Consider the following 240,149-nt stretch of genomic DNA (forward strand, 5'->3'; position numbering starts at 1 on the left):
CGCCTCGGGCCCCGCGTCCTCGCCGCCTCTGCCGGTCCGCCGTGCTCGGGTTGCCGGCGCAGGTGCTGGGGAGCTGTCAAAGCCCGCTCGCCCGCCCGCCGCGGCCTGGCACAACATTTGTGCCGTTCGCTGCGGCTGGCGGCGGGGGGAAGGGGAAGGACGGCGGTTGCTCAGGCTGCCGCCGAGAAGTTGCTTCCTACCCTCGGCAAAGGCTGGGCGCGTTCGGGAGAAGAATAACACCAGCTATTGCACGCTGCGTGCCGTGCGGTGCCCTGCTCTGCACCGCTGCAGAATTCCCCTTTGGCAGGTGGGGTTAACGGCTTGGCCGCGACACCGAGCTGAGGACACCACCCCGGTCCCGGTCCCGGTCCCGGTCCCGGTCCCGTGCATGACCTACGGGGACACCTCCTCTTTTGTCTCCAGCAAACCTTAGCTCAAAGCTTGGAGGCCAGATCTGCGCTTCCAAAGCACCGCTTGTTTCAGCTCGCCAGATGCATCGTTTTCTTTGTTTGCGTTTTTACGGCGAGCGAGGAAGAGACCTAATGAAGTTAAATGTATCCAGGCTCCTCAGACACAAGTTTGGTCTCCTGACTGTTTGATTTCTATAACCGTACTGTAGGACAGCCTCAGCCTGTGTTGTCTTCCCCCCCCCCCCTTTACTCACAATTTGCATGTAAAAGTGGAATGCCATAATATTTTTCCCTCGTTGCTGAAATACGTGTTCTGATTCCTAACGCTATAATTAGGAGCAGTAGTAATGACTGTAATAGAGAGGTTTGAGTCTGAACTTCTGCACGGCTCTCTGAACTTCTAGATTTTTCCTCTACCGCTTTCTAAATGGATGAATTGCTAAGAGCAGGGCTGGCCTTTTCGCTGAATCTCTTTCTTGATCGTTTAAAAGGCAGAAGTCAAGCTTTCCAGACACAAGCTGCTTTGATTTGAAAGCAGGAGGGAAAGGATAGATAAACCTGTCAGACATAAGCGCTCAGTCCGTGTAACAATTATTGTAGTTCGTTATTACCTCATTTGCAGCCAAATTGAAAGTAAGTTCTATGTACATAGCAAAGCGTTGGGGCAAAAATATTAAATCAATGGCAGTTCGAACAAGCAGAAATGTAGAACTTAATTTTCTGTTCCAGGCCTCAGCATTAGGTCAATGATTTTTCAGTGTTCTTAGATGTATAGGCCTGAAAATTCTTCTTTCTGGCCCATGATGTGGTGAATTTCAGCTTGCTGGTGATAGTTCTCTTTGCTTTTGCTGATCTCTTATAGTTCATTGAAGGACTCTGGGGTTCCTTGGTCCCCTGGCTGAAAAATCACTATGTCAGTTAAAAATTGCTTAACCAGTAAGCCTTTCTACTGAGATCTCAGTTTGACTCCTTGGAAGAATTGCTGTTTGCTTTAGAGCTGTGACAGAAGTGAGGGTCTCCTGTCTCTTGAAAAGCGCTTTGACGTTCTTAACATAGGGCAAGGCTTGGGTGTAGCGGACAAGGACTGACCAGAGACTGTTTTCATTTTCCCGCAGAGGCACCGTGGATGCGTGCAGTCCCAGCCCGGTGCGAATGACAGTATGGGACAACCTGTTCACATGGGCGCCGTGTCTGTTAGTGGCCGGGGTGAGGCTGGCAGTCAGAAGCCACAGGGTGCTATTCTCCAACTCTGCCGGACCACACATCTCTGGGGCCTAGACAGGTTCGAGTGCCTGTATTTTCTTGATGTAGCTAGGCCCAAGAAATGCTGAATGTCCGGAGGCACAGTTGCTAGATAGCCCTAGCATCCCATTGTCTCAAAAACCAGCCCTTTGAGCTGTATTTTGTAAAATGAGACTAAGACTTGTCTCACAGGGCTTTTGGAAAGTGTGGTCTCACTCTGGGCGAAGTGGAAGTGTCAACATGGTTGTTTTCCAATGTAACCAGCTCACTCCTGCCCCAGCAGGAAATTCCCCAGGGGTGAATTCTCCAGAGGAAATCAGGCTTCCTGTCCTCTTCCCCACTTCTGCCCTTGCAGAATAGAAGATAGGAGCGAGTCCAGAGAAGGGCCACACAGATGGTAAAGGGGCTGGAGCATCTCTCATAGGAGGAGAGACTGAGAGAGCTGGGACTGTTCAGGCTGGGGAAGAGAAGGTCTTACCAATGTGTATGAATATCTGATGGGAGGATGTCAAGAGGACAGGGCCAGACCCTCCCCAGTGGTGTCCAGTGACAGGACAAGAGGCARTGGGCACAACCTGAAACGCTTATGTTCCATCTGAACATAAGAAAACACTTCTTTGAGTTTGAGGGTGACTGAGCACTGGAGCAGGTTGCCCAGAGAGGTTGTAGAGTCTCCATCCTTGGAGATATCCAACACCCGACTGGACACGATCCTGGGCAACGTGCTCTAGGTGACCCTGCTTGAGCCTGGGGGTTGGACCAGATGATCTCCAGGGGTCCCTTCCAACCCCAGCTMTTCTGTGAAAGACATCCTCCTCCATGTCCTGCTGWGCTGCTGAATGTACTCAGGCATGCTGAATGTATTCAGTGTATTCTAGCTCCTTTAGGCCGGGCAGGGGACACGGCTGTGCCCTGCCACCCCGAGGTGTCACTGAGTGCACTCCTGAGCTGCAGAGGGTACAGCTGCAGAGACTCACATGATCTAGCAGTTAACTTCACAAGGATTTTTTTTTTTTCCCTACAAAATGTGGCCTGTTCACCTGGGAGGACCACTGGGCTACAGTGTCCATCCGAATCGTCCCTCTGCCGGAGCTCTTGAGAGACAGTGCCGCAAAGAAGGAATGCGGCGTGAATTCCTTTTCCTTCCTCTTGCATCTAAACTTACTCCAGCCATGGGAAAGTGTCTCTCGCTCAATCCAGACGAGATGTTTACTGTTGCGTTACCGCCTCGTGGAGGCAGCTGTTGTTGTTTTGGCCTGGAATTTGATGTGATGACTAGGCTGGGAGCTTCCAGACAGGAATGGTGCAAATCTAGGGCTGCAATTCTGTTCCACGGGTGGCTTTGCACATACAGCTTTTCCTCAGACAACTTATATTAGAAAGAGTCAGGTACCATTTCCCAGAGGTTGAGCCCTAGGAACAGGGGATGTTGTGTCTTGTGTCCTTCTGTGGAAATCATTGCTCCTCTGGAATTGGTTGTTTCCATGTGTGCATGTCTGTCTGTACCTCCCTTCCCTACTTTTGCTGCAAAGACAGTGTGAGGGAAGTGATTTGCTGTTCGTAAATGATACTCTTCCTCCTTCACTCGAATGGGTATAAACTCAAACTCAAAATCTCAGTCAGCCCACAGGAGTCCTGGGAGCCCAGAGCTGGGACGGGTCTGAGTCCAGCCTCCCCGCAGGAGAACACCAGGTGACTCGCCAGAATCGTGGCTCGGCTGGTGAAGGATTTCCCCTGCGTGAGCCGGAGGGCTCGTTCAGGATTTTCGTGTGATAGACGTAGAATAGTTGCCCGTCCTCGGCACACTCCGTTCTCCTGAAACAGCTGTGCAACCTCACCAGCTGGCAGGGTATCATTAGTTATTCTCGTGGCAAAATAGGGACGTTTGCTGTCATTCCTCCCTGCCACACTGTGCCRCTGCCCACGCGCGTGACGGTTGGCTTGGATCTGTCAGGATTATTACGAAGCGCTGCTCCTTTTGGAGCAACAGCTTGAAAACTTGGAGGCTGGGAGGAAGCAGCAACCTCCAAAAGGTTCGTCGGTGCTGTAGCCTGTTGCCTGCCTGTACTGGAGGAGCTTTCGGGAGAGCGGCTGTGGATAGCCATGTGCTGTAGGCTGAGTATCCCCACTTCAGTACACAAGCTGAGGCTACTGTAGTGAAAGGCTTCTTTAGCAACAAGAGATATGGAAGGAAACAGAAGATACGTTGAGCTCCCAGGTTATTTCTTTCAACTCAAAGGTACTGGGTTACCAGAATCAGACCRGGGAGGACTTTTTGGTGGTGGAAGTCACCTGAGAACCCAGCCCTGAGCAGCACAGCAGACGATGCCATGCGTGATGGAAGGGGAAGCATCGCTCCCTGGTTACAGCTTTTGTGGCCTTCACAAGCAAATATTCACACTTCATCTCCAGTGGGTGGAAGAAAACATTTTATTGTGGTGATGCACGTTATTTTTCCCCATAAGGACTATAAAGGCTTTGCCCTGCGAGCAGCTCTTCTTCCTGGTCCTGAGGTGCAAGGTGCAAAACTTTGCAGCAAATTTTATTCCCTCAAGCCTTGAGTAAGATTTGTAGACTGCAGTTTCACCATGTTGTGTGTTATCTTTGGCAGAGATATGAATGTYTTCTGTTTTGGGAAGCACAGGCTGTGTTTGAATTTAAAGCTCTTTGAGTTCTATGGAGTCCAAGCCCTCCTTCCTATGCAGATACTGTCCTGGAGGGCTCTGTGAATTTACTGTGTCATTTTTAAAGTACTTTGGGAGTAATAGTGTTGTCCCGCTCTTAGGAAACTTTTTTTATCAGAAGATCTCAAAATGCTTTTAAAGGAAAGCAGGGGRAGAATGGTTGAACGTTGCAGGTAGGGGATGAGATGGGAAAGCGATTTGTCTTGCATGAGCCCCCAGGTGAACGGGAGGGTAGAGCTGAGCACRTGGGAGCCCCCTGGGCCGCGATGGGGCTCCAGGGGTCTGGAAGAGTTGTTCGAGGAGTTGTTGGAGGAGGCAAATTGAATCGCAGTCCTCCCTCTGCCTCTGCTGTCTGGCCTGGGAGCTCCGCGTTTGCAGGGAGCTCTGTAAGAGGAGCGAGATAGCCGAGATGCCTGCCTTGCTTTTACAAGTTTATTCTTGTAGCTGAGTCGGGCTAGGGTGCTGCAAATTGGATGGGAATCRCCTATGGAAGGTTCCTAAGTACTGTAAAAAATGATGTTCAAATATGCTTAATGGCTATTAGCCCTTGATCCAAGTTGGGGAAGGGAAGATGATGAGGTTCTGAGCTTTTTCTCCAATTGTCCTTCCTTTAGCGCTTGTTTTAGGAAGAGAAAAATACCCTTTTTTTGCTCTTTGAGCATTGCAGTTTGTTTCTGGGAGAAGCGCTCCGTTGTTTTTGTTCTGCTGTTGTCTCTTGGCAGCTGAAGACAAATTTTGCTGCTCTGACTCTCTCCTTCTCTCTCATTTTGGGTGTCTCTCTCCTGTTACTCCTAGCTGCTGTTCTTGGGGCTGCTCAATCTGTTCCCAGCAGGAACAGTTTGAAATCAGTGTAGTTACTGCCAGTTTAATTTTTGCCCTTARGTCTCTGAAGAGTGGAAGGGAGACCCTCCTGAACCTTATTTAATTTCATGCTCTTGCTGCTCAAGTGAGTCCTTGGCAAGGCTCTGTGTATCTGTGACAAGCTATACCTAAAAGTACACTACGACCCTATGGTTTCTATGGAAGCTGGGTGCAGCAGATTAGCTATTTCAGGAGCTGCTTTGGGCACACTTAGCATATTGTCTGAATATTTTTGCCAAAATGCGGAGCAGTGAGATATTGCTAATCATTTCATTGTTGTTCGGTTTAGCAGAAACATTCAGATATTTACATGACATTGTTAAGTTCCAGAGTTAACAGTCTGCTGATGTGATTGGAGTAGCTCACGCTCTTCATCAGCTTGGGGAAAGGAAAACTGTTTCTGTCTAGAAAATCTGTGGAACTGTTGAGGCTTATGGACAGATAATCTCCATAAGCTACTTTGGGATGTCTCTGTGACACACCTTGTAGAAGGTACAGCTCTGCCACTTGAGTATAATTACAGTGTTTTCCTGACTCATCAGAAGTAAAAGGCTAGTGGAGCTAAATAATAATTTTCTGTTCCTTTAGGAGACTGACTATTTTAAATATATAAATATACATATATGTATTTATAAACATATATAGTCATTCACAACATATCTTCCTTATGATTCTARGAGAAATATGCTTTTTGGGCAATTCTGACTGAAAACGGGGGTAACATTAAGATTGGATGTTCCCAAACCTGTGTGCATTTAACTGTCAGCTTTCCTTCTGAAAATAAAAGCGTTGTTTCTTCCACACCTGCCTTGGGCTAGCCCACGGTTGCTCTTGGCTCGCTGGGCTGGAATCCTGCATAGTCGTTGTCAACCTTCACCAATGYAGAGATCTCTGAAAAGTGGCCAGTAATGGGGATAATGTCTCTGTAATGAATTTGAGCTCTTTGCTTTCCTGAGTTARCTTTGAGAGGTTCCTTTGGAGTAGGCCATGGACCTCCAAAGCTTCAGGGACCACAGGCTGGACAGCCGTAGTCTCATACTTGCTTCAGTACATACTAACATTACCTAACTTCTGTTTCTTCCTTACAGAGGCAACCGTTAGCCTCCTTTTTCACCCGGTAGGAAAGCACGTAGCAGTCATGGTAAAGGAGAGAAAACCCCAGTTTCCTGTATGGTAGGAGAAGCTGTGGTGACACAGTTGCGCTTCTCTGACAGGTGGGACAGGCTTTGGTGCAGCATGGATAGCGTATGGAGAAGAGTCTGTCACAAAGTGCTTAATAACATGGTAATTTAGAGAGGGCGTCTCCTCTATGGACCACAAGTGTTAATCCAGCCTTGCCGTCTCTCCCAGTGTTYGTAAACGTTATCATCTGCCGGGAACAGACGGCAGGACCAAAAGGGTTGCAAGTGGGATGACTGGTCTGTGGTGTCTTGGCATGTCTGTGGCTGAGCCAGGACTCGGAGCCGGGCGTCCCGGCTCGCTGTTCACCATGGCAAGTGGGAAAGCCAAGGAGCTCATGCCTGGGAGGTGCTGGCCTTTCCCTTCRTGTCACGTCCTGCCCAGCTTAGCCGAGGAAGGACTCGGGTGCCCACAAGCTTGTCACTTCTTGCCAACTATTTTAATTGGTCGTAGGACAAAAAAAAACCCCAAATCCCTCTCTTTATGGAGCTTGCTGTGAACACAGCTCCCTAGGACTGGTTTATACAGCCTGCACTTGCCCTGGGAAAGCTTAGCTGCTGCAGGAGCTGCCGTCCCCGAATCAAAGCAGGACCTGCAGGGAGACGCGYATGGTTGCCATCAGCTTGCCTGCGACTGGGAACTGTTCGCTGAGATTGCTTCGGTTTGTAATTAATTTTAAAAAATGCTTTAGAACTTATAAAATCCTGGAGGCGCTTCAAGGATGGTTTCGCTTAGCCTGTTTTCACTGAGACCTCAGTGCCGCTGCCCTCTTGGCAAGAGCAGGTTTTTGGCTAACACCTGGACACACATTTGCTTCACGGTTGTGTGTGCCAGACCCATGGAGGAAAAATAGCTTCTGCAGTGGCAGGTGTTACGTTCTGCTGTGTGCCTGTTTGCTTCAGGTTGTTAAATGCCTGGGAGAAGCTGACATTCAAAGCCAAGTTGGAGCGGTGATGTGCCTCCCTTCATTAGCAGTCGTATTTGGGGCCATTGTGTCACTGCGAAAGTGGTGGCAGCTGGCGCAGGGAAGCGAGAAGTTGGGTTGGCATTTGAGGGGCAGCCTGGGAAGCTGTGGAGCAGACGCACTTCATGTCATCTCAGATGTGTGGCTGCTCAGCTGCATCCGTCCAGGGGAAGCTGGGCTGTCTGTGATCAGCTGTGTCTTGCAATGCCGCAAGGATGATGGTTGGGTCCCCTGAGCAGTCCCCAAGTTAATAGTAAAAGGTTAGGAGAAGTTCTGGGGAAGGTGGGGAGTTTACACTGCAAACAGCTTGTGCAAAGAGGTAGGTATGACTCTCCGTGTTCTGCATCTTTTGTGTTTGCCAAGATGGACGTGTAGTATTTAATCATGGTGGCTTTGTAATGCTTTTGAACTGGAACAAAAATACATCAGAGAGATTTCTCAAGTCTTGGGTGCCATGATCACCAAGTGTGCATTCCTCGCTTGTGAAACCCGAGTACTGTGCTGAGGAAAGTATCATTGGCCCTGTGCTACAGGTTGGGAAACCRAGGCAGGATGGCTGCAACTTACCTAAGACGCTGCAACGAGCTTGTTGCAAAGCCCATGTCCTCTGCAGCTCCGAGGGTGAAGCAGGGAGTTACGGTGTTGTGTGAAATCTGGACTCGGGTGTTGCTTTGCAGAGCTCTGTTCTCCCACAGCACTAGCTACAAACTGTGTTTTGGCCATGAACCAGGCCGTCAGCACTGCAGGGAGATCTTTGTTTCGGGACTAGCAGCATCTTCAGACTGTTTTGAAGAGTGTTCTGGTCTGTGAAAACACATTTTAGGGCATGGCTAATGGGGGATCTTGCGGGAATAACCTTAGAATAAATTTTAAAGGTTTTTGCTGGCTCCAGACCTTTTTTCCCTCTTGTTACCCACTGCTGTCTACTATCTGAGATTGCCATAGCTGATGCTGAGAGAGAACCAGGGGCCTGGACAGTGCATCTCTGCAAGCCGGCTTTCGCTGGGCACACCTCCGCAGGCTGGCCAAGTTGCTGCAGAGCCTTTGATCTAACCATCCTGCTGAGGAACAGCCTGTCGTTTCCCACACCACTGTTCATACGTCCCGTTGGCTACGTACTGGGGAGGAACTGAGAACAGATTTGTGTTGCTTTTTCCAAGACTGAAATGGGGGAAGAATGTTCTTTTCCCCAGGCTAAAATTGGTGGCAGCATGGTAAATATTTGCCTCAGGTTTTCAATGAGTTGCAAAGGAGATGAATTGTCCTGCAGAGCAGTGTGAGCTCTGGTCACCATTGGGACCGTGGTATAGTGTAGATGCCACCAAGCTGGCTTGAAAGCAGTAGTCTGGGCTGGTGGTGGCAGCCCTGGAGAAGTGTCCCGGAGAATGGGGAGGGCCGTGCTGGTGTCAACACTGTGGTCAAAGCCCCACGGGTTGTGCCCACGTTGCGAGCCAAGCCTCGGAGAAGTAAGTTGCTTTTCTGGAGTCAGTCTGTGATGGGTGTTTTGCCTTTGGGTGCGGGCGTCTCCATGTGTCATTTGGCCAGAAGCGAATTCCCACCACGAGCCAGAGGATTCCTGGGCTCTATATCCTGACAGTGATGAAGCAGGAAGACTCCATCCCTCTGTAGCTGGAAGAGGATTTTAATAGCTTGCCAATGTTGCCATTATAAACACCATCTTTGGTGTTTGTGCAAGAGAGAAAAAGCAAGCAGGAACTTGTTGTGGTTTGGTTGATGTCTAATAATAGAAAAATGTTTTGTGTTTAACATGTTTGTTTGCTTTGTATGGTAAGAAGAGGTTGGGGCTGAAAGGCTGYGTCCACAGGAGCTATATCCACTTAGAAAGACTCATAAGTATGTACAGGTAATCCAAGAGGTACCTTCTCCTAGCTGGATGATCAACTTGGAGACAGACGTTTGATGAAGTTCTCCTCTGACTTGGGAAGCTGGGCTATCGGTCTTGTAACTTGTGTCAATAAAGTTGCAACGTTTTTGCCCCTGGAAGAGTTACAGTTGTACCTGGAGGCTTGTGATGCTTTTTGAAATTACTTTTTAGCCACGTGCACTTTTCATTATTGTGTGCTAGTAAATCAGTTAGGTTCAGTTTTCAGGGGGTTGTAAGTTGGTTGAAAATGGTTTGTTTTGAAAGTGTGGCAAACAGGATCTCCCTTTCTTGTCTTTAAGATAAGGAGTGGTCAGCGTGTTGGAGATCTGCAGCTGCAGGAGGAGTGAATTCATGTAAAGGGACAGTCTGTTTTTTTTTTTTTTTTTTTCCCCTCTCCTTCTCCTTTCTCCAAGCCTAATACAGATGAAAATTTTTTTTGCAGGAGCATGGCAAAAGTTTAGGTCATTAATTCCTCAGTTTGTTTTATACGTGGTGAGAAGACCTCATGCACATTCAGTTTCTCTAAATTTTGGCTAGGAGTCTCTCTCTTCTTGTATCGTCTTTTCATGCGCAACCACTTTATCTTCTTTCAAAATATGACTGTAAAACTGCACTTTGGCAGGCCACTCGGGGTRGATGTTGGACCTGGGATTAGTAGACTGTGATGTTTCGTCATGGCAGCTACGAATCCATAATCTGATCACTGCTGGCCTGTGGAAGAAGGGCGAGTCTACTAAAATGCATGAAGAGGCCCATCTCTGCAAGGGGCAGAGCCCTGCCGTGCTCACGGAGTCATGACGCTGAAGGGCTGTGGGAAGTCCAGCTAAGAGCCTGGTTCTGTACTGGAGCCTCTCAGGGCTGTTGCAATGAAGTGATAGAGAGCTTTTATTTTTTTCCAGGATCTTTCTCCTCTAACAGGCTGAKCTGTCAGAAGAGCATGTTTTATAGGCATTTCAAGCAGGTGTGCTTGGTTTTTTGTTTTTCTAAGCTGGCAGCATTGCTAGTGTACCCTTAGGATTTATTTACATTTGGCTGACCGATATTATCTGTACTATGGCAGCGTGTAGGAACCTCAGCTCTGGCCTGCTACCCGGCAGTGGGCTGGCCGTGCACAAATACAAAACACAGGGATGGATCCTGCTTCAGAGAACTTAAAATCTTGGTCTTGGTAAGCATGGCTCCGGCTGGTGGGAGAAACCCCAGGAACCAGTAAGATGGTGTGGGTTAGTCTGGTAAGCAGCCGTTTTGGCCCACCAGCGGCTCGGCTGCGGTGATCACATTGCTGAATTTTTGCTTTGTGGTGGTGTTTCCTCTGTGCTGGCCCATCGACGCTTTCCAAGAGCAGAGCTCACTGCTAGACTCCCACTCCACTGCTCCAAGCTTTCAGCCCACGGCTGGAATTTTTATTTTGTTTTGGTTTCTGCTGCCAGTAGGAAGAGTTTTGGAAGAGGCTTGAGCCTTTTGCTTTGAGCTTTCACCACATTATACAGCTGGCTGGAAAGCCAAAGTTACAGATTGAAAATTGTTTTCTTTCCCCAAGAGCAGACGCATCCCCACATAGACATGGAGTGGTGCAGGAGGGACAGAGCATCTCCATGCAGACCTGGAGGTGACCGCCCAGGGAGGATGCTCAGTACCACCCAGCGCTAACGGGGAGGGAAGGCACGTAGCTCCCATAGCCCACTGATGAGTCTGTGTCTGGGTATGGGCACTATGAGATAATCTCCTGGAGGAGACTGGAAAGGTGTCCTGCTTGGTTGGTGGTGTTATAAGTGCTCTCCCACCACTGTGAATCTTCAGGAGAGGATGTATTTAAAGTCTCCTCCGTATCAAGGAAATAAGTGCTTCTTGACTTGAAATCCTGGCTGCTAAGGCTGTGTCTGCACAATCCAAGGTTCAAGCCCAACCTCAAGACTAGAACACCTGCCAGCCACCTCGCAACCTGCCGAGGGGCCACCGCTGCTTGAGCTTTCGGACCTCCTGGAGTGAGGAGAGCCCAGGCTACCCGTGGTGCTAGTGCAGATCTAAGCTCCCTGGTGTCCATCTCCTGCATGCATCAGGCATGTGGGAGGCAGAGCATGCTGCAGCCCAGCCCATCAGCTGGTTTCAGGAGCTCCGATTTTTGCAAGCACGGTGTGGATGCTTTGGTCCTGCCTRCAGGTGGGTTACAGCCAGCCATGTGGGTGGAAAACAGGTGAGGGAGGGAGGCTGGCAGGATTGCGCTCCCGGCACTGTGAGGTGAAGAACAGGCTCATCGTCAGAGCCTTCCTTGGCCAGTCTCTTTGTCCACAGTATCTGCTCTCTCCCTGGGGATGAGACACGAGCTGCTAGTAGACAGAATCATTGCAATAAAAAGCTAGATGCAAATTCTGAGACGTATTTTGTCATCCTGAAGACTCTGAAATCTTGGAAACCACTCTTCTGGGACAACTTATGTCTTTAAAGATGCTTTACTGACTTTATTTTACCTTTGATACAATCATTCTGATTTTATTTGATGTGATGTTATCAATCAGTCACACTCCTTTATCCTGCAGAGATGGCAGCGGCATGTGTGAATTGCACGTCACTTATTTGAGCAGTTACTAAAGTACACAGGTTCTAGCACTGTGGTCATGTGGAAACTAGTTAGTAGTAACCAGGCTTTGCTCTCCTGTTTGTTTTTAGGGCTTGATTTGAAGAGTTTGCAGGGTGCAAGTGTGCTCCCTGGATGTGGATGGGACAGTTGTTATCCAGGAACTCTGCTATTTCTTTTGGAGCAGAGGGGAGAAGGAGAGCGAAGGGTGCAAGCGCTAGTACTTGCAGAAGAGCCATGGAGGCATGTTTGGGGTGTAACTGCTGCAAGCTCATTTAATTTCAGTCRGTGCTGACTCAGATACTGAAGATGGGACAGTAAATGTTAGCGCTTGGGTATTCCCCGGCTCCGCGAAGGCATGTGTGAAAGGCGAGTGCCCCCTTTGGAAACTCTGCTGATGCGTTTGTCAAGGAGAAGGCTGGGGTGCAGAGGGTTGGCTGCGGGGAGCAGAGAAGTTGTGTGCGTTGGATGCGGCAGGTCTTTGACGCTGCCGGGGACTGTCACTGCACTCCGTCCCTCCAGCTCTTGAAGGTGGAAGCTGGCTTGGAGGGTTGTTTTCCATCCCTTGGCAAGGYGTAACTGTGCAGGGGCTCTCTCCAGTGATGGATAACCCATCTCCATCATCCTACTTCCTTTCCCTGTCCTGGTTTTTGTTTCCTGCAACCCAGTAGGCTGTGACTTCTTCATGGTGTTGAAGGGCTTCAGTAAATGGGGAGTAACAAGGAGAAGCGTGGCGTGCACTGGTATTGGCATGACATAGGCTTCGTCTCTGCAGTTAGACACCTCCTGTTTGCTGCGGGTTGGGCCTCAAGGCATCCCCGATTGCTGCATCGTTTAAATTGAAGCTGATGCGTTTAGTTTTGGTCTCGCCGCTTCAGATCTGAAAATCCAGTCAYCGCCTACACGTGGTGTCGGCTCAGGGAAGTGCTGTGGTTGCTGGAAATACTTAGCCTGGGACAGTAGCTCCCCAGGAAGGAGTTCCCAGGTGTCCTGAGAGTCCACCATGTCCCTGTGGTGGTTCCCTGGAGCAGCCTGGCCAGCTGGGAGGTCTCAAATCAGGCTGACGGATGGGAGAGGGGCAGCAGCACAACCCTGCGAACGGATGTAAGACAGGCCTCACTGCAAAGAGCATGGCATGGGAACCTGGMAAGGCTTGGAGGCACCTTCCAGCTAACCATGCGGTGAAGATGAGCCCCGTCCCCACCAAGACCTTCCTTCGAGCTTGCCCACYGCTCAGGGCAGCTGCAACCGAAGCGCCTGATCGAATGCTGCAGTCATCATCTGTGCTTGGCACTTTGCTCCTGCCTCTCTCTGCTTTAATTCAACAGGGGAGGGTGACCTTGAGAAGGATTTGGCCTGTCACTGAAAAGACCATTAGCAGCATCTGGGCTGCCAGATCCACCAAATTCAGGGAAATGATTATGCCCGAGCAGGAGCAGCCCTGGAAGCGAGGCAGCCTTTGCAGTTAACCGCACAAACAGGATTGCGTCTGTGCCACAGGGCACGTCAGGGGCCGAGCCGGAGCCATGCGGATGGGTGTTTATGTGCGATGCAGCTGCCCTCGCCTTATTTGGGGGCCAGCACTTTCTTAGCTCCTGATGGCAGCTCTTAAATTAAACGCACGTTGTTGGAAAGCTCTTTTGCTGCCTGGCGAGCTTTCCATCTTTCCCCTGCATCCCTGCTCCGTCCGTCCCCGTGCTGGTCTGGTGTAGGCAGTGAAGCCTTTTTTTCTGTCTCTGGATGCTCCGAGTAGCATCCTCGGCAGGCAGCGTGCTGGCAGGGATGCAGAGAAGAGCATTTCTGCCACGAGAGCCCCAGCTTAAGGAGGAGGTTGCATCGTAGGCAGTGCCCATCCCTGGTGGAGCACCTCCCCGAGGGTCCCTCGAGGCTTGGGGGGTTACTCCCCATCTGCGGGCAGCTCCGTGCGGGACTTCGGGTAATATTTCCGCGGCGTTCAGTGCCTTGATTTTCTCATCGCTAAGCGGGAAGGATTTTCCTCCTTTGTTTCCTGCCTCGGGAGCCGCGGCTGGAAAATGCTCAAGGAGATCTCGGTGGTAACGTTAAAAGAAAGCAAGCGACTGTTGGGAAGGGAGCAGGTAAAAATCCATCGTGGGGCAGGCGAGGGATCGGACGGTGGATTTTGGGCGCAGCGAGAACAGGGCGGGTCCCGGGAGCCAGCTGCGTAGTTTTGTTTGCCGTGCTAGGCGATACGCGGGGAAGGACTCGGCTGCGGCGYGTCCTCCCCCTTCCCCTTGGCGTGCGCGCTGGCGGCAGCCCCGGCATCCCTCCCCTCCGCGCCGTGAGCCGYGAACGGCAGCCAAAGCACGCACAGAGCTCAGTAGCGCGGAGCGGGAGGAGATGCCTCTTCCCACGCTGGCCTGGTGGGTGAGGAAGACCTTTCCCTGCCGCGGGGGCTGGCTCGCCGAGCCCCTCCGCGATGGCTTTGTTTTGCGGACCAGCTTGAAAACCCCGAGCGGGACCTCTGCAATTCACCCAGCGCCGCAGGCTCCGGGCGTGATGCTAATTCTGCGCTGGGCTGTCCGAGGATTTTAGGAGACGGTATAAATCTGTATGCTGAAAGGGAGGGAGGTTGGTTGAAATGTGCACCATCTCGGACAGCTGGATAGTAGCCTGTCCAAGCATAACCATTTAATTGGAATCGTAAATCCTGCAATAGGCCAATAATATATGGCTTTATTACAACCACAGGGTACTGGTTCCCCTCCCTTCCTCTCTGTTTGCTGGGTTTCTGGGGAGTCCTAGCACACACAATCCTTCTAGGAATCGGCTCCTTCCCAGCTGCAGAGATCTGAAGGAGGATCTTTGCAAGGTGTTTTTGTTGTTGTTGTTGTTGTTGTTTTGGGTTTTTTTTAGTTGCATGACATGGGGTGAAAGAATTATTTATTGACTGGCAACAGCTACCTTGAATTGAAGTTTCTTTTCTATGTTTTCATGCTCTTTTTTTTCCTTTTAATCTGGTTTCTTACAGAAATAAGGCTTTTGCAGTCAGACTGGCTAGCTGTCAGTTGTTATTCCTCCAGAAACTTTTTTAACCCAGGGACCAGTTTCAGCCAAATTTGACAGAAGAGTTTAGGTCTCAAAGATAATATCCTACAGGCTTTAAGAACGCTGAAAGAGGCAAATCCAGATAATCTCCTGCCTACGAGGAGAGGCTACAGCAATTGTGAGCGCAAATATTATCTATCTGGGTGTGAGTGGGTTGGTTAACACGCTTCTGCCTACTGGGGAATGGGAATTTGTGTCACTGGGAACCAACCGAAATAGATGTTACTTCTTGCCTTGATGGTGTTTAGAGATCCCAGAGGGAGCTCAGGATCCTGGGAGAAGGAAGAGCAGGTCCAGGCTGTGTGGGGAAATTATGGGGGACATAGGGGAGTGTAGGGCATGTTGGTCACAAATCTATAGGAAACTGGGCTTCAGTTGTTTGGCTGCTTGTGGATGTTTACATTTCTCTTGGATGGCCTAAAACTACAGAGCTGTAACGGGCTGCACTGGGTGTTGGCTTTCAGACATGGATTTAGTAATGGGCCTCACAAAAATCTTCCTTTAGGCAAATAATTCAAATCTTGAATGCTGGGAAAGAGGAGTGGCTGCAGGGATGCTGCCAGGGAGGGTATAATGTGCTGCGATGTTCCTACGGTTCCCAAACTACTCGGAATACTCTTTGGGCTGAGCCCAGGTGGCATAGATCCTGCCTAAGTCCCGAGACCTGGTATTTCCTTTTGGGCAATTGTGGGAGGCTCTCAGTGTTTTACAGAGATTGTGAAGAAATTCAAAGCCTTTAGAGATGCCCAGTTCCCTCCATCAGCTCAGAGCAGGGCCTTCCAGTGCAATATAGGACAGCTGAGTATGGCCTTCTCTGTTACGGGAGCACTTTGGGGCACTGAACCTAATAAAAAATCCACTCCAAAGAATTTAGAGACGTGGAGATGGCCCCAAATCTCTGAATTCAGTAGGAACCTTTTTGTCTACCCCTCTGTGCTTTACCTGGCATTTAAGGATTGCGCTTCAGTGGTGAGCAGTAGGAAGGTGCTGTGATTGGCACTTCACAGAGCAGAAGTTGATACAGACGCGCAAAGGGATTTTAAGTTGCAGAAATACATCTAAGGGTGCTTCCCTGGACTGCAGTTTGCAGCTGCAGAGATGCTTGTGAAGGGTGGAAGCATCCCCCGTATATGGTTCAGACTGCAACTGCAGCGTCCTGGGAATTCAGGATGAAGCAGGAAGCAGAGGCAGAGGGCAGAAAAATGCTAGATGAGGAGGAATCCCTGTAAAGTCAAAAATAAGGACATAAAGCCCTGGGAAAGAGATAGCCCTTAAGAATAGCAGAAGCTGATACAGCATCTTTGCAAARAAGGTTTGGTTGTAAAGCAGTGAGGAACCGCAGTGCCAGGCAGGAGGAATATGCTTACGACGGTACGGAGGGACCGGCCAGGGCAGCCGAAGGCTGCAGGCAGGGAGATGCTGTGCCATGGAGCTTGGGGCCTGGGCCCGGCCGGAGCACCAAGCCATCYGGAGAAGAGCAGCAAAACCAACAGCGTTCTGGAAAAGTCTGCTTTCCGAACCTATTTCCGTGGCATTAAGTACTTATAACTTGGCTCAAAAAGCACTGGGTGCTGGAAATGTGATAACCGTATACAACTATTGGTATGCAAAACAGCATGGAGAAGGACGCCCTGTTTAGTTAATGCACAGAGATACCGTGGTTCTGTACTCCAGCCTTCAGGTGCCTTATGCAGAGCTGAGAGCAGCTTGCTCTCGTAATATATACGAGACATAAATATTCTCGGGTATGAGGGTATGTGAGCTCATCTGGGCATAGGGCTTGGGCAGTCCGAGCCTCTGTTGGAGGTGATTCGTCAGCACCCTGTTTCCAAAAGAGCTGGGATGCGATGYTCTGCCCCCCTCCGCTTTTAATGGCCTTTCTCCTTACAGCTGCAGGCTGCTGTATCACACAAGGCTGCATTTTCTGTCTCTTCACTTTCTGCCATCACTGCCTTCCCCTTTTTTGTTTTTCCTTTTTAGCTGGGGATTCTGTTCCTTTTTTTGTGAGCTGGAAGAATTATTTTCCTTATCTTTTTCTGTATTTAGGACTGTGGAGGTGGAAGTGACTCAGCCTTTCCTCTTTGGCTGTTTGCACCGTCATCCCTTGCTGGATTTGCTGAGGTTTCTGTTGTGCACCTCCAGCTACTACCGCTTCATTCAGCAGCAGTCTCTCTGCCTCGTCACCGCCCGTCGTGGCAGGGAAAGGCACGGTGGGGGAGGACAGTCTGCAGGCAGGAGTGTTCACGTGCGAGGAGCGTAGTAACGCGGTGCTTCCCAGCCAGCGCGAGCGCTTGCCTAGCGAGGGGTGGACGCGGTCTCGGAGCTCCGCGAGACCGGCGACAGCTCCGTGCAACCGGTCCCCGGCACTAGAAGTGATGAGCACAGGCGTCTGGCGAGAAGCAGGCAGGTTTGGCCAACGTAGCTCATTTTGAGGGCTGGCATAACACCAGCAAAGGAGAAGCAGGGCACAGAATAGCAGCGTGGAGGGCTGGGAGCAGGGGAAGGGTGAGGGAATTGGTGGTGACAATCCTGGGATGGGCATGAGGTGGAGGCAGAGGCAGGACAGGTCTGAGGACAGAGCAAGGAGCAAAACTCAGCAAAGCCCCTGAGCACTGCTGGTTTTTGTAAGTGAGGTTGAGTGGCAGGAGACTGAGAATCAGCACCATCCACCACACTGAACGTGCACGTGGTCCAGGCTACATGGTGGGAGCAGTGCTTTTGGGTGTCTGAATTGCCAATAAGAAGAAGATGCTGAGCCATGCGTTGTTCTGGGAGAGATGACCTCTGTCAGACATTTCCACTCTTAGGAAAGCTGTAATCTGAACTCCAAGCCCCCAAACAGCCCTTCTCTCCGATGAACCAGRCTGCTGCTTTGCTTGCCGTTCCTCAGCCAGAAGAATCATGCCGTCCTTAGAGAACAGGGTTAAATTTCCTACAGCTTAGGAGCAAGTAGCTCCTGGGAGGGATACAGGTACTCTCGTTGTGCTAAAGGAGATGGAGCAGAGAGGCATGGAGTCACCAGGGAGGGAGTGCTAAGGTGACGGTGGTCACGCTGTCAGCACCACTGAAGGATGCCATGCTCCCTTGGGCACCGATGTGAAAGGTCTGTGTGGATGATGGATGGATGATGACACTCGCTCCGTGGAGGGCTACCGCTAACTTGCCTCTTATGGCAGAGTTGAACTGATGGCTAAATGCTGAGGAGGAAGTGTCACTTGCCCTCTACAGGACTTTCAGAAACTGCTGCTCAGCAGAAGAGTCACCGAATCACCTACCACTCTATATGATAGCAGGCATTTGGCTTGACAATGCTGAACGTCGAGTCTGAGCGGTGATTTGAAGGGTTTCCCAAGCCTTTGCTAGAACGTCAGTAACTCCAGATGCTCACTGCATACAGCCTGGTTGAAGCTAATGTGCTGTGAGCAAGTACTTCTCTGAGGGTCACCAGACTTGAGCTTTTTTGTTGTATATTAACACCTCATTAGGCGCCAAGGGTTGTAGTTATCAATTTGGATCTTCATCATGACCCCACTGTGCGACGTGCTATGCAAAAACATGACCTCAGAAGTGAGTAAATCTAAGGGAAAGGGAGAGGAGCTGAAAAGCCAGGACTCTTAGCCTGATGGGCAGTGGTCTCATGTCACGGGAGCAGAGCTAGCTCTGAACAGCTTGGTAATAACATCACACTCGCTCAGCCGGACTAGACCAAATTCAGGAGCGTGCTAATATGCTAATTCCTAGTGCGTAGGGGCTACCTGGGAGTCATCGCATTGAACTGCTGGTGCTGCCGTGCTTCGGTGCTGTGCAGTGGTGCTACCTCCTGCACGTCCCATTTGCCGGTGGTGGGAGCATGCACATTCAGCTCCTGGGAAATCGGGTCTTAACTAGCCCGAGATCCTGCAGTAAGAACAAAACCCCCAGGATTTAACATCAGTTATGTCTGATCTTTATAGGGATCTCTGTTGAATCAGACCTGTCTAGTTTGGTCAGAGCAACACCAGATATTTCTGAAGAAGGTGTGGTAGAAACAAACACTGAGAATTTCCAGGTATTTTTACAAGAAACCCCAGAAAATGAAACCTATTACTACTTACAAAACCTAGGTCAAATCACATTCCTTCTCCTTCCTTAAGTTTCTTGCCCCTTCCCTCAGCCAGCCAGCAGCAGCAGGTTGGAGCTTCGCTGCCCAGAGACATTGCGTTGTCTTTTTGGTCCAGTTCTGGCCACTAAACTGTGAGACCCTATAGTCATTAAAGTTTTATGGGAAGTGCTTTAGACTTGCTTGGTGATAAGGCGACAGTTGGTATGGTGAAAAAACTCTTTAATCAGAGTGTCATGGAAATTTAGCAGTGAAGGTAAATATTTGCGTGGAGGTGGTGAGGTATGCTGAGAAGCCTGAAGCTGGTAATCAACTGGAAATGTTTTTGTAACCCTGCTTGCGTTTTGCTTGCTGCTGGTCAGAGTGGATCTTTTTTTTTTGCTTTTCTTTTAAGCAGTCCAACCAAATCATGAACCTGTCAGAGGCCATTAGTTGGGCAGTTTATAGTTGTTGTAAAGCATAACTGTTTGGCATTTGTGGTGGTGTGAATCTCGGATCTGTCTTAATTGGATGTCAGGAGGCAGATTTGCTAGYGAGTCCTCTGCTCCATCCCTTAACGTTTCAGACCTTTTGTGTGTTGTCTACAAGCGTTACGCTCAGTTTGATAGGAAACGCCAGCCAGTAAAGCCTTTCTCTCTTCCTTTCCACAGGCTAATAACTCTGGCTAAAATTTTCCACTTATTTACTTAATTCTGTTGTTTTATCCACTTTACACACATCCATCCAGCTTTTCTTTTATCAGGTTCCACACCGTCAAGCAATATGAATGAAAAGCCATAGCCTTGTCCTCCCGCTACTTAAACTAAACCCAGAACATATTAGGTCTCTTCTGAGTATATCTATTGATTAAAACATTAGGAGGAATGTCAGCTGAGAAGCAGTGTGTTTGATTAGCCAATTATTTCAGCAAAAAAAAGTGGTGAACTTTGATTCAAAATACATAAGGACCTGTAGCCGATTATTTCCYGTGTGCTGCAGGGAGGCCAGAGAACCGAACGAAATGAGAGGCAGCCTGAAGAGAGGAGCCTGCTAAGGACGAAGAGAGGAGGCTAAGGACGAACGTGCTGCACGAGATCTTCTGCGTGACACAGTAATACGGAAAAATATTTGTGCGTATTTAAGGAGGGGCTATCTGGTGTCTGCAGCTTTTTGGTCAGCAGACCATAGCGACTGCAGGAACTGAATGGTTGGGTAAAACAGACGCAGCACATTTAAGTCTGTAGGATGCTCTTCTTATCTGAAGCCTGAGCACTGGGTTTGACTTGTAGCAATCCATCAGTGAAGTACTTAACCAAAGGACTTAGTGAATCAGTGGAGTATTTGGCACCTGACTATTGGGAAAAGCTGATCTTGACACACCTTGGTTGAGGGATGGTCTTACAAGGAAGCCCTGAAACTGCCCTAACAGCTGTGACTGCTAAAAGGGGTATTTGAATGGCCAGAGCCGTGGAAGGGAAGGCCTGGGCAGTGAAGAGAGAGGTTTGCATAGGCAGATATGCTGCTCCCTTTTGTAAGGCCTTTGCTAGGCAATCTGGATTCATCCCAGCTAATGGAGGTGGTGAGGTTAGGAGTATCCCTCCCCTCTGTTCCCTCCACAGTTGCTGGAGACAGAGAGATGTTGCAGGAGAGCAATTCAGTGCACCTGAGGTCTGGACCTGCACCGAAAGCAGACTGTCGGGTATGGTGACCAGCCTGTTCGTACCTCCCTGCCTGCAGAGCATCGGGGGAGGATTATCCCAGGTGTGGAGCAGAGGGGTTTGCTGACCAAGATCAGACTCTGGCRCGCAGGAGGCCGTGATGTTTCACTGTGTCCTTGTGCCACCCTTGCTGCCTGTCCCCTGAGCGAGACGGYGCCACCTCCGTGCTTGGCCCCTGCTTGTGCGGCACCGACGCAGCGAGGCCTGAGCAGTGCCTGGGAAGCGTTGCCATCTGGCAAATGCTTGCTGGCGTTGCGGTGTGCAGCAGCTTGCTTTCGGTCTGAGCTTCACCTACGCTTTCCCTTCTCGGCACATAGGTGTGCGGTGTGCACGCAGGGAGGAAAAACCCAGCGCTCCCGTGCAGCTCGGTGCTACGGGCTGGGTGCGAGGACTGCTGGGTGAAGCAGCATGAGATGCAGGGATCCCTCCCGGTTTCACCACCACCGTGTCTGCGATCCCTGTGTCCRTGGCCTTCAGAGGAGGCAGCAGGCTCCCCGGTGTCCGCACCGCCGGCTGTTGTTTTCCTTCCTGCTGAAAGTGCTGTGACACGCTGGCTGAAAGCACTTTTGGTTCTGCCTGTAGCTGCTGCCTGACATTGGCCTGTCTCTGCTGTTATTCTGGAATAGTCACCCCAGAGTGACTGATGGAAAGGCTGGATTTAATGAGGCAAGAGAGAAGGCAAATTGCTACCTGTCTGCTTTCAGCTGCACAGCCTGGTTTTCGGTTGTGTTTCCAAGCTGATTTACCCCTGTGCACCAGAGTCATCTGCGATCCAACCGAGCCCATGAGTAACTCCTGTGCATCACGGGCATCAGCTGTGTGGCTCAGCACCAGGAGGGGGTTTGTAGCCACTGCAGGGAAGCGAGAGGCTTCACAACGGTATCTTGGACCTTTGATCTGCATCTCCGTTCCCCTGAGCATGTCGGAGGTGCAGCTACTGAAGGAGCTTTGAAAAAATTGCAGAGGGATCAGTAAAGGAGACAAACAACCCATCTMCTTCTAAAAATCAAGTGGCTTTTGGAAGCTGGTAGTTTGATGCAAGTCATTGTCCAAAGTGAGACCCTTAAAACTAGTGAGTAGTTGGACTTGCTTTTATCTTCATCCACGCTGTTGTTTTTAATAGAGCAGCATCTGCAGTTTCACTTYCCTGCAAGAGTGGCCAGCTCCACTCTTTGCTATGTCAGTGTTACGCGGTGGTATGGGAAAGGAGCAAACACTGTTTCTGCCTGTTGGGTCGTCAGCATAAGGCACTTTCTGCTGTTTGCACTTAGTCTCCGTTCTCTGCTCTGGCCCCAGCCGTGCAGAGGATGGTATAGGAARGAGTGATGGCATTAGCTCGAGAGCAGCATAAATGGTGCGGCAAGGTGACAGAAAGCCAGGTTCTCGGCTCGTGTCCTGCACTGCTTCACGCAAGTGTTTGTTCTGGATTTTGCGCCCAAATAAACCCTGGAGAATAGCATTTTTTGCTCCTATAATAATAGCATCCGGCCCTGGTGGCATAAGCGGAGCTTAGGTATTTTTAGTGGATCCGAACTGTAAAATGTTTAGGGCCTGTTCCTGCAATAACATGTTCACTTCCTCAAGAGTCGTTGGGGATTGGAGGTTTGGCCCCCAGTGCTGGGCTGCTAAATTGGAGACAGATGATCGTCCTTGCCTGGTGTGAACAGAGAGGAAGAAAGAACGGGAGGGGGTAGGACCAGCCGCAGCGAGCACATCCTCCCCTTTGGTCTGCCCTTCCTGTTTGCTTGGTCCTGTGTCAAACATCTGGATGTGAACTGAGTCAAAATTCCCGCTCTGAGGCTATAGCCGGGGCCTCTGTTGGCCGCTTAGGCCACGTCTCGAGGCTGCTGAGATGAGTAGAAGCGATATCAAACCACCCCAGAAGGAGCAGCCTGGTAACATAAAGCCTCCGGCTTCCTTTTTGCAGGGCAAAGTACATGCGTACCCTTACAGTGCTCGCTGCGTTCGAACATCCTCTTTGCTCCTTGCCTTCTGAAACAGAAGCACCAGCTTGCCATGGCCATCGCTGTYGTGTTTGAGCTTCGCATTGACACGTGTTGCCTCTCCTAAAGGTCAGCCTTGCTGTTGTTTCACCTGCTGGTGTTCCTGACTTCCAGGCCACTTGCTGCTGGGAAAAAGTTTCTTTTGATTTTTGATTAAGCTAGAGATAAGACCTAGCTTCAAAGTCAGATCGGGCTCCTCAGGGCCTCATCCAGTTGATTTTTGAGGATGCGTTTGCAAGGATGGAGACTGCACACCCTCTCTGGTCATCTGTCGTGGTGCTGAACCACTCTCACAATGAAAAATTTTTCTTATATCCCATCAGAGTTTGCTGCGCTGCAGCTAGCGATCCTCAGAGCACGTGAGATAAGGGACTGCCGGTCTTTACTGCTGGAGAAAGCTTTGCGCTACAGTTCTCATTCTTGCCTCTTGTGCTCTTCTGCCCTGCACATCGGCACGTCACATTTGGGATTTTTGGCCTGTTGGGGATATTGCCGCTTTCTAGAAACGCGGGAGCACTTCGTATGCATGCGTGCTTTTGAGAAGGCTTATCGCCGGCTGACCTGATTAGATGACTGACTCCTCCCTAGATGGTGCAGGTTTCCCAGGTCTTAGGAGGCTTCCCCGGTTTTTCTGAGCTGCTGTTTGATTTCTCTCTTTCTTTCTTTTAATAATAATGTTCATTCACTCATGTTATCTAAGCCAGAAAATAAGATTTGTAGCAAGATACAGCGAAATATTTGCAAACTGCCTTTCCCATTCCTGTTGGTCCTCCCGCTGTGATTCAGCTGCTTTGCTGCCTGGCTGGGTTAGCCCTGGAGCCCAAAGTGTGCTCTGAGCACCGCCAGGTTGTGGAAAATCCTCCTCCTGCCTTAGTTGTGGAGACCTGGGTGGAAACAACAAATTATCACTCTGTGCCCTCCTCATGGATCGAGGGTTGTTCCCTGTCCTGGTTTTTCTTCCTTCTGCAAGACCCCTCTTGGTCTTCTGCTCCCTCCTGCTGCCCTGAGCTCGGTGCTGGGACCAGCTTGTGTCCCCTACCTGTCTGCTTTCCCTTCCGCAAGGGTTTATTCGGGAGAGGAGAGGGGCAAAGTGGAGCGCCCTCCCTCTAGTTAAACAAATAGAAAATCCCCCAATACAGAAATCCCTCTTCCAGTGTCTCTTGGAGGTGGCAGGCAGGTCCCTCGGGTACAGATACAGGTTGGTTACCTTCAGAGATGCCAAATTCTTTTCCAGCAAGACAGGGATTTACAGCACAGTAACAGGATTTGACGGTTACTTTTAAATAAATAAATAAGTAAAATCAAGCCCAGAAAAGGGGGAAAAAACCCAACCCCTCCCCCCCGAAACCCCAACAAACACTACATCTTGTAGGTGAGTTCTCCATTCATAAACTTCTTGGTCTCTTTGTGAGAACTGAGAAAGCTGGATATTGTCCCTGTGCTGTCTCAAAGCCTCTGCAGAGCCCATCTTGCAGAGCGTAGTCACCCGTGGGTAATTGTAACTCCTGGCCTCCTTGCRGCAGTAGGGCTTGCTGCTAGGCTCCCGTGCTAAACCACCTGCCGGGATCAGAGGAGGCTGCTAGCAACGCAGCGGTTTCCTATCAGAGGGGTCAAAAAACAACTCAGCATCACTCTCTGAAATGCCTATTTTTTTCCCTGTGTCCTGCAGAATATCCAGCTGAGCMCAATTTGGCCTGAAGGAGGAGGCAGGAGAGGACATTGGCACTAGGGTAGAAGTGGACAGCAGAGGGGAGCTGCCGGCTYTCGGAGCAGCGAGGCTCTATCAGTCTGTGCTTTATCGCTGTTGGGGTTTCTGCAGCCGTTGGCGTTATCCTGGATAAGGTCTGCGAGCTTCTGCGGAGTAAATATTTTCCAGTCGGGCAGAACAGTCCTTGTAGGAGCTGTTAACAAGCCAAGCCAAATACATTCCCGGGAGCAGAGGGCCGGAAAGGGCTGACGCTGGGGTGGGTCTCGTGCCTCACGCTGTCCTCGGACTCGGGGCTGCTGCGTGCAACGCTTCGCGCTCTCTTGGGGGGGGGGTATGTGTGTTTTGCCCATTTTGCTCTTCTTGTGTTTTCTTTTTTAAGAAAAAGTGGCTTATGTGACACTCTCCTGAGGTTCCTTTAAGTTTCTAACTGATAACGTATATTTAAAAATGACAGCTGCACTTTAAATTACTTGTTCTGTTCTGGAGCACCGCTCCGAAAAGGGTTGATTTTACTGCTCCGAAAGAGGATTTTCAACTGGGGTCAATCAGAATAGTTTTCTTTTTAGTCCCATTAAAACAGCAAAGAAAATAATGTCAGGTTGAAGATGTTTTATTCGATCCAAAATGAAATATGATGTTTTTGTGTATTCTACGCCATTAGCTGGAGAAGTGGAAATTTTATGWACATCACTGTGAAATAAAAGTAGAAATACTTTGTTAAAAATATCAGACCCTAAAATAAGAAGGAATTCTTTCCAGCATTTTCTTCCCAGGATTTTGGCTGAAATGGCTTGACCAAAACTATTTACAATACACCAAGCCAATTCTGGGTTGCTGGCAAATAAGCGATTGGATTTTTATTTCCTTGGCTCTGTGACATTAATTTCTTTGTGACTATTACAATGTGACCATGAAAGGTTGCGTCTCTTCCAAGCGCTGACTTGTGGAGAAGGGGTTAAGCTAACTTAACACGTTTGGCATTTTACTTCTGYACAAGTGGATTCGGTTCCTCAAGAGATTGCGGATAAGTGCATCTTGCCCTATGCTGTGGGAAAGGACTGTGCAGTTTCAGAGAGGGTTGGCTCGTGCGAGCACAGTTGGCCATGGGTRCTCACCCCATGCGCATCCTAGTTCTCTTAGTATTTGGAAGATTATTCAATGCCAGTTTAGCTCAGTGCTAGGTGTCCTCTCTATTTTCCGATGCAGCAGGTTGTGGTCCTGGAAAGTGCTGGACCTCTTCAGCACGCTGTGGAGATGCTTCGTGCATGCTGGCATTGCTATATATGGCTCCAGTGTCCTTCCCCGCTCTTGTGCTCAGCGTATAGCACATGCTGTGCAGGGACTGTTCATCAGTGGTGGTGCTTTCCCTGGATGGGGAATCCTAAGCAAACACAGCAGTTCTTCAAGTTCACAAGGCTGCCAGGAAGGGAAAGAAAGCATATGTCGAAAAAGGAAAAGAAAGGAAAATTAACTTCCCRTTCAGCTGGAGGAACATCAGGAGAACTTTTGGGGCTTGTCATTATCTCAGATGATTAAACAATTGGGCTTGGGAATGTGCCTCAAGCTCTGTGTACGTGCAGGGCAATGGGGGTAACGTTTAGACCCCTGTCATGGGATTYTTAGGACTGTTTCCAGGAAGAATATGAGGGAAGGATCACTTGAGAAAACAATTTGCTTTTTGTTTGCTGGCTTTGGAAGCCCTGAAAACTGTCTAACAGACGAGGGGAAACCCTTCAGTAAGCCCTGGCAATTTGTATGCCTTCCAACACACCGGGCACTAAATCAGTAAAACCATTTATGTAAGCATTAGTCGCATTTTTACTGCGAAGTGTCAAAGCACCTACAATAACCGGGGGCTAGGTGCAGGGTTTATTTTCTTTGACCACTCATTCTGTATAATTTGTTCTAGAAGTTCCTTTTCAAGGTCCTTGTTAAGCTCAGCTACTTAATTCATGGATTGTAAAGATCCCTGAAATGGTCTAATCTGACCTGCGTAACACAGTGATGGAGCTTCATCCGGTGACTTGGGCCGTGCTCAGAGCTGGTCTTTTGAATATGCTCAACCCCAGTCACTTTTGGCCGATCAAGGACGTGTTTCACACTGGCAGCCTGTCCTTCTTGTTTTGAACAGTTTTGGAGATGATAAAATTACCATCTTCCTTGCTATACGTTCACATCATTATTTACTCTTGTCCCATTTCTACTTGTTGTTTTCTAGCTTCCTTTTCTGGCTGTTGGGTAATGCTGTACTTCCACCTGCTGCTCTAAAAGACCCTTTAATGTAAGATATTGTCTGTGTATATAATGCTTCTTGATTAATCAAGTTTCTGCTTGTGCTTTTTTTCTTTTCTTTGAGAAGCTAAATAGTTTGAGCTCTCTCTTTCTGTGGTTGAAGGTATACGAAGAGCAGGCTCCCTGCCACAAAGTTTGTGCTGCAATTGCAAGGCGATTCTTCCTTTTGCTGCAATTAAAATCCTCCCTTCGCATTCTCATTCTAATTAACTTCAGGGATGTTAATCCCTTGTGTAATTAGAGGTTGGCCAATGCAGTGAGGTTTGGGAGGGAACTTTCTCAGATGGTGGTAGAGCCTCGCATAAGCTCTTTTGATCCCTGCTGTGGTGTTTGGGGCTGACATACGGTGGAGGAAGGTGTCTTGGTGCTAGCGGTGTGTCCATGCTAGCTAACATTTCAAACCATACCCCTGTTCCCATCTCGATTGCTGGCAAAATGCCTCCTGATTTCTCTCTTTATTTGGGATTTTTATAAGTCTCCCACTCTCAGAGCAGCTCTGAGCCTTCTATGTCCCTATGGCCCCGGACTTGTTCCTCTGCTCTGGAGGAGCCTGTGTGAGTAGGGTCACCACGCAGCTGTGAATCCTTGAGGCTCTGTATTCACTGTGGGAGCAAGGCGTGCAGGGCAGTGCAAGCTCCGAGTTTCCCCTGCCATCACTGCTGGTCATGCAGACATGCTTGCAAAAGTTTTAAAATAGCTGTTGAAGGTGGCAGGGTGGTATAATGCTAAACGTCAGCATATTTCTTGTGGCAGATCTTGCATTCTGTTTTGAGCTCTGTGCCACAACAAAAACTATTCAAAACTAGTTCATGGATGTGTATCTGAATCGTCTTCCTACCCGCAGGTCCCCCAGCCGCTCCGTGGGGAGCAATCGGTGGGCAGGGCTGGTGGGTCTCATTGCCACACATGGTGTCTGGTTGGGAGTCTCCGGGTGGATGCAGCTCTCCTGAAGGATGGATCTCATTGGTCTTGGATGTCCTTGGGTGGTCCTGGGTCTTCCAGTCCTCATCCAGTTCTGTAGGAACTGTGTATCCTTTTGGGTTGGGAGGCAAACTTACCAAAAAATATATTTCTGGCACTATCCCTGAGCAGCCTGTAAGTGTTTGTGGAGAAACAGCGTAGCGCATTCTTGGTGTGGTTTTCCTGAGCTGCTGTACGCTTACCCAACATGGTTACCCAGAGGCAATCTAAAAATTAAGGCTAAACTTCTAGTATTAATTCTTATGGAGAATCTCTAAATCTTTGGGTAGGAGGAGACGCAGAAGGGACAGGCAGTCTCACCCCTTATATGCAGAGGGTCTGTAGAACAGTTGTTCCACCTACTAGATCATGAATTCCCTCTAGGTCTATTTACTGAATGTTACTATATTTTCTAATTAGGTCTCTGAGATAAGCCTGTTTTAAGTATACCTGTATGCATGTATCTTCAGCACAGTAAGTCAATAAGTTGATACACTTTTGTCTTTGTTTCAGGTGAGTGTTTGCCCTGTTGTGCCAGCTCAAATATTTGAGTATTTGTAGTTTTATCTGTCCTGTCAAAGCCTCTCAGCATGTGCGAGCCAAACAGCGGCACAGAGCGGGATCCTACGTTGTTCCCGACTCTGGTGGTTTTAAGAAGTTCCTGTCAAACTGCAGGCACTGACGGCATTTCCCTGTGCCGTAGGTAGAACACATGGATTGAAAGCACTGAAATCGATATTCCTTTTTTAATTTGAAATGAAGAGTTTGGCGTACAGTGCACGTGTGCATGGCCGTGCTGGGATCTGCATCGAAGGAAGTGCTGGTTTGCAAGGAGGTCAGCTCAGGATGTTTTGAGACGGAGCTCATCTGTCCTCAGTAAGAGACAAGTTCAAGGTTCTTGTCCTGACACATACAGCTTAAAATGCCTAAAAACTAACATACTGAGCAGGGAGGCCAGCACTTTGAGGTTATCTTTTGGCATTCTCCAGATAAGGCAGGTAAACGCTTTCCCGTCCTTGCTCTGAAGTGCATGTGTACGTCTTGGAGAGCGCAAAGGGTAACTTCCACGTTGGTTTTCAGTGTCCATCACAGATGTCATCCGCGTTAAGGTGATCCCTGCATGTGGCTTAGCCTTTTCCCCAAATGTTCCCTTTTCTAGTCAAGAGTTTAAGTTTACTTTGAGATRATCAAAGCTGTTTCCACCCCAGTCTTTCAGACATGGCTTTGACTTTAGTGAACAAACAGTGCGGTGCCAGGTCATGGTGACAGTTGTGCCAGTTCATTGCTCACTGTGAAACTTTGTGTGTGCGTGTATGAGTTTGAAGCCAAAAAATCTACCAGTTCATATCTTCTGTCAAACTTCTCTTGGTAAACCCAAGTAAACCCCATGGCTTTAGTTGCAGAGCCCCTGTCCCCTTTGCTCCCTGTCAGCCTCTTGACTTCTGACATTCAGGTTTGGTAGTTCCAGCCTCTTGTCAGGGGACACCTGCAAGCGAATATGGGTCCGTAGGCCAAGAGTAACATCCTGGCAGGAAACTCTGACTCTGAACAGTGGACTTAGGCTCCTATTTTTTGTTGTCAGTTTAGGAAGGGAGTCACTTTCACAAACAGCACTGATTTACCATTTTTAGGAAGCTGTAATGCTGTTTCTGTCACCAGGTTTGGGGGATGCTGCTGTGTTTTTGTCCAAGAGCGCTGGCTGATCTGGGGAGATATCACAGCCAGGCTGGCTGCTACTTCCACGTGATCTTCTGAGTAATCAACACAGCTTTGCGTGTCTGCCCAGTCTGGGCATCCGTGGGGTTTTGTAGCAAGGATCTGCCAGCAGGCTCCCTTCCTTGAGCCTAGACACGGGCCAAAGTGGTGAAATTGGAGTTTTTAACAGAATTCACCAACCCTAAGTAGATCTGGGTTCTAGGCAACCACAGACCTGAACTGTGGTTCTGTAATTCCTCGCTACCACCACAGCACCAGCAGAAACATGGAAGCTAAGCTGGTGTATCCAAGAGCTACGGTTTGCAGAAGAGACTAATGTCAAGGATACTTTGACATTAAGTCATGTTAAGGTGGTAAGGGTGGAGGTTCGTGTAACTGAACATTAGCTGTCTGTATCTGGGCCAGCTGTCTAGACTATCATTACCACTGGTGGAGGTAAATAGACACTTCCAAAGCTCAGCTGATCTCATGCTCATCTCTAAAATAGGTCAGCTGAATCGTGTCCCGGAATACCTTTCTCTCTGTGGGCTACCTGGCATGTCYGTGTCTTTCCTAGCTGGGTGGGATGAGCCCATCCCAAGAGCGTAGGCAACTCTGACTGCAAGTGTCACGTCCTGTTTTTCACATGGGGGTTGTAAATCGTAGCTGTGCTGCAGGCTGTTTCTCCCAAGGGCAGTGTGGTTTTACAGCGGCTGTTGCAGCTTGCGGTGTGAAGGCTGAGCAGTTTGTCTGCTCTTTTGAAAGGTGATGCAGAGAAAGGGGTGCTGCTATAGCCTGGTTTCCCTGTTTCCAGATTTTCCCACCTCTGATGTGTTTGCATTATCCTCCCAAAGGACTCCATAAAATAGTGTGCAGCCTTCCTCTTCATCCTGCTCGGTGATGAGCTCTGGCTGCTTGTGGGTCTTTCCAGGAGCCAGAGATGGCAGGGGATGTACAAATCGGCACAAAACACCTGKTTTATAGATGATTCTGTAAAGTGTGCCCTAACCAGTTAGCTGAAATAATGACATTGGCAAGTAAAGCGCGCTAAAGCTTTGTCATTTACATTTGCTTTACATTACCAAAAGCCTCTCTGTCCTTCTCCCATCCACTAGGGCTTATCCAGTTGAGCTGCCTCATTTACTTTTTATTAATCAAAACTGGCAACCCCTCGGGCGCTAAATGTAGCTGCTTGCAGCTTCTTTACCTCCTGGGATTCAGCAGGCTGCTCCTCGTTCAGCTCTTCCTTGCTAACTCCTTGTCGCCAGCTTCACTTCATTGCAAGCAGGGCAGCTGCTGACCTGGCACGTGTGAACAGGGCGGCAGGGCCAAATGGCCTTTCTGGGGGACACGCGGTGCCTAACGGGCTCCTTCCATCCTGTCCTGCCGGTGCAGAGCAGCACTTGTCCGGTGGGGAGAGTGCTAGTCTGGAAACGATTGCACAAAAATGCACTTAAGGCCTCAAAATCGAGGCTGTTGGCTGGCCAATAACACATTAAAATTCCTGTCTGAGGAGTTTCTTTGCTTGCTATTTGTGGGGCTGGTTCGTTAAGGGACATGTTATCCTGGTGAATTGTTTTTAACTCCTTTCCGTGGCTCATGACCCAGCCATTAAAAGCTGGGGGCAGATTTGAGAGCAGGTTTAAACACGCTGTGCTCTATGGCCCGTGGGCTCTGTCCACGCCGCTTGCTGCTCAGCCTACTTGTAGTTGGGGAAGAATGAGACTTAGGAAGAACGGAGCTCAGTGCATCTACTGCAGACCTTTTCCCTGTCCATCCAGGCCCCGTGGGCTGGAGTTGTCTCCCGTGCTGAGATACGGAGCGACCCCTTTGGAGAGGACAGTTTGCGGATAGGTGCGAAGGTGGAAGTGCGGTGAAGGGGAGGCAGGTGGAAGGATGAGGGATGCAATACGTGTGCCTGTCTCTGAGCGGCCTGAAGGATGAACAGTGGCCTGATTCTGCTTTCAGTGAGGTGTGGAAAGGCCAGGGCAGACCACTTAACTCTCAGTGGAGTGTTATCAGAGCGGGTTGGAGCACTGCACCCAGCGTTTTGGACAGATGGGAATAGTTGCTTCCATGGTGCCTTTTCTTGTCTTTCCATCTCTGCAATGCCAGCTCCCAGTGGTGGCTTTCTGACCTTCTCCTGCTGACGTTTTCCTCCGTGACCCAGGTTTGGCTGCAAATGCGCACCCTTGGGTGCCCCCAAATCACAGTTCAGCTCTCCTTCAAACACTCCCATTTCCACTTCTGCAAACTCATGACCAGCAGGCAGCCAAGACTGCAAGCACTGACCCGGGCGAGAGGTCGTTTGTTCTGTGTGTCGTTACCTTGCAAATGATGGTTACTCTTTAAACGGATAAACAGCGTGGCATCGCTGGCTGTGCACGTTCCTCCCTCATCTCCTCCAGACGGCTCTTCCCATTGCTCGTGTGCCGCCTGAATTAGGCGGAGCGGGAGCAGACTGTCTTCTAGCGCTCAGCAGAGAGCCGCTTTGATCCTCATAGCCTCTTGCTACCGCCCTCGGGGAGCTAATCATCGGTGCAGAGCACTGCAGGAACGTCGAGGGTTGATGTTTCCATAAGCTGTGCTGGAGATAAGCTCTTATCTGGGCTGTTTTGGCCCTGCGTGTGGTGTGAGAGGTGGTAGATCTGCACAGGGCTCGGTTCCAAGCGCAGCCCTCCCACGCGGGTGGCTGAGAGGTGACCCGCCGTGGGGCGAATCGCCTGCAATTTCCCTGCCGTCCCCAGCTTTCGTTAGAGCTGCAGCCTCTTCCGAAAGTATCGCCAGAACTATTTGGTGGATTCTGTCCAGCTGAGTAATAAAACCCGTATCCGGCCGAGGGCCGTGCTTTGGGACGCTGCCCTGAAAAGCAGGGAGCTCTGCGGAGCAACACTGCTGCYGTAGTGCCTCACTTCTGGGCAGCAGTTCCTTGCGGGTAGGTGTCACTGGTGGAAATTTGGCGAGATCCGTGTCCCGCTGTGCTCACCTCTGTGCCACTAGTGGCCTGTCATCACGGTTGTGCCCGGCTGGCACAGCTGGCCTTGCAGGACCGGAGAAGCGGGATTTTGTCGTTCACGGTGTGCAGGCGCCATGCTTGACATCCCCCGGGAGGTATTAACAGGCCTCGTTCCCTTGGCCGAAGTGGCATGTGTGGCTCCATCACATGCACCTCCTTCCCCCGGGGCTGGACGGTCTCTTCTGGCGAAACAAAAGTAGAGGAGAGCTGTTACTCATCTGGATGTCTCCAGCTTGGAAGTACTTGCAGCCAGCTGTGTTGCACCTCTGCACGGTCGAAGCCTCCCGTGGCGAGGCTGAGATGCCGGCTGCCTGCTGACACTCCTCCTTTCGCGCTGCATAGGCTTGTAAAACTCTGACACATTTTCCCGGTGCAGACAACAGCTACGACTGAGTGGGTGACAAAATGAAGGCAGCCAGCTGTTGGCGTCTCTTGTTCTCTCGTGCTCTCACGTGACGCCGCAGCGCCGTGACTAAGAGCAGCGTGATGCCAGGGAGGGAAGCGATGAGACGACTCTGCCCCATCGGYGTACGGCGGATCCTCGGCTCGGCACTGGCGTCCTCAGCTGCTGCGCTGCCCGCCGGTGGTTAGCGCTGAATCGGATCAGTTATCAGCACAGCCGCCGGGAACCCGATGCAGAACCTGGGTCCCAGTGAGTGCCAGACATGCTCTCTGAATTCCTCATGGAAACTAGGTGGGAGACCGGGAGGTGGGTCCTGTGTTGAGTGAGGGTCTGCAGGAACACCTTGGCGGCTGCATGAACTGCATCCCATCCCGTCTCCGTTAGCCGGCCGCAGTGGGGAGCGTTACCGGAGCCCGAGGTGGTGGGGGGGCATTACCGCAAGCTTTATACCCCATGCGGCATTCTGATAGTTCAGCGTTGCTCGGTTGCCAGCTCCAATCTGTTTGGATCGGTTGCGAATGGAAGTCGTTCCTGCCAGATGGTCATTTATTGTCTGCGGGAAACAAAGCGATGTCTCAGCCTGGCGACTGGCAGCCAGGTGCCGGCGTGACTGATGGGAGCCCTCCTGGCTCCTCTTCTGGGTTGCAGAATCCCTCTCGTATATAGTGATGGAGAAAATAATGAACTTTCTCTGAGTGGTCCTGGTAAATCAAGCCATCAGTTCCTTATTAAATCACGGAGAGAATTTATTGCAAAGGGTGGGACAGTGATTGCTCCCTAAGTGAAAGGACAGACCTACTTTTGGCTGCCAGCAGTCTGCTGCAATAATAAAACGTTATGTTTTAGTTGCCTTTTTGTCCAAGGGAATCTGAGAGCTTGATGTATTGAGATGATCTGTCTGGTTGGAATGAGAATCGCTGCTTCTACCACTGTGAAAAGCAGTCGCTTTTTGAGATTGAAACCCACTGTCTGGGCCACATCCAGTCCACGTGGCAAGGATCAGGTACAGGAGACTGAGGAGGACACTGGTTTTAGCCCTTTTCGGCCCCGTTTTTTCCTGTCTTTGCAAATAGCTGTAGCTCCTGGCTCATGRTATGTTTAAATGTGGTGGAAGCCCAAAGTGGGGACACCGGTCCCATAGGGCTCTGCTCCCATGGCACTAACCTCCCTGTTCCTTGGCCAGCTGCGTGCCACTTGGGGCCTCCTCGCATGGCTACACATGACTCAGTAGCTAAACGCTGGAATGGCCTGAATATGGCTTTGTTCCTTGTCTTCTTGGGCTTCCCCACGTCTTTGCTTATTTCCCTGCCCCTTTTTTTATTGTTAGACTAGAAGTGTTTTGAGGAAGAGACCGTTTTTCGTTCTGCATGTGCAGAGTTGCCGCGTTCCCCAATTCCTGTTCTTTTCCCCTAGAACATTTGCAAAATCTTGTTCTGTTTTTTAAACAGTGAAGGTGATGAAAGATTGAGAACGTCCTGGGGGCAGAGCAGAGGATGCACTCGTCCGTGCTTGGAGTCTTTCAGATGAGCTGAGCTGTCTCTGAGAGATGCACGTTATGGTTTTCTTCCCCCCCCCCCTTTCCCCCCCCCCTTCCTTCTCCAAAATGGCAGATGTATACTGGAAGGTTCCCCCCCACTTTCCACTTAAGCACCTTGTAGTAGGAAGAAGGCACAGAGATCCCATATGAGAGAACCACACTGGGGTGGGGTGTAGGGAGCTCTCTCTCCGAGATGTCTGCTGGTCGTCTTGCTCAAGTTCAGACATCACCAGATTTGAGGTCAGGAAGGAATGTTCCCCTTGGTCAGAGCAGCAGAAACCTAGGATTGGTTTGTTTTTTCCCCTCCATTGCAGCATCAGCCTTCTTCTGGACCATCAGCAAAAAACACGGGGATGTATCCTGCTTACTTGTTTCCATTCTGTATTTCAAGGACCTTGAGCAGCAGGAGCACCTCAGGCTCTCCCACCTTCCGCCTGGAGCACAAACCAGCTTTGTTTCTGAAGAACAGAAAGGTCRTGATTAACTGAAGCAATTGCTTTGATTTAAGAGTATATAGGCAGAGTGCAGTGGCATGGGATTCCCAGGAGGAGATGATCCACCGTCTACCAGTCCCTTCTAGCTTAAACTCCCTGAAATGAGGGAGCTCCACACAGGAGGTGCTTATAAGCCCAGTTCTGCATTTCCCTGTCCAAAGTTTCAGGGCGTTCATCTTTGTAACGGGGTCGTCTTTGGGGTTGTCGCTGGTGTGACCCTTAATTGCGTGTTTGTGTGACAGCGAGAGGGAGAGAGGGGCTGGGTGGCAGCCCAGGCGCTTTGGCTCGCGGCCRAGGTACGTGCTCCGAACGCTGCTAGAAAGCCTGCGTGCAGGCACAAAAATTCTCCCTGCCAGCACACTGCAGGCACGGTTTAAAGGGATTAAGCGCCCTCCGCAATTGCCTTGCTGCCGGCCTTGGGATGCCGTGCCTGCCCCGTCCCTCCCCTCCGTCCGTGACTTGCTGTATGGATTACTTCAGCGAGTTGACATCTCAACTTGAGTTGGATGTGTCTTTTAGGATTACAGGGCTTTTGGCGGCACAAGTGGCTGTTATGTTGCCTCAGTGCCTGAAAAGAAAAGCTTTCGTTTCTGATAACGGTCTCCCTTCGTTTATTTGCAAAAGACAGTGCGGGCTCTTCGGAGCTGATGCATAAGCGCATGGTTGAAAAGCGCGATTGCACGGATCAGCTCTTATCGCTGGGGCATGTATTGCGCGCACTGTACGTGCTTTGATAACGGGGCAATACTGGGGCGTGGAGTATGGTCTCTGCTGCGTGAGGAGTCGGGCGCTGCGCACGCTCCTTAAACGTGATCGCGCTCGTAATCCCYGACTGCAAAGGAGCTCCGTCGGCAAAGTGGAACTGCCACGGGCTCTTGGCGGCCCTTGGGAAACCGCTCGTGTTGGCAGCCGAAGAACTTGCTACCTGCCGCCCTCGTCGCGTGTGCGTGCATGGTGCCCATGTGCGAACGCAYGCTCCCCGGCTGCCTTTTGCGTGCAGGACATCTTTCATTTCCATTTCTGAGTAGGTGTCTTGTACTTTAATTCTTCAAGCCGTAAGGCGTTAGCAGCGTGCTGGTTTGAATGCGGTGTGCCAGCAGCAGTTTTCAGCTCTCGGGGGAGAAGCGCTGCAGCTCCAACGGGGAGCTCCTGGAGCACGTGAGAAATCTGCAGTTTTGCCGCCTGTTCAGATTGGGCTTTTTGGTGACGCGTTTCCTTTGGAAAAGGTGAAAAATTGCAAGAAATGAGTTGTAATGTGGGCTTTTGTTTTGTTAGGTCTTAGCGGAAGCAAAGGAACACAAAAACAGATAATGTCTGACTAAGATACTTGTAGTATCAGTCAATGTATAAATAAGTCACAGTTTCAAAACTCAGGCTGTTCTTACTTTGGATTTTTTTATTTTTTTTTTAATGGCCCATTTCAAATGTTAATTCCAGAACTGCTGATATATTTCCATGCTGCTGCTGCTTTTTTTTTTTTTTTTTAAACCATACAGGGCCTCAAATCAGAGGACAGAGCGCATGCCTCGCTGTCATGCGGCAGCCAGGGGAACGTGCCAGAGGACATGCCTGTCCGGTGATCCATGTTCTGGGACATCCCACTGTGTGGGCAGACCGCCATTTCCATCCTATGGCCCATAAGCAATTTCCCGTAACTTGAGCAGTCTGCTTGAGGTGGTAGAAAGGAGGGATTTAGCAGTTTCCTGTTCTACTGTTTGAGCGTATCCRGTCAGAAAGTGGTTAGTTCGTCTGGTTCTTCTTGCAGAGGAGAGCACAGCACTACCTTAGAATAGGCAGTCAGTCTAGACAGAATAACATCCGTAAACGATGGCGTTGCTTCTTCCCCTGCTCGCCTTCTGAAGCTGGGGCAGTGGTTTTCTTAGCTGTGTTCTGGTCTTGTGGATTTTTTTTTATTTCTTCTTCTTGACAATATCCATGGCAAACAAAAGGTAGCATCTCCTCTCCGGCCCTTAGGCAGCCCTGTCTCTAGGAAAGTGCTCCAATCTGCTATGCAGATTTGACATAGTAAAAGACTTTTTGTTTCTAAAGGTTCAGAGATTTTGATTTTGTTAAAAGAGGAAAAAAATCTACCTCCCAACCCCGAAAGATTTCTTATCACAGTGAAGCAAGCTAGATAGTAAATTGTTGGCTGAGGAATGAGGAATTTTTGCTTTCGGGTTGTTCCTGGGCTTCCTATCCTTTCTTGGTAGATCACTGGATTGAGAGGGCCGCGTTAGATCAGATTTTGTGGCCTTTTGCACTAAAGAAACTGAGTCCTTTGGCTTTTGCTTGCTATTATCAAGGTCTGCAGCTTTTGATTGCATCAGTGTAAGCAGACGTACCTTGCTCATGGCAAGTAGAAAAGTCACATGCAAGGCAGGGTGCTGGGATGGCTGAGGACACCCTCCAAATCGCCTGTCCTGCCTCTTGGTGATGCCATTCGCAGCAAGACGAGAGCAGCGCAACGTGAACGCACCTTGCTGGGATCGTTTGCTCCGTAGAAGGATGCCTGCACGGCTGCCGCCAAGAAAACTTCCCCGTGGAGATAAGCTTCAGGCACCGCCAGAAAATGAAGCTGTCTCCTCCTCCTTGTTGAGTTCTGTGGGATTTTTTTTTTGTTTTTAATGAGTGGCTTTGTTTTGATTTGCTGTGGTTTTTGCCTGCTCTGCATTTTGTGGCCTGCCAGGCTCCTAGATGTCACTGCAGTGTGACAGCTGTTTGGCTTCTGGCACATCATGTGAGCTTTTCCGCATCGCCAGGTAGCAGAAACCAGATCCGAGACTGGAAGGATGAGGAGATATATGAAATGCTCAGCCAGCCATGGATACATAAATATCTGAGAAGCCCAAGGCTAGATGCAGCAGCAGTCATTCAATATAGTTTTCAAAGGTGTTTAGAGTTTAATTAGAAAGGGGTCAGATCCAGAATGCAATAACTTCCGTTGCTATGCTCAACTCAAAACATTTTGGCTAAGAAGCAGCAAATCCAAACCGTACACATGATGCTTCATCTGTTCTTGCAGAGATATGATAATACCTGGATGCAGGGCATAATGGTTCGTCTTGATTATCTTCATTTTCCGTAGTGACTGTTTCTGCAGTTTGCTCGAGATGAAAGTTAGCCTTTGGCAATGAAGATAACTGCTCATTTCATTCACCAGGAYGCTCGCACCATTTTAGACAGACACATTGCTAATTGCTTGTTGTTGGAAATCTGCTGGATTAGAGGAGAGAAAATATTGCTGTGAAAGGAGCTCATTAAAAGGAGATTCTGGGAAGCGAGCCGGCTGCCCGACAGTCAAGCTCAGGTACCATGGTGATAGGCGATAGTTCAGACCCCCAAGTGCACAGGCAGCCAAAGGTTGTTCTGCACTTACCACTGCGAGGACATTCACCAACAGCCAACAGTTTGTGAAATCAAAGTGTATGAAGGGCTTCATTCTACCTGAAGGCCCTGATAAGGTTGGGATCGACTTCAGCAGAAGTAGGAAGAGGCCCATGCATCTGCAATGTGCTTGGTGCATCTTTGTATGGTGTTTTATTGGGAGACTGACAGCACTGCTGGGAATGGAGCTGGGCTGCCAGAATGCAAAACGCTCTGGGAATGAGTCAGAAAGATTGTCTGCGAATCTCTGTGGATCCCAGTCCACCCCGGAGGGGAAACTCTACCTATACTGGTTCAGCAAGAGCCGAGCTAACCAGTGTGACCCTAAAATTGTGCAATATTGCAGGGCTCTGGTGTCCAGTTCGTGGCTCGCTGTGTTGGTGAAGATGTAAGCATGTTCTTGGTGTACCCTTCCTTCACGCTGCGCAGTAAAACAACAGCTGCTCATTGTAGAAATAGCAGAGCATTTCTTAGCGGTTATATATCATGGRCCTGCAAAGGCTAGTAATTTATATCAGGTAGGTCGTGTGCCTTGGAATAGGAGAGCTGCCATGCTCTGCTGCCCTGGTGGATGCTCTCACCATGCAGTCAGAGCAACACGTCTTACCTTCTAGGTAGGGATGTGAAATTACCTGTCTTGCTGCAGAAGGATTGTGCAYGTGGGCAGCTCCCTCGGAAAGGCTGCTGTGTTGTAAAATCACAGCCGAGCTCAACCTGCAGTAACCTCTGCGTGTGTCTATGGCCCAGGCAGTACCTAGGAAGAAGAACCCTTTATGACTTAGATTTTTAACTCTTGGCTAATTTATATCCTCCTTGTGAGCAGTAGGAGCAGGCAACAGAGAGGGAAGGGACTGCTTTTACTGCTTGACGTGAACACTCAGCCTGCTTGGAGCCAGATATTAAATTGAAAGTAGGTARTTTAGGGCTTTTAGCCAAACAATAGCCAGAACCCTGTGCCCTGAAAGAGCTGAAATACAGCTTGGACAACGCAACAGGCAGAGCAGGGCGAGGGCGACTTTGCCTGGGTGCCTCTTTGCTTTCCACCGCTCCCCAAAGCGAGGGAGTGAGCAGGGCAGGGTGTCATCTCGCTGGTTGGTAAGGTCCCACAGTGGTTTGCAGTAGAGAACAGAGAGCAATGGGGTGAGAATCAGAAGTGAGGCAAGAGACATAAAAACTCACGTTGGCGGCTTGTGGACAGAACACAGTGTCTACCGGCTTGGTCTGGGCTGGAGCCTCTCTCCTGACCTCTCCGAAGCATTCCTTGGAGTGGGCTTACTTTGTTATACTGTGATCCCGTGCGGTCACAGGTAAATAACTCCCCTTTTTTTCTGCTGGTCATAGTGTAAATGCACTACACTGACTGATTAGCTTAGCTTTAAATGGAGTGGGCTGATACGATAGTAGTCTCAGTTCATGCTGGGGCTGTGTGTCCACCCCAGGGGGGCTTGAAGTGGATGCAGCTTGTTGGATTACAGGAGGTCGCAGGTGTGGAGAGACCTTCTGGGGTGTCTTTGCCCTGCTTTCCCCCCCGGCTTGCTGCAGTGGGGCATCGTGGCATTTTGTTTCTTCTGCCTGATATGCTCTGTGTGGCCAGTCGCATATGGACYAGACTGCACTTCTAAGACTGACTTTAAGTACATCTGGTATCACAAGCTCAGGCTTTGTTCCTATCTACTTAGCTTAAACCGGGACTTTTTCTCAATGACTCTGATGCCCTGGATAACTTCCATGAGGAAACAGTGATGCTATGTACCTGCCACAGGAGAAGGTCGGGTTGTGGGGCAATAACGTTGACTTTGAGGCCTTAGCATGCTCCCCTGGAAGTCTTGRGGTTGTTCTCTTGAGAACGTTTGCTTTGCTGAGTGCAAGTTTCCATCGTTGGGATGAGATGTGTACTGATCACGTGGCTCTGAGATGCGGCTGCACAAYGCGTGCCTAACGTTTGACACAGGCAAACAGAAGGATCCTCTTGCAGAGGAGATGAAGTCAAGCCAGAGAAGACAGCACTTGGAAGCAAGGGAGGAATAAATACGTAGACAGCCCACCTAGAGCTTTAATGGTGGGGTGCTGCCACGAGATGCATGGCCTTCCCTGGGCGAGCGCTTGAGCCGTGAATCACGATTACCACCCCACGGCAGAGAAGGAGGTGGCCGTGTTGATACAAGAGGAGTTTGCACTGCAGCTTCCTTTTATAGGAAGCATCTCTTTTTCTTAGCAAAACATGGCATGATAAATCCCATATGGCAGAAAYGTTTTTAGTGATCTGTCAGAGTAGTTCTGGGGTCTGTCAGAGCTTGCCTCTAAACAACTCGGTGCAGCGCCTGGCTGGCCTGAGGTTTTATGTAGTATTTCGGGGAAGTGCAACTGGCAGGGAGAAAATGCACCCTGTGTAAGGCTTCTGCAAATACGTTAAAAAGTGCTTGACTGCTCTTTGTTCCTTCTGCCCTGCATTTTGATAATGGAGGAACAGCAAATTAACATGGGAACTTTTTCAGCACTTAACTGAAGGATATGGACTGAAGAGGCCTAGATTTTCAAGCTGGGATGTTTYGAGTGAGTCGTTTAAACCCATTTCTAAACATCTGCAGCAAAGTGATTGGAAAGATGGGCTGGACACTTGCCATTATGTTGGGATTTGGTGGTAGTTGATCCTTTTAATAATTGAACTTTGATACAGGTACTTAAATCTTGAGATGTTTGATTCTAAGTAGCTATATTAGGAAATTYTGCCTGGACTCTGTATTTAACACAGATCTTTTCCAGCTGTCTTACTTAAACATTAACGTTAAGTAAGTATCARCTCCTGGCAGTGTAGCTGGGGGGAAAAATCCTTTTCCCAATTGCACTATGTGAGTATGTGCAAACAGCATGATGCTCCTGGTTCTCTTATCTGTCCCAGAGTTTTCTAAGAGACATGCCATGTGTGAGAAAGCATTTTAGGCTTTCAGCATGCATCCTATGGAAGCAAAAAAAAAATGTCAAAAGCAATCTCTTTTTCTAGTTTCCTTCTCTGCCAAAGCAGTAACAGTACTTACTGACCTTCTTGGGATGTTTTGGCACTTAGCTGGTGATCTTCACTATGTCTTGAATGCAGCCTGCAGTCCTGGTTCTGCTGTTGAATTCACCTAGCCCAAATAAGAGCAGCCCTACTGTGAATGAATGTGAGGTTACTGCTTCCACACCAGGGCTAAGACTTCTGGGGGAATATCCTGTGTTTTCTTAGCTCTGCTCAAAGTTAACCCTGTTTAAAGTCTTTCATAGCGAATTGCTGCAGAACATTTTCTTCTTTTGTAGGCAAATGATGGTGAGTTACGGGAAGGCACTGGAGAATTGCAGGCATCCCAGAGATGTTAGCCTGCGCCCTCGCTGCAGAGTGGTCATGTTAACACTTGCTTTCCTGAGCCCTCTCTTTTACCACTTCTTAAGTGAGTCAGCTTTGGTGAACACAACATTAGAAATGAGTATCTTGAGTATGGGTCCAAACTTAAGCTAGGCCCAACACCGGCATCATAATTCAAGGAAACTTTGGGTCAAGACAAGCCCATGAGTGCTGGTGTGAGTGTGGGCAACTGCTCTGCCCTTGAGAGGCTGTCTAGCACAAATCCCCGAGCTTTACCCCAGCTAGGTGAGCTTCATGTATTCTCAAGGCATGCTTGGGAGCAGCAGCTACTCAGTATATTCCCTGACCTTGGCATTTCTATATGAAAAACAAAGTTGGCATTGGGTTGTGTAACTGTATTTGGTCACGTGCCACTAGTTGATAAGAAATTGGTATTTTTGTTCTCATGGTGCCACACTGGATGCAGTTAGCTTGCCTTTTGTGTGCTCGGTGGAAGCTGATGACAGCATTAGCACTATCAGCTGTCACGATGGCTGATACCCTACCAGGCTGGGCCTTGGATACGGCAAGGAAGTGTGCAGTTGTTGCTTTAAGGGTAGGTTGGGGTGTCAGTTTTTCTTGCTGAGATGGAGCAAGAATTGGTGTCAGGAAGATCTCAGTGTGGGCAGCAGTCTTGCTGACAGAGTTGCCATGTCAGCAGTTTCTGGACCAAAAGACCCTGCCCTTCACTTAAGGGAAGGGTTGTTCTAGGGGACTTATCAGGTTGTTCCTCCAGTTTGATACAAATGTGGAGGACTTTTTGGAGGTGGGGGATGTTTTGGGCTTGGCGTCCTGCACGGTGGCCTAGGGCTGCAAAATAGACCAGGCTGTTCTGTAGATGCTGTTTCCACCCTCTGTCTACTGGATGAAGCAAGTGGAGTGTTACCAAACATACAAATGTCATAAAAATGCCCATTCTTACTGAGCTCATTTGCTGATTAAAGGTAAAACTGTATCATTAGAGGACTAAAGGAAGAACCCCATTTAGATCACTTTTTAAAATAGCAGCTATTAACAATAATTATCTATTGCAATAATGTCAGCAATTAATAGGTAATGATAAACAGTTTGCACATCTATAAACTTTTTCTGCTGCTGATTCCGTGTTATGTGGTCATACTAATGAGTGTGACATGGGCTTCGTAGAAAAGATTTKTAAGGTGGTTTTCAGCCTCCTGAAGCGTATAGCCTTTGTGCTTTGACAAAGTAGGCGGGTTTTCTTTGGCGGAAGACGGAGCAGGGAGGAGCAGAGGGAGAAAAATAGAGGTTGGATGTGGATCTCTATTAATTTCCTTATAGGACCATACCTGAGGTCTGGGAATCCTTGGCAGTAGGCCCTATGCTAACTCAAATTCAACGCTCTCCAAAGAGCTCACAAGAACATATGTTTTCATGGGAGGCTGGTTGAAGTGACCCAGCTCTGCTGTGCATACAGGCTTGACCCAAAGGCACCTGATTCAGGGCTGGAGTCATAACCCTTGGACTGGCAAGTGTGATCCACCTTGTCCTCATCTGAGCTTCGGGCTCTGTGCAGTGTCATGTCATTAGATGAAGCAGTGATTCGGGGCAGTCACAGGTGTAGACACGCTGCTGGCCATAGAGCCGTAAGGAAGACTGTTACCAGCTGTTTGCATAGGTATGTTTCTTACCTGTGGTTAGGTTGAGACGTTCTCCTGGTGGCTGTTAGAAGAAAACAAGATATAAAGCAAACAGTGAGATAACAGTTCTCTGGGTCAGCGGATAGTGAACGTCAATTTTGGAAAGGGAGAAAAGGTTTAGCATTAGTCAGACATCAGTGTGGAGAGTAAATCTATGCTGGTGGACTCAAATTGTTCTAGATATAGCTAGCTGCTTCCCCTCATAGTAGAACAGGCCTGSCCTTGATTTTGTCTCTTACTAAGGAAGAAGAACCACAGCTTGAACTCCAAAATCTTTCTCCTTTGAAGGGACAGACAGTTTGTGTGACTCAGCAGGTGAATTTGGGAATTCTGGCCTTGCACTGTGAAGCCTATTTCCCAGAGAGTTTTTCTTCAAGCATGGAGGTGCTGCTGCTGGCACAAGTGAAACCCATAATGCCCTGGATCAGGGAACCAGCAAATGCACCTGTGTAAACCTGTGACTGTTCTGGTTTTCCTTTTGGGATGTCAAGCATATTTAGGGTGCATGCATTTCACACTTGGTAGAATGAGGCAAAGCGCAGAAATCAATAGGTATCAGCTGAAAAGGCCCTACTTTGCAAAGGTGCTAGAGGATGGAGATTGGTGACCAAAGCAACCCTCGCCTGAGCATGTTTCTGGAAGTGCTGGGGCATCTTTGGACAGGTTGGTGGAAGTGGGAAGACAGTTGCACAATAACTGTGAGAGACTCTTCTAACAGGGAGACACTGCTCAGAATGAAGTATGAAGCTGAAAATGGAAAAAGTAGACTAAGAGAGCGGATGAGGCTTGTGGGCCGTGATGAAGTGCTTGAACATCTCCTAGAATCATAAAACTATTCAGGTTGGAAGAGACTTTAGGAGATCTCTAGTCCAGCTCCTTGCTCAAAACCAGGTTGACACTGAATCCGGATATTACCCCTTATCTGTAGTGGTCAGGCAGGTGTGGTCCTAACCAAGTAACCCAGCTGTAGGAAGAGAGTGCCATCAGAATGTGAATTCAGAAGGGTGTATGTTTGGCAGTACTTGCATAGACACGTTGGTCTTCCAGTTTGAGTTTTTCAGTCCCCCAGGCAATGCACAAGGGTTGAGGGGGAAATCTCAGCATCTCAAGCCGATTCTGTGCTTGTTCTCTCTCTGTTGAAGCACTAGATTTGGTGGCAGTGACGTATCAGTTGTGGATCCAGTATCGTAAGTAGGTTACAGAGCTATCACTGGAATAACCACGTAGGGTTGTTGGTCTCTGTGTCATTACATGATTCACACTGACTCTGTGCAGACTAAGCATATAAAAGAGATTACATGCTGCGAGATGCTAGTCTTTTATCTTATTATGAGAGCTAGTTGTCAACCAACTTACTACCCAGGCTTTCTGCTGTCAGTGTCCATTCATCTGCTCTAAGGGTGTTTGTGTAAAATGACAATCCTGTACCACRCGGATGTGATAACTCATCACTCCTTAAGCATGGGGTAATTTTCTTTCTGCTAAGTGTTTTTTTCCAGTTTCCTTCAGAGACAGATGAAGGTACTGGAACTTGACTTGGTTTTTGGCCGAAAGAGTATCTTCCTAAGGACCTAGAAACATCCCAAACTTGTGATTTGCGTCTGCTGAATTTCATGACTTTGGACAAACGAATTCCCACATTAGCTTGTCTTCCCTTTCAAGCCGCAGTCTGTCATGTTGCTGGTCAGCAAAGTGCTGGCATGTCATGGGGCTGATCCCCCCCCCCACCAAAGAGTGGGGTGCTATATGTTAGCTCTTGCTCTGCTTTATTCTACATAGTTCGTGTATTTTATGTCTCAGTCACATATCGAGATCTTCCCTTGGCTTCATTTCCACCAGTGTCATTTACGCAAGGCGAAAAACCCTCTGGCATTCATGTGGCCCCAGAGGGTGGAAGATACCCTCCAGCTGGGCCTGCCGAGCCCCCACCGCAAGCTATGGCTTGGCTCGGAAACGATGCCGTTATATCACAGCACCTGTATCAGCTGTTCCCTCCTGCATGTTGCCACCGATTTATCATCTCCGCACAATTTCATGCCCTTGAGGACACATGTTCTGGCCACCTATTTTCCCAGCTGAGGGTTCAACTCTATTTTTTTTAAAAGCACTTTCTATTTAATAATTGGTGCTTTCCGTTCCATAATTGGCACTAATTAGCCAGAGGGTGAGAAGCATGCCCTCCCCTAGGGCATGATCTCTGGGGGTCCTTTCTTTCTTTCTTTCTTTCTTTCTTTTTTTCTACCTTTCTTTTTTTTCCTTTCTTTTTAACATGCCACACAATTTTGTTCAGGAGCTAATGTGTGATATTGATCTACATAATGAGCCTTTTTGACAGTCTGGGCACATTTGGGAATAATTCTGCGAGCATATGAAATCCTTAGGCCAGAACTGCTCGTTCTAAGCTGCTTCCAAATGTAGCCTCAATTGTTCAGAAGTGACAGATGAGCAATAGTTCAGGAGCTGGAAATTACATGAGTTGGGAACAGATTTTTCTTCTTCCTTTCCGGATGATATGTGACTCATTTAGGATTTGCTTGATGATTTTCTACTTGTCTCAAAACAGACTGTAAACACCAGTTTCCAGTGAAGAGGGCGAGGGATGAAACCTTCATGGCCTGCAACGTGGTAGGAACTCCCRTTTCTTCTCCCAGGGATAAATGGGATGTTTTCTGTGTTTATTCCTTTTCAGGATCCTGGTGAGATTCTAAGCTCTCTGATTTCTTGTGGCAGAGGCTTTATACCATATAGAAAATAGTAATTTTGATGGCCTTTCTTGTCTTTTGGTTTCACTGCCCACCTTCCCCCTTAGCCAGGGGAGTTGAGGGCTGTCTTGTCCAAAGATCCCTGCCGTTTTTACARTCTTGACTACCCGCCAGCCAGGAAATTCTGTGCCTGCTGCTGGGGTTGTGGTGTTTGGGGGAACTAAACGTGCTTGCTGTGAAGAGATTTGTGTTATGGGGTTGTCGTGTATTTTGCAGCATGTAGTGATCTGTAGGAATTGTCGCCTCTCCTCGTGCTGTTTCCGTTTTTAATTTGTGAAGGCTGCCYGGAGCCGAGAGGCACAGAACATGCCGTATGACTAGCAAGGAGCTTGCAGCTATATGAGCTTATGCTGTGATTCCAGCCAGCGTTTGCAAACCGAGCAACTTGTGCTGTGGTCAGTAGCTCTTTGAGAGACCTCCCAGGAAATCCTGAGCGCTGGCAGCGATAACGTGTGCTCGACGTGAAGCTCTCCTCCCTCCAGCAACCTGCCCGTCACAGCAGCTGCAATGGTTCTGTGCGCTTGATTTGAGCACGCACATGAAATCTGGTGCATCCCGAGAGCCTCAGGTTTATTGTATGAGCACTGAGCAGTGATTCAGCATTTGTACAGTAAGTCCTCAGGCAGAAAGTAGCTTGGCCTTGTGCTTTGAAATTTGTGTAAACCCACGTCTTGCTTAGAAAAACATCCATGGCCATTTTCACAAGGGTGAAGGTGTCTTGGTGTCATGAGGTTCGTGAGGTGTGAAGGTGTCTTCAGGAGACTGCATGAGTATCTTTCCATGCCTTTTCTGTACCTATGGAACATGCCTTTTATTTCTTTCCCTAGTAAAGGCATGGTTTGGTAAGCAGCTGCCCTGTTCCGTGCCGGAGAAGTGATGTTTCAGTGACATTCAGGGAATGTCCTATATGTTGGTAGGGAGCAAAGTTGACTGCCTTTGCAAAGGAGCTTTATGGTATTCTGGGATCGGTGCACTAGTGGTGCGTATAGGAGCATCAGCTTGAACATCATTAGAGCTGCCCTTACTAATAATACTGCATTTGAGGTTTCATCAGCTTTTCTTCATTTAGAGGCACAATTTTCAATTGATTTGGATGGCAACTGTTGAATTCCTTATGTGTTTATTCACTAGTTAAAGGACAACTGCAGGATTTGCTAAAGACTCTCATTGCCTGTTCAGATCAGAAGAGATGAAAATGGTTTGAGTTCAGTCTCTTATCTCACTTAAAGTCAAGTATAAGAGTGTGTGTGTTTGGGGGGGGCTGTGTTCACATGGGTTGGCCTTGGGAAGAGAGGATGGGATTATTGGTAGGCATGTAGATAGGGTCTGGTTTTGTTTTGCAGCAGAACTCTTAATTCCGTGATGATCTGCACACTGAATAAGACTATCCTAATAGGGTTTGTAACATAAGCCCCTGGATAATGGCTTCTTACTCTGCTAGCAATAATCTACATGTACATATTTAACCCTTCCTGTCTAAATAGCACCAGAGGACCAACTGTTTCAGCTTCCAGAACAGATATCTAATGGTTATCATTATCTAAATTGTGTTTCGGATAGGATCCATGCAGGTGAGGAGCTCAAATATGCCTCATTCCCACTTCAGGTGCAAAAGCTGGTTCCACGCTACATCTGAGTACAACTCGAGTACGTCCCTACTCATGGGGTGCACGGGATGGGCAAGTGTCTGGTGTGGGGGTCTTCGGTGTACTGGAGGAACAAAAGAGTGACCTGGGTCAGACCAAGAATCCTATCTATCTATATAATGTATGTCCTATTTTATATAGCAATATTTCCCCAATATATTAGCCCTGCTTCCAGGACTCAGTCTTCCTAAGCCAGAGTTGGTATCTTTGTGTTTACAGATGTCAGCCCCATGGAGCTGTTACATGACCAGTGTCAGGCAGATCAGTTGCTGAGAAAACTCCTTAGAAAACTGCAGAATTAAGGGTAGGGAATAACCTGCACGACCTTTGGAAATCTCCCCAGCCTGTGACTTGCAGTGCACACGCTGGGTCATCTGAGATAGCTGTGCTCCTGGACTAGAAACTGGAGGCCCTGTATACCCTGGGCTCTCTAGATGATTAGGTAGCTGAATGAAGCCCTGAGACCTGATGATCTAATTTGGTATCTGCATCTGTTTGTATTTGCACAGCCTTCTTTCCTTTCTCTGCTCTGTATTTTGGCTATAGCAGTCAAGAATATGTTTTAAATCCGCATACAGAACATTTAGTGATTCACTCGTGGTCTCTATCTAAAGGTTCAGCATCTTGGCTGAGGTATCCATGAGATTCCTAGAATAAGTCATGGAAGATTTTCACTTCCTGAGGATACCTTATGTTAAAACCATCATAAAGTCCCGATGTCTTCTGTAGAGCATTTCACCTTTAGATCTTGCGCTAGCTTGCTAATGAGGTCGTCAAGGGTTTTATCCACCAAGAAGCACCCTTGTGGTTGGGTGGACGCCTGAGGTTAGGTGGGAAGGTGGTGTGAGCCTCCAGGCCAGTCCTGTTTGGTTTGCTCTGGCAGCAGGGAGACTGGGGAAACGAAGGAGCTGCTCGATCCACAGCTCTCTGCGGAGAGGCAGCTCAGCAGACACGGATGTGATCTGGGAGCAGAAGTGCCAAAGTCTGGTCGAAACAAACCTGGATTTGTGCCCTTTGCAACGGCAGGGTGGTGTCTCCAGGTGCAGGGGGGCCTGCCCTGCTCTGGCTGAGCCTGCGGACAAAGCTGTTGCCACCAACGAAAGTGGCAGGTTGTATGTAAGGGATTTGTACTTCCTTTCCTTGCAGAGATACTGTTACTGCGATGGGCCTCAAGGTCTCTGCTAGGCATTAAGGTAAGCCTGAGAATACCATGATTCAGACATGCGTGGTTTCTTCCACGGTTTCCAGCCAACTGGCCGATATAGAAAATGTTTTGTTGCTTTGCAGGGTTTTTCTCTTTTTCTCTCTTTCTAATACGTTTTTAACAACCAGAGGTTTTAAAAATAGATTCTGGTGTGATCCCTGGTTCCACTCCACATGCAAACCTCCTCCCTGAACCCTAACATTCACGGTGTTGACTCAACATCTTGTTTACTGCAGTGGTCCTAGAGATGCCTTTCAGTTATTATCCTCTTCCTCACATCCCATCTGTCCTCCCCAGCCTCAACCTGAAACTTGTAACCCTGCTGCTTTGGGGGCAGCTGATCTCATGGGCAAATATATGCTGTATTAGTGTTTTTCTCTTGTGCTTTCAGTAGCTTTGGTTTTAAGGAGGAGGATAAGCAAAGTCCGTAGACGGAAGAGTGTTACCATTGTAATGGACCTTTTTATGCTCATGTGCATTCTTCATGGAGCTCAAATGCAATCAATATTGTACAGTCAGTATGGATGGTCACTCTGCAAAGGTGTGACAAGGTCGCTCTGCCAATCTGAGACAGGAGAGATGGCACTGGAGCATACGTCAGCTGTGGTCAAAAAATCCTTGTTTCGTGTTGGTCCAGGGCTACACGCAGCAGTTTCTGAATGGAGTCGCTCTTAGAGCCTGGTCCTATGTTCTTATGTTATTCTCACCATAAGGTATTGCAAAGGAAATGCCCTCATAGTTATTGCAAGATACAGCGCTTGTATTCCGGTCATTTGTTTGAAGTGTTGTTGGAAACACAGGAGCACAGCAAAAAGCATCCTGCCAGCAGTAACCGATAGACTTTGGCTGCTCTTTTTCTAACCTGGCATCTTTTTATACTTAGTGGATTTGTAGAAAGTAAAAATAGATGCTCGTGATTATCCCTTAAGGAAGACTGGGGTGTCTGTGTGGGTGTGTGAGAGAGAGGCGTTGCTCTGGAGACTTGACATTTTAGAGGATGAGGAATTAATTTCTGTCTTTTTTTTCTTTCTCAGGCCCCCTCCGTTCTCAGTTTCTTACCTGGAGTGATGGAAAACTCGTCCGTGGCATCTGCCTCCTCCGAGGCAGGGAGTAGCCGTTCTCAGGAAATTGAGGAGCTGGAGAGGTTCATTGACAGCTACGTCCTGGAGTACCAAGTCCAAGGCTTGCTGACCGATAAAACGGAGGGGGACGGAGAGAGCGAGAAGACGCAGTCCAACGTCTCACAGGTTAGTGAAGGATGCAATTTAAAACAGGGTGCAAAACGAGGGGACTGGGGTTATAGGGAAGCCGGTGATTTGTGCAAACAGCTTGTTGCCCCTGTTAGGGAAGCAGGTTCAGCTAAAGCAACTTTGCGTGAAGCAGGGCAGAATAGCATATTGGATTTTGGGCAGCTTTCTTGTTCAGCCAAATATGAGGACTCCAAGTGGTTAGTAAAGACCTCCTGCCAGCCGCATTTGATTTTTCCATTAAGTAGTCTAAAGATGTGCGCTGAAGTTTTGACTTCTCCGGGATTCCTGTTTCAAATAAAGGAAAATACTGCGTGGTTGTAATGCATGGCTGTCCCACGCTTTCCTCCCAAGGGTGCATGGTAACGGCCAGGAGTGCATGTGCAAGTGCCATCGGATGCAGGAGGGGGGCCAAGAGAGCAGAACCCCTCTCTTTGCCTCTGGTCAATCCAGTGCTTCACCAGAAAAATGCCGGAAGACTGTTTTGCCTGGCTCGGGATGAGTTGCAGGGACTCTCCCGAGGAATATTCAGTACCGAGAAGTGCTTCTGCAGTCCTAGATGCCTGTACTGCTTCCATCCATACGCAGAGGTCTTCAGGGATTTTAATGAAAAGACTGAATGAGTAAAAGCAGTCAAAAGCCCCAAATGCTCCCTAACAGAGTTTAACTGCTGCGCGTTTCGATATGTATAATAACCTGTTTGCTTACTTCATAATTGTTATGTCAGAGGAGAAAATTGCTCTGTTGCGGAGGATGTGAATACCAAGCAAACAGAGGGATCGCTTAGGGAAGATGTGGTTTGGTGCTGTCATTAGAAGCAGATCCAGCTGGGATCATGTCATTTTTAAAACGGGCATTTGAGGTCCAATGCAAGGAGAGATTTAATCTGCTGAACTGTTGTTGGTCTGAGGGAAATCCTGGGAATCTGGTGCCATGGGTGCCAGACACTTGCCAAAGATGCGAACTGTCAAACTGAAGCCTAGAGAAGGAAGTCTGTCCAGGGCGAGCTGTGAGCGCCAGTCCATGCCGTTTCATAGATTTGGAGCCTGACCTTAGGCTGCCTTGACCTTCCCGTTATAGCGTGAGGCTAACAGAGGTGCTTTCCTACCTTGCAGGAGTCTTGGTAGAGTAAAATACTCAGATTACAGAACACTGGCACACTGGTTATGGGGACCAAATAATAATAAAAAAGGCCTTTGCCTGAAAGATCGTAAGACCAAGGGTATGGCCATCACTAGGTATCTGAAACTGGAAATGCATCTGAGCTGCACCAGGCACTGCTGTAACCTCGGCAGTGGAGCAGGGACTGTGTCGTGTCAGGTCCTTCACAAGCACTGGTGAAAGACTGATCCCCTGCAAGGGAACCCTTTCCTGGGGGCTTCCCAAGCCCTGACCATGGCTGGGATGTGGACGATGCTCAGCTGTCACATCTCAAACCTGGGTCCTTGGATGGGTACGGTGGGCCCTGGGGGAAGCTGTCCAGGGACGCGGGCGTCACACGGGTTCACAGGGCTGTTTCCTGGCCAACGCGGGCTGAAGGTATGTGGAAAACATGTGCTTGGGTCCCAAAGGCCCCGAGTCCCCGCCGGCCTCAACACAGGCTGAGTAACGGCGGATCAGTGCTGCCGAGTCCCTCCCTCCCTCTCTGTGGCACTTGGCTAATGAAGCAATATCCATTAAGCCTTGTCAGTGCTTCTGAAAAAGCACGGGAGGTTTTTAATAATGGATGGGATACCAGTTCCTGGGGGAGAAGTGAATCATTTCCCTTTGCCCAGGGATTCGGTCCAGAGGGGGCTCAGGCTGGGGTTTTGTAACACTTTTTAATCATCAAATGCTGGCTGGCTAATTAGGCTGTGGCGGCAAAGCCTGGTCTGTAAGCAGCTCGCGAGGTGGGGGGAAGGAGATGGGGAGAAGGAGCCGGTCTGCAGGAGGAGAGCGGAGCTGCCCTGGGAGCCGTTCCCAAGCCGGACTTGTGAATGCAGTGGCCGCACATGGAATCTGTGGCCTTGGCATGCCGGTATTCCTTGGGCCGTTGCTCCAGAGTCATCTGCGCTGCCTCCGTAGCTCCTTTGGCGATCGCGTGCGACCTAGGCCGAGCACGGATGCGCCGTCACGTCCCCGTCCGATCAGCCTCAACTCGCAAAGCAGAGTTTCGGCTGCCTTTATGCCGCTGCGAGGGCCGGGCGAGACCTCCGCTAGCCCAAAGCCGGGGCAGCATGATCGCTGGGCATCCCTGCAGCAAGCCTGCCCAGCCGCAGGTAACCCAGCAAGAAAACCTTAGCAGAGAGCTTTTACACCCAATCAGTACTTATCACCTCGTTGCCATGGCTTCGTCGGTGCAGTGCTAGGATCCCTCAAGATGGATCGGCTCTGTTGCGAAGCCAGCGGTTCGTGTTGGCGATGGGAGCAGAGCTGGGTAAACCCCATCAGGGCAATGGCTGGACGGCTTCGTTTTTTTGCACAGACCTTCCTAGCTTGTTTCTGAAATTTCTGGGTGATGAATGATGCCAAAAATCCATGCTCTTTCCATACAGGCTGCAAGCCAGCTGAAAACTTCACGGTACGAAGGCGGCGCTTGCAGTTTGTGAAAAACATGTAGCGTTGTGCAGCAGGAAGCGCAGAATTCCGGTTTCTGGGGGTTTTTTGTTGTTGCAGGTTTTCTTTCTGGTTTCACGCTCAGGTCTATTGATTGCCTGCCGCTGTTTCACCTGTAAATTGGGAGCAGCGGTCGGCGTAGTGAGTGAAAGCCTCTTTTCCGTGAACTCCAGGAAGGGCTCGATTCTCCCTTTCACCACACCGTATTTCCAAGTGCGATTGCACTGGAGATCATAAAAGCAAATGTCCCGTAGTCTGTCAGAGAGAAGTTTGCTTGAGAGAGAGAGATATGAAGGATCCACTCCTTATCTGATGTAAGTAGCACTTATCTGATTTATCTGAGCTATGCCAGATTTGCTATAGCTGAGGATCTGATCCAGCGCTTTGGACCCTTTAAATATGAGCTCTGCCTGAAGAAATTAACGCTAAAAGGAACCTTTTTTTAAGAATAGAGTTTGCTGAAAAGAGGTCTTTACAAATTGAGGATCAAAGCCATTAGAAGCAGGAGAAAATACGTTTAAAAATCAAGTGATTCGGAGTACTTCATAGTGCATTTTTTAACTTAAGGCTGGAAAATGACTGTGTTTGAAGTGATGCTTTGGAGGGGCTTCAGGTCAAACAGGCAAGTACCGCTTGCTTTAATGTGCCAAGTTTAGAAATGCTATTGAATTAGGAATAAATTAGTAGTCAAAGTCTTACAACCACTTCACGGCTCAGAAGAGGCTTAATTCTGGATGGTGCAAGAATACTCATCCCGATTCCCCTTTTCCATTAAGGAAAGGATAAATGAAATCTGGTGTTCACTGCAAACTTATCCCGCTGACCCGAGTGCAGTCAGCAAAGGGCAGTCTGCCCAAACCGCTGCCACCAGCCCTGGGCTCCCTTCGGCATCTCCGGGGCAAAAGCTGTTAATTCTCATGACAGCCCATTTACAATTTTTCCATTAAGATCCCCGGTTGCAACAACTAAATCCACCTTCCGTTTGTGGAAATGGAATTTTAACTTTGCCTTTTCAAAGGGAGCTGCTGGATTTCTTTACATCAATTCTAGGGACAGAGTCTCTGAAATAAAACCTGAGTGTCTTGGGAGGGAAAAAAAGAAAGACTAATAATGAAAGAGCTGAACAGCCAGCCTTTTAATTAAACCACTTGTAAAGGCATCTCAAATTAAGCAGCTAAATGTGGTTATACCCCACATCGTTGGTGTCTACTTGGAAGTGGGAATTTTATGTGAAACTCCAGCAAAATGCAGCATTTAATATATTTTAGGGCTGCACATGGGGCAAGAAGTGAGGCAGAGATGTTACATATGTCGTCTGCATTCATCAAGTTGTCTTAAGGGATGCCTTAAGAAGGATATATACTTGTGTTCCTACCTCTTACCCCAAGTTTGCATAAGAAATGATCAGAAATCATGTATTTCTGGTTTTCTTTTTCTGATCGCTTCTTATTAAAGCAAAAAATAAACGTGCACGTATCCTGCCGCTCGCTGGAACGGCTGTGCCGGAAGCTGGCGCAGGCTCATGAATTGATTTGCCAGCCTGATTGAAGGTAACACGTTTGCTTTTAATGAGAGCTGGAGGAAGAAGGATGATTTTATGGTTGAGGCACTGGACTGAGACAAAGAAAATTGTTTTTAACTGCAAGGTTCTGCCAGCAACTTAATCTTTAACTTTGGGCAAGTTACTTAATCTCTCTGTGGCTCGCTTCCTTGTGGCTATAATAATGCTTTCGCTGTCTGAGAGAGGATAAATCCACTCAACCCTGTATACGCGATGCTCAGCCGGTACAGCATCCCGGAATAACTGCTGCCCTGAGAAAGGAAGGGCATATTAAATAGTCCTGTACACTGCAAGCCACTTGCAGGGAAATTAAGTCTATAACTAATCTAATGAAGGTAAAGTACAGGCATTCCCATCACATGGGTATCTCGAACCATGCTCCCATCAGAAGAGAGAGTCAAGTCGGAGGAAAAATACACTTTCCTCTCAATTCTGTGCGGCATTGGGGGCCATTAACGTAACGGGTGAGCCGCTCCTGTTTGTGGAGAAGCTCTCAGTTGGTTGCTGTTTATATGGAATCGATTTTTCCATTTTTTCTCGGCGCCTCGGCCTTTGTAATGTCGCCCAAGCAGTGACTCTCTCTGCAACGCTTACTTAGTCAAGCAGTTCCGGGGCAAAAAGACTCAGAAAAGGGACTGGTTGAAAATGTTCAGTCTCAGCTTTGGGGGGAACAAAAAATTGACTTTGGATTAGATGGTATCTTTCATGTTTGTGTTGTGAAAAAGACTTGGTTGGTTTTTTTTCAGCATGATGTATTGCGTCTTTTCTTTGGAAAAAAATCCCCAAATGACCCCAAACAGAGTTATTTTGGTGCAAGCAGCTTGCTATCAAACTTTGGAAGAAGTCGTAGGTTGTTTTCCACAGTTGCTGTCCTCTTCAATGTGCTGTGCTGCCCTGCGGGGCTCAACAGCTTATGGTCCTGTAGAGCCAGAAAGTCCCACGACGTTCGCTTCCTTCATCGTGAAGGAAAGCCAGTGTGAGCTGGAGAGATGTAATCAAAACGGGCAGAATGTGCAGTTTGGGGCTATGATTTTTGCTTTGTTAAAAAAATAAAACATTTCTGTGGAAATGACTTTTCTATCCTTAGTAAAATTATCTGTAGGTGCTTAGCTGTAGAGATGGGGAGGATGTGCGCCCTTGCCTGTTCTGCTGCACGATCCTATGTGGTCGAATTGAACTGATACTATGGCAGCTCAGGACTCATATCTGTTATTAAACTAAGCAGGGTGGGGAGAAGGAGAAACTGTGCAGGACTCCATGGGAAACAGTAATCAAGTCAAGCTGGGTCTGGGACATACCGAGTTGGCCGTGCCATCCCTAATATATTAAAAATACTATTGGAGTCTGCAAGGAAGTGCCGGGGATGTTTGTATAACAAAGTTTCCTTAGGATGTCTGCTCCTCCGGGCATAAAAGACCCACCGTTGTTGGTGGCGTGCTGGGCAGCTTCTCCCCAGACGTGTCCGTGTTGACAGGTGAAGTTTTCGATGGTGACAGCTTCTTTTTCAATTTCTTGCAATTGTTCGTGACTCTTCCCTCTCACCACCTACTGTTGGACCATTTGGGAGCCAAAGCCTTTGAGGTCCTCCCTCCTTTCCCGTGGGGGCCCTGTACAGTGATTCCCGTGGCATCGGAGAGCGGCCGGCCGGTGTTTGCTGTGTGCTGTGGACTGACTCAGCAGTCTCCCTGACCCAGCTATTATTTTACACAATGCCTTTCTATCCCTTTTGCAGTGGACGGCGGACTGTAGTGAGCAGCTTGATGGCAGCTGTTCCCCATCGAGAGGGAAGGGCTCGTCGTCTCACGAACACAATCAGGTAGGGGTTGTGTTTAGCTCTTCCTCACCAAAGCCTTGCTTTTGTTTCCTTGCTGTGTCATCCAGGAGCACGGAGGCTTTCTGTGCTGTCAGCATTCCCTCCCCCAGGGACAGAGACCTGCTGGGCATTGCAGTGATTCCTTCTCAAGGAGGCTGAGCAGGGATATTTAGGCTTAGTGAAAAACAAGCGTGGAAATTCTTGATTTGCCCTCTTGAGAAGCAGGACTTTTGGGCTGTAATGGCTTGGACATGGCTGCGCTTTCATCTTTTTGCTTTTGTGCACCCTTTTTTTTGTGGTTTTGTACCACTTAGCCTTTGTTTATCAATATTTCATCAAGCCCCAACAGGAAACTTCTCTAGATTTCTAGTGCTCCAAGTGCTAGCAAAGAGAGAGGAGAAATATTTACTGAGCTACCAAACCCATTTCAGAGCTGAGGAGCGTTGCTTGGTGCGAAGGGAAGCTGGGGCACAAGGAGCAGGTCCATCCTGAGTTCACGTTCTGCTTCATTGCCCTTCTTGAGTCGCAGTCCGATGCAAGTGCGCAGCAAGAGACCTTGTCCCTTCGGTCTGTCATGGAAAGCTCACCCCCACTGAAACCATGGGAGATGAAGAACTTCCCAGCATGCACATCGCTTTGACCAGAAGCTTATTTCTCCGTAATAAAGGAACGGAAATGCAGAGTGTTCCATTTATTCCTGAAGAGCTGCTTATTACAACCTGTGTGAGGGAGCAATTTGCAGCATCAAAGCTGAGTTGGAAGCATGAGACATAACTGAGATAAGGGAGCTTTGTGTAGCTACACGTCGAAGTTACGTGCCTGCTGGGTTATTAACTGCAACACAAGGGTGTTGTTGCAGGCAAGAGGATTAAATAGCTGAGAGGGCTAGCTGAGAGAAGATGCAAAATTGCAAATCCTGAGAGCCTGTGTTGTGCTTGCAACGATAGCCCTAGTGGAAGCTTAAGTGTGAATTGTTTTTGGTAATTGTATGTAGTGCAAACAGCAATGAAGAGTATCTACCAAGCACTCCTGGCATCACTGGAGATGGATTTCTGTTGCCTTCTCTTAACTGCACTCTGTCCGCATCAGCTGCTGCCTCTGAACCTGAAAAGCAGGTTGTCTGTGTGAGATGCATTGCAGGACTTGAAGAATTTAAGCTAGAGCATGTCACAAAACAAGCGAGGAGAGTAAAAACCTGTAGGATAAGACCAACTTTCTTAATTCCTAATTGTGGAGCTGTTTCTCTGTCAGGGATTAACTGGTGGGTCCTGTGGTATGGACTGGAGTGTCCTGGCTTGTGAGTCTTGAGGTCTGGTCCCGGGACGCTCCTGGGCTCTGTTTCCTGCTCCAGGGAGGTGACCATGGATGAGCTGAAAAACAGAGACGCTAACAAAGCCCCTTCCATCAAGGACAAGGAAGGTGGGAAGAAAGCCACAGCTGAGTGATGGGTGTGATGAAGACTGAAGGAGGAACTGCAGTCATGAAAGAGAAAGCAAGGAGATGTGAGAGCATGTGGGGAGCACTAGTAAATCTGTTCAGAGAGAGGGGAAGGGAGAGATTGTAGAAAGGAGTAAATAAGGACAAAGTGAACTTGTTCCCGTTAATTTCTTGCTGCACTGAGAATGTAAAGTAATGTTTGCAGGTGCAGTTTCCGCAGTCGCTGGGTGTATCTCCTAGGGAAGGTGGTTAAGGCAAGTGATTTCTGTACTCTTTTCCTGCTTGTTCTCCTCCAATTTTCAGTCTCATGCATGGGGTCTCATGCAAAAAAGTCTGAGAGCCATTCCCCAAAGAGCAAGCAGAGAGCCTGGGTGTGTGGGAACATGCAGCTTCAGAACAGTCTGTATCCAATTTCCATGCCCCGTTCCAGGCACAGCTTTTCCCGAGCAGAACAGATTCCTGTCCAAGCGAACTGCACTGAAAGTTGCTCACCTGTGGGACAGAAATTCACATTTCTCTTCCATGCTATGACCCTTGATATAAGGGAGCTGAGAGCACTCAGGAAAGGAAGATATATTTTTATATACAAACACCTCTGCATAATGGAGACAAAACCCAGAGATCTTGTCACCTTGGAGGATGCACGTTGCACAAAGACGCTGCTTCAGATGAGCCTCCGAAGGTGGCAAGCATAATTGCGGATTCAATTTACTATGGCTTTGATCTGCCGTCTTCCGGCCACTCTGAAATATTCAGCAGCAAATCCTCAGTGCGGTTCCCTCCCCCCAGTCCGTGTCGCCTCCTGCATGCTAACTCAGCCGGCTGCTTGAAATTCAGATCGGAGACTTGTGGTTTCCGTTAAGCCTCCGTGGGTCGCTCAGGATATTAGCAGGATTGTTTTTTTTCCTATTGAAGAATGTCTCAGGTTAGTCTCCCGAGTCCGAAGCAGCCAAGCGGCAATTGGCTTGCCGGGCTCAGCTGATGTGCTGACACGAAGGTCTCCTGGCGGATTTATGCTGCGGGAGGAGGCAGAGGTCAAGCATCAGTGATGCATTTCTGACTCAGATCGGCGCAGCCCTGACATCTTTCATCTGCCTTGTGCCTTGGTCTTTTTTTATTCCATTTTGTTTTTTTTTCCTGGCTGTTGAGCCTTTTTGATCTCCTCCAATGGGGAGCTTGTTTTGTATATACAAATAACATTCACATATGTCCAAGCTGTGCTTTCTGATCTGTTTTCCCAGCGTTTGGGTTCTCTCCCAGCCTGCAGCAGAGCTAATAATTAGCTCTCTCCATGTTCGGCTTCCTTGAACAGCGAGTTACAAATTTTCCTTGGCACCAAAGAGGAGCTGCAAGCTATTGTTCTTCTGCCCAGTCAACACTTTGCTTTCTCTTACTGATGTATAACTGAAACACTGCTGGGGAGAATTAGGTTCCGTTTATTATTGTTTCTGGCCGTTGCTTTTCAACCGGTAGCTTTAAACATAAAAAATAATTCATTAATAAGGTATTTGTCTTAAATGTAAATTATCAGTCGCTGTTCAAACCTGCTAGGGAAAAAAGGTGGGGGTTATTTCCCAAGGGATGTTATTAAGTTTTTTTGTCACAATTTTTAATGGATTTTGAGAGGTTTTGTTGGAAAAAGGAATTTTCAGTTTTCATATTTTATTTCCTGTTGAAATTTCTATATTGCCAGTTGCGCAAGAAGCACCAGTTTAGCTGAGAAATACTTGGATATAAAATTTTTACTGGCTTCAGCTACTGTGAAAATGTGGGTTACATATCTCTGTCTGCAGTGACCATGATATTCCTCGCACTGGAGATGGGGAAGGGCATCTTCTGTGGAGAGCTGTGAGAGTCCTTCCATTTAGGATGGAGACACGTGAAATCATGAATGTTGAGGGAGAAGGGAAATAGGGAGTGACTGTCGTTTCTTACAACACAAGAATTGGGGCATACGCCATGGAATTGCCTAGCTAAGGCAAATGAAAGGAAAGTTTTTCTTTTCCCAGCAGTGTAGAGGTGCATTATGTATTTATATAGGTATTTTTATATATTTATAATGTGTATGTGTATAAACATCCACAAGATGTTGTGCAAGCAGATTCACAAGGGGATGAGAGGAGTTCCAGGATAATGTGCCCATTTATGGGTAATAATATGTCCTGATGCAACCTCCAGTCCAGGGTGTTGCTATATTGTTGTTTTTCTGTAGCTCTCAGGGTGTCTCCAGGAAAGATCACCCCATACTTGCCGCGTTTCTTACGCTCCTTGGTTAGATATCTGCTATTAGCCACTGTGAGAGACTGTATTGGGGTCAGTGCCCATAGGGCAACGCTCTGCAGTTTGGGCAGCCTGTGCAAAGTAGTTGTTCATAAATGGAGAAAACTTCCCCTGGAAACCTTTTATTCTCATCTTTCCCGTTTTGTGGGCAGGCGACTAGTAAAAGGCGGTTTGTGGGGAAGAAAGGATCAAACTGCCTTACTTATGGTCATGGAAGATCTCATGACATACATTTCATGAGCTCTCGGTTTGCTGAGAAAATCCCAATCATATATAATTGCATTCTGCTCATCTGAAATTCTCCTTGTTTCTCAGTGTGAGCAGTAATGTCTTTCGTTTGCTGCATAACATTGCTGTGCTCTGCTAAGCCTCCCTGCGTTTGAGTGGTGGGCTGAGCGCTCCCCTTAAAGTGTATTAGTGTGATGTGAGCCTCTGGGGTGAAAACCGCTCCCATTGATGCGTGTAAGATACTGTCTGTGCACCATAATGCCAATATAAAGGAGGAAAGTTTAGATAATGGAATCATTCTTAATCTTTTTATGTTTGGATTTTTTTTTTCTAAAAAGACCCAGCGGGAAAGTGGGAAAATTTTATATAATACTTTATTTGCATTCCCCTTGTGAGGCTGTTGCAAATAGGAAACTCTTTGATATGTTTTTGAGAGCAATTCATTAAGTAAAAGGCTTCTGGTATGGTATGTCTTCAGAGATCCAGCAGAGCTGTTTATCCACGAAAGGGCTGGCAGCAGCTTCATCCAAGGGCCTTTGTATGGAAAGGGCATTAACAAAAAGCAGAGCAGCTCTGTGGGTTTTGTCCCTTTTCTCTAGGTGGAAGGAGAGGGAGGACTGAAACTGCTCCTTCCTGGCCAGATGTCACCCATCATCACCAAGTGAAAGCCTGCTGCCTTGGGAATAAATGGGACTGCAATTTATTTTACTGTTTATGGGTGTGCTTTTGTCTCACCATGTGCAGCAAGGACTTGTTGCATGATTGGGGACCTCAGGAGGTTTTCCAGATGGTCACGTTGTCTTCGTAGTGAGCTGTGAAGGAGCGAATGGGTTATGTGGACCACATCATGAGCACCAACTGGATTATCCAGGTCCTTCATAGCCTCCGATGGCACCCCTCTGCCGTTCTTCTGGAGGGGCTGATGGTAGAGGAGGTGACCTGGTTTGCCTTCCCGTTAAGGCAGTAGAAACAGCAACATGTCTGTGGCAGGCAGAGATAGCACCTTTCCACTCTTTGGGCTGTTTTCCCTGCTCAGATAGCCATCCTTGTTCTTGCCTGGGCTAGCTGGAAGTATCCTCAGGTCACTAATTAGACCACTCCAATCTATAGTCTGCACATCACAGAAAATGTCTTTTAGAAGAGTTTTTAAAGGGCTCTTTTCAGTCTTTATTTGTGATGTGTTTATATTCCCTCTCCGTTGTTTGCAAGAGCAGACTGTGTTGATCTCGGGAGTTTGAATGTACAGACCACAGTAAGAGAGCAAAGTCTCATGATTTTATTATAATTGGGGGTAAGGAAGAGTGGGGAGAAGCACCTGACTTGAGTAGTCTGATGACTTGGGATTGGCAAAGTTGGTGATTTTAAAACTTTTTCTCTTGGGTTGAGAAGAACACGGTGCATTTTGTTAAAGAAAGCCCCATCCTCTTGGACCAGAATATCTGATGCTGGAAACAGAAGGTCAAACAAGTATTTTACTTTTGAATTTGTCCCTAATCCAAAAATAGCTTCTGGGAAATGAGGGGGAACTGGAGATGCAGAAGAAAGATGATCCTATTTTTGTGGCACACAGACTTATAAAATAAAACGAAATTGGAAACAAATCACGAACTCAGCATTAAAAAAGGTCTGGCCTGCCTTCCAGCTCAGCAGAGGACATCCTGTAAAGCACTTCTTAGGTCCTAAACTGGTTTGCCTCTGCAGTGTCTGTCCCAAACACTTAGGCTATGTCTGTGCTGATAAGTTAAATGTGTTTAGGACTCTTCCTTGATAACTGACACAGAACAGCACTCGTGTATGTTATTAAACACTCCTAGCATCCAGAATAGGGTGAGTACATGCAAACTGCCTTTTGAGAGCAGTCCCTCACCTGTGCTGGTTCTCCACTGTGTGTTGTCTGACCAGAACTAGCTGGCCTGGGCCAAAAGCATCCCAGGGACAGTCCTAACGCCTTAACAGCGTAAAATGTCGAAGTTTTGGTGCTTGGGAAAACTCCCTGTGCTGTTCAGTAGCAGGGACAGAGCCCTCGAGTGCTTTGCAGGGATTGTGTGCCGTTGTGACTATGCGTGGCACATCCTGACAAAGGGTATCTGAATATACACCCAAGCCCAGCTGATAATGTAAGCGTGAGAAGTTTCCACATCTTCGCAAAATCAAAATTAATCTTGCATAAAACCTTATCCCCAATGTCTCCATCACTCAAGGAAAGATAGTGCTGTGCTAATGTGTCAAAACACTTCCTCATGGGAAGTGTTTCCCGTTGTGTGAGCTCAGACTGTAGGCGGAGAACATCTGGCCTGCCTGCATCTGTGAGACATAGCCTGGGGGAGTCGTCTTTGGGTGGGGTGGGATAAGAGCAGATCCAGTTATAATTTTCAGGTCCCCTCACTTATGTGACTCACCGGAGCTTCAAACCCCCCCCCCCCCCGCCCCCGGTGATCAGCAGTTGGCTTTCAACCCTGTGAAGTCATGACTGAAAAGGCTGCTACTTTGCCAAAGCAGTAGTAGTAGTATGACCATCGTCCAGGTTGTCCTGAAGCAGCTTCAGGATGGGGTGATGTGTGAAGGCTGTCTCTGTTGGGGAGCAGCAGGTTTCAATGTGCAGTGAAACTTAACTCTACAGAAAGTGCAAAAAAACCCAAGTCAGGATCAATGCAGATTTCTCACGTTATAGAGGAAAGTTGGTGGGTTTTGGGGAGGGAAAATTGGTGGTACAGATTGATGTTCAGATTTTCTTTGGCCCCCAATGAAATGTTTCAGCAATAAAATCTGGGTGGCTACCGCAGAGCAAGCTGCTTTACTTCGGATGCCATCCTCTGGGTAACACAATCCTGTCCTTTGCAGTACTCTGTGCAGTACTATTTTATACTTTACAGTGCTGTAATATTGTATATTATAGTATAATTAAATACTGTAATATAGTAATACTTAATATTATTTTCCTAGTATTATTTTCCTAGTATTCACTACTTCTTAGTATTTTCCTAGTATCCTAGTATTTTCCTAGGATTCCTAGTATTCTAGGTTCTAACATGATAAGTGAGAGAGATGACAAATGATAGCTTTCTCTCGCAATCCCTATTTGGTCATGCAGCGCAGAGATTTTCATCGCAGACATCAGTGCCGGTTAACTGCCTTGGGTCAAATGTGAGGAAATTTTCTGTAACGGATACTACAGAGGCAGGCAGGATCTCTGTCTCACACAGTGGTATGCTGAGCAGCTGAAGTTAGGCTGAGACTCCCGTTACCAGCAGCACCGCAACATAAACTCAAGTCCCCAGTGAAGTCTTCTGCTTACTGGCTTAAATCCATTGACATCAGCGGGCAGAGTAATGCCCCAAATCCATGGCTTCCAAGATCAGCTTTAGAGAGTGGGTGGGCTCTGTAAAGAGGCTGGCAAGGTCTCCATACTTATGATTTAATTCATTTCCCCATGCTGGTTAAACAGCCTCCACATGGTTTAAATTGTTGGGTTTGGAGCTGAAGTGCAATTATTTGCTTGCTCAGCAAAAAGTAGCAGTTTGAGGTTCCCCTTCTCTGCGCCAGCCTTCTCTCTGGTTCTGCTACGTCTACTAACACGGTGGAGCTCCTCGTGCTGCCTGTCCCTCAGCGGGGGTCACTGTCTGGGTCTCCATCTTCAACCAGCCAAATACTTTCAGAAACCAAATAGGGCTCACGTATTTTTGCCTACATTTATTTTAGATTAAATACTAAGTTGAGCAGTGGCAGGGAATGTTTGCAGGCACTGGAACATGATTATCTGTGCCATTAAATTGTTAGATTGATTTCTGTCATGTTGTTAGCCCAAGACAAATAGCCATTCTCCAAGAAGCTCCCTCAGCCCAGGACCGTGCCCGGTGGCCAGTTTGGATACAGGCAATTGCACGTTGTCACCTTGTTTCAGAGGGTAAGAGACTAGTATTGCAGATAGCTGTTCTGTGTCAGTCAGCCTCAGGATCAGGGAGCACCAAGTGTGATTTTCTAGTATAGATTCAGCCTCTGAGACTTGCACTTTTCCACCAGATTTGGTCAAGACTGGCCACCGAGTTTAGGAGTTGTTGGAACAAGATGGTGCTGACATGTGGTGCAGTTGCCTCCTTTTCCTATCTGAAAGAAAAAGAGAAAACGAAAGACAAGGAGATGCTTTGAGGCTTTGACAGGGAACATAGGTTGGTCTAGCCCTGCCTTACAGCGGAAAAAAGTGGATCTTTGTAAAGTGAAGTGACTTGCCCGCAATCAAACAGCAACTCTGTGAAAACCAGAGTTGCTGCTTACTGGTTTTCTGTCTGCGTCTAACCTGTCTAACATTCTCTCTGTGTAGTGTATGTTGCCCTGTTAAATTATGGTCTGAGAGAACTGCGGAGAAAGAAATCAAATCGTTTAGCTAAGATTTAATTTTCTCTGGGACTCCTGTTTGGGATACACCTCCTGAAGGAGCACCACCCTTTAAGAAGGACCCTGTATTGTTTGGTGATTGGTTTATACTCTTCATAACTACTTTTACAGAAGCCAAATAAGAAAAAAACAGTCCTAAACACAGAAGGCAAGAAATGTTGTCCTGCATGTTCTCCAGACAGCAACTTAGAATCAGGGCTGGAGAGGTCTGGAATGGTACGCTAGCATTTGATTTTGGCAAATCTGTGTCATCTTCAGAAATTTTCCTGGCTGTGGTTATTAGTATTCGCACATCTCCTTCCCAACCGAATGAGATCTGCATATGGGAAATCATCTTCCTCCTCATTTGAGATACCCCACTTTGCAGAAAGGAAAGAACATACCTGCAGCAGCATGTACACACACGAGGAGATGGAGAAAACACTGAGGGTATAACTGCCCTCAGTGAGTAACTGTGGCCCATGGCAACTTTACTCTTCTAGAAAATGTCCTTAGATTTCTGCTGACTGGTCAGTCAGAAGCCCTAGGATCCGTCACAGTGTCTAGTTTTCTTCACGTGAATATTAATCTAGGGCATGAATATATCAAAAGAGAGTGTACTGCGGAAAGGTCACCATGATTTTCATTGGTCTTATGCTCTTTCCATACACATCTGCTACTGACTGCTGGTAGAAATAGGCTAGATGGACCCTTGGTCTGTCCTAGCTTGGCTTTTCTTAAGTTCTTATGACCTTTCTCCTGGTACGGAGATTTGTTCTACTCTTCATCCATAATTGCTTTAAAGGTGATCTTTGCTGTCCAAAACAGGCACATCTGTGCCTGCTGTGATGTTGTGTAGGTGATACATAGAGAATAGTGAGTAGGGAGGATAGTAGTGTAGAAGATGACCAGTGGATTACAGGCTCAGTGTCTCCATCTGGCATGGGCACATGTGAACTCCTGCTCCAAAGCCTTGCTCTGTGCTTGTTTCAGGCTGTCGGTGTACTAGGGTGTGCTGAAATTAGGTTTGGCAGCAGCTTGCAAAGAAAGGAGTTGATTTTGGAGGGGTCTGGAATGAGTGTGGAAGTAACTCGTGGCTTTTGTGTCTGTCTGCACCACGCTGTCCTTGGCTGGTGGATAAATGCTATGGGGACCTTTGCTCTCAGGGCACTCAGCCTTCTGCCCTTTCTGAACATTGAATTATTTACTTATCTTTTGAAGAAATTTTGTCTTCTTAGGTTGTTGTCTCAGACTGCTTCAGGCATGGAAGCTTTCAGGGGTGTTCTGTGGATGTACGTAGCTTTAAAGCTGCTCCTCCTTGTCCTGCTTAGGCGTCTTAAAGGCAGGGAGAGAAATGTTCAGTACTTTGCCTGTTGAGAAGAACTATTGCTGCTTACAGAGGATGGAGGAAGCTGTGGTGTCACCAGTGACTTACTGCGGAGGGTTTGATCTTGTCACCCTCAGTTTCCCTTTGTGTAAAATGGGCAGAATGATGTGGTCTCCTTGGCTGTGTGAGCTGTATTAGCCCAGGCACTCAGTGAGACAGCAGGGCTGTGGTTGGAGACCAAGGAGAAGGCACTCCATCCCTTGAGATGATGAAGTGGCAACAGCGCTGCACCTGTGCTGGATCCAGTGCCTGATGGCCAGGCCTTTGTGTAAAAAGGGTAATTGTGTTTAGCCGCAGATCCACAGGTCTTATAGTTTTCTTGTGCCCACTTCTCCCCTGTCCAGTGGATGCAGAAAGCATCAGTGAAATGTGAATCTCTGCCATGCAGAAGTTGCAATGCTCTACTGGCTGGGGTAGAAGTGGCACTGGTCGCTGGGACATGGTTGTGCAGCCTTGCATTTCTTCTCTGAACACTGGGCTGCTTCCAGGATGGGCAGTGTGTGCGCAAGGCTGGGAGAGGTGCTCCAAGTGTTAGGTGTCAATTCTTGCTCTGCTGTTATTGAAGCAAGGAGCAGGTACTACAGCAGACTGCAGTTTGGGAAGGAGTAGGGAAATTGGGTAAAGAACGAGAGAGGGAGTTCAGCTCTTTCTGTAAAACTCTGTTTGACGTCTGGTGCCTCTGGGTTAGATGCATGGCATCTTCCCTGATGGATCAGTCTCCATAGCACAGCAAGGGGGATGGCCAGGTCCCTCTGAAGCATGTCTTGGAAAAATGAGTCAGAGCCAGCCTAACTCTGAGTCCCATGAGATAAATGAGTTGGGACTAAATCCAGCCACATGGTTTTCTTTCAGGTTGTGGTTTCAACTGCACACTGTCGTAACCTGTTTCAAGAACAGGCCAGAACCATTTTAGTTATCTTGATTTGTAGGTGGGTAGTGCACCAACTAGGTTGTTGGGCCCACCTAAGTTGTTTTAACCATATAATGAAAATATTGGGTCTTCCTTCAAAGAAAACCTTCTCCACTGCAGAATAAAATCCCACCCACCCCCCAAAAACTCTGGCATTAACATTTGTAAATAACCACAGGGTTCGTGCCATCTGTGCTGTGTCTCTCAAGGGCACAGTTTGGCCCTATGTAAGATATCTATCAGGCAAAGGCTAACACCAACAACAGTGTAGCTATGTCAAACCAGCACCAGAAGACAATCTTTAGCAAGGCCTTTCCCATCTCCAGAATAAGCTTTTGCCTTATTCACCTGCCTGTTGGCCAGGAGGGGCAAGAATAAAATGTATTTTGCAGTAAGTGCTCACAAATGCAATGCCCAAACCCCACAAATTTCCAAACTATAGAGTTCTCCTTAAAAATGTCCTGCCTTTTGATCCCCCCATTCAAACTCAATGTTTCTTGGGGTGGTCTGAGCAGTAACACCATTGAATTATTTAATGGGAGGAGTTAGTCGGACAGACAGTAAACAGCAGTTAGTTAGGGCTTTATAGGTCAAAATGAACATCTTTAACCTGGAAATCAGGTGGAGGCTGAGTAGACCACAAAACGCTGGGCTAATGTAGTTGTACGCAGTTAACTGCTCCGAGTTGCAGGCAGCTGCACATCTGTTGTAGCTGTGATTTCTAAATTATTTCAGGAACTGGTGGCTGGATGAGGGGACTGGTGGAGTAAGGTAACTTTAAAACCAATTGTAGCAGAGACTGAACCAAAACAAAGAGGGCTAAGAGGAGGTTTTCTTTGCAACAGAGGGAGCGTGGCTGTAATCGTGTGGATCTATGGACATAGGCATGAGACAGTTGATAGCTAAAGGCCATATCTTTAGTTAGCCAATAATATATTTGGGGAAAATGAGCGTGATTTCAGGTATGTGGGATCTCCCGCAGATTTTGTTTGTCAAAAGCTTGTCTGCTTTTCCCATTTGAACTAATTGGTCTAGGAAAAGATATTTTTATAGCTCATCCAGAGACAGAGAAATGCGAGTTAGCCACCTTCCCTTCCTCAAAGACCTCTGTCTACACCCCATGCTTTGGGAGATGGTGGGGTGGGCTCCAGGCTGGGTGCTGATAGACAGCTCTGGTTTACAAAATCCTCACAGCTTTTTTTGTAAAAGCTGGCAGAATGGGGAAGAGAGAATGCATTAGTATTTCTCTGGGAAAAGGTGGAGGGAGGAAGGAGATAAATAGGAAAAATATCCTCGTGCCTTATGCTGAGTTTGCCTCACATCCAGACATGCCTCTATGAGAGAGAAGCAGTGTGTGCACCTTTATTAGACTTCAAGGCATCAAGAAGCACTCAACCTTGAGACGTAAATCCTTAGAAAACTGAATTGTTTTTTTCAGCGCTGTTTGCTTAACTGCTTGTTCTTTTGTATGTGGTTGGTTCTTCTGCATGGAATTTTTATAGTGGGCGAGTTTTCTATAAGTTTTTTATCACTTTATGTAATGCATTGAGAATAAAGAAGCTGGGAGTTTGCCCCTAGTAAAATGTTTTGGGTAAATCTTGCTTCTTTTTCTTGAAAGATGTCTTCTCAATTATTTATTATCTGTGGGAAAAAATGGAAGAACAGCTGCTCTTGAATAGATCTAGAAGAGCAGGGAGTTGTTGAAAGAAATACTTGGAGTCTGGTGTCAAAATTTTGCATAACTGGAAGCCTTAGCTGCAGCGGGAAGTGGGTGCATGAAAGTTTCTGCTGTGGAGAAACCTAAAAAAGGACCCTTTACATGATAGCTACCTTCTCCAGTTCTTAACAGGATTAAGGCTCAAGGCTTGGAAGTCGTTTCTGTACAGCTTCTGGGCATCCAAGGGAGCATGAAGGCTTGTGTCATTGTTCTGTGAGCATGAAAGCTGGAACCCTTTGGAGGACTCCCCACAGCTTATTTTGGGGAGCTCCTTGCAAGTGCTATGATGGGTCAGTCGTTAATGCTAGGGACTATCTCAGACCCAGAGCTTGAGGCTCTTGTGTCCTGAGAAGTCCTCTAGCATTCCTTTCTCTTGCTTGAGGCTGGTGGCACTGCTGTGCTTGGCCTACACTTCTCCCAGCACAGCTAACTTTGTGCTTGCCCTCAGTCAGGGCAACCACGTAGGCGGTCACTGTATTTCCATTTCTGAACATCTGGGGAAATCATCCCCTTTTTCCATGAATGGGATTTTCAAACCTGCGCTGAAGCAGCAGAAAGAATTAACTCTTGGGCTGGGAAAGGAAAGACGCTTAATTAGTTCATGCTGCAAAGAACTGTGAAGATGAAAATTGCAATGTAAGTGAAACATATTATTATTGTTAATTAAAATGTAAATGTTAGATTTGACAGCTAGTTTCTAAAGGAGGGTGGTTGGCAGCATTAATGTGCACAAGTCTCACAGTTCCCAAGGGGTTGCAGAGTTGGCCGGAAGGATTTGCATGGATGAAAGCGGCTGTTTGCCATCACTCTCTTGAGGGGCCATGTTCCCCTCTGAGGCCCAGTGTGCAGCTTAGAGGTCCCCGCCTGGTGGAGAGGGTAGATTTAGAAAGGTAGCTGGAGCCCAGGTAACAGATGGGAACAAGAGTTCAAGGGTTGTTTTGGGTATTGGAAGAGACTGGAAGAGTCTTGGTCTTTTGTGGAGCACCTCAACAGAGAATGATGGGACTGGGATATGGGGGGAATGGGTTGGTGTGAGGCAAGGACAAGGAACAGAGAACTTTTTGCCATTACAACCAGTTCTGTAGCTACTTTCAGAGCTGCAGACGAATCAGATCTGTTTCTTCACTTTGCTGGCTTAATTTAACAAAAATAACATGTGGGAGACTGGTAGGTAATCTTGCTGTTGGCTGGAGGTGTGAGAGTGCTTCATCTGATCACCAGGGAACCTGTGATTAATGTTAAGCCCAGCTACTGACTGACATAGGGTTTATTGGAGGTTTTTTTGGTGGTAGTAGTGATGCTGGTGGAGGTTGTTTTTGTTTTTGTTTTTAATTTAATTACTATTTTAGAGGAATTTTTTAAAATATAAATATTAGGAGAGAGCGGAAAGGATAGAAAACACAAAAGATAAGGAATAAAATAGTGAAAAGACCCATGGACCATGAATTAGAGCCAGAAGACAAACAGATTTAGTAAAAGCAGTATTGGTGATTTTTATCTCACTGGTTCACAGTGTTTGCGCTGTCTTGTCTCAGTGAGTTCAGATGTTGCTGTATGGTGGAACCAGTCCCCCCCTTTCTCATGATATGATTTTGGCCAGCTGCATCTCTGCTATTTGCACAGGTACATGCTAAGTTGCAGCCCAGGCAGTGTGAGTCGGGGTGAAGGGATTTAGCCTGACCGGGGTCTCCTGTGTCATCTCCCTGAATCCCCACGGCAGTCTGCATGCCACCGTGAGCAAAAGTCATGCTTGTAAATATAACCAACTCTGTTTGAAACCGCCGGGAGCTGCCGTGTGTATGAGGCTTGGCAATGTGCTTTAGGTGACCCTGCTTGAGCAGGGGAGTTGGAGATCTCCAGAGGTGACTTCCAATTTCAACCCTTCTGTCATTCTGTGATGCCTGAGAAGCGTGGAGAAGAATTTCAAGGTGTGAGTCTCAAATTAAGTGTGTGACTTGACTGGTCTGTCTTTGTGGTGCCTCCTGAGGGATGTTAYGCCATTGATTTATTGTTTTTCAGCTCGCTTTGCAAAGCGACCACCATTTAAATGGTGATAGTGGTGGGGTTCCTTCAAATTTCAATGTCTCTTTTAAAGTGTAAGGCACATTTGAAGCAGAAACATCTTTTAAAAACAAATGTTTTTTTTCCTCCAAATACTCCCAAGAAATCCTCTGTGTACTTCCTGGCTTTCCAAATACATCCCCAAATGTTATCTCGGAAGTGTCAGAAGTACAACTCCGGGTACATTTGATTCTATCTTTTTAGAGGTGGTTCGAAAGGCTCCCAGATTGGCTCTGTAGCCTGTGTATTGCACCTACCCATCACTGACGTTGATGGACAAGATACTCTTTTCTGTGGCCTTAGCATGTACGATACAGTAAATTCATCATCGATCCTTCTAACTGCTAGTTGGTGAAGAGTCATTTCTCCCCTTTTCAGGATGTGCTCGTGTCTTCCCCACATCAAATGAAATTGTTCTCACTTCTCAGGATGCTTACAAGGCATGCTGTTCCCCAAGGTGTCCCAAGCTGCCACATCCCTGTGTCTCACGATTGGCACCAATCCATTTTTTTTCCTCCATGCCAGTTTAACAGTTCCCTTAACTTTGTGTCACTTGCTATTTTTCGGCCATTGGGAGATTTAGATTGCGCTGTGGCAAGGGGGGAAGAAGAGCTGTTGGTGTAATATCTCTTGGGAATAGCCACAACCCCTCGTATTTCATCTGTGCACAACTTTAAAACCACTTAACCTCCTCCTCCTTCAGAGTCAGTGCTGATTTGGGGCTATGGCAATCACAGTATGTATGAGCTTGCTTGAGGCTTGCTAGTTTTGAGCGTGGAGAACTCGATACTGATGTATTTCACCTTCAATCCCTGGCGCTGGGTAAATACTCACGTTTCACTTGCGCTATGGTGCCCGCTGCCATAGCTGGACCACTGTGTAACGTGACCTTAGATAGAGTCAGCTGGTGCATGTCTCTACTGCACTGCACTTGCTGCGCAGACCACAGGGAAGATGCGCTAATGTGGTCTCACTTATACAAAGTGCTGCTTAATTAAGTAAATAAAAATTGATGCAATCTCCGGGCTTGAGCTGGGAAAGTCGGGTTAGAATAAGCTGTGAAACTCAAGCTTTGCATACATATAATTGTGGTCAGCTCTTACACCAGTCCTTAACCACATACTCGCCTTTTTATTTTCCAAGTTTTCAGAATACGTGAAAGAGTTGAATATTCTGTGCTTTGCGATTGCTGTTTCCTAAAATCGTCTTAGGTCACTTCAAAGCTCTATCCCGAGCCTCTGAGCAAAGCTTTTGAAGCGCTTACCCTGGCAAAACCCACCTTCCTCCCCGGCTGCCGTGTGGGTGGTTTGGATAAATATGTCTGGTGGAATCAGTAATTCTGGTTTCCTGATGACTCCTCTTGCCCCGTGGGCAGCTGACTGAACAAGAAACCTGCCAGTTCTCTGACAGGATAACACGCGCTATGAGAAGAAAGGCAGAACGTGAGGGATGACTCTTTGATGGACTAAAATAGTTACTCGTTTAATGCTTTTAGCTGGTGAAGTCCAAATATATTCAGGTGTATGAAGTGCTGGAGTCCAGCTGTGGTCTCAGCAGAGAGAAAAACTGCCTGAGGAGTTGATTTAGGTTGGGGGTGGATTAAGGATATAAGCAGTTTTTGAAGATGTGGGGTTGCTGAATGTGCATAATTAATCCTCATGAACGTAAAGGAGAGGTAAGTATTATTTTCCCCTTTATGGACTGGTAAACTGAAGCCCAAGAGCCAAATCTTATCTTCCCTTAAGCCTCCCACAACATCATCCCTAGGCAGTCGGTAAACATGAGAAAATTTGACCTCGAGACGCTGAAGGCCTCAAAGACAGCAAAGCAAAAACCGTCCCCATCGGGCCAGGAGGCTTGGGCCGGGCTCTGCCGGCGCTTGTGCGGGAGCCACAGCTCTCCCGGCCCCCGGGGCTGGCGCGGGGCCGGGGCTGCGTGCGCGTTGACTAAAGCGAGCTGTTTGTCATTTCCAGGAAGAGTGGGATCGCAGCAGCGGTGGCAGTTCAGGATCCCGGCCTAGCTCGGGCTCCAGGCGTGGGTCTGGCTCCAGGTCTGGCAGCCACGGGAGAAGCAGCCAGTTGAGTCGCTCGACCAAGGTATATCTGGTAGTGACGGTGGGGCGAGCTGGCGGAAGAGTGCTGGAGTCGTGTCCTTTGCTTGCTGTTCATCGGAGGTGTCCTCTTAAGAGCGTGACTTGTGTGTGACTGTGTCTACGTGTAGGGCGTGAGTGCGTGTGAATTATGAACTGCGCCTACGAGGGCTACTGAATTCGTGCATCATCCGTGACTTGGCTACTAAGGAACGCAGCTGGCGGTCACGCGCGAGTCTGCTTAGGTGTGTCAAGTGCTTTTAATATTGGGAGAGAAGTCCCTAGCCAATTAGCTTAGTGCAAAGGAAATTCGTATTTTTTTTCTTGAAATCTTGGAGTGCTTTAATTTGGGGAAATTAAGAGATGTCTTTAATTATTTTTTTTTCAGCAAGTCTTCGTTAGAAGCTGATATATGGGACTAGCTAAGAAGAGTGGACACCACAGACACGGTGTTGAACTGTGCCCTTGAAGCTGGCTGCTTTCCATGGGAGCTGTCGGTGGGACTAGGCGGGGAATTACTTTCCTGCCCTGAAAAAGGGAATTGGAGAATTAGCTTTTGATCTGTTTTGAGGTCAGTTCCCTGCTTGAACTCAGACTGGGGGCCTCTTCCATGTCTCCTGCCAAAACTGCTGAATTTTTCTCATGGAAGCTTTCAGTTTTGATAAATTGGCATTTTTCAACAACAAAAAAAACCTTGAATCAGAGCCTTTTTAGGCAGCTCTACCTGTGTGTGCTCTTTTCTATTTTCCAGCGAAGTGCAGCCAGGGGTCATAGGCAGTTGCAAAGGAGGTTAGGTGGGGAGTCTTGGCAAATGTTGAATTTACATGCACCGAAAAAGTAACCCATCCCACAGGGTAATTCCTGCGTTTACACCATGGCCAGTGCTAAGACTCAGCTGACCCCTTGGTGTTATTTTATATTAATGCTAAGCTCGGTGATTAGACATGCTGCAGCAGTCATGCAATGAAAAGCATGATTTTGCATTTGCCGTGATTTGCTAGGGAATGGTAATGAGGAAGGTGAGAGAAATTGGTGTTACATTGAGCTGGGGTTTCGAAAAGCTGCTGCGTGCATGTAAATGCCTACTTTATGTGGGGAATTTGCTGAAGCTGCATGCATAAGTACAGAGTCCATGCACTGGTGCCGTGGTCATCTATCCCTATGTTTGTTTGTGCAATCACAGTGGTTAAGCAATGGTAAACGTAGATTTTATTCACCTGGATGTGTGCTCACAGGATCTGGAGGACTGAGGTTATGAAAATGCATTTAAAGCATAGTGTGTGTAGGACCTGTTTTACTGAAACTCTGATTTTTCTGAGTGTTTATGACATTTTCATCAGTGTGTGTCTCAATCATCATTCCTAGTGGCTTAATTAATTTTCAACAGTCCTAACCGCTTTTCAATTAAAATTATTATCTAAATCTGTGGGTTGGGTCATTGGGAACTTCAAGTTAAAACTGATTATTATTATAATTACAGACCTGGGGGAACTGACAAGAAGTAACTTCTTTTCTTAAATATATGCTTTCCCCCCCCCCCAGACTTGAGAATTGGCTTTTTTTGTAAGTATTATTATTAAATCTCAGTACCATACTGAGAGCTTTCTAGTTAGTACTCTGTACCTGCTGTAGAGCTGCTGCCCTAAAGAGCAGGTGCTGCCCCATTCTCTTTGGTTCTCATTGCAGCAAGTGCGCTCCATGCCCTCTGAACTGAGACAGAAACATTATAAAGACTGGTCATTTAAGACTGAGAAGACATTTGTCTTGAAATGACCATAGTGATGCACATGTTAATGACAGATTGCATTATCACTTGTCCCAGTTTCACTGCATAAAAAAGGCATCTAATATTCTGATTGTCTCCCAGAAGTAACAGGGACGGTCTAGGAGACCAGTTGAGTTGCAGTCCAGTTCAGGTAGGAGTATCCAACAGTAGCTAAAAGCTTAGACCCATCTTCTGAGCTCCTGTGGTCTCCATCCAGTTCTTAGAGATTATTCAATACCACTTCCCAGGGAACATCACTGCAGTTTCCACTACTTGCTGGCCTCTGCAGGGAGAGCATGGCTGCATTGCTGCTGGGGCTGAATTGCTTCTGCTCACCTGGGTAGTTGGGTGGTGAAGGTCAGACCTAGAGCTGTGGTAGAGGAGACGCTGGGGAATTACAAGGGACAGCTTGTACCGCCCCTGCTTATGCTGCGGATTAGGAGGTGTCAGTGCCTGAGGCTTTCAGGCCAGATTTGAACATATTTAAAGCAGGGCGTTGGAGGCTACTTGCTGCATGATTTGTCTGAGGGTTTATGAACAGGCTCCTCAGAAGCCCTGCACCAAGCTGAATTGGTCAACAATTTTATGACCCAACCTGTTTCATTAGGAACCCATTCCCATACTATCCAAAATCTTGGCTTTTCAATATATGTGTTGCTGGTTTGTCTCATCCTCATTGTAGCTGGTTACATGGTCCTGCACTTTCTCCCTCAGTCTAAATACTTTCCTCTTGGGAAATCCTACTGTAGGTAGCTCATTGACAGGTGCTTAAAATACACCATGTCCATAGGAAGGCCCTGTGCAAAGAAATGCTTCTGTCTGCAAGAAGAGGTAGTTCCTCTTTGGGTAATAACTCTAAAGACCAGCACATCTGTATTCATTACACTGCATGAGAATGCCTCTAAGTATTTAGAAAAGGAATTTCTCTCCTTGGTGAGAGAAATTTTACTTACGTTTGCCTGAATTAAAAAGCTCTGCTTCAGTAACTAATCATGAGAGGTTTACGTGTTTCTGGTAGTTTGTTTCTGTACAGAGATATGTTGACCTGCAGATCCGAGAACGTTAAAGTCATAATCCATAGACCACTTGTAGGAGAAAAAAAGAAAAAAAACAAAATGAAAAAGGAGCAATGCAACTGTGTTTTGAACATCTGTTGCCTAAATTGTTTGTTGTCCTGGGAATAGCTCTCAAATCTGGCCATCTGTAGTATGCACTGGAGAGGCACATCCTTCTCTCTGGAAAAGCATTGCTCAGTTCATGTGCAAATTGTGATATGGGACTTCACTAAGAAATGGTCAAATTTTGATGAGTTTTCAGTTATTAGTAGTATTTAAAATTGGTGGTCTCTCATGAAAGCTATTTGTGGACTTAAGGAACATTTTTTCATACTAATCTTTGCTGATGATACATCTTCATGCTGATAATGATTATGATTTTATGTATATCTGAACTCAGTAAATGTATCTTATGCATTAGAAACAGCAGCTTTCAGGACAGCCATCGGCAATAGTACGGTAGATTAATGCTTATAATTGCTTAGATGATCTTCAAAGACACCAACTGTCACAAACATAGCAGTGCATGACAGTAAAAGGCTCCTTGGGCCCACACTGCTAAGGCGTTGAGTGTGCAAGTAGACAGACCTGCTTTTTTTGGTAGTGCCCATGGCTGAAAACAGCCTAAAATTACTTTTGCAGAGAATCTTGCTGTGTGGCCCTGGACTGGTGAAGGCTTTACACAGACAGTGCACAGAGAAATGCCCCTCTGAAATTAGAGCGTACATAAGCCTCATTCTCCTGCCCCCGTTTCTCCCTGATGGGACCATTGGGGCTGAAATGTTTAAAAAAATCTTCAGAAGAAGTACAAGATGCAAGAGTCCGAGGCCAAGCTATGGGCAGCTGGAACAGGGTTATGGGATTCCTTATTCCTAATGCATTTATGTGTCCATCCCATAAAGGTCTGAGTGGGGTCTGATTTCTTGAATAATCCCGGCAAAATCCAGTATGCTTAACCTCTTTGCCTCTCTTCTGCTTGCAAAGGGTGGAAGTGGCAGGATGTCTTTTGTGGGGCAGCTCTGGGTAGGCTGCTGGTTGTAAAGGTGCTGCAAAGCCGGAGAAGCAGGGGAAGGTGTTTGCTTTAGATGCTCTTCTTCAGGTTTGCCAATTTTGAAAGAAGCAGGTGCCTCACAAAATTTATGCTAATTCAGGGTGCATGCAGTTTATTGGAGGCTTCTCACAATCCCAATCTGATTATGCTGTAGTGCTGTTGTTTTTACAGGGAAGGAACCATCTTGTTAGTGTGTACCAAAATACCCACATGAAAAGCAGAGGAATTAACACTGTACCTTTGGGTACAGCCTTAGACCTTCAACCAGCAAGGTAGTGAAAACTGGTCAAGACCACACTTCCATGAAGACCCCAGAACCCAATCCAACACACCCCTCAGTCCTACATGTGTTTCTTGGGGTGGAAAGGAGCTGAGTTTGACCTCCTTTCCTTAAAACAGTGAGATTTCCCTATTTGCTGGCAGTGCAAGAGGTTCTGGCAGTTTATGTTACAGAAATGACACATGCCGGCTTGTAAGGCCCGGGACTCTCACGTCCTCCGCGTGTTGGTCAGATGCTGCTGGAGGTGCCGCTGTCTGACAGTTAAGGCTGTCAACAGCATGCGAGATGCACGCAGTGGAAGCGGCTTTGCAGGACGGAGGGCGATTTTGCCTTTGAGGCAGAAGCGTTCCTTGCAAGGCCCTCGCAAGATGCGTTTCGGTGGGGAGGTTGGACGGGGGTTGCGCGCTGATCTCAGGCCAAGCAGAAGCAATGAGACAATAAAGCAAAGTATTAATTCCAGTTAGCTCGACACTTCCTGTAAAAGGCTAATGCCTCTGGGGAAGAGATAAAAGATGTATCAGCAAGCTCAGCATCATCCTTTGAATGTTTTGTGTAGCAGCTTTCTAGCAATGACTCTTACAATCTTAAAGGCTACAGCTGTGGCGACGTCAGTTCTGACACACTGCTATATCCCACAGTGAGATTTCGTTTGAGCAACGAGGAGTCGTGCTACCGGGGCTCTTTGAAAAAGCAATTAGCACGATGGTAAACTCCAGAGGGGTTCAGAGGTTCCTCGGGCAGCTCTGCCGCGTGCGTCACTGGTCTTCTGTATCCTTGTAGGTGAGAACCAGCTCTGTGGTTTGCTCAGGTTGGGTGTCTTCACGGCCAGGATGTCAAACCTGCCCAGCTGTGAAGCTGGGCCCTGGTGGGTCTTGTAGGCCTTGTGTCCCAACATTGGCTGTGGAAGGTGGGGTAGAAGGATGGTGCCTGAGTTGGAGCAGAAACTCTATGTTGTCTACTCTGTTGTCCACAGCTGTCTGTCCATAAGGCTGAAACTGTGTCACTCCCTGCCTCCAAAATGCCCTGTTTTAGGGAGTGAGGGGACTCTGGGTTGCTGGGAGGGTGGCCTAGCATCTTGCTATAGTTATGCACCTAAGACCTCTTTTTATCTGCCACGTCACTGCGTGCAGCCACCCGACCACTCTAATGTCGCTGTGGCCCCGGGTGAGCCAACCTTTCAGCTCATGGGCTATGACCGTTCTAACAAAAACTCATATGTCTGTGTTACCTCCCTCCTCAAGCGGACAGTGAAAACAAGAAAGCCCAAAGAGCCTCTGAAGCCCCATGGGGATGGTGAGGCCCACCCGCAGAGCTGTAGCGCTTGCCTGTCTCACTGCGGGGCGAGCCTGGCTAGCGCGCAAGAGCGGAGCTGGGCCGGCGGCCAGAAAGAGCTTCACACCTTCCTACAAGTAACCACTTTTCCCCCTTCTTTTTAGAATGGCAACAAAGAAAGCTCCCTTGACATGCTGGGCACAGATATCTGGGCAGCCAATACCTTTGACTCCTTCAGGTAAGCTGTTTAACAAATGTTTTTTAAAAGATGGGCTGTGCCCTCTGTTAGCCTTTGCCTGCACGTTGTCCTGGAGGTGCTCACACAGGGCAACACTGCGGCACAGGCCCACGTCGCTGCTCTTCCTCCTCCTCGCCATTTAGCCCGTGGCACTAAGCACGGTCGACCTGCTTCAAGCATCACAGGTGCTAGGAGAGGCCACTGAGTACAATCCAGACATCTGAATAAGTTACTGATATGATTAATTGTAGCTGTCTGATAGCCTGGATGGGCAAGACTGAAGCAGCTCTGAGCTACAGCTCCCAGATTTGGGGGATGTTTTTCTTCCATTAATTGGCAGTGTGCTCGTGCGTTTTGCTTCGCAGCTGCTGAGAAGAGCTCTTCAGCTGCTGTTTCAGCGCTGGAAAAATGAGTGTGCTGCCCCGCTGAAGCAATGAGAGCTCAAATCAGGGAAATATGCTTTCCATCCAGTCGTGTGCATCTCCCTACACCATGCCTGAAGCACAGCAGGAGTCTGCATGGAGCCTGCAGGAGTTGCGTTTCCCCTGGGATTTGCTCCAAGGCCCCAGACGATGAAGGGCATGTTGCAGCAGGCAGCTCGTAAGGGAACAGAGCCTCTGCATTTCATGGACTAGACTAGTACCTGTTGCAAAAGCCGCTTGATTTAAAGAGCAAGTGTAGCTGTCAAGGTATATAACTACATCATACATCTCCATTGAAAGTATAAGTTTAGAACAGGCAACAGGAGCTCAACGTCTCCAAAAATCTGAAAAATGAAACATAACACAGCAGTGTAAAGGTTGGAGGTCTGTGTCACGTACTCTGGAGCAGAGAGCAGTGTCTCCAGAAGCACCAGCCCCTCCTCTGGAGGCTCAGATGTACCATCTGCTCCTCAGCCCAGTTGTATTTAATTAGTAGGGTGCTTTCTTTCTTTGTCTTTCTCTGTTTTTCTCTCCTAGTGGTGCGACGTGGGACTTACAGCCTGAAAAACTAGACTTCACCCAATTTCACAGGAAGCTCCGAAACACCTCCAAACACCCGCTGCCTCACATAGACAGAGAAGGGTGAGTGTTTTGTGTGTGTGGAGGGATTGCAGCCCCAGAAATAATAGTGAGGTTGATTTCTCCAGTAACATGTATAACTTTTCCCTTACAGTGGGCATACTAACTTGGTGGCATGGATCATACAGAGAACTTGGAAAAGAGGTGCTAGGTCACATGTGGGTTTTGGGAACTCCTGAATCAGAAATGGAAGTGTCTGGTTTTTTAACTCTGTCATCCAGTTCTGGGCAGGAGCAGAACTGTTCACTGTATTTTGTATTGCTTGGTGGAGTTCAGTTTTAGACCATGATGGGTTCAAGCTAAATTTTGTAGATTCAAACATCTTTGAATATTGGGGGATAGATCCTGGTTTAGTGCTGATCCTAGACAAAACTTTTGTAAGCAATGGAGCTTCTGTTCTCTCCAGCAGAACTTCAGCAAAGAACAGAGCATCAAAATGATCTGTGTGGATCAAAGTGCTTCTTCCAGAATTCCACCCACTATCTCCTAGCCCTAAAACTGTGAAAACATTAAATGGTTCCTTTCTCTGGTGATTAAAACCTCTGGGGGCTTTTATGTTATTGCCAGATTCCTCTTTGGGTGGTGCTTGGTCAAGCTGTATATGCACACTGACATTTCTTTTTGTGTTGTATGTCAGTCCTTGCAGTCTCTATCATCTTGGTGGTTCTTTTCTGGATTTCCCAGGTTTCACAGTCTCATTCTGGAGTTGAGGTGCACCGAACCGTCATTGGTGTTCATGTGTCCATGTATACCGAATGCTTCGCCTGTGTTGCTTAGAGAGGGGTCACAGTTTCTCTGCAGATTCTGCAAGTTGAGAGGCGATCTTAGTTCGGTTCAGAAGGTCTCTTTTCCCTCTTCTTTTCATCGAGTCCTAGAGCTTAACACACTGGCAGCACTATTCTTCTGGATAGTATTACCTGTTCTGTTATCCCAAGTTATGACACAAGGTTTCAACTCATTCTTGATGTAACTCCTTGAAGATCTCTGCTAAAGAACGAATATAGTTATTTCACAGCTACATTTAATGGAGTAAATTTTTTTCCATTTTTTCCAAGTCATTTTTGTCTGTAGAGGAAGGAAAAAATAAGAACAGCTATAAAATGAGGGGCTGAGAAAACTGCAAGTGATTTTTCAGTGCCACTGTATTATATGTAGTGACAGAAATCCTCTCTCAGAGCAATTCAGCTGTTAATAAGTTGTTTTTTCCAAAGTGCGGGCGATTGCTATACACTTAGCAGGGCTCATTCCTGGTAGCGATCCTTCCCCAGCCGAGGGTTCGGCATCTACCTTCTTAACTGTGCAGGAGACTCCGGTGCCAGGTAACAAGAAGCAAAAGCACATGACTGTGTAAGGCTCTTCTGCACTTTAAGGACTTACTGCAGGTAAATAAACCAATTTTCAGAATATTTGGAACAATGTGAGTAACTCTAAGTTTCTAGGTTAAACATATGCCATCAGCACAAACAGTTCATCTCTCAGGATGTGGTTAATACAAGTTATAAGTTACCCCAATTAGAATGGAAGAAACAGAGACAAGATTTTGTTTTTTCTTTTTAAGTTTGCTCTGTTGGACATTCATCAGCTTTCCACACTGAATTCATGCTGAATGAGCTTACTGAATCTCCAGAAAGGCTGCTAGTTAGGCATTTTCCCTCTTACTTGAGTAGGGGTTTTTAACATATTAGCCGTGAAATGAAAAATTTGACAGAAAACAGGGAAAGATAATATTAAAACCAAAATAAAGGAAGAGGGTATAGCATGGGAAATAAATAAAGGGACATGTCCCTCGGTATTTAATAGGTGTAGCAGGCAGTGTTCAGTATGTTTTCTACACTCTAAGTGCGGAAGGGATCATTTGGTTCCTTAAGCTGATCCTGTGCATAAGGTAGGACATGTAACTGTATCAGTTTTGTTCTTCCCATTCTCTCTGCAAATTCTCAAACCCCTTTTAGAAATGTGACTGCCGGAGTGATCTGCAGTACTGTAGTGTCAGTCTCAGCTGTGCAGCCTCTAAACAAAAGCTGCCTTCATCCTCCTCATCGCTGCCTCTCCATTTACTGCCTTCATGCCACAGTCTGGCCTCAGAAGTTCACCCTCGGGTAGTGTCCGGTGCGACCCGTCCTTTCCAGAACAGCCTTTTCCTAAAATACGGTTCCCATTCTGTACATGCAGCTGCTGTTCTTTGTCCCGAGATGTTTGACCTGATTTTGGTTCAAAATTAGTTGTGTTGATGAGGCCCGTTCCACCAGTCTCAAGATTGCTGGATGATTGTCTTGTTCTCATTTTAGCCACTCTCGCAGTGTTCACTGAATTGCATCAGTTTTATACGTATTGCTAGACCGTATACGTATAAATACGTGCATTTATACGTATTGCTAGACCACAGACAAAAATGCTGAATAGCATTGGCCGGCTACATGAGCCCAACAAGACTGCAATAGAAGCATCCCTATTAGAGGACAATTGACGATTACTTTGCGGGGTTTGTCAGCTAGTCAGGTCATTGAAGTTGCATAGTATAGATATTTTTTTAATCATTCATACAGCAGTCAGTATAAATTATATCTTTGCAGTAACCTTTGTAAATTGAAGTCACTATTTCACCTGTGATGGAAAGTCACTTGTTGAACACACCTGGTTTCCAGCAGAGTAGGGTGTTAGTTAAATTCCAGCCCTCTGTTACTCTCAGTAGAGTCCCACATCACTTCTCCATGGTTTCACAGGGACTGCAGTCTGGCTGGCTGAACTACAAATTCCTCCATTCAGCTTACCAGTTTTCAAGTTTGGTGCTTTAGCACATGGCATTTTTCTGGATTTTTTTGGATCTCCCCAGAGATATATGACCTCCCCATTTACTATGATTCCACCAAGCTCAGTTGTTCTTGACCTCCCAGACACCGGTTACCTCGGTCTGCTGATCTCTGATTTGCTGTCTAGTATATCTTGTTTAACATTATCTTGTCACTGAAAAATACTTTATCATTCTTGCGGGATAGAAATTGATTGCTCTGATTCTTAATAAATGCAGAAGACAATATATATTGATGATTTTTCCTTCTTCTGAATCATTAACAGGTTCTCTGCGTTCAACTATTAGCAGGCCCATAGTATCTTCAGAAATTTTTTTTTCATTTCATGACCTAATAAAAGCTTGCTAATTGTCCTGACAGCTTGGTTTCTCTCACCAATTTTTCGTGTTTCAGAATTTATGTTTATATTTGTATTGATTGTTGTGTACTGCTTTTTGCCTGTTTGTGATTTAAATTTATGCTTGCTTGCTGCCATCTTTCTCAGCAGGAGAACAGGAGCTTTGGGGGAGTCTAGTAAATGAGAAGCAGTTCAAAAGAAACACTTCTGGTTACATTTTTCTTCCCCTTTTTTTCATCGGGATGGGATGTGGCTTTTGTTTTACTTGGTCTGGGAATTCACTCCATTTGAATCACCTAGCGTTAGTGCTCAAGACTGCCTTAGGTTTTCTCCCAGGAGATGCTACCAGGTCACAGTAAGAGCATTTTAATGCTCTGACAAATGGGTAACTGTTGGTGCTGGTGGGTGGGGTTGCAAACAGCGTTCATTTGGTAGGAATGGCTTTGTGCCCACGTGGGAGCGTTTTGGAGGCATATTCATTTCAGAGCGCCTCTTTATTTTCATGAGGGTCCTCTGCATGTTTCACATGCTTTTGTTTGTTCTCTTCCTGCCATAGGCTTGGCAAAGGGAAATATGAGGATGGCGACAGCATCAACTTGAACGACATAGAGAAAGTCCTTCCCGTGTGGCAGGTAGGTGTCAGAAACGTCGCCGGTCCGCGGTACTGCTTGTACCCTAACAGCTCCCTTTGCTACCTTTCCTTACAAAACAGTCCCCGGAGGCTGGGGAAGCTGCTGGGCCAGGTGAGTGGGCTAAGCTGGCAGCGGTGGCCCGAGGGCAAAAGGGACTTTCGCTGCTGTTTGGTGGCTAAGTCCTATGAAAATTTTGGGTCCACCACTACTTTCAGCTAAGAAATTATGGCCGAGATCCTGGAAGACTGTTACTCCGTTGATTTCCCTGAGGCTTAACTTCTTAAGCACCCTGGACAGCCTGAGCGATGGTCCTCTAGGTTTTGTGAGAGGGAATCGTGCTTGTGGCTTCAGCGAGCCTTCCTTCAAACCTCACCCCTAGGCAAGGGCAGTTACAGTTTAGGCTTTGTTGTGAGGTGGAACATTTAGGACAGTGTATTATACACGGCTTTCATACTTACACACACACACACACATATATATATATATACACACACATACATGCACACAGAGTTCATATTTTAGGAAAGGAGATTCTGAAATGCAGCAAGCTTCCTGCCAGCTCCAAAATAAATTGCTGTCAAGAAGACATCAATGACTGTGCTGATTCAGATGATTCCACCCTGAAGCGTGCGTGTGTGTGTGTATGCAATGATTATTCACTTATAAGTTACCTCTAGACTTTTTTTTTTTTTTTTTTCCCCCTCCAGATCTGTCCTCTTCGGTCAGTTTTGGTAGCTCTGGTTAAATGACCTTTGGCACTCAAATATTGGGGAATAGTAGCATGAGGCCTTCAATTAAATAGTCCCATTGAGTAGGCCAGTTGGTCAGTGTCATACAGCCTTTCTCTTTCCCATGCCCCAATCCTGAAAGGAGCTGAATACCCTGGATTGTGTACCTTTCTGAAGGTGCTCAGCATGTTTCTTGTTGAGGTCACCTTTAGGTCTTAAGAACGACTCCTCTTTGCCTTCAGAGGGAAGGACTGAGACATCTCATGTACTGTGGTAGTATTTCGGTTTTCAGCTCTGAACAAGAGCCTGCTGGGATTCTTGCTCATGCATCATGTGAGAAAAAGCCTTGCTCATCCTTCAAGTCATGTGATGATCCGTGTTACTATTTCTTTTGAGTGAACTAGCTGGCAATGAATACATAAAGTAGTGAGAAGAGTGGAGAAGTACTGCTGACTTTGGCACAGAGAAGCACTGCATGCAGCTGTTCTCTGCTTAGTCTCTTATGTACTCAGTATGTCTGGACTTTAGGTCACAGGCAGAAAACATCAGGGTTAGCTGACAGTAAAGACCCCGGTAATTCTGCAAAATGAAGTTATTTTCCCTGGGGAATGATTGAAAATGTTTTACTTATAGAGTTGAAGGGAGTTTCCAGACATCCTGGGACTGCATTTTCAGGGTCACAGTCTGTGCCTGTACCCAGTGCTGCATATTTCAAGGTTTATTTAAAATGCTGTTTGGTGATGAACCCTGGCCCTCTTCTTGTAAGGACTCTTATTAGATGAACTTGGCCCTCGGGAGGGTAGGAGACAGGAATGCAGTCTGCAGAGGGAAGTTAGAGAACTAAGGCACAGGGAGGGTAAGTGCTTAATACTTGAGGTCACACAGGGTGAGCCGAACACAGAAGTGCGGAATCTTAGGATGGCATTTTCCCTTCAGGATGACACTTTCTCTTAATTACGCAGGAGACCGCTTCTTATGGACAGGAGGCAAAAGGCAGGCAAGGAATAAGGATATGGCCTGGTAAGTGAATTGTGGCTCAAGGCAGCAGGGTGCAGATCCATTTCCTTTCAGGAGAGGGACTCTGAAGTCCCTTGCTGAGCAGGCAGGCTGCAGTGAGCTTTTACTCACAGCATCTTGCATTATTAGAAGAAACTATTAAAAAGAAAGAAAGAAGATTAGAAGAAACTATTAGAAGTTTCTTTCAGGGAAGAAACTCTCATATTCTGTGCCAGGAGTTGACATTCTTCTTCTGCAGAGTTTAACTTCTTTCATAACTGACAACTCCTAAGTAAGCCAGGTCTTCCTGGTCTAGTTATCCTCTCATGCTGTTGTGACACCAGGTTAAGTTCATTGAATTCAGTGAATTAATTCTGCTATATACCACTATAAAAGGAGAATCTGTATCTGTCAAGTGGTTCTAGTCACATCTCGAAGTTGTACGGTGTTATTTGCAGATCTTAATTGTTAGTGTGGTAGCTCTAAGCCTTGCCTTGAAGACCTGGTGGAATTTATGTTTGATTTGGTGTTTTGTTTGTGCTTCTGGGCAGGTTAGTAAATGCTACCTTGTTTCAGAGACTGGCTTACCTAGGCATGTACAGTCGTAGTGCATGTGGGAACTAAGAGCCACGTAGTTATTGTTGAGGATTTATCTTGTTCGGTGTTGACAAGTGAAATACTTCCTGACAGCTGGGTTAATCCTGACGTATCATTGTTGACTGGTTGCTTTAGAAATTTGGTTTCCTTTGATGCTAGCGTACACTGGACCTTATTTCTGGGATACACCCAAGTCTGTATCTGTATCTCAGCTAGTATTTCCAGTGGCCCCTCCCAGGGGTTACGCAGACTGCTCTGGATGTCTGGACATTAAGATGTAAATTTGAGTTTTGTTACTGGAATCTATCAATAGTTTTTAACAAAATGTTGCAAGGAAAACCTGTGGGATTTGGTGATATTATTTAAAGGCGTAAAAATAAAAAGCAAAATAACCTCCCCCAAACTCTCTTTCTTCATAGCTGTCTGAGGGAAAAAAAGGTTGTCCCCAGCCTATTGTTTTGACATTAGAGGGTGTGTGTGTATCCCTCCTTAGAGATGCTCTTGGCGGACTGCGAAGCGGCACGGTACGCTCTGCCATCTCGTGGACATGCAGAGTCAGGCGAATCCAGCACCGCTTCCGTACTCTGCATCGCCGCATTCCCAATTCCGTCTTGACGGTGTTGACCATTTCTGTGTTTAAATTTCCTCCTGCCCCATCTTTTCAAGGTTCGACTGGCATGAGTGTTTTTGGTAGTAAGTAGACCTTGTTTGGAAAGCTTCCAGCGCGGTGGTTCCAATCAGGGAATGAATGAGTTTGCAACACGATGGGAGTGGCCCTGTGCCTTCCTTTGTGCTAGCACAATACTTGGGATAACACTGACACTGCTGGAAACCAGCTATAAAACAGATTGTGCATGCGGTGGGCATCTGCTTTCTTATAAATAACAGTCAGTTGAGGATAACAACGGCCACTGTTTTCGGAGGATCTCATTCACACAATGCATGTGACTTAAGCGAATGCTTTTTACTTTGCTTTTGCGATGGCTGAGTGCGTGTGAAGTCATTATTTTGGCTCCGCTCATGAGTCATAACCTCTTCATCTCTCCTTAATCGCAGGGGTCTCTAGTGGGACTTGGGCACTAATTCGCCTAAGTGCTGCCAAAAAGTGGCTTTGGAAAAAATATCTTTAGAAGATAGGTATTCCCCACTCATATCATCTGCTTTTTATTGCACTCCAGGGAGGATTGATTGTCTGCTTTGGAGAGGCACAGTTGAGATTCACATTCCAGTTTTCATCAGCCTCTCAGTTTTCACCTCGCTGGTCAGCCAGTTTGACAGAGGAGACCATGCAACTGGCTCAGTGTCATGGAGGAATGACTTGGAGCTGTAGGGGAGAGCTTACGCGGTGCATTTTGCTTTTGCTTCCTTTGGCAAATGCTTGGGAAGGTTTTCAGGCTTGGAAGTGTCACAGCTGAATGCCATGGTCCTAGATGGAAACAGTCTGTAGACTGTCAACCCTTGGCACACTCTACACCTACCTGAGAAAACAACCCAAGGGGCCATGGCCTACAAGATCTCCTTCCTCCCCATGAGGCTGCTGTAGCTCAAGAAAAATAGGATGCAGTATTTTACCTGCCTTTTTTTTCTTTCTTTCTTGTTGACTTGTTTTCTAAAGACTAAAGAAAAAGAATGAGTCTTTACAGTGAGAGCATTTAAAGGGAAAAGCGGTCATCTTCAGGAACGGTTATGTTTGAACAGTTGTATTTCAATGTGTTGGGACGTGGGAGGAAAGGCCCGTGTAATGTGGCCGTGCGACCTTTAAGTGGTGTGCAAGTATGGCAGTACTTCGCTGGGATCATGTTTCCCTTTTCCACACGGGAACTGTGACACCAGGGTAGGTGGTTTACCTAGCATTATAGCAACCAGTGAGGGGGCTGAGTCTCGTCAAGACATTTCTGGCACTCACCCTTCTACCAATTCCCTTAGTTTCCAAATGTGAGTGTCTCAAAGCACCTAACTCCCCTTTCCAAACACCCATGGCCTGGCAAGTGTTTGCTTTGAGCAGACAGCAGTGAGTTTTATTTGTGTCACTGAATGCAGCGTTACACTTGTATTTAAACAGGCAAAATGATCCAGACTTGCGTAATGTCTCCCACTAACCACATAATGCAGGAAGAGGCAGAAGTTCTGCACTTTCCCTGTTTAAACGACTGAGAAGCAGCACTGTCCCCCTTGGGCTGGATCGGGGAAGCCTGTAATCATGAAGCAGAGTTCACTGCAGTCAGAACCGGTGCCCAGCAGTCTGTTTCTGTTGCAGAGGGATCCAATTTGTCAGTTAATAGAAGCTGGAATAGTGGTGATACAGTTGGCTACGTGCAAATGTTGTACTTTGATGTCCATATGTGAGAGCAGCTCAGAGTACTAGTTCTGTAAGCCTACCAGACCGGCTTTTTGTGTCATTAGCTGAGAGAGACCAGCAGACGTTGCTGGTGGCTTCCAACCTGTCTGGGTTATGATATGTTTCTGCTGATCTTTAGTGATGTATTTCCTTTCTCCATACAAATTACAAGGAAAACATCTGACTCTTGCCTCTGCATCTTTACTTTTTGCAGAAAGAGCTGGTGAGAAGCTGGTAGCTGAGACTGTGTGTCACAGGGACATGCTGTAAATACTCGTAGACATAAGCAGAGTGTTTTGGGGCAAATACGCCGAGTGCTTGAGAGGGTTGCTGAACTGGCGTCTTGCAGCTTTTTGCTTTCAATTTGCCAGACTCATGTCTCCAGGCTGGACTTACCCTCTCCCAGACTGTCCAGACATGCCTTTATTGACTAGCTTCTCGTTGGTTTGTGTTTTAAGATGTAGGAAATAAGTGATACACTTGAGAGGGGTGTTTTGCTTTGCTTGTTTCTCTATGATAAGCATGGACACAGCTTTGATGTCATTTGGTTTGGCATCTTAGCTGGCTTGCAGCTCATCTCTTTCTGTTTCCTTTCTGATTCTTGACCATTTTTGTGATGCATTTGGGGTTATAATAAATGGTCATTTCACTTCTGCGTAGTTAATGGATCTAGTTGTCATTCAACTTTTTGTTGGATGAGAAGCAATGGTGCAACTTCTTAGGAAAAAGGGAGGCTCTGTAGCTTATTGTGTTCCTTTTAGCACATATGAACCATCATAGAAGGACAACCTTTGAAAGGTTTGAAAGTTTTCTTTCACTTTTGCCCTCCTTAAATGCAGAATGAAGGGGCCAACTCCAGAGCTGTGTGATTATGCGAATCTGTGACTGCTGCTTGAGGTAACCATTGTGATCTGGAGTCCAGTCCATCGGAGGTGACCAGCTTATTTGATATAAAGTTGTAAATGCTTTGATAAAAACAGTAGTATGGTATTTAAAAAAACAGCTATGACCTTGTCTACGTTCACATATTTTCTGTAACTTCTACGGCTGCTAAGGAGGATGAAGTTGAATGAATGGCAGGAGCAATGTAGAGAAGATGCTATGAATGTTGTAGTCACCATTATATTCCAGGCTTCATCCAAGCAGGCTTAGAAGCATCATGATTCCTGACTGTGCTGGGATCCCACCTAAATTTAGACACCTAATAGGTTTTTCTGCTTAGTCTCCTTGGGATCCTGTTCTCATTGGCAAGTACTTTCAAGTCAAATTAGAATTTAGTGCAGAGTTCATGTGAGTAAAGGTAGGAGCCTATATTTGGGCCGGTAACTTTGGGTTCCAGCTATAGTAAAGACATAGACACTTCTGGGAACATTTCATTGCATCTTAATGTAGGTGTCTAAAAAAGGTCAGATGATTCCTAACTAAGGATATCTGTGTCTACACCTGTCAACCCTAAAAGGAGCTCAGAGGGACTAGCTCAGATGTAGGCATATTTAGACATTGAGATGTCTAAACAGCAATAAAGCTGACCCAGGCATCTGAGGAGAGAAAAGTGAATCCTGGGCAAGCATTTCCTCTGCTGTCATTCTCCATGACTTACTGCTCAAGATGAAGAGTTTGATGTCCAGCGCTAGTGTGAGGGATTGCTCCTGGACCGTGTAGATTCCTGACCTTCCTAGAGTGGACCATGACTGGGGTGGCACAGTGGTCTCTGGTCCCTGTGGAGCTCCAGGATGGTTCATTGGTGGGGTTGTTTTACCTACCTCGTCTATACAGCAGCTTCAGAATCCCTTCAGCGCAATACTCATCCTCTTCCTGTCCCCTCTTGCTACCTGGTCCTGTTTTTACTACAGCATAAGAATTCCAGGATGCCTTAGTCATGCCTCTGGGCAGTTCTTTCCTCCTCCTTGTTCTCCAGGCAGCCAATCCTTTAACCAGCCCAAATCCCTTCTCTTTCAGAGCTGGATTTTTTCAGATGATGTCTCCTGGCTCTCTGAGGTTGCTAAGCAACTTCTCACTCATCAGCACTCCCTTGCAAGCTAACAAACACGCTTCGCCCTGTTTAGCCAGCAATTGCTATAGGAAACCCCTCTCAACATTGCCTCGGAGATTTCCTGGGTGCCAGGAGGACAGAGTGTGGTGGTTTTATTTCTCAGCAGCAAAATGTGACCTGCACACCTGGCTCCCAGAGCTGCCTGGGTCTATAGGTGTTGCAAGCTCCAGTGGCACAGCCCGATGTCATCTGAGAGACCAAAACGAGGACTGTGGCTGGGAGCTAGGCAGCATCAGAAAGCTTTTCTGCTTTTCTGCTGGAGCCGGAAGAGTAATTCGTGCTGCCGAGAGGTATTGCTGGAAGCAGCCAGCAGAGGGGAGCCTGCTACCGTGCTGGGCGGCCGGTCCTGTGCATGCACACGCTGTGCACGCTCCTTCCAGGGCAAGGGGCTGCAAATCTGCTCTCCTCGGAGCGAGGAGGTGACCGCCATCCATAAAACTGACAGTTGTGTTCAACAGTGGGGATGGGACACACATAGGTGTAAGACTCAAACACTGTAAGTGCATTTCTGCCAGGGTCCACATGCCTCCATTGCCATCCTTATTTGCAAAGGGGGGTGAAAAAGGCAAGGCTGGACTGGGTCAGTGTGAACAACTGCTGGAGAAACCCTGAAACAAGCCCTCCTCCGCCTAAACCATGTAGCCGTCTCAGAGCAGGTTATTCTGTAACTGCAAAACCTGGGGTTTCCTCACCTCTGAATATCTGGCATCCTCTCCCACTGGAAATAAGGGAGTACTGCATGGAGCTCTTGCCCCATCTGTGTCCCTAATTCTTCTAATATGTCTCTCCTGCCAGTCCTGTACTCATCATGTGTAACCGTGACATTTTTTATGCATCCACGTAGTGTAGTGTACGACCAAGTCATGCTAGCTTGCTGAGCGCCCCAAACTGGAGTGATTTCTTCCCTCCCCACCCATATCCTGCTGAATTTAATCAGTTGCATGCAAGCGTGGCACAGTTTTTTGAGAAGACTTTTAGTCTACTAAGCCAGCTTCCCGTATCCCAAGGGTCTTTCCAGTACTGTAACCACTAAAACTGCTGTGGAAAGTCCCTGTCAAAAAGCCAAGGTTTACTTGAGTATAGGTCACAATGTATTGAAAGTCGGATCTCCACTGCTGGGGAAAAAGCGTGCGTGCTGTGACTTTCCATGAGGTATTATCTTTCTGGGATCCATCTCGTGCGGCATTTAACTCAACCAACAATGACCATCTCCTTGGGAAAAGGATCAGGCTGAGTGAGCAGATTGACTTGGTCACCCCTTCAGTGCAAATGTCACTCCTTTGTTAGCATTAAGGTCATCAACAGGGCAAGGCAGATGACTGTTATGGTCTGCGAAGAGTTGGAAAGGAGAAGTCATGACCAGGGTTGGCTTGTCTTCCATGCAGTTCATCCGCTTGGATATTCTTTCAAGGGACAAGCTCTGGCTCTCATAATAGAGCACAGTTGCTCTGTGAGCCTCAATCAGGTTATAATACCAGTGGTTTTTACTGGAGGTGCAGAAAAGGGGTAGCTCTTCCAGTGGATGTTTCAGATTATGGTTGTTTTCCATACTACATGATAGACTGTCCAATAACACTGTACAAAGGGTTGTGTGTAGGAGGTTGTGCGGATTCAGAGCTCCAGAACATGGTCGTTTCAGGAAGCACCAGGGAAGTGAGCAAGACCTTTGCCATTCCCGTTATTATTATTATTAGAGTTTAGAGTTGGTTTCACACTGTAAGAAATGAAATAGTTGCACTTCTCAGGCTGTTTTTTTCGGGCTGTCACCCAGTGCAAGCAGACAGAGTGGTATCAGTTATACTCGGCTCGTAATTCGGAGGGGTTTCTTCCCAGCCAGATGGTCTAGGAAATTAATTTTTAGTTGAAATAGCTAGTTTCTGGAGCTGATAGCGATGCAGTTATCCTGGCCCAACACCTACTCTGCTGTTTGAAGAGTGGGAGACCTGTTACAAAGTCCTGCAAGGAGTTATAGCATTTCATGAACTCACTGTGAGTCAGAATCACCTTCCTTCGGGTTGACTAGCTGATTTTATTTTTATTTTTTTTAATTCTCTTTTGGGCCATGGTCTAAAAGCAGTTTGTTTCAACGATAACATGGGAGCCCTTGGGGTCGTGAAGTTACTGAGCAAGGATCGATAGAGTGAGCGAGAGGGACTTATTTGCAGCCCCTGAAGGTTGTAGGAAGTCAAGATTCAGGCAGATGGGGAGCTGCAGGCCGTGGGCACCCATGGCCGAGGGGCCGGGGAGCCGCAGGCCCCGGCGCTGGTGTGTGGCAGCGGAGGGGACAGGGACTGGTGGCAGAGGGGACGGGYGCCGTGCAGCGCTAGAGGGCACTGCGGCCTTTCCGTGCAGGCCCCGGCCAGCCTCGCAGCATGGCCGCCGGCCCCGAGACAAAGCTCTGTGGAGAGGAAGCCGCGCGGCAGGCTCCGCCGTCACTTTTCCAAACAGCAAATCGTGCTGTGCACGGCGGCCATGGTTATATCCATCCCGCGCCGGGGTCATGCTCTCCCTTCCCTCCGAAACCTCYGCGGCTTGCCCCGGGCTGGCGCGAGGGCCCGTGTGCGTGTCCGTCCCCCGGCCCGCGGTGCACACACGGGACCCTGCGCCGGCATTACAGAGGGGAAGGTGTTTTTCTGCAATTTGGGCTGAACKTGATCAGTGCTTGGTGCAAAGACATGTCCGCCTCGGAGCAGAGGACGGCCCTGGGGCGGCTGCGCAGCCCCCACATTTGGCTCGTCCGAGCCCCGCGGCCTTTCGTGAGACAGCGCCGTCACCCCCCTTCACGGACGGCACCTGATGCCCAGGCAACCAGCGGGACATTTCTCCAACACCCACGCAGCCGAGACCTTCCTCCCTTGCGTTGCCACGTCTCCCCAGCATTCTGGGAAGTCTTTAGAAAATCCCATGCTAGACTCTGGTCCTGTGGGAGGACCACGACAGGGCTTAGTCCCAAAGCAGGTTGCTCACCGCAAGGACCAGTGCTGCAAGTACTGTCACCATCCCCTTCCCCAGGGGACAACCTGACCTATTGAATATAGTGCCATTTATCTGTGCTCCCACTTTTTCCATCTGTCCCTCATCCAACCTGTTGCCCCCATCCCACATGGAAGGATGTGTAGACCTCAGCAGGAGGGAGATGGATACCTGCCCAGTGGTGCTTGGTGCTGGAGCACCTCTCTTCCTTAGGCTGTAGTTTGCCAGGCACTAATTTGTGCCAATTCTGCGGGAAAAAAAAAAATGAATAGATGGAATTTGGGCTGCTTTACAGTTTGTGCTTTGGCCTGGTTGACCGAGGGGTAGACGTGAAGCAGCCGAGTTGTGGGGCTGAGGGGAAGTGGGAGTGTGAGTGCACCCTCTCTGGAGTGGAGCTTCATGGCCAGGGGCCACGAGGAGATGAGAGAAGAGGATCTGAGAGCTGGATGGGAAGAACTGTTCCTGGCAGCATGAAGAAGAACTTTATGTTGCTTTTAAGGAGAGCACAAATAGTTTTAGACCTGAGAACCACGGGCTTCTGGGGAATTAGCTGATTTGGATTTGGGGACTAGTATTGGCATATAAATAACAATCCTGTAGATGTTTGAGGCTCTAAAATATCACCGCATCAAACTCTGGCTTAAACTTACTGAAGAACAACACAGGCTTTTCTCAGGCTTGTAGCTGACTTTAAAAAAAAGACAGAATGACTTTACTCCTGGTAAGATACAATTGACTGGCTGTAGGCTTCTCTGAAACAGCTCCCTCTGACAGAAGAGGCAGCAAAAAAAAAAAAAAAAAAAAAAAAAAAAAGTTGATTTCTTTTCTGCACCTATATAATATCTAAAGAAAGCCTGAAAGGTTTTATTTTGTTCTTTTCTGTCCTTTCTATAGACTATATTAAAAAAAAAGACTCCCCCCCCCTCCCCCAAAGCTGCTTGAATTTTATTTTAACTTCTAAAGAGTGATATATCTTTTTCTCCTTTGTTTTCCCGGAGGATTCATTAGAAATCTGAGAGGTCTTTCTCAGCACTCCATTGAATTTCTGCTGACTATTTTCATGAAGCCAGTTGGGGAGTAGTGCTTAAGTTAAAAAGTTGTTATAAAAGTAGCAGAGAAAAATTCAGGTTTCTAAAGATCCCGTATGCAAGTCCAATACCGCTTTGGTCGGTCAAATACTTCTTATGGCTTGGCTATTTCCACATCATAATCCGCTCCCCCTTTCACCATGAAAGGCCTGAATTTTTTAACAAAATAAAGGGAAGGAAGGAATTTCTTTCTAAAAAGTAGACATTCCAAGGACCCAAGAATAGAGACGTGCTAATGTTCCCATTGGCAGAGGAACGTATATAGCATAAAAACATAGCTTTTCATAAAAATTCTGCTAATATGACATCCCTTGTCTGACAAAATAATAGGTTAATGTTTCCTGCARCATTTAAAACTAATTCTTAACTAGAAGATGCTCCCTCCTTTTGCTAAAGTCTTTCCTCTGATGTTATGGAAATAGCAACTGATACAATAAATGAGACCAGAGGTTCTTAAAACACAAGTTTCCTGTTTGTAGCCAGCAGGTAAGTAAATCCACTTACGTGCTGCAGTTGAACGTGCCATGCAGCTTGGAGACATACACATATATATATATATATATATATAGCTATAGATGTAAATATAGCTATTTAGTAGCAAGATAGATGTTTATTGCAAGACAAGGTAGTTCGGTCAAAGATTGCCCCTTAGCTAGGAAATTTATTGCTGCACATGACGCCTGTGTGTCTTTCACGGGGAAAATAAAGATTGTTTGTTAAGGGAATTATAGGATGTACTTGCCTGTGCTAGCACGGGACTGAGCTCTGTACCCAAGAGGTCCTTCCTAGTCCTGTGTTCATGTTGTCCCTAAATTTTTGTCTATAGATTACAATTTTAAAAATACCTTTGGAGTTTGTTTGTTTTTTGAGCTACCCCGTGCACTTTTCCGCTGGATCTAAAAGCAGCAGCCGCTCAGATATGTGAGCRTTAGAATGTAAGACAGTCAATGAAAGGAAAGTCCGTGCCATCTTTGAAATTCCTGCACTGAATTGTGGGGTTAAAGGCTTTAATCTGGGCTAATATAAATAGCAAAAGGAATGTGTACTTGCTCCCCCTGTGTCTAGCTGGACCGTATTTGGACACGGATACAAATGTACACGTGATGTGGCAAAATGCAGCAAAATGGTAGCTGTTCTGTACGTATGCATGGAGAAACTGAGGCAGGGAGCGCAGAAATGAGGTGTTCAAGGTCTCCCCAAGAGTTTGCAGGAAAGCTCAGAGACCACTCTGGATTCCCAGCCCTTGGCTGCACAAGGCGAACCCCGTGGCTGATGCTTCCCCAGCTGAGCAGAGTTGTTCTGCTCCAGGTTTTCGGCATCCCTGTTTGCTCTGGAGTTGTTCATCTAGGTTCTCGGCTGCCTGCTCTGCCTGCCAGGAAGGATCCCGCAGAGGACAGGAGCCCTTGCTTTATTCTGTACCTCTACTCTTGAGCGTGACCTGGGAATGTCGCGCTTCTTCATTAAGGTTGTTAGTTCATGCCTCAGGCTAAAGCCGCCAGCCAGGCCTTTCACCTGCTGGTACTGCCACGAAGAAACTGCTCATTGTTGGGTTTCGTTTTGTTTTTGTTTTTTTTTTTATTTTTATTCCTGTAATGTATGAGCAGAGAAACCACTAGAGAATGATAAAGCTTCATTTCTTCCTGCTTTTGTGGCCCGCTTGATTATTTCATTTCTCATTGTATATTCTTTTGAGGCGCCCTCTCCAAACGGAAAGAAAATATGTATGCTTACAGGAGCAGTTTGTTTCCGCTCGGCTGAGCAAAACAAGCAGATATCGTACAAGACATAGATTGCATCTGTTTGCTGGTCTTGGGCAAGAAACCTCCAATACTCGCTCAATCACACTCATATGAATGACATTATTCATTAAATCTGGTGGGCTGCACATGCTTAACTTTTGCCAGCCTTCCTCTTGGGGCTACCAATAAATAAATAAAACGTAAGCATCTAGATCCTCAAGTTTGCTTTACTTCATAGTTACTGGATAAGGATGAAAAGATTTGTGGTCGGTAGTTACATGGGTATTATTTGAACCAGCAGCTTTAAAGATGAGATGTTCTTTGCTGTTATTTAAGGGGCATTTGGCAAGGATAGCCAGTTTTTAAAAACCAAAGGTGAAATGTGGGTTTTCATTTGTTACCATTTAAAAGCAAACACGGGCCCAGGATGGCATCCAGACTTCCAGCCTGACGGAAGCTGCTGATCAATAGGGTGTGAACAAAGCCGTTGTCCCTTTTTGCCCTAGGTGTGCTAGGGAATGGGGATTCCTTGTGGGTGCTGGTTCCCGCCTGTACAGTAACAGCAAGTTCTGCTGTTGCAGTTGGAGGCGCGTGAAAGAGCCCGTGTGCTGGACAAGAAAAATAGAGCTCGTATGGGAGAGAAGAAACTTACTCCCTGAAAGAGAGGATATGGAATGGGTTTTTGTACGTTGTCGTTCCTCATCACGCTAAGCTCTCCCTTTTTTTGGTGTATCTGAAGAGTGAATATTTAAACTTACTAAAAATGTGGTGATTTTTTTCMCCTAATAAAACTCCCAGAACTTGACTGTGTAGAGAGCTAGACTAGGGCTGAACAGTTCTGCAGATCTGGTCTTGTGCAGGCACCCTGCAGGTGCTGAGTGAGGGACTCAGTCCCAGAAGGCTGTAAGTTGCACTCACTGGAGACAGGATCGACCCTGGCAAGTGCCTCACTGGTGTGTCACAAGTGTTTCATAGCGACGTCTGGTCAGCTGCAGTCACTCTGCCCATGCTGTTTACAAAAAGTAGAGAGCTAGGACATCCCTTTTAAAGCTTTCTTCCAGTTTCTCTCGTTTCCCGTCCACACTGATGAGTCCATGAACCTTGTGCAGCAGGAAGCCATGAGGAAGCCCTGCTGCTCAGCTCTGCGGGTGTTAGGGCACATCAAGGATGGGGGAACTTCAAGGAGATGTTTCCAGCGGTTTGGCGATTGACTCATTTTAAAGCTTATGGAGAACCAGAGAGGACCATGGGCTAGCTGGGTGCTTTGCCACTGTTGATAAGAGTTGAGKTTTTTTGGATGTAACCGGCATGATAAAAATAATCTCCTTGCATACAGATTTTGATCTGGAAGAGGGCTCCTGTGTGCAGCATGGATTTTGGTACCTGGATCACCAGTGCAAAGTTGAAAGAACCATTTCCAAGAGCAGATTTGTACTTGAAGCATCTGCTTACTAGCTGTCATCCAGCAAGAAGACCTCTTTATTTTGTCTTGAATGAGAGTCAACTATGTGTGCCTTAAGTCTTCAGGAACTAGTGCAAGTCCTGGGTGCTACCAAAATGGAGCCGAGCCTTCCCCATCTCCTCTAACAACAGTGCTGCAAAACACCCAGCAGCAGCCCTTGCCTCTATCGCTGACGGGTGCTCGGCATGGGGAGCTCCCTGGGCGCAGCTGCCCGCGGCCAAAATCGGGAGGAGGCCGCGGCTCAATCAAGAAGCGTCTAGACAAAATAGGTCACCGACCAGAAAATCAGAAAGGGGAAAAGTTGAACTCTCGCTGAAGGGCATTCCAGCCAGAAAGAGCAAAGGGGAAAAAATTAGAGCATTAGTGTGTGAGTGGCCACCTTGTTGTACAATCACAGTATCATTTTTCTATTTTCTTTTTTTTTATGGTTGGCTTAACAATTAAAAGGCTACACTGCACTTTGGTTTTTCCAGTCTGCTGCATCGTGTGACCCCTGTGACTCTGAGTTAAGCCTCATTATATAATGGCGGGGTGTTTTTTTGGAAAACCTCCATTTAATCCTTTCTGAGCAGAATTTGCTGTTTTTGTTTTCTTTCATATCGTCGTCTCGCTTCCCCCCGCCTACCCCTTCCCCGGTGCGCGCACACTGGAGGCGTCAGTCTGGGAGCAGGGTCCTTTCTTCCTTTCTTTTTTTCAAATCTGTGGAGAAAAATGGTTTATTTTCGTTTGCTTGAGTTACAGCGCCTTTCCCCGCCGTCGGGGGGAAGGACTACGTGATGTGCAGCAGGTATTTTGTGAATGGAGCACAACCCTGTGACTCCCCGTCGCTCGACCAAAGAGGGAGGCAGGGGAAGGAGAGAGAAAAAAAAAACCCCCAGTGACTCCATATGACTCGGTCTGGCTGGAAAACTTTTTCAGCACAGTGGTTCTTAAGCCAGGAGGAAGCTTTCTTCTGGCCCAAGAACAATAAAGGGGTCAGCAGTCTGATCCTCCCTCCTACACCCTCTTCCTTCCATTGTGCGGGGTATGTGCAAATATCCCAGGCTGCTTCTGCTGGGGCCTAAGGGAGTTTAGCCACACATGTGACATTAAAGAAAGATTCTTGAACAGTTCTGCGAATTTGGTAATCCTGAGTTGCAAAAAAAAAAAAAAGGAAAAAGAAAGAAAAAAAAAGCGAAGTCTCTGGAGTGTTCTATTTATGGTTCAGCATTAGCACTTGGAGAAGGTACTGAGGGGTGTTTCTCAGAGCTGATCTAGTGCACCCACCACTCAAGTATCGCCCTACCATGCTCCGTCTTTGGCATAGGTTCTCCAAGGCTCCATGGCAGCTTCTTTCCCAGTGTCTGCTCAGTGTGCTGCCAAAACCCTGCAGAGGGTAGGAGAGCCCTCATGTCTCCCCAGTTCTTGACCTCTTCCAGGAGCTTCTTGTTGAACTGTTTCTCTGATTATCCAGGGTGTGGGAATCTTCTGCTCTCGTAGGACATGTGCAAATCTTGTATGCTGCTGCTGTGTGGCTCCCTAGTAAGGATAGGGTTGGAAGAGGCACAGCTGCTTTCCACACTGAGCATCTTCCAGGGATTAAGCAGTGTCTGCTGGTGCCCAGGTTTTCAAGGTAGCACCCTTCACTACCTGAATGCTACTCCTAGGACATGAATCACAAACCGTGAAGATCCGAGCCAGCAACCCCTAGAGTAAAAGATCTTGAGAGAAGTGCTGACAGGGCATGTCCCACAGCTGTGCACACAGGTCCGTTTTTTTCTGCAAAGCAGCCTGCGTCTCTTTGTTGTGGGGGGTAATACACAGATCACAGTGCTTCTATGGTTTCTATGATTTTCTTGTGAATCCCGAGCAATCAAGAAACAGCCCTGAGTGCCCTTGTAGACCACTCCAGGTTCTGTTCCAACCTGAGTGATGATACTTTTTCCAGGTGACAACCAGACAGCCATGGTGTCTGCCAGGTTAGATAGCACCTACCTTCCATGAGGAGAAGGTGGGCTCTGTGGCCTTCTATGAGAAGGTGAGTTAAAAACAGTAAACTGTCTTGTGCAGTGAAGATCCATCCTCCTGGTGGAATGGATTGTACGATGCTCCTCAAGTTGTAGTAACCCACCTCTTTTCCTGCAGAATCATCAGCTAATAGCATGTGTGACCTCCTCTCGCTCTGTTACAGAGTGGACTGCTAGTTGGACTTTGGCACCAATCAGTAGCATGAATCACGATGGTGATTTTGTTGCAAGGCAGTTCCTGCCGTTATTATCTCCTTGTTGTGTCGATAATGCTTTGGTGGTGATGGTCAGGATTTCCTCGCACTACAGAGCTTTCCTGAAGATTGGCTCTGCAAGTGATGGAGGAAGTAGCCGTTACAGGATTGCTCCTTGCTGCTGAGAACTGTGTGGCCAACTTCAAATGTACGTGCGACCTGACATGATCTGAAGAGTACCACAGTGACTCCTCTTTCCACTCTCTTCCCTCGTCTGCAAGTCTGTGTGATGATGGGTGTCTGTGTGTTTATGTGCACACGCCTGGAAACTGCTCTTCTTCTCCAGATGCTGAGAGAGGCAACTCTGTGTCTTGGGGCTGAAGCGAAGCCAAACCTGGCTACAGAAAACTGGAAGAGGTCAGGAACCCTGACAGGGGAAATGACGGGGAGTTGCCCAACATCTTGCCTGAATACTGAAATCTTGAGGGCACAGTGGGAAAACCCAGGGCCGGGGAGAAATTCAGGTTCTCACACCCGTCCTACAGTGCCACAGTGTTGGGACTACRCACACTACAAGGGTCCTTTATTTGACAGGAAAACTATTCTTAGTTCAATTTATAAACGCTTAGACAAACAGACTTATTTAAACTAGTTTTTACAAGTGCCTGTTTTTGAAGGTAAATGTAAGCTGCCAGTTCTTTGGGCTTCAGTATTATACTGCTTTCTCCTTGGCAAAACACCCTGGAGCAGCTTTCTGATCTCTGGGTAGAGCATCTAGTTCCCAGGTTTCTGTTGCATTTCCAAACAGCATAGCAATACCAATAATAAATGATAATAGCATGGGCTACGTTGACCTTGGTGGAGAGCAAGTGAAGTGTGACACTGCAGAAATGCATGCTTCCAAGGCAGAGCTCCTTTGCTGCTCTTCCTTGCCTGGAAGAGGAAATAAATAGTCCACAGAGGCCCCTGGCCAGTGCCTGAAAACTGTGCTTGGTGTGATGTGCATGTCCATTTGTGAACAGGAGGTGTAAACACAAGGAGGGGGGTAACCAGTATGCTCTGCCTCACATCACCGGTAGCTCGTAGGGCTGTGAGTGTAACCGGCTGGGAACATACTGCATTAGAGGTAAGAGTTCCTTGACTACTTGACCATCCTGCCATTCCTGTCTGAAGTGTAAGCAGATTGGCTTGTTTGTCTTTGTGCTTGCCATGTCTTTTCATTCCATGATTTGCATACAAGACAATACTTGAATTTCTTGTGACAGTCCTCAATTTCTGAGAATAAGTTGGCTTCAGGAAGGGCTAGGCTGCGGTGCAGCAGAAGACAACCATGCCCCTGTTCTGGGAGGTCTGAGGTAGCCTTCCTGACATGAGGTTGGACAAAAGAGAAAGAGGTGTTTTAGCAATAAAATCTTTCTGCATATGCTGCAATGAAAATTAATGATCTAGTGCTCACCTAGAACAGTTTGCAGTTTGGATGGAGTAAGCCAGGCATCTTTCACAGGTGCTTTTCCAAAGTTACTTGATTATTTATTGTCATTACTGTGCACRGGCAAATCAGATGATCATACCCTGGTGGGAAGGATTGACTGTTTGAGAGCAGATGGAAGTGCAGCAGAGGGTGGTTAAGAGCAAGTTGGATGGGAACGGGTAAGGGATGGGAGTTGGACTTTGGTGATGTTCCACAAGCCTCCTGTCAAGTCAGGGCAAGTTGCTGGTCCTGGCTGAGAGCAGTCCTATTTCTGGGGAAATCAACAGCAAATCTTCATCTTCTGTGTCTAAGTTTCCAGTCTTCTGCTTGTGTGTTCTGTCCATTTCTTCTGTGTTTTGCCTGTGCTGTCTGTTTAGATGGTTGCCTCTCTGCGCCGGAGTGCTTTCACTCTGCCGGAAGAGCACACGTGCATGCAGCCCTGACAGACCCCAGGTCCTGGGATGTGTAGCTGCAACTCAGAAAAGTTACAGGTCACGTTGCAAAAGGGAGCATGGCAGACGAAGAAGAGTTATGGAGGTGGTTGGGAGACACCTCCACCCCTTGTGGCCTCTTGGAGGACTGGCTGCTGGGTGCTGCAGTTCTCAATGGGGAAAAGCATGGTGGTTTCATGGATTTCATGTTGGCACGTGTCTCTTCTTCTTCCATGTGTCCACCAAGACACTCTTCCAGAGTGGCAAGGCAGGACTCGAGACATGCTAAGAACCACATCCAGTGGCCAGGTTCAGAGAAGTTTCTGTCTTGAGAGATCAGGCCTGTAATACCTAGGGGTTTCTCCTGGTTGTTTCAGGAACCTCTCTGGATTGGGAATCATGTACAGTAGGAACAGTCATCAGCCTCATCTTACGTGCGCCTTGTCTCACTGGTTGGGATTGTTTCCCCCATGGAAACCATCAAGAATTTCCGTTATTTCCTTTCCTGAGGCTTTGTTTGGGTGGAGATTTCTGGAAGGTATTTCACAGGCAGGTATAATTAAAGAAAGACATACTTTGCCTATAGGCCAGACAAGGTTTCTTTAAAGCCAACTTTTAGCGTGGTAGCAAAACATATCAGTAAAACAGAAACCGTTTGTTGCCTGGTCTGATTGAGAGGAGGTCGGGGAAAGGGGGGAGCTAAGAAGCTGAGAGTCATCCTAGTTAAATGTGGCACACCAGGGTTAAGGCCTTTATCCAGCAAATCCTTGAAATATGTGCTTAATTTTAAGTCCTACTGACTTCAATCTGTTTACTCTTGTGCTTAACTTTAAGCATGTGCCTAAGTGCTTTGCTGGCTGAGGGCCAAGGCAAATAGTAGACTTAGGAGCAGATTCACATAAAGTGAACGCTTTAGTGAGCTAAAGTCCCATTGAGGAAATCAGTAGAAAGGTAAGATGCTCCACCTGTGTTGGGACAGTGAATCATATTATAGCAGTACTGGGTTAACGAAGAGGAACAGTACTGAGAATCTCTTGCATATACTCTCCTCATAGGGAGAATCCTAACAGTTTAGTCTCTAAACAGTTATCTTAATTTCAGTGTCTCTGTATTTCACTGTTATAAAGGGATCAGCTTCAAAGTTAGCCTTGTGTATCCTACAAACAGTCTTGGGGAAAAAAATCCGTCTTAACCGAGAGAGAAAAACATTTTAGTAGAGAAAAATAGCCTTGACTTCATCATCATAAGAGGAAGGAGAACAGATTATATGACCTGACTAATAAATCTTCATAAGAATTTGCATGGCTGCATTAACACTTACAACAAAAAGGACTCCCGTATTAGCACAAGCTTTTATAATGGCTTTATCTTCTTCTTTCCTGTTCCAAGTTAATTCCTGAAAGCCTTATTTTAATCCCCCCTTTGCTCATCCAGCCTGGATTTCTTAGAATGGCAAGGGTTTTTTCATTATTTTTAATCTATGAATGACAGTAATTAAAGCTAATAGCCGTAACGTGGCATGCATGAAAATGAAAAGCAAGCATCAGAAAACAAAATCTGTTTTTTTGAAAACACCACTACCAGGGGTTAAGGGAAATCTGCAGCTGGAACAAATATAGCGCTCATCTAACTTCCTCAATAACTCTACTCACGGAGCTTGCAGTTGCCAGACGAAGGAAGCGTGGTTAGCCATTGAGTCTTTGAATGCAGCTCCATTTCCCCCTCAAAACCATGGAATTTATATTAACCTCCAGCTTTTCTTAGCTGGTGGGAATTTTTTTTTCAATTTTTTTTTTTTCATTTGAGGAAGAGCCTTGCTTTTGTTGCTTCAGTTTGTTTGAGAAGTGGAGGAGACGGTTATGCTCCTAGTGTGGCGTTCTTCCTGGCAAAAGGCCATGGATGCTAAATGAATGTTTTTGGCGTCGATAAGGAGAGAAAGGTGGAGGCTGCCAAGTGCAGAGACACAAGCACCCGCACAGACATCTGATGAATTGATTTCTCGAAGGTCAGGCTTTAACCGTCCCGGTTTGCCAGGTTGTCTTCGTTCCTAACGGAGGTACAGGCAGGAGGAAGGACTCTGTGTGTTTTTAGCCTCTTGGGCGCTGGTGTAGCTATATATAATGATCTATCAGTGATCGGTGGCTCATCAGAGGCCAGGGGACCCTGCTGCAGGGTTGGCCTTGGGGAACATAAATGCAGTATGTAGTAGCAGAAGGCTGTTCTTTGCGTGGCTTTCAGTGTGTGGGTTGTGTGCAAGATGTTTGCTTTGGATATTTGCTAGCCATTTCTGCGGGTGGATAGCTCAGCCTCATGGCAGGGTTGTGCTCCCCATTTGGTGGTCAGAACAGTTCAAACAGCAGAGGTGAAAATGGGCAGGTTTGGTCTCCAACTAGCTCTGCAAACATCAGCTGCAGGCTTTAAGCAGAGCCGTAATAACAAAGAATCTGTCAGTAAAGTAATGGTCTATCTCAGACCTTTCCCAGCCCAACAGTTGAGTTTTGGAGTTGAGCCTGTCATGCATGCTCGATCCTTCTAGAAAGAAGGTCTCATTCACTGAATGACAGCGCTGGAAAAGCCCTGGCAAGGAGGGGCAGCACAGCATGCAGTGCAAATGCCTTTCAAATCACAAATCCTCGCAAGTACTCCGTACTGCTAACAGCCCATAAACGTTCTCGGGGCTTCACGGCTGTGAATGCTCATCAGACTGTTTACACGTAAAGTGGCCCGAGAAATCCCAATAAGCCAAGCCCGTGGTGCTGTCACTTGGCACATGAAAATATCCAGCAGTTGGTTTTGTTTATCATGTTTTGTTGCTCTGGTCACTGGCTTTTCTTTGTTCCCACTTGGTTCTGATGAGGAACAGCCTGAAGGCTCCTCCGCTTCTCCTGTGTGAAATGAATGGAAAAAGCTTCACCCAGTTCACAACAGTCATCACAAAAGCCATCGCAGTGCATGCTTGTAGTGGCAGAGGCCAATGTTTGAGTGGTGCCTGGAGAACGTGAGCTATCCCTGTATCTTTGGAGTTGTCATGGCTGACGTTCATCTTTTGCAAGATGTGGGAAAGCAGATACTGCTGTGTTGCTGCCTGTCCTGTAGCAGCTTTTGGATAAAAAGCAGTTTTTCAGGATCTGTCGTTTGATTCTTGGCCTGAGTAGGTTCGGAGCTGGGGGGTTCCACAGATACCTGCTGGAGCTGCTGATGGGGTGCTTTAACAAGCCATGTACACCTCGGTGCTTTTCAGCCTTCTTTGAATGTGAACCATTAAAGGTTTTTTTGTGGAAGTGGCAGATCCATTTAGAGATAGAGATTAGAAATGTCACATTTGGAAATTGCTGTAAAGCAGATAGGAACTTGCTCTTCTTACTCATACTTGTTTGACTGTTCAAAGTAGTCCATGGTTCCCAGAGGCCTGTAAAACACAAGTTAAAAACCACCAGCATAATTAATATATGATGTGATATGATTGATACTCTGTGGCAAGTGCATAATGTTTTATGTACTTGTTCCTGCATTAAAATCCATTATAGCAGGAGGAATTTTAGTGTTTGATGCATAAAAGGAAAATCTTGGGAAGAAACAGACAGATATTCAAGAAGCAGTTTCTTCTACCCGTGTACAAACTGCTGGTAATGTGACCACAGCTTCTGTTGATACAACTTAATTAAGAAGGCTCTGAAGAGAGCCTAAAGTTGTCCAAGTTTTTGATAAGTACTCTCAGCCAACGTCAAAGTGGGAGTTTTCTGCCAAGTAGAAAAGTCAGGGTCTTGTGTCACACAGCTCATACTCCTGCAAAGAAATTGGACTTTTCAAAGGGAAGAATGAGGTTTTTTTCTAGAATTAAATTGACATTTGCATTAGGCTATTTTCTGAGCTAGGGTGGTTGTGACACAGGATCCTCACTTGCTCTCTCTGGACTGAGCTAGACTAGTCAGAGATTTCAGAAAGGACAAAACACTTTTTTTTGTGTGTGTGTGTGGTGTAGTCCCAGGAGCTACATGTTGGCTATGTCTTCAGTACAGGAGTCTAAAAACTGGAATATCTGTGGTTTGAAAGTGTTTGAAGCATGATATCAGGGGCCCAGAGAAGAAAAAGACGGTGATATTCTGCACAGCTTACATCAGCCATGAAGGTGCCATATTTGATTCTGCAAGAAAAACTGAGGTTGGTTAATCAAAAAGGGATCCCACCAATCATGACCCCATTGAAACTGGTGGCAAAATTCCCCCTGACTTCAGTCATAGTGATTTCAGTAGGACATAGTGATATGAGGAGATGGATTTTCTGTGGCAAGATAAGCATGCAGCAGATCTCTCCACTGGAGCTATCTGGGATAATGAATTCAGGATCTACCACAGACCAGCCTCTTAGGTAGAGGCCTGCTGGCTCCCCACCAGGTAGCAGAGCAGAAAAATGCTTATTGACTTATTAGCTATTGTCTGCATTCTTAGGGTGTTATGAATTTTAATGCATTTGGATAGTCTCCAGAGGGAAGTGCCATAGCAGTGCCAAGGGTTGAATGGTGAGAAAGTTATTGTAGTGCCACTGCATCTACCCACGTTGAAAGGAAAGAGCAGCCACCTATTGTTTTTATGGTGATGTCGTTACCAGTCTGCTAGGGACTTCATCATTGTTGGACTGTTCCAGCTTCTATGAGCTTCCATGAGCTGGAGCTCCTACGAGCTGAAACTCTGGTCCACCTGAGACAAGTAGGTTTGCAGAGGCCTGTTTCTGGGCAATGGGGTGTTTTTTATGTGTGTTTGTGCAATCTTTTATTAATAAGGTGAAATGAAAATATACTCGGATACAGCCCCTACCATCTGTTGAGAGCAATGCCGAAGTTTGAGGTGAGCACGCCCAGTAGAAGCCGCTGTTTTTGGAGGTGCTCTCCCAAAGGTGGTAATCCTACCAAGGGTTCAATAAACTTTCTTCATTTTAGAGAATGGCCTGGGCCCTAGTCCCAAACTCTTTGATGTCCTATAGGATCTGTTAATAGATCACCTTAAAATTTTATCAGGGAGGCCTGTCCGATGAAGAACTTCTCCTCCCCATGACACCATCCACCCAGAATGCATGATACATGATGAAGAGGTGTCAGTGTGAAAAGTGAATGAAGGGTAATGTTCCTTCTTCATTCTAAAGCAACCAGAACGAGATGATATCTGCATTTGTGTTAGCCAGCCACGCACTGGCGGATTTTCCAGGCGTGTGCTGATCACTTCTTTGCAACTGTCAGAAGAGCCAGACGGAGGGTGGTGGAGCTTCTATCTTCAGTGCAGTTGATGGGGCCAGTGCAAGTTTTCTCTTGCTGTCTCATCTGCACCCCTCATCTCAGCTCGGGAGACAGTATCAGGTAGCACATCGATGTGTGTAAGCTGTGGATTGTAGAAACTTGAAAAATAGAGAGGAAAAGTGTACTTTAAAGAACTGCTAGGTCCCTAGAGGACTGAAATAGCTTAAGTTGCAAATATTCCCATAGCAACGTTGTAACATTATAACTCCCAACTAAAGCAATTCCTCCCTCACCCCCAAATTAGAACAAGCTAGGCAAAATCTAGCTAAGTCTTTTCAGACAAGTGCAGCCCTTTCTCAGGAGAAACTCAGGCTACCTGGGAGCAAATCTCTGCCCTAGGCTCTCCATCCTGGAGCAGAGCAGCTTTACACTCCTCTTCACACAAGTCCCAAAACGGAGTTTTCCGCTTAGCAATGAGGACAGCAGTGATGGTAAGTGGAGGAGAGTACCGTTGCTGTGACAGCTTCCCTTAAACCCCCGGACTTGAAGGGAACAGGAATGGGGTCAGACTTCAGGGCCCACTTAATCCAGCATCTCACATCTGAGCCCCTTGGCTAGTGCCAGATTTGCTGATGTTGTATTTGCCTGATATGAACTGAAAGACCATAAACTCCATCTAATACAGACCACAAAACAAATATCAGGTGTAGTGACTCCTGGTCACCCATGATGGGGGCAGCATTTATTCCAGGACAGTTGTTGAAAAAAGCTCTGTTTTTCAGCATAAAGCAAATGCAGGTCACCATTACCATTTATTTTCATGTGCATTCTTTAAAGATTCTGAATTTAAGGGCTCCAAGCACTGCTGTGGTTGTATCTATATTTGTGGATGGGACACTACTGTTGACAGCAAGGTTTGTTTTTAAGTGTGACCCGGCTAGAGGAAATACATACAAATAAACAATAAACCTAAACAACACTAAAATAACATCAGTTAAAACAATTAGAGTTACTTCCACTCATGAAGTATTGTTCCCATTTTGCTACAACATGGGAAAAACTCTATTTCCTAAGTCAGATTGTAACGGATTTTGGATTTGCGGATTCTTGTAACAAAGGGGATTTCTTTTGTCTGTTATTTATACTCTTCCTATTGCACAGTGTGTCCGTCTCAGTCTGTCTGGAGCACCCTGTTTCAATACAATTTCCAGGAGCGTTTCAGTGTGTACGTATCTCCGTCACTTAGCCGGGCTTTGGCGGCACTGATTGTACTGTTTCTGGCTCGGCCCTGCCCAGCATGGTGACCGCGGCAGCCAGCCGTTGTATTTATGGATATGGATGTGTTTGCAGAGGCAGTTCCTCCTAGGAGACTTTGTCCTGGATTTTAAAGTTTTATTATCTCAGAATTATGTATAATTCAAGAGCTCTGGGGCTGAGGTTTAAAAATAGACCCCAGAAAACTTGCTGTTGGTGATCAGCACCAGGCGTTGGGGAAGATTCAAGGTAAATTTTGACTTGAGATACTTAAGCGTGCCAGCCTAACTGTTCTAACGTTTTTAATTATGTATTTGTCCTTCCCTCCCGGTTTCACACGGGGCTGTTGTAACCGTTCTCTCAGCTGCTTTTGTTTTATTCCCAAGCTGGCTGCAATGGGGCAAAGTGCTGCAGCTTAGCTGCCACAAAGTGTTCAGATGCCAAGGTCTGCACTGTCTTCCATCTAGCTCAGTGTCCACTCTCTGCCAGGAGGCGAGAGCAAATGCCGAGGAAAAGCAGTGGGAAGATAAGAGTCTAAAAGATGCTTCTTCGGATCTGGGACGGCATGTGTAGGGTCTGTAATTCATTAAAACGCCTACAGTTTGTGAGAGGGGCTATATAAACTGTCATTAACACTCAGCAAATGGGATTCCAAGAGTTTCCATCTTTGGGGCAACCTGGGAGGGCAGAGCCATATACAAAATAGCCCCGGTATTTTTAACAGTAGCTAAAGAGTGTTGTTTAGCTGTCACAGTCATGCCACCATCACTGATCGCTTCTGTGCCCCCGGCCCTTCTTTGGAAGAAGAATCTCCTCCTCAGTGCTAACCACCAAAGCACGCTCACTTCAGCTCAACGTTCAGCCTTTGCTGGCCAATGCACGTTTATGGTATGCTCCACAAAGATGCAGTTGATCGGGAAATCCTCTAAACCAGGACATCTCCCAAGAAATGACTAAGCCATGTATCCTGCATTGTGACTGCTGAGTGATAGGAAAAGCCACTGCACTGAAGTGCTCTGATTTAGCTGCCTTCTGCCTTGGGCTAGGAGTATCTTGTAAAACTGTTGCACTTTCTCTTCAATTGGTATCGAGTCCAGATGAAAAAGGAGCACCGATTGATTCCTTATGCAGAAGTGCAGCTATTATTATAAACACCTTCCAGGAAAAATGAATAGTTTGCAGTTTGAAGGAACAAATTTATCACTTAAATTTTAATGGAGAGGAAATCATTTACAGGCCGCTTCCTGACATTGTTTGGTATTCTTCCATGGCTTCCAAATCAGGTCAAGGCTTTGGTTCATGCCACAGCCGTCTTCTTTCAAGAGGTAGAAAATTCCCCTCATGTAACACAGGAGAATGAATGGCAGGCCAGTTTCTGTGAAAATTCCTGGAATGGGGAGAAGGAATAGCAGGTATTCTCCAAGGAGCTGGCTTTGCCTGAAATGCCTCCAATACTTATTCGTGGTGTTGTAAAATGCTGGCTTTGAGCGGGTAGGTGGGAAGATAGCATGGGATCACGTTGGCAGCAGAGGTAAAGGGTCTGTCCACACCTTATCCACACAACCTCCGCCCGCTCCRCGGATCTCATGCATGAGTGTGCACAGCGGGGGGACCATCTGGGTCGTGATACACAACAGAGTGTATTTGTCACTCTTTGCACATGTGATTGAGATTTGCAGTCTAGTGTAACGTAGTCCAATTTCACAGCGCATGCGTTTGTGCTCTGCGGTCCATTCCTATCTCTCCGCTTATTCTGATGCCTCTGGAAGGGAAGGGTAAGGGGGTAGCAGGACGTTTGCAGGACCTGCTGGGTAGGGAGAGGCCACGCAGTGAGTTGCTTTCCTGCAGCGATCCCACMACGACATTACCCATTTGGGTTGGTTGTGCTGAACATTGGCACATTCAGTCCCATAAGGCACCAAGAGTGTGGTGCTGACACAGTAAAATTTAAATAAATATGTCTATGGCTGTGTGCTGTCCYGGACTTTCCAGGACTGCCATGAATAATTCATCACATAGACAGATTAAAGCYTCTTTATCACAGTGTCTTACAAGCTTCTGGGTTGGTTTTTTTAGATCATTTGTGGAACTGCAATTTTTTTCTTTTTTTTACTGCGCTGCCTTTGGCCACAACGTTTCTATTGTTGTTTTAGTGCTAGCAGATGCAATGTCTTCAGAGCTCCTGCAAACCCAGCCCCACCCTCCTCTTCCTACCTCCCCTCCCCAGAAAAAAACATCCCACCCTGAACTTTGTGTGTAATAAAATGGAGCAAAACTCCCAGCATCTACTGGAGGCCTAATAACCTGTTTGTTCAGTTCAAGCCTTCTGAAACCATTTGTTTAAGATAAGCAGGGGCGGAGATGTTTCTTGAGGGCAGAAAAGGCTCTCGAGATAAAGCTCATATGGAATGATACCTTGATATCGCCAGATAATTTCTTTTCCTTGTCTCATCACCCCGGTGTTGTTTTTTCCATCTGTCCTGTAGCTTCTCTCAATGATTTTTGTTCACTGTTCAAAACTGCTGTTTCGAATTCAGGCCGTCTCTGTGTGCTTCAGTGTCTTAGCGTCGGAGGGCTGCACACATTTGTTCTGCATGGGCAACGTCAACAGCAGGGCATAAATAGGTAAAAGTGAAGACGGTTGCTTCGTAGGGAGAAGTTTCGGATCTGAAAGTCAGACTGAGTCAGACGGACACGAGCAGCACAGAGACAAAACAATGAACTCCAAACTTTCCTGGCCTCTTGGATTTTCGCCAGATCTTGGCGAAACGCATGACATATTGAATTTGTCCAACCCTGTCTACATTTGCACTTGAGCCTTCTAGAAGTTGAGGGGAAGGAGGGAGAGTGCAGACTAGCGGTCAGGTACAGATGAAGTAGCAGCGCTTGTGTTGCAAGGGTATTGCTGTGACATTCCAGATAAATCCCTGGGAATTGTTAAGTGAGGGTGGCCACGGAAGCAGCAGCAGAAAAAATGCTTTATTTCTATTTATCTCCTTGTGATTGACCAGCATCAGTAAAACCAAGAAAGCTGGTACCTCCCTCCAACTTCTTAAATTAATTCTACTGCAAAGGAAGTGTGAGAAAAACGCTAGCAAGCCTCAACCCAGAGCAGGGTAGCTTGAAAAGTGACCATTTCTCTCCTCTGGTCTCTAGCCTCACTTCACCATGTCTCTCTCCAGGCTGGTAACCGCAGATTAATGACTTCAGGAGAGTGGTAGGACGGCTCCCGAAAGGGAGTTCGCTGAGGAGGTGGCGGGTGTTGAAGGGGAAGGCGGGAGCGAAGGAGGCTCTTGGGTTGCTGCAAGAATGTCAATGAGATCTTGAAAGCTTTTTTGTTGTTGTTTTTCTTTCATTAAACTTTTATATAAATGGCGCTGTGACAACAACGAGGCAGCTGTCGTCTTGCTGGATTCTTATGGGTGGGTGGACGGGGTTAAGAATTGTTCAGGCATGTTCATTTGGGTGGCTAAAGCGCAGACACTGGAAAGAGCACCCGTGAGAGTGCGTGTGTGCGTGTGTGTGCAGGTACGTTCGTGGGTATGTGCGTGTGCCGGTAAAAACCCACCATGCTCAGTGCTGACAAATCACAGCAGGCCTTTAGCGTGGCTTCTGCCTCTTTCTAACCTTCCGCAGCATCCCGTCCTTTGCAGAAATCTTCATCGGGCTCGGACTTCTCTGAATTGCTCTCTGCAAGCCATTTTTACACACCATCTTCCTGGGAGCAGCGTCAAACTTTGATTTTCCCTGTGTGTTTTCACCAGTTTAGGTAAATTACAGATTTCCCTTAGCATATGCTAACCGGCCATATGACAGCCACCCAAACTTGCAAGACATCACCCTCTCTTTTCCAAGAACTTTTGTCCCCAGAACATCTAAAAAAGAATATACACATCACAACATACCTGATCTCCAGGGGATTGGCCCAGAAAGCAGACTGCTGCTCAACACCCCTTCTCTTACAGAGCTCTTCTCCTTTCTAGTTACAGCGTACATGTTTACAATTTAAAGCTGACATGCATGTAAATACATTAGAAGTCCCATGGGCTTCTCAGGTTCTGCTTGAAGTTTACCACCATGTAAACTGCAGAATGTTTTGCTCCAAAATTAAAAATGACCCCTATTAGCGGTACTTCCTAAAACCATGGGCTCCTTGTTCTTTCCTATTCCTGCACCTCTCGCTTCCAGAGCTAGTGGCTTTGAAGTGGGTTTGTTGCATTCTCTTCAAGCCACCTGGGAATAAATATCAAAATAAAACCATTGTAGGAGAGAGACCAAATGTGATTTTACTGCCCACTGACAAGTTGCGAACCCACATCTGAAAACCCTGGGCACCTTGGCGCGCCAGTGTCTTCTGGCTCAGGCAGGAAAGTGAAACAACCCTCTTGGGTGGGTCTTCTTGTAAACCCACTGCAGAGCAGAGGGTGGTGAGTATCTACCCATCTATTTCTCTTCTGCCTTGCAAAACACATCCCTTTGGCTTCATTCAATGATTTCAGCTTCATAAAGCATCTATCATCTACTGCCCTGGTTTGCTGAAAAATGGAAGAGCTGCGTGTCAGATCTGCATTGTCCTCAGCAAGTCAGCTTTATTAAAAGCATTTCATTGCCATGTTGCCTGAGCTGTGGTGGGGAGCAGCTACCAGCTAAATCAAAGAACCGTGTCGTAAATGTACTTACCTTGCACTTGGGACTCTGTCCCGCACCCGCCCATGCAGCGCCCTCGGACTTGTCTGCGCACCCCGCCCTTCTTGGAAGTGGCTGATATTTCCTTTTACATCAGTGTACTGCACAAAAAAAAGTCGACTTTTCTTCCTTCCAAATTTAGCTCTGCTTAGGCACCAAAATAGACAAGAGTAGGGACCAGTGACTGTTTTTTTCCAAAACATTGTCTCATGCCTAGGACTAGGGAAGGGAACTGCTCGGTCGGAGAAGGGAGCATCTTGGTTTTCCTAATGGGGACACTAAGTTCTGTTCTGTTTGGGCACATGAAGCTTCCAGATGCGCTCTCTGGATTCGGAGGTTTATGCCCATGTAATTAAATCACGTCTCACACCTATGTTTGCAACCAGAAGAGTTGCTAACTTGTGCCTGCTGCTGGCTGGCAGAGCTCTGAGGAAGAGCAGTGGCATTCTGCGAGTAGGAAGACATGCAGTGATGCACCGCTGTGCATGTGCTTCCTAGCTGGGACGACCAGAAATAGAGCCAGAGGGACTTAACGAAGGCTTTGCTCCTGCGGAAATCGGTGGTTTCGGCCCATATATTCTGCAGAGATGGTTTCATTTTTCAAGCTCCGGGTAATTGTATTTGCACATGTTTCTGCAACGCAGCTTAAATTCTTAAAAATACCCCAAGCTTTAGCATGCTGCAGTAGTACGACATTTGGAAACAGTCTCACTGAGTATTATACTATTTTTAGCCTGGTTTCCTAAACTAGCAGAGCTTATGTGATTGGGCTGTCTGTGGCTGCTCCCTCCCTTCCTTCTCCCATTAGCTTTGGAACCCATTGGCCAATTTCAGGCAAATATTCAGAGGATTAGAGATCTCAGAGATACAAAGCTTCGCCTGTACATTCAGTGAAAATATGTTGATCGAATAGATGAGAAAAACTCCAGTTGCAGCCCCCAGTAATGAAAAAGCTTCAGCGTGCTTTTTAAGYTATTAGCCATCAAAGATTCTACACAAAAATAACTATAAGTTGTTCAGCTGCAGGAAAAGCTCAAGTCAAATCCTGCTAAATAAGTGATAACCCAACCGCAGCAACAGGAAAGCCAGCTTCCAACTTTCACTATTCCCAAACTACCTCTCGTGAATCAAAGATGTGCTATATTTGACCAGTGAGGCAAGATCCAAGCAGCATGAAGAGTGCTCTTTCTGATGCTGGGTGAATGCGTGTAAGCAAATGACTGCAGAACAACATGCTTCATTGAGCAGGTCCTCAGTGGACAAGCAGATTTGCGAGAAAGCTCGTGCAACATCATTTAACGATGACCTCTATACCACTGCTATGACTGATAATGYAGGGTGCTGTGGTTGAAGTGACACTGCTGAGTATTAAGGGTGTTTTAATAGATGTTTCAAGGAGAGAGGGATGATTTGGTCACTGAGAGMTGGGTTCTACTCCTGAGCATGCTTTATAATGTTCGTGCTAAACCATACAATCTCTGTACATCCARTTTGCTTGGGAAGTATAAAAATGAAGGAGAAAGTTAAAAGAGGAACTGTCTGTGGTCTGTGCCTTCCCAGGAAACAAACTTCTTTCTTTATGATTGCAAACAAAGCAAGGTGCAGATGACTTACCCATGGACTTGGAGAATTCTTCATTGCTTGAAATCTTTGAAAAGAATGAACATCTAAATGGTGAGGCTAGCTTCCCCAGGAGCTGCAGGCTTGCTGCAGTAACTATATGGGCACAGTCCTCCAGACCGCAGTATGCAGGTGGCCAGGCTGGATGGTCAGAATAAGCCCTGCTAGTCTCAATATCTGGGAGGCTTCCTCRGGACTCCAGAGGACTGCCAGCCTAAATTCATTAGCGTTCACAAAGACCTTTCTACCCTATTACATCTTCCACCAGAGAAACTCAAAATATTATTATATCAGTAACCGCTACTAAAGTTAACTCTAATTTTTAAGGATCTTTGCACACAAAGAGAGGGATTTTTTTGAYGTCAGTGTGTTGCATTGTCATGCTGATGTGACAAGGCTGCTGCTTGATGAGAAACGTTCCTGCCCACCCCTTGCCCTTATCCACACTGCTCCCTCATGGCCCCTCTCACGTGGTGATTCACCAGCAGTGACTGCAGCTTAGAGGATAAGACAGATTGTTATGGAAATAAAAGGAGCAACTTTTATAGGGCTTTTATTGCCAGTCTGGGAAGTACAATACTACATAAATAAAAATCATTAAGGTTATGACAGCTCTGTAGTCTCTGGAAAATAAATAATACTTTGCACTTACGTAGTGCCTTTCATCCAGGAACCTCTGAGCTCTTTGCTCACATTAACGAAGTCTCCCAGTGCCCATAGTAGGAAGGTAAATACAGCATCCCCGTTATCAGCTGAGCATACCAAGTTCAGGAGAGGTAACCTAGCACCTTCAGTGGAGCAAGGACAAGACAGGGAAAGAGCAGCTTGGGTTAACACAGCCCTTCCACTGACTTGACTCAGGCAAGTCATCTCATGTCCTCATTGTCTCCGTTGTTTCTGGTCCGTGGGGTGGGATCCCACTCATCCCCTTCTCCAAGGGGTGGCTGGGGTTCATGGCTAGCACTGGGAAGGCACCATGAGGTGCTCCACAACACATTTATTGACTTGGCCATGCTAACGGCGAGCGGTGCAGCCACGACAGACCCCGTGGGCTGTGGCTCATGCATGCTCTGCTAGCTGAGCAATGCTGCCTTTCTTACAAGCTTATCCTCCAGCGCTGCTGAAATGCTGCTATAAATAAGTAGGAAAACAGCCCAGCAAAAGTGGACGAAGCAGCAGTTTAAGTGTAGTGGTATGAAGCACTGTGTGTGATGTGTGTGAATTCCCTGACAATCATGTACTTTGGGTTGCACCAGTGCGTGTTGAAGTTGTCTGCTGTACGTGGCTTCTCTTACCCAGCAATTGCAGGTAACTTCATTCCCTGTTCATTGTAAAGATGCTTAGCCAGGAAATTTTTCTTTTACCAGGTCCACACTTTAGCCGTCCAGCTCTATCTCACCCTCACCACCTACACTGTGATGCCTCCTGTAGCACAGAGTTGATAATTGCCTTTTCCTCTGTTTTACAGCAGGGTTACCATCCATTGCCTCATGAAGCTGAAATCGCACACACCAAAAAGCTGTTCAGAAGGAGGAGAAATGACCGGAGGTAGGTGAAACCTCTCTTGAATGTATTTTTTTTTATCTTCTCTTCCTCACTGCACATCTGTCTCACGGAATGTCTTTGGATAATATTGACCTTTATCAGCTGGCACTGTTGTGTAAATGCATAATCCTTTATTTGAACATTAACGCTCTGGAACTGCAGTGTCTGTCCATCCCACGAGTTGGTCTTTAAAATCTTGGGAATGTCCTATATTGCTCCTGAGAGCTGAGACCCTCCTTCAGTGCAGGTTGGGGCCGCACCAGCTTGGGGGAACCTGGAGCAACCCTAAAGTTCAGCTGCCCTCACACCAGATTCCCTGCTTTCATTAGAAGAGGTAGCTGGCAAGATATTTTCCATAAAGGCTTTGAGTTCCAGGAACCTACTTCCTCTCTTTTGATTAAAAAGTGGAATTTGCTGACTTTCAGGGCCTGCTGCAAAATGTGTATGGTTGCAAGGGGTTGGCAGTAAGCATCAGACRCCTTTCCGTGGGAAGGAGTCCGCATGTTAAGTAAGCAGCCAGCTGATCTCCTGTGGAATGGGTGATTTTAAATCTACTGAGTTAATTTAATTGTGCAAATTGTGTATTTAATTGGATAAATTGCGTATTTAATTATATGAGGGCATCTAGAGTCCTGCATAGGAATTGTGCTTGTGGTTAAATTTGAAAATAAGTGAGGAATCAGGGAGGCAATCGCACATGCAGCTTTCYTCTGTGTGCACGTTCTTATGCTGCGGCTTAGGCTGCAAAGCCAAGACARTAAAGCCTTTCTGAGACCAGGAGCTTGCAGGGCTAATGTTATTTAACCAGAGAAAGAGTAGCCAATGTTTTCTTCAAGAATAAGCTGAAAACTGTGTGTCTGAGCTCTGATGCCTCACTGGGGCCTGATTTTTCAGGGCAGTCTTGCAGAGAGCTGCCCAGTAACCGTCGGGTTGCGTCCCAAAGTCACAGAGCCGTCACTTCTTGAATCGCTAACAGCTTTCAAAAAGCCACGATACGGTTAACTCTGGTTTGGTTTTCCTGAATTTCACTGAGCAACTGAAAAACAGCTGAAAAAAGTTTGCTCCGACGTTCAAGAAACATTCTTCTGTGGGCAGAGACCAGGCATGGCAAGCTGGTCCCCACTGCGAATTTCCCCCCGGGCTTAGAGCAAAACTCTGTTTTTCAGTTTAATGTGTCATTCCTATAATTTGGGTGGTTATGATGTAGTACTTGATCACAAGTCTCTGTCTGGTTTCACTTGCTTTCATGTCACCATCCTTGAGGGTTTTACAGTTTCTTCGATTTAAGTCTAACAGTCTCATGGGGATAAATAGGACCAAGTGCCAAAAATGGAAGGCGTTTGAGTAACCCCTCCGGAATAYGCTCGCTAAGGTGCTATTACGCTGCTATTGTGAAGTGGTGATGGCAAGCCAGGAAGAAAATCAGACGGGTCTGGTGCTGGCTATTGATCATATGTCTGTGGCCTTGTGGTTAGTCAGCGACAAATTCCGTTTCCACTCCTCTTTTGGGCTCCTTTCTTTTTCCCTGTACCCAATTTAAAACACAATTTGGTCTTGTGATTTAGAAAAAAAAAACAAAACTCTTGTTTCAGCTGGGTTGCAACCCTGCGATCACAGAAACATGATTAAAAGCAAGTTTCATTCTGTCTGTGTTGCAAGCTGGGGTTGGATTAGGTTCACCAGAGCACTGTGCTGCAGTACTTGAGTCTGGAGTGCTTCAGGAATTGCAACGTGGATTGGACCTTAGTCTTCCCACCCTGTCTCACCCTGCTCAAAATGGATCTTTTTTTGCCATCCGAAGGCTGTATGTCYTTGAGCTCAAGAGGAAGAAGCGGGCAGAGCAGTGGGATCTCCTGTCTCATGCTCCGAGCAAGCTGAAATCCAGCAGGACCATCATGACYGGCTGCAGCCCGACTTGCAACATGCAGACGTGGTGCTTCACCCGCAGACCTCCGCACCCAAGTCAGCGATGGGGTCATGCGTTGTCAGCATGCAGGCGGGTGGCCCCATCCCCACGAGCCCAGCCATTGCCGTAGCGCGTGTACAACCCRACACGCAGGCCTTCGCAGGCGTCGGGTCTCTGTCTCTGCCAACTGTGTGTTGTAGTGGCGGTGCGGGTGATGAAGGCTCCGTGGAGGTGAGGACCTGCTGTCCAGGTGAGGCTCACACAGTGCTGCAGCAGGTCACAAAGGTGCTAAGAAACCCATGAAACACAGACTTCCTCAAGCCGTGCTGACACGTGTCGTGCCAGAGCCTCGACTCATGTAAACGTGGGCAATTGCACATAAGCGCTTTTATCCCGGCTGAGAAACGAGTCCACTTTACAGCTGTAAGGATCACGCTAGATGTATTTCTTTTTCTTCCCAGTCTGTTCAGATTACCACAATAAACTGCCAGCAGCCAGATCTTTTGGAGATCATTTCCAGCCCAAATGCCTGCCTTTCACTGGGAGGAGCCTTCTGGATTCCTGAGATTGTCAGTGGGTGTCAGGCAGGTTTTATAATAGGAATCTGCTTGGATAAGTGTGACTCTGCTTTTCCAGGTAGCAGCCCAGCTCCACTACTCTGTGACCACGGGGAGGAGACTTCCCTGCTCTCTGCCTCAGTTTCCCCCCTTAAAACAGAGATCGTCCTGATAGAGGGACCAACATGCGCAGTCCTGCCCAAGTCCTTTATAGACGTGGACATCCTCRGTAATGCTGTCTGTCAACATGTAGAAAGAAAAACACTTTAACCACAAAAAGTTAAGAACCCTGGGCAGAGGGAGCTGGAGCGAAACAAYAGATTCTTTTAAACAATTATTCACGTGGAAAAGGCACGGTCCCATCCCCCAGACCTCGGCTGGGAGACCCCAGGAACCCCCACACCATATGGTTTGATGGATGGCACTAAATCTAAGCAGCCCAACCACTCGGGATCCCCACAGCTTCGCAGCGTGTTTGGGAATGGAACGGGAACTTGGGCTGCCTGTCGCTCCAGTGCCACTTGAGATGTCCCGGGAGAGCTCTCGCTCTTTAAAATTGATTTCTAGCAGTAAGTGAGGTCTCGAAATGGTTATTTTATGTGAAAAACGTGGCAGACTGGGAATAGGGGGAAGAAAAAGTCTCGCCGACTGAAACTGTTTTGCAGTTTAAATGCCAGATTGTACTGGAACACAAACTGGTTGCAAAGCTGTTCGTGCTTTATTGCAGTGCTATTATCTTAATATCCCAGGCATTGTGTTAGTGGAGAAAGGATTCATTTCATAGCTGGTGGAGCCGCACAGGTGGTATAAATATCCCTCTGCTGTAGGACCAGCAGAGGAGAGATTTTATTGCCAGTGAAACAGTTGGGAGTTATAGGCCTTTGTTTTAKACATCGTCTGGATGTGGAAAGACACAAAATTGCAAAACCAAGCCCAGGGTGCTCTGCCAGAACCATCGGCATCCAGCTTGAGAAAGTTAGCTGATTAGCTGAGAAAAATGTGTCGTGCCCGTTCTGCCATTGTTTTTATGTGAGCGAAACTTTAAGAGCGCTGTAAAACACCCGGCAGCTCCTCGCCCCGGCGCTGAAGCAGGGTCTCTGGGGTGCGTTGGGGCCTGTCGTGTATTAGGTGGGATTTGCCCCGGGACATACGAGCTGTGCTGCTAAAGCCAGAAATAAAACCAAGGAACTAAGAGCCTTGCAGATGAGGCCTAGGAGGGCTGGGATGGTATTTGAGAAGCAAGTGTAAATGCCTGAATGAAAATGAAGAAGAGCCAGTTTCGTAGAAAAGGGTTGGTAGCAGCGGGGTCACTGGCCGAGGGGCGGGAGCAGGGTTAAAACACAACAGACTTGCACAAAAACCAGCGGTTTTCCTGGTTTGTTTGTTAGAAGCAGGTGTGGCCCCAAAGCCCTGGCACAAATGCCTCTGGTTTTCATTATGCAGGTTTTTTTCCTGAATTATGCAGTTTTCTCCTGAAAGCAGTGAACACTTAGCACTAACTAGCACCACGGACACCATGAGCAGATGCCCCGTGTTCACCCCTTGCCCTTGGTGTGTAACCAAGGTGGGTGCACCCAGCTTTCCTTGTCCACAACCTGCCTCCTCGGTGYGGGAATAACGCGTCCTGCACGACTGCAAGGCGCTAGCTGGAAGTTCTCCTGCCATGTGGATGAATGGCCTGTAGGAAATGGTGGTCCAACTTGCAGTTATGAAGGCAAGTCCAAAACTGACCTCTAATCAAGTTCGATCAATCTGCAGATTCACCCTACCTTACCCAACAGGTTATATTTATCCTTCAGGTTACTGGTAGTTTTTATAACATATCCATTATAAAAGAGCTGATAAAGCAAATTTATATCCAAAAGTCTGCCTGTTTTGTTCCAGGTGGTCTTCTAAAAGATGTTGGTTCTCCTCACAAACTATAATATTTTCCACCCTGGTTTGCTGCACAGTTGTGAAGCTCAGAAGAAGCTGAGTCTTGGTCTAGTGAAGCACCTTTTGTTTTTCGTGTGAAACGACATTCATGTCCAGCCATGTTATAAACAGTAGAAGTCCCCGCTTTGTTCCTGTCAGCTTTCCTCTGGAAATGATATCACTGAGTTACATTTGAATTCATCTCACCTAGCATTAGATTTCTACCTTTCACTCTCTGCATTGGCGATGGGGAGAAGCAAAYCCTTCCAGGCCCTGAGTCACTTGGCGTGATTCAGAGGTTTCCTTCCCGAGGACATGAGCTGCACTCTCCAACTGTCTCTTTCTCTCCATGGCCTGCAGTCGCGGTGGCACCCAGTAGCACCCTACCCAGGGAGACAGGTACAGGCAGGTCCTGGGTATCAGCATCTACGTTCATGTGGACGAATCCTGCCTGTTGCATCAGTAACTGAGCACCACAGCTGTCAAAAGCATGTTATCAACAAAGTTTCTGATAGCTCTTGTGTTTTTTTTCATGGAACAAATCTGTTTCCTTCAAAAATGGTTGTTGTTCCAAAGTACTTGATAGAACACTGGAAATTTGTGGATGATCCATCCTTTGCTGAAGCTTGTCCTGTCTTCCCAGTGAAGAACAAAAGGTGGGATGAAAAATCGAACCCTTTTCCCTTGCCTTCAACTCAGTGTCTTTACCACCTCCCTATCTTATTTTCTAATGGAAAAAAAGGTTTCAAGATTACATGGGATTTTTTTCTATTAGATTTTTTTTTTAAGTTTTCAAATTCAAGCTTCAGAAGTGCTGTCTTTATGCCCTTGTTTGTGCACATGCAACYATAATTCTCCCCTTGCACATGGGAGCAGATTAAAGGTGACATTAAAACAGGCATTGAATTTCCCATTTAAAGAACGGTCAGTGGGGGTCTGTTTGACAGATTTTCTATAACATAGGTCAGTGTTAGAGCACATCTGGTTCGGGGTTTAATTGTGTGAGGTATTGTAAAGGGGATGACAAGGTCCTTGTTGCAACAAGCTTATAATCAGGGAAGCAGAGCAGGGAGAGGTATCACACTCCCCACCTCACACTGCAGAAATCTCCATGCCCTGTGTTGTGTCTGTAGGTTTGGACACACAAGGGGTAACTGTTCGCCTTCTTTATATAATGATACTGAGGAAGGGCATCGCTGCTTAATGGGATCATGGAAAAAGCACAGCAGAGGAAAGTGTTTTCATAGTTGTCAATGTGAGCAATGGTTGAATACCAAATGCTAATCTGCTGTCTGCTGCCACAAAAGACCCAGCTTACTTAGATATCACCAAAGGGAATTTGGTTTGACCTCCCAGAGGCAACCACCGCTATGGAAGGAGGGATTATCCCTGGGTAGCAGCAGTACCTCTCATGCCCTTCCCTCCCACAAGTAGTCGAAAGAAAAGAAACAGTGCGGGAGATGCACGGCGGATCCATTTCTCAGGTGCTGTCTTCTAGCCCTTTCTAACTGAGCTTTCTCTGCTAGCTGAGCACAAACCATGGTGTCCCTGGGGAGCTGCGCTGTGAATTTGGCCCATTGCTTTTCAAAAAAATTCCTGAAAATGACACTTGTTAAATATCTACTGAAATGATGCAAGTCAGCTTGTTGCTGCACAGGATTTCTCGGCTTCCGTGTCATCCTGGGATGATGCATTCTGAAGCGAAGGATCCAGCCAGCCAAACCCAATGTYCTTAAGGCTTGTTGGCAGAAGTTTGTGTTACGCTGCTTGGACAGCCTTATGGAAGCGATAGGAAATGTTGCCTAGTCTAGGTAGGATACACAGGGAATATATGGAATCTCCATCACAGGAAGTCTTTAAGAAGAGATTTTCACAAGCCATGATTTAATTCGGTTACCCTGTCTTGGAGATTATAAGACAGACTAGATGATTTCTCAAGCTTCCCATCCCTGCTATTTTCTGTGATTCCCATATACTGATGACAGTGTAAAGAACATGTAGCATCTGTTTTCTTTCCCTTTTTAAAAGAGGCTCTTCAGCAACCAAGGAAGTAGCTAGAATTTCAGCTCAGCAGTGTCCTCTCTCGAGCTCATGAGTCCCCTTTTAGACTCCAGGACACAAGATGGCAAGAATCAGATTTAGCTTGATTTCTCTTTCATTAACTCTCCCCCTCTACACACACGCTTCTGGCCCATCATTGCAGTGGTTTGACTAAACAAAAGGTTTTCAAGGAGTCCCCTCTTAAATGGCTTGAAAATGGGTAGGTGGGAAGCATGGACTTTGGTGGATCTTCAGTGGGTTTCTCAAAGCAGGGTTAAGACAGATACGTTTACACCAGTTCTTGATCTCCTGATTAATGGAGTACTTAAATTGTTCTGTGTCACTTAGGGAGGGGGAGAGTTTTACTAAGGGACCAAGAAAAGTGTGCTGGGGAATTCCTAAAAAGTTTGCACAGTCATAATCTCACTAGTTCCTTTGTCGGTAGTCCTATGTGTTTTCTCAATAAGTTAATTTAACTGTTTATTCCTGTGCTGCTCTCTGTAAAACCCTCTGTGGGTTCTTCTACCTTTTAAATATTTATAGCTGTCCCTCTCAGTGGTATCTGTTTAAATAATGATTCACACTTTTTGTTTGGGATGATGACATTGAATGGAGAATATCAGTTCTCTGATGCAGATTCTGCTTGTTTTGGCATCGTGTTAAATTCAGAAGTCAAATCAGATTGATTTTCTTACCAAAAGGAAGTCTTCATGTGTGTGTGGATACGGGCTGGTAGCTCACAGGGCTTTTGGTAGTAGTTCTGCAGGGAAAGGCAGGAGAGAATTACAGGAGGAAGTGCAGCCCTGTGGCTAGGAGAGGATGAAGTTTAAAGAATAAATCAGTCCCCTCTCTCCAAGAGTCTTCCAAATTCCTCTTTTCAATATAAAGGCATGGATCCTTTGTGCTCCTCCAGGGCCAGTGCTTCTGCCCCGTTCCAGCCGTGGGAGCGGGGGCTGCTGTGTTGTCCGAGTCCCTGGTGGGGTTTGGGGTGACCAGAGCAGCAAGTCATGTATGTCCCCGGCCACGCTGGCAGAGACAAAGCCAGGCCATGGGGGAAGGACTTTCATCCATAGCATGCTGCCGTTGAGATCCTTCTCCTGTCAGATGTGGATTTAGGGGATGCATTTCTGCAACTGGGAAACCATCCATCGTAAAGTTCTTGTGTAGGGATAAGGGGATGGAGCAGAAAACCGCCCAGGTCCTTCCCACTCTTATATGAAGTAAAAACATGGGACAAAGAGGTTCTTGTGGTTTTCCTGCCTCTTCTCAGCGTGCCCCAAATACCTATTACTTTTGATAACAGGATTACTGAAATGTCCCCAAGTTTTCTCTTGTGCTGTCCCAATTTGCTTCCTACTGTTAACTTGGCTTTACACTTAAATGATCAGGAAAAAACAGTCTGGATCTTTTTTCCATGTTGTTTTTGTTTTTAATTAGATTCAGAGCTGGGGGAGGCAGAAATATCCTTCTTCCCTGGAGAGCCTCGGGTGCCTGTCAGGGACGGCTTCCTCTTCCTGAGAGCCGAGCGTTGTGTAAGCGCCGCTGGCCCGTTCTGCTCATGCCTGCATTGAGAGTGAGGTTATCTGGGGTGAATAAAGCAGGGCAGTTTCCACGGCTCCATTTCCATGTTTGAAGGCCCCATCGCGCCTGTCCTGTTGTCCTGCCGCAGCCTGGCGCGGCCCAAGGCGGCCGGCCACCACGGGCTCGGGGCCAGGCTGGGACCGTCCAAGATTTGCCAAGGAGCGTAGGCGAGCTGTGATATATTTCTTTTCCCATTATATTTTACTTTACAGACCCTCGGGGACACTCAGCCACCTTCGGTGATTAGCTCCACTGATTAAGCTGCTTTTCCTCTTGTGGCAAAGTCCCTTTGTGAAGAATTTTCAATAGACACCCGGCTCGGGACATTGTTCCTGTACAATTTCCTTTCAAAACACCATAAAGGGTATCCTACCACTTTACCCTGTAATAAACGTTGCAGGAATCCTCTTTACCCGACAGGATCCTGCACGGGCAAAGTCTCCACGTGCTCGCAGCCGGTGGCAAGAGGGGGAAGCTGAGGGAGGACGGGTGGAGAGAGGAAGAGTGGGAGCAAGCAGCAGAGGAGATAAGCAAGGATGGGAGTAGCACAACAGCTTGATGATGGAGCAAGGTGGAGCCTTTGGCAGGGGGATTTGAGATGAGAGATAAAACAAGAGGGTTTTTTGGATTTTGGAGTGGGTTTTTTTTTTTTTTTTGCTATCTGTTAATACAAGGATCCAGGGTCACCTAGGGAAGTTAACAACAAAATAAACTTAAAAGCACAGAGAAGGAAATGCTTCTTTGCACATCTCTGCTTGTTCAGCCTTGCCAAGCAAAGGCTGGGAGCGGATGTGGATGCTCTCTAAATACCCCGGGGGTAAACATCATGGAGGAAGAAGGGCTATTTATGCTAAAGAAGAGTGTCGCCACGAAAACCCACTGGATGAAAACTGACCATTCACTCATGCAGACTGGAAATTAGAAGGTCTAGCTTGATTACCATCAAGGGAATAACAGAAGGAAGGAATTGGAATAGTTTGGCTCTCTGTGGATGGTTTTCTGTGCAGAGCCAGGGGACTGCGCTCAGTGACACAAGGGCCCTTCCAGCCTCCTCCTTGTGTTCATAGTTACTCCCATACGTTGCCCTCATAGGAGGCTTTCAGGTAGATACAGCTGTGAACATATGGAGAGCTGGCATCATTTCAGACTGGTTAGCATGTTTGCTGCTGCTTGGGCAAGGCGGTGATGGACCAGGACTGAGATGGTATCAGAGAGGTCAACAAGTGTCCTTTCCTACTCATCCAGCCCTGCTGGCCAGACACACTGGCACTGCACAGTCCTTGCTGCCCTTCCTTCCAGGCATCAAGTGGAAGCTCCTGCCAAGGGTCACCAAACTGGGAGCCGGTTCCCAGGGGAAGGGAACTGAGAACAAAGAGTCCAGACCAGGATCCCCATTGAAGGAGCATTTCTGGAACACTGAATGATCAAAAAGCCACCTTGTGATGACCCGTGGGTATCCGGCTACAAGTGACTCATGCCATGGGTGGAGCGGCCAGTGCCATACAACTGTACTGCTCCAGGACTGGCATCGGCTGGGAAGCACTGCAGCTTCTCTTGAGTGCAAATCTAAGCTCGCAAGCCCCATTGGCCTCAGCCAGCCCTATACCGCATCTTCTTATCTCTCCCAGAACCAAATGTGGCCCTGCACTGAGCTGGTGAACATCCTGCAGGGCTTGGTAAAGCCATCTCGGTTCCTCTTGGCTCTAGAGCTTAAGTTCAGCCGGGTTTATATCCAGCATCAATTCTGGACTGGCTCTTCTGAGAGCCACTTGCATGCCCCGGCACTGTCCCCAAAGCTGTGTGCTTAGGGTTTTGCCATTACCGAGGTGGTCCATTTAAAACACCAGTAATAGTAAGGTGCAGCAGCTGGTATTTAGCATTTATTGGGGAGTTTGTTTTGACTGTCACCTGTGTCTCAATCTGTGACACAGTGATGGGGTGAGTAGGGGTTTTCCACCCAGCTGCTCTGTTTGTGCCATTTTGATCAGGACTAAGCCCTTATGTAATGAAGAGGTCAGCGCAAATGCACCCAGCCATGAGTCACCTATAAAGGCAGATGGTGTGGCTGGAAGCCTGCTGACAAAACACACCACGAAAGGAGATGCCATATTTACAGCTCCTTTCCTGACGCTAACAACAGCTGACAGAATTTGGTCTTTCATGCAAGGAAAATATACTTCTGTGAATACTGGAGCACTCTGTGAACTCGGGTTCTTTAGGTGGTGGCAGAATTGACTCAAGACTGGTGCAAAGAGGAAAAAACCCTTTGAGAGTTCAATGGGACGTATTCTGCATGAACAGGACTTTGGGACGTGTATATCCACCACTGTTCTTCATATCTGGTTCATCCTCCCTGTATGGTTAGCTAAAAGGGTGGTACAGAAGGAGTTAAAAGTTATTCATCTAAGCAAATTTAATCCTTTCCTTTCATTGTTCCCTTTTCTTTAATGCCAGGAGTCAGTGGCAGGAGAGACCTGGGTCCATTCCCAGCTGCAGGGTTGCCACCTCTCTGCTGAGAGCAACTTTGTCATTACATAAGGACTGTACAACACAGGGCTCTTTCTTTAGATTTTTTTATAATCTTGGTGACTGAAGTGACTCCTGTCCTGCAGACTAAATTTAACTGGAATTGCCAGACTGCCAGTGGCCTTTATGGCAACAGGACGCTTCTGCAGGTTGTTTTTCTCCATCTCTGCAGCTGACTGAGAGCCTTACGTACCACTGGCAAAACATTCTACTGTTATGAAACCTCAATAGAAAAATAATGGCCTGCTGGATAAGCTCAGGGTTTTATGATGTTACTTCATAGAAAGTAAAATAATTGGTCCAGCAAAACATCTAGGAGAAATTTTTGCACTGTGTGTGTCTGAGGTGGAGGGACAGCTGATTTCCTCAAGACTCAATATTTGTTTGGTACCCCCATACTGCGTGACAGCAGGGGCTGCGCCGGAGGAGCACGTCTTTGTTAACACTGACTGTTCTTCCCTCACTTCTTTTCTACCGCTACCTGTTCTCGTGAGAGTTGTTTTCCAGATGGAGGGGAAGGGACGCACACTGCAGCTGCACAGCTAGGATGGACGTTAGCAAAGCAGCTCATCCCTGTAGCTAAGGCACTGGGTAGGACATGGGACATTTCAGTTTTCACTTTATCAGTGACTGCTGGGATTCACTTGCAGAATCACAGGTGTYTAGTGCTATTTTAGATGCCAGAGGATATGGTGAAACACCTGCATGAAGCTAGCAGACACTGGACCTGTGTGAAACCTGAAGCAAGATGGGGTGGAGGCCAGGCAAGATGCCTCAGAGAGTCTCCAGTGATGCAGACAGCTGTATCCCACCGTATGTGTCTATAGCTAAGATGACCGTTTATGAACTGGGTATCTAAGTTCCCATTATAGTCAGTGGGATGATCCAAGTGATCCATACAGTCAGTGGAGTTCAGAGGATGGTTCATCTCATCCTGAAGCAGGTGTTTGGCCAGGTGAATCGCTCTCCAGCCTCCACTCCCCATACAGATTGGGCTGCCACTGGTTATAATGGGAATTCAGATACCTCATACTTAGTCAATGTCATTGCAGATACCTAAAGTTAGGCAATTTGAACCCACTCTTTGTGTGAAGCTGTGGAAGTTCCCTCTTCTGTGCCGCTATTTCCCCATGCATTAAATGACGTTTTCTCTGGCCATTGTAAGCTCTTGGGGGAGCAGGTGTTTTATAGTCTAGGCACATACATGCAGGGCCTGAGGGTCTCCACCATGGTACTCTGATAAAGGTCTTGTACAAGACTGAATTTTGTAACCCACCCTCCAGTAATGCACTGAGAGGAGGGAGAATTCCTCTTCCCATGGGYCAAAGCAGGAATTTCCAAAGGTTGCATTCATAGATGCTCAGGGAACTCTGAAAAGCTTCACATTGAGAGATCTTCCAACCCCTAAATATGAAAAATGAGTCTGGCCATCTTGCAAGAACAGGTTTCCTTGCTTTATTTCACCTTCCCATGTTGACCAGAACCTAGGAAATATGAAAAACAAAGAAGTTTGGGAGGAGCTAAGCCCAAACACCTCACACGAGAGGAAGCATTGGGACAGGGATTTGTTTCTGTGCTCTCTTCAAAGAGAACAAAGACTTCAGACTGGGCATCTCGTCTCAGGGAAGAGAARTTTCTTCTCAGCCACCTGAAACCTGATGTGCAAGATTWTCCACCAARTCATTTCATGATCGCAGAGAGCAGGTTCCCTCTGCTTTCTTGGCACTCCCGTGAAGCTTTGGGGACAGCAGTCTCCACTTCAGAGCTTGTCTGCCATATATATTTCTGTTGTCTGAAGAAAATATATCTGCACAKAGAAGGTGCACATGGCTGATGAAATTCCTCACCTACGTTTACATCACAGCCTCCCTGCTCCCTCGCTCACCCCTCTCTATCCCGTCTTGTTGACTCCTCTCTGGCTTCACTGGCAAGAACAAGCCTTTCYTACACCATCAACTGTCCTCCTCCAGCTGGGTCTACCACCAAGGCCAGCTGGGCAGTGCTAATGAGCAGAAGTTGATACCAGTTGCTGGCTTTTCAGCAGCCTGGATGAAGCATAGTTGGCTTTTTCATCCTTAGTTCTTTTTAAATAGGGGCTGACAGAGCAAACTGCTGGTGTCACAAGTGGAGGAGCCCTGAGCCACTGAGATGCATGGCCTGCTCCCCTTAAAACTGCAACTCATTGTCACCTCTAGATTGGTCTGACTTCAATTAACAGTTAGCACCTTTTTCTAGAGGTTTTCTTTCCACAGATGGGGAGCTCTGAGCCTGTCTTTCTGTGCTCTGTRTTTTTTTCCAGAGGGGCTTTTAGTAAGACATGTGTAAACAGCCTGGTAGCCAGATCTGCTGTGGGGAGTCCCCTTTCCCTGGAGGATGCCTGCACCAGCAGGAAAGGGCTCAGCTGCCTTCCCACTCCCCCTCTGCAGGAACATTTTATTTTTGACTACAGAATGAGCCAACTTCAACAGGCTGCCCCAGCCTGAACCTTTCTTTTAACCAGGTACATGAGACTCTGAAGATATTAGGCTGAGTTTCTTCATGACAAGGAGGGACCAAGATGCAGATCCCCTTCTTCCCCAGCAATGTTTTTAATTACTAAATTTATTTTCCTAAAAGTGGCTGCAGGGCCACCCAATGCTTTTTGGAAAGAGAGCAGCTAAGGAGAACAGGTGCGACTGCGGTGCCTGGTGGTGAGCTCGGTGTGCAAGGACCATTCCTACAGGATTGTGACTGCTGGGATCTTGGGGGGTGGCTACTGAGTTCACGAATCTGGCAAGTCCTAAGTCAGGAGATGACTGAATTTAGAATCTGGGACATGGTGGCATCTCGGGACATGCATTGGAGTGAAATTTTTGGCACGTATGTTTTGGACAAAGCATGTGAGCCGCCCCAAACCCATGGGATCAGACAGGATTTTGTGAATTGCTCTGTTGGGTGTAGGATCTTCGGTTCTAGGAAGCTGTGTTGGGGATGTATGCATATTCCCTTGGAATGGATCCTAAATATTCATAGAAACAAATATATACACATAGGTGTCTGTGTCGTTTGCACTTGAAATCATGGAAGAGTTAGTAATGGATCATAAACTGGAGTGGCTTGTAGTCCTGCATGTGAATTTTAAAACCATTTTCTAGCTTGTGTTTAAAGGAAAATATTATTTATTTTTATGTGAGAATCTACTGTTGTGCATTCCTTATGATCTGGTTCTGAGTTCACATACGTTGTCCTCTTATCCACTATTTCATGAAATCCCTTGGTTAAAAAATAATGTTTTTTCCTCTTGCTTACCCTCCTTATCTGTCACTCTCTGCTGAAAGGTGCATATGTAACTGGGTTATTTTAGCATTTTGTCTTGCAAAGTGTTTTCTCGGGTAGACTTTACCAAAAGAAAACTTGTTTCAGCAAGCACCATATTGGCAAATCACGAGGCTAAGGCTGCAGTGACACATGTCCTCTCCAAGATGGGTAGTTTTTGTGTTGGAAAGATTAATCAGATTGGTAAGAAAAGCCTGAACATCTTTTATGAGTGTGCCAAGCATGATATTTATTTCAAAACCCTTTACAATAAGCTGACGTGAAGGTCCGTATTCCTGCAATTTTCCTGCTGTCTTTAAAGTTGCACTATTTYGAGAGCTGCTCCCATACCATTCTATTCATGGCCCAGCGTTAGTGCTCATTTCACAAATAAAAATAGTAATAGGAATGTCACTCACCATAGATTTTAAGATTGCAAGTTATTTTGGGTGAATGTGAAGGTGAACGTGTTTTACAGCTGACATTAACGTGTCATTTTTAATGCTGTGAAATTTTGGAAAAGCCTCAGAAACCCATTCTCAAAGGTCAAGAGGGCAAATCTCTCCTGCTGGGAGAGTGAATAGAAATGAGTTCATAATTAAAGCGTGTAGTACTGACACGTTTGCTTTTTCACCGTTTTAATTGAGGTTTTCAGAAAGGAAGAGAACTTAAAACAATACAGAAATGTCTTTTGTTCTTTCAGAGCCCTTTATTGAGGTTTGCAGTGAGTGGAGAGGATGTTTATTAAAGAAGGCAACAATATCAAGACGTTATTTCAGTGCAGAGTTTCTGTTCGTAGCTGGAACAAAATGCAAGTTTTCAGATGAACTGCATACTTGCTGAAAACTAACCTCAAGCACAATGTTTTGTAGCATTTTTATTGAACCCAACAAATGGTATTAAAACAGAAGAAAAAGAGAGGAAGGGAAGGAATTAAAAAGGTTGAAACACCCTTTTTCATCTTAGTAGCATTTTGAATCAAATTTCGTCGAGTTTAACTAAAAAGTCTTTGTTCAAGCACTTGCCTGCTATAATAGTGAGTGGCAGTACCAGCATCTCGCTAGTGTAAAGGTGCAAATAACTACAGTAAAAACACTTCTAAACAACTGAAAGCCACTGGCTGCAGAGATGCTATTAAAATAATAGTTGCTGACCTGCTTAAGGCTTAGAAACGTTGAGCCACTGGTGAAGGACAGGCCACGTTTTCAGCAGCAATTGCATCAAAGCTACATTTTGGAAATGAGTGCCATGCATGGGGCAAGCCGTGCTGGCTGGAGCTTGATGTCTCAGAGGACAAAACGAAGAGCTACTTCTTGAAGTGCTTCTTCTTCAAGATGAGAATTCTTGAGGATTAAGTGTTCATACTTAAGACACCACTAAGTAAGCAATGGACACTTGTTGGACATATACATCTTRGAAAGCACAGGCTGCGCGGAGGCTGCTCACAGTGCGCGGCCTGGCAGAGCAGCCTCTGCGGTTGCAGATGAATATTGTATCAGCTGAAGTGTTAGTTACAGGCAATTTAGAGAGGGATCRTTGTTTCTTTCATTTTGGTTGTCCGCAACATTGCTGAAGTTATTACACTAAATTAATTTGCTGAACTGCAGCTCCCCCGAGTACAATATCATTCCATCGGTTTGCTCCTAAAAGGACTCGGCTAAATGATTGCGTTACTGCGGCTTAATGAATTACCGCACATGAGTTGGGCCGTGGTAATTGCCCGCGTGCGCGCGCTCCTAGCTGGTTTTTAATGCAGAGTGCATTAAGCTGAGCCTGCATCGCTGAGGTCTGCCATAACTTGCCTCATCTGATGTTTGCCACGAGTGAAGCGTGTGCACGCTGGCGTGCATCAGCAGAGGGGTAGCAATTTATAATTCACAATTAGCTGCACTAATTCAGTGGTGTGTTGAAGCCCTACTGCAGCCTCAGTGGTGCAGACTATTGCCATGAGGGGTGGCTCCAGGAGGTGGCTCCTTCTCGGGTGACCTCCTGAAAAGCCTCTCTACCTTCACTGATGGTGGGGGAAGCGTCAGGAGACAAGACAGCAGGTAGATATCTCCCCAAGGAGGTCAGTAAGAGCAAAAGGAGAGCTGGATCCCCTTTGCTTCTTCTCAGCCTTCCTCCTTTTGGTGTCACGAGACTTAGCTCTTCAATGTGCTGGTGCTGCTGGGCCTGCAGAGGACTGGGATGTGTCCTATCTCCACAACAGTGGAGTAACCCACTGAGCACTTACATTTGCTGTTCAGTTTAAGGGAGTTGGACTCAACGAAGTGGGAGTCAGCATTTTAAAACAGGTTTTGCCGTTTGGAAAGAGATCATCGACAGAAGAGCTCAGGAATGCCTGAGCTGGGACCTTCTATCACCCAAGGCRTCTCTCAGGCAGTTCGGGTCTCTCAGCATTGCTTTGTTAGTTGAAGTTATGATTTATTTATTTTTAAACAACAAAGTCACGGTGTGCTCAGGCAGATATATTCCATACCAGCCAAGGGACCTGGACTCAGCTATACCGATGTCCTCAGAGCTGCGCTGCTACAACAGCATTCACACTGCCAAGAGCGTTTTGCTGGTATGTGTCTACCAGGAAAATCCGCTTTGCGTAGAGCGGCACAGGTTGCGATCGGGTAAAGTCAGGCAGAGGAGAAGTCACAAGAGAGCAATTAAGAGAGCTGTCCCCAAGAACGACGCGGCTGCCGTGCTTCTGGGCAGGCCACAGGGCTTCGTTTTGCAGTCAGAGGTGAAATAACTAGAGGCTGTTGTTTGTTCACAGACCTCAAAGTGCTTTTCGGCAAAGGGCTGGCGTCAGCATCCCCCGTTTAGGGGTGAGGAAACTGAGGCAAAAAGGGAGTGAAGTGACGGTGATTGCACAGTTCATCCAGCTCAGACCTTGCGGTGAACCCGTGGCCTCCGCATTCCTGCTCTTGTGCACTAATCCCTTYACCCATGAGACTGTGCTTAAAGGCTGCCGTTTTAGTGTCATGTAGTGCAAAATATAAACGTCTACGTGCTACTATTTCAGCCTGTCAGAATTGAGGGAAGGAAATATAGCAGCAGGTTCCTCTCCACTAGGAAACCGATCTGTTATTGAAATGGTTTTCTCTTTGGTGGAGTGTTTCCGGCACAGCTCCTCAACACTGAAAATGGTTTTCTCCATCTACGTGTTGTTTTTCAATGTGAGTTCATGGCAGGCATTGTCAGTAGAATGAATACGCGGTTATTTTCTTTTTCCCGCTTTTAATCCTTTAATATAAATGTGCGGCATCCTGGTGATTCAGGAACCATTTTCTGGTGGCTTCGTTCCCTCCTTTTCTCAGCCCAGACATTCGATTGGGTTAAATCTTGTGGTCGTCATTCAGGAAGGTATATGGCTCGGTGCAATGTGAATTTATGGTAGTATAAGGGGATGTGGTTTGCATAAAACCTCAGAGATTTTTTTGTAACCTGTAACAAGCTGCCATAGAAAGGATGGAGAATGCCTCTGCTTTTCCACAGAATGAAATCAGAGCGGCGGATCCCTGGCAGCAGGTTGGACCCTTTCACGGGAAATCCCTTGTAATTATCGTCAAGGGTTTTTTATCACTGGGTTGCTCTCAAAGCTTATTTGATAATTTTGTATCCCAGCCAGGGTAGGCCCTAAATCAAGGCTGTTCTCAGGCTCCTTCTGTGCCTTTGCCTCATGTAGGGCTGGAAGAAGATGAGGTCAAAAAAAGTATTTGGGATTGTGAGTTGTCACCCTCCTCACCATCCCTTGGGGTAAGATCAATGTGGACTAAGCCCCAGAACGTAGGTTTGTACCTGGAGGTGGTGGAAACCCTGGTTCACGTTATGTTCCTGAGAAGGGAGCTAAGGATTCCCATCAAATTAACAAGAATGATGCCTTTTCCAGGCTATTCCAGCTAACAGTGAGATGGACAAGGCGTCACATAGTGAAATGGGTTTTATTAATGCAGTATGAGATCTTCATATCAGCCTCTAGGGTTGTAAAAAATCTGTTATAGGTATTTGCATCCTGCTCAAAGCACCCTATAAAGCAGCTTCCCGTTCTTGAGAAGAGCATTTACAACCCTCTCCTTCTCCTTGCAAGCCAGAGCGGGGACTTTGGCCCCGGAGACCTGGGAACAGCAATGTGCAGGATCTCTGCAGTGCCTTCTGGCATGGTTTGTGTGTGAAGAAGCTGCCAGCTCAAGTTGTTTGGACTCTTGTTGCAGAAACAATATTTCTGTCTGACCCCAGTTAGCAACTGATGTTTGCAAAATAAAGAAGTCAAGGCACTGGAAATACTTTCCATTCCCACTCTTGTCTCAGCCCAAAATATTAGTATTAAAAATATTGCATCTATTATATGCAGCTAATATCTCTACTGGCACGTAAATCACCCAGGGATTTTTCATCTCCATATTAAAAAAAAAAAAGTTAACTATGCTCTATTTTTGGATATTTGTTAACTGTTTTGATTCCATTTATTCCTACTAAAGTCTCAGCAGTCTGTCTCCAAGGGACCATCTGTGGGAAAGATAGTCCTTAGATTGATTAGGAAGGTTCTGAGGTCATTAACAGGCATGAAGGCGTTGAATATCTACTCTGTCTCTGATAATGTCTTTCTTTGGCCTGACATCCTCCAGGATATGAGTGGGCAGTAGGCTTCTTTCCTTCGTTTAAACTAGCCAATTTTAATTAATTTTGTTGTTACTTATCACTGCAGGGTAAAAGCAAAAACAAGAATGACCTCCCACAGCAGAAGTTTTGCCTGACATAAATATCTGTGCTGATGTGAACTGATTTACTCCAGTTCAGTCATGGCTTGATGACATGGGAGCTTTGGCTCTTTAGGAGTTCCCATCCCTTTCTGCTCTTTTCCCTTCTAGTCCCTTTTTTGGGGAGACAAAGCTGTTTGTGGTGTCATGCAGCAATTTGGGTCAGGCTGGTGATTCTTCAGAAATCTGTCTTTGCTCTCCTCTCGCTTTCTTTTTTTAAGCTTGACCCGTTTGCTGATCCAGCGCCATGCACAGCTGAGGGGTTGATGCAGGACACTGGGCAAGGAAGGCAGTTAGGACAGAGGGGTGCAAATCGCTCTCTGCCCATTCCTGGTAGGCACCACGAACGCTGCCTTTGGGATGCCCAGAGCAAGAATCTGGACACGCTTCTCTGATTGCGGCACTGGGGTAACACCGGTAAAAACACCTTCGGGCCCTGGGTAGGAAAATCCACCTGGGACTGTGCAGCTCTTCCTTGCTTTGAGCCTCTCCGTGACATGATCCATGTCAAAGCAGCGATGCTTTGACCCCCTGCGTTAGGGGGTTGGGGCAGCGGCGCCAGGACGCTGCTGGTCTAGCCACACAGAAGTCCAAAGCATCTCTGCTTTTTGGGTTGGTGTCTTACCAGATCCCTGTGTCGGAAGTAACTGCTTGCCATGGACTTTGGATCGGCTCATGTGKCTGGACAGCTGTTAGGAGATCCTGTCAAATCTTGCTTGAGCTTCTACAGGAAGGACATTTATTTGTTCACTAGAAAGCACTGGTATAAATAGGATATGGAAAAACCGAGGATGTCTCCTTGCTGCGGGTCAAAGAGTCACAGAGGTCTAAATGAAAACAGCTGAACAAAAAGGCAGCAGGTGGGGTTTTTATACATACTATTTAGGATGTATCGTGAGGGACAGGATCATGGAGGGATGGTGCGGGGCTGTGTCTGGGAGTCTGTGCATCTTGGCATGGGTTTACATTTTATTATATCTGTTAGAGGATTGTCTGATCTTGTGATAACTGATCAGTCTTGGTGTATTTTTAAAGGAAGGAGCCTAGAGTCTGAGATATAAGCTCTTTTATTGCGAAGTAGTAAAAGATGAATCTATATTCATTCAACTTGCATTCTTACCAGTAGTCCAGGATCCATGTGTATTTGCACTGAGCCGATTTTTGGGAAACATTGCATACTGTAGTTACGTATTTCAGGTTGAAACTATTTCAGCTAAAATGGATATAGTTGCTTGTCGCTGTGTTCTTGTATGGTTTTCATGTAATTTTGGTGTTATATTTACAGTAAGCTAAGAATCCAAAAACATATTTCCAARTAATGTAATCTATGAAGAAAATCATTTTGAAGCAATTTTTACATGAAATCACTGCAATGATTTCTACACCAGTCTGGGCAATCAGCCTTGAAGTCCGGGGGGGTGTCTTCTTAGCTGGTTGCTTGGTCTGTGCAACAAGGGCTTCCATCTGGACATCCCTGATGATTTGTGGGAGATCCAGCAAAGCATTTAAAAGAGCTGTTTTGGAGCTATCTTGCATGCCATCTGTACTTGGGATGTCTTTCCCAAGCTGGTGTTGCAAAACAGCTACTTAAATTCCTCCTGAAGATTCATTTCCATGAAGCTTACAAGAAAAGAGCTGACTCAGGCAGCCCATCCAGCCAAGCATTTCAGCATGCGAGGAGTTTCATTTGACTTCAGCGGAAGACAAGTTTGCTCTTCAGCATTTTGCTGAATCTGCTCCAGTGTACTTAGTGCAGTGCCCTTTCAGCCAACAGCACCGTCTCTGTGCACTCCAGCCTGCAGACCRTGTGCTCCTCTGCTCCGTGTACTGGTTTTACGAGCGGGCTGTCCATCACCGTGAAGGGAGCCGTGCTGGGGCTCAAAGGTGTGAAGAGATGAGGCAGAAAGGCACGAGGGAGAAATGAGGTTCATTTCTGTGCTTGGAAACACCCTTGCTCGTTGTGGATACAATCAGCATCCCATAACAGAAGATAACACCTCCCATGATGGACCTTGCTTTGCATCACAGCCTTACGCCAGTTTTGTGATGTATTTAGCTATCGTGTGAGCTCTTTGGGTGTCTCTGCATGAAGTCCTTTAACACTAGCCTTTTGTTTTAAGTTTAGTTATTTTGTAAAAGCCAAACAAAATCACTTCTAGTACACAAAGAAAGGCCCAGGCCCAATGAAGGATTGTCCACTGTGGGTGTACTCTGAGAGAGCATGGCAATAAAGAGAGTTGTTTGCAGGCAGGAAACTCATCTCAAGATTTCCTCATGCTTTTCCTATTGGCCAGATTCTTTCACYGCGAGTCTCATCAAAAACATCTCTATCCTCATTTCGTTTTTGTTGGCTGTTCTTGTCCTCTAGAGTTGGTTGCATGTATTCAAGGATGCATACATGTAAGATGTAAAATACACGTTATGTCTCAAATGTTCAATGATGATTTTAGAACTTGATCACCAYCATTCCGACAGGTGGATTTTCTACCCTTCCAAAACGCCATGTCCTTTTGGATGCTCAGGCTGGTTCTAGTGACTGGTATAGATTTTAACCTTAGTGACAAAAAGGCATAAAAGAAGTGTGAATAATTTCATTTTTGTTTTCAGAAGTGAACGTTACATCTTGTTCCTATCTCATCAGAGAAAAATGCAAACAAAAATGAAACTGGAGCCAAGTGAAACCAGTTTGAGAGAGGAAGCCAAAGGAAAAACACACAGAAGTCCTGTGTTCTTCATGCTTGGAGTTGGTGGTTGTTGCTTTCTGTGGGGTTTTGAGGTTTTTGATTAAATTGTGTGGAACCGTCAAGCTTATTTGAATGTTTCCCACTCTCAATCACAGCAAAGATAGAAAACAGCCATGGCTGGGCTACAGTGCTCTCTATACTGACACGACATTGAGTTATCATCATAAACGTACATAAAACATCAAGAGTGCCTTTGATGGAAGCAGGCTTGGTGAAAAGCACTTCTTGGGAGAAGTCAGGCCTCTAGGATGGAAATTCAGGCTTTTTTCCTAATAAAAATAATAGCAAAATTCCCCGTAGCCCCTCAGGGTAGATCTTCAGGACCAATTTTAGATGCTGTAAAATTCCATCTAGGTCTTAACCAGGGTCCTTCAGGCCTTCCAGTTTGGGCCACAATGTTCCTTAGGTATCTAACACCAGTGCCAACAGGTGGTTTTGTCAGCAGTAGCAGCAGCAGCACTGCCTTGCGCAAAGCTCTCTCGCCATGGCTGGCCCAGCAGCGCCTGCTCGGTGGTGCCAGTCCAGCTATTTGTGGAGCTGCGCAGCACACAAGATTAGGCAGCTGGTCTGGCTGGAATATTTCTTTTTTTTTTTTCCCCTAGTTTTTTTAATTCAGACGAGTTGCCCAGCGTGGCTTACCACGCTGCCCTGCAGACGGTTGAATTCAAGGCTGGGGACAAGCAGAAGAGGTGGTGGCTTCCTTAAATCAGCTCTGTGGCTGAAAGAAATTATTATCAAGCTCCACCCTAAGCATAAGATCCTAGAAACATCTTGGACAGGCATGTAAGCAGCTAACTTCTGCCCAAAGTCTGGTGTTACCCAGCGTAGACACCCTGGAGCCCCCAGGCTCGGGGTGTGCTCAGACGGTGCCTAGCTTGCTTAGGGATCAGCAGGGAGCACAGCGATTGACACCTCTCATGGATCAAAATGAAACGGTGTAGAGGGAGAGGAGACTGCCCAAAGCACCAATCCTGCCAATCCCTGTGCATGTGCTAAAATGCCACGCGCGCTCCCAGGCATTTGGGCTTTAATCCTGCGGATTGATGCACCCTGGATCAGGGTAATCACAAGGTCCAAGACCGCCGCTTGATCACCACTGCTGCCGGGGACAGCGGGTGTCCTGGTCCGGGGTGAAGCTCAGCCCCGGGGAGAGGGGACACGGCTAGGGACGCGGTGACCTGAGTGCGGAGGGGACAGCGAGGCTGGYGATTCCGCTTCCGGAGAGCCGTGTCGGGCCAGCATCTGAGAACGCTGTGCTGCGCCCAGTGTCCAAGGCTGCCTCCCGTGCCAGGGATGGGGTTCCTGCATGTTTCACGCTGGGTGAAACACTTCATTCAGAAAGGTTGGACCCAGAAAAATCGGTTTGTTCAGGAGGATATTTAAGAGKKCTCTGCTTCTTCCTGCCTTTTTGTCTTTTCAAGCTAAGTCAATCCAGCCAACTAAATAGAAAAACAATGCAGAAACTAGCTTTCGCCGTTGGTATCAGAGTCTCCGAGACTTTTAACTCTTTCACTGATGACTCAGATAGTTATATTTAATTTCTCTCGCTCTCAACAGAAAATCACCGGGGGATTTTCAAAAAGAAGATGGGAGTGAGGAAGGGAGGGAGGTGGCCTTTCCTCCRATCGATCTAACCCAGCAAATCCTCCATTCACAACTGCAGTAACGTTATGCACTGGGGATGCTGTGCTCTTCTAGCCTTGAGGGTGCCCCGAATATGTGGGATCTTCCTGGGGGGTGGAATATCCTGAGGGACCCACTTTGGGTTCAGAATCCGCTCCAGTGCCAGACCGTAATCCCTAGTATCGGCAATTCCTCATTAATCGCAGGCATGTTAATAGCAAAGCTGGTCATGAGATGTTCTCAAGATTTAGCATTGTATTCCTGGGCCTGCTCCTGGTACGAAGATGACATATTGCTTGTGCAGAAGTAAAGACAAAGACAAACTTTCTGTGTGCCCTGTGGTCTGTTCTCCAGTTTGGATACCTTTACCTGATTTTCTCTGGAGACCAGTGCCTTGCAGAAGTTGTCTAAATGCAGTAGAGCACGGGAGAGCCGGCAAGCGAAATGTGATGAGGAATGTTTTCATTCRAGCACCAGAAAGATTAACGGGAAGCAGAAGGTTAGACCTTGGGCACAGCACCAGTGTTAAGTCTCAACTTCTTGCCAAAGTGACTGTGAGCAGATATTTATTGTTAATTGCTGCGTGGCCCTGGTCATGCCCCCCAACCGTTAGGCGCTGCACAAAAGCAGGACATAAACATCGTCCCTCCCTGCAAGAAGCTTGGCGTGTCCAGCAAGGTTTGTCCCATAGGAGAGTTATCTCAAACTGAGGGAAAGCATGATGTTCAGGCAGTTTTTCCAGAGGCAAATCATCTGATGCTGCATTTCCAGCGGGATGCCCAGAGCACCTGGTCCCAAAGCACACAGGCTGCTCCACATTGTGGGGTGAATTTTCCGGGTGCTGTTGGAGATCAAGCTGCTGAACTCTCCATATTTACAGGAATTGCCTAACCAAATCTCCATGCAACCACCAGGAGAATGCAAGCCCGCATTGTCCTCAGGCTTTCGACATGCCAGACAAATGGTGCGAGCTTTCAGAGGACTTGTCTAGCTAAAGGGATATGAGCAGGGCTGACGGGACAGAGCAACTGTGTTTTAGACCGCAGCTGTGCACGTGTCTGGAGTTATTTTCCCCAGCCTTGTGCTTTCCAGCCCCTTTCCTTGGGAGCAAACGATGTAGTAAAACTTACAGGAATCCCGTATTTCCGAACACGTAGGCTGGTAATCACTGAGACAGCTGGAGTCTTAGATTTGTTTGCATAGGCTCCTCCACCAGAGCAGACATTTGTCATATCCGAAGCCTGTTGAAAGGTATCTCGTTTTGTTAATTAAAAAAAAAAATCAGTGGAGAAACGATAACACAAATGATGCCATCCTATTTCCAGCTTGGCAGCCCTGGCTGTCTCCCCTTGCTTTTTAGTATTTCTGCAGTTTCTTTGTAGCTCTGAATGTCTCTTTAGTTTCCGCATTGACTGATGGCCAAATTCCTGGTCCCGTTGAAGTCGGTGGGAGTTTTGTCGGTAGCTTGAGCTGAATCAGAGTTTGACCCTTGAAGTGAAAACAGTTATTCAACATCAAAGGGAACAGGTAAGAGAGACCGTTGTACTCTCCAGATATCTTCTCCAGATAGCTGAAGAAGTCTGATTGCACTCACTGATTACCTTTCCAAGGTGCCATAAAATCCAGAGATTTTAGATGTTTAGAGTGACTGTAACAAGCTGCTCTGTCTGTAGTTGCAGGATTGCTCCTTGCGCAATAGAAGTGTTTTCTTAAGCGAAGCACAGGAGTGCGTGGGGCGACGGCGGCCGGTTTTGGCGTTCACTTTGAGCTGGTTTATCTTGAAAGAAAACCTCTTCTCTGGCACGCCTGCTCCCTGGGAAGACGCCGTGGAGGGAATATTACTGTTGATGAAGGCACAAAAAGACCATTTTGTGCCGCAGAACAAATGCAGTGTGGTTTCTCTGGATAGCTGCATTTTGCAGATGCTGGGGCTTTGCACAGTGAGGGGGTGAATGCATCTCTGGATGCTTATGGGTTTTCCCTGGGGCCTGATACTTTGAGTTTTGGGGGTTTTTATGGAGATCATCATCTGCTTGGGAAGAGACTGATGCTGAGGAACATGCCCATCACCATGAAACATTATACTTGAGGGAAGAGGGCATTACTTTTCTACCAAGGCTGATCTATCCCAATGCAGCCACTGCAGAATGAACACGCACCCTGAACATGATTCACAAAGTGCAGATGCTGAGGATCCCTTGGCTGGGTTCGTTCCAGTGGAACGGTGCCATCCCGTGCCCTGGGCAAAGCCACCGGCGCACAACCTAGTRCTCTGCTCTACTCAGCCCAGTTTGTGCAAAATGCTTTTACTACTCAAATCCCAGTGCTACAGAGCGAAAGAAAGGTGGTATTGCTGAACCTCTCTCCTGAGGGTAGCGTGGGATTAATGTGTGGACCGTCATAGCCTAGGAAATCACGGCTTCCCTGGCAGTTGCACAGCGCTTCGTGATGGGAAGGGGGCGGCATGAAGCGGTGCCTGCGATGGAGGGGGAGTGTGGCTCCAGGACCCAGCTGGTGCTCTCCAGTGCGGTACCCACACAAGCTTATTGTAAAGAAGAAAGGACAATATTAGTGTATGTCGTGTCCCCAAGCTCTGCCACTGGAGACCCCTGAAAGGCGTGGAAGCACACCGGCATTAGGGTTGCTTTTCCACTTTACCTTTTGCGGGCCCTTCAGAATAACCCRTGGATCCCGAAGGTCTTCAGATCATGGGTTGAAAACGGCTGTCAGAAATAACTGACAGAAGTGCAATGATGGTGGGGGTTGTGCCTTCTCCTGCCTTTCACTTAGCCCTTTTCAAAGCCACCTTAGTCTCCCGGTGCTGCTTCCCATGGAATATGCAGCCCTGCATGGGACACCAGGTAGGGATGGTTTCCCTGGGGCTGGAGCCAAGTGGTTGGCATGGGACAGCAGACGGATTCAACAGCCAATGGCCACGCACACTGCTGCGTCCCCCGCAAGGCGCTGTGTCCTCGCGCTAAAAGTGATGACCAGRAGGGGAAAGAGGAAGGATCTGCCAGGAGCTCGGGCACTTTTGGGGAGTGAATTCTGTCCTCTCAGAGATGGTTTTAGGAGACCCTGCATCACTCAGGCCCAGATCTTTAACAGCATAAGCTATTTTTGCATTTGGCATTGCAAGCCTAAAATCCTGGGTTTGGAAGTGACTTCAGGTTCCCACAGCGCCAGGTTAGCTAAGGGAGTTATCCTGAGTCAACTGAGCCATCGGGGCTGTGTCCGCGCTCCTACCCTTGAGCAAACACGAGATTATTTCTGTCAGTTTAATCTGCAGCGAGAGCTGTACAGGCAAACATCTAAAGAGTTTTAAAATACGGGCCCCATTCTCTCTCCTTTGGCTTTTCTTCTATGAAGTAGAGCTTCATTTGCTTCACTGGGGTGTTGGGAGGATAAAAGCAAAAAACGAGTGTTTGCCTGAATGCTGGATTATCTTCCACACCCGTGCCTGCTGCCAAGTCATGGACATCGCTTCTTGTTTGCCATTTTCCTTCCTTTGCCTTTTTTTTCTCTTGTGGTTTTTTTCCTAACTAGTTTAACTCTTGGTGTTTTCCATCCTGGAGCAGTGACTGTAGAGCTTCAGTTTGCGTTTGTGTTCGTTCGGCTACTTGCCACGTGAATGTTGCCTTTTCGGCTCTCCTGTCCATGAGCAGAGGTGCCTTTCCTGTCCCTGTTTTATTAAAAAGCCCCCAAATGAATAATCTTTAATAGTCCATTTTCGCTTAAGTGCTTTAATGTTACATATCTTTCACAGCCCTTAAGCAGAAAATATTTGTTTTATAATATCATTGTGTCTTTAGAAAAAATGTCCCTTCAAGCAATTTATGGCAGTGGGAACAGGCTAGATTGCTTCATAGGTCATTTCTGTGATTTCCAGATATCTGAAACGTTTTAAGAAGAAGAACCGTCTCGGGTGCCATGCCGCTTTATGGTTTTGTCTAAATACAGAAACGCATTTTGCCTTCCCTCYTCTTAACTTGAAACCGTGTCCATGTGTAGCTTTTATCACCTCTGTGCAGTACGTGCAACCCAAATACAGTAGCGGCGTACTAGGCGTACAAACCCAAAACTGAAAGCGAAGCTGAGCAGTTAAACTTAGATGCTCAAGACGAGAGAAGAGCAAAACCTCAGAGGGTGAACGCCACGTTCTAGCAGCCAAACTCCTGCAAGTTTAAGCATGTGACGCCTTAGTGCTAGATAAGGGTTTTAACTAACTTTTATTTTGACGTCCTTCTTTTCATGAGCATTGCTCTTTCTGCGTTTTGCAAAGCAGTTTGTGTGATTGCATTACCGAGAGGAAACAAAGAAATGCCAGGAAAACTTTATGTGGAGAATCTGTGCTCATAAAATGGTTGTGAGCTCCCGCAAACAGGAAAGCTTCCCCCGTCTCCTTTTTTTTTCTTCTCTCTCTCTCCTCTGCCATTCAGCTTGCAAAAAAACATGTTGAATATCTCAGAAACCCGGATTCGATGGTCTGAGACTAAACACAAATTCCTTCCACTGCCACCAAGAACAAGCCTGTTCTTCCTAAGCTGGCCAAGCATAAGCCCTCAGTCTCTATGGTTAGGAGCCAGTTGGCCTCAGAAAGTAGGTTTTAACTCATGCGGATGCCAAAGAATACAGATTTGATGGGCAGATGGGTTTGGCAGGCAAGGTTGGAGGCCGTTTAGCCGCTGACCATTGAAGGGTATTTGTGAATGGCCACTTCCTTCGTCCAAGCACGCTTAGCAGAGCCGTGCAGATCTCTGCTAGGAAAATAAAATTAATTGCTATGTGAAATGTTTAAAATACCCCATGCTATTTATCCGGACAGAGATGGGAATTTGGGTTAAGGGATGAGACCGAGCCACAGAGAGGGGATTATAGCGGCTACAAAACCAGTAGTGACACCGAGTCGTAGGGGTTACTGTCGTGCTGCCATTTGTTGCTCCATGTCTTTACTTCTTGCGCGTCCGCCTGTTTGTCTCTGACTTTGCGCGAGTCTGGAGAGATTCCCTTGCGAGTCTCCAGCACGGTTCCCCAGGGCCTTGTAAGGAGCTGAACGTTAAAGCATCCAGCAGGCTCTCGGAGCAAAGAGAAAGTGTTAAAAAGGCAACAGGCAGGCAGGGAGCTGCCGCCGGGCTGGTTGCTAACCCTGTGCAGTCCCAGGCGAAACCGGTGGACGCGGGAGAATCTCCTCATTAGAGGTGCTGCAACTCTGCTCTCTCCCCCCGGTAAAGCTGTGCTCCAGAATCGGTGACTTTGCTTTTCAGTGCCGGGGGGGGACCCAGTGATCACGTCCCAGCTCCCTGGCTGGATGAGGGAAGCCAGTTTAAAGGGGGAAATGCATTGGGAGAGAAAGAGCATTTCTGTTTGCATCCCCAGGAACTCGGCTGTCGATTCCGAGGGGCCCAGGAATTACCCTGATAAAAAGCGCATGACCTCCGAAGGAGGTGGACACCATGCGACGTTTGCTGAACACAACACTCCACATATATATTCTATATTGTCTCAGCGCAAACTCACTTTGAAGAAATGCAAAGCCAGGCGGGCCCTCCAATTCCCTAAGTCTTGCCCTTCTGCAAGAAGGAGACCTTTAAACTTCCTTCGTTATTTTTGTGCGTGTGTATGTGTGTGTTGCAGACGTTGATAATCTTGACAGCCCATTTGGAAATCCGAAATGTCCAAGTTCAGTTGGAGGATGCAAGACACTCTCTGGCTGCATCTGCTGGCAGGAATTTCCTCCAGCTCCGGCTTCCTGTAGAAAGAAACAAGAGGAAAATTTCCTCGCTCTTCAACTTTTTTTTTTTTTTGCAGTTTAGTGTAACAGTGTCTGCTTCTGAGGAACCCTGCCACGCCAGACATATTTCTAGAGAAAATACAAGCTTTGGATGCAAAAGCAAAGATGCTGCCAAAGCATTTGCTTCATTCRACTGTCGGTTTTTAGGGGACCTGCAATCTAGGCTACTGCTTGCAGCAACGGGCTTGGAGCCAGCCCGGGTGGGTTTGCTCGCCCCTTCTGAGTAGATGCATCCTCTCAAGCAAATCATTTGTGGGCAATTACTCCTCTTTGTGCCTGTTGAATTTCTGTGTTGTTCGCTCAGAGCCATATTCATGCTATCTCCTATCCAGAGCTACCAGTGCTGGCTGCCTGCGCTGTCAGTGGGAGAGGTGTCCGAGCCGGTCACCTATACGTGACTTAAGGGCAGCACCGTATATAGGCAGCAAAGGCAGCCACTGCAAGCAGGTTGCCAAAACAAGTCCTCAGTTTCTTCGTCTCTGTATGCGTCTTCTCCCTCTCCAAGCGTGGCAATGATGAACGACATGGGTGTGGTGGTAGCAGTCAAGTGGTAGCGGTGGCAGCAAGTCAAGAGCTGGTCTCTTCTGTCCGTCCAGGCTATGCCTTCCTCGGTCTTTTTTTCCCTGAGGAGTGAACCATTGAGATCTGCAACCACATAAGGAGGAAGGGAAATACTGGCCACGGCATTTGTGTTTAACACAACACCGACTGTTCCTTCCCTGGCCCTCGCCGGGAGCCATCAGCGTTTGGCAAGCTCTGTTGTGCAAACAGGGCTCTAGGAGATTTCCAGAAATGGGGACATTTGGGGAGAAGGGTTCCTAGAAACGGAGAATATTTTGTAAGAGTAGCGGGGAGCAGCTGTCAGTGTCTTTCTCAGAGAGAAAGGGCAACTGAAAACATTTGGTGTAGGCACCTCTGTTATTTGGTAGCCTGCTTTTTCGCTTATTTTTCTTTCTTAGAAATTCCTGATGCACTTTTAAAACCATATTGCAAACTGAGCAGTTAACTAACAGCAGTAGGTCCTGGTGATACAACAGAGATGCCAGTCACTGGAACAATACGACGGGTCAGGAAGGTTTGGAACTTATTTTGTCTTTGGGAAAAAATAGCTTCTGATATTTCTTCCCTGCCTGGCTTCCGGTTGACAAGATGGGACTAGCCAAGTCTTCCCCATTTTTGTGTCAAAGCTTCATCTAACACCAAAACAGGGGAGAGCTATTCCTGGGGACTAAAGTAATGTTATCTGACTACTCCTGAAAACCTCGGCTGAAATATGCCTGKTTTTGAAGGGAGATTTAGAGGCATGAGTCAGATATTATGTCATGCTGGATGCCAGGGAGTTGTCCCTCCTGCTGTGGTGGGGGGGACCACAGCGTCTACCCCCCAAGGGCCAGACTGCTTGGTGAGACAGAAGATATGTTGACCAAATGGGATGAGTTGGTTTAGCGCTGATGTGCCGAGCAAAGCCTCACGCGGCGTACAATAGCACGTGATTTTTCAAGTATCATGTAATTTGAGCCTGGGGTTAGGTTCCTTCTATTCATCAAGGTTGCATTTGATGTAGGTGCTCAGCAGGGTTTGGGAACATATGAGCTGGTATGAGACTGGGCTGCTGGGATAATTTATAGGAATACAGCAGGGYTGAAATCATTAGGTATTATTTTTAAAGTTGTTTCCATCTCACATGGCTCTGCTGGTCACAAGCAGGGAGAAAAATCATATATTCTGCTTCATGGCTGCAATTTTTTCCTTCAGTGTCGCCTCCAAAAGCATGACCTGGCCATTATGTGCCTTTGCTGTAGGGTATCAGGGCTCTGGTGCTACAGGCGCTATGTGAATGAGGCTTTTTTGTGAGTAAATATGGTTAATGGTGCCTCAGTCTACCCTCTCAGAGAAGGTCTTCCTCATCTTCTTTGCTCCTCTGCTACAGATCCAAGCAGCAAAAAGGTAAAGGGCCTGCACATATTAACATTTTTCTTTGTCTTTCCAGGCGACAGCAGAGACTTCCTGGTGGGAACAAATCTCAGCAGCATGCAGATCATCAGCAAGGTGGCACCAAACACAACAGGGAACACCAGAAACTCTACCAGGGAGGCCAGGCCCCTCACTCCTCAGGCAGGACTGGCCACCACGGCTACAGCCAGAACCGGAGATGGCACCACAACCAGAAGCACTCGCCCAACGACAAAGAAACGCACAGAAACGCCAAAGAGACTGAGAATTTGAAAATTGAGGACACCTCCGTCTGCACAGTGCATATTCCTTTAGAGACGCACCGGGGCCCGGAGGCTGTGGAGAAACAGTCTCAGCAATACATCCAGGAGTCAGAAACCAAGCGGAAAGACAGTATTCACGAGCGCATCGGGGAAAGACCCAAGATCAATTTGCTTCAGTCTTCCAAAGACAGGCTGCGAAGGAGACTAAAAGAAAAGGTACTACRTCTTAGAAGACCTTTGCATTTCCCCTTTTCAGGAGTCTGACAATTGGCCATTCTCCACATGAAGGGAGGGCTGGGTTCCCGGGGACCTTCCCATGAGCGCACCCAGCTTCTCTTCTAATCTCCCAGTGTCAACACTTGCCTTGAAGTGTCTTTGTGCTTCTCCAGGAGGCCTTTTATTGACACACTGCTGAGGCTCTTAGCTCACCTGCACGTGGCTCCTTGGTTGAGGTTGCCATCAGGTTGAGTTTCCTGAGAAGGTTGTGAAGCCTCCCCCGACACCTGCAGAAGGCCTTCTGAGAAGGCTGGTGCACGTGCGAGCCCTGACGCAGGCGCTCGCTCCCCGATGGCTGATCCCAGCTGACTGAATCCCAGTCTGAAGAGCTCATCTGCTTTCCAAAGAGGTCTAAAAAAGGCAATTTGTCTCTCGGCAATTAAAGAGCTAAATGCCAAGCTTAGACTTTGAGTGCTGAATATTTGGAGTCAGCTACTTAAAGCTGATATCCATTTATCTAGATAATGAATTGAAACRCCCTTATCTTTCCCCCTTCCTTCCAACTACCCAACAATAACAAAAGTATTGCATGCAAGTGACGGAGGAGAAATCCTTTCTGGAAACAATGTTCAGMCTCAGATTTCTGAGGAATTCTGAGATAAAATCTCCATTTGCCCCCTGTGGCACTCAGAATTCTTTCTCTCAAGATGCTTTTTTCAGACTGGAAAATGCATTTGTGTGGGCATTTCCAATGAACAAAAATAACCTGAACACATACAATTCCATGGGACTGCATGTTGGAAATGCATACCTTTGAATACATGTTCATTTACTATTTATATGCAACTTGAGGGGAAGAAGAGCTTTTGTTAGTTATTTTCATATTCTTTAAAGCAAAGGGAGTATATCAGACACTTTCAGAGTGTTCATTTTCATTAGTTTCTCATGTTCTAATGTAGGACCTGATCCTTCAAAAGCTTCTTCATAAAATCATCCTCACTCATAGCTTCTTACACTTTAGCTTCTGTGAGCCTGCCCAAGTGAGAAGAGTTTTGCAGGATCAGGCTTAATAGTTGCATGCTCTGGGAACTTATAATCTTATAAGAAACACATCTATAATCTTATAAGAAACACATCACATAAGCACCACTCTTCAGTGTGTGTGGTGAACACAATTGGCCTGATAGCTCCTGCCAACTGGCATGGGAGTTGAGCAAGAAATTGCTAAAGGTTTGTATTGTATGGCACATTTTTAAGATTGAACTGGAGGAAGAGAAGAGAGCAGACCACAGCAAGCAGAATGCATGCCTTACTTTGGGGGGGAAAGGGACAAATGCATAGTTAAATTTTAAAAAGAAGCAATAAATTGCATGATAATGGCATGAACTGAAACGTGTAACAGTAAAGAAATGCAAAGGTTAAGAGTTCTTCTAGTGGCTGGATCTTGTGACATCTTTGATCCCAAGTTAGATYATTAAATATACACTGAAATGTAGATATTTTGTAGAATTTTTATCTGAGCATTTCACAGACATTAATGAACTTACTTTCAAAACGGAGGCAAGAAAAAGTCCATTATTACCATGTTACAGATGGGAAACTGAGGTACAGGCAGGCACCCCCCAGAAGCCTGTCCGAGGTTACAAAGGCACTTGGGGGTGATCTGGCCTTGGCATCCCAGCTCAGTGCCTCAAGCAAGTCTTCTCCCTGAGCAGAGGGTGAGGACTAGGGGTTTGTCTACTGTGAGAAATGGGGGAAGAGAACATTTCCAGGTCAGGACTCATTAACTGTCTTCCAATTCTGAGATGAGACCATTATGCCTCTAGAAGATGACTTGAATTTTCTATGCCTGTTTATATGTCTCCCCAATCCCCTTCCCCTTTTGTTGTTTCTATAAGAACAAGGGCTGATCTGTCTGTTTTTTCCTTGTGTAACAGACGCCTTGTCTTTCCCTTTTCACGGACCAGGACGAAGTCACGGTGGAAACCACCAATCCCCAAAAGAACAAAATGGACAAATTAATTGAAATCCTCAACAGCATGAGGAACAACAGCAGCGATGTTGACTCCAAGCTTACCACATTCATGGAGGAGGCCCAGAACTCCACCAACTCGGAGGAGATGCTGGGCGAGATTGTCAAGACCATCTATCAGAAAGCAGTGACGGACCGCAGCTTTGCTTCCACAGCTGCCAAGCTCTGTGACAAAATGGCTCTCTTCATGGTGGAAGGAACCAAATTCCGGAGCCTGCTCCTCAACATGTTGCAGGTAATGAGATATTTAGCTAATTAGATACCTGCAGCTGCATCCAGCTTCATCTTACCGTAAATTATAAGAGCTGAGCTTTTACTAAATTCCATTTGTGCCCAGTTTGTTAGAGGAGAACAGAAGTGTTTCTGCGGTTTTGTTTGTGCACAYCTTTTATGGTTATCACAGACAGTGTAACACTGTAGGCATCAACCAGTTACTGTTCATTTCCATTTCTTGAGCTGTACGTGGAAATCTGGTGTCTCACACGAGGGCCCATCTGTAAGGTGAGCAGGTTCCTTGTGGCAACATCCCTATGGCATTGAGAGAGGAGAATGCAGCACTTACAGTGGAGGGTCCTTGCCGCTCTCCTCAGCTAAGACCCATCTCTCTTGCTGTTTCCCCACGCCTCTCAACACCAGGGATATCAAATTAAGTCATGGTCCCTGACTCATGGTAGGCTGTTGGCCGCATGGCCTGGCCGAATGGCTCGCTCCTGGTTTCTAATTGCTGGCGTCATCTCACATGGCTCGCAGCTGTACCAGCTGCACTTGCAACCCAGACAGTCATAATTTGTGTGTTTGCTGATTCTTCTGGGTGACTTGTTTATTGGTATATGCAGCGCCGGCTGGTTGTGCTGCTCTAAAACCATCAGAGACAGCAAAGGCAGGGGGAGAAAAAGTAGTGGCTCTGGTAACTAGCCCACAGTAACGGTGTATGGTGGGGAAATCGGGCTGTCCTCATGTGGCAGTGATCTGCTGGGGGAACATGGTTACTGTACTGCTGCTATGCAGGTGGGGTTTGTTTTCTGGAAAGGGTATCTCATGGTTCAGAGACCCTCTCTGCCTCCCTCACTTATCCGCCTCATTTCCTGACGGCGCAGGGCGCACAGTCCCTCTGGTTGAGTCTTGGCGTGAGATCCCTTCCAGAGGAGCAGCAGGTGGCACGTACACCTCCATCTTTCCTGGAGACAAGAGATGTGGAGCTGAAACCTTGAATTTGTGTCCTTAAGCTCAGCTTATCAGTTGTGTGTGGAGACTTATGGGACTGATGGTACCTTTATTTTTCAACTTGAAATGATCTGTCCAAACCTGGTCAAGGTTGGTAGGGACTAAAGCTGCTAATACTGTTTCAGGTTCAGCATACTGTCGGCTATGCAAGGCCATTCTCAGACCCATGGTGGGTGAAATAGCATGCTGGGTTGTCGAGAAGGCACTGGGAAAGTGATGGTATGTCTCACTTGCTTCTTAAAGTAGAGGCTGATCCAGAATTTTTTAGGACAGTCCAGGCTGATGTTGGATGGGGAAGCTGTGAGGGCAGGGAGGATCAAACCACTCAAACATCTGGACTGCCACTGCTGTGTCGGTACTAGTGTTGAGTGGATCAGTGTCCTCCCTCTGCCTGTATTGTTCTGCACGCGCCTGTGAGTCCTGTGCAGACGTTGGGACACTTTGGTTGACACAAGGTCCCTGGGGCTGTTGAAAGCATGCAAGGCTTTGGCCGACACGAGACCATTAGTACCCTGGTGGTCTGGGAGCTGGATGTGWATGTCACCTGTTCCTGGCACTACCTGCCACATGCTGCTTTCAAGGGAAGGGGAGGGTCATTCCCAGGGAAATGGGAGCAATCTGGTGCTGTTATGACAAGGAGGCCCCCTGGACACAGGCACAGGGGAGCAAGGATTGAACTCATATTGCCCAGGAGCTGTAACAGTGATGCTGTTCACTGGCCTGTTACTTTATTTTATACTTCCATTTGGCTGTTCCCTCACACACAMAAGTCATCTGCAGCACATACATAAAGTAGCTCTCATTTCACCTCTGAATGTGTTTTGTGCACATGTTCGGTGTCCCGAACTCCTCCAGTTTTGAAACATCTGTTGCTCTTGCTGGAGCTCATCACTTTGGTTACTCATTTCCCAGGTTGTGCCTGGATGCGTGTGCACTGTGTGGGTTGAGTCTTCGTTTGGGCAAACAGCACATGGTGGTCACCAGTGCTTCKGAGCCTGCTATGGATGAAATGTTGGAATGAGATTGCTGTTTATTGCTGCTCGCTGGATACCTTCTCTCTTGTGTTTAGAGCTGTCACTCGTTTAAAGGCATGGGAGAGAAGAAGCTCCCTTGTTCTGCCACCAGCATAGACATTGCTCCCTGGGGACAATCCCTGCCTCCATTTTGTGAACAATAGTTTGGTGCAGCCACCAGTCAGAGAAGGAGGGGACCTTGCCACAGATGTCCCTGGTGTCCTGGCAGCTGCTGCTGCCAACATGGCTGTGGTGCTGCTAGAGGTCTCTGTCCTCCCAGAAGCATCCAGAATAGCAGCACTTGCTGGGAATATTAGGATGGGGAWTTTTTTCCAAAAAATGGCAAATGGAAACTTGGCCTAGAAATACATACTTTAAGAAAAATGTTTCCAGCAATGGACTTTCATGTGGAAATGAGAGGGAAGCTGGTAAGTAGCCAGTAGTCTGATAGGTTTGGGTATCTACCACATTCAGGGCTCTTAAGTTTGCTGCGCTAGTGATCAGTCTTTGACCTTGGATAGGTTTTTCATCTTCCTCTGCCTCAGTTTCTATTTGAAAGAGCTAATTCCTGTTTACATACCCCAAGCACTACTGAGAGACTGAGCTAACACAGAGCCTCCTGAGATATGCAGAAAAAGATGCAGTATTAAGGGCAAAACAACATTAGGTGTTTACTAGATTGTTTTGCTCTGTCTGGTTCATCTTGCGCTCAGGGAGACCTCAGGGACTTGCTGATCTCGCATACGCCGTGTCTCTGAAGAAAGGAAATTACAGCAGGGAAGTAGTTGGCCCAGGAGCGGTGAGAAGAAGCATTTGTGTGCTGCGTGTAGCCCTCAGCCGTTGTCCTCAGCGTTACAAATGCCTTTTGTGGTAACACGGTAAACATGCAGAGGCTAACCTGCCGGGTCTGCTGCGCGAGGAGTCTCCGATCTCRTTTCCTGATGGTGCTAACAGATGGAGGAAAATAGCGAGTGCAGCGATGGGGAAATTCCATTACTCAACRCTCCACATCTCGCGATCCACTAGGTTTGCATTGAAAGAGTGCTTTGCTTTCCCAGCAGTGAGCAGGCACATCTGATGAACACGGTGGCTAAGAGTGGCTCCCTGATGCACAGGATCATAGAGAGATGGAGTCTGAAAGAGTGGGGGACAGATCAATCTGTCACCTGCCACAAGCTGTGTTAAACCGCAGTGTTGTTCATTGCCTTGCATGCGTATGTGTTCCAGTGCGGAGGTCAGATACGCAGTGTCCAAGTGATGGTCAAGGAGTTTGTTTGCTAGCTCGGTGYGAGGCTGGATGAAGGGAACAGCCTGCAGCACTCGTGTGCTGTTACAGGTCTAGCTCCATGGGATGCACCTGGAGGCAGGGCTGAGAAAGGAGCCCGGGAGTCCTGATGAGCAGACCTGTTCAGACCTGCATGCCACATTCTCTCCATGGAAGACAAGGCATTGTCCAGGCTTTGGAGAGAATAGCATTAGATAATCTTCGGTGCAGGCTCAACATTGGCTGGGTCCTATGGCCAACATGTTGAATTGTTTTGTTTTGCTTCCTTTAACACCCATTGACTATGGCTAGGAAARCAAAGAAGCAGAGGCCAGCTGGTGYTTCTCCTTGAATCACCTGATATTTTCTTTTGCGTTTGTGCTCTTGTTTATGCTACTCTTGCAGCTAGATGGGGTGAAGGTGAGGAGAGAAGGGGTGATGGTGAGGAGAAGTGGCTCTGTGACTTAATGCGGTGCCATAGCAGGAAGATGCCATTTTGCTAGGGCTACAAGCATGACTGTGCAGGCCACCAGAGCAGGGAGGTAGTTCTCCGGAGGTTGGAGAAAACCAGGGTGTAGTCATAAGATAACAGCAGGGTTTAGAAATCCCACCCAGATCTACACAGGGCATAGGTCTGAGGAGATTAAAGTCCAAAAGCACTGATAGCTTTCTCTCCATTTTACAACAGGCAAGTGAAGGCAYGGAGAGATTAAGCACTTTGGACAAGGCCACATGTGTAATCTGTAGCAGGGTGAGGTCTGAATTCAGATTCTCCCAAATGCCAGACTACTGCCTTAACTACAGGATCTTGCATCTTTGCCTTGTATCTTTGCATAAAGACCAAAATCCAAGGCTCTCCACAAAAATTTGCAAGGGCTGAAGTGTGGTTATATGTAAGACTAAGAAAGAGAGGGAAATCTCTGCTTCTCTGAAAGAGAGGCACCCATGAACACTCTTCAATCTTAAGCAATTGGGAAGGATTTAAAATGCTGCCTGAAATCTGCTGGAAGCAAAGACTAGTGAGATGCAGAGATGTCCAGCGAGCAGTCCAGGGAGGAATGCTTACTGCAGGGCTGTCAGGGAGATCCAGAGTGCAATCCTGGCCCTGCAAAGCTGGTGGGAATTTTACTGTTGGCTAAGCTGAGAAAATGATATTTCTGCATGGCATCTTAGGAGCAGTAATACTTTGGGGTTCTYTCCATCCGATGTAATTCAAATCTTCAGCCTGCCGGCTATGCTGAAGTTGTGGTTTGACATTTGGCAGCAGAACTTCTTCTATCAGCCAGGTTAGGCTGTTCCTGTCTGCCCCAGTTGGTTCTTCCACCCCTGCCCTTATGTCTTTGCCCTGGTCTGACCAAGGCTTCTGTGAAGTGAATCAGACTGAGGAACGGATCCAGCTAAAAAATAACTGAGCAGAAAAAAAAAGGGGGGGGGGGTTCTTCTCCAGCTGGATTAGTTCCCCTGTCTGGTTCCCATCACAGCAGCCTAAGCATGTGTGCTGGCACAGCGTAGGAGGAGTGGGTTGGGTGGTGTCATTTCTTAGGCCGTCAGAGCTGCTGAAACATTGCTCGCCAAATTATGCCTAAATTGCGTGACCTCATATTTGCCGCAGAGCAAGCATGCGCACAGCCCTGCTGGCATGTTCGATTGACAGCATTTTGATCTGGTCCCAAGTCTCTTGCAAAGCATCTTGGAAGAGAGGGAGCAGGCAAGTCACCACGCTGGTCCTCCCATTTTCATTAGGTTTAAATTAAGCTGTTGTCTCCTTTTAAGGGGAGGAAAGCTATTTTTAAGGAGAAGAATGAGTCTTTGGTGCAAGAAAGAATCCAGCCAAGGCATGCTGTTCTTGGCATAGGTTTTACTCCCAAAGAGTTGGTTCTGTGCTCAGAAATTAGGAGAGCACCCACTGAATTAGTCCCAGGCCTAACCTGCGACCACCATCCATTCACACACACAGCTATAAGGACCTGGAACAAGGCAGTGTTCCTCTTGATGGCTGGTGGACCGCATGATCACCATGGCAGCAAGAACACCATTTCTGAAGCCTCTTGTGAAGTCTCCCAGCCTACCTGGGCCTTAGCCGCAGGAGCGGGAGTTTGGGCTGACCCAGTTCACGATGGCCACAAAGCAGGTCATTGCTGTATTGCATCTGTTCAAACCCCAGGAGCAGAAACAGCCTCTCTGTGAGATCCGTGTCCCTGTCTTTGGGGTGTAAAGTGAAAACCAAACAGTCCCATAGATAGGTGGCTTGGACTTGGGGTTCCTGCTGYTGGACAGAGGTGCAAGCTGGACAGTCCTTTGTGGCCAAGCCCTTGAGACACTAGCTGACCCTTGGGGTCAGGCTTTCATAGGTGTCTGGTTTCTTCAGGTCCCGTTAGTCTAGGAAGGGAGAGAGGGGTGCTCCGCTTCAAAGCACGACCCCGAGGGTTGAACTGCAGAGAGCGGCGTTAGCCTCCCTTCTACCCATCCCTGTCCTTCCCAGTCCCGCTACTCCTCAGATTTACCACCTAAATTGTCACCCCTCCAGTCACAAGGAGTCCTTGTGGGATTCATGAGCTTGTTTCCTCAGCCTCTGCAGTCCCATGGGAGCAAGATCCTGGAGCAGGGCCGTYGGAGGCAACTGGAGCTGGCACCATCTGTCTCCAGGCAGGTTCTCCTGTGACCGTGTGGACCCACCATAGCACAAAGAGAAGAAGACAAGCACAGAAAGCCTTCTCCTTCTGCCAGGAGAGCTGCTGTCAGGCTGACCCCAGGCAGCCAGCAGCGATGGAAGGTCTCCCATCCGGCAGCGAGGTGCTCTGGGGAGGGCAGTGACTCAGGAAGCCTCCACGTGACATTCATCGCTGTGGGCAGCATCAGGAGAGGAACAAGGAGATAGTTGACGTTAGGGTTCCCGGTGTTAGGCTTGCAAACTCCCATRAATTAACTGTAGTCTTTCCCTGGATTTTAGTGGGTGCTGGAGGGGACACCTCCCAATGGTGTCCCCTTGCAGAGCTTGGCAAGACGCACTCTGTCTCCTTTGACAACGGGACCGTCTCTGGAAAGGGAACTCCGTGATCTGCAGAAGCTCTAGGAAGCCATCCATCTCTTTTATTTCCCATGACCATGATGGAGGGGTTATTAAGTTTAATTTTATGGCTAGGCACCACACAACCGTTTGGCTAATACACTTGTCATTTTTTACGTATTAATATTGTTTAATATTATGTTATTTTCTGTCTCCTAGGATTAGAGGTTTTTAAGAGTACACTGCTGGTATATAGATTGCATGACTCGGACGGTTTGACCGTGGGGGGAACTTTGAATAAGTCACATAATCACCCTGGTGCAGAAACAATTTTGCTGGAAAGACAGGCTTTAAAAAATAGGTTCCCAGGGAATATCCCAGTGTCTGTACCACAGCTGAGTGAAGACATGCATGGCAGGAGAGGAAAGCTCTTTCAGGTTTTTGTTTTCTCTAAAGGCAAAATTACCAAACTGGAGTGAATTCTTCCTGTAACTTGTTTGTCATTGCAGAGTTTTATTTTACCGCTCTAGAAAACTCAGGTTAGCCGCTAACCAGTTTGTTTTAGGCAGGGACAAAGAGAAAAGCAGAAGAGACCACTGGTTTGGGGTTGCAGTGAGTAACAAATCCAGTGAAACTCTGCGATGTTCATGTGGGAATAACATGTATTGATGGAAACACGGAATATCCAACAAGATTCAAAACTGTCTGAAAGCCGTTCTTCGGGAATAAACAGGACTGTTGCAATAGGGCTTAGTGCACTTGCATGCACTGGCCAAAGAAACTACCCCTGTATGTTAAAACATGTCGAGAGTGTTGAAGGAGAGATGCGCACATTTGCATTGCAATTAATCCCAGCCAAGCGGGGAACTTTGTCCTGCTAGGGTGTATGCAGACGAGGTCAAAACACTGCTGCCCCAAGGAGTGTACCGTCTACAGGACTGGGAGGAGATACATACCCAAGAGGTGCAGAAAACCACAGAGAGGTTCTGAAAGCCACAGAGCAGACACGAGAATTGGTGTCTCCATGTTTTCTTCTGCCTCTCGTTGTTGTCGGAACATAGCTAGGAGCCACTCAGCTGGTCGGTACAGCCACTGGGCTCGGGCGAATCCGTGTAATTATTTGGTCTCGGATAATGGCGGTGTTTAGCAGCAGGAGGAAGAGGCAAGTAAGGCACAAAATCAGATAATGAGAATCAATGTTGAATGTAAACCAAGGTAAGCTCGCAAACCGTCTGGTCCGTTTTTGCTTTTCTCATCGCCTTGGAAGTGGTGGGCTGTTGTAGCCCTGCTGGCATCCGACCCAGCCTCTCTCCCTGCGTCTCTCACYGATTCACCGTTTTCCCATGCAGAAGCCTTGAGTGTTCCCAGACAGAACACAAATCYGGTGGTCGCTTTTACCAAACAGCGATTTTCTTCTGCTCAGTTTATTTTAAAAGCRATTCTAAAGCAGGATGAGATAAATTATGGTCACGTTCACTAGAGTCCAGCTCCATCAGAGTGTAAACAGGCAGACAAGGTTTGTTGCAATCACTGTGGAAAATAGTGGTGGCATGAGTGCAGGATGCATAACTCATCATTTCTCCAGAGAATCCCATAGTGCTCTTCGGAAACATGTAACAGGTCTGACTGAGCTCCGTGCACAGGCAGGGAACGTGATGCCTGTTTTGGAAAGGTGCAAGGAAATCAGCTGCAGAGAGTGAACAGACTGTGCAGATAACAGATTTTATGTGCAAGAGCAYAGAAAAATGCACAGGAATTTGTTCAGCCCCAAAATGCTCGTCTTTCTTTTAAAAATATCTTGACATGGCGAAAGGTCGCAGATCAGTACGGGTCAAAAGTACAGTGTTATCTGAAATTAAATAATTTAACGTTCCGTATCTGATAGTAAAGTATTTTGACTTTCTCCACACCCGCTGTTTCTTTTTCCAACCAAAATAATTGGATGGATTCACACGAATTTATGAAATGTTTTGGTCAGCCCTAAAACTGCAGTTTTTGCAACACGTTCAGACTCGATAGCCCCGGCTGGAAACGAACCAGCGTGTAAAGTGCAAAAGAGTTGTCGCAGCTGTCTTGATGTGAAATAAGGGCATTGGCAGCATCAGGCAAGGGCTGCCAGCCGAAAACATTACCCAGCTCTGGCCCTAACCTCTCCGCAGTCAGGCATTTGCAGATGTTTTTCAGCCATTTTGCGATAATTTCCCGTTAATTAAAAACTTGAATAAAACGCTCGCCCTGGAGAGCTGGATTTGTGTCTCTCTAGCACCTTTCCGACTAATCTCCTCCCAAAACGTAAGGAGCTCTGCTAGCTGGACACCGGCAAGCTCGGGAATTACCATCCCCGGGGTGTGATAAATAGGGATAAAGATGCCCTTCTCCTCTGATCCGCTCATCCCCGGAGCGCTGCTGCCGGCCGGCAGCCCGGGCAGAGCCAGCCGCCGCCGCTCCCCCCCGCGGCCCCCCATATGCCGCCAGCAGATGTTGCTGATTTGCAGGAGCCCGGGGGGACTTGTTTGTGCCTTGCTCTCCGGCTGCGCGACGYGGTCCCCGGGGCTCAGCGTGACCCGCGGTACCCAGACGTGAGCCRGGAGCATCTAACAGCTTCGTGCGCTTAGCCGCTGAGCCGCCCGGCCAGCRCCGGGCAAAGCCGTATCGATCGTGTCCCCAAAGCCCGGGGCGATGCAACCGAGCGCCGGAGCGCTTTGCCCGCAGAGCCGGAGYGCCGCTCGCCGAAGAAACTGGTCTCTTTTAACCTGCCTCCTCTTATATTTGCAGCTGTTGACAAAAGCGCGCGCGTCGGAGGGGTGCTCGCACCATGAGACTTGCTGGGGGCCCGCAACGTATGCCAGCTCCGTGGCACGAGACTGCCGCCGTGTCACCCCCTCCCTGCAGACAGCTCCTCTAAGGAGCGTCTCTCTTGGCCGACGTATACRCTTTCCGGCTTAATAGCCCCGGGCTGGAAACGAACCAGTGCGTGAAGTGCAGAAGACTTGTCGCAGCTGTCTCCGTGTGAAATACGTTTGGTTCTGATCTCCTCCGTATTCGGGTCAGTTTGGAGGGGATGCAGGCGAGTTAGATCAGAGCCGCCCAACATCACCCRGCGGCGAAGTGCCTCGGTAGCTTGCTGGATAGTCACAACAAACTGGTGCAAAACGGTACCRGTTGCCTTTATTCTCTCCTTGGTGGGAGGCAATGCCGCCCTTCTCCCCTTACTCTCTGCCCAGACTGCAGTTCCCAGCGCTCGCCGTTTCCTCAGATCGACGCAGAAAATGTGTTTCCTTAGCGCAGAGGTCCAAAGAGGTCCTTAATACCACCGCCAGTGGCACACAGAGTGAGCTTCAGCTCCCAGGGGATGGTTGCACGTGCAGTGGAGAAGCTGGGCAGGGCTTTTCTCTGTGAACGGGGTATTCCTAGCATCTAAAATGCACTGAGGCTGCAATGGGACATAGAGRAAAGAGCCCAGGCTCACCCTCCGTTGCCTTTATTACTCTCAGGAGGTATCCTTCCAAGTTCAAATATCCTCCTCTCCTAGAAGAAGCACCACTGATAAGTTTAACAGGCTAGTGAGCTGTTTTTTCCATRGTAAAAGCTCCTTTTCCTCCACTATGGTGAGTCCAGGCCAGAGGAAGCATTAACTATAGCCCGTTCCCATTAACATTAAACATGCTGTCRAGGAGGGAATGAAGTTGTGGGCTTGGACGGGCAGGTCCAGAGCCTGAGGCTGGTCCTAGCATGAGCCTCCAGGAGGGCCGCATCCGCGTTGGGCCCAGGGAGTGTTTGAGGGGAAGGGTTCACGCACAACCGGCTTGGCGTGCACGCATATGGTGTCTTTGCCCCTCTATAAATACCCTCTTGATTAATAAATCGAAGGGAAGTCTCCTGCGAGAGATTTTTGCTTGTCATAGTTTTAATCGCTGCCTTCTGCTGCCTGTGGTGGGTTGTTGGGGGGGGGGCAGGGGGGTGTTTTTAAGCGATGTGTCACAAACCCTTCATGTGTAACATAAGTTGGAGTGCTCCTCTGTTGAAATCTCCGTGCTCTTTATAGCAGAGATGTGTCTGCATCCGAACTATGCATAGCAAAGTGTATTCTTAGAGTGGACATCACTGCGGCTGTAACCGTACACCGCTTCCCTTAGCAACCGTTCCCAACAACACATCAAACAGAAGGGTGATACCTTTTTTAAAAAAAAAAAAGGGGGCGCATCTATACACACAGACCAAGACGGCCTGTTTCGGAGCTCATACGTGAATCCGGGCAGAGTCAAAATCTGGTATGTCCCTGCATTTGGAAATACATTGGTGCCAGGGTCCAGCAGGGCTATTTCTATTACATAGCGCAAAATCTTGTCAGTTGAACCACTGTTTGCACCCAGGCTGTCTCTTAGCAGGCGTTAGCTGAAGGGAGATGGATTTGGGTTTTTTTTTTATGAAATATCCTGGATATTTTTAAAAYGGCTCCTAGCAAATGTCCATCGGCAAGGCATGGTGAGCAGAAGGTGCGTGGAGCGAGGAGATGGGAGGGAACTCCTCGGCTCCGCGAGGCGGAAAGGACGGGCYGCGCTGGGGATGTGTGACTATGACCTGGGAGATGGGTGCTGCTCTTCTAACCCCATCCCCAGGCTTCGGATCGCATTAATCCCTGCTTTGGCCCCTTGTCATTATTTACGCTCGTGCGGTGCCAGAGAGGTTCAGTCTTCTCCCTGCCACCCCCTGGGCTGAGTCTGGCTATTGCTCCRCTCTTCCAGCAGCTCGGCCACAGGTGAGTGATGCTGGTGGGGAGGCAAAGGCAGCCCGATGTGTCCCTACCCACTCCCTTTTGTGGCACTGACTCCCAAAATTGGGGTCCATCACGTAGACTAGCAAGATGGGCCAGTGGACTTGGGTTCACCTTTGGCTCTCCTCTCTCTTGCACCATTTTAATGATAACACGGGGTGTAACTCCACCAAGAATCGTAATTTGAATCTCGGTAAATCCTCTCTCTTCTGCRCCATCATTTCCCCTCCTGGAAATTGGGAATGGTGGTGGTAATTGCCCTCAGCCACATCGATGTCTAGGAGCACCTTGAGTCAAGGTGAAGCTCTGGTACAAAGCCAAGAGAGGAAGGTTGAAGTCAGGATTYGAGCTTGCTCGCTCCCGCGGTGCACGGTGATTGCCCCTGCCGGTACGGCACAGTCGCTCTGCGGAGGCCACGGTTTCTTTTATGCTCATCAGCCTAATGCCTTTTCAAACACAGACTTTATTCGCAGAATAGTTGTCTTACTTGAATCTCTTGCTGCCCCAGAAATATTCCTTCYTCGGTTTGGTCCTGTATTTCACTCTCGTTTTAAAAAAACCCGACTCAAATCCTGTGGCTTTCTGCACAGGTTGCAGTAGCTGGTCCCGCTTGTATGTCAGTGGGCTCTGTTCGATTTGAAACATTCAGATAACCGGTCTGGGGGGATATAAACCAAGCCCATAAAACTAAATCTGCTGTTACAAGTCCAGAGGATAGAAGAGTAAAATTTAATCCCTTCTTGGGATATAAATTATGTGGCATTAGGTACTGGAGAGTTAATCAATCTCCTGTAAGTCAGGGTGCAAAGAGAAGTGTGGACCACTGCTGAGCACTAGGATTTGGGAGGAATGAGTTGAAATCCCTCCTTTCCCACAGAGTTCCTGTTTATTTGGGCAAACGACTTAGTCTCTCGGTGATAGGAGCACTTCTTTGGGCCGTAGGGTTTGTAGGGATAAAGACACTGAAAATAATGGTGAAGTAAGTGGATACTGTGGTAAATGGGACATGTAAATAATACACACAGTTAATGCTGAAAGGCAGATTTTTTTTCCCCCCTTAACATTATTACGATCTGGAGGGGAAGTGGTCTGGGTCTTCAGCGAGGAATGGTTTGTGGTTTGACAGAAATGGAGACAGGAGAGTCCAAATGCAGCTCCGAACGGGATACTGGAAAGGATCTAACCTGTAAGCAATGTCCAGCACCGGCTGCAAAACCAATGAGGCGTCTTTCCATTGCTGTTTTCAATTTGATTTAATTACAGATTGTCCAGTTCATATGCAGAAGACGCAAYGGTAACACTTGCCTAGGAGAAGCCATTGCCCGGGAGAGAGATTACTTCACTGAAAGATATATAGCATGTAAGGGGGGRAAAAAATCCAGACCCTTGGACTTGTCACAGTCCCAAGGTCCCTGGAAGAAACCACAAGGCTAGAAATGTATCTGTCTCATGGACTATCACAGCATCCTYACGGAGGGGTTGTAAGCTTAGCTTCATGGAGCGCTGCCGCTTCCTTCTCCTCTATTTATGCGTCAGCCAAACTCCGCTGGCTTGTAATTTATATTCCATAAGCGTCTGACAAGCTCCGCTCGAGGTGCGGTGGCGGTTCAGGGGGGGAATCTTCCTCAGCTCCGGCAGACACACACTAATCCCCGCGGCTCTTCYGTGTGGACTGGGGCTGCGGAGAGCGGGGACGCCTTGCTGGGAACGTCGCAGTTGAGGGCTTTGCGGATGGGATTTCTTTTCTTTACACCTAAGGGATTGGAAGGCAATTGTAAATTCACGTGTATTGTATACATATTAGATGTACGTTTGTATTTATCTGTGTATACACGCGCACACAACTTTTGTGCGCGTTGTACAGACAGTCGCAGTRGGCTCAGCGTCCATCATGCCTTCACCATGCTGGTCCCTCTGCCACCAATAGCTCCTGTGACATTAGCCGTGGCAGAGAGAGCTGAATCCGGGCGCTGGGCTTGGAGGAGGAAGAGGATGGCTCGGAGGAGCATCCTGAGCTGTGCGCGTCCTTCCCCATTTAAAGCGCAGGAAAGGGAAGAGCGGGAAGGAGGCATGTTCCGTCTTGCTTGCCCCAAACTGCCGGGCCTGACGGTCGGTACCTCTAACTGTGCCTTTGAAGATGTGTCGCAATTCTGTGACAGGGTGTTTATTATATTTTGCATAGTCGCCGGGGGCCAAACGTAACCTATCCAAGTGTCTGCAGCGGCCCGAATTCCAGCGGGGAGGAATGCGAGCCGGGGAAGCGGTCCTGGCCGCCTGCCGGGGCCGGCAGGTGAAGTTGCACATCAATTAGCGGTGGATAGCTGGGAACGTGCCACCGTGTCCCACTGGTGCGGCCACGCCGTYGGCTTTGCGTATCTACCGACAGCGCTAACGCTCGATCGGCTTCGCCGGCTCCGTTACCGTCACGGGAGCTGCTCCCCGCCGGGTCCCACGCGGATAAGGCTGCTTGGCTCGCTGCCTCGTGGGGAGGTGAAGAGCAACCGGAGGTGGCCCTAGGCATATCCGGAGTGCATCCCAGGTGATGCCGGGGGCGGTTGGAGTCCGTCCGATGCGGGCACGGYCGCTGCCTCACCGTACAGACGCTTCCTTTCGATTAGCAGGGCATCACGTCTGCTCGACAGTCTGCCAAAAAAAGTCCTCRGCCGGACTTTTTGCTCCAAAGCGAYGCCCCGGGGCTCCCCTCTTCCCCCAAGACCGGCCTCGCCGGAAAGCCCAGCCTAACTCGGAGGGAGAGGAGCGCGGCCGTGACCGGAGGGACGGCGCGGAAGAGCCCTCCGCCGGGCTCTAGGTGGAGACTGCGGACTGCGCGCAGCCCTCCGGCGCCGAGGCGGCCGCCCCGCCGGCGCCGTGCCCGGGCGCGGGGGCTCGCTGGCCCCGGCGCCGCTACCTGCGGCTAGTCCCCAGCCGTCGCTTTGGGCCACGCAGCCCCGGCGCTGCTTGGGGCGATGTCTCCCCATCCGGCTGGCTGGCTGCCCRCCCCGGGGGGTTTGGCGAGCCGAGGCGGCAACGAAACGGCTCCGATGCCGGGTCCCCCTTCCCTTTGCGGAGGGGCGAAGAAGAAATCCCGCAGGATCGCTCTGCTCGCGTTACCCGGGGCCAGTTGCTTGACTGCTGAGACGCCTCGGACCAGCCCGGCTGGCGTCTTAAACCGTCGGCATTGCTTTGGCGGCGCCGACGCACGGAGGATCCGTTTTCTCCCGAAAGGCTCAAATCCTGCCCTCGGACAAGGGAGCGCGTCGCCACCAGCTCAGGGACTCAGCCCGTMTGATGCATCGGTCTGTCAGGCCATCTGCTCCTGAGCGCTCCGGCTTAAATCCGCCTCGGTCTGCTGGAAGCGCTCGGCRTCGAGCGGTTTTATTGAGGCTGACGGCTGCAGGGCTGGGAAATCCCCGCTCCTGGCACCAGCAGGCTCGTGCCGGAGAGAGCTGCCGCCCTCCTCTCGCCCGAGCGCCTTGCCTTCGCATCGCCGGGGGACGCGCGGGCCAATTTCTCGCACGGCCGCAGCCCTCGAGGGCTGCCCGTGGGCGCAGGGGAGCCACGCGCACACGCCGGCCTGCTCCCAAGGGCTTTGGGAGCGTTTCGTTCCCGTGCCGCAGGGAGCCGGGAGCTCGGCTGGCTGCGGCGGCACGGCCCCGCTCCCGTTCGATCGCTCGCAAACGCGCCGGCTCTCCACGGAGAGCGGGGGCCTCTTTTGCCCGGAGGCGGCGGATGACACGCTTATCCGCAAAATCCCCGCCGGACCGGGCGAGCGCTTCGGCTCCCGCTGCCCCAGCGAGCCCCCGGCGGGGGGGACGGCGCCTCGAAGCAGACGGGCTTGCTCCGAGCGAGGTCAGACGTCTGGCCGAGCCCAGACGGCCTGCAGGGACGGCGCGGTCGAGGCGTGCCAGCTCCCGCGGCCAAGCAAGCCCGGCCCGTCCCCTCTCACCCCGTTGCTTTCGCCGCTGGCTTGCGCCAGCACGCCCGAGACAGCCGGCCGCAGCGAGGTCCCCGGGACAACCCCCCCCCCCCGAACCCTCGGGCTGCAGCGCAGCTAAATCAGTGCAAGCCACTCTGCCCCCGGGAGAAGAGGCTCTCACGCTTCTTCCTGCCAGCCCAGCATGTTTTTTTCCCTTTTTCAGCTCTCTTGCAGCTAGATCGGTGCCTGGCCCTGATGCGCCGCATGGCCATGCAGACACCCGTGCTGGCGGACGGGGCAGGAAGGATGGAGCCGGCAGGAGAGGAGCTGGGAACTGCCTGCTTGGGTACCGGCGTTAGCTTAGCGCGTTTGTCCATGACTGCCCCAGCCGGTTTGCCCTCGCGCCCTCCCCAGGGATGAACCATCCATTTCGTAGGGAAACGATGGGCCCGGTGAACATGGAGGAAAAGCAGGCGCCTTGGACATCACCGAGGCCCTCATGAACCAAGGGCACAGAGCAGATGTAGGGGCTAACATCAGCCCAGCCACTGGGGAGAAGGATGCTGGAGAGGGCCGTTCGTTTCTGGGGACGCGATGAAATGGGCTATTTTGTGCCTGGTCCAGGCCTGGCTTCACTGAGCGGTTTGTTTAGGCACTCCCTGGTACGCAGATAAACGAATAAGCTGTTTGCCAGCAGCTATAACACAGTTCCAGCCTGGTCCAGGTGAAGGGCTCCATCCTCTATGTTGAATTGCACTTCACCCAATGCATGGGAATTGCTGTTCCCGCAGAGATTTGGGGCTTTTTCTCGGCACTGGCAAGGGTTGCTCTGGAGGGAGGGGGATCTCTGATGCCAACCCCCAGCACCCTGGAATTGCTATCCCAAAATAAGACCCTCCAGAGGAGGTCGCAGAGCTCCCAGTAGGCACCACCCATGACGCTGCAGCAGGTACCTTTTTCGCGATGGGAGCGACGCAGCGTGCCGGGCTATTTGCGGCCAGGGAGCACCCCAGGCAGCTCACGAACCCTTCTCCTTGCGAATGGTACCCTGCGAGGCCCCTTCCTCACCCCACTGTCGCGATGGGTGCTCCTACCTTCCTCCCCAGCCTGCGGCTCCGTTCCCTTTCCGGGAAGGTTGGAGCAGGGTGCCATGGGGCACCCAGGGCTTCGCAGCCCTCTAGGTGGTGCTTGCGATGCAGGGATGCCCGGGTCCGGCCAGCCTCGCAGGGCCCTGCACGCACACAGCGGATATAATTTTGCACCGTCTCATCTCTTTTCTGCCGTCGACATTTAAACGAACAATTGCAAAATCACAGCATAGGACAACTCTGGTAGGAAGAGTCCCAGGAACGGAGGAGCTGGAGGGAAGGCTTCAGGTGAGGAACGAGACACAGTGGAAGCATTTCGTTTATCCGTGCTGCGCTGGGCCGGCAAACCAGGCCTGATAGCTGCGGGACGTGCGGCATCCGAATCCTGAGGACCCGGGAGATTCCAGGGGGAGCAGAGGAAAAGAGAGCATGGCTTGATAAGGCTGCCGCATCAGGACACATCCTGCGGTTTAATCAATGGGTGCAGCACGCTGCCATTAATGGGATCACCCCCGCGCTCTTCTTATGCGCAGACGGGCTGAAATGAGGGTAATCAGATTTTCATGCGCTTCCTTTTCCCCTCCCAGTGATAAGTCGCTCCACTTCTATTTCTCTTTTATTATTACTGCTATGCATATATATTTTTTTTAATAAAGAGGAGGTGGGAGGAGCATTTGGAAAAATGCTCTCTGGCAGCACTGGCAACCCCAACAGAGCTATATCGCCTCTAGGACCGGAGAACCAGGAAGCGAAACTGCATACAGAGAGAGCAAAACCGCGTGGAGCGGCTCCCCTGCCCAAGCAGGCACCGTGCACGGAGTAAGGAAAAAGTGTCAGACTTGAAAAGCGGAACCTTTCAATTTTTGCTTCTCTCGTAAGAATAAGGTGTTTCCCCCCAGATCTCTTTAATATTCCAGTAACTGGTGTCTAGCAATCTTATAAGAAAGTCATGACCACACTCTTGTTGCTCTACCAAATGCTATTTGTAGACCAGTATATTACAAAATATGCCCSTGCGTTGATGCCCGTCAGGGGGCCGGATGCGCAGCCCCAGCATCGGGAGAGGAGGGGGGAAAAGCACGCGGAGCGGAGAAGAGGCTCGCCAGCCGCCTTGCTTCCCCGCGCGTTTGCTCAGCGACGTTCGAGTGCTGGGCCAGAGCCACCACCTCCCTGCAGACTCAACAGTTGCGGTGTTTTCTGCCCTGCCCAGAAGAATTTAGAAGAGTCCCCGGTCTGAAATGTTTCACCAACTCTGGGCACCGTGAATATCTCCAACTGGGAGACTGGACTAAAGACTGGCTGGGTGATCACTGGCCAGACCTGCTTAGAGAGGTCTACGGAAACAGTTTCTGAGTTGATAACTGCAAAACGGTGAAGCCACAAGGGCAATTCAGGTTTCTGCTATGTGCATGAGGTGGAGAGTCCAAGACGTAACGTAAGCCGTGGGATTCCCCTTCCCTCGCACCCTACGCTGCCGTTCACCTGCCAGCAACCCAAGAAGCAGATAAGGTCGTGCCCTCRCATGCACCTTGTTTTCTCGCATCTCTGCTTCACTGCTGAAACCAGGGAGCCTTTTGCAGTCTCTTTTCAAGGAGAAAATCGGGATCTCTGGCCRTAACGCCCCATGCCCCGTGGTCCCAGGGCTGGGGACTGCAGAGAAGCAGAGGTCAAGCATCAGTTTCTTGCTTTGGGCATCTGTGCAAAGCCACCTTGGCAGATGGATAGTCTTTCACCAACTACGGTAAACTGCTGCCATGTGCTTACTTGTCGTAAAGGGTCATTTTAGCATCCTGCAGCCTGCAGGGAAACGTCCTTTCGGGAACCAGTAGCAGTTCCTGAGCGTGTAGGAGAAGCTTCCAAATCTTTCTCACCTAAAGCAAGCCTGCGAGATGTTGCTTTGCATGGAAGGGGCACGGAATGGTTTCTCTGCTCCCCTTCCCTACATCAGCTCTTTCCAGAGCTGCAGATGCTTCATCCTCCTTGGCAAACTCACCTGTGGATACCATCAGGCTCACATCGTGTCCACCTCYAGCTGTACCCCTTGCTGGGGCTGCATGGGTCAGACCTCAGGTTGGTTCCCAGCCGTGGTGGGGATCGGGGTGCTTGTTTCCTCGGTGGGATGATGCTTCCCCAAAGGGAAGGCACTGTTATGGCCCAGCACGGAGGAAGCAGAGCTGCCTGATGAGGCAGCTTGTGGCAGCTCGTCTTCACTGCCAACTTGTCCTCGCTGTGAGCGGAAGAAGGAGGTGCGAGAAGGCGAAACCACCCATAGCCCAATAGTTACAGGTTTCTCCAGCTCTGCACCCGCTGTTCATCCCCAAAGGGGTGGCTCAGAGGGCCCAGAGCGGGCTGGAGCCCCCGGTTCGGTTCAGTTYGGGAGTCTTTGCTTGCCGGGAGGATGAGACAGATGCTGTCTGGCCATCCCACTTGGTGCAAAGCTGGAGAAGAGGGACTGCAACACATGGGATTTTGGGGCATGTGACCTTCCCAGGTACTACTCGACCTCGGTCCAGCGTGGCAGCTTTAGGRGCTGAATCACGATTTCTGTGTCTCGGCACAAACAGGGTAGAGATCACATTGGTGACAAATATATTTGTTAGGAATGAAACGGGCAGAACAAAAAGCGTCTTTGGGGGTTTTCTTTTTTTTCCAGCCTGTCCTTCGCAACGAGGACCACCAGCTCAACGCGGAAAGTGTTCCTTTGCTGCGAAAGCRCCTCCCAGGCCTGGCGTAAATCAGGAGCGCTCGTGCAGAAAAAACTCCCGATGGCAAACGGGATTAGCCGCTTGCTTTTTTCCCTGCCGTATTTCATTCATTCGCGCGGGGAGGCTGACATTTCAATGGGCGCAGCTTCGTTTCGAATGCGAGCCGCGTTTCTCGGCCCGCGGTGCCTTCAAGACATAGCAGCGGCGCGGGGGCAGGAGCCGCCGCCGCTGCCGCCCACCCGCACCTGCCCCCTCCTCGGCTTTCATTCCCCTTATATCTCCTTTTGCAAACTTGGCCGGTCCCCGTAGACTCCTTGGCACCTCCGCCTTATAAAGAGGACACATTGCATGTGTGAAGCTTAAAATAAGAATGCAGCCTGTTGGCAAAGCCCAGCTGGTCCCCGGCGTTGCCTGCCCGTCTGCGCGCCTGGGCACCTCCGATTGCATGGGGGAGCGTCGCACAGCCCGTTCCGACGGGGGGCTGGCAGGAAATGGGGAAAATAAGCCTTGGAAAGCTGCGTGCGCTCCGGGGAGCCGTGGGGAGGGCTGAGCACGCTGCACTGAGCCTCGTGCGCGTGCCACGGGAGGGCAAGGAGCGGCGTCTCCAGGGGGTGAACCCATTCACTGCCGGCGCTGCTGCGGACAGAGCCCTGGCTTTTCCCGGCTGCAGAGAAGGGCTGGAAAACTGACCGTCGAAGCCTCCACACCCAAGTACAAATTTAAAGCAATCCCTATGCGATTGCATGGGAGGTAGCCGTCAAAACAGCCCGGTTCGGAGCTGATCTCGTGCTTTCGGGGAACTCGGCCCCAGGGTTGCATCTCTGCCGGAGCGTGCGGTTCACTGGGTGGAGAGAGGCAATGACAAGCAGGAAGAATGGTGGGATGGAAGCAGGCAGTCCAGGTGCATGGGAACGAAGGGACGGCACCTGTCATCTCAGCGTCTCTCAACGTGCCGAAGGTACCTGGAGGGTTTCCCACACACGCTTCCAAAGTCGAAGGGCACTTTGCAGCACCAGGAGCTAGACTCATATAATTAGGGTGGGCTTCCCTTCCCTCTTCTCGGGGGGCAGCAGGCTGACTTTTCCCGCTGTCCCACATGCTTGTCTTACACACCTTTTTGAGATGTTCAGCTAGTGCCGCTGGGCACAAACCCACATTGACCAGGGGTTTGGAGAAGTGGGGGTATGTTTAATGGGGACTTTGCAAAATGCAAGTCYAGAGGCTGCTGTGATTTCCATGTTCTTGCAAGCCTTGCACCGCAAAATAGGTCACAGCTAACCTGAGCACCCATAAAAGTAACACTTATAGGAAAGAGAGCAGGAAATTCGTATACATTTGTATTCCTCGGCTTTACCGAGACTTTCCTTAGAAAGATCAGCTATGCTAATCATATCTCACCTTCATAATAACATTTCTCATGCCAAAGTGTTCTTTGAGTAATTGCGCCTGTAGCTGCAAAGAGCTATCTCTGGGGTGGAACAGAGCCACAGGTTTTTTTTTTATTCCTGGTAATAATTTTAGTTCAAAAGCGGAGAAGGAACGAACTGGCATTGTGAGGAGATTTTAAGTAAATCAAACAATCAATATGAGTCGCAGCGACTCTAACAAGCAGCCAGATGCCCAATAACGCCAGCTGTTTCTCTCAGCTGAAGGAAATGATGGCGAAAGCAGGTGGCTGCTGGAGACGATCCCTCTCATTGACAAAGACTATAAAGTCCTGTATGCAGCAGGAATCAGCCAGAGATGGTATCTTTGCTTGCAGTCAGCATTTTGCTGTGAAGCTGAGGTCCTTTTACCCTCACCCTCACCCTCTGCTCCAGCTTTTTCTGTCCCTCCTTGTCTGATGTTTTCTCTTTTTGTCTTCCCTGCTTACTTTGTTTTTTTGTTTGCATGTAGGCATGCCAACCTTTGCATTTATTTACACCTTGGCTACTGTTGCTCTGTTCCCCCTGCCTTTCATGTGTGCCTCCTTGCCCCCTCTGCACCAGGCATGCTGCAGTGCCTTGGGGATGCTCTGCCTCTCTCTGTGTCCCTCTGCTGGCTTTCACCCCCCCCGGTGCTCTCTGCACCCTGAGGCCCTTGGTGGCCCCTGTCTCCCTGCCAGGCACTCTCCACAGGTATCTAGAGGTTGGCTTCTGGCTCTTGAAGACACCAGCCTAATGTCCTCCATGTGTTACATTGCCTAAGGGATATTTGTGGTCTGGGAGGGTTTCGTGCAGGTCCCTCTTTGAGGGTGGCAAAGAAGGTGGCAATGGTTTGGATGCAGACATGCTCCAGCCACTGCCTTTTGTTGATTCCCTATATCCATGTGTCCTTCTGACTGTGAGGTCTGGTTGGGGGAGGTGCTGTCTCTTTGCTGTGTGTGTTTGTACAGAGCCTGTGTCCTCCTTCATAAAACATGTACCTGTGGGAGAAAAAGGGCTTTAAGTGATGGTGATGCATAGCTGTTATCCAGCTAAGACAAAGGCTAACACCCTCGCATATGTTTGTGACTCCAGCATTAACCCAGAAAGGTGCTTGGAAGGAAGGGTGACAGTAAAAACTGAATAACAAGGAAGACAACTCTGTCACCTAGGTACCAAGTTGTATTGGAGGAAGCGTGGGCAAATAGCTGTCTGATGAAGCAACCTGACAGCCCTGAAAGTGTCCCTCTCCTCTTGGTGACTAACCATCTATTTGCAGRGTGTCTGTGCTCTGCCCATTACCCTACTTGAAAACTATTTGAAGGAATACCCCTGCAATAGTTTGGTATATGCCTCTCTAATTTAATAGAGATGATATTGTGCTCTGGTCAAAATGAGGTTTTCTGCTGGTGCACAACTTGGCTGTAAACTCTACTGATCCTTGGGACATCTTGTCTTATTAGGATGTGGCCACATCTGAATTCTCTTTCTTTTTTCTTCCAAAAGAGRGAAGAAGAAAGAGGCAATAAGGAGACAGTGTGATTTACTCCASACTGCCCATGCTCTGTGTTTTCCATGCAGACCATACATCTATTCAGAGGGTCATTAAAGCAGGTTTTTACACCAGAACAACTGCTAAATGGTATTTGCTGTTCTTGCTGTCCAGATTATGCTGCTTCATCCTCTCAGTCATCTCAGAGCACCCACTGAGACAGWGCTCCAACACCTCTAGCAACTGCTAGATTAACAGCAACACTTTCATATTTGCAAATCCATTATTCTGTTCCCATTCAGGTGTTGTAAAACTTGACTGAATCAATAATTAACTGCTAGTGCCTCTGAAGCTCCCAAGGACCTCAGAGGCATTGCAGACTCGAGTCTTCAGACACCCACATCAGGTGGGTAGTTGCTGTTGATCCCAAATTTAGAGCCAGAGAGAGAGGGTCAGAGAGATGAGAGCTGATGAGGAACCTGGGTAACGTATTTTCAGATATGTGAAGTAGCAGTAGCTGCTGTTGGCTCCAGTCTGCATGTCTCTGATAATCAGCTACCGCAGAGGAGGTGCCAGAAAAAGTGAGGAATTTAAAATGCATGGGTGTTCCTGGTCCTAGGCAGTTTACTCGGCATCTCCCAGCAAATCTTTGGAGGAGTCAGGAGTTTTTTTGACCTTAATTTCCCCTTCCTGCCAAAATCCTTTTGTGAGGAAGAAACACTATTTCCTTGGTAAGAACAGGCAAAACCTATATTTCCTTCTTGTAGGTGGTTTCTGTCTGACAACTGTAGGATCTTTGGGTTGTTGTAGAATCAGTCAGCGTCTTTTATTACAACAGGTCTTATTTYTCTTGTCAGCTGATGGGTGGTAGCTGCCTGTGTGATGGTGGCTGCAGGTCAGGTGAGGGCCTGTRCCCAGATCTTCTTCATGTAGCACACTTTGGAGACCTCTGATAAATGTTTGGGAAGAGCTTGGTGTGGAAGGCATGGCAGATTTGGAGAGCTGTGAGGATGATGAAATAAGGTCCACCTCAAAGGCAACTGATTGGATTTGCTGCTCTTGCCAAAGTGGTCAAAACACTCTGAAAAGAGGCCAGTGTATGCTCATATAGGTGTTGATACAGCTTAGAGGAAACAGAGTGGTGAAAATCTGTGGGAGTGAAATGCCTCGTGGCTGGGTGAAGCACAGACCTTTGCAAGGCTGCGTACAGAATGTCATCTGTAATTTAAAAGGCTTATCTGTTTTAAATGTCAATAGCTCCTTTGTTGGAGTAATAATAATTGTTATGATTTGCATGTCTCAGTCACACACCCCAAAGCACTTTGCAAAGGAAGATGAGTAAATTGTTCCCATTTGCCAGCTGGGAAATCAGGGTACAGAGGTGATATGAACCCACGCAAAGCTGAAAATAAATCTCTGCTTCCCGGAGCTGTCCTCAGTCTCCCATATTAGTATTGCCTAGTCCTGCTCCCTCTGCTTGGAAGCTGTTAGCTCCCCTGGTCATTTAACCAAAAAAGTTTTGCTATCATCATCTTACTCTGCTTTTTTTTGTTTTGTCCCTGTGCTGAACTAGCATGGAAAGGGATGGTGTGGTGGAGTCGAGAGCCTGGGATTTCAATATGACTCATCATGGGCACTCTTAGCCCCTGCCAGACTAAGGATAGAAAATCCATCTGCTGTTGCAAGAGTTACAGCTGGGTCTGCAAATAAACTGTTCCAGTCTCAGCTTCTCTCTCTTGCTAACTCAAAGCGTGGAGCTGAGGGGGTACGCTCTTCCCTGGCAGGTTACGGCCACCTCCCACAGGGAGGTGATCACGAGGGGGAACATGGTATGCGATCATCAGGCTGTCTGATCACTACAGGGAATGTGGTGGTCCTCGCACAGAGTACAAGTTGGAGTGTCAACAGATTCAGGCAGAGAGCCTGGTTGTCCTTGGAGGAGAAGGTTCCCTTTTGGAGCCAGAGGCCCATGGAAGGACAGCTGGTTCCACCTGATGAACCCTCCTGCTCTTAAGCAAAATGATGTCATGACCCTTACCATGTCTGGATTTCACAATCTGTGAGGGCAGACAGTGAAGGGTGGGGAGGCTGTCAGCACAGTCCTTGCCCATCCAAGTAAGTGGCACCTCCCTCTTCCTCCTCTCCTTCTGGCAGGTATGTGAAAGTTTTGAGGGATGTTTCAAAGAAACAAGAAACCTAAGGCTTTATTACTCCTTAGCCACATCCAGAGTTATTCAGAAGATTAGTACMGTAGAAGAGCTGTTATATTTGTGTCCATGTGGAATATGGCATTTCTGTGGAAGCTGTCAGCTTGGGTGGTAGCTCTGCTTTGAAGATGCTCAGTGAGACCCAGGCAGGCAAACAGTCCTGACAGGATTGCTACATGTGGTCMCCTCCAAAGTCTCTTTTGTGRTATCTCCAASSTTGGAGATATTCAAAACCCAACTGGACATGGTCCTGGGCAACCTGCTTGAGTATGAGTTTGGACCAGATGATCTCCAGAGGTGCCTGCCAACCTCARCTGCTCTGTGATTTGATCCAGAAACCTGAGAGGTCCACTGTTGCTGTTGCCCATCTTCATGTTGATTTGTGGCCACAGTTACATAGGCAGCAATTCCTTTTGACCTGAGAATGAGAAAACCCTGTGAATGAGGCAAGATTTGAAAGCTCATCCCTGTCATGGCAAGGGTACTTCCACTGTGAAGGCATCGTTTGCCTTGACTCCTGTTAGGAGGGTAGATCTTGCCCCAAAAGATGCCATGAGCTTCCAGCCTGCCGTGTTACCGGGATCTGTCACTAAGCTCTGCAGGTCATGGTAACTCCCCAAAGCCAGCAGGATTCAACCACCTTGATCCACCTTGAGTCTATCCTTGGTCTGCAGAGATCAGTGGCATACTGGGCAGCAGCATGTAGCATGTTTTGACCCTCAGGGGGGCTGTGAGGAGCAGCAGGCCTGCCTTGAGGCTGGAGCTGATGTGGTCTGATGGCCACTTTATCATCCGCCTAACTAAGGCCCTGCCCAAGTATAAGCCATTGCTCAGGAGACACTTGACCAATCCCTTCTGCTGCCACAGGTTTCTCAAGCAGCTCCTGAATATCATCTGCAAGCTGGTGGTCATGAAACTAGTTGTCTAACTGGATTAGATTCACCATGAAGCAAGGCTTGGCTCCAGAAGTCAACCCAAGCTGGGACCTAAGTGCTAGTATTTAAAAAATAATCCAAGCCCTATAGTAAAGGCAGTGATATTAAGTACACAGTGTCATTTATCGTAGTCATTTCTGGGAGGATTTTGTGAGGGAGCAGATGGAGGGTGTTTTCATGAGCAGAAGCTCTGGAAGGCCTGTCTGTAAGTGTAATTGGGAGGAAAGAAGAGCAACATAGGTCTATGTTGTCCCAGCTGGTACCAGGCAGCTCTCTTAAGCTGTTTTATATATTGCAGGCCCTTTCCAAAGAGCCATTTAAGGCTCCAACCTTTTGTAGCACTTGCCAGTAAGATCAAGGAATTAGCACAGCCTCTCTCAGCTTTTTATGTAGTGCCTATCTCTGTGATATCTAAGCATTATATATATATTTTTTGCACAGTATTTCTGACTCAGTAATTCCTGCCTCCTTGACAATGACTGAGTAAACAGCAGAGCTGCCAGAAGAGCCCTGTGTTTACAGAGCAACAAGCTCAAATGTGTAATTTTTTTCCTCCATCAGAAGGTGGTGATGCTTAAATTAGCCTCACTTTTAAGCCATTGTAAACTTTTGCCCTCTAACTTGCTGCTGACACTGTCAGCCGTGAGTTGGTGGGCCCAGATCTGGGGTAGAGTTATTTGGGAGTTGTCTTAAAAAGAGAGTGGCAAACTCCCAGGGGATGAATTTCAGCTGCAGCTGTCTGAGCTGGAGCAAGGACTTAGATCCTATGGTCAAAATGCAATATTCCTTCTCTTCTGGCTTGACTCTGCCCAAAAAAAATGGTAGAGGAAAAGAAGGATTTTTTTTCTTCTCCTGTGGAGTAGCCAGTCCTCTCAGCTCTTATAGTTTGATCCTGGTGTTTAAGAAACCTCATGCCTGGGCCAAGAAATGTTACATGAGTTGCATCTATACTGGGAGATGAGGAGTAGAGTTTGCAAGTAGAGTGCAAGACTGGAGAGCCTCAAAACACTGGCATTTTCTGTTCCCGTTGCTGGCAGAAGCTCAGCACTAGCCTGAGYTCAAAAAGACCTTGCTAAGCTTAGAAAGGGTCAAACTCGGCATGCCACATGGTGGGCTGAGCTGTGCCCAGACTTCATCCATACCATGGGAACAGGAGCATGGGCCATCCCTAACACAGACACAAGGTGCTCTCTTCCAGAGCATGAGCTGAGGTGACCTCTTAGCACAGGCTTTAGAGAGCAAGAGAGGTGTCTCTGCTTCTACCTTTCAGCCCCTTGAACACCCATACGCTGAAGCCCTGCATGATGAATGCCTGAAGAAGTGCTTGGCATCCTACCTTCTGGTTTATGCCCTGTCATGTCCTGTCTGAGACCTCTCTGAAGATCCCATCAGCATCCCCACCACTTGCTGCATGGTTTTCTAATGAACTCTTCTCCCAAACCAGGCAGTGAAGTGAGATCAACCTTCCTACCTGGTATAAATAAATTTTATTTTAAACTACAAGCACTGGAGGCAGGTCATCCAATAAACATGCTCAGATTATCTATGGGCTAGGGCACCCCTGAATTAGTAATAAAGTTTGTGTTTAAAAATACAGTCAAACTGATGAAAGATAATTTGCTTACTGCACTGACATCACAACCTAAGCATGGGGCAAGCCAATCCACAGGTTATTTTTATATAACTGCGTGAGGCATTTCCAGAGCAAATAAAGTTCATTGGGCAGGGCAGCGGCCATGACATCTTGTTTCTTTGTGTGCTTCAGCCTTTTGAAATCTTCTGTTCCACTTTGCGTTCATGGTCCAGAGATCTGCAGGTCATTCTTCCAGCGTGGCTCACAAGCTACAGGATCAACAGCCTACAGGATGTGATTCTATCGGATGTGGCTGTGCGGGGGAGTCAGGGCAGGGATTTTGTTCTCCAGTCTGTCACTGGCCCGCTCTTTGCTGTCAGATCTTCACCTCTCCTACCCCTTGGCTTTGTTTTGGTTGTGAACTCTTTGGGGAAACAATTGAATTGTTCTGCACCTTTTTTTTGTGCCCAGTCCTTTGGGTCGCCAGTCTTGCTGGAAGTGTTCTTATAGTCCAAATAATAGTAATACAGTTGTTTAGGCTGCAACCCCCTGAGTCATTGTTTTTGAAACCCTAGCCCAGTGCTGTTCTCTCCTTGGTGGGATTCTCCAGCTAACTGTTGGTGTTTGCAGTTCATCCTTGTCACTCTTTTAATAGTCTATGGGGAGCTAGCGAGTACTGTCRGTAGAGTCAAGGGTACAATCCATCTCGACTCACACAGCCTACGTTTGGCCGGATGAATCACATCCTTAACTCCGTTGACCAAATCAACTAGATCACTGATTACAACGGCAGTCTTGTCAGACTGCTCAGACGGAAATGTCTGCAACGTGGGCACGCAAAGGGAGGTGAGACAGCCTCTTATCTGGGTGACGTTTGTGTCAGCTCACCCTTCTGTGTGCTGTCGTACTAGTGAATCCTACTGCCTTAAGGCCAAACTTAAGCACGAAGCTCCCCATGCTACTTCCCTCCTGCCTGCCATGAAACCATCCTCAGCGCTACCCTGTGTGGGGTGGAAGCAGAAGGTCTCTGGGATGCTTTGAAGAGAGACACCAGGCGCTGCAAGTTTGGCTTTCCCCAAGGTTCAGGTCTCTAGGGGTTGTTTCTTGACTGTAGGCAAGCATGGTCGAAAAACGTAATAGCTGTATGGTGCTTTTCCTACTCGGTCAAGGAAACTGGTATCACCTCCCTTTAACAGAGGGAGACATCAGGGCACCATGCACAAGGGTGCAGTGACTTTTATACAGACAGAGACAAGAGTAGAGCCCAGTTGTCTAACCAGATGCGGAGGCTGCCTGCTAATGGCTTTTACAGCAAGGCTTTTCCCCACTTTTACCCAGAGCAGCAGCATGAGAGTAGTACTAATGCAGCCTGAAATAGTCTTGCTGCACTGTAGCTGCTCCTTGAGATTGCCTTCATCCCAGATCTGCCAGCAGAATGCTTTCCAGTCTGCCCTGCCAAGATTTCCATCTCTGGCATTATTTATTATTTAGCGGTGGAAAGTGTTCTGGGACGCTGGGTGGATGCATGTTGCTGCATTGAATAAAGTTGTTCAGACATGACATGTCACTAAAATACTAAGCATGCTTTCTTCGGCAGTGGATGGAGTCAAGTAAATAATTTGCTACAAATAAATGCACTCAAGTAAATTAGCACTCATGGAATTTGGGACAGGTTTCTCCTCCCCGGTGGTGGGTGGCCATTGCTACCCAGAGATAATCCTCAGCAGGGCATTTGGCAAAAGCCCTGGGTCAACAGGTTCACTCCAGGGCCAGGGAAGGTCCCAGGACTCTGGGTTCTCAGAGCTGGGACATCTTGTCGCAGTCCATCTTCTGTGCTTTTTTTCCACAAACAGAGCCAAGAAACGTTCTGTTGCTCTGCTGCTGATGAAAGGGTGCAATGCACTGACATCCAGGCCCTCTTTTAATGCAGCAGAAACTAGCTGTTAAAGGACTATACCGCTTTTACAACTGGAAGGTGACTTCAGCAAAACCTGGACTCTTGTATGGATTCATTGTGTTGCTGTGAAGAAATGAGAAGGGACAGAATTGGGCATGAGGGGTTATTACGAAAAAGAAACAAGAAAGTTTTCTTAGGCTAGGAATGCTAATGTTAAAGTTGCGTGGATGTTTTCAAAAAGCACAGTACGAAGGGCCACATTTCTGTCTGGACTGAAGCAGGAAAGGGCACCTTTTTTCCTTTCTGTAATTTCACAAATTGCACAAGTATGTGCTTGCATGCACGTGTGCATGAGCAGTTAGTGTAACAAATGCGTCTTAGCGTACCGTTAATCTAGCTTGGTTATTGATAGAGAAGGGGTGGGGTGTGCTGAAAGGACAGCAAAATGGGAAAAGTTGCAGGTGTCTGTCTTTAACCTTGCAAAAAAGAGACGGGAGGGCCATCTTTAAAGCCGGTTGGGATCCATCTACGGGAGCTGCCACCACTGTGGGAACATCCATGCAGACACACCCATGCGAGACTAGGGCAAGTTCGGCTTGGYTGCTGAAAAGTAAATGCAGACTCTTTCCTTCTGCTCCAAGGGTGCAAGTGAAATTTGGCCCAACCTGAGGCCACAAATGAAGCAAGATGGTTTTCACAGCAGTCTCCYGTTCTGGGTCAAAACAGGCTGGGATGCCAGCCTCGCCGGGGATGGGGCTGCCTTTCAGCCCAGGTCATCGGTCTGCTGCGCAGCTGCCATGGTGTGCCATCTTCTATTTACAAACACCAGAAGGTTGTCTCCATTTCCCAAACTCTCTCAGCACATCCTCGCTGGAGTTTTGCCCTTTTTCAGCACCAAAGTTAGGARCAGAGTACTTTTTTAGGTCTCTGCTGGGTAGCATCACCCACACAGTGACGTATGGTGAAACCTGGACTTGAGGTGCTGCCTCACTTCCCATCTACGGCCCATCCCATCCCAGACCAGGCCTCCCCTTTCTTGTCCCACTCGCAGCAAGGCATGCTTGGACCACTCTGACATGTGAAGGTTGGGATGGGAGCCCATGTTATTTTGTGGTCTTCTACTGTAGTCACCACAGTGCAAAGAGCTGGAGAGAGCTTGGTTACAGASAGCAGCAGAGGTGGGCCTGAGGGTTGTCCCTGGACCTGCTCAGAGGTCACAATTGTACAAGCACTGGAAAAGGCGGTGGTTTGGACCATCTGGGGGATTGCAGCAACCTAGGATAAGTTCCTGCTTCGCTAAATGTTCAACATTAGTGCCAGGTCAGCCAGCTCCTGTGGAAGAGCTTGGGACACCTCTGATGCCAGAAGATCCAGTAGGTTGTGGAGCAGGTCCAGCAGGACGGGATGAAATGYCATCACTGCAGAGCAGCAGGGTCCTCCGGGGAAGGCTTTTCCTGCTGATGAATGAGGGCGAGAGATGTCAGACAGGCTTGATGCAGCCTGAGGAAGCCTTTGGCATCTTGCAGTGTTTTTTGAAGCCTTTTCTCCTGCTATGACGGGCAGGGAGGGAGGTCCAGGCTCAGTGTTGGTGAAGAACAGTGTCCAGGTCTCCCACCCTGTTGCCTTACAGCTGTTATCCCATCAAGGATAGCTCTCCTAAGACTCAYATAATTTGGTCTCCCTGATCACAGTTAAAAATGGCACATGCCTGATTGATAACAAAGAAAAGCTTTTTTCCATTCCAAGCAGTTAGCCAATGGTTGCAGATACTTTGGTTCAGACCTGAACAGCAACAGGCAGATTGGATCTCAAAGCAGGGCAGGTATTTATTTCTCCGACACGCTTCAGAGGATTTTCTTTGCAAGACTGAAGCAGAGCAGTGTGTTGGAAGGAGAAAAGTAAAGGAAGAGTTTTCTGCATTTTTTTATTTTTTCCCCTGAGTTTCCCAGTAATTGACCATGAATTAMTTATTGCAGATGGCAGCACTCTGCCAGCAGTAAATAAGGAAAGGTGTATTTTCTATTTGAAGTGTTTGAGCTGGCAACAAACCCATCTCTCCGGACATGATCAAAACATAAATCTCATATTTAAACGGCAAGGTATTCCAGCCTGGCTGGTTTCTGATAGCTTTTAGGGATGATAGAAGGACTGCCTACTTAAGGAAGTTTAAAAACACAGAACGTAGTTTGTGTGTCTACCTGCTGAATCTCTCCAAGCAAATCCACAGGGGATATGTATATATACACCGGGGGGGGGGGTTGTTTTGGGGTGTTTTTTTTTCTTTCCTGCTTGCACAAGGCTGTTTTTGGCTTCTCTGTGTAACGCACAGTGCCAGAGTTCATGTGGTTATCCTGAGCAGCGAAGAATTTCCCAGCATGCTCCGGCAATCCCGAAACATTAAACGGCTTTCRGGGTGGATTGATGTGGTCCCCTGCAGGAAACAGCAGTGCGTCAGCAAACGTTTCCAGGCAGGAAACTGGGGTTTGTAAGGGAGCCTTCAGCGCTGGAGGTGGAGAAGAGGATGGCACAGGGCATTGTGGGGCTGGAGCGAGGGACGTCGGGGCGCGAGGTTTGGCCACGGATGGTGCAAGTGCGGTGTCCATGGAGCTGCAACATGGAGAGCGGGAAAATCCGAAGAGGTTGGGGCTCACCTGCTGGAAAGGGGAGGATGGCCTTCCCATGTCTAAGCACTTGGATATTTGGGGGTTTTTAGTTGCTCAATGGTCAGAAGGACATTTTTCTTCAAGCATTTTTTGTTTGGTTGGTTTGGTTTGGTTTGGGTTTTTTGCATTAAAAGTTGAGTGAAAAGTGCAGAACAGGTAATTCAGTAACCCTGGGGTGATAATCTGAGCTGGCAACTCACTCTCTCCTCCATCACCACCCTGGGACTGGCTCAATAAGGAAAGGAAGAACTTTGCAACCTCCCCCAGAAAATGTGAAAAGACCCAGCAGTATTTGGCTGCAGGTTGGTCTCAGATTCGCCGACACAGTTGGGCAATTGCCTTACAGAAATGGGTGTAGGGAGGAATTAGTCATCGCTGTTTGGTTAATAAGTGGCTCAGTTATTTTACAAGTCTTTTTCCTGCATATGCAAATACTTTTTTTCCTTTTGTAGTGAAACATAAATAACTTCTTTCTTGGATCTTCCATGCATACAATTGTGTCACGAAAATTATCATTGAGCTTTGGCCTCGCCTTCTTTAGTAGCTGCTTTACCTACCTTTATTTCAAAAGAAGCATCTGCTGTGTGTTGTCCAGGGCATGAGCGCGATCCTTGGTGTGGTGGCTTTTATCTCCCTCTGACTCTGCAGAGTGCAGCTGCAGGTTGGGGCATTAGGAGCAGGAATGTCTTTGTCTCCGGCAGTAAGAATAAACTGAGATGAAAAAGATACAAGATAATTTATTTAGTTGGTGGATTTAACATGTTGCGCAACCCACACTGGGAACACACGCTGTTGAGCGTGAACTTGTCTCGTTCTCTAATTTTCCCCTACATAATACCTACTAATTTTTAACAACAAGGAAAGGTCACTATGGAGACAGACAAGCAAGGTCATGTGAGGCGTCTTGCTAGAAGCTCCTATAGCGTCGCTGAGAGGTCAGGGAGGTGCTCTTAGCTCTGAGTGCAGCACACGCTCCCTTGTATCATCACAGTCAGTGGTGTTGCCCTCTAGAAGACTTCTTATCTGCTTTTCTATGTTTCCACTTGGTCTTTGCCATACAGACGTGTTTTTATATCCTGCTTTTGGGTGAACCCCTTTTTGTTTTCCCCTCTGATTGGAAGACTGGTGGGGAGGCAACCATCTCTGCACTTTTCATCCTGATGTTGCTCCATAGATCACATCATTCTCATAATCCTTGGTCATGGCAATCATGCAGCTCAGGAGCAAAGTGACCTTTTAATGCCAACTCTGTGCTCCCCTGACCCTCTTCTGGTTGGGCAGGGAGCCAGTCTTCTGCTATAATCTTATGAGACTCCCAGGGAGAGCAGCCAGGGGCACTGGGAATCTCCAGGCCTGACACATGGTCAGCGCTGCCTCTCCTGAAGATAAAGGAGTGAAGGGCACGGGCAGACTGAGCTGGTGTCCACCAAGCCCAGCTGTGCCACTTGCATTCATTGTGTTCCTCTTGCGTTTCAGCTGTTTGTTGTTGGTTTTATTCAGTTTTATTTTTGCATGTGGAAAAGAGCCCTCAAGCCTGTTCGAGGAGGTGGGGAGGAAGACGGGACACTGGGGAAGTCATCTCTATCTCGGGCTGTGACAGTTATTGCAGAGGTTGATGTTATTTCTGCAGTACCTGCTTTATGGTGGCTTTGCAGTTTTGAAATTCCAGCCACTCTGCTTGCGTTGAGTAATCTCCCCGCTTGTTACTGAAGAGTCAGTCTGTCTCTCTTCCTCCCCCCACCCTGAGTTTCAATTTCCTCTTAAGTCTCTCTCTAGACAGCCGTTGCTTCTCCTGTGGCAATGCGGTTTTGCTGATGCAGCCTGTTGTCTCTGTCCCTCTTGCAGAAGGATTTCACCATGAGGGAGGAGTTGCAGCAGCGGGACGTGGAGCGCTGGCTGGGCTTCATCACCTTCCTCTGCGAAGTCTTCGGCACCATGAGGAGCAGCACTGGAGAGCCCTTTCGAGTCCTTGTCTGTCCCATTTATACCTGCCTCAGGGAGGTAATGCCTTCAAAGGTTTTCCTTATCCACCTGTTGGCCAAGCCGTTGAGTTATAGTAATGGTTTCTTGATATTTGCTTTGTGGATATGAAAGCTTCTCACCATAAGAGTACCTATGTCTGCACGGACAAGTTGGCTTTTCCTGCCTGTTGTGATTCTACTAGTTAAAAACACTTGTTCCAAGACCCCTGTGTTCAAGGTTGTGTTTGCAAATCCCAACATTGCAAAAAATCCCTACCGAGGGAGCATCATGATTCTTAAAAGCAGGTGAAGTGAACTTCTAAACTGTCCAAGACAACTGAACATCCGGAAGCAGAGGAAAGAGGTGCCCAGGAAGAAAAGGATGGATATCTTTTATGTTAGGCACTCTACTAACATGGTGCGGTTTGTCAGGAAAGAGGGTCCCTACCCTGAGGAATTTACAGTCTGAATAGACAAAACAGACTGAAATAAATGAAATGCATTGGCTCAGAGACGGAGAGGGGGAAAGGTCCCAGATGGCATTTCTCCCAGCCTAGTGCAGTAGAAACCCAGCCCTGGCAGTGGGGTGGGAGCATTTCAGTGACTGAACTCCTGCTGATGGTAAGCATGGTTCAGGCTGGTGGTAGAAACCTAGATGGGGACAAATATAAAATGAAACTCAAGTGTTAATGTTCAGAAGAACGAGAGAGAAATTTTCACCATGCAGTCTTAAAGATGATTTTGTCTTCTGCTGCTGACTGTAGAAGACTTTCTTAGAAAATCTGTCTTGTCGCCCAGGAATGGAGCTGTGAATCTCAAATTGTCAATAGTGCTTCTGTCGGGCCATAAATAGCTTGCAGCAAAATAAGTTCTGCTCTAGACCTTGGGCAGAGAAAGGAGAGGGAGAGGGGAAAGAACTGCCAGTAATGACTTTTTACGCACATGGAAAGTTTTATCTGAACGCAAACACGTTATAAACATTTTGTCTTCACAGTAATACTGTGAGTAGAGTTCACAGACAGTGACTGTAACGATGAAAAAGTCTCTGGGAATCTTGTCTAGGCACAAATATCAGGAGAGGAAAGAGAGGCTAAGAACAGCATAACTTCCCCAAAATCTCTACCCACAGCAGTATGTGTCACCTCACTGGGAAGATCTTGGCTCCCCATTCCCCTCGACTTCCCATCAAAGTCATGACAAAATCCAGGCCTGGTTCTCCCACAGTTTTTCTCTGCCCACTCCTGTCTGCCCTCCACAACATGCTGTTCCCTCCATGTCATCATGCTAGGACATGGGGACTGCATAGCAATCTGAAGACACATGGAAGGACATGTGGACAGCAGCAAATGAATTTCTCATATCAGTGATATTTTTTGCTACAGGAAAGCCCCATAAAAAAACTTTACTAATTACATCAAGAAGTTGTGCATGAATTTGCTTCTTAAAAGGACATCTCCATTCCTAAGCAGGACAACTCTGTCCAAATTGTTTTGTTTCTTAGAGAATAAGACTCTATAGCTTAACTGATGTTGGCGAGCCCTTCCAGCAGTTCTGCCCTTAGATGATTGATCCTTGACTGTCCTGCTCTGCAGAGTTGTGACCTTGACTCATGCTGTTTCCATTCGATGGCTCTGGATTGGGTTTTTGCACTGGTGCTGTTTTTTACTACAGTCAGSTAATCCTGTCTCACAGGGCCAACCTACGGGAATGAGACCAGCTATTTGTCATCGGTGATAGGTGACAAATTCTAAGATGATTGACAGAACTGAGCCAACAAAATAGCAATAATCTGGATTTATATTTGAAAATTCAACAGTTAGTGCAAGCTGTAGTGGGTTCTTTACACACAAAATAAACTCACACACCACGTCAGGAACTCCTGGCAGGCTGGTGTCTTCAGGGGCAGAGTCTAACAATTCCCTGTGGATCAGGAGCAGCAACAGCTTGAATCCTCTGGGGTTAAAGGTGTCTGGCAGGAACAGTCTAGGAGATGGCCTTGAGCTCTTCCAGCTGTGCCCAAGAGGACAGGGATGTTTTTGCACTTCAGCCCCACCAGATGCTCCACGAGACAGTGGAAACTTTCTAATCACTCAGTGTTGAAAGAGATGGTCCCACTTCTGCATCCTTCGTTCCCTGTCTCCCAGCACGGCCCCTCTCCTGGCCCCTCTCCAGCCTGGCGGGAACTCGTTCAGCCTCACTGAATCAGCAGGGACAGGAAGCTCGCTGGATTAATGCTCTGCTCCTTCAGTGGACTGGTTCACCAGAAGATCGGCCAAGTACCAGAGCCAATGCAAGAGAGGAACGGGCAGCTGGGAGAAGGGGGAGGAGGTAGGGGAAGCAGGACTGCCCCTTTTAGCCATTAGACTGTTCCTGTCCAGACAAGGAACACCACCATGATTTAGAGCACAGCATCTCCATCCCCATCGTTTGTCTCATTTAGCTGCGTAAACCTCATATTTGGGGCCTAGGCAGCTCTTTAATATACATGTGGTGCGTGCTTAAACGATGCTGCTGGGATCAGGGAGGTAGATGAGATGAGCTCCCGAGGTCTCTCTCTCTTCCTCCAGGGATGTTAAAGCCTGGCATAGTGTTGTAGGAACTGTGGTTGATATCTTCAGAGCTGACTGGTGTATTTGGACAYGCATCGCATATTTAAAACCCTTGATGAGCTTTGTGAAATGTGTGAGGTGGGCTGGTATCTCCTCCTCTGCCTGCTGGGGCAGGACTATGTGTCCTCGTGGCCTGTCCRGTTTGGGAATGACCGGCAGCCACGGGAATTCCTCCACTTGCCTCAGGACAGGTTTGCATAGTTTAGCAGCGCTCATCATAGTTTTTTTTCTCCTTCCTGCTATTCAGCATGTGTGTGTGCGCGTGTCTCTGCCTCTCCTAACTTTTCCTCCTTGAATGTCCCACAGCAAATCCTCTCTGCTGCCTACCAAGAGCACGCTTAGCTCTCTCTGCCTCCATCCACCCATCCTTTGACAATAAATCATTATTAGAGGCGAGATAACATCTCTGTCTCTGCCTGTCCTTTCAGCTTGTCTTGCTTTTTAGTTTCTCTGTCTCTTTTTTTTTTTTTCCTTTTCCTTTATAGCTTTGGCAGACTTGGCCAAAGGTCAGCAAGGGAGTGAGCAAGAGGAAGGGGAAAGTTGCATGATGACTGAGGCAGGAATGTCTCTTCCCTTCCCCCAGCGAGGCTTCCTCTGCCAGGCTCCTTTCCTCTCCTCCCCCTGTAAAGGCTTATTAACACCTCCTGTAACTGCCAGAGCTGGGCTCGGGTGGGCCACGGGGAGGAAGCGAAGATGGCAACGAAGCCGTTGGTGCTGGGTGGACCCGGCGCGCGGTTGCCTAGTGAGGACTCGGAGGTCACCACGGAGGCTTTCCTTGCAGCAAGGGAAGCTGCTGTGTAAGGGAAGGCGATGAGTAAGCCATGGTTTTTGCTGCGTGTCAGCTCTGTCTGTCTTGCTTGGACTCAGGGGGGAAGCTGACCTCGGGAAAGGTGAAGCGAGGTGGGGACTGGCGCCGGGAACGCGACTGGGGTGCTGGACAGCAAGGCCGGTGTAATTTATTGTTCGGAAAGAGAGTGGTGTGGATGGATTGGTTTTGTGGCTCAGTGGCCGGACTGAAAAATCAAAACAGAAGTTCATTTCAGGCTACACTGGAGTGATAAATGCTCAGGTTTGTTGGTTAGCCAAACGGGAATTCATCACATGCTGAATGAAGCATATCCTTTGGGAACCGGACAGACCGTTGCRCTTTGGTGTCAGGCACAGGAGTGGATTTTTACTCATAGCAAAGGAAATTTGGGTCAGAACTGTAGCTTCACTCGGGCGCTTGGGCAGCATTTCAAAAGCCAAGGGAACGGCTATGTCCCATTGCATAAAGGTGGCCCCTACCTGGCACAGGAGGGGGCCTGAGTTCAGAGTCCCCAACTGCGGGAACCAGAGGCCAAGAGTCAAAGTATTTAATTTTCAGAACCTTTCTGAGGTTTTGGGGTGAGGTGTGTAGGCAGGATGGGGAGATGTATTCACAAAAAGGTAAAGGGGGTCAAAAGTGGGGTTTTAGGCAAAGATGTGGTTTGCCAAGAAAAGTAGAAAGTGGGTTCAGCCCTGGTTAAAAATGGTTTTACACAGCACAGTGAATTAAGGTAGCACTTTGGGTTCAAATACACTTGATGCTTGGAAGAATATGTAGTTTAAGTTGGATAAGGAAAATGGGACACCCAGACCCAACTCAAAGACTGTTATTACTGACAGCTGGGGGTATGGAAAGAATATGGAAAGCTTTTTAGTGACAGCACTGAAAAAGCAGAGGAGAGAGCCCCTTTGCAGTTGAGAACCAGAGGACTATTGCAACCCTCAAATCTGGGGAGTTTGGGAAAAGAATAACAAAGCAGAAAAGTTAAATATAAATAAAAAGAAAGAACTTTCCTCCTATTCATCCCTTTAAGCTTCGGGGAATCCAGGGCGACATGGAAAAGGGCATTGTTCCTCAGSAAAGGCTTTTCCTCGGGGATGTGTGGCCTTTCAGTCTGAGCACAGCGGGCCTGGCCCTTGGCTGCCCAGTTCCAGGAAGCTGCTCCAGCCTGGTTCCCCTTGCACAGGACTGCAGTCCACGCCACTGGCGAGATCTTCCAGGACCACAGTCGTSTCTGAGCTTATTATCTGGCTCCATGAAAAGGCTTTCAGCGTTTTTAGGAAATTGTCCTGGCTCCCTTGCTTGATGGCCTAAGCAAGAGGGGTGTCCCATTGTGTTCTCCCAGCCCTACAGTCATGTATGCTCAACTGCGGCCTCATTTTAATTCACAAAGCCACGCCAAATTTGTCCCTGTAAATCTCCTCCGGCCCCCTCCAGGATGAAATGGCGTTAACTTGCTGACATCCTTGCCGCTCTGAAGGCACTGTGCTGTGACCAAATGCTGAGGGCCACATTCAGTCGTGCTGTAAAACTCAGCTGGCTTTTCATCATCAGTGCTCATCCTTGGCCCACATACTTCAGTTTGCATGTCCTCAAAAAGCAGTTGAAAACAAGAGAGCAAGCAAGGGACTTCAGTTGTTCCTGCACACCCATATTTCTTCTTTTTTGTGGCCCTTCAGCAGAGCCAGCAAATAGAGGAGTAGAAAATAGGTTAAGATCGAGGACCAGCAAATGTCAGTTGAACCATCAGTGGGGCAGGTACACTCCAGTGCCTTGTGCCTGGTGTAACAGGTATCCCACTGCTACTATGGAAGTAGAGATAATAAATAATACTATTTGCCATCTATTATTCACTGATTATCGCTGTTCCTGGTTTTCCTAGCTCTTCCCTAAGCTTGGTTTGAGCTAACTGTTCTTTAACTAGCTCTGTGCTGCCTACAACTGCCTGCGTTGTGTTTGTATAAACGGTATTGGCGTAGGTCAGCCCAACTCACCATCTGTCCCACTTCATTCCCCCAGCRCTAGTGGATAGCCTCCGTGGAAGAGGAGCATTAGATCCTGAGGGACTTGGCACGGATCTTGGTGATGGCAGGCAATGGCTGAGGTCTGCTGGAAAAGAAGRATTGTAACCAGCTTAGAGCCACTGCCGTACTGGGCTGAAATAGACTCCCMTAGTTCACTCAGGAAGCTGCTCCGGAGGGAGGTACTAGGGGACCTGCTCTTTTGACACTGCCAAAAGTCCCTTTGTTCTCGCTCTTGGGGCAGCAAAGTTCACTTTTGCCTCCACTGCGGAGTCCTTCACCTTTTAGTTACTCTCCAAACACTGAGTGAAGAAGGGGAAGAGGGAGTGCTTTATGGTTTCTCCTCRTAGGAGAATGAGCAGACATAAGATCAGAGGATGATTCAACTTGAAAGGGACCCCAGGAGGTCCCTAGTCCAACCTCCTGCTCCAAGCAGGATCYGCTATGGRATCAGATCCCAGGTTGCTCAGGGYTTGATCTGATTGGGTCTTGAAAACCTCTAAGGAAAAAAATGGTACAACCTCTCTGGGAAATCTGCTTCACTCTCCTCATGATAAAAAAGGTTTTCCTCATACCCAGTCTGAACCTTGCTCAGTTCAGTTTATGCCCATTGCCTCTAGTCCTCCCATACTGCACCACTGTGAACTGCCTGGCTCCATCTTTRTAACCTCCTCAGAGGTATGGAAAGGCTGCTGTTAGGTCCCCCTGAAGCCTTCTCTTCTCCAGGCCAAACAAGCYCCATTCCCTCAGCCCCTTCTYGAAGAGCAAGTCCTCCATCCYCCCAGTCAWCTCAGTGTCCCTCTGCTGAATTCACTACAGTTAACGAATCTGTTCTTGTACTGGGGGGCCCAAGACTGGACACAGTATCTAGATGTGGTCTAACAAGTCCTGAGAAGAGAGAGATAATCACTTCCCTTGATCCATTGGATATGATCCTGTTTAGACAGTCCATGATGCTGCTAGCTGCCTTTGCTGCCAGGGTACAGGGCTAGGTCAAGCCCAGTTTGTGTCCAACAAGACTGCCAGGGCCTTTTCAGCAGAGCTACTCCCCAACCAGGCAGTGCTCAGCCTGGATGGTTGCAAGGGGTTCTTTCTTCTCAGATGCGGGACTTGGCATTTGTCCTCATTGAATTTCTTAAGGTTCCTGTTGATTCATTCCTCTGGGTGGCAGCCCTGTCCTCAAGCATATTGACTGGTCCCCTCCAGTTGGATGTCATCTGCAAACTTGATGAGAGTGCACTCCTCACCTCCTCCATGTTGCTCATAAGGATGTTTAACAGGACAGGTCCCAGGATAGACCCCTTGGGTTCTCTTCTTGTTACTGGTCCTGTTACTGTACCAGGAGAGTACAACCCAATAACTACAACCCTCTGAGCCCAACCATCCAAACAGTCTTTTAAACCAACTGGTTGTCCACCATCTGCCATAATGTCCTAGCTTGGATATAAGACTATCGTGGGAGACAGTGTTGAAAGCCTTGGTAAGGTCAAGGTGAATGACACCCACTGCTCTCCTCTCATCCACAAGACCATAGAAGGTGGTCAGGTTGATTGGGCATGATTTACCCTGGGTAAATACTGCCTGTTCCCAGTCACCTTCTTCTACTTTTTATGCCCAGAAACGTGTTCCAAGAGGACTTGCTCCATGATTTTTCCCAGGGCCTGAAGTGAGGCTTATGGGCATATAGTTCCCCAGGTCATACTTATGGCCTCTTCTGAAGATGTGTATAACATTTGCCTTTCTCCAGTCGTGAGACATCTCCCCTGATCTCTGTGACTTTGCAGAGATGATAGCAGCCTCTCTACAACATCGGCCAGCTCTCGGCACCCTCAGCTGCACCAAGCAAGACTGTCAGGACACAGGCTTAAAGCAAACACGAGGAAGTAGTTCTTCACAGACAGTATAATTAAACTGCAAAACTCCTTCCTGCAGGAGGCTGTAGATGCAAAGTGTTTGCCAGGGCTCAGAAACCAGCAAGACTAATTCATGAAGGAGAGGTGGAGGGCCATTACTGCTGGGGGCTGCAGAGTACTTTGGGAGAGTGGCACTGTGCGTCTCCTGCTCCGCTCATGGCTGGGACCAGCATACTGGGCTAGGTGGGCCTTTGACCCGACCTGAGATAGCCATTCTTATGTTCTTATTAACGACCCTGGAGACTAATGATGCCGGGAGGGATGAATCAGCCCCGCAGAGACAATGGGGAGCAGCTCTGGCAAGCTGGCGGAGGGCAGGACAGTTGCTCCTCTGCAGGAGTGTCTCCTGCCTCCAGTCTTGTTGGCAGAGATGGTCCCGTTTCAGCATCRTTTAAAATCCTGGCATGGTCCCATCACTTCCCTGCCTATGGTACATGCTGCTAACTGAAAGCCTCCGGGTGGTGGTGCAGGGAGGATAAATACTCCCTGTCTAATTGCCTTTCCCCCACGTCTGAGTCTGTGGTGCAGCATGTAGACTGGTATCCACTCCCCTCCCTTCTCTTAGTGCCTGTTATCTCCTGGGGCCATACTGTGTAATTTAGAAAAATATTCTAACACGGTAATTAACGTCTGAACTTCAAGAGGGCACTGCCTTTTCTCTGTCTCCTTTAGAGGAAGAGAGAGGAAAAACCTTTCCAACTGCAGTCAGAGGAGCTTGGAGGGTGGTGCTGTTTGGAAAAGAAAATTGTATCTTTTAACGTGCAGGATTTTTTTTTTTTTAATCGTTCTCACTTTTTAAAAAGCATCAGCCTTTTGAGTCAAAAGAGGGTCTTTGACAGTATAATAAGATGCTAAGATTTTAAGATGATGCTCCCAGTCAGAGAACGAGACAGAGTTTGCCTCTGTTTATCATATAAGTGAAGACACCGAGAAGGCCAGATTCTGACCTYGGGCCACTCTTCGGCCCAGGTAATTGCATGTGGCCGAACCTGACTGATGCTAGCGCACTGACCACTGGAGACAGGACTTTCGGTGGGGAGAAAATAAGCCTCATATGAAGAAGAATTGTGGGGGGGAGAAGGGGAAAAAGACATTTTTAATCACCATGCCTCAAGAGGTAGGCTGGTCCCTGAGCTGAGCTCCAAGAGGAGGAACCTCGCTCCAGAGTCCTGAAGAGGTGTCTCCCAGGGGCATTGATCTTCACTGGGTTTGTGCAAGGAAAGTCAGCGCCTTGGTGTCTGCCAGTCCTGTCGCCCCAGTTGGTTGTACAAAAAACAGCGTTTTTGTCTCCAGGCCTGTATAATCCCCTGATTCTCTTCACCGGGAAGAGGCAAAGGATGCCATATGAGACACATTAATGCCGAGACTACTTTGCACTCATGTCTAGTGCTCGGCTCAAGCCCTTGAGCTAGGGAAGCCCTTGGGTACTGCAGAGCGGTGCCGCTGGCGTCCTCRTGCCGGGAGCAAGCACAGCGGGCGGCAAGGCATGGGGGACAAAATGGGAGGTTCTTTCTCGGGGGAAAGGAAGGAGCCAGCGAACGAATGAGAGGGAAGCGGTAACGCGCTTGGCACAGGATGTGGGTGTGGGTGGCTTACACGGAGGGTGGATCAGAAGGGAAGAGATCTCGAGGGAAGCAAAAAGAAAGAGCAGATTGTGGGTCAGGGACACAGGAGAAGGAAGAAGAAGGGAGAAATATGAGGAGAACAAACAAGTGGGAAAATGCAATAGAGGAGTCCAGGAGAGAGGGAGGATATAAGACCTGGAAAAGCAGGAAGAAAAGGTTGGGACTTGGAGCAAGCAGGGTACATGTATCCACATGGTGACTTGGACCTTCGGGCATGTGGCAGAAGATAGCATGAATGTACAAGGGTCTGAAAAGAACAGCCAAGGGCTGGTGTTGGTCTGCAGAATGAAAAAGCAAGCAAGCAAAGCAACTTCTGCTCTCTGCCCTCCCTGTCTGCCCAAACCTCTTTGCATCCCCTCTGACCGCTGCCCTGTCGTTGCCCTTGCAGCGCACACCCCGGTGTTCCCTGTTGGCCACTCGGTCGCCTGGAGCTGGGAGCAGCGCAGCCATTGCTTCTCCTCTGCGTGACAGCCACCCTCCAGCTCCTAGCAGGGATGTCTTCAAATTTTAACGTCTGTTATGCCACATCCCATTAAGCTGTGRAGATCCCTTTAGCCTCATCCTCGTCTCCTTGAAAGAGCTCGTAAAAAGGAGCCTTTGAAAGCCCGGGGAGGCTGCAGGCAGCAGCAAGGGGAGAGGCATCATGCGGTCCCAGCCGGGCAGATGAAAAGACGGGAGGAGCTGGCGCTGCTYTCCCCACACACGCATGGTTATTATACGGCTGTCCTCTCCGAGAGCTATTTCTTAGCGTTTAACGCTGATAGTAATCTACGGAGACATAACTACCACAAGCCACACCTCTGAACATGGCTGGTAGCTGCTGTGGTTAGATTCCCCCAGGAGGGCTTTCTTGGCTCACAGGAGGCCTATTCAGCACAGACAAAAACCCTCCCAGTTCAGAAACTTCCCTCCTCTGGTGCCTAGCTGTCCTGGAGCTCTGGATTACATTTGCAGGGGTAGATCCCGGCAGCTCAGACATCTCTGAGGGCTTCACGTGGATGTGGGGGAGCTGGGTGGAGAGCAGGGCCATCACCCGTGGGGCTGCCCCACAGCCCCCGGGCGTTCGCCAGCGCTCAGAGCTCAGCTGGTGGGGGTGTGCGGGTGCCTGCGAGCGCCCGTCTCCTGCAGCATCTCCCGCTCCTGTTTTTAGCAGTTGCTTTATTTAGGCTTGGCCTAGGCTTCAGATTTTGTCAGCAGAATGACGCTAGCCCTATGAAAAGATTGCACGCAAGCCTAACCCACGGAGCGATGTTGGCAAAAACTCTCCCACGAGGGCAACTTGTACGGACGAAACACATTGCCTTTAATCAGCRTAGTTTGTTTTGTTCAAAGGGCAGGTTTAAGGTAAAAGAGCTCTTTTGTCAGAGCAAGCTGCATATCCRCTGCAGGGAAGGGGATACCGGTGTAGTTTTACCGGTACAGGTCCCCCAGCAACTTTTAAACCATTACGTCCCAAGCTCTCCAGGGCAAAGAGTCTCTGCCTTATAAATGTGTAGAGCTGTGCACGTAATTTGATAATGACAATTCAATTCACTGTGTGCTCCCTAATTTTGGATGGGGGCACCGCAGAGAACATTTGAGGCAGAAGCTTGTGAAACATCCCACCTCGAAAACCTGATATTATTTGAGAACGGATCAAAACGGAGAGGGCTGCATGATGCTTTTGAAGCCAGCTGCTGTGTTTCGTATTTTGTGTTCAGGAACACGTATTCTTAGAAAGCTACGGGACTTGTTTAGTTCCAGCCAGCGAGCTTCACAACGGCAATGGCATATTTTAAATAGGGGAGGGCTCTGGTGCCGGAGATGGTTTCCAAGGAGAAAACGTGCTCCCATTTATTTAGCTGCTGACCCAGAGGCCCCGAGTTTTATCCTCTTCCATCTAAGCTTTCGGTGTGGTTACTCCAATGCGCAGCAGTTCCGAGCGGCGTGGCAGCGGCAGGATTTGGGCCCAGGTGAGGGCCAGGGCAGCCGGCTGCCATCACGTCTGCGCGCAAGCTGGGCAAGCGTGGTCGGCTCTCAGCGACCTGCTCAGAAGGCAGGGGAAGTAATTAGGGCAGATAAGAAACGGAGCTAGATATCATCTCACAGGATGGTCCCTCCTCCTCGCGTGGCTTTGTTTTTGCCTTTCGCCCCATCGTACCAGGCATTGTTAGCTCCCAAAGCCCTTTCAATTGGATGTAAACATAACTATTTGCGTCTGCCGCCATGCTCTCTTAGAAGAGCCAGGAAAGCGGAGAATGTCCGGCGGGCAAGGGTGGAGCCCTCTGCAATCAAGCGCGATGGTCTCGCTGCTTTTTCTTTCCATGTTTTGTATTTCCCTGGACCCTTGGGGTGAGATCACATCCTCCGCTCCCAGGGTTATTATGTCTTCAGACAGGCAGGATGAAGTCTGCCGGCTGGGTGGCTCTGTCGCTCACACACAGGCTGGGTGGCTCGCTCCCTCTGCCTTCCCCGCGTGCACGCGCTCGAGCCCCTCTCCGAAAGCCATCGTGACTCCCATCCCGCCGATGGGGATGATAACCTCCACCTCTGCCTGGGGTGCTTAATGGGAACCACCAGGCTACTGGTGGATTGCACTGTCTGGCTTGATGAGTGACCAGATTTTCTTCATCATTGTCTCCAGTAATTGCCTTTTAATGTTTTCCATCCTAGCAGGAATCTCTTTTGCTCTTCCAGATCTGGGGGGAGACAGTCTTGTTTTATGGTTTTCCTTGTCTGCAGTGGAAAGGAATAGGAGGAGTTTCCCACGACTGGGTACAGGATTTTGTTCCTCTGGCCTTAATTCAATTTACTTCTAAAYGTCTTTCATTTGAGTTCCTCAGGAGCCTGACAAGGAGGATAACCAACATTTTTGGTTTATTCAATGCAGTAAACAAACTAATCTCTTCTTACCATCCTCCCAGTGTGTCCTGGTTGGGTAATAGGAGAACAGAAGTCTCCTCCTCAGCTAAGAGCAGCATGTTGCTGTAAAAGGAGTAGGTGCCACTGAGTGAACTGTTTCAAGTCATCTTGAATATGTTAAGGAAAATACCTCCTATGGCCATGGCTGCACGCATGCCTCTCACTGTAGCTCCTGCTCAGAGCTCCTCTCTCCCCCGTGCCACCTCGTCTGTGCAGCTGTTTGTGGGGCCAGGCAGTGACTTATACTGGTGGCCTCTTCCTGATGGAGACAGTTTGACTTGTGGTCAGCACGTTCTCAGCGTGGGGGCTGAGACCAGGCCACCACAGCTGAGGTGTGGGGAGAGGGAGTCAGGGAGCAGGACCTCCCTATGCAGGCATTGCTGTGGGAATCACCATGCAGCTGTTTTTACCAGCAGAAAGACTTGTTCACCCATCTTAATTAAAGCCCTGCTACAGGAAGATGAATTTACGTAGTGCGGGTTTTGACCTTACAAGGACAATGCTATGCTTTGTACTCGGGGGCCGCTCTGCCAGTTTTAGAGACAGTAATACATTTGGTGGCAGGAGGAAGGGGCTCTGTTACTTCTTACCCCAAATATTCTCTGAGACAGTGTTAAAAACGTGAGTGGGCTGGAGGCATTTTGTGCATTTTCAATGGGCTTGAAAACTTCATTGCCAGACAGATCCATCAGAAGGCATGAGTAGAAGACAATGCACAGAGAAAGAATATTTCTAGTGAGGCTGTGTGTCAATGCAGCTGGACTCCCAGGTAAGTTGGGTTTTTGGAGCCCAGCAAAGTGGCAGTGAGCTTTGTCACTCAGTGAACCTACTTTAATTTTGAAATCTCAGCAATACAATAGCCATTTCAGCTGAGATGTGTTTTTGAATAGAAATGCTCTCTCCRATAAAGGGTTTAGCACAGCAATTACAATTAATCAGGCCATGTACAATGCTGTTAGTGATGATAATGCGGGGCTCAATTCAGTTGCCCACCCAGGGGCATCTAGTGCTGTTTTAGTCACCCACATGTTTTGATATCCCATGCGGTCTCCAGCTACTGCTCTGGAAGGGCACATGTCTCTTGCAGCTCCTGTGTCATGTCTTCCAGCCTCCTGCAGACCTCTTGGAGCTCCTATGGCATTTCACACTGCCCTAGTTGAAGTGCCTGTCCTTAGGGACCTGAATCAAGACTATTTGGGGTCTTTCTGATGGTCTGAAGGAGGGGTGGGAATTCACCTCACATACCTTGTGAGGTCTACAACTGTCCTGGATATCTGGAGTACCTTTTTGGAGTGGAGGCCCATTATGGTCCCCACTGTTACAGCACAATTCATCTCATCCCAGGGTACATACCAAAACCAGAACGAGTGAACTGTGCCCTAGAAGTGCTACTCTCTCTCTGTCAACTATAAAGAGTCTAGAAAACTCACAGGCAGACATCATAGATGGCTACGGTTGGGTGAGATGAGTCTCAGACCAGCTGCTCAAAGGTTCAGATACCTTTTGTGCTTTTACCAATTTCCCCCCCTCCTTCTGTGTTGACTTGTTGCATTAGTTCCCTGTGTAGAGCAGGGAAAGCAGTGCTGGTGCCACTGGTTACAGGTATGCTCCAGGCTCCCCAGCATAGTCAGAAAGAGAGATCCATACTGGCAGTTGAGTGCAGGGTTTGAGCCCACCACAAGTCTACATCAGCTCACCCTCTGCACTGCAAAATCTCAAGGTTAATGTAAGTCACCACCTCACACYGGTCTGGATGGGGTGGTCAGAGTGTGCTGCACACCGTAACACAGAGGATCTTGTCTGTGCAGCACAAACAGGTCAGCTGTGCTGGTGACCTGAGGCTGGTGCTCCTCGAGGCTGGTGTGGACATCCTGGGCCTGAGCTGTGGCAAGGTGGTCACTGCCTGCTACGCTGAAGTGTGCTCTGGGACCTGTTACCCATCTTCATGCAGACCTCACCAAAATGAGGCTTGCTGGGAGGCCACATGCTGCCGGAACAGTGGGTTCTTGGAGTAGCTCCATCCAGTCCTGGTGCAGAAAGTCACACTGGAGAAGATACCCCTTGGCAGGATGACTATGAGCTTCGAAAGGTCCACCATTTCCAGGTGCTTTTTTTTTTTTCTTAAGAAAAAAAACTCAGCTCAAACTCACCAAGCCACCTGACTTCCTTAGCTCCCAGGGTTTGCCCTGCATGGGAATTGATATCCTTTAGAGAAGGTGGTGCTGGGTGCAGTTTGTTGCTGGGTGCAGTTTGTTGCTGGGTGCAGGATCAGCCCAGGTGACCTGTGATTCCTTGGATCAGGGAGCTGATATTTCTAATGGGAGCAGATTGTAGAAATGCTGAAACTGGACTTGCTGGTAGAATGTTTTCTAATTACTCATCCCCCACACCCTAGTTTGTACTTTGCATTTTCCCCAGTCTTGGCTGTTTTCATCACCCCTTGTCTTGTGACAGTAAAAAAACTGGAGTTGTAACAATTACCTTCAGCTTGGAGAAATCTGTGACTTTCCCTTTGCAAAGCAGCACAGCAGTCACGTGGATCTTATCGCCCGCATCTTCCTTAAAGACTTGCAACAGTAGGTGGATGAGGGGCCTCTGGAAGAGCAGAAGTAAATGTATTTCTGCAGAGAGCCTGTGAAGTGCAGCCCCTCCTTCGCAGGAGCAGCAAAACTGGCTTTTGCTCCCCATCTAGCAAACCTTGGGACTTCCATGAATTTATTAGGGTTCATTAGAGCACCGAGAGTGTCCGTAGAGCCATGTTAGCAGCACAACACATCCCTCGCCTTAATAGCGCTTCAGTTCTGTGAGATGGTCCCAACCACTGAACTGGAACAGATCAGTCTGGCTACGAGAAAATCCATCATGGCCCTTCCCAAGGGCTCCTCTGCTTAAAAACAGGATTGGAAAGCACAATCTCTCCTGCAGCTTTTGAAGTATGTTATATTCATTCTGTTTAAGCTCAGAATGGCATAAGTAAGTGCATTGCTCCTTCTTCCTAATCTAAATCTGTCTGCCTCTTTTTCCACCGGTGGCAATGAGTCCCACCAAGTAGTTTACTACAAGTGAATTATGTATGATCTTCTGTGGTAATGGTCTACGCTCCCCAAGGGGAATAAGAGTAGGCACCTTATTGACCTATGAGTTAGATTAAGCGTGCACCTGTGGGCAGTTACTGCAAGGCAGCTGCAGTGCTGGAGCTTCATGCCGTAGGTTGTCTGTGAGTCCATGCATGTTGTCACCTTGATGAAGAACCTGTGATCGAAGCRTGGGCACCCAGCAGGGAAGCAGGGGAAGAGGCACAAGGACTGCAGGCAGTTTGGCCTTTGCTGTGCAGCTGATCTGAAAGAAGTCCCAATCTTTTCATGCCTGTCTGGAAGGGGTAGATGGGATCGGGCCTATTTGGGTGAATATTTCTGGAGGTGGAAAACCTTTCTGTGTTCTTACTCCCAAAGTATCAGAAAATACTGCATGCTAAGAGCTACTTTGTGGCAAGCATTGCTTATTTCATTTTGCAAGCGATATCGTACACAGTAATTAGTACTATGCCTTACAGGAATAATATCGTTGCACTCGTAAAGGATAATGTATGCGTTTGACTGCTCCCACTCCATTTCCCAGTGAGAATGGAGCTAAAGAAGACAATTAAACCTGCAGTGATAAGCAAAGGGACTGCAAGTCAGGTTCTTCAGCACTGCTGGTGGTGCTGGCATCCCTGAGAATACCAAGTAAGCAGTTTAGCTTCTCTGCGTCCCAGTTTCTCTCTGTAGAAAGCAGATAATAAACCCAAAACCCTGTCAACTTAACTCTCCCGTTTGCTCCCAGACCTGGTCCCCTCGCTGTCTGCACTGTATATGTGTCAGTCCGTTGCCTTTTGGCGGAAATGAGCTGGTTCTCTCCGTGATGAAGCACAGCGGCAGTTCTGGGGTGAGAGACCAGTCACTGCAGCAGTGTGGGCGAAACAGCCCAGTTTGGCTCCCTGCCCATTGCACACCCCTCGGATGCTACCTGCTCCCCCCCAACACCAATGAGTACTGGCCTCCCCAGGGTAGCAACAGAAAGGTTAGATCTTTGGGGCCACCAGGGTGACACAGAGGCCCCCAGGAGATGGGGCCCAGTGGTGTGCCACGTAAACCCGTTGCACTCGGCATGCAGACATGAGCCGCCCTGCACCCCAGGCCAAGGGACTCAGGGATCTCCCCTGGGAGCAGACGCTGCTAATGGGGGTAGGCAGAGCCAGTGCTTCCCTCCTGCTTTTCAGGGACATAGTGGACCTCCAGCTGGATTGTAATTCCCTTTTGATTCCTCTGATGAGAAGTTGCACTGTGAGTTTAACGTGCTTTTGCTAGAAAGGTGCTCAGGCCCCAAKTGGGCCTGAAGAGCATTGGCAGTGATGCTGGAGGTGGTTGAAAGTTGTGAGCGCATCTGCTCATCTCAGGGACGTGTCAGGGTTTGATTCTTGAGTGCCTTCACAAGTGTCGGAGGAAGGCATTTTGTCCGGGACTGCTAGGAGGAGATGTGGGCCGCTTCCTTCTGGAGCCTAGAGGATTAATGAATTCTGGGAAAAATGCATTGCAGCTCCCATCGAAACACTGCCACCACACTCCCCAGAGCATTTCCAGGAACAGACCCTGAAGTTTATTTTTGTTTGTCCATGAAAACATTTAGCACCCAGAGACCAACAGGGACGTGCCAGCCTTCCAAAGGAGGCTGCCAGGTGCAGCATCTGTCAGAGGGACAGGGAAATTTGGAAGAGGGAGCCCTCCCTTGCAGAGATCGAAGTGAAAGCTCCTGATGTCTCCTGCCAGTCTACAAAGCTGTTAGTCCAGCACCAGAAACAAAAGCGAGAAGCCTTTCGCAACAAAGCTTGGGTATTATATGACCAGCCGGGCAGATTCTGGCATGCAGCCTCTGCTCTTAGGAAATCAAGTAGACTCTTTGTCTGCTTTCCAGCAGGAACTGCTTCTTTCATTCCACGCTTGATACAGGGAACCGACTCCAGAGCAAAGGGAAGTTTTCGCTCAGACAGCCTGAGCCTCCGGGGGATGATTACAGGTTAAACCAAGAAGCGTGTGAGTCTCAGCTCACCTGTGCTGTCGTCTGCCTCGCGCTCCTTTTCAACTCCCTCGTCCACGTTCACTCGCTGGTCTGAATGATGTGGAAACCTGTTTGAGAAAGGCGGGCTGATTTCCGTGGTGGAATTTCTGCAGATAAATGCAGCAGGGAGGAGCAGTTATAAATAGTTAAATAAATAATAATTCTGATGTGGGAGTGCTAATTTAAGGTGTATAAAATGCTTACTTTAAAATATTTTAAGTAAATATAAATTAGCCTGCAAACGATGAATGCAATTGATTCAGGTTCAGATTTTGATCACACAAGGGCCGATGCTTCAACACTGCAATTTCCACATTAGCTGAAGAGTGCTCGTTCTCACAAGCCATGAGATGTTTCCGCACTAAGGTACGTGCGTACAGCCCCAACTGGCTCCGCTGCCCTGGTTGCTGTGAGTATGGGAGAGGTCTTCACAGAGCTGAGGACCAGGGCTTTGGAGGAGGGGAGAGAAGAGCTGTCCTTGTGCTGGGCTCTCAGTCTGTCATCCCAAAGCTGTTGGAACAAAATGTTTGACCATCTGTAACATAAGATGGCATGGGCATAGTGAGCTGGGGGGTCCAGTGATCTCCTTCAGCCCTGAGACAATGGTGTGAAGCTGTGGGTGCTGGACCACCGTGCAGGACACTGGTCACATAACCCAGCCTAGTGCTCGGCCACCTTGGCAGTGGCATCCCAGCAGGTCAGTCCCCTGGTGCATTGGGCATAGTCCCACATGCTCTGCCCGCTCCTACCACCCACGGCTGTGGCTTCCTGCCTGCCCATGCCAGCCTCCCAGCCACAGGCAGGAACAGCTTTCAACAGAGCTCCCATGGCTACAGTGCAATTAAGCAGGGTGGGTGGACGGAGACAAAACACTTGAAAAATGCATGCAAGATGATGTTGGTGTGCCGAGGAGATGGTAGGGGCCCCATGTAGCCCTTTCATTGCAGGGCCAGTGCCATCCTTGCTCTGTCTGCCTTCGATGACAGTTTTTCCAACCCTCCTTCCTCTTTCCCACCCTTCCATAGGGTCATTTCTGTTTTAGGGATCAGAGACAGCCTTGCTGAAACAGGTTGCACAGCTTGCCCCAGCTTTGTGCATGCTCCTGCCATGCTGGAGAGAACAAATGGGCTTCTTGCTCTTCTCGTGTCCCAGTGACCGGGTAGCAGCAGCACATACCTAGTGCCTACACCATGAAGAAGCATGAGACCACCCCTCCAAATGTAGTTGTGATCCTCCTGGATGTGAATCTTTTCACTTGCAAGGATGCAAGTGGCTGGCAACCATCTCTGGGCATGGGACTCAGACTCTGCTCAGTTCCAGCAGATCTGCCAGCTGGGACCTTGTCTACTGCGCAGGGATGAGCCCGGGTTTGGAGAGCAGGTCACAATCTTCTTCTGACCCAGCTATCACAGGCACAGCGTCAGCTGTGGCCCAGCAGGACTGGTATCTCTTAGTGCCTTGATGCGCTCATGGAGCATGAGGAAAGTTCTCCTGGGCTGTCCCATGTCGCAAATAGCCTTTGACATATTCATCCTCGCCACCACCTTTCCGAGGAGAGGCGGTAAGGGTGTSCCCCCGCCTCTACAGATGGGGAGCAGGGGCAAGGGAAGTTCGCAGCCTGGCCCAGACATCACAGGCACAGAACCAGCGTCACCCAAGGAGACTGTGGCAGAGAAAGAGCTGTGAGCCAGATGTCCCAGGTCCTTCCTAATTGCCTCTGCAATTACAAGGTCTTCCTCCGGTTTGTTAGCTGAGCATGTTTGGTATAGACCGGTGGGAGGAGAGTACCAGTTTCTGCAGTCATTTCACTGTTAATGTTCCTTCGTCCCACATTTCTTGCTTTAAATTTCATATTATGTTCTTTACTTAAGAATAGGAAAAATATGAGATACCAATATATGTTAACTTACAGCCCTGTTTCATTCCATGCTAGCAAGCCAGTCTGCTAAATATCCAAGGAGTGTATTTCTAGGCTACTACTTGTTTATATTTGCCCTTAATTGAAATTTTTTTGTTGGGTTGAAAATAATCTCATGTTTTTTTGTGAAGAATCTGTGAACTGTTTGTGAGAACTTATCTCAGAGCATGCGGCTTGGGCTTAGCTAACATTTTCCAAACAACTTGCAGAAAGATAAACTTGGGGGAACTGCAGCATGTATTCAAAACCCTGGCTGAACCTTTGGCTAACGTGAGATAAAACCCATGGACCGCATGCTCCTCCAGATGCTATAAACATGATCTTCAAAGCTAACAAACTGCTGTGTGCTGAAAACAGAAAAGAGTGAAGACAAAACTTTGCAGGCAATGATAATTCCTTAAATTACCTTTTTTTTCCTAGCTTTTCCCAGCAGTTAGGGACCTTGTGAACAAACAGGCATTTCTTTGAAAAGTAAAAGAAAGATGAAAAAAATGAAAGTGGGAAAGAGAAAGGATAAGGCTGAGAACCAGAACTGTTTTTTTACTAAAAGGTATGACTTCAGACCAAATTTAGTTACACTGAGCAGTTTTGTATGTGGCCGCATTTTAATTAGTGCAACCAGCTTTCCAAAGCTTAGCTTTCCCTGATGAAGTTCAGATGCTGATGAAGTCAGTTTTCTCCATTTTTAGTGCCTACGCTCAGCTCCCTAGTACAGGTATGGATTGGCTCTTGTCCAGCAGGGCTTGTTCAGCTCGCGTGCGGTGGTACATGACAGCGCCGATACAGCTTCTGGACACATACTGGCTCTTCTAAAAACCCCTCTGGACCTAGATGCCCTCAGACTCCAGACCCCCATGCTTGGAAATAGTTTTCCCATTACGCAGAGTCTCACAGCCCTCGTTCTCCTGGGTGATGGAGAACCAGCTTTATAAAGGTCCAGCTCAGGAGCGTGCAAAAGTTGAACTAATTTCTAAGACTGATGGAATGGAAGCGGCTGTAACTTCATGTGTTTAGTGTTGCCAGCACCTGTGATTTTTATCAGCGGTCTCATGATACAGTGTTTTTCATAATGTTCCAGCTCACTGTGTTGGCTGATTAAGTGAGAATCGCCGTTTTTATCTTCTAGAAAAACAACCAGTACAGCTATGCTTTATCTCTTGTGGTTTTAGCAAAAAGCTTGAAAGCATATCTTTGTGTGCATGACAAACCCATGAAACAAAGGTGAATACAAAGAAACACAGTTTATGAAAAAATGCTCATCTTTGAGCCAGCTTTGAGGGCTCTTATTCATGATTTTGGGGCTTGTGGGGTGAGACATACTGACACCCTAGACTTTGCTATTGGCAAGTAGAGTGATTGACCCCTCACAGTGAACTTGGAACGTGATGAGCTAGCAGCCTTGACAAAGGTGGCTCTTCAGCACGGTGTGGAACAGCTTGCCTGGAAATGATGCAGGCGTCTTCCCTCGCCGTCCCACACCATGGGTGGCCTGAAGTTGCAGCAGTTTTGCGCTTCTGTTAGAAGTTGCTCGTACTTACAAACATGGGGCTTATGAAGCAAAGCTCATCTCTGGGATAAGGCTATGGAGAGCAGAGCAGGGCCTGGAGTTGGTGCTCACAGTGTATGAGTGGGAAATGGGCTAAAATGTGGTTAATAAAATGACATAGTGTGAATGGAGATTCTCCTTTGCTGCATTGAGGCCTCAGACTGGGAAGATGAAATTGTGGGAAAGAGACCAGGGAAAATCCATGCCAGTGCTTTCAGCATGCAGTGACRCTTCAAGAGGAAATTTGCACCTAAGGTATAATAGTTTCACTGGAACCATTGCACTTACAGCAATATATAATCAGTCAAGAAGGAACCATATTAATTGCAGTGCACTGGAAGTAACACTTTCCCGTCGGGTAGTTTTCTGGCTGTTAGAAGAAGGTCCCCACCGGGAATGAGAGGTTCAGGAATGCGGGGTCACCTCCCAGGGCTCACTTTGAAGCGGTTGCTTCTCCAGGCTGTACTGCTTGAATATTGTCATCTGAGGGCATATTAGTGGCTGTATATGTGAAATGAGTGCATTTGCTCGTTGCCTACCACAGGAGAAAAACATTGTTCTGAATAAAATTTACCCTGAAAGCTGTTAGTCTAAATTACCAATGTTCTGCTCTGCTTGCTCGCTCTCAGCAGCAGACGTGTCAGTGATACACCCCTTACCCCACATTTTGTCAGTTTGTCACAAATTTTTTTTATAAACCTCTTTCTTCCTTTCTTTCTGATTTTCTTTCCCTTTCTTGTGGAAGTGACAAAAGTCAAGCTGGGTTAAGAGATGGAAGAAGGGTCATAAGGGAGGAGGAAAGGTCACACAAGTCCAGTCACTGCCTCTGTCTTCTCTCTTTTACAGTTGTTGCAATCTCAGGACGTGAAGGAAGACGCTGTCCTTTGCTGCTCCATGGAGGTAGGGAAGCAGGCATTTGTTTGAAAGACATGGCAATGAAAATGAAATTTCTCCCATAGATCCATTGCAAATAGCAACACCAGAAGTCACCCAATCCTTATCCAGATGAGCTGTTAAACCAAGTGCTTGAGTTCCCTGTGGTCATCAAAAATCCTATGGCCTCTTTTGGCTACTTTTTCTCTAAATAGGAATGTTAACTTCATAGCTCCTCTCTCTTCCCTTGTTTTAAATGGATGCAACCTATATTTGGTAGCTGGGATCCCATCACAAAGTTAACTACAGTCAAAACAGGTTAGGTACAGGAGGCTAGTTCCAGAATTAGCCTGGTGGCTTACATGTTTATGGAGGACTTCTTGTGGGGTGAGGAGCACAAGACGAGGGAGTAGACTCAAGAGCCCCACAGTTCAGCTAGAATTACTCTTTTATACATCCATACCGAATAAGCGTCCTGCATAGCAAACTCTGGCTCCCAGCTCCTGAAGTGACATTAGACTGTGAAATGGGAAAATAATATCCTGGTTCCTTCAAATGTCACCTGCAGGTTTTTAAACACAAAAACACTTGTATTGGAACAAAGGCCACCCCGTCGCCCTGCCTTTGCCATGCAGTTGCAGTAGCTCACAAAGACGGGTTTGCTGTGCTCAATAGCAGCTTTGCTGAGAACCAGTTTTAGAAATATAACACAGAGGCAATTGCTCAGGTTCATTAGCTTTGCTTTTTGGAAGCAATTGGCCCACAGGGATATAGATGCTTTCCTTAGAGTGGTGGAAGTAGGAGGCAAAATTGCAGCCTGAATGGTAGAACTTCAGCAAAATGACAGGCAGCTGAAAAGAAGCTTTTGCATTTTTAAGGCTAGGACATTTTGGAGATCTTCCTTCAAATCCCTGCCACCCCACAGGCCATATATGATGGTGGACCCACTGCTGTCCACTCTCAAGTTTGATTTCCTGCACTGCGGGGAGCCGTCTAAGCCTTACCCTGCTCCACTAAGGCACTCTGAGGAGTAATTCCTTTAAAAACACTTGGCTACCCTCCGAGAAAAGGTGCGACAGGTAGAAATGCAAATCGCCCCGTTGTGCAAAGGGCAGGATTTGTTATGCATACGGGAGAGCCCTGCTTAGTCAGATTAATGACTGGGAGTCACTGACAGCTGTGAATCAGCGAGCAAATGAAGGCACAGGTAAGAGGCAGGAATACCACATCACAGCCTGCACTTTGTTTTGACAATAGCTTGATTTTAGGTGGGATTTTTCAAAAGCATCCAGCGCTGCTGCCTTTGAAGTCAGTGGGAGCTGAACCATTCACTCCTACGGGAGCGGAGAGAGGCCCGGCGTGAACGCTTTTGAAAACCTCGCCCTTAATGCACGGCTCTCGGCAATACATGGGAGAACACGCTGCGGCGGAGGTTGTTCTGCAGAAATGACGGCGTCTTAATAGCGCCTGAACTGAGCTAAGCAGAGGCTGCRGGAGCTCGCACACGGCAGGGCGGCAGATCCCGCCTGCCCGCTTCCCCGCACGTGTCCGCGTATCCGGCCGCGTCTCCGGTGCGCTTTGCTGAGAACCGGTTATAGAAATGTAACACAGAGGCCATTGCTCGGGCGATCCGGGCGACTCTCCGCACTCGCCCTTAGACCCGACATGTGGGTCACGCCGTGACGCGACTGCTCTTAACCCTTCTGCAGCAGGGCTAAAGATGCGGGCGCAAGGCAGGGTGGGATGAGCCGGTGGCACCGGCGCTCCCGTTGCAGTCCCAGAGGTTGAACGTGGATGAGGAATTGAAGGCCCTATTAAAAAGTGGCTGATTTGGGGGGGAAAACAGCTCTGCTATGTAAATATTTCCCCATTATTGCTGGAGTCGGCTCGGTGCGGTATCCGCAAGCCGGCGAGCTGTTACCCAACAGCAATCACCGCACCATCTGTAGCTCCACTCCTGCTTTTCTCAAGCCAGCGTTGCTTTTTCAGCGGGGCCGTATGCCCGCGTGCAGCTCAGCACTCACCTCCCCTTTTAATAACCCAGGAGGGTCCCCATGAGGCGAAGGGTCCCACTCCCATCACCCATCCCTGTCCCGTCCCCYGCTCCATCCCAAACACGGCAAGCCCCAGCCGAACCCTGAGTCGCACCCGGGAGAGGCGTAAAACTAAGCGCTAATAAAAGCCGGCACGGCGACTTGCACGCTAACGCGCGGCTCTCGCCCCGTCTCTCCCGGCAGCTGCAGAGCACCGGCCGGCTGCTGGAGGAGCAGCTGCCTGAGATGATGACAGAGCTGCTGGCCATCACCCGCGACAAGATGCTGTGCCCCTCAGAGTCCATGCTGACGCGCTCGCTGCTGCTGGAGGTCATCGAGCTGCACGCCAACACCTGGAACCCGCTGACGCCCACCATCACGCAGTACTACAACAAGACCATCCAAAAACTGACGGCCTGAGGCGCCGGGCGAGGGCGGGCGGACGGGGGGGCGAGCAGAAGACATGCACCTTACAAGGCAACGGAATCGCAGCGGAGCGGGAAGTGAGGACCTTTCCGATTTCCATACCTAAGGAGACAACCCCCAGCATGCTTAAGAATACGTTCGTGGGGTGGGGAGGGAGAAGCATGTTTCTTTTCAGCCGTGTCGCCGAGTGCCACCCCTCTTCCCTGCCGCGTTTTTGTCTTCGGGTTTCTTTTATGAAATCATTGCTCAAGCAGCGGCGCRTCCCGCCGTGTTATTGTCTGGCCGTAGAAAGGACACGGAGGAGCTGAAAAGCGAGGAGGAGTGTGGGCTCGTATTGTTTGCACGCCGTTCTGCCGTCTTGCCCTCGCCGGCCGGCGGGAGACAGCACGCAGCAGATGTCCCGGGCGGACAAAGCAAGCCACGCAGTGCGCCAGACGCCGGCAATCGACGGCTTTTGTCAAGCGGGCCTCTCATTATTTCTTCTCCCCTGCTCTTGTCTTCGACTTTCTGTCCCCACCTCCGCTCCTTCTGTTCTCCACCCCTCCAAAACCAGATCTGAGAGTAGGACGGATTTGTATTTGCACTGGGTTTTCTTTTTCGTGGTCATTTTTATTTTATTTTATTTTATTTGGGACGGACAGTTGCGATCGACTCAGAAACATGGAAGTAACACTATCGTGTGAGCTCAGAAATGGTTTACATGAAGATGCAAAAGTGGAAGGAGAATTTTAAAGAAGTCCAAAAGCCACTGTAGAAGTACCGTAGCCACAGTTGTCTTGCCAGTAACCTATTAGAGTAATTGAAAAATGTGTGCTCTGAGCTGGTAACTCCAAGAAACACAGGAGCCCTGCGGCTGTTTGCTCTTGCTGTTAAAGTCGCGGCATCCCTCATCCACTAAACTATAATCTGTTTATTTTTTTGTAATTTTTTTGTTTCTGTCAAAAGAGTGCTTTATTGTAATTACTGTCACGGTTGTAATTATACATTTAAAACCAGGCCTGTTATAATTGGGCCGAATAATGTACAGGGCAAGGGAAAAATGAAGACTTGATGTTCTTCTTTGGAAACTGGTAAAGAGAAGAYGAGGAGCGTATGGCAAAAAGAAAAGGCAAAAATGCAGGTTTCAAGCCTGGCTTCTAACTAGCTGAATTTTCTATCCGGTGTTTCTAGGCTTGCGTTGTGCGGGAACAGCTCAAACATGGAGCTGTCTGCATAGTCTTACTGATAGCGTGTCCTGGAGGGAGCCAGTCTCATGGCATGGGTACGTGCTAAGAGGGGAGCGATGCGCAGGGAGTGCCGATGGCGTGGAGCGAGGGCGATGGCTAGAGGAGGCCGGGGAGATGAGCACTAGTCCTGAAGCATGTGTAGGTTGGGCAGCGAAGTGGCAGCTTCCACACGTTTGGTTTATGAAGTCTCTGTTCTGACCCAAGAAGAGCAAAGCTGCCCTCCAAACCCTTCCCACGACTCCAGGCCTACAGTGTGCTGATGCCTTAAAATCCTGGGAGTGTTGACAGGAGACGCAGATGTTCAGCAGGTTGCAGGATCTGGTCCTCTTGYGTAGCATGAGGCAAGCGATACATTCCAGGAGGGATGAGAGCCCAATACCTATCACTTGCACTCAGACTAACTTCAACCAGATTTCGAAGTCCTGTTGACTCACTTGGGTTTATTTCTGGATGTGGAGATCCGCTCTAGCCCTGTGTTTGAGACGTGCTTTGAAGTTGCTCGTTTCGGCAGCTCTCTGTTGGTCAAGAGGGGTTTGCCAAGCCATGACTTCACTTCCTGAAGAGTGACCAGGAAATGTCAGGACTTGGTGATTTCCTTATTTGCTTCTTTATCGATGCTTTTACTTACTAAATCACTTCTGGTGCTTATTTTGATGAAGTCTAGCAGAGCTAGGAGGTGGGAGTTTCCCTTTTTTGCAGTGGAAGGCGAGCCAAGGAAACCATAACCCTGCCATCTCATCTTGCTGTCTGAGCAACCACCGGTTCAGGGGGTCATGCAGCGAAGATCCACGTGTGACACCTACCTGACTTCAGTGTCACCGCAGGTCTAGGAACCCACTTAGGAATTGCAGAGTTTACAAGACACACACAAAACTGCTCGCAAAGGCAGTTTGTAGTTGGATCAGTGCTTGAAACGCATACCTGTGTGGTTGGAGAAGTATACTCCGATTCTTTTTCTCCCTTTTCTTCCCATTATTCCACGTACTTTCCTTTCCATTGGTAAGAAAGGAATTCTCTCCACCCTGCAGAAGAGGAGCGTGGCTTTGGCCGAACACAGACCCGAGCCAGGTGCTCAGCCCCAGACAGTCAGGATCTGAACTCCACAACTCAAACCCATTTTTCCAACGGAGATGTTGCATTTGTGCCAGCTTATAGAAGAGAACAAAGATTTCATCTGGGTTTTCCTGAATGTTCAGTATGTTCTACGGTGCTGTTTGAAGATACCGGTCTGTCTGTGATGGGGAGGAAGCTTTCATTCAGTACATGGCAGAATTTGAGGGACAGAAATCTTCGACAGAGAAAATGCTGCAGGAGGAGAGAATCTGTATTTTATGGTTCAATACTATTTGAACTTTTCATCTGATTGTCTGCTGATACCTTTTCTAATCCACACATGAAGCCAGAGAAAATGTTGCAGGGAACAGAAACTTCAATTTTGATGTCTATCAAGAAAGCAGTAAAATAATCTAATGTGCTGGACGTCTCTGGAAGGACTAATTTCTAGGTTGTAGCATCAACCAGAGATGCCTGGGAGATTAGCATGGTGAAGACGACTACTTGCATTAGGTCAGCTCTGTTAGTTCTGCCATCAAAAGGCAAGAATGGTTGATAGTAAATGTCTCTGGGAAGCTGAACTTCATCAAAGCAGCAAAACCCATCAGTATTGTAAGGACCGGGATTGCATCCTTTGCTTTTGGCCTTTCCTGCTTTCCTGGAAATTAGACACAGCCAGTCCAAAACATTAATTAGGTAGCTGTATCTGTTGAGCTGCTGCTACTTTTTCAGACCCTGGGAGAAGACCTTAAAAACAATTTTGTCTTGATTTTTTTTTTAAGAGCAGAAAACTCATGTAACGCGGGCACAGCCTGATGGGTATGTGTGCCAGAGAGCCTACCGGCAACCGGCTGGGGCAGTAAATCTGCCGGCAGTTCCCAGTTCGCCTCTTCCTGAACAGTGGAGCAGTCAGGACTGCAGATTCTGCAGCTTCCCTCTTCCGCTTCCCCCTGTATTTGATCTCTCAATGTAGTGAAAGAAGGAAAAAAAAAAAAAAAAAAAAAAGCCCAGAGCAAAGCTGGAGATTTTGTTTCTGAAACCTGAATTTTCACCCAGCACTGCGTTAGGAGGCATTCAGAGGCAAAGCGCAAGCCTCGTGACACTAATTCTGCTTAAGTGTGTCCCCACTGCCAGGCATGAGGGTTTATTCAGTTTTTTCCTTTAGTAGAGRTTGCTGTTGAGGTGCAGTCCTCTAACCCAAGCTGACCGGATTTGGGCCGTAATGCCTCAATGCTGGGATTTCTCCCAATCTTTGGGCAGCATCTAAGAACTTCTTCTGATGTGAAATCTGTCTTTTATAATGTCTGTGACTTATCTCCACCATCTCATTAACACATGTTCATTCAGACATTAACTGCTTCGTAACAGAGTACTTCAGTTGCTCCATTAATACGTAAGAATCTAAATGTTGACCAAAAATGTATTTTTTCGTGAAAGTCCGTGCTGCCAATCATATCTTTTTTAAGTCCATCAGTGACAAGCCAGCATACGTACGGTGTCATTAACCACTGCAGCATTGCGAACAAGTGAAGAAGTGACTCCCCTCCAGTATTGCCTCTGGTCTGAGGTTTCTCCTTGGSTTTGGTTTCCAGGTTTCAGAATCAAGCGGCCACGTCTGAAGGTTGTACCTGAAAGGGAGAACATCACTGGTGACTCACTGGTGCCGGTATCACCCGCTGRGGAAGGCATGCTGCGTTGGCAGCACCTCCCGGAAGAGATGTTCTGGTGCAATGGGATGGGGAGAACCTCACTTATCTCTGTAGAGCAGGTCTGGGAATTGGGTGCTGTTCTCATGATGCCTGGGGAGAGCACCTAGAGAAATCATTGAGTCCTTTCTTCTGTTTTTTGGCATTCTTTAGAAAAGGTTGCCAAAGAGTGTAATTCTGTAAGGTGCATCAAGTGGATTTTTGAAGGTGTGAAGCCACCATGTACGTCTCCCTGTTAGTTATTAGCCAGATTCGCTCTTTGCTTCTCAGTGTACCTGGTTGGGGGGCTTCTGACATTGTCCCCCTACAGCTAAATCAGCCAGGAGGACAATATCCTCCTTGGGCCAAATACGTGTCAGGCCAAACGTTGGGCTGGACATGAGCGGGTGAATCAGTGTCCCTTTATGGGAGCRCTCGGACGAAGAGCAGCTTCATGGTATGCTGAGCCGCGCGGTGGTTAGTCCTCTGCCAGAACCCATACRGTGTCCAATTCACCTTGTTCTGAGCGAAATTATTTCTGAACCGAAGRTTTTACCTTTCCGCAAAGTGGCTCACTCGTTTCCCCATGAAGGATTGCACCCCCTGTTTGGAGAAGACTCATTTGCATGGAGGTGAAATGAAAACGGGGGAAAAAATGGTGAAGTAAGCAATCCTGCTTGGTTCCCCTCTTCTCCCAAAGGAGATTAATTRGTATCTATTCTTGGCATGATTGATGGCTTAGAAGGAAAGCTTGTCAGAATAACTTATGATTTATTTTCATGCATATTTTTATAACATCCCTCACTTGGAAGTCTCTCAAAATCTTAAATATGATTTTTATTTCCCTGCTGGGTATTTTATGGCTTTACACTAATTTTGCTCTTCTTGGTATTAGCTATTAGCCAGTCCTGATGATACTCCTAGCATTTTTCAGGAGGAATGACACTAAAGGTTTCAAAGTCCACTGTCAATAGCCAAGGGAGCTGTGGTGTCCTGCAGAACACAGAGTTAACGCTAGCAATTCATTTTTTTAATGTATTTATTTGCATTTGAAAAAAGCAACATTTTTAATTTAATCATATTTGTTAAACTAAGCGCTTTAAAAAAAAAAAGGAAGACGGTTTTGGGGAGAATAAAGACTAGATATTCATACTAGAGACAAAAAAAATCATCATTTTCAGCATTTCAGAGACTGTTAAAACAAGGGAGCTAATAACTCTTTGTGGCAATTCAGTCTTGTTTATAGAACATCCAGACCCACTGTATGCTATAAAATGCATCATCTGAGTAATAAATGTTTAAAGCTTGACATTTCACCATCTCTTTGTTGGTATGTGCTATCAGTTTTGGTGGTCTAAAGAGATTTTTTTTATTTTGTTTGGCCGGGAACGGAGGAAGACGTGAAAAAAAACTAACCGYGTCTGGCTCGAACCGCAGCAGAAGGTCAGATCCTGCCCTCTCGGCGGGTTGCCTGGCCCCGGGCCCCGGCGGGAGGACTCAGTACCAAGCGGGGGGCGGCGCGAGGGGGTCGGACCCCAGGGTATCGCCACCACGGTGGGGTTTGAGGTCCAACGGGATGCTGGGGAGCCGGCGTGGAGGGTCCCGGAGGCTCGCGGGAGCCAGGTTGTGACTCCCGGTGGCTTCGGTGGCAATTGAGAGCATGACTAAATACCTCAGCGTCAGGGTTTTCTTTTATTGGTTCGGGGAGATATTGTTCGTTCTTTTGGGGAGGGGTTTGCACATTTTCGTCRCTGTTGTAAAAGTCTGCGGTTTAATATATGCAAAACCTCACTTGCCGAAACTATCATTTTTATTACATTGCGGTTTCATCTAAACGGATGACAAATAGTACAACTATTACGGTGAATTGTGACATCGATCACAGAATAAATATGAAAATCAATGTTTGGACATCTTCTTTGCCTTCTTATTTCTGCCACCCCGGGCAGGGGCATTTGTTCTCGTTTCTGCGAGAGCCTGGGGTGAAGCGGCTGCCCTGCGTGCCTGGACCATCGCACTCGGCAAGCTGCCATCTCACCCCAGTATTTGCTCGCTGGGACTCTGGATGGACTGACCTTCTCTCCGCTGCCACCCTGGCACCTGATGAAGAGCCAAAGGTACCTGCCTTGTTGTATTAAACTAACTGGAGATGTCTGCCAGGGAAGGTTGTCCCTGGGAATGGGCAATAGTGGGGACAGCCATGTGGATGCAACCATGGGAGGTGGAGGGTGCTGTYGCTTGCTAAGAGCTGGGAAACAGCCGAGGCAAAGCCTGCAAAATCCAGGCTGAAACCAGCTGAGCAACAGGCTGCCCTTCGCCCAGGACAGCCCTGTTTTGTGCTCGTGGGTGGAGGCCACGTCTGGGTATCAAGCCTTTGGTATTACGTCCTGTGGGTGTCATCAGGCAGTGACTGTGCGGGCCGAGGAGGAGTGACTGTATTTCAGCTGTCGGCAGGAGCCTTTTCWTCCCCAGGCTCGGTTCAAAGCAGGCTTGGGGAAGCCCAGCCTTCAAAGGCTCAGCGTGCTGGCTAAAGCAGCCCTCGGCCTGGAGGCRCATTGTTCTTTGACAAAGAAATTAATCCCAGGAGGCGGGGAGTCTGCAAGCCACCACAAGACACTCGTGCCTTGTTCAGAGAGTGGGAGGCCATAACCCACATGCTAGCTTGGCTGCGGGGATGGGCTGACATGGGCAGCGTTGAGCTGGGTGCTCGTTGAGCCAGATGGTGTTGAGCCGGGCTCTTGTTGAGCTGGATGGTGCTGAGCTGAGCTCTTGTTTAGCTGGATGTTGTTGCACCAGGCACTCATTGAGCTGGATGGTGTTGAGCCAGGCTCTTGTTGAGCTGAATGGCATTGAGCGGGACTTTCATTGAGCTGGGTTCTCGGTGAGCCAGATGGTGTTGAGCCAGACAGTGTTGAGCCAGGCTTATGTAGACCTGGATGGTGCTGAGCTGGGCTCTCATTGAGCTGAATGACATTGACCCGAGCTCTTGTTGAGCCAGGACCTCATTGAGCTAGACRGTGTTGAGCCGGGCTTTTGTCGAGCTGGATGGTGTTGAGCTGGATTCTCAATGCTGCTTTCCAGCATGTGGGAAMTGCGGTGAACTTGGCACACATAGCGCCTGGCTCTTGGCCCCTTCCTCCGTATCAATTACATTAATGTATTCATTTATTCAGCTGCAGTGGAGACCAGTTTAGCATGTTGCACAGATGATTGCGTTTTAACCTTTCGTCTTGGTCCAGACCCACCAAGTACCCACTGCCCATTTTTAACAGGAAAAAGCAGCCCCTTCTGGTCTCTCTGGCTGGACCATGGGGCCAGCCAGATTTCTGGGAACAGGTGGGGTTTTCTGATGGCACCCATATCACCAACCTGGCTCCCTGCGAGTGGCCCAAGTAAATTATTAAAGAAGCAGTTTGTTCTCATCTTTCCAGTAAAATCCATCTTTGTGCTGTAACCCCGGGCACTGCTGTCACCGCTGTCACAGCCGTGCGCCATGGAGGAGGGGTTATTCCCATGATGCTCAGCACTTCTTCTCGTTACCTAGAGAGCTGCAAAAAGGGAACTTCTGTCCTGAGCAGAGAGGTCTGGGCCCTAGAGCTGGCCATCAGGGCTCGGCCTCACGCCTGCCCACCTCCTGCTGACTGCAGGACACTGCGATAACAGCAACCACCCAGTGCCAGCTTCTCCCCRTTGAGCACTAATGCCAACCCCAAATCAGCAGGGACGATCCAGCAGGAAGTCAACCTGTTAAAAAAAAAAAAAAAGCCTGTGGTCTCCTCTGAAAACCCTTTTCGGTCTAGCTGAAGTCAATTAGAAATAGTTTTCAGTTAATTGAAACGCCTGTGTTTGCCCAGGAACCGCGCTGGTAGCACAGGTCACTCGAGGTAAGTGGTTTACGAGCGTGTGTCATTGGGCTCTCGGTCTACGGTCAGAAAATTACAGGTGATCCACTTGCTGCTTTTTAAGAAGTTGCTGCTCTCTCTTGTGAAATCCYGTACGTGACCACACGTGCGCTTGTAGCTCATTGCAACGCAGCTAGGGAAAGAGGGAAAAAGCCTTATAGTAGCTGAAGCAACCTAAGATGCTTTCTGTGCATGTTCATAACCTCTTGTATTTTATTTGCCACTGTGTCCCGGGGACATAGTGTGGCTCCACACCTAGGTTTGCATGCTGGTTGCCATCCAGGGCTGGTTGAGGATGATTCTCTTTACTGATACTGCTTTTTGGCCATGCAAACATAAAACACATCCACGCCGAGATTTGCACTAGAATTAGCCTGCGAGTCCCAGGGGAATACAGGCCTGTCTCCAAACAGGTTTTGTACTTCTGTAAGTACAGGTCTTGGCCAAGCTGCGAATCGGCAGCATCCCAAGGACCCTGCAGCAGCTCCCTCTGCTCACGGTTTACCAGAACCACCTCTGATATATGGTCAAGAGGATCCACCGTGGCTATGACCAAAACTCCATGGCACTAAAGTGCAAGAGGCTTTGCTGGTCTTTTAATGAAGCTAAGGCTGGTGGGATGCACAGCCCACCTCTGGGGATGTAGCTGCAGTGAAAGGCAGTGGGTTTGGTGTGGTGGCTCAGAAGAGAGCAAGCATAGCCCAGGACAGAGGAGGTGGCAGTGAGTGAACACCTCCAGACTGCAGGCAGGCTTTCCTGGAGCTCACTGGGGCACAGCTGAATATGCACGAGGGAGCCAAGGCATCAGAGAGTGAAACTCCAGAGCCTGCAGGCCACCTCATGGCCAGAGGCAGCCACAGCTTGGAGGTGGGGAACTACCACATGCTGTGACCTGCCAGGTGGTGTTACTCACTGAAAACACGGCTGAAAGGGAGCGTAAGGTGGCTTGTCCACTCTTTCGTCCCAAAACAGGACCAACTAGCCTGGCCTCGTTCTCRGACAATGTCTGGCTGACTTGCTCGTAAAACCTCCAGTGATGGGACATCTGCAGACCTCCCATTGCCTCCCCAAAGCATCTTCCCGTGGTAGGTGATGKYGGCAATAGCCCTCTTAGTCTATGCRTGCCATTTCCCAAATCYGTGCTCTGGCCCRTTGCTCACRCTRTGGACACAATTCTGCCCACAGCCTGATGATGAAAGTATCTGCTCCCACRCTGGAGATGCTAAAAGGACTGTTTAGTCCTTCTGCAGATGATGGCCAGACTCGGGGTTATTTGGATGATAACACAGAGAAAAACAATAGCCTGGGTTGCATTATCTGCCATTATCTGCTGAAAAGCTGACCCAGCCAGGAACTGTTTTTGTCATGGTACTTTTATGCATTCCTGGACTGTTCCTGTAACTTCTCTTGCTGCATCAACCAAGCAGGAGAGAGTTTTGCGGTGAGCGAGACAAATTTCCTCCGGGACGGCAGGAATTTTTTTAAATGAGAAAACAACGTGTAGCAAAGATGGAGCAGATTGATGGTCACTGCTGCAGTTCTGAAACTTTCTAGATGCAGGAATATTTCTGTGAATCCCCAGCAGGAAAATCCAGAGGGTAAAACCCAACAAGTAAAGAAACCCCATGAATCATCGCAAGATTGCTTTGCTTTTCTAAAACACGGCAAACCTGCAAAGAGCAGGGATGTTTTACTTTCCCGGCAGCTCCACTTCTAATACTGAATAATGACCAAGTTTTTAAATGCTTGGGCTAGTGGCAAAGCGGATAACAAAGATAAATCCCAGCTAAGTGACAAAGCGAGTTCTCACTTAATGCGACAGCATTGCTGCCATGTTCACGCGCGGAAATGTAGCTTAAATGATTATTGCTTTGGCAAAAGTAAAAACAGAASATTAACGGGCAGGGTGGGACAGCGCCGGTGCTCTGCCTTTGTAATTAAACCCTCCTCTGGGCCGCATTTGTTAACGGCTTTCTTTAGTGTCAGTGACAGCGAGGAAGCGATTTTCCTCACCATGAATCGCTGTGCCCAGAGTTGGCCGGAGCAAGGGCCGGCGCCACGGAGCCATCACCTCGGAGCAGGGGTCAATGCAAAAACGCCGGCAGGACCCTGGTGCAACCAAACGAAAACTGGGCCAAAATGTGCCGGTGCGCCCAGCCTTTGCCCCCTCAGGCAAACACTGTTTTTGCCTTGCAAAAGCCTTAAAAGAGGGTAAAACTGGGTAACGTGACTCATTCGGGTGTCCTTGGTCCTTGGTCCTTGGCTTCGCCAGGGCTCAGTGCCCAGCAGGTTGGACGAACCCTGTCCTGCTGTCGCCGTGCTGGGGACCAGTCCCCACGCCTCGCCATACGAACGCTCTTGGCGCAAGGGCTGAGCCTCGTTGTTTCATTTTGACCATGCGATTGTTTTGCCAAAGCCATTTGGCAGTAAATAAYGTGCATTAATTACTATGTTGATTTACGACGGTTGTAGGTTCTTTGGACACCAGAAGCATTTTTTCCATAGATGGAGGAACAAGCTCTTAAGCTTTGGGTGCTATCACAGCATTAATAACAAGCAGAGCAACAATAATATTAAAAAAAATAACGCACGTGGCAAGAGTACATGGCCTCTTCCTTTTGGATCCTCCGCTGTGATCATTAATTAGAAAGCCAGAGACTTGCCCAGCTACTCAAAAGTGATGATTCAGTTTAGCTTTCTGTCTATCCCAAACCGCAGGACTTCTCTGAATTAAGTCCTAGAGCCTGACTTCTGGAAAAAAAATAAAAAAGTCCCATCTTGCTTTAAACATTTCCAGGGATGCAACAGCCACCTGCAGCTCTTGGGGAAGTTGCTCTAATTATCCGCACTGTAAAACATGTGCGCTGTGTTTCGAGGGTGGACGCACCCAGAACATGCCACCAAAATGCCGARTCCCCCTCAAGAGAAAAGCCGAGATTTCAGAATTCCCTTCTGGCCTAAATTGCCCAAGTTTTTCACCAAACAAAGCATCTCGCGTCAAAGTATGTTATGTTGCTGTACCAATAACGTTTAAACACAGTGTTTTGACTTGATTAGCCCAGACCTTTTCAATAACTCCCCATTGCACATTCCAGGGAAAAATTTCCGTTTTTGTGAAGTCGGTGGCTGGGGGCGGCGAAGGTCTGACGGCRTCCGCGCGGCTGGAAGGGGGCATCGGGCAGGGAGGTGGCAATCCCACGGCGGGGATCCACGTGGCCTCACCATCTCCCTCGCCTGAGCCAGGGTGGGCACGGAAAGGTTAATGGTAAGATGATTTAAAAAAGAAAAAAAAGGTGTTAGAGAGGTGCTCCTCTCTGATGCTGCAATGATCATCGGTGGCAGCGCTACAAGAAGAAAACAGAAAAGCCCTGAAATCAGATTAATGTCTTTGCAACCAGTAGAGATACAGCGAATTCTCCCAGCGAAGGCTACAATACGTGGGGTTGAAAGAAAGTGGCCCATGAGAGCCCTCGGCGTTTAGGACCTGTACAAAGTCCGTATTTGTGGTTATGGAGACCGAAAGCTGCRTTTTCCCATGGGGCATCTGCATTCCCCGGCGTTAGGAGCTGGGGCCGAAATCTCGGCTCTTCTCTTGAAGCGCATTCGCTGTGCGGGGAGAAATCCCTCTCCGCACTGTCGGGCTGCCCCCAGATCAGCACGTGGCTCCGAGCAGATCACCCTTATCGCAACCAAGCCAACACAAGCTCAGGGTTTCAAATCTAAGCTTTAATTTCCAAAATTTCTAAATACTGAGCTCAATTGAGCTCAGATAGATGCTTGCTRTGGAGCAAGGCCAGCAGAGCCCAGTTTTGGCGAGGGTCGGAGGAGAAATGTGTTGGAAACGGCGGGGGCAAGAGGGAGAGCTGATCAAAGGTGTGTCARGAGGTGGGTTACAAAAACCTGTCCGGGGGTAATTATCCACGTCGCATTAGGAAAAACTGGTTTGAGGGCAAATGCTGTAAAATATTGCTCTGGGGAGAGAAAGACGGCAAAGGTTGTGAAATACAGTGCACGTATTGTTTTACAGCTACGGTAAATTCTATCCTGAGGGTTTTATTTTACAACTATGGCTAGAAGTCGAACCCTAGTTTGCCGGGCTACCTTGCTCTTCTTTTAAAGCATAAAAATGTGGCAGATGGGGTAGCATTAGAAAACAAGGTTTCGTGCTGATTTCCTAAAGATAGACGCAGTCTTGTTTTTCAGGGGAGGGAAAACATTCGGAAGATGCTTGTGAAGCGTGCGGAGATGGCAAGTGCTCATCGGTCCTCCTCTCCCTTGTAGGTAGAGCCAAACTGTTTTTACTGTAATTGCGTGGACACGTCCACCTATATGTTCCTKACAGAAATCTCACTCCTGGTGTTTCTGCGACCACGTGAAAACGTGGTGCTGTGGTGGCAATTATTTTCATCAYGAGAGCCACACGTGATGTATTGCAATGGGGGAGCGTTGGATGACAGAGAAAGCTCCGATGCAAAGGCAAAAATAAAGCCTTGAGCGCGGGAAGGGCCGGGCCGGTTCGCCGGGTGCGTCGCATGAGGGCACCACCTCCGAGGAACCCTTGGATGAAGCAACTGGGCTCCTCAGGGGAGCTAATCCCAAATCTCCCTGCTGCATTGGTTAGGACTCTCCTATTCCCCATGCTGGCACTGTCCTTAAATAGCTCTCTGCTCTCCCGGCTAAGTCCGCAGGTCCACGGAGACGATGTCCAGGGCAGGTTTGTGGTCCCCTCTGCTCCTCTGTTCCCCTTTAAGAGCAGCCTGTGGCCTCCTTCCCTGTAGCCAGTTCCTCCCAGTTACTCCCCTAATTACCCTCTTCTCCAGTTTAACTAATTGCCTGTGTGGCACGGGATCAAAGGTCTGTTCCTAAGGGAAGCAACGGGGAAAAAAAAAAAAGAAAGGGGGAAACCCAGGCAAAGGCCCGCAAGTGTGGGATGTCACGTGGCTCTGCCCTCGCGCGCCCGGCAGATCTCCAGGTGGCCACGGCCGGAGATGCTTGGTGGCCAGAGATGCTCGGTGGCCAGAGCTCATGGTGGCACCTCCGCTGTTCCCGTGTGGCTGTGCCGGCTGGGCTACACGTGGAGCATGGGGCGCCCGGGCGTTTCGACGGAGCGGCTCTCCGCTGGGAATGGTGGGAACCGCCGGGATAAAATTAGCACGAGGCTGAACTTTATCTACGGCTTGAACTGAAGCTGAACCCGGCCCTGTTTTGCTTTGGGTTTTTTTCCAGTTCAAAAAAGTTCACGGGGAGGGAGGAGGCGGGAGGGGGCGCTGGATTTTTTTTTAAGTAAGTTGTTCATTTTATGATTTTGCTGGAGCGTGACTTCCACGCCTGCGTGGAAACGTTGGGGTGCCACGGAAGAGGGTCCTCTTGCGATATTCCCGGTTCAGCAGGACCCACAGGCCGTTCAAACGTGTCTCGCTCCAGCCCTCTTTTTCCATTTTTCAATTAAAAGAAAGAAAAACAGCCCAGCTACCTGCAACATCAAATCCAAAGCGAGGTGCTAATAAAATGAGCATCGACCGATGCTGTGACAGATCTGCAGAACCACCTCCAGCCTGGAGCCATCACCCCTGGCCCTGAGATGCCACCGCAGATACAAGAACCGCTTCACTCCTGCATGGCCTGAACACTGCCATGGTCTCTTACTTCGTGTTGGATATTTGTTTCTGGGTAGCTTTCCCAACCCTTTCCCTCACTGCCCCTACCTCGACCCAGTGTTTGTCCCAGCAAGTCAATGGCCCATCCCAGGGAAGGGAAGGCAAAGGGGGAGAAATGGAATTGTTCAGGTGGKTATCAAGCTGTGAGATGTGCTGGAGGTAGCCTCAAGGGCTGCATCTGAACTGGAAAACTGTGAAGAGCATCTGGGAATGTTCCCAGGCACTGGACCATGCTCGGCTGTGCCACTACTGCTTTGAGTGCTCTTCGGCACCGCTTCATCCCATGCCGGCTCCCTGGGCCTCCAGACAGCTCCCCGGCATGGCTGAGGGGTTCGTACAGGCCTGGCACTAGTCCTAATCCTCCCTTTGCGTGTGGCCACCCCATCATGGAGCCTGGGTGAATTTGGTGGCCCAGAAACCTGCCAGGTGGCCTCAGAGGCCAGGATGTGCTTCACCCACCAGCGTAGATGTGGCCAGGCTCTGAACTCCATCCATGGTGGTACATCCAACACGGCCAGGAGTCTGCCCCAGCACTAGAAAGCCATCATCTCCTGCTGCAGGTTTGCTCGGACCACCCTCGGCACGGTTTTCAGACCAGGCAAGTAGCCATCCCCAAACACCACATGCACCCTGGGCTCAGCGTTGGGGCTCCTGATGCCTCCAGATGCTCTGTGGTTGCTGGTCATGAGCGGTCCCAAGTGCCTGCCTGGGAAAACGGAGCGCTCTGCTTATTGCTGGGAGGGGTTTTGGCCAAAGGACATCTCCAGCCCCGCATCGGGGACCACTTTTGGGAAGTGAGATGGCTCCATGCTGCTCCACGCTTGCACTGGCCCCCGGGGCTGCTCATGAGGTTGCCACTGGTTCCTAATGGGTCACCAGTACCTCCTGACCACGGGCAGGCTTTTGCAGAGATGTTGTCTTGGTGGCTGCAGGCTGAAAGTCTGAAATTGGTTTTGCATCGTCCACCAAGACGGCCTGAGCAGCCAGCTGGTCCAGAAGTCTCTTCCTTCCTAAATTTTCCTGTGATTATAGGAATAACGAGCCCTGTGAGTGAGCTGTGTTTCCCAACGATCCGCTTGTCCCTTCCAGCAACAGCTGTAAGACTTGCGGCGTGTGTGGTTATTTCGCCTCCTAAATTACTCAAGAGCTGGTCGAAACTCGACCAAAAAGGACGCCCTGATTTTAACGATGATGCCCCCCTCGACCGCTCGCAAATTTAGGGAATGCGCAGGGCAGACTCATTTCCTGGAACGGGAGCTACTAGGGAAAAAGTCCCTCTCGGCTGGCTTATAACTCTGACACATTTGATAGCCATTCAAGGACTACCGGGAAACATGTGTAATTTTGTCCCCGTGAAGCTTCAGACAGAATTTCGTCATCGAGTCTGATGCACCGTGAAATAAAAACTGCTAACGTCCCCCGGCTGCTGTATAACCTCTGTTATTTGTGYGGGACGAGGCAGGAGGGGTGTTATTTCTTTCCCCCCCCTCCCCCCGGTATGTGATAGCAATCGAACCCAAGGTTATATGCACGCGGTGGAAAGTTGGCTTATCCCAGCTGAGCCTCGTTTCTGCACGGAGGAATGAGCAGCTTCAGCCCGTCCGTGCRGCTGCGAGCGCAGCCTCGCCGGGTGAACCGCAGCGTCCCCCCGAATYAGCGGTGCAAACTGCGGGAGCCCCCGGGGCTCTCAATGAACTGCGGAGCCTTAAACGGCGGCGAGCTTTTTGGAAAACCCTCCGTAACCTGAGCGAGAGGTGCCCGGCGTCCTGGGGATCGGATTGCCCCAAGGGATTTGCTCGGAGTCCCATGACGGGCCTGGAAGGGAGCCCAGACGTCACGGCACCGGAGCGCTTTCAGCGCAGGGGAGGCAGCCGGGGACTCCGCAGGACGCCYGGCGCCGGCTGCCCCTCGCCCTCGCCCCGGCCCGGCGCCAAACCCGGCCAGGCTGCAGCCAAAGCGCTTGCAAATCCCCTCTTGCGACTGCCCTTCTCGCCRTCGGCGCCCGCGGCGCAAATCCCCTCTTGCGATTGCTTCTGCAATAGCCGGGGCAGCGTCTTGCACGGGATGCCCGCTGCGTCCACAGACCCGCGTCCGTGGGAAATGCCCGATCCTCCCGGGAATGCCTGATTCTGCTCGCTGGACACGTTGCGGGTGTTTTTTAACCCGGTCTCTGTGCTCCTTTGGGTTGCTCTCTGGCCATGATCCGATTTCCCGCGCTGCTTCGAGCCGCTCGGCCTCGAGCAGCCCGAGCAACCACGCCGCTCCTGCGCTCCCCATCCATGGGAGCCGCGGCTTGAAACGCCGGCACCGCCTGGCCCCGCCGCGTCGCAGGGTCATCCCGGCTCCCCGACTGCTTTGCTTTGCCTCGGGGAGGTGCCAGACCCGATCTCCACGCGCGCTGGCCCTGCTCCAGCCCACTGCCTCCCGGCCCGTCGCGCCGGCAGCTGAAGCACCCGCTGCCACCAAGGGCTTCTTATCGCACCGTCTCAGCCCTGGCCGCCGCCGCGGGTCGTTTCCCGGAGCCGGGGCTCCGTTTGCGGGAAACACAGTGCCATGATCGGCTGCCCCCATCAGCCCCAGCCGCCAGACCCTGCAGCGCCCCGCTCTCAAATCCAGCTTCTCCTGGTGGCAGATGGGGCTGGACGGGGGCACCCCGGCGTCACGTGTAGAGAAGCTTTCTCGGAGAAGTGGCTGATCTGGCAAACAAGGAGAGGAATTAACTGCGGCCTGACCTCATCTATTCCCTTTCAGTTAAACGCCCCGTTTTGCTTAGCGCTGAGGACCCGAGATGGGCTGTCCCACCCCGGAGCAGAGGGTTTCGGCAGTAGCGAAGCCCTCGCCTCCTCCCGCCCCTTTGAGCAAGGGTGCAATTGGAAATGAAAACCACCGCCTGGCAGTGGAAAGTTTAAACAGCTCTTTAAAACATACGCATTTCTTTCCTCTCTCTTTTCCTTCCTTCCCATGGAAGCTATTTGCCACATTTGACACAAATTCAGCCATAGCGTTGACCTACAGTTTTGGAAAATTTGGCAACTGAGCCAAAAAAACGTGATGACATCGCTGTGCAGAGGTTTTTGCAGACCGTTTGCTGGTCTACGGGCGAGCAGCGTGCCTTCACCTTAATGAAGTGCAGAGGGTACGGAAGCAGGCGCTAAACAGAGCCTCAGAAGGCTGGGTTTTGGGTCGTCACCACTGATGGAGCTAACACCATCAGAAATGCTACTCAGGGCAAGGTTAGGTGTATTTTAACACGTATCAAATGGTCTGAATTAAAATCTACGGGGGAGTAAGCGGGGCTCTTTGGCATAAAACCCTGCAGTGCACACAAACATCGCCACTGAAGGCGCACCTTTCAAGCAGAAAAAATACACACCGTGCTGTTTCAAAATCCCTTTTTGCATTCGGAAAAATTCTTAGCAGACACGCAGTGCACACAGGACGATCTGCTAGTTTATTTTAAAGGCCCTAGGCTGGGTCTTCAACTGGAGAAATATTTCTAACTGCATGTGTTTCACTAGGACCGGACCCGTTTACTCTAGCAGAGGGTCTGACCTTCTCCATGAGGCAGAAATCCGAACTGGAAACGCGCTGCGCACAGACGGCTGCGCCTTATCTCAGTGGTGATGCTGCCTCTGCAATGCCAGGGCCCTTATCTTCAGCCGAGTCAACTGCGTACACGGAGGTAATTGCATCAAACTGCACAAAACGCTTTTGCTTATCAAAAATCCTGTGCAGTGAAAAAATAGCTTTTCCAAATGGATAAGAAGTGCTCTGCGGCCAAAAAAAAAAAAAAGATTGCTGGGGCTTGAAGGCAAATGGTTTCTCCAGAGCGGCCTCGCTGAGGTGTGAGGCTGCCCAAACCTTCTTCCTCTCAGCCAGATGATGCCCCAAAGACCCGCTCCTCTGCCCTGAGTACAACCCGCRGTTAAATTATTGTCCCAAGGGGAATTCACCAGTCCTGGTATCGTCATTTTTCTACACAAAATGGGGGGGCTCCTTCTCACCCCCCRCTTTCATCTGAAGCCCAGCGGGACAAATCTCAGGGTTTCACTCCATGACTTCCCACTGGAGCCAGCAGGTCAGGACCGAACCAGGAGCTCCCCAAACCACACAGTCGTCAGAGGAACCACAGGCTTCTGGYGGTGTTTCACATCCCCCGGGTGACACGGCTCCTCGAGCACGTCTGAGCGATGGCCGGGAGGTCTGAATAAGAGCATGGTGTAAAAAAGCCCACGAGCTCCATATTGTCCTATTGCTATCGGTTATTGGGAATAGCTGCTTTTAGCACACCCGTCCGTCACCACTGCAAAGTGGTAACTGGYGGGTAACTGGACAACATCTACAATAATTTCTGATCCTCAGCARTCTCTTCCAGCCCCATTTTCTATTACTCGGTAATTTTTCTTATTTCATTGGATGGAATTTTGGAATTTAATGAAGTGTCTCAGCTTAACGTTTTTCTCTCTTGTCTGCACACCAGTCTTTATGCAGGGAAGAGGTCTGCTCCTTCATGAAGGCTAATGAAATGTCAAAAGGACACATACACTGCATGTGCAATGGCCCAAAAACCTAGAATAGGGCTTATTAACTGAAAAAAACAGAGAATTTWTAGATGTTATTCAGGATATTTAATGTCCGTGCAGAACAGATGGGAGCTCAGTTTCTAAAATGTCATCTTTTAAAGAGACGTACGCACTAACAGCACCAAATGCGGGAGATGAAGAATTGTTTTCATGTGATGTTATATATCCATTGCTAGTACGTGATCTTGTGTTCCTGGCACAGATAAAGAACAGTGAGTGAGATAAATACTGTCCAAATCCTTTCCATGTATCTCCAGTTTGGACCCCAAGGACAGGCAAAAATGATAATAATAAGGCGATGATGAAGAAGAAGCCTTTGCGCGCAGATGGTGCTTCACGTTTCAGAGCTCTTTGCAGAGGAGGAACATGGCATGGAGGAGCAGTACAAAAAAAGCTTGGTGTGGAGTGCCTCAGTTTGGGAAGGTCCCAAAAACAAATGAGGTTTTAAGGAGGGGTTTCAAGAAGAGGGTGAGCAGGGAGTGGTTAGAAGGAATTTTAATTAACATCAGCACTTGAAATGTTATTTAATAAGGTCCAAAACATCTGAGAACAATGAAAGCAGAAACGAGCATCCTGCATTTCATCGAGCAAGCAGGGAGAAGTGTTGGGTTGGGGATAGGCTTTTGATCCTAATGGGAGAAGAGGGACACCTGAAGAAGACCTCTGGGGAGTGGACATTCCTGGGAAAAGCAATGTTCTGAAGCATGTTACATTTCCTTCCAGGGAAAAGCCAGGCCTCATGGACTGTTCCTCGGCATGGACCAGGGCGTTCCAGTCTCTGCCACATGAGCCCCATCGCCACTGCCTCCAGGGGCCTGGTTATTCCGTAGGGAGACAAGCGCCGTCCTCCGTGGGTCGGTGGGGCACACAGATAGTCCCTACGCCAGGTGGAGCCGGCACTGACCACGAGCAGCTTTGCCCCCCAGGACCCAGCTCGCGTTTGGCCCCATCRGAAAGGACACCGGAGCACACATTGGGTTTTGCCAGACCAACCTATCTTCGTGGCAAGCGTTCGAGAGCCACCAGCCCGGGATATGCGCAGCACGCAACACGCCAGCCTCGTACATTCAGGTTCTCCCCGTGCCTAAACTTGTCGATGGGGTTGTTCAGAGCGATGACATAATTACAGTTTCAATCGCAGATTAATAAGAAGTGGTTTTTAGCGAACTCTGAGGCGTGCCTGAACTGGAAGGGCATTTCACCTCCCTGCTGCCTCAGAGCCGAGGGTGCCATAGCCGCTTTGAAGTCTCCTGGCGTGGAGGTTTTGCAAATACCAGCAGCGGCGGCGGCAGCACTAATGCGCCTTCTGAAGATATCCTTCCCATGGCGTATTATCCTTTGGGAAGCCACTCGGCTTTCATCTCAAACACAGCGTTGGGCAATGGGTGTATAGATAGACTGGGAAGAAGTGGTCAGGAGCCTCTAAAATAAACAGCTCCTGTTGGTGGAGGAAAGTCTTCCCAGCTGCTGTCAAAGGTGGATACGCTGATAAGTGGCTTGTGGCTCATCTGGGACGCGCAGGTTGGTATCGGCGACTGAGTCAACGCTGAGTTGACTCTGGGTTTGCCACACAGAGGGGGGAGCAGTGACCAAGCAGGAGGTGTCTTTGCACAGGTGAAGTCAATACATGGTACCCTCATGATCAGCAGTCATGGACTTACTTCCTCCATGCCACTCTTGCTGCAGCTTATCAAAGGGGAAACTGAGGCAGAAATGGCTTGACTGAGTGTGCCTAGACTCCTTCGGGTCTACCCCAGTAGCTCAGGGGCTGACACAGCTTCACACTGCTGGCTGCAAGGTTCATCATCTCCACAGGGTCCAGGTTAGGGGCTTCGGGTGCAACCACGGATCCAAAAGGCTGCAGCAGTGGGAGGAATTGAGGCTGATGAACTCTTGCTCCAGTGCTTTAACCCATGGACAGCTGCGTAACTCAGAGATGCAGGGAAGATGTAAGGGAGCTTTCGTGCCCCTGGACCAGATACCGAAAGCGGAGCTTGAAGGCCAGCCTTTAGGGTTCTGGGGAGAGCCAGAAAGAGGACCTCTACAGCAAAAACATGGAGGGGCAGGAACATGGTGCTCAGAAAGGCAGTGGACACGAAAGGAAATATAAAAGTAGCGTGACTTCTTTGTCTACATATAACATCGCCCATCCTTCCTCCCCCCCGCCCACTTCATCCCAGTGCAGTGCATTGCAGCCACGCAAAGGCTTTGCTTTTGGTCAGTTTAGGAGGTCTTAGGGTTTGGCAGAGAAGCTCTCACCTTCCCTTGGGGACATCAAGCCTGGGACTGAAAGAGCAGCTATGGCACAGCAGAAAGCCCTCATCACAGATGGATAGCAGGAGTCCCAGAGTCCAGCAGAGCCCTGCCAACCCAACCATTTAGGCTGGCTTAAAAGTCAAGATAGCTCATAATAATCTTTTTTTCTTGGCCTTCCTGTCTCTGAGCCTTCAGCATGCACTTAGCTCATGTTTTCAAGTTTCTCCTGCGATTGGAGGGACAAGACAATTGTGCTTCTAACGAAGGTGAGATGCCCATGTAGCCTCCTGAGCTTTCAGAGGAGCACTGAAGCCCATGAGCACCTGATAAGCATGGGAGAGCTGGCTGTACAGAGCCTCCTAGGTGAGAACGAAGCACAGAGCTTAAAAAAAAACAGCCAAAACTTTGGAGCAGGAACATATGACCAAGATACACTGCTCCCTGTGGTTTCCTGCTGTCTCTCTGTTGACCACCTCCACTTTCAGTCCCACTTCAGACATTCTTCAAATTCTGCCTTATCACAATGCTATGCCTCCTCATTGCTTCGACTGAGGTTATTTTACCAGCCTGCCCATCTCTATTGGAAGGAGGCAAATGAATTTTAAGCTTCTGAGCTATAAATACCAAAATCCCCCTATCTCCGGTGCTCTCAGCATTTCCCAAGCTACAAGCAGGTCTGTATCTGGAGATCAGTTTCCTGTAACAAAACAGGTCCCTATCTGGAGATCTGCTTTCCTGTAACAAAACTATGCCCCAGGTGAGAAGTTTGGCTTCTGAACTCGACGTGACCTCTGTGAGCTAAAAGGCTTTGGATTAGGAGCGTTGGGGTTGACTGCATTAAAAATCAATCCAAGTCAGGAGCCAAGGTGCCAAGGCTTGAGAAACTTCCCAGAGAAAGACCTGTGCTCCGCTCTGCTGTGTTTTCAGCCTCAGTGAGCTTTACTTTTATAGGATATCTACTAAAATTCTAGGATATCTCTTGTTGCCCTGGCAGGACAACAGGAGCATGGTCCCTGATGACCACTGTGCTGCTGTAATCATTTCATCACCTTCTGGCTGTCCAAGAAACAGCAAATTGGAGCTTCCCATTCCCAGGCATTAACAGACCTGAGTTAGCTCTGAACCAGAAACCATGTAGCCACGATCAGTCCAGCTCGGAACCAAGCAAAGAGATAAAAATAAGGACTTAGTGCTTGCTTAAAAGGGTTACAACTTCAAGTCAGGCTCTGTCTGCCAGCAGAAGACGGTGTGGACATACCTCTGTGTGTCCGGCTGTTGTACCTTATCGCCCAGGAGTTTTAAGATAGTATTCGATAAATGAGATGATTTTACACAATTGCCCTGGATAACAGGAGCTGAGAGGTCTTCTCCAAACAGCTAGGCCAATCTGCATGCTCAGTACTCCACCAAACGTAGCCCTGCGTCCCCAAAAAAGGGCCTGAAGGGTTAAAGTAACAAGGAAAGTTTTACGAGTCCAGGCTCCAGATGTTCCCAACAGGAAGATTAAAGAAATCCCCTTTGCCTGGTTGTGGAGGCACTAAGCCCTTAATAGCTAGCCGCAGCACACCGCAGGGCCCAGCTTTCGGAGGCAGTGCCCTCCCTCTGGCCCCCCTCGACTTTGTCTTGTCACTAAAAGAGGTTTCAGCACAGCAAGCTGGCCCGGAGAGCCCGCAGGCAGCAAGTTTCTGTTTAAAGCATTTCTGCTCAACTGTTCTCTCTTGATCAATTATTAAAAGCAGAAAATTCTCCAAGCATGAAATTCATCTCAGCTTCCCTATGGCGTGCTGAGCTAGAAAATCAAACCGCAGGGCCTGCACTTCCAGCCCAGGAGAATGAATAAATGCTGCTTCCAGGATGTCATTTCGGGCCATTGGGGCACCTCCAGAAGGGTTTTATTGTCTTCAATGTTCGGTCCTTGCTAATTCTTTAGATGGTGCACATGAACCAAGATACACCGGTTGACTGTAGCTCCTGGGCCAGGCATGTCCCTCCTTGACTGCCACGTCCACCTTGGCCATGCTGCTGGCCCCAGAACCAAAAATGTGTGGATCAAAAATGTTGGTCGCCCTCATCTTCTCTTATTCAAGCTCTAGCAAATGCCTCGTCCCCTGGTTCTGGTTTTCCTTCCACCAGATCCCTCTTGCCAAGGCTGTCTTTTATTTTTTCCTCCTCTTCCAAGCTCGTAACCTGGGTTTGCCTGTAGACAAAGCCCATTTTTTTAACTCATTTTTGACTGGACACTTGCTCTGAACTGAACTAAGCCTCAGTAGATGTGATACCGGGGGGCAGTTACATTTCTTCACTGGTTGAATAATGAGGCCCAGGGCTGTCTTATCCCTTTATTTTGCAGGACACCCTGTGCTATAAACCTTTTGGGTTGGAATGTGAGTTTTCCTGCTTTCAAGCAAGCTCATATCAGTGTTCCCTTTTGGCTAAGTGCAGGGAGCAGCAGAGGGACCCACCTCGACTCTCACACAACAAACTCTCCAGGGATTCACGGTGCTCTAGCTCAGCCCCAGCTCTGTTATGCACATGTCTCAGAATAACTTACATATTTTCTTCAGGACAGAGGATATAAATATATCTGTAGTAATGCCAGTCCTAAGCATTGCCATTACAGCAAAATTAATAATTAGTTCCCCATAAGATATGAGATTTTTTTTTCTTTCTCTCATGTGTGTTGTAACCCAGTGGCCATACAAGGAGAGCCATTGGAGCTTCTTGGCTTTAGGAAACTAGAGGGAAAAAGAGGGAAAAATAAAAAAAATGGGGCAGCCAGATTCATGACCAAGAGTAATTTGCCAGGCGGTGATGCTGGTCCAGTCAGCGTGACGAAGAGGCAAATGTCCCGGGGATTTCCATCAAAGGTGATGTCACCGACTCTGACTGGTAAGCTTGACGCAGAGGTGACTTCCCTTTCAACCACAAGCGTTACCTGAGCCTCTCAAGCGTTTTGATTTTTGTTTTGTTTTGCCTTTAAGCTGCCCAGAAAGTCACACAATGACTCTCTGGATTGCCTAGGGATGTCCCTTGAGCTCTGCTGCGACAGCAAGCTAGGGCAGGCGGCGAGGCCAGCACTTCTCACTGACATATCTGGCATAGCACCACGCGTCACCTCTTGGATGTAGACTCTTTGGGGCAAGGCCTGTCTTTTCATGGTATCTACAATGCTTGTCCCAGAAGGGCTCTGGAAGCCACCTGAGTCACTGTTACAGTACAAGTAAATGCTCCAGCAGTAGCTCCATCCACCATCTATGAATGTCACTTCTTGCTATGAATAACTCTCCCCGRCAGTTCCACCTCTGCAGTCATCTCTTCCCTTAAACCACCATCTCTCCCCAGCCTGACAACTTGTCTCCAAGCCTGCACCTGTCAAACCAAGACATATTTTTAAACAAACGTAGAGAGCAGAAAGCAAATGCTATTTCCCCTCTATCAACTCATCTTAAGCCAGTTCTTCACCAGTTTATCTCCARAAACCTTTGCAAAGCAGGACGTATGTAGGTGCACAGACCTGACTTGAGCTACCATTTTTAGACTGAGTTAAGCTCCACAGCTGCAACTTTCCGCTGGTAAACACTCAGAGCAAAGTACAACCAGCATAAAGCAAATACTTTTCCGAGGACTCGCTCTTTGAATTGAGACTGTGTTGAACGGCCAGCCCAGAACAACCACTTTGTCCTGATGGTTGCATGAGCCAAACAACCTAATGAACCCTGCAATGAACTTGCAAGACAAGAGGCCACACATGGGTTGGGATGAATGGGGAACCAGGGTTACCTACATAAGCCTGGGATCACATCTCTGCACCATGAAAAACTGTTTGTTCTGATAATCTCGAGAAAGGGAAGTTTTACCTCTGTCCCTAGCGGTACATCAGCCATTGTAGACACTCTTTTATCAGCAGTTGAGAGTTTGAGCATATTTCACATATGAGTTATCAGCAAAAAGTTACATGGTTTGACTCTTCTTTATTGCACTCTTCAATTACTGCTCAGCAGAGCAACATTGGAAAAAAAGGCCCACCCGTGCTGTAATTTACTGTGTTGCAGTATATCATTAGAAGATTTAGTACTGATTACGCTGGAGCCCTGGTACAAAGCAAGACTGCAGTTAACTGGAGAAGACTGATTTCAGACGTTCCAACTTTCCAGAGAAATACTTTTGGAGGGTGGGGAGGAGGGAGACATATACAGCCGTCCACTGGGAAATCAGGACTTGAGACTGTCTCCACCAACTCAAGCCTGAACATCTTAAGGGAATGAGCTTTCCAAGGAGGAAATAGTGGGAAACCCAGCTAAGCTGTACAGAGCACGGTGGTACATGAGCTCCCTGGGCCACCACAGCTTTGYTGGAAAATGCCCATGGACGGCCCTTCTGCAATGGGGTCCATAAAGCTCCTTACATTGAAGGCCAGGTGCCCATGGGTTCCTCCATCGGCAGTGTGAGATGGACACTGCTGGATGTCACTCAGGACGGGCACTGGGCTGGTTTGTTCTCATTGCCTCTTGCCACCACTGGCCAAGGAGCCAACCTTGGGACGTGCCGAAAGTTGGGCTTTGCGGGAAGGAGYGGGCATGGAGCAAAAAAGCCATCGATTTGCTGGCCAGGAACGACCTGGAGGCTGGACACAGACGTTTTCATCCAGGAAGAAGCCAGCTCTGTCCTTCTCCACCACTCCTCTCTTCAAGGGCAGTCCGGGGCTGTGGTTCTGCCCGTTAATCTGCACATTACCGGATCATCCAAATTCGACCAGATCAAGAGCGGCCACATAACTGCATTTCTGACAAATTGCCTCCAGCACTTGCAGTGGAGTTTGTGTAAGCATGTGTGTTTTAGCCTGGCTTTCCGCCAGCTGCGGGGGGACTCGCACGAAGCGAGAGCGCTGTGAACGGCTCGAGCCTACCGGGAAGGGAGCACAGAGCTAACGGGAGCAAACTGGAACGGGCAGAGCGGGTTTACACCAGGTCAGCACTTCACTTCACGCCGCTGCAGCTTTTCTGAGTCCTAACGATGGATTTACAGCATTGTCAAAGCCCAGCCAAGGAGAATTTCTCCCTTCCTTTAACCTCCAAACTCTGCTTTAACCTTCAATCTACTTCCTATCCAGGCAGTGCTGGAGCTGAGCAAGTGCTGGGTGAATGGGGACACAGAGGAGCTGGTGCTAAGCATCCTTCTGTCGTAGGTTGTCTTTTCCCCCCCCCCTCACTGAATGGGGGCTGAAATTATCTCAGCAAGAGGTGAAGACAGGAACATTTTCATTAGCGCTGCCCTAGGACTGAAAAGCCATAGTTTTGCTTATTATTTCCCAGCTTTCCCACCGCGAGCAGGGCTGCCTGGCCTTTTATTTTGACAGATGAATGCAAGTAAAGCTCCCATAAAATAAAGTGCTCCACGAGGCGTTTTTCAGCTCGCTCTGCTGCTGGACACTGTAATGTTCGACCTGGCAAGGCCCAGCAAACCAAAGGTCCAGCTAGCTCAGGAGCCACAGCCAGAGGCAGCCACATAGGGTAACGTGGAAATTAATTTAGAAATATAATACTTCAATCCTCCTTCACACCATTTTCTCTCCAAGGAAAAGCACTCATAAAAGCTCCCAGGAGAGCTATGGTTCATACCCTCTGTTTTTTCACAAGTGGAAACCCTGAGAATTGGAAAGGTTAAATGAGCTGATCGTATCTCATGGATAGATGAGTGGGGACAACAACCAAAATCTCCAGGCTTCAAGGTTTTAACCTCCAGAATATGCTCTATCTTGCTTAACAAAGTGAAAAACATCAGTAAAACATCTGTTAAATGCACAGCCTTTGCCAGTTCTCTGGTGTGCCCATGCGGCTCTGTGCTGCTTCAGCATCACAGATCAGGGACAAAACCATCAGCTCATCTCCTCTGGGTAGACAGCCCTTGTCTAGTTGCTCGTACAGCAGGAAACCTCAGGAGGGAAAAACATGAGCGAGTCTGATATTCCCTATCCTCTGGTGACTCCAGAGTAAAATCCAGCCTTGTGGCCAGCTGCGACTCTAATGGGGGCATCAAATCCAATAACTCCTAGACTTGGAAGGATCTTTCCAATCCAAGATGCTGCCTGCCTGCACAGCCCCGTTCCAGCTGATAAACGCTGCAAAAGCTCAGTGGAGTCAGTGTTCGGTTTTGCGATRAAATAGTATGCTTTAGCCTTCATCTGCAGGTCCTTTGATGTTGTGCTCTCTGTGTGGGTGTCCAAGACCTGGGCAGGAGTACTGTTCTTTGAGCCTTTAACACAAACCATCAGCGCTAGCTTGGCCACTGGATCATGGAAAAGATGTGATGTGATTATCAAATATTTCAAGTCTGCTGGCACAGAACAGAAAGGAAATGAGCCAAACTGTAGTGTAGATGAAATTGCTCCAACATCTGCCTTCTCAGGCATCACTTTAGTACATAGCAAGCAAGACAGGATGGGTCCATATATCAGAATCTCAGTTTTTGATGTTGATCCCCACTTTAATGATGAGAGACAACAGGCTCATAACTGAACCTCCCATTGCAGCCCCGCACACGATCAAAAGCCATTCTGYGGCTGGTTCATGGGCTGGATGACATGACTCCAACTGAAGGCCCAGACTGTTCAGAACAAACCAAATATTCTTAGTATTTCAGCTGATCCCATCCAGTGCTTCTCCATTGAACAGAAGGGCACAGCATGGAATGAACCTGGTCCAGATGCTTGCAAAGCCTCAGCTACCATTACGGTCATCAAACGTGATGGACAGCAAAAGCGTAGAAGTTGAATTCCCAGGGTTGAGGCACTTTAGCAAGGAGGAAGCCTACGAGCCCATCTGGATGTTGTATCTGAAGCCTCCAGGACTCTAGTGGTTTCCTCTCAAGAAATGTCCTCATCCATGAAGGGCAAGAGTTGCACCAGCTGTGATGGCCTTCTYGCTGGCAGAGGACAGTGGGAGAGTGGGATGCGGCACAGACCAGACCAGTCAAAGTCTAAAGGCAGGGTGAGAAAACTATTAGAAGAAAGTAAGCTTCACTTCCAGAGGCCCATTAAGGGTGTGGGAGATCAGAGGAACAAGATAGGAAACAGCTGGAAAAAACCTTCTGAGGTTTCCCCTCCTGTTGAGGGAGAGACTCTCCAACTCTGTGACTTTGAGCACGTCTTGTCATCTCCAGCTTCATCCCACTCTGATAGGAGACACCACTTAGCAGCAAATGAGGTCTGAGACGGGCAATAACGAACAAAAAACCTGGCATATTTGGTGCCAACACTAAAGAGAGCAGCTCATTGGAACTGCATAACATGCCTAGAGGTATCTCAGGCCCAACGGCGGCCTGCTCCACTAGACCCAGTCTCTGTTAGACCCCATCCCTGTTAGACCCCATCCCTATTAGACCCCATCTTTGCTAGACTCCATCTCTGCTAGACCCCCATCCCTACTAGACTCCATCCCTGCTAGACCACGTCTCTGGTAGACCCCATCCCTGCTAGACCCCATCCATGCTAGACCCCATCCCTGCTAGACCCTGTCTCTGGTAGACCCCATCCCTGCTAGACCCCATCCCTGCTAGACCCCATTCCTGCTAGACTTCATCTTTGCTAGACCCTGTCTCTGCTAGACTGCATCCATGTTAGACCCTGTCTCTGCTAGACCTCATCTCTGCTAGATCCCTCGCCAGACTCTTACAGCAGCCTCAAGCATCTGCTACCTGCTTCAACCACTGAAAAAGCCACTCTGCACAGCCTTGGATCAAGTGTACATTTTTATTTTTTAATGGAACATAAACTCCTTTAGAAAAAACATTCAGCTGGATGATAACACCCATAGAAAAAACACCAATCTCRTGTTCTTTTTTTTTTAATTTGGCATTTGTTATTTGCATTTATATTAAAGCAAAGTGCATCTTTCTTATTTTTCTCGTTTATACACATTGCACAATACATAAATAATGATGCTTATAAAACGTCTTTATATTTACAAGTAATAATATATTTATATATAACATAAAATACATTTTTTCTTTAATAAATCTCAGAGTTTTTTTAAGGAGTCCTTTTTTTGTGTGTTTTATTTCCAAAGCACTACGATGCTAAAGTTCCAATGAGAATGCTCTCTTGTTCATTTAAACCTTTATATTTAGAAAAATAGCTTATGTTAAGGTCTAAACATGCTCATTGAGCTAAGAACAGTGTAAAAGTATCATACTTGTGTATGAATTCAAGAAGAAATGAAAGCACAACTGCATTTCCAGATACGATGGTACCGGGATAACCTGATCTAAGCAGGTTCCAACAGACCAACTATCGTGAACACTTTTTTTTTTTTCCCCGTTTGTTTTCCTTTGTTTTGTTTTGTTTTTTTGTTGGGTGTTTTTTTTTTTTTTAGGCTTATGTTTCTGTCACTTTGCATCTCAGCTCAAATTGCAAAGCACGGGCCATGCACGTTTTTTTTTTTTTTCCCTCCGCCGTCGTTTTTCTCTCCCCTCGTATCAATCCACGACAAAAAAGCAGTGAAAGGACGAGCGTCGCTTCTTCCAGCGCTCCCGCGGTGGACAGGCGGCTCGGCGCCCTGGCAAGGCGTGAACCCGACAAGCCAGGCGCTTTGAAAATAAAAATAAAAATAAAAAGGGGTGGCGGGGGGGGCAAAAAACTGATCGGCAAAGGTTTCGCACGACCGCGTTCGCCCCGGCATCCCCCCGGCAGGCGCGCGCGGCGGTGGCTGCCACCGCCGGGAGAGGGTTTCGGCTTCGCTTCAGGCGAGACGCGCTGCCGTTAACAAATAGCAAGTGACTTCCGAATCCACCGATCGCATAAGATAATCCTTTCAGAGCAATGAAATAATTACCGTATGCAACCCGCCCTCCCCCTCCCCGCCCCTTCCCGCGCTTTCTCTCGCCCTTCTGAGTTATTGGTCATTCACGCTTTTAAAAAATAGATATATTTATCAAAATACCAAGGCAAAAATCTTTCCATAAGCTATTTCTCAAAACAGGAAAACAAACAAAACAAAACAAAACAAAACAAAAACCAACAACAAAAAGTTTGCATGAAAAGCAAGCACTCAGAAGGAAATAATAGCAGCAAAGTAGTATAAATGTCATGAGTCCACTCTGTCTCGAGTCATCGGTTATTAAAAATAACCTCCAACCAGCACGGGCAACTGCTGATAAACTGTCTCGTGTAGCACTGGCCCCAGCCTTTCACAAAGCTGATCTGAACAGTAAATCCGGTCCATGGTTGCTGCATGAACTCATGGTCGTTCGGCCTCTGCAAGCTGTACGCCTTCTCGTAGTCAAACGCCTTGATGGAAAACCCTGGAAACACTTTGTGAACCAGCAACGTCCTGGAGTCGGGGTTGTCCAGTGTGGCCGACTTGATGAAGATGGGGTAACTGCTGCGGTTGTAGACCCACACGCCGTCCACTTCCTTGGTGAGCTGGATACCGTAACCGATTTTGCTGCGCACTTTCTGCACCAGCTGGCTCTTGTTGTCCGAATTGAGCTGGCCGAGGCAGAAACCGTTCCCCTGAGGTAGATCATAGAAGATATCCAGGGAGGGCTCTTGGACAGAATACAGCCGACCCACGCGCGTCTTCTCTTCCCAGTATGCCACCACGCACCAGTGTGACCGATCCCCCGGCTCCTGAAGAACTTGGGAATCTAAAGGACGAGAGGGAAAAAAGAAAAAGAGAAACTGAAGACCGTGGAAGTGATGAAACCCAGGAGAGACCGCGCACCACCAGGCTGGCCATGGTCTTCAGGACACTTTCAGTACACACAGAAATGCCCTTATCCTAGCTATGGTTTTCAGAAGAAGATGTATTAAGGCCCCAGCTCAAGACCATTTCAACCAGCCTTGGTTTTGGGGTTCACCAAACTTCTTTAATGCCTATCTCCAGTGGGGGCTGGAGCAGTTGGAGGTCTAAAATCCCACCGTCTGCTTTCCACAGGGACTTCAGACCTGCTGGTCTGAGGGTGCCATCGCCCCRGGAGAGCTAGCGCGGCCCCGGGGAGACGACGCGGCGAACGGCCGCCCAACGAGCGCGGGAGTTAACGAATCCTTGCTCCGATTCCCATGCCCTCCGCGGCCCCCGGAGCAGCTCTCCGAGGCGCAGACGAGAGCGCTCCACCTTGCCSGGTGCATACCCATCTAGCCAGCTGGGTTCACTTCCATATATAAATAGGCATTTATCGCAATCCGGCCCTTGGAAAATGAGGAGCTCCTGAAGGAGGGACCCGGGCGCTGCCCCATAGGAACGGAGGGGACGACGGGGGCGTCTGCAATAACCGGCAGGGCCCTCGCGTGCCCCTCGCCAGAGCCCCCCTGCGAGGAAGCGCCAGGGCGCAGCCGTCAGGCGCGGCCGAAACCCGACGGAGCTGCAGTTACGACTGCGGTTTGCGGCGGCAGGGTGGAGACCGGAAGTCTTGCATTTGTTAACAAAAACGGAAAAAGGAAAAAAAAAAAAGAAAAAAAGAAAAAAGCAGAAGTTCGGCCCCTCGGCCCTTCTTTCCACCTCGACCCTTTCAGCTGCGCCTAAGCCGCCGCGAGCAGCGAGGCGAACGCGCCAGGCGCGAGACCGAGAGAAAAACCGAGGGGGTGCCCCAGAAATGGGGGAAAAAAAAAAACAACCCTCTCTTCCCGATGCAGAATATGCATCAGCCCTGTGCTGCCTAGCTAGTAACTCCTTCCAGCCTTTGTAGACATGTTACGACCTGGGAACTATTAATCTAATTGTATTAAAAAAAAAGAAAGAAAGAAGCTGGGACCGAGAGCGAGCAAGTATCACTAAAATAAACCTGGGCATGCACGGACTGCGGGAGCGGGTGAAAAACCCAACAGTGCCGCACTGCCTGAGCCCATCTGAGAGCCCCGGAGACGCACCGCCCGGCAAGTCGCTCCAGCAAACCTATGTACCACCTTAACGCAACGCCGCAACATCCCGGAGGAAGCCCGACGGAAGCAGAGGGCATCGGCTAAGTCGGCTCGCCCGGCTGCCCTGTTTTCTGCCTTTTTTTTTTTTTTTTTTAGGCTATTAATAAGGCCGCTTCCCCAGCACGGGCATTTTTTCCGAAGGCTCTGAATTCTGTTTAAAGCGCTGTACTGTGCCCTTAAAATTAAAAAAAAAAAAAAATCCCAGCCACACACTTTTAATTTCCTCATTTCTATGCCAGCGAGGAAAATATTTCTCCGGTCGCTGGAGGCAGCTGCTAAAAATGGGCCCAACTGCATATTTACGCTGGAAAAAGGGGGACGATCCCGGCCCCGCTAGCGATCCCCGGGGCCAAAGCGGGGCTGGGGGGGGGGGAGCGGRGGAGGAGGRGGGGGRGGAGGAGGGGGGGGGGACCCGTGGCGGGAAAAAGCCCGCGACGGGGCCGCCGGCCTCCCCCTTTTGGTGCCTCACGCCACTTTGTTCCGTGTAACTCTCTCCTGCTGAAACCTGGCACCGAATCTGCAGCGAGCCGGGGGAAAAAAAAAAAAGGCCGAGCCAGGAGGGAAAGGGGCGGGCGGCAGGAGCTGGGGTTGGGAAGTGCCGGGTCTCTGATTACCCTCCGCCGAAAGCTTCGCCGCCGCCGCCGCCGCTGGCGGGGGCCGCGGGGAGGCCGGCGTGCCGCTAGCACTGGTTTTTTCCACCACCATCCCAAAAAAAATTTTTGGGCAAGAGCAATTTGGGCGAGGGCGCGCGGGAAGCCAGCGCGGGAATTTCTCGGCCGCGGATCCCGCGGTGCCCCCCTCTCCCCTTCCACCTCCCCCCGCTCCCGGGAATGGCGTTTTTCTCCCCTTCGGCCTTCGCAAGCCGCCCGGCGATTTTTCAGGCAGACGTCAGCAAAGTGATTTTTTTTTTTTTTTTTAGATTATGCGAATCGCCCGAGCCGGAGAAATTGCGGGCTGCGCGCCCGGCGCCCTCCTCCCGGCCATGGTCCACGCGGTGGCTTTTTTCCTTCCCTCTGCTCCCTGGACCTTGCTCCGCTCCGAAGCCACCTTGCCCCGCGAGCCCGGCTCCTTCCCGGGAGGTGGGAATTTTGCCCAAATAAAAGCGGAAAAGTGAACTGTTAAAAAAGCAGCTGGCCCGAAACCGTGTTAAATCACAGCTCGGTCCTGCAGCGTTCAACCCAAATTTGTACCCGCAYGGCAGCAGAACGGCTACACTTGGGGCCTGGGTTTTTCAAAATTCACTATTTTTCTATATATGCATACAGGACTTTTTTTTTTTTTGGAAAGATATTTTAACTAGCTGTTTGTTTAAAGAGTCAGGAAAGAAAAGCTATGTTGTAAAAAAAAAATCCAAGTGACCAACCCACCTAATCGGAGCCTGCAATCAGTGCCTAGAGCTTGCAATTTTTTTTTTGTTGTTGTTTTACAGCAGTTGAGGGAATTTTGGAGCAACGGCCATTGAACACGCTGAACCCTCGCTGAAATTCCTATGGGTTTTTATTTATTTTCTTTAACATAAAAGTACCCCTTTCAGGGGGGAGGTGGGGGGGAAAGGCTTTTTCACCTCGTGTTTGCGCTYGCATTAGCGAAGACCACTTAACAAGCAGCTCATTGCCGCTTACAAAGAGTTATTTAATTGCCAGCGCATTAGGGGGAAAAAAAAAATAAAATAAATAAAAAAAAAAAGAAAACTGCCTTGGCTATGAATGAACAGACCTTTATGGAGGGCTGGAAGTTCATGAATGAATCCCACTAGGTTTTCAATGACATGGGGTGACCAGACCTCAAGGACAAGTCTTAGGTAATCGGGGATTTTTTTTTTTCTTTTTTCAACGCGCCAGTGCCAACACACAGCACAAACATGCCAAAGCGCCTTCCGCTTGCGGGATTCGGCTGCTGACGGGATGTCTAGTCAAGGAGCCGCGYGAATCCACGGGCAGAGCTCAGGCCTCGGAGCAAAGACGGCCCCTTCCCCCCCCAAAAAAACAACCCACGCCTGGAAAACGCCCAGCGAGGTGCAAGGGCTCCCAGATGCCAGCAAGCCAGGATAATACTTAAGGATATAAACCCGCACGTTATCATCCTGCTGCTAAGTACCCTTCAATTTTCTGCTATCACGGATTTATTGTGATTTTTTTATGGTTCGCCTTGCAGCCTGCCAGGAGCCCCGTCAGGAGTGCGGTTTATACGCTAAACCTGAGTTTGGGCCCGAGTTTGGTCTTCCCCAGCTGCAAGGGGAAGACTCGCACAGGGCACTGGAACAGCGCTTGGAAGCGGCAGAGAAGCCACCTTCCCTCCTCGGCGTATAAATAATGTTCATAATTTTAAGGGCGATGAAACGGCATCATCCGCATCTGCACTTGTTTTTCTTTTCAAGTTTTGGCGCTTTTTTTAGAGGGTGGGGGAGGAAAAGGCCTTTTTCGTGCAGGAAGAACTGAAACGTTTCAGCAAATTTCAGGCGAGGTTTCTGTTTGAAGAAGAAAAAAAAAAAAGCCCTTTTGGCTTGAAAAAAATATGCTGGCCATAAATCTTAACCTAAAAATGAGCATCAAGCCATTTCCATCCCTCCTATACATCGCTAAATGTTTTCATAGTCCAATAAGGATGTTCCCTCTCTGCTCTCAACAAGGGCTCGGATACTAATGCCGGTGAGGAATATAAGCCGCGGAGCCGGGATTCGCGAGAGGCAAATGTCTCCCCTGGTTTCAGCACTGATTTCTCCTGCAGTTTTGGGCAAGTCACTTTATTCCCTGCGTTTTCCAGCCAGGAAGCACGGGCGACCGCGTCCTTCCCCCATCACAGCCCCTCGGGTTGCTCCCTTCAGCCGTTACCGTTCTCTCGTTAGCAGCGGTAGAAACTGGTGCTGAATCGGAGCAAAGCAGAGCAATCGCTTATTTTTGTTCCCACTTTTTTTGGGGGGGAGGGATCGCTCCTTGCTTTCCATGCAAAGCATGGCTGAGCGCTCCCGCGCCGCCTGCCCGCAGGCAGCAATTGCTCCCTTGCAGGCACAAAGGCTCCTTCCAGGGTTTCCCATCCCGGCCTTGTCCCCCTGCCAAGTTCCCGACGGCGGTGGGGTCAGGGGCTTTTGTCTCGCCCGGTTTTGTTTTGACATCGCCAAAGGTTTTTCCTGCAGTCGAGCGGCTGCCGAGGCGAACGGCGAGTTTAGCCCGGCGGCAGCTGCCTTATCCGAGAGGACCGCGCTGTGGTCTGCGTTGAGCCGGGGGATCTTCCCCGTGCTCCTCCTCGAGCGCCTCCAAATCGCGCCACCGCTGCGTCGCATCCGGAGGACCAACCCCGACGCAACGTTGGCTTCGGCACCACCTTCCCCCTGAGACCAACCCCGACGCAACGTTGGCTTCGGCACCACCTTCCCCCTGAGAC

The 240,149-nt window shown here is 48.2% G+C and overlaps 2 protein-coding genes across 3 annotated transcripts in view; one reads left to right on the top strand and one right to left on the bottom strand.

Moving 5' to 3' along the window:
• The first annotated feature begins 24,613 nt into the window (after window positions 1-24,613).
• CTIF (cap binding complex dependent translation initiation factor) lies at window positions 24,614-205,485 on the top strand. Its single transcript, XM_026092246.1, has 13 exons — window positions 24,614-24,629; window positions 49,838-50,050; window positions 55,939-56,022; window positions 72,384-72,506; window positions 78,087-78,160; window positions 79,120-79,224; window positions 82,925-83,000; window positions 115,335-115,414; window positions 146,129-146,570; window positions 148,508-148,837; window positions 181,609-181,764; window positions 203,006-203,059; window positions 205,270-205,485. Exons 2-13 carry the CDS (start codon window positions 49,871-49,873, stop codon window positions 205,483-205,485), a joined length of 1,920 nt encoding a protein of 639 aa, XP_025948031.1. The 5' UTR covers window positions 24,614-24,629; window positions 49,838-49,870.
• A 28,101-nt stretch (window positions 205,486-233,586) lies between these two features.
• SMAD7 (SMAD family member 7) overlaps window positions 233,587-240,149 on the bottom strand; it is a 27,839-nt gene continuing 21,276 nt past the window's right edge. The window contains exons 1-2 of one of the 2 annotated variants that reach the window (XM_026092262.1): window positions 235,982-236,142; window positions 233,587-235,495 (exon numbers count right to left, since the gene is read on the bottom strand). In XM_026092262.1, the coding sequence (XP_025948047.1) occupies window positions 234,957-235,495; window positions 235,982-235,985 (543 nt within the window). In that variant the 5' untranslated portion in view covers window positions 235,986-236,142 and the 3' untranslated portion in view covers window positions 233,587-234,956. Of the gene's footprint in view, window positions 235,496-235,981; window positions 236,143-240,149 lie in introns of those variants that run through there. The other variant, XM_026092261.1, reaches the window with a different exon arrangement.

Source organism: Apteryx rowi, unplaced genomic scaffold, assembly GCF_003343035.1.
Source record: "Apteryx rowi isolate R43461 unplaced genomic scaffold, aptRow1 scaffold_95, whole genome shotgun sequence".
Lineage (NCBI taxonomy): Eukaryota > Metazoa > Chordata > Aves > Apterygiformes > Apterygidae > Apteryx > Apteryx rowi.

Coding starts and splice junctions, on each gene's coding strand:
- CTIF (XM_026092246.1), top strand. CDS start 49,871: ATGGAAAACTCGTCCGTGGCATCTGCCTCCTCCGAGGCAGGGAGTAGC. Junction 78,161..79,119: donor AATACCTTTGACTCCTTCAG/GTAAGCTGTTTA, acceptor TTTCTCTCCTAG/TGGTGCGACGTGGGACTTAC. Junction 83,001..115,334: donor AAGTCCTTCCCGTGTGGCAG/GTAGGTGTCAGA, acceptor TCTGTTTTACAG/CAGGGTTACCATCCATTGCC.